This window comes from Chelmon rostratus, chromosome 14 (assembly GCF_017976325.1).
Source record: "Chelmon rostratus isolate fCheRos1 chromosome 14, fCheRos1.pri, whole genome shotgun sequence".
NCBI classification, from domain to species: Eukaryota; Metazoa; Chordata; class Actinopteri; order Chaetodontiformes; family Chaetodontidae; genus Chelmon; species Chelmon rostratus.
In genome coordinates this window covers 1,421,210-1,709,567 of record NC_055671.1, presented here as the reverse complement: position 1 = coordinate 1,709,567, position 288,358 = coordinate 1,421,210, and the positions used below count along the sequence as shown (strand labels likewise).

The 288,358-nt window shown below is 41.6% G+C and overlaps 5 protein-coding genes across 9 annotated transcripts; 2 read left to right on the top strand and 3 right to left on the bottom strand.

Moving 5' to 3' along the window:
* Positions 1–33,805: 33,805 nt before the first annotated feature.
* Positions 33,806–39,921, bottom strand: panx3 (pannexin 3). 2 transcript variants are annotated; one of them, XM_041952197.1, is made up of 6 exons: positions 39,893–39,921; positions 39,436–39,628; positions 36,324–36,466; positions 35,825–36,039; positions 34,588–35,339; positions 33,806–34,194 (listed from the first exon to the last, which is right to left on the bottom strand). In XM_041952197.1, exons 2-6 carry the CDS (start codon positions 39,617–39,619, stop codon positions 34,136–34,138), a joined length of 1,353 nt encoding a protein of 450 aa, XP_041808131.1. In that variant the 5' UTR covers positions 39,620–39,628; positions 39,893–39,921; the 3' UTR covers positions 33,806–34,135. The 2 variants fall into 2 exon arrangements, with proteins under 2 accessions (XP_041808131.1, XP_041808129.1); XM_041952195.1 differs by lacking the exon at positions 33,806–34,194 and having other exon boundaries at positions 34,496–35,339.
* Positions 39,922–44,818: 4,897 nt separating this feature from the next.
* Positions 44,819–110,617, bottom strand: pknox2 (pbx/knotted 1 homeobox 2). The gene is made up of 11 exons (XM_041952194.1): positions 110,571–110,617; positions 73,396–73,502; positions 71,137–71,273; positions 56,611–56,782; positions 53,017–53,202; positions 52,695–52,830; positions 51,244–51,341; positions 47,006–47,125; positions 46,677–46,753; positions 45,859–46,037; positions 44,819–45,349 (listed from the first exon to the last, which is right to left on the bottom strand). Exons 2-11 carry the CDS (start codon positions 73,480–73,482, stop codon positions 45,090–45,092), a joined length of 1,452 nt encoding a protein of 483 aa, XP_041808128.1. The 5' UTR covers positions 73,483–73,502; positions 110,571–110,617; the 3' UTR covers positions 44,819–45,089.
* A 27,594-nt stretch (positions 110,618–138,211) lies between these two features.
* On the top strand, positions 138,212–144,511 carry tmem218 (transmembrane protein 218). Its single transcript, XM_041952873.1, has 3 exons — positions 138,212–138,690; positions 139,281–139,383; positions 143,526–144,511. The coding sequence occupies exons 1-3, from the start codon at positions 138,581–138,583 to the stop codon at positions 143,658–143,660; spliced, it is 348 nt and encodes a 115-aa protein (XP_041808807.1). The 5' UTR covers positions 138,212–138,580; the 3' UTR covers positions 143,661–144,511.
* A 6,207-nt stretch (positions 144,512–150,718) lies between these two features.
* On the top strand, positions 150,719–173,483 carry robo4 (roundabout, axon guidance receptor, homolog 4 (Drosophila)). The gene is made up of 19 exons (XM_041952688.1): positions 150,719–150,917; positions 156,741–157,064; positions 160,505–160,662; positions 161,367–161,487; positions 161,631–161,769; positions 162,190–162,317; positions 163,740–163,855; positions 163,941–164,172; positions 164,305–164,426; positions 164,564–164,735; positions 164,883–165,080; positions 165,188–165,230; positions 165,526–165,638; positions 166,466–166,792; positions 167,011–167,115; positions 167,811–167,946; positions 169,619–169,852; positions 170,028–170,377; positions 172,073–173,483. The coding sequence occupies exons 1-19, from the start codon at positions 150,719–150,721 to the stop codon at positions 172,252–172,254; spliced, it is 3,399 nt and encodes a 1,132-aa protein (XP_041808622.1). The 3' UTR covers positions 172,255–173,483.
* A 6,844-nt stretch (positions 173,484–180,327) lies between these two features.
* Positions 180,328–256,867, bottom strand: robo3 (roundabout, axon guidance receptor, homolog 3 (Drosophila)). Of its 4 annotated transcripts, none has more exons than XM_041953102.1 (28): positions 256,338–256,867; positions 242,350–242,676; positions 222,193–222,350; positions 220,956–221,076; positions 219,149–219,287; positions 217,882–218,009; positions 216,239–216,250; positions 208,253–208,377; positions 205,399–205,570; positions 202,639–202,844; positions 195,887–195,968; positions 194,712–194,880; positions 192,564–192,730; positions 192,345–192,466; positions 191,983–192,199; positions 191,240–191,364; positions 190,917–191,100; positions 190,022–190,279; positions 189,444–189,483; positions 189,090–189,229; positions 188,620–188,901; positions 187,490–187,637; positions 186,753–186,971; positions 185,973–186,172; positions 185,621–185,728; positions 184,666–184,833; positions 183,975–184,117; positions 180,328–181,147 (listed from the first exon to the last, which is right to left on the bottom strand). In XM_041953102.1, exons 1-28 carry the CDS (start codon positions 256,399–256,401, stop codon positions 181,136–181,138), a joined length of 4,236 nt encoding a protein of 1,411 aa, XP_041809036.1. In that variant the 5' UTR covers positions 256,402–256,867; the 3' UTR covers positions 180,328–181,135. The 4 variants fall into 4 exon arrangements, with proteins under 4 accessions (XP_041809036.1, XP_041809037.1, XP_041809038.1 ...); XM_041953103.1 differs by having other exon boundaries at positions 185,973–186,169; XM_041953104.1 differs by lacking the exon at positions 216,239–216,250.
* Between the last annotated feature and the right edge of the window lie 31,491 nt (positions 256,868–288,358).

The window sequence follows — 288,358 nt, the reverse complement described above, 5'->3', positions numbered from 1 at the left end:
TGTTAGAAGAGGGTGTTAAATTTAGTTTGTGGTTTAGTCCTTCACCTTTTGCACCCTCTAAATTGTATTCCCACCCCGTTTTTATTGGTGCAGTTGGTGAGAGGCAGGGGTAGATGATGGTAGTGTGGCAATCGGCAGTTACATGTGGCATCTAGGCCTGTGGCCTGTGGTAGCATTGTAGAAGCTAACAATAGCTAAAGCGGTGGTAGTATGATAGTATCTTAGCAGTTAGTACTGGTAGCTAGCAATTAACATTGACAGTATAGGTGAATCTAGCTTTATTGTCTTCTTCTGTTCCTCTTAGCAGGTAGCGGTTAGCACTTAACATTAGCTATCGGAACTGTATTGTCTTCTTCTGTTCTTCTCAGCGGTTAGCATTAGCATTAGCAATAGGTAAATGATAGCATCGGTACTGGCCACTACCTGGAGTATCTCTGGGTCAGTTGAACATGGCAGTGCTGTTTTGATTGTGTAGGAGCAGTGTGAACTGGCACTGGGGGGGTGACTCTAGGACGCCAGAGTTCACCGCCTAGCCTCCTGGAGGTGTAGTGGGACGAAATAGGCGAAACACTGTTGAAGGGAGGTTTCCACCTGATGACCCCCAGAGACGTGTTAGGAATCACTGCTCTTTGGCATGTATAGAGCACAAGTATTGCGTTTAAATTAACTCACAAACACAACAAGCTGAAGTGGAATACACAATTCCAAGGCAGCCTCTAACGTGACGTTACCACACTGGTAGACACAACGATCTGGCGAAGACTGGAGAGGAGAGCCGGTGTTTTATACTGCAGGGTTGATTACTGGATGGATGTCAGGTGAGCAGCAGGGAGCAGGTCAGTTGAATCACAGCGATCAGGGACCCAGGAGAGTGAGGGAGTTGCCACGCCCACAGCACAAACACACAGACCCAGACAGGGGGATGGGGAGAAACAGAGGACAAGAAAAAAGGAAACACAAGGAAACCTGTGACACGGCCAGGGCCGTGACACTGTCTGAGTTTGCTGTGTTTGGAGGGTTTCTACCAACCTTCGGGCACTTCGTAGCCCCCAGCCAATAACAGGTGCAGGATGTGAGGGCTTCAGGCGGTACACTGGACTGTGTTCTGACAACCACGACCAGGGAGTGAGGCAGGGACAGCTTTCCATGTTGCGTTTACAAACTGCAACTGGAGATGCTACCTATTCTACCTTTAAAAACTACAAGAATGGCGTGGAGTGTGGAAAACACATACTTGTGCATATGTGTGCACTGATTCCAATGTGACCACACTGAGTTTGAAATCATATGGCTTGCACGCCACTTGAAGTTCAGCACAAACACTATTTTTCCTTCCCAATTTTGCTTTTTAATCCTTTAAAAACTGCAAGGCGTACATTAAGGAGTAACGCTCAATGGCACAATTACAGTATGCTGTGTACAACATCTGAATCACTGCACCATGTAATTGACCTTGCCTGCTCAATAAAGTTTGGGACCAGCCCCTATGTTGAATGTTTGCAGAGAGAAATGCCTGTGTGGTGAAGCGCATTTGAGGGGATCCTTACATAATTACATAACGTTCTGTAACCAGTCAAAAGCTATATAAAACCCCAAATTAGTGGTTATTAATTTGGATACAGAACGCAAGGCAGATGGAGCAAGTAATTGTAAAAAGCCAAGCATACATCAGAGTGTTCAATGGAATTAAAATGTGATTTTAGCCTGTAAGCAATAAATCTTATCTGGTTTCCACAATCTCCCCTTGCAGCTGTGACTGCAGTGATGCTGCTCTTTATGTGTATACAACACTGTATGTTTGTGCTTTCATTGGAAAGACTATACGTAAGGGGACAGCGGCAGCCTTGTAATCTGTCTCACAGCCAATGGTGTTGAGTTACAATCACAAATCAATAGCACAATGTACTCCATTTCAAGTAAAAGTACTGCATTCAAAGTAAACTAAAGTAAAAATACAGAAATATAACAGCAAGATGTAAATTATCAATAGTAAAAGTAATAGTTATATCAGGGGTGGGCCCTCTCAGCATGCTATGGGATCGTTATTATTGATGCTTTAATGTGTAAGCAGAGTTTTAATGTTATAGCTGCTCAAGGTGAAGCTAATTTAACCCCATTTATATATTGTGGATTACTTAAACTAATGATCCATTGTATTCTGGAAAGTCATTGTGATGTTTTGAATGTAAAATCTTAATCTGAAAAATAACATCTAACTAGAGCTGCTGTATACGTAGATGCAGTGCAGTCAAAAGAAAATTTAGATCATTTTGAAATGTAATAGAGCAAAAGTTTTAAGCAGCAGAAAAATAGAACCACAGACCAAAGACCAAGTCAACAAAGGGTTGCAGAGTCACCCCAAAGTGCTAAAAAACGGGTTGTTGTGTAATCAGATCTGATGTTTGTCATGCCTTCAGCACAATTTACATCAAGGCATATAAAATATGTCATGTTCTAATACTGCCAATTTGTTTTGCTGCCTGATTTATGTTCAGCTGCAACATTTTTCCCAAAGTGAAGGGAGTGCTACATTTTTCTGTCGGACATAAGCCGCAGGGGAATGGTCAGGGTGGACAGTGGGCGCATGAAGTGCAGCAGTTAGACACCACAGGTTTACAAGTCCAGTGTGCGGTAAGGGTTAGGTCACAAAATCCCTTTGGTTTGGTCTTGTCACATGCTTTCAGTATTCAACCAAAACCACAGTCTAACCTTAACTAAGCGGTGAGTGTCTAAACGTGACCATAACAAAATGACTGGATGAAAATCATTCATCCAGTCTTGGATATCATTGGAAATATGTTATAAGTGAATATTTAGCAGATGCATGTGGTAAAAGCATTTTGCAACATGGCAGATATGTTAATTCAGAACATGATAGGAAATGTAAGGCAAGAACTGTTTGTGCAAAACGTTTTTGCTGTTGCAGATTAGCAGTACAAAAAAAACATCATTTCGAGGAGACAGAGCCACAGATGTCAGACTTCAGCTGTTGAATTTAGAGGTCTGTCCAGTTCCTTGGCCACTGGCATTGACCTTATAGGATTTACGAGTACATGCAGGGAGTGTTTTTAAAAATAGTTTTGAATTGAACTTCTAAACTGGACTGGATGTAACTAGAGTGTCTTCACTGCTGTTATACAACAGCTCAGTGAGGATAGAGTGTGCAGTGTTAATTTAAACAAAGTGAAGAATCACAGTTTCCCTACTGACTGTGAAATAGAATTTAACCCACTGTTTTCTAACATCTACTATTAAATATACAGTATATTTATTTGTTCACAGTATCCAGTTCATTGCCATTACACCAAAATAGGACTTATTTAGTTTGCTTTAACAGGCAAACAAAGTTATAATTGTGATTAATCTGTTGCTAAGGTAGCACACGTTTGTAGCATTGGTTTTCACTAAAGTATGGACTTCCTGTACAGTTAAAATATGCTCTGCCCTGTGATGGTGAATGTACTGTGCACAACAACATGTGAATACATATGAACCTCACTGTTCTAGATGTGTAAGGGAAGTGAGAATGCCTGAGGCACGTACATATGCCTCAGCTACACTCTGCTGCCCGTTTATAACTTAGAAACCAATTGTATGTGACGGCTGTTCTTTCTCTGTGTATAATAACCCAAGAACATACAATATAATATTATCGCCCAGAACACTGAACAGACAGACGGCCTTTAAGAGGCTATTTCAGCTGTGGGTGAAGGTCTATAAAAAAAGGGACTGTAAAAGGACGATCTGGTTTAATGTGAGACATCTGGCCAGTGAATGCCACACTGTGCACTTCACTTGATATTTCCCAGTAGACACCTTGTCTTCACTGTCTTCAGCAGGACAGGTCCATTCCTGGAAACATGAAATGGGCATCAAGCAGCTCAGAACAGCAGAGATTCCTGAATTAATATTCAGAGCCCAGGCACCCTAAAGTTCTGTATGCTAAACATTTTCCCACATAGCTGCGAGGAGCCTTCAGTAGTCAGTATCTGGGGGAGGAACTCAGAATTTTTATGAAGTAAAACTTAAAGAGTTATGCAAGCATTGTAAGTTACTGGGCTGTTTTTTTTTTTTTGTTTGTTTTTTTACAATCAGCCTCACTTACTTTAAGGGCCAAGTGAACTCACTGAACCAGGACAAGGCTTTCATACAAGGAACACTACTCAGTTTAACAGAACAGTATTACCGCAGTAGACGATACCAAAATAACCACATATGACCATTTCTCAAAAGGTGGAAAGCAAACGAAGATTTCCACTTGTAGTGAAGGTACCACATTATGTGGAACTGTTCATTAATGATTCATCATCATCATCATTTGTTCATGAGAAATCCCATTATATCTAATGCTGTATGCGTACTGTATTTTCTGGCTTGAAATGAATTTACATTTCATTTGAGGATGGAACTCAGTTAAAAAGGCCATTCTGCTTTTATTGGTAGTCTCTTATGGTGCTGACAGCTCTGCTCAGCATTATGCATCCGTAACGTGTCCTGCATGACTAGTTGTGGGAGAGGAGTCAACAGTGAGAGGAGCAGCAGAAAGGTGAGGGTGCAGGATGAAGGAACTCCACGAAGCCCCTACAGTACTTTGATACAAAAAAAAAAAAATCCTCTGAAAAATGCGTCAACCCACAGGTGCATCAAATGAAAGGTTATCTAAACTGAAATATTAAAGTCCCATCCCTCGCTATCAGCAAGCAAAAGGGGGTACAGTTCCAAGTGCACACAGCAGCACATTGACAAAACATGCTAATAAGATCTATTTGCTTTGAAGATGAAAAATAATGACCGTCCCGGCCCATCAAATAAATAAAAGCCTACAAACCCAATTAGAGCTGGCTTTTATGATGGATGAAAGACACTCACTGTAATGGTTTGTTAATAATTCTAGCAATTGCCGGTTTGCTCAACAATGGTCTAATTACGGGAGACTGTTGGGATGTGACCCATTTGTATAAAACATCTGCAGCCGTTCACCATCAGTGTGATTCACTGTCTGAAACACCTAAATTGTGACAGATGAGAGGAAATAACAGTGGGTAGCAGAGCAGCTCTGTGACAGAGTGCTTGGCATTGTGGGTAGGCAGTCATGCGCGTGCTGTGGGCGGACAAAGTGCCAACATGCCAGGGGTACAATCAAGAGTACAGACAGAGCTTTGTGACAAATAACTGAACTGTCTTGTGCAATCTATCATCTGCTGATCAAAACTGGTGACTAATCAGCCGGCATATGGAATAACAGGCAATTATCAGTCATTTGGTCCTATTGTGGTATGTGTGTATGGAACGAGGACAACAGCGCAAAGCGACTTCTGAACCTTTTGTGCAGTTTCTGTAAAGAACAGTAAAAAAAAATGAAAAAAATGGAAAGTTTCATCTCTCCTAAATGACTATTTCCAGTGATTTTGCTGAAAGTGTGCTCTGAACATGCAGAAGCATTTTGAGATGCTGAGCAAACTGCTAACTTTCTGCATGGGTGGGGCTGAGAGTCCTGTTCTTTCTCAAATTTTCTCTCGTTTTGGGTTCATGTCAGTTTTAATATCTTGGACCACACATGTGTGGTAGCCCTCATATGCAGTTTGTCCACATATCCTCTTTGGTGCAAGACACCCACGCTGTCAACCACTCAGACCGTGCTCACCACAAGCCTCTAACGTCTGACATGGAAAAAAGTGGAAGAATGAGATGATTAAGTTTACAACACAGATTCTTTGATTCTTTTAGTGCTGTTGCAGCCTTCTTGAATCTTATGAAATCCAAATCCAACAGTAAGACATGAATTCAACCTTCAGATATTTCAATGAAGCGATGCCGTTCAACAGGTATATGGTTTGTCATGTTTGCAATCTTAGTTTAGGATGCTAGCAAGCAGCAAACAAAAGCACAGCTGGTACTAAGAAGAAAGTCATTAAGTTTGCAAATACTTGATCATAAGATGAGATAAGATAAACTTTATTAATCTCCAGCTGGGGAAATTCTGTGTTACAGGTAGCATCAATAGAAAAAGCAAAAGTCTCTAAAACTATATTGCTAATGGAAAACATTGAGAAATATTGAACAATTGCACAAGGATTGAAAATGCACATGTCTTGTATAGATTAGTTAAGTAAAAATTTTCTCTGTAGATAAAAAATGTCTGAATGAGACAGAAGGATGTTTACAGTAGTGCAAACAGCAGTATGTGTGTGGACACAGTGCCTGAGCTGAATAACCTGACGGCAACCATAAACCAACAAATAAGACAAATTCATTTGTGGACCTGAAGGTGGAACCAAATCAAGTTCTCTGTTGACAGTAGTCAATCAATGGTCAGAGAAACGTCACCAAGATTCCTCATCTGGGGACCATGAACGTCTGTACCAAATTAATAACAATCCATCTGAGAGTTGTTGAGAAATATCAGTCTGCACCAAAGTGAGTGAGCAGCTGAACTCATATCAAGTTCTTAGATTTTCTGAGGCCATGAGCATGTCTTTGTTCAGTTTCCACAGTGGAGTCCAGACACATATGGCCAGTAACAGTAACAGAACATAGCAATGTTTTAAATGTAATGACATATTTACTTAAAGGGTACAACATGCATCCACAAGCCAGACCACCACGTCCACACACACAAACGCAAGCACGCACGCACGCATGCACACACACTGAAATAAAAAAGTTGGCATAGTTCTTACACTCCCCCGTGCATATGCTGCTGCCATGTTCACTGATCCTGGTCTTGAAACATCTGCTGGTTTTAACCACTCAGGCAGACCACAAGGACACCTGAGTGTATCACACTGGTTGATGTGCAGGTAATGAGGCCTGTACTTTGAAAAACACTGCTGCTCAAGGGTATGTGCTGTAAGTCCTAGTTGTTGCTTAAACTACTCTGAAATGTTTGGTGAATATCTGGTGGGTAGATTTCACCACAATGTCCTTCACATTTAATAGCAGAGTGGAGAATGTGGGCGCAACCTTGAGCAACTATTCATAGCTGATATTAGGGAACTTGAATATGTTAATTAGCAATTTCCGTGTTACTTGAACTCAGAAAGAGGCTCCTTCTGAAGTATGACAGATTATTCTAGGCAGTGCTCGGGAGGTCCCAGAGTACATAGAGAGTGCTGTTCTGACAGGTCGGCATTGTGAGCCGTACATTAAAATATTTTCAAGTCAACTACTCTCTTTCTGTTTCAAGTCAAGTCACTGTTTTAGATCGTGATTGTTTTTGCTGTATTTTTTAACCGGATGAATGATTTGAGTCATTTTTAAGTAGAGCTGTTTAATGCAGATCTGTTTGTTCTGGAGGGGAGGAGGCCTCTGTGTATAATTTGCTTCCTGGCAAAAACATCCTGAATAATGAACACTAAAAGAATTAGTGCTGTCAACAAATATTCTAAATTTTAATATCTAATCAATTATAAGCGTAGACATTCAATGGTGAACAAAAAATATCACTGCAGAGGGAGCTGCACTGACTGCTTAAATCTCCCACATGTGCTCATGGGCTCCCTGTTAGCCTGGCGTCTCGCTGCTGTCTTTTTAAATATGATTCTCTCTTAGTTCTTTCATGCTTCCGCTATGCGAACCCCTCTACCTCCCCATCACCACCCAGTCTTCGCAGAGCTTCTTCTTCATTATTGCATCATCATCACCATCCTATCAGTCAACAGAGTTTTTTACACCACCAGTGTCTGGGCTCCATGTTGGCTTTATATTGCTGCTGCTCAATTACAAAATGTCCCTGTGGAGAAAATGCCAAAGACTTTCTGATGAGACTTAGTTATCACATTTCATCTGTCATAATGAACCGTTATCTTTACTTCATTTACTTGTTTCTCCTAATTTAACTGTTTTCGCTGCTTCTCTGATGTTTGCCCTTTCTCTTGCTCCTCTCCCAATTCAGTGAATTAAGGGTTTGTTCTGACCAGGCCACAGATGGTGGTGACTGATGGAACAGAATAAGGACCAACCAAGATGGTTTTTGTTGTTGTTACTGTTTCAGTGAATGGAGTCTGGTGGCTTTGGCGAGAGCAATATAGTCTGTTTCTGGTTGAGCAAAACGAATCTTTCTTTTTAACAACTGTATGGATGCTTTCCATAATGTTGTCAGACACAATCTGAGTCTGTCCGTGGCAGGGACAGACACATTTACTGGACATACATTGACGGCGCTCAAACGCCTGGAGGAATTACATTGCAGCCCGTTTCGCAGATGATGGCTGCAGCGCTCTCGCTCAATACTGGACCAATTTCAAAAATTGTGTCCATTAGTAACTTGGAAATATAGGGTCCAAAGTCAGATAATATTTGACCATGATTTCTCCCATTTGTCCGGGACATTGATTGGAAACACAACATCACTTTCATTGATGGAAAAAGGAAATGTAGGTTAAGCTGAAACATGCGAAAAATTCAGCGACACAGTGTAGGATGCTGCTCTGCCTTATGAATATAACGTACAAAAATAAATATGTTTAACCATTAAAAAATGGTTGTTTAACAATGAAAACTACAACTCCCACGATCCAACAGTACGTCACAGCGTCATCACACTCAGTCTTTGGTTATTGTTTGGATTGAGGGACGGCAAGGCAGCTTTTTTTATAGTGCACATTTCATCACAAAGACACTCACTATGCTTTACATGAAACATAGAGACAGAAAAACATCAATATATCACGCAATAGCATCAAAACAAAAACAACATATATTTATTTATAGCCATAATACCTGTACACACACTCACACTAATACTGTTCATAGCCCATAGCCCAGTAAAACAGAAGCTTTAGGTACATGCACAACGATCACCATACATGCGCGAGCGCGCGCACACACACACACACACACACACACATCGATCCAGATGGCAGGCACAATAAGTAAAAGTACCTTTACCAGCTCCAAAGACCTGAGAGGTCTGATGAAGGTATGGTCAGTGAGCAGGTCAGCAATAGTGCCCTAAAACCAATGATTTCAAGGTGAATTATCTGTTCAAATGATTTATCGCTGGAGTAATGTGAGGATGTTTTCTTGTATTGGTAAGAACTGAGTTGAAGTCTTCCTATAGAATGTTTGGATCATCCAGTGACTAGAGCATGCTGTAATCTAATCTGTTCAAAATGAATGAACGAAACAGTGAGTCGGTTTGTGATTTGAATCTTTTTACTTTTGAAATATTTCTCAGGTGGTACAATGATGATCTTGTAATATTTGATATGGGATTTTCAAAGTTAAGGTCAGCATCTAGGATGCGGGACACCCAGGCATTGTGCATTGAAGCCTCTGAAATCAGTAAAGAGTGTGTATTTTTATTTCACCTTTCTTGCTCTCTGACATGTCCTCTTGCTTGCTTTAAGTTTAGAAATTGCTGTAAATTATAGAACAAAAGTGCGGCTCAGTTGTATTATCTGTCACATCACATCATCATGCCCCAGCCATGGCATTATTCATAGTAAGCAGAGGGGTGACTGACATGAAAGGACACAGCAGGACAACCATATCTCCAAGTGAGAGCAGTTTGTGCTATTTGGTGTCGAGGTGACATCATCATCAGCTCGGTGTGCCCTCCCACCATTAATCTGACATTACTCCTGCCCATATTTCCATCACAAACTGAGTGCTGATTTCAAGCTCACGGACTCTCATGTTTATCAAAAGCCTCCAGCAAGGGATGGAAAGAGCATGAGAATATTTTGATCAAGTAAAATTACTGTTACTTTGAAGACATTTTCTTACTTATATTTAGGCTACAAAATAAAGTGCATTAATATGTAAATGTATTATATTACACCACAAGCCCCTTTGTGCAGAACAACAATATACAACACTTTGCAGCCTGTGCATATGACTAATTAGCAATTATGCAACCGCTTTCCTCAGTGTAGCCTTGCTATAATTAACCAGAAAAGAGGACAAAACTCAGACAGATTAACAAAAATCACCAACAATGAATAGAAAGAGCTACGGGCACAGTGTTGGGTGCAACAAGCATTGTAAACCCACATCATTGAAATAACCTGCCAATTCTTACATGACCTGGATTCCCAAAAACTTGGAATGCTGTGTGAAACATAAAAAACAACAGAAGGCAATCATTTAAAATGTGCTGCTATCATTAAATTCAGAATAAACATATATTTACAAAAGTACAACATTAAATATATTGTCTTTGTCAAAAAGGATGAGCAAATTATCACATTGTGTTTTATTTGTTTTACACTGTATTCCAACTTTTTTTGGAATGGTTGTAGAATCAATCTATACCAAGGCAGACAGCATGGGTATGTAAACAAAACTCTACAGCAGCTGCACCACAAACACTCACATTACAGCAAAAATAGAGCTACACAACAACACACACAGCTTAGAGCACACACAACAATACATTGCATCACTGACTGTTCCTCTGGAGGGAAGGTTCAAGCCGCTCTGAGTTTGTTGTTGTATTTACCTGTCTGAAAGGCTTTGTGTAAGCCTTCTGCACTGTGAAGTCCACAATCTGTTCTAGGTTCAACTTCATTGCTCAAATCACACTATAACCAATCCACTCCTCCTCAAAGTTTTAAACATTTTGGGCTGGAAGAAGTTCAGCTGTCACAGCTGTGATTAACAGTCAAAAACAACAGAAAGACCTCTCACACCTCAGTCAATCACCAGAAGCATTTTAGCATGTTAGCCCGACTCAGCATACACATGTTGGTCAAGCGACAGTGTGGGTGTGTTTTACTTGTGTCACTTAGCATGCTCCCTGGGTGGTGCATTGAACTAGTGATTAATTACTATATATAAAACCTTTTTGATTCATGCACTGGGGCAGCAATGCTAATTTTGATCATATTATAATTATTTGTTATTCTGTATTATTATACTGTTCACAAACTGGTAAACACACCCTTCACACCCCTGGACACTCAGGCAGTGAACCTACACATTTAGATATGTAGAACATGTGTATAAGACACATATTCTACATATCTAAATTCTGGACATGGCTGCTCTCCTGCAGCTGCAGACACCCCTGCAACAGCCGATTAATCACCTTTCAATACTTGAGATAAAAATACTTGAAGGTCATATATATATATATATATATATATATATATATATATATATATATATATATATATATATATATACACACACACACACACACAGACAGACAGTCCAGCACATAGTAGCAGTTTGGCCATACCACAGAAAGTGGCCTAGAACAACAGGGCCAAGATTCTGTGGGACTTCAGCTTCCAGACTGACAAACAGCTCCTGGCTAACCAACCGGACATAGTGGTGGTGGACAAAGAGCAGAAGAGGGTGGTGGTAATAGATATGGCGATCCCAGCTGACGCCATCATCAGGCAGAAGGAACACGTGCCAAGGGTTGAAAGAGCAGCTGGAACGGATGTGGAAGGTCAAGGCTTGTGTAGCTCCTGTGGTAGTGAGGGCACTTGGGGGCAGTAACCCCCAGACTGGGAGAGTGGCTCCAGCAGACACGAGGAACAACATCTGAAGCCTCACTCCAGAAGAGCGCAGTCCTAGGAAAAGCAAAGACACTGCGCAGAACCCTCAAACTCCCAGGCCTCTGGTAGAGGAGAAGAGTTTTTTACAGCAGCCCAAAACGGACAAACCAAACGTTGAATCTAGAAAGGGCCTGTTGTGTTTTTGCCTAAAGGCAGAGAAGCGTGATCAGTTGGTTGCAATCTGCAACCTCATCACAAGATGCCACTAAATTCCAAACACTGTTCCTGGTCAAGTAAATTACTGAGTACATAAAAAAACACTTTGTTACAATAAGGATACTAAATGTAATTTGTTACTTCCACCCCTGCCTACAAGTATGGCCAAAATTAGAGCCCAGTGGCCATGTTTTTTAACTGAATAATCAAAGGCTATAACAAATAGCAAAGGTGGCCGCTCGTGTTCCGTGTGACACATTGTAATAAAAATGCACTCTGTGCTAATGAGATGGCCTTGCCCTTAATTGATTCTAAGAAAATGAATTTCAAATGCCAATAAGTGGGTCGCTTACATTTGAATTGTGCCCTAAGGTCAACCTACAGTAAGGTGGGTACTGCATTTACGAAAAAAAACCCAAAAAAAACAGAATACTTGTGAAACTTAAACTGTCTATGAATGTTCCAGTTTGTAGTGGTCATTTTACTGCCCTCACTTGATGCTTCAAATATATTTTTCAATATTTTTGGATTGTGGTTCCAGTCGGTCCACCACTATTGACTTGATGACCCTCTGACCTTTCCAGTTGTGGCAGCAGCTGGTCAACTTCTTCACTTGACTAGCACATCTGGCACTGTCGAGGTTTGCAGATTATTCAGTTAACGACTTTTCCTCTGGTGTCACCCGCTGGTGGCCAGTTTTGGTTTGTCTGGAAACTATTAGATGGATGCCATCTAGAGGACAAAGCAGGATCAGTTTGTTCGATACATGCAAACCTACACTGATATTCCCTGCGCTGTACTAGGTAGCTGTTCACACATGCAGACTCAAGAGCTGGGAGAGTGATAGTGCTGTTCACTGAGGACGGGACATGGCGACGCAGCCCGTTGCCACCCTGCTGAGCTACAGAGACTTCAAAGGCAGAAAGCAGCACTACAGGGGTAGGTTGAGGAAGTTTGACTTTATGAAAAATACACTCTGATGCAATGCAAGCAAAAACTGCACGAGAGCCAATCACATGTATTTTTACTCCCACAAAACAGAAGCTCATTGGTGCTCATTACTGTGCTCTAAAAGAGGAGTTGGGATCAGCAGTGCCGATCAGTCTAGCTGAAGCATAATTGTTCTATTAATTTATTGCGGCAGCTACATCAGAAAACAACTGTAACACAGCAAAACAGCAGAGTAGTTAAACTACATTCAACACAACACCCCCACAGAGCTGGAGCTTCATGACAGGCCAGAGAATACCAAGTACTTTGTATTTATATGTGTGAACACAGCTCAAGTCTATAGCCGTGCTAGAAGCTCTGTGAGGCTATGGATAAGCAAAGCAGGGCTTTATGCTAAACATGCAGCATGTTAATATGCTCACAAGGATAATGCTAGCATGTTGATGTTCAGCAGGCATTATATTTACCATCGTAGGTTAGCACGTTAACATGCCAACATCAGCTTAGCATCAATGTGCAGTGGAGGATGGCAGTGTTTAATTATTAGTTTAACGGGTATTTAGTCATATTATTGTATATGATATATAACATAGTCTTTTTCAGTCTAAAATAGACACATGAACACCCCATCTTCCCATGTGTGCAGCAGAGTCCAAATTGCAGTCCTTAAGTGTTGACTTGGTAATGTTAACATTCATTTAAAACCAGTAAACACAGGACCTGAGTTTTCTGAATAAGACTGTAGACTGAGGTTTGCTTGAAAATGATGTTCTTTACAGGATATTTACTGAGCATTTATTCACCCTTATGGTTCGAGGCGTGACCAAGGAGATTATTCAAAGTGACCATTAATAAAGGAGTTCCATTCACTACCAAAATCAGTCAACTTTAAGAGGATTACTTTTTCAGCAAGGACACACGTTCAATGACAGGGAGACCCAGGCATGGACTGGCCATCATGAATGGCCATTTGGGAATTTTTCCTGCGGGATAGTCTTTCAAGGGCCAGTCTTTTATTCCCAACCCCAACATAATGTAGCCTATGTATAGATATTCCATAGTTTATCTTAGCTGCAGCAGCACAGCAAGTGCAGCCTGTAATAGCAGGTAGCAGTAGCCACCAGCTACAAGTTTGACCATTTCTATGGTTGAACTAGTCCGACTCAGTGCACAAATGTCAAGAGAAGTTGCACATTCTGATAAAATAATCTTACTGTTTTGCACAAGTGACAATAAATGACTTAGGGCTGCATGTTTATACAAGGGAGAAGAACAAATCCAATGAAACTCCAATCATATAAATGTAAAAAAAAAAAAAAAAAAGGCCTGGTGATGAATGGTAAATATCAATCTCATTATAATACTGACTATTTTTAATAAAAGTCCTCTCCCTGACGTGTGTTAGTTCGGTTTAGTTGTCAGACAGTCACTTAACTTTATGTTAGTTTGAAATAGGGATTTTTATTTTATTTTATTTTATTGACATATTAAATTCAACACATTTGTAAAGTATTGTAAGATAACTTCACCCCTGTGAAATGTTATTTCCTGTTGCTTGGTTTTGGCATTTCTTCAGTTAGAAGAGGTCTGGCATTACTCTTTGAATCTGTCAGAACTTGCTGCAATATGGTGGCAGCAGAGATGCATCTCACAAGCTGGATGAGTCATTTACTGCTAGATGACATGAGAAAATGAAGCAGTGCTTTAAAGTTATCAACCAAAACCAAACCCCAAACAAGCCAGCATGGAAGAAACAAATGACAAAATGAATGAAACACTGCCAAAAGAAAATTGGTCTCGCATAGCCAGACCATCTCCACAGCGCTGTGTAAGGGCTGGAGAAAAAATATGGGGCGCAGAGTAGAAGAAAGATTTCCCTTGGCCAATTTTTGAAGAGGAACAGCAGCTCTTGTGCTGTTGCTGGTGCAGGGAGGCTCGTCACTGCTCAGCCTGTACCAGAAATCCGATGTGTTCTGTGCCTGTGCCAAAATGCCACCCTAGAACATAATTGGTTGTGGAACAGTTAGTGTTAGAATTAACCATCAGTCAGGCCGTAGGACCTTTCCTACACACATGTGCAGTACTGATCAGCCAGGACGAGGCTCCAGAAAGCATTAGAGGAGACAACCCTTCAATAAAAAGGCCTTTTACTAAAAGATGTCCGCTCACAGACTCTAGTGGTGGCCAATGACTTGAATCTGTTGTCTTCTGTTAAAGAACTAAGAAATCTATATGATGATATAAATTTACTGAGATGTGTTCTGCTCCTTTGAAGGGTAATATGTAGATGTTTTGTACAGTAAGAGGTTTTATGTCCCTGCAGTTTACCATTATGGGCAAATAAAGAAAATGTTTGTCTGAAAACATTTCTTGTTCAGGTTTTGATGATGCCTGTATGCTACATTAATATCCTTTGCCAACCTCTACTTTTGCTTGTTTTTGGAGATGTTTGCAGATGTTTCATACTCTTGCTACAGTTTTGTGGCTATGTGCAGAAGACCCAGAGCCCTGGGTCAAACGCTTCATTGAAGTTATTGATTGTTGCATTACAAGAAATAAATTGAATGAAATGTGTTGCAGCACATAGGTATTTGCCTATGTGGCAGTCAGGTTACTCATCATGAATTTGATTGATACAACAATATTTGATGCTAATGTCAGACAGTCCAAATGATATCTCTTACATGGATTTTTAACAAACGGATGAAGTCAGAGAAAGTTTTGAGGGGGTTTTTGCAGGGACCACTGCGTGTCCATTGACAGCAAATTTCCCTGCCTGCTTTTTGCTGCCAGGCAGCCCCTGAGGAGACTGCTTGCATTGCTGTCAGACACCCTCTTATACCTTTACTTTATCTGTATTGTTCTCCTGTGTATGCATTTTGAATTTGAGATGCACTCGTGCTATATGGAAATAATCTACTCTGGTCCACTCTACCTCTTATGCCATGCTAATGAGAAATTGTACTCAAAAAGACTGATTTACCTGGATAAGCTGAGGCTGGATGCATGAATAAATGAAACTCTCAGTGGTCCCAAATGGAAAAGATGAAAATGTCTTTTTTGTTCTGACCTTTGCCTTTGTAAGATGAAATCCTGCAGGGTGATACCTTGCTTGAACTTCAGTTTATCATACAATAAAAGTAACAACTGAACAAAAGTTTCACAACAGCTGCAATATGAATGTTTTGTTTGCTTTCAGTTGGTGTGTAGAAACAACAGGGTAATCACATGTCTTTATAGATGGCTCTCAATTAAATAAGCAACTAATCCAAGCATCACTCTATGCATTTTGAGAGTAAGCTCGTCTACATGCAATGGCCTTATGCATTATTGGAATTATCTAACGACCCCCAGTGTTTGAGGTTTTTACTGTGCAGCATGTCAGGTGTGTTGGCTGAGAAAAGGGGTTTTAAATGGCAGACTGGAAAGAACAATGCACCAGAGTGTTCAGTGAGAAGATAAGAGTAAACTTGAGTGGAAAGGCAAATGTTAATTACACACACAAGTGGGTCATGGCCAACAAACATTTAAATCTAATCAAGAGGCTGACTTATTTAATTAGATGCACTGATATGAATATTGTGTTTTGCAGATTTAATGAGCATAATAAGGACTTTTGAACAACAAATCATATTTTCTATCTCCAAGCTAATAAAGCATACAAAGTGACAGCCCGTGGTATGAGATGTTACTATTCTAGGCCAGTTAAAAACAATCGCAAGCTCATTTGCTGTTTGTGTCAAAGTGCCATGTTTTCTCTGTGAGTAATGAAGGATGGTAACTTTGTTAGAAGGTGACACTGGCAAGAGCAAAAGATTTCTAGCACAAGCTGCAACACTGCAGCATTGATGTTAACATGATGAAGCTTCTAAAGACAAGGGCTTCTTTAAGATGCATGGTTTAGAATTTGAACTGCAGTGGAGTGAACACACTCATACAGTACAAATAATGGCGATAAAAAACATTTTTAATGATTCATACATTTGCATGCGTCCCTTTGCGCCCCTCATCCCTTCAGTGTTTCCCCTCCCCAGTGTGTCCTGTTTGTCCCCCTCTGTTTGTGTGTATGGGTTTCAATCAGGGTGGTGACCTGGTTTCCTCCTCCTGCCTACTCACCTGCAAACCTGCAGTCAATCCACCAGTGGCCCGCAGTGTGTTTGCTGGATTGTTCTGTGTGTCGCAGTGGTTCTACGTTTGGCCGACCCTCCTCGTTCTCTGCAACTTCCTCCCGCTGCCTTTGAGCCTGCCTGTGCTTCAGGTCCATTGTTTCCCGCCTTCCTGACTTGCCTGCTACGCCCTGATGGCCGTCAGTCTCCGGTGTTCCTCCTGAAGATTCCCTCCACTGCCTGCCCTGCTCCGCTGTTTGTCTCCGATTCACAATACACAATCCAGCCAGCCCTGCTCCATCGCTCTGCATTTCCACCACTAACTAATCTCAGAGTAAATTGCTTTTGGTTGAAATTTTAAATCGTCTATGAGACTGAAACTCTGGAACAAGCTGATTATCACACTGTAAAAGTTACAAAAAAATACAATAAAATCAAGAGATCCACATAAAGACTGTGTTATGTTAGATGTTTATATAAAACAAATCAGTACAGAAATACTAGTGTGTGAGGCTGCTACACATTAAACACAGACACCTCAGCTTATCACAATAATTACCATTATCAATCAGATACCAATGATTATTTCTTTGTCTAAATATTTGAAAGAGATAAAATAATTTGTGAGTGTTTGAGCAGGATGTCTGTAAATCAACAGTTCTTCTGTGAACAACAGCAAAACTTCTGACAGATAAAAGCTGTTATTTGCTCTTTCGGCAGTTCCCAAATGACAAATCAGCACTGCTAATAGATTTTTCACCTAGCACTTAAAGGCAACCTCCATGCTGGGCCTAACGTACCGTGGTCGACACTCCCTGCCGTCTGTCCACCACACTCCCTCCTGAGATTGGAAAATTGCCTCACACTGCGTTACACAGGGGGTTTCTGAGAGATTGTTCTGTAATTCAGAGGTTTGATACAAACATAAGTGCATAATAATCTTTTAAAAGACAAACAAGGTCGAGCCTGCTCATATGGTCGTCAGATGTAGATCTTGCAACACTGTTGTATGAATTGTTGTGTTTATTATGTTTCTGATTATATGATCTACACCCTCTGTTCAATTATTAGATTTACAGTGAATGGCTGTGAGAACTATTTCTCCACTTCTCCACTCTGAAACACAGTTGATGCCTGATATCATCCGCTTTTGAGAAGGACCTGACAGACAAATGCAAGGCAGAGTGGAAAGATGGGTCACTGAGGAGATTCTATTCATCTGGGAAACAGCTTTATTAGGCCTGAGCCACGAAGTGCAGCAGGTAGGCTATAATCATATTAGCTAGATCATTTGTCTAAGTTGTTTTCCAGAATTGTTGTCCAGCTTTTAGGTGGTTGCAGTTATTGAGTATTTTTCAGTGTATGTTATCGATTAATACATACGATATGTAAGAGTAGAAGAAAATGTCCCCTCAGCTGCTTGCTGATGTAGTCTTGCTTGTTTTGAAGTGTAGTACTGTCCATGGTGCTGATGCAGCTATCACAATGGTGCTGTTTTAGTAAGTTTGTTTTGCACTAATGACTGACTGAGGTCTCAGACAGTTTGTGTATGAACAGTAAGGTTTAATGGTGGGGCGAGACTTCACACTACTCTGCCACTCTTATAAATAATAGGCTGCTCTAGTGGGTCACAATTAGTGTAATCATTAAAATATACAGTGAATAAGCATATCCTTTCCTGGTCAAATAAGAAAACACTGAAAACAGTCTTTTTGGAAGGAAATGCTAAATGAAACATTTGGTTGTTTAGGTTGGGGGTCTTTAAATCCAATCCTAAACATTCAGTGGGTTTTCTGTTTGCTGTGGGAGAAGCAGCAGTTTGTGGAATATACAGGAGAAAGGCAGAGAGAGCACAGCTGTTGTCACCTTGGCTGAGAAGACAAAGAATTGAATGGCACCCACAGAAACTCCAGGGAGTTTCATTATCATGCACAAAAGATACCATATCTGAGCCAAATGTGAGCACTTAGATAAAAAGCAGTGCATTTCAAATGTCAGTATTATTGGGCTCAATGTGTCTCAAATATAAAAGCTGTCCTTTCAACAAAACTCAACAAATCCATTTTCAGTATGTATGCATCCGCATATATTAGGTGAATATGCTGATTGATCTCATTCACTTCAAGGGAGAGGCACTCATGAAAACTGCAATGCCAATATTGTCTTACTGTCCAATGGGCTCACAGCAGGCCTTGTTGGACTGTGAATGTCAGCCAATAGAAAAATGTGAGTCTACTTGTAGAATAAATAACCAATCAGTGATGGAGATTTTCAATATGTCTGAAAAGGAGGCAGGTATTCATTTCAGCCCATCTTTTTCACTCTCAGCTCTTCCATTTCATGAATGAGCTTTACTGAGTGTAAAGGATGAACATGATCACATTAAAGGCCCCGTGAGGAGAACAAAACAAGGAAAAACACAAAATTTCACGAATCATTTCATGAATCTCTTGTTGTATTTCAGGATTGGAGTCAATATTACACCAGTCAGCCAGAGGGATCTCAGTTAGGATGCAACCAGGTTTGATGAGAAGGGTTGTTCAAAGACCTGCTTTGATTTAACTGGTTTAATTTCCATTACATCTCTGAGCAAAAGTGATGGAATCAAAACACTGTTTTCTAAAAATAAAAGTGATTCTTGTCCCATGGAAACTGTTTGGCAACACTGAATCAAATAGTAACCACAGCGATGCCTTTTTAGGGTTTTTGATATACAGTACTGCACTATGAGAGAGGATGAGCCATTCAATTCACATTCATATGCACGAGGCATCACAATCAATGACATCAACTTCACAAAAGCCTCTGTCACTTCCCTGTCAGCTGCTGTGGATTTCCAAAGACCGCACAAAGGCAAACACGGTCAATTAGCTTTCTAGCGAATTAATATGTGCAATCATCCTGGCTTACATTGTGTTTACCTAACGTGATATGCCACTTAGCACAATATTTACAAGAAAAAACTGATCGTACAGCCCCACGCCGTGCCTCACACGTGGACCAGGATTTTCAGTGAGAGGGATGAGAACAGCATTCTCTTTGTCCCTCTAATGTTTGAGTAGGCAGACGTCTTGGATGCATAATAAAATATTTGACAAGAGGAACAGCCAGGAAATGACAACGCCAAGTGATCCTGTGTTCTATAATATTCACATTAGGAATGGATGGCAAAGTAAAATGAGCGTAGGCATATTCTCTTGTTAAAAAAAAAGCATAGAAATTTGTAAGTCATGCTTATAGACCATTGATTGAGATTAATGCCCAGGCTTATGGGAATGAGCTCTAAAACAATAACCCATTACACTGGGTAATTGATCATTTGAAAAATCTATACCAATCCTTTCCCCACGCAAGAATTAATGTCTCTGTGGACCGTGATTCATTAACTGCTTGGCAAAGCGGCTGGCATTTTTTCAGGCCTGAGAAGTTAAAATGCAGAAAGAGAAAAATCTCCTGCTGACTTGTTACATAAAGTCACTGGACTTTGCCTGCTGTTTCACAAGGCCATCCTGCATAGCCAGCTTTTCTAGTCTCATGCAATAAACATGATGTCAGGGTGAAAGGTTTGGAAATTGTGCCCTCTGTCTAGTGTGTTCCAGAATGTGATAAAGTGTAGTTTGAAGTGCATGATTCAAATTACAGTTATCATTTTAATAATAACCATTTGTGTAGTTCATGATTAAACTCTATATTTCCCGACACTGTGAACCTTATTCAAATGAGTAAAGCTCCCTATAATTTAAAAATGATGATGGCAAGTACAGCTTGAATCGGTGTCACAGTGGAAGAAACGTATAATCATGTCTGGTCAGTGGTCAGGTTCAAGCCATTTCGCTGAGCACTTGGATGACCTGTCTGGCATCTGGCAGTTCAGACAAATTTAACTCGCCCAGATTTCATGTTCTCAAGGCATCGATCAAATTTCAGATGTGGGGCACATCCTTCGAGGGTGCTGGAAAACATGCTGATGACCCAGCAAGTGATATTACACTACCATAAAAAACTCAATCATGTCAGACTCTTGTGTGATGATGGCGAACCGAGTTCATAAGTTCAAAGACCGCATTGTATGTTCTATTGCTCCTTATTTGTATTTGAACTTTTAAAAGCTAGCTTACGAAAGGAACAGCAGAGTCAAGGGTGGCCAGGCTGCATGACGATGAAGAGATCTGAGCTAAGTGGCCTCAACAAGTGGCAGCAGGCAGGCTGGGATTTCACAGACCTCTGCCGGCAGCAACATCGGTACATCCAGGATGTCAACACACCCTGCAGGCACTAAAGTCTTTTGAAATCTGCAAGCAGGCCAGACACTTTAATCATCAGAGGGGGTGCATAAACAAATGCAGGCCCCATATCAAAAGTGGACACTAATAACTGATGATCAAAGGTTGGATTAGTAAAACAATTGAATTTGATTATAATTAACCAAAATTCCTCCTGTGCGTCTTGCTGGGTTGATTATATCTTGATGGAGGGAGTTGTTGGAGTTAGAAGAAATTGCTATCTTGTGTGTGTGTGTGTGTGTGAGCAAGCAGGCTCTGTCAGTCTCCTTCTGAGACACAGAGAGCTGAGACTGACATGAAGGACGGAGCAGACGGAGCAGTGGAGACGACTCATGCCAACAGTTCTTGACAACAACAACACCAGACTGCAGCGCACTGCGAGAACCATGTGCTCGTACTTCATGTAGCGCCCAAACAACTGACATCCAAACTGATTTACTGGCCGAGTCTGAGGTGCTGAATTGCACATTGACTGAACTCAAGCAATCCTTTCACAAGAGGAGAACATTTAGGCCAAGCTGACCAGAATGGCAGCGCGAGCAGATGAGCAATCTAACTTTCAAAATCAGATTTGACCTTCAGCTTTGTTTTCTGCATTTCTGAAATCAATATGTTCATGTATGGTAGAATCAGGTGACTTTTTTATCTTACAACTTTATCAGTTTGATATTATACATCAAACAATGCAGTTTTAGTTAAGACTGTTACTCAGGTGTGATGTCAGGGGTCTAACGATGTTCTGCTGTATTCATATTTCTTAGCCAATACATGATCCAGTCCCTTCTTTGTATTTTAAACTTATAGCTTCACTTTTTGTATCAGGAAGAATGATTGTTGTCTCCTCAGCTCAACTTCTTAATGTCTTTTCTCCCCTTAACCTTATGAATTTGGTCATCAAAATCAGTTTATCATTTCAGCTTTTATCTCCTCTGTACTTTTTCATATTACCCCACGATGTCTGTAATTTAAAGTCTTGAATATTTTAAGTCTTGAATATTTCATAATTCTTCATTAAAAACTGTCAGTTTTTTTAAATGTCCTTGTGGTAGACTGACTGCAAATGGAAGTTTGCAGTGCAAATATTATTCATGGTTATTAATAATTTGTGTAAATCTGCCTGATTGGCTCTTCAACAAGGCTTTAATCTAATGTAATTTTGCATAAATGAACACGTGCACCACACTGAGCAGAACCCCTTTCATCCTTCTTCAGCATATCTTGACTTTATAAGGTCTTTGATTGTTTTAAGATTTTAAATATTTCTTGACTGTCCTCAGTCATGTAGCCTCATACTATTTTCGGATTTATTTTGTACCTTAATCTTTTTTTTACTTTTCCAGATTATCTAACAGAAGAATTAGATCATGGGATTATACCACAGTTATATACCTTACAGTTATGACCTTACAATGTCAGTGACACATCACTCCGCCTTATTTATGTTTTTATAGCTAAACCTTATAACCACCACTTTGGCCACTCAAACACTGATATGTGTATGTCCTTTTCTGTTGGTTTTCAGTGGCATCATTAGCCTCCTACTGATCCAAACTGGATCATCCTAATCCATTCTATTCACTGTAAAATTTGGAATGTCTACATTCAGTTTGTCAACCAGCTGTCTAGTTTTGTTGTCTAAGTTTGATACCACCACTGGGGTCACCAAAGTTTTTCAAATCATGCAAATTGTGGCCTTAATAAAGTTTGATTTTTGTACTCTCATTGAGAACTACTCTTTATGTGTCATAGGTATACAGGCCAGTGCCTGTATCTGCAGCACACTAGTGTCAGTATTGCACAGTATACCACTTCCTGTTTGACATTTTGAAAATAAATTTTAATTAAATGAGAAGATCAATACTAAGATCAATACTAACAACTTTTGTTGTGCAAATTCCAAAGTTTGTGGTATTGTTTGAAGTTACAGCACTTACATTGCAACCTCTGGCAGTTCGTTTGGTAACATATAAACCCTGAACCTCTCTCTATATGTCTATATCTCTGTCTCTGTCTCTCTCTCTCTCTTTCTCTCTCTCTCTCTCTCTCTCACCTAATGCAGATGCAGATGGCCCCCACTCAGAGCCTGGTTCTGCACGAGGTTTCTGCCTCCTAAAAGGAAGGTTTCTGTAGATAAAGAGTTTGGTCTGTACCTGCTCTATATGTAAAGTGTACTGAGTCAACCTTAGTTGTGATTTGGCGCTATATAAGTAAAATTGAATAAAATTGAATTGAATTAAGGCAAGTGGGCACGACAGTGTCAGACTCAGAATGCAGTGCTGTGGTTATTCACTGGAAGCAGTTTGTTTCAGTGCAGTCCCCGTACAAACCAAACCATAATAACCAGGTATTCTGTCTGTCCTCTATCCTCTATCAAAAGTAAAACCTTCAGTTGGTGGAAAATGTCAGTAGATAAATAATAATCCAACACACTCACTCTTGGTCAGAACTTCATTACTCTTCTAACTGCATTCTCCTCATTCATTTGTTTCAAAGTAAGACATCAATGTTTTAGAACAACAGAGAGAAAGAGGCAACACAGATTATTGGTAGAGAGGGCACGCTGGTGTCACGGTGCTTGAAGAAAAAAAAATTCAAAGTCAAAAACCGCACAGGATGACCCAGATGTGGACGTGTATCTGCACAAACAGAAGCCCTGCTTGAGAAAGTGCCACATGGTGTCACTTTGAGGTTTCCGTCCAGAGAAACAGAGCCTTTTCTGTTGCAGTCTTTTGCTGTTCAGAGTCACTTGATAAATAGCTGGATTGACTAGAGGCCAAGGGCATGTTATCACATGACAGAGGCAATAAGCATCACATTTGACGCCAACGTATACAACTATGCTTAATTCCACAAACCTAACCTCTGCCTGACATGCCACACAATCAATATACATATTATCCACTTGCTGGGTTTCCGGTGTTCTGCTTTTCTTGTTGGCAGGAGCAGACTAAACCCCTCGGGCCTTGAATAATGTCACATAATCAGCAATAGTCTGAGAACAGATGCTAAAACTGGATGAGCGTCTCAGTTACATTGCAGAGACAGTGTTAAAGAGGCAAGATGCAGGTTTGGTTTGAGCACTGAGATATACTGACAGCTTTTATGTAGCTGATATGTTCTCCTGAAAAAGTCAGCTGTTTGATCTCAGTCATGGTTGAAAAAGGAGAAAACTTTCAGTCACGTTCACTCTTTAAAATAATAATAATAAAAAAGAAAATAACTATACCATTACCTTCACCTTTTAAATCATACTGCACATTCCAAAGTGCTCTTAGGAATCTTTCACATGCTCAAAATGTGGCATCACTGAAGCTTTTAATGGCTATATGTGCTTTGAATATATAGACATCAATCAAAACCAGCCAAGATGAACACACACACAAACACACACACACACACACACACACACACCTCTCTGGCATTTGAGGACTGTTGACAGATGAAAAAGATGCTCTCCCTTTCTTAGGCAAGTCATCAGTGAACATGGAGCTTTTACTCAGCCACATCAGCTAGACTGCCACGATATTTATTGCATAGAGGCGACATGCAACTAGCACCAGTTCAGCGCCCCTCCAGTCAGTACAGGAACCAAACTGATTTCTGCAGCCCACTTCATTTAAACCACAACAGCAGAACAGCAACATCCACACATATCGCCTGCTCCTGCAAGAGAAAATGAACTCATCCGAGAGTTTTTCATGCAAGCCTCCCTCTTGAGTGGTGGGTGAAAAAAAATGCAAACATGGAAATCTAAACTTTTAAATGTTTTAGTGTGAAAAACAGAATAGCAACCCTCCAGGCATTCCTAGTCACCTTCAGTCACAAAGAATCCAACTTGAACTGTTTGGCGTTTGTCATTGTGTTTTAACATTGAAACCAGATGGATGATGTGTAGGCAGTGCAAGGAGAAGCAGCAACACTTACTGTAATGAGAGCAAATATTTATTAGCCACATCAGCCTGTCTCAAGATGTGGCCTTCATCAAGGTTTTTCAAACAAGTACTTGAAAGGGAGACACAAATTTAGAACACTCAGTGAATTCAGCATTAGAGACAGCTGACATGAGAGCCATCCAGAAAGGGAGGAGAGGCTCACGTGACAGCTAACCCTGACGAGTTTTTGTCTTGTTTTGGTGTTTGTTACCTGGTCGACCTGCCCAAGTAAAGTCTTTGTGTGTCAAACACTGAATGATGGTAACTGCAATGTGTACATTTAAAATAAACTGCAGCCAATGTCGCTGTCTGCTCATGAATGAACAGGGAATATTAAGAGTACAACAGTTTTTTTGACAAAGAGATTGAAAACAGTACAAAGACAATACATTTACTGTTTGAGCTCATCAGCTTCATTGATTTTTGTAAATATCTGCTTATTCTCAGTTTGATTCAGCAACACGTTTCAAACAAGTTGAGACAGGAGCAACAAAGGACTGGGAAAGATGTGAAACGCTCCAAAAACACCTGTTTGAACATTCCACAGGTAAACAGGTTGATTGGTAACAGGTGATAGGATCATGATTGGGTATGAAAGGAGCATCCTGGAAAGACTCAGTGGTTCACAAGCAAGGATGGAGCGAGGTTCACCACTTTGTGAACACATGATTGTATAAATAATGTTAATATGTGGGCTCAGGAATGCTTCATAAAAGGAATTGTGTGTAGCATAGATTCTAGGGCATGATTTAATGTGATCATGTGACAGAGTAAAGGTAGAGATCAGATCAAAAGCCTTGCTCATATTAATGAAGACTGCACCTGTTTATTGCCTGTAGTTCAATGAAGAGAAAGTATGATTCGTAAGTTGAAACAAAGCAGTAGTTTTTTAGAATGATTTGATTGAAAGCCAGATTCAAAAGTTATTGTGCTTATTGAGATAATATGACAACTGATCATAAATTAGTTTACTTATACTACTAATAGTTAATACTTTTGCATTAGAACAAATGCTTGAAATTGGTCTGTAGTTATAGGGTTCAAGTACATCACCCCCTTTGTGCAAGGGAGCGATGTGTGAGCATTTCCATATGGCATGTATTTCACAATATTAAAAAGATCACAGAGAGGCTATGTGAGAGCGTGGGACGATAGTTTGAGAAATGTGGTTTGAATGCGATTTAACCCAGGACCACTCTCCTGAAAGAGAGGGAGCTGTGACTAGACAGGACGAGTGGCTACACCTCTACCGCTGGGTCCTCCATCAAATCTGTATGGGACATAGTTTGTAAGTTTAATTTCATTACTAGATATTCTGTTGTTAATGCCAATGCTAATTCCTTTTTCATTACTTGAATCTTCAAAACTGCCAGCACTGGCTGATTTTTGTAGCATGGTTGCACCTGCTGAGTGACCATCCTCATCATGTGAGCTGTTCTGCCTGGAAAACCACTTTATGTCCATTTCCACAGAGAAATGTGATTATGAGTTCCTAAACCAAGCTAAGCAAATGCTGGCTGAAGTGAAGCACATCATACTTAGTAATTAGAGAAACCACTGTGAGGAAATTGATGCACTTAAAGTAAGCAGGAAAATGCTTGGCAGCGTCCTCTGTGTGTGACTTGGTCCAAATAGCAAATAGAAGCAATCCGAACTGTTACTCCAACATCAAGATGGTGCTTAAATTGTCTCTTGCACTGCCTTCTTGTAGTGCAGCATGTGAGACAGGATTCTCACGTCTGTGCATAAGTTAAAACATGTAGTTTGTACGACGTGTTGGCCCAAGTCAAACTCAAAGACAGGCTGAAAAGATGGCTGCCACAGGGAGGGTGGAGACTCAGTATGGTTTAATACGGAGATAACGCTGCAGTGTCAGACAGTCTCTCCTGGAATGCATTCATTGTCTTGCAAAACAAAAAAAGTGACAGAATTTGTTGTGTTGAAAAGAAAAAGTTGAAAAGAAATCGTCGGACGCAACGCCCAAACTCCAGTGTCTCCATTTGTAATGAGGCATGCTGCTGGTTGAACTGAGAAAATGACTGTTGTGTAACTGGACATCTGGCAGTGATGACACAAAAAGCTGATCTTTGTATAGTGTCCTTGAGTGTTTGGAAAGGCGCTTATAAATAAAATGCATTATTATAATGATTATTATTAAGTGCCTGAAATCTCACCCTAACTATTTTGTGTCTGTTGTGGTTTTGAATAGTCGTCGTCTGTTTTATTCCACGCGTTCTTCATCCTTATCGAAATCTGGCCCCAACATTACCCACAGTGCTGCTCGACCACTGACAGCTCAGGAGGAGATTCTGGAGAACAAAGAGGAAAGAAACATATTTAACACTCACTCAACGGTCGAAGCAGACCCAGCCAGAGCCTGGTTCTGCTCGAGGTTTCTGTCTGTTAAAAGGAAGTTTTTCCTCGTCACTGTCACCAGGTGTTTGCTCATGAGGGAATTGTTTGGTCTCTGTAGATAAAGAGTTTGGTCTGTACCTGCTCTATATGTAAAGTGTCCTGAGACAACTTCGGTTGTGATTTGGTGCTATATAAATAAAACTGAATTGAATTGAAGACAGAAAATTAGTGATTGGTTTAAGGTTTGTGAGTTCACGATGCAACATAATGCATCAGATAAATTGGTTGTGCTCTTTCCTGCTGATCATTGAATTTGCAGCTACAAGGCAAAGGTCAAACTGTTTCCAACTGTTCCACTCATGCAAATAGGTTTGGGCCTTTGAAAATCTCTGCCATCAAAGCGAACAGATCTGACACATTCTCGAGCTTGTGAAGATGCATAACGATGTACCTGATTCGACATGAGCAGCTACACCACTGACAGGCAAACGCTCAACTCGACATGTTACTTGGTTGAGATTTTGAAGCCTTATGCATTCCTGTTCTCTAAGTGTCCTGCATTGCCAACATTTAACATTTAAGTGTTGACATAAGTTATCCGGAATTTGGCACATATACCTGTCCTTGCACGGATCTGACTCCAGCTCCATCAACCTAAGATGTTTTTAACGGCTTTTCCCTGAAGGCGTTTCATTGCGTTTTTTGATCTTTCAATGCCAAATTTTATACAAGCCTTAGGAAACCACACACACCATAATATTATTTACAGACACACTGGTAAATGTAGTTAAGGAGGTGGTGGTGAGGAGTAACGTGTACTGCTTGATTGCAATTACTACAAATGGACCTAAGCAACATAGCAGTCTGTGTGTGTGTGTGTGTGTGTGTGTGTGGTGGATGAAAATTGAATTACTAACATATAATATAAGGATCTAATAAACTGTATTACTGCTGCCAGGTTATGTTTTCACCCATCAGGTGGTTGGTCTGTGTGTTGGCAGGAAATGTCAGAAGTTGAAGAACAGATTTCCAATGACATCTGGTGGACAGATTGGACCAATTGATTGGATTTGGTCGTCATCTGGACAAGGGATTTCCTCCATCTAAGGAATTACCATTTTCTAGCCGCAATTACGAAACTAACAGAAGCAGACTTGATTACAAATCCAAAGAATATGTTTGCCGAGTCCAAAAAGATCAGCTCAAGTTAAATGATAAGTGCTGAGAATGAAGGGTTTGAGTGCAACAATCTGAGAATTGCTCAGATGTTTGTGTTGTGCAAGTGCTTTTAAGATTAACCTGCATTTTGAACAGCTGTCTCAATAAGAAATAACAATAACTTAAACAAAGAAGTAATTACGCTTTTGATGCAGCATAATCCTCAAATCACCAAAACAATGCATAAAACAAATAAAGCAGGAGCAACATGCCGACTACAAATGGCCCTCGTATTGCAGAGTTGCTTGTGTCTGTGTGTGCATCTTGTCTTAGCACTTGCGCTAATGTGTGTTGTAATGTAATTTGTTGTTTTCTACAACAACTTGCTTATTATTTTGGAGCACAATGAGCTGAAATGATACGGTTTTTCTGCAGAAGAGGAGTAGAGGAGGGATATATCTGCACCTGTCGGGACATTATCAGTGTCAGGAGTTGACAGCTCTGACTGAAATACAGTGTCAGCTACCCTTTTTCTGTGTCACCCCACATGCTTACCTGCTGACAGCTGTACTTGACGTTGACACCTGAGGTAAGCAGCTTGCCAGCGCTGAGTCAGGAGTGAAGTGTGGACCGCAGTCACACTGGAGGTCAGACTTGAAATGGCATTCTGTAAATGCAGTTTCATGTAAAGTGGCTTTCTACATCTTTTTCACATGAATACCATGCTTTATGTCACCCTAATTTGTAGATTTGAAAAAGTATTTAATAATTATTTAAAGGTACAAAAAAGCATCATCATTTCAATTTGATTACAGCGCTATAGTGTTTTTAAGATAAATCAGTGTTTAGCTTTGTTAAAACAACAGAGGAATAAATACTGTTTATTTTATGGATAGTAAACTCTCAAAGATTTTCCAAGAGGGATAGAAGAAAAAAACTGAGGAACAGCAGCTAACTCAGAAGTGGCATTTGGTTTTTGGCTCTCTATAAAATTAAGGCTATGCAAAAATTTTAGCAAACAGTTGCCCACTTACACATTCAGACGACTTGGGTCTAAATTAGTATTCACTTGGATTTGCAGCACTGTCCACAAAAAGAATGTAGCCAAAGTCCAATATTCACTCACTTCAGCTTACTTCATGCTTGACTGTGTATGTGAGCCACTTGATTGTCAAGGCTGTTTTTCTCTGGGTGTGGCTGGCTGCTGGAGTTGATGAGAGCTGCACAAACATACAGCTAATGTGTGTGGAGAGCTTCATACTGATGAGGCGAAAGGAGCAAAAAGTTTTGTTACGTGCAGGAGTTTTGTAGCGTGTCTTTTTTCTCTGATTTTCTTCCTTCAAGAGCATGGAGGTGCATGAGCAGACGTCAAGGTGACCAGAGGGAATGATCCTCTGAGACAGACCTGCTGTCGGTGGCGTCCCCAGAAATGTTTTGCGGGGTAGCCAGGTGGGGCCAAGGAAGATTTTTGGGTGGCGCACAAGGGGTGAGAAATGAGTGCAGGTAATTGGCCAACACCTGAGAAGCATATTATACATATGCAGTGGGGTGGGAGCTAGGGCTGCCCTGCCTGCTGTAGGTCCATCTGTCCTCTGTTTATGATTCCACTCAACAGTCCTGACTGTTGTAATAATGAGCCATTAATATGACTTGTTCATACTTGCCTCTTTTAAAGGGCAACACTTCTTGTTTAATGAAAATTATTTTCCAAATGTGGGTTTTACCTCCTTTTGCTTCCAAGACAAACTAAGCCTCTGCATCATTACGTTATCAGCTTCTCCTCCTGTGTGATGAGCTGCACTAAGCTTCATTAGCACTAAAAAAAATCACTAAGGCAAAACTTAAGACGGAATATGTCCATTTTTATGTCAGGTTGCCTGGAATTTTCTCAAAAACACTCTCTCCTCTGGTCTCTCTCCTGCAGGTCAAGCGGTTCCACTCTGGGAGACCTGCACAACATCCATCGTGTTGACCGGATATGCAGTGTTTTTCTGTCGCATTTGTTTTCAGAGTTTGTGTCTTTTAGACTTCGTATGGTTGCTGTTTATGATTTTTGCTGCATGTCTTTTTTTTCATTTGCAGCACATTTATACAGTTGTTTTTGTTATGGATTTTCGGATGTGTGGCATTATTATTGGAAATTTTCAGGCCTGTTGCGGTGCATTTGCCTTGTCAGCCACCATAGGAAAGCATGCTTATAAAGGAAACCTGTGAGTCAAGTGTAAAGTGAACATTTATTCCACCCTGATGATGAAGAGTTCTCCATACTGAGAGGGGTCAATGGGGACCACTGCAGATTTGGCTCCTTTTTTTGTACAAGTTTCTCTAATTAGCCACAGTCTACAATGAGTCACAGTATTATCGAAGGTACTGTGTAAAAGCACTGAAGCAATGACTGCTCAAATTATTAAGACTAAAATATATAAGGAAATTATATTTGAAATTATTCAACATTCTTTAGCTAGACTCATCATCTTAAGAAATCAGTCCAACAGCTTTTGTTGAATTTTACTATATGTCCCTCTATAATCACATCCTTTCCTGACAGGCAGCTACAGCTTTTCAAGGCTCCTCAACAACACAAACTGCCTGTGTGTGCGGTTTTTGCTCAGTGTGGCCATCACTTTTAATTTAAGGTTCTGTCTTCATTATGTGGCAATCTGAACAAGGAGGTAGATCAATTGTGTCATGAACTGGAGGTCACGTCAGCTGTGCGTAACGGTTTACTATCAGCTCCTGTTTTGCATGCTGTCACAGCTTTAAACTCAATTGAAATTCCTCAAGACTCTGGTCTGCAGGCATCCGACCTTGACTCCTTCACAGCCAGCAATCGAAATGGCAAAACAGGGTGTTTGTAAAACCACAACACAGAGAAAGCAAGCTGTGTATCAGGTATAACTTGACTTGAACACAGCATCCATCATCACGAAATACAATCATTTTCCTCATCCATATGTCCTAACGATGTTAGTGTGGTCAGTCGCAGAGCAATGCAATCCCCTACGACCACAGCCTCTAACACAGAGGTTCAAAGTTCAGCTTCATCATTATTATACAATACAGGATTGCACAATGAAATGCAGTTGAAGCCCGCTCCAGGCTTCTCTCTCACACACAAAATGTCTGCAGTCACCTGCTGCAGAGCCATTAGTTCCAGGGCCATTTTCAACCCTTGCCATTTTTTTGTTTCCACACACAATATTTTCTATTGCTCCTTTATAAAAGTTAACAAGAGTTTGCCATGACAATGTTGCCCTCTTAGGTTTTCTTAAGCAGCACAATTCAGCCACTTAGATCCTGCACAGAGCTGTTGTGCAGTGTCCATAAGTGTTTGGTAAACCCTGTGATGATATCACCTCAGAATTGTTCGGATGAAACAGAGTCATCACCATTATCCTGGCAGGCCGGGACGACAGTGTAGCTAAGGACCCGTTTGATCTCTCATTTCACTCAATCAAATCCTGCTTTAAAGCGTGAGCATTATGCTCAACATTTTGGGATGTTGAGTGCAAACAGTGGTAGTTGGTGTCCAGCCTGCTGACATAGCTGAACTCACTGAAGATTGCCAGCAATTTCTTGATTCCAAAAGGCAGTGCTCCAATCACAGCAACAGCAGCCTCCTCACACTTACTGACTCTGGGAAATTGGCTGCAGCACAGAAGCTTTTACAGACTCTGGCAGAGACGCCTGGACCTGGTGAACGTCTGATAAAGCTGATTTGAATGAGACTGCATTCTCTTTTGTTTTGATTACAGGAATTATAAATATCAGCAGTGACCCCACTTGTGGTGCAGCCCTAAATTAATATATTGCAGCTATAAAAAACAATACAGGCAGTGTAGTTTCAGCATAACTCAATGATGCCCTCAAGTGGCCTGAGCCAGACAGCAAAGGCTTATGTTTTTTTGCCTTTGTGTTAATCTCTGAATCAAGTTAGCTCCCATTCAAAAAACACATTTGAGAACATTCATTATCACCATCTGTCTGGCTTTTTTCTCGCTCTGTGCCAGAAGGATGATGGGGGATGGGATGACATGCATGACTGGTGATGACAAGGAAAATCATCAGATATTCTTTTAAGTTGTAGAGTGGAGCAACGTGACAGCCCAACCATTATTTTAGCACAGAGAATATCCAAAAGATGAAAATGTTTTGACTATAAAGCGGTCCATGACCCGTGACTTCCTGTTTCAACAATGACATTTTCTGCAGTAACGTGAAGTTCTTCAACCCCCCTTAAAAACCCAGACATTTGTAATTGGACTTCCAAAGGGGGCACTTGTTCATTATAAATCTCAGATCCACATTGCATTCCTGCTGTACACACATGCCCCCTATTACGCACTAGGCAACTCGCCGGCCTTTTCTGTCTTCGACTACATCAAAATAATTGCATACTTTGTTCCGTGGACACTGTTGCTGCACAGCAACAGAACGGTCACACATGACAGCACAAGTAGAACAGTTTGCTTCATATATTTTTTGCCAAGGCTCATTCATGTAAGAGAGGCAGTGGCCCTCTAATTTGCATCCAGCAGGTCCTCCCCTCAAATGGCGCTAGGTAGATGTGTTGCACGGCTGCTTTTTTCACACCCTCCATGCCTCATTCTAATAAATTTGATATGCAAAATTAGCGCTTTTGAATAAAACATTTTGTGCTTTTAAATACAACTATGATGCCACTGACAAATCATACAATAATGCAAACAGAATACAGTATAACTCTCAATGAGAATATGTTGCCTATTCAATGTCAGCCTACTGTAGACAGACACAATAGACATCCGCACACAGAAACAGTAGTTCTAAAGTTCCTGCAGCTCTGAGATTGTATGTACCAAAAATAAAAGCCCTGAAAAGTCAAGTGGCTCTCTGCTGTCCCCAAATGGATAATTCAGTTTGATTTTCTAATGTATTACATAGGAAGCTGGTTTGTCAAACAAATCCACTTTCTAAATGCAAATTATGCAACTGCAGAAATGCAAACTTGTGGAAATTAATGCAATAACAGATTATTGAGGATATTGATGATGAAAACACCAGTAATTACACAAACCTCATTTATTTTGAATTACATACAATACAATACACTTTTTAATTCACAGGAAGACAAACCTCATTTCATTTGCTGATGAAGTAAATAACAATAAAAGGAAGCAGAAAGGAAAAGCAGAACAAATACAATATCATCTCCCTTACCTCACGAAAAGAAAATATCTGATACTGGAATCTGTAGTTGGCACTGAAATTTTCTTTTTTTTTTTTTTTTTCCTGTCTCTTGATTGTCATACGTAAGGTTTTTTGGTATATGGTATCACTTTGCTCATACTTGCTTTGTGTTCTCACACCATAATTACAACAGCCACTTTCACTTGCACAATCTCCTTCTACTACCAGCAATCACTGGCTTCTTTAAAAATACATGGGACCAAACTAAGAGACAGAACGTCAGCAGCAACTAAAGATGCCCAGATTCTGAAAATTGACAAATCCAGATTGGCTGTAAATTGACATTTATAGCCGGAACAATTTGCCTTGTAATTGTAGAATAGTTTTTTGTCCTCAGACCGCAGAAACCCTTGATTGGTGTCCACTGTCTTTTTGGGTACAGTACTCTTGAAAATCTACTGTAGAGAGTGGCCAACCCCCCCATTGTTATCACATTGATTCGGTCTGTAGGAGGCCTAGTAATGACTAAATGGTGCAGTCTCCTTCAACTCATGGTACCCCTGGTGGTTTGGCTCTGTGAAGAGACAGAGAGGGCAGTTAGAGCTAGGAAGTACCACAAATCTCTCTCCTCCACATTAGCCAATGCTTTTAAAACTCTTAGGAATATAGACGGTTCAGTTTGGTTTCACTAAGAAAGAACAAACAATGCATTTACAGACAACAAAGAGGAAGAAATGACTAACAATGTTATGTCAATTTACTGCGTACGGTTGAACATGACCCTATTCAGTATTCTGTGGCTGTTCAGTGAGAACTGCTTGTGCTACTTTATGCAATTTCAGTCATTTTCAGAGGCTGTATCTGTAGTCTGAAGGTCACTTAATAATTTTCTGTACATCCCAAATAATGTAGACGAAAATAGCCACCAGCAGAATACGTTTGAGTGTGTAGATAAGTGTTACGGTACCAAGACTCATATTCTGCTCCACAAGAGGCCTCTTCTCGCTGCAGTTTACCACTCTTCCCTGTGCCGCTCCCAGAACAGTCATGATATCTACTAGATTGAGCTTCCCTTCCTCCTTGGCCTCCTCCACCTCCTCTGCCAGCTCCATCGCAGCCTCTTCACGCTCTTCCATCTCCTCTTGGGTCAGCATTGCGTTCAAGCCCTGCCCAGCAGTGGTGTTGCCCACCTGTGGTGGTGCCAGTGAGCACAATGCCCTCACCTGCCCATAGGACTTCAGGTGTGCCACATTGGCACGCAAGAAGAGCAGAAGGACATTGAGGTCATTCAGTGGGCAGCCTAGTCTACGGTGGTTGATAGCATCCAGGGCTGGGAGGACCTCGTAGACAGAGACGAAGGTGGTGTCCCAAACAAAGAGCCGGATCAGGCTAAAGAGGACTATAGGAGCCAGCAGGACATAGATGGCACCATTGGCCACGCTTATAACCTGAAAAACCAACTGGCCAACCATTTTACACTGAACCAGTTCAGGAACCCAGTTCTGATCCCGCAGCATGCCCGTGCGGACAAAGCAGCTGAACTCGTCCTGCAGGAAGGCGGAGAGGTGGAAGTAGGCCAGGTAGAGACAGGCAGCAGTCATGAAGGTCAGGAGGAGGAAGCCCCGCAAGAAAAGCATGCTAACAAGGAAGTAGGAGTTTTGTTTGCACTGCATGTATCTCTCCAGTAGAGGGTACTCAAAGTAGCGCTTCTTCTTGGCCCTGCAATTGAACAAGGAGAAGAAACTCAGCACCATGTTCTCCTTAATGTTTCACAGCTGGGAGCGTCTCAACCCAACCACAATCTTCTGCTTTTGGCTGCTTGCAGCTGCCCTCCACTGCGACTGTTAGAAGTGAGGAGCCTTGTGCAAAATTATATCAACGCTAGCTTCTGAGGAAGAGGAAAACCTTATTCTTCACTTTCCCAAAGCACATTTTCCCAGTTTATGTAGCGATTCAAAATGACAGCATAAGATCACTTGACCTCTGAGCAATATGTCTGACTGGCAGATTGCCTTTATGTGCTGCAATGACCCAGTTTCTCTACAGGAATCAGTAAAGTTTAATTTAGCAAGGCGTATTCTAGTTCAGGGACAAATCAACACTTAATTTAAAACATTAACATGGATATGGAAACATTTTGATTCAAACACTTTTAAAGAGCAGTGAATATCCCTGCTGTAAACCAGCAGACGTTGGTCTCTTACCTTTTCAGTTCGGCCTGAAATGTCAGGGGGTTCTTAGTGTTCTGGCGCATATCCAGAATGTTCTGAGCCAGTCGGACTGACCGGTTGTACGACTTGTCCAGTTCGTCAATTATGAAGAGCAAGTCCGAGGCCAGTGTGGGCATGACGAGTTGGCGCCAGATCAGAGCCGGCAGGTACATCAACACCGCCATGGCCAGAAGAGAGTAAGGGAACATCTGGACGCACAATGAGAGAAAAGAGTGACGGAGAGGAGATGCAGAGGGAGAGAAAGTGGAAGGAAAGAGTGGAAGGAGGCAGATGAGTCACATAAACAATATTACACATGAAAAGTATTACAAATGAATAACCACACGTCCTGGTTTAGAACCACTTTTTGTGACTGGGCCTGAAGCGTCAACTGTGCTGGGTCTGAATACTGCACGAATGGTTTTGGCATTCAAACTTAAGTTTTGACGGGAATTACAAGTAAAGCAAACTTGATCAGAATCTCTCTACTTACTTTGTGTACCCAGAGCGAACGCTCCTCAAAGTTCCCATCGCTGTCAAACTCATGATGCATGAGGGAGTCCCAGCAGTATGTGTCTACATAGCTGGCCTGCTTGATGGTGAAATTGCTGGGAGGGAAACAGCTGATCTGAGGCCCTGTAGAATAAACAAATATTGATTTCTAACATTACCTGTTAATATGGAGAATTACTTCCTGTATCTTCAGTTGATCCTGCTTTGTCAATTTGCCTGTAAGCAGTTTCTCTCTCCCTCTCTCTCTCTCATGCACACACACACACACACACACAGAGAGAGAGAGAGAGAGAGAGTCCACTGCCAGACATGTACATGTGAGCAGCATGCCCTTTTCTTTTCATTTCTTCACAGAATTTCAGTGAAGAAATCATATGTTTCCAAATGGCAACCTGGCATTTAAAACCCTGGGGGCCTCCATTCCAAAATTGGGCTCCTCCACCTTATATTTAGTTCACCTTGATATAACCACATGCAATCCAACCACTTGTATTCATGCACCAAACCCATCTGTCATTTCCAAAGAGGGCTCCACCCTTCTACAGAGGGCTTGGGAGGGAACACACCAAATGTGTGCTCCACCTAACAGAAACATGGATCTTCTATTTTTTACAAGCAGCCTCCACATCTGCCCAGCTTTCTGTAAGTAGAAACATACTCCCTCTAATTTACTCAGGGTGTGATTTCTTCTTGCCAGTCCACCTCATTATAGACAACCATTATATGGTCAAAGTATACATGTATGTGTGTATGTGTGTCATTAATCAGCCACATTTGAACATATTGATAGTGACACCTAAAATGTAATTATGGCAGCTGAGGTTTTGATGGAGTATATTCATTTTAGAAGTGACCTTGTGTAGATATTTACAGAAAGATGAGGTTACAGCTTGTATTTTTGGACAGACTCTGAACCAATGACTCCTACGGTGTGCCATGTTAATGTTAACATTTCTATTATTTCGTTACCCACAATATATGCAAAATTCAGCTAACAAATGTATGTGATGCTTTTGATTTGACACTACATTTACATTTGGGCCAATTTGCAGTGACATATAGTAGATTAGAACATGGTGAGGCTAATGGCGAGGACAGATGGCCTAAGAAGTGAACAGGACAGTGTTTGGTTCATCATAATCCATTATTGACAGCCATATAATAAAACAGTTACAGTACATCATTTCTGAAGAGGTTTTTTGAAGCTGTCTATCTACTGCTACTACTACTACTGTCTACTTTCGCTGTCCCCAAAGGTGTTACTTCACAAACTCCTAAAGGCATTATGGTGGAGTAATTCACATAATCTGCTTCCAGTTGTACAAACATGGTGATACTAAATAAATAAGTGGAAGCACATTTTTAATGTGAAATACCAAGAGACTCTAATGTTGCTGGTCTTGTGCTTTAATGTCTTCCCAAGAGTTTGATCATCAATTTTGCTGAAAAGTCTAATGACGGGAGCGACAGTGGCACTTGCTTAGGTTGAGTTGAGTGCTGTAGTTATAACACAAACTGACACCACTGCATGTTCTCATGCAGCTTACTGTGGGAATCTATTTTTCCAGTTTGCTTGTGAGTGTGTGTGTGGGCGCATGTGTTGACAAGTCACCCTAAATACTAAACAGCCCATGCCTTTTCATGAAATCTTGTAAAATATTCTCCCCCTCAGTTCCCCACCCATGTGAGCCATTTGGCAAAGAGAGGGAACCTAAAATTCTGCCACTGCTCCTATCGCCTACTCCCACTCCTCAATTAACATTGGCAGATCATCCCCACATTCGTGCTTTGTACAAGAATTCTTGGCTGAGAGTCCAGGTGCAAGTAAACCAGACTGCAGACAGCAGCACAATCAAGCACTGTTGTGAAACTGACAACCTGGCAGATAGGCAGCCAAGATCCATCAGCTGAGCCGCGTACCGCGGCACAACATCATGTTCTACGCCCCCCCTCTGGTTAATCAACATATCCTCTCATTTGACTCAAATAGGGGGGAGCTGCCACGGAGGAACTTCGCTTTGTAATTAGAGCGTGCCAGAGTTAGTGAACGCTGCTCTCAATCATCCCCCATGGCAATTAGCATCAGGAGCACCAGACTGATTGCAGACCAGCTCTGAAGAGATGACGTCTAGTTCAAAGTCAGGGGAGTCAGCCTCCTCAGCAACAGTAGACTTGCCACGTATACTTTGGATTGTCTGCTATGCTTTTTGAGTTCTTAAAATGACTGTGGATAAATAGGCTGTGGGCATGTTTCATGTGAAAAAAACCAAAATTTTATTCAAACATATATTTTCACTCTTGTCTAAAACACTTCTGGCAGTAAATAAAACAGCCGAACAGTCAGTGAACTCATAAAGGGAGGTGGACCCAACTGTGATTTTGTGTTTTCAGTAATTTTGTGTTGTCATATCATTGTTGCTATCGTGGTATCTATTATGCTGAGGAGGTCTTTATAGAGTCAGCAGTTAATACTGTCCTTTTAGGATAGGTATTATTTAAGTGTTTTCTCCCTCTCGCTTCACAGCACCCTAATTTTGTTCAGGAAAGTGCCGTGTAATTACAGCTCTCATTGTTATGGCTCTTAATATTTAGTTTCCTCAAGTAGGAATTGTAAGGGATGAGGAGATGTATCTGAGTGCCAAGATAAAAGCCTGCTGGGAAAGAGCACAGACATGCTCACATGTCATGGTTCACTACTTTTAACTGAGCTCTGAAATAAAACACATTTTGGTCACTTTTTTTGTTTTTTCTCAAGACCTTTAACTTTGAATTAAATACCATGGGCCTCGGGAATAATAAGTGCTGTATATTTATATTAGCATGTATGATATTCCTCCTTATCACAGCATCAATTAAATATAGTTTAGCGAGAAAATAATAATTAATTCAAGGACGAATTGGACACGTACAGGACACTGCATGAAAGAGCAGCTGAAGCACAGAAAAACCACGAAGCCAGAACACAACCACGGAATAAAAAATAAGCGCTCAGGAATATAGGGTATAATTAGGGGCAAAAGCAAGTGGAATACAAAACAATATCCTAACATAGTTTTAAAAAAGCATGAGCATAGAGACAGAGAGTTGCTCACCCAGGGAGATCTCGCGGGCGAAGGCCATGCACACCAGCATCAGTGGAAGGCCGACAGACACAAACTTGATGACCTTGTCCAGAGGAAGCTCGAGCTCCAGGTGGCTGATCCGGTTTATCCCGGGGCCGTCCTGCAGCAGGGCATCAGATAGCATGGCCTTGGCCGCAGCCTGGGCGATGGACATTTTGAACACCTACCCAGTGATAAGAAAAAGGGTTGTTTTTTTGACACAGTCAAGTAGGAAAGGAAGATATTGCTCTCAGTGCTGGAAGTCCAAACCAGACTCAATGCCTTTGCTGTTCTCTATCTTGATCTATCTGTCATTCTTCAAAACATTTGATATAATAAGGCAAAATGCAAATAAATCCTCAGTAATAAACAAAAACCTCTACAGTAGTGGACTGTAAATTCAGTCAGAAATGACCTCAGCATATTATGGAAGTTAAAACCACCTTACCTGAAGTCGTCCAGCTTTCTTTGGTGATACTATTAGAAATATGTACGCAGAGCCAAAGTGTTCCTCTAAAGGCTTGTACTGAGTTGGAAAGCTGCTTAAGTATTCAGGGAGGACCTCTGTAAATGAGAGGTTGGATCTGGGCTGGACCAGGCCGAGCCGGGTCTAACTCTAATTACAGGCAGGACATCTGGGAGAATGTAGGCGCCCAGATGGCACTGACTGCAGCAGACCTCCAGTACCCAACACTGGGCCATGCAGTGTGTGTGTGTGTATGTGTGTTTCTCTGGTGTGTCCACACTGTGAGGCATGGTGGCTGTGGCCCACTTCAAACAAGTCAACCATCGCCAGTGGCTTTTTCGGCCTCTGTCATTTTGAGACTATTTTTACTGCAGCCTCAGCCTCGGAGCTACTGCTAGCTGAGATACTGTACCGTACAACAGGGATGGTCATGTTTCTGACCTTTGCATTACATGTGTTGAGAGAAAAACTAAGAGTGTGTAAAAAAGATTTTATAATTGAGTAGATCTGATGTACAGGACCTCTGTTGGTGGGAGGAACTCAAGTGTTTCTGAATCTGAAAACACACAGAAGCAATGAACATTTTAACATTAGGCCAGCGCGTGGGATCTGTATTAGATTTATCTGTACTCACTGTTTGTGATAGAAATCAAGGAGAGCTACAGTACGTCTTGTGATTTGTTGAGTGGAGTTCAGTCTTGCTGATGCTTTGTCGAAGTATGGATCTGTACACAGACAGCTGTTTTCACCAGAAAGGACCAGCACTGAACTCTCGTTGACTTACTAAAGACAGTCACATTGTTCCAAATGTGTTCCACAGCAGTAGTCACAGATTCACATGTACTTTAACACAGTTTTTGCTTGCTGTAATCATTCCTCCTGTCCATACAACTTTAGCTTGTGAAGCAATTCATTTCTAAACTGATCCAAATGTAAGTGATGGGGGACAAAGTCCATAGTCATAGTTGTGTGTAAAAGTTCAGCTGATGCTAATATGAGGCTTCAGCAGAGTGTCTTCATGTGACATTGTTTTCTGGCTGAACTGCAGCAAAGGACAAGCAACACAAAACGGGGGGGGGGGGGGTTTGTAGTCAAAACACCAGAAACCAGCTTGATTTGGCTCCTATGAAGCATCACTTTGAACATTCACCACAATCTTTCTAAATTTAGGCAAACAGATTCAGTCAACTAAATTTAAAAGAAACCTTTAACCTGTAATAACTGATTTGGCTGGCCACCTGGGGGCAGCAGAAGCGAGCTGTAAACACAACATTGGCACGGTGTCACCATTGGGATCCATATGACTGATGTAATTACAAACAGTTGCTTATGTTCACATCCAGCCTATGTGAAACAATGTCAGTGTTCATCTAGACTCATGTTTGTGTTCACCTGATGAATGCAAGTCTATGGTTGACTCTCATTTTAGCTCTGTTTTTGGTCTCTGACAACTCTTGTGGGCAATATCTGGCTCTTTAGCTGCTAAATGCTGCACTATGTTGACTGTGCTTGTCTTTCTGTTTGGACATGGGCAGGTAGCATTCAGTGATTTTTTAATTTTTTTTGGTGAGAACAGCTGCCTGCTGCAGCTGGAAACGCTGCTGCTGAGAGCAGTGAGAGTGAACCAAAACGGTAACAGCCATAAAACCAAAGTGATGAGCTGAAAGATGCTCTGCAAAGCTGACTGTTTGTTTGTCTCTATGAGTAACTCCTTTCACACACAACTCAAGTGTAACTAAAAACAAACAAAAAAAGATTATTGCAGCTATATTAATTGAAGGGTTAGGGTTATTTTGTCATTCAGGTATTAGGAGATCACACTTACATAAATGTAAGGGCCTGTGTTGGACATCGACATCATTGCAAACACCCCAGTGCTGTGCTGTTGTCTGAACATGGCCCTGTGACAAACTGGTGACCTGTCCAGTAAATAACAAATTAAAAACCTCTATCTTTTACATCTTTGTCTGTCTTTTATCTGGCCATTCTTTCATTATTAAGTCTTGTGTTAATTGAACACCACACCCTGCTGGCCTGAACTGAATCATGGCACCTGACTCTGTATTAATAAAAATAGAAAACACACTAAGTGATTTATGACCATTTATGCTGCTGTAGCTAAGGTCATCCTATAATAACTGAAAACACCTACCTTAGCTGCTGTATAAAATAGACTCTTTTATTTTTCTTTTGATCCCACTTGCTTTCCAACTGATGTTTAGACATGGCCACTGGCCACTCTGCTCCTCTGACCTGCTGTACACAAAGTGCTGTGTGGAATAAATGTTGTGATTATGCACAGTTTTTTATATCACTTATATAAATATGGGTGATTTTCCTCCCACATGTGAGCACTCTTGAGCATTGCTTACTCCTGGTAATATTAAGTACCTAACATATTGCCTACATCTAATAGAGAGAATTACTTTAAAGTTCTGAATGGTCATTGTAATTCAAACTCCTCCTACCAGAAGATATGGCTGAAGGAGGAGAAGTAGCAGAGGTACTGATAAGTGTTGCTGCAAAGATGGATGTTTTCAGGGTAAAGAAAACACTGCAGGTATGCAGGCCTGGCCTTTCTAAAGGAGGCACTGGACTTTCACTCACAATACATCGCTATGGTGATTCAGCAGATATTCTACAATGTGAATAGGTCATGGACTGGAAAATAACGTGCTGAGCTCAGGAAAAGTACTTCTTTCTTCAGAATGTGAGTTCTTCTCACATGAACATTTCTGTGTTCTCATAATATGTCAGTGTGGAAATGATGTGAGAATATAGGGAATACAAGTGTGGGACATCCACAAAATAAGTCTTTTGGGGATTCAGTGGTTGATTTAAGGCACAGTCTCAGTCTGAGCTGCTGCTGTGAGGCAGGTGCATACAAGCTGTGTAAAAACAATAGAAGGTACTTCACGCAGCAAACACCCACTGGAGTGATTACCATTTAAGGCCGAGGGAGCAGGATGCACATTTCGGAAGCTGAGACCCCGTGGTCGAGGACTCTGTCGGGTTCTTGTATGGTAGCTGGCTGACGAGGTGGGAGAGCGCTTGGGTGGGCGTCTCCCAGAGAGCTGAATCACAGGCTAGAGCAGTAACCAGTGGGTGGGAGACTACACATGTGACAGGAAAACGAGGGAAGTTAAAACCAATATTTAGACTACTGACTCTGTAATCTGGAAAAGTGTCACAATGAAGACGGGCCTGAGAGGGTTCAGAAGTATCACACAGACATAAGTGTTCCTCTATTGTGATCCTGGCTTGGATATGTGCGGCAGGGAACAATGCTCATGCTAACTGCCTACTGTTTTCTTCCTTTTGTTCTTCTCTAAATATCTCACGAATCAATCTGCCAACTTCATGTTTGGCAATTTCTGGCTCTGGATGTGTTCAGCATAAACATATGCAGGACTTCCATATGACAAAGTCAAAATCAGTACCTTTACATGTTTTAATTATTAAAATTGGTCTATTGAAACACAATAGATTATGACAACAAAGTGTACAAATGAAATAGAAATATTCCCTATTGTCTGTCACTTGCTCTGGAAGATCCATTTAAAAAAGTAATAGAGAAAAGAATATTAATGAGCAACATACTTCACAATGAACAATCAGAACATTCAATATAACATGGTTTTTCTTTTTCTAGACATCTTCACATTAGAAACGAGCGACTCCATTTCTGTGTTTTAGTACAAAACAGAGAGCTGAAATTGTTTCACAGTTTCTTCAAAGTCCTTCACAAAATTGTCGTCTTCCTTACAAAAGTTTGTCAGTGAATGACATTGGCTCTGTCGAGTGGGGATTCCAAACACTTTGTCCATCTTCTGTGTGATCTCTCTCAATGTTGGGATGCGGGTGAGACAGTTTGTGGTAACTGGCAGTGCTTGCCATGCTTTTATTTTGTGACAGAATCACCCAACGTCACAAAAATACACAAGCGATTTTCTAAGATTTGATGGTTGAGTCAAGTCAAGTGTGTGCACGGCCACCAGCTAATACAGTAGCCTTATTCAGAAGTTTTCAACATCTACAGTATATGCAGAAGCAACTGTCATTGTCATGTTGTTCCTTGAGCTACCCTCTGAGGCCACACAAAATAAAATCTGAATAAATATGCAAACCTTCAACACCAGAATGCAAACATATGAAAAATCGAACATACATACTACATGTGCAGTCCGTATACACTGGTTTACTACAGGGGTTTTTTTTGTTCATGGGATAAGAGAAAAATAAACTAAGATTGTTTCAAAAGTCATGCTCGAAAAGGTTTGCTGCAGCAACGAGTCAAGTGTTTCTCTCTTGAGGAGGAGACATGCCGAAAGCGAGTGTTGTTCGACCTGAGAACCTATGAGTCAATTAAAAGGCGTGAATGATGTCCCAGCAGTGGAAGCCAACACAGTCACTTCTACAGATATTTGGACAGCATTACACCTTTTTTCTCCTCTCTTTTGGCTCCTCACTCGTATTTTAGGAAGCAAAATGACACATTAACTGTAAAGTTAAAATGCAAACTGCCGGTTGAATATTGAGGGTCACATGAAATGTTTCTGTAGCTCATTTCATGGCGCAGGCATATTTGGACAGATTACATTCAATTAAGTAACCTGTTTTTTACATACAGTCAGAGGATTTTATTTTTTAATGTATAAGACTCCTCTTTCTCCTGTCCAGCATTTCTTTTCAGTTCACTTCAACCTGAAGTCAAAAGAGCCTCACAATGTCATGGCTCTCTGAAAGCATCAAACATAATCATTGTTGCTCTAACAGCCCTCAGTCTCAAACTGCCAGTAACCTTTTCAACTTTGTAGTTCCTGTGCCATTTCGTTCCACAAACAACAGGAGCTATAGAGTAAAAAATGTGCTACTATCCAAATATTTCGAGAGCCCACTGCATGAAAACATACTATATTAAAAAGAATCAACACATATTCGCCATTAAACTAATATTTGTCCTCTATAATCATGATCATGGTGGTCATTGTGTCCGATTAGCCTCCATGGTGGCTCTGCAGAAGAGTCCATGATGAATTTGGAGAAAACCTAAAACTGTATGCCCTTCAATGCTCTCATGAGTCACTTAGCATTCGAGTCATCCCAGTTGAGTTTGAATGAGGCTGTTCCTTAGAGGTCAACCGAGGTCAAAGTTCAGATAGTCTTTCCCTCCTTTTGACTACTCCAGTTCCTCTCTGTGCTCCATGCTCAGATCTCTCCTTCCGACGCTGGAGATTTGCCTCCCCCTGTCGTGTTCCTCCTCCCCGTCCTCTTCCTCTTCTTCCTCCTCCACTCCTTCGTCCTCTTCCTCCTCCTCTTCCTCTTCATCCTCCTCCTCGGTGCCATCCATGGAGTCATCGGCTCCCAGCATGGCTTGCTGCATGGCCAGGGTGGCTGAGTCTGATGACAGCGACTGGAGGCTGTCCATACTCAGCGGGTCTGAGAGGAGGCAGGGAAAGAGGCGGGGTTAGGAGGTGCCATGCTGCTGTAAACCCAATGACAAACCAAAGCTATTCTAACAAAAGGGCACATCTGTCAGATTTCTATATCCACCTGTGTGCCTGGCTAGTATTTCAGGCAACCAAGGTATAAATTATCTCCACAGTGAAAACTACACTGAAGCATAATCTGATATAGGGGCAAACATCTTGGACCTAAAATGGACCTTGACATGAAAAATCAGACACTCCCTTTACGTGACTGTAAAGGGAATTTCATGATTTCACTAAAAAATCTGAAACTCTTTGTTTTTGACTTTTGCCTTCATATTTTCTCACATAAATAAAAAAAGAGTCAGTACTGTCACCTTGTGGTTAAGATTCAAACACCAAAGATTACATTATACTTCTCAACCTTTCATGCATGCATTTAAATAACAAGAAGAATTTAGGAACTCAGGAAAACTGTGTTTGTGTTTTGTTATTTCTTGAGAAAAAGTGCTGACATACTGTCTGCGTTGTTTCCTGTTTGAGATCTGTGCGTCTGCAGAACTCCCGCCACAATAGAGTCAGGCCAGAAGCGCTGTGTTGGGCGGTGCTGGGATTTCATCTTCTTCGCTTTAGGCGCTGGATCTGGGTTACTGGCATCCAACATAGGCTGGAGGATACGCCGACGAGCATTGATGAACCTGTGAGAACGAGAAAGGGAAGTTTGGGAAGAGTGAATGCACAACATTGACTAACTTTGAGAATGAACACACAGCGAGGTCCATAACAGTGTGAGGTTCAGAGAAAGTTAATCCAAAATTATTCACCAAATCTCATCAGAGTGGTGTCACAGTCCACTGGTCAGACTTATGTATCGCAAAAGATTCAAGCAGACAAAGCAACATTAACCTCATCATTTAAAATTGTACCACACTATTTATTCTCAATGTAAAACTTTACAAGAGAAAAAGAAATAAAGAACATTAGAAATACAAAACATGCAAAGTTACAACCAACTTTTCAAAATATTATTATCTTCACCTATCAGTGGATAAAAAGCTTGAAAAAAAAGGTTGAATAAATTAGCAATTTTTTTTCTTTCAACCTTCATGTTTTGAATTTTCAGAAAAAATCCCGTTCCTGATGAACAAAAATATAAAGTGTTTGTCAAATGTAAGCTACTTGACATATATGACCAGGAGATGGCGCCACCGTGTCAGCGATGTGCTGATGAGCTCCTCTGTACTCACTCAATCCAAGCAAAGTCTCCGGTCATATTTCCACTACAATAACATGGAGTGTCTTTCTGTCTGCATGTACACATGAGCATAGCATCTTACCAGTTGTTTACTTGCAAAAGAGTTAGATTTGTTTGTGCTGCAATCTGCCTTTTCTCGTCCTCTGTTGGGTATGGGTGCTGGAAGAAGAAAGAATTTGTTGGGTTTAACTTAATACTGACTTCTCATGTTAAAACAGACAAATCAAACCTGTAAACGCTGGAATTTCCTACTCTCCGACAGTTCAGTAAACTGTCCAATGTCCATATACATCCCATACACATCCTTTCCTGCTCTGCATTTAAGGCTATCACTTCCCTTGGGAAGGCAGGTGATCATTTCAGAGGAATGTACACACACTCTTACAGACTAGACCTTCTTCTTTGCCTCACCATGAGATGTTGAAAGAGCCAAGAGCGCATGATGTTGGTGGCGTGCTTGGGCAGGACACCCCTCTTATTCTTGGACTTCTTGTCTTCACTGTCCAACAGGGACGACAGGTCCACATTTACCTTCACAGTGAACACCAGGATGGGAAGAGAAAGGAAGAAAAGAAAAGGAAAAAAGGAGCGGATGGTAGGGCTTAGTTATTGTTGCCACGGAAACAAAGGGAGACTACCAATTACCTATCTTTTTTTTCACTGGCAAGGGCAGAAACACCTCCTCAAGTGTCACCATGGTAACTGAATTTGAGTAATGATACTTAAATATAAAAAAGCAGCACCCTTGACAATGTGGAAACACAAGAGAGTCAGTAGTGTGTTTGGTGCTTTGATGAGGGCTTTGAAGAGCAGAGGGTCAGGCAAGCCTTCGGTCAAAAGTTTGGATTCCACACTTTGGTGCTGAATTAGTGAGGAGCTGGTGTAAAATGTGACTGTGTTTGGCTTAGTTTTTGATTTGTGTTGACCTAAGTCTATCTTTGTGTTCAGTGAGAAATCATTATTCAGATGTTATTGTTTGGCGTGCCAGTGCTGAAGGACGAGATGCTCTCAGAGTATTGACACTCTTTCACAGCCTGCGGTGTACATATGGATGTGTGTGAACCCATGTGTTTGGTCTAGCTAAGCTGCACTTGTGAGGACTGACTCGTGAGAGTCCACTGTTCTTGTGAGGACATTTGCAGTCAAGGTTAAGTTAAGGTTAGTCGATGGCTTGAATGTTCAAGGTAAGAGTATTTATTAGGTAAGGATAAGTCTGGTGATATTCACTATTTTTCTTATTATAAACAAATCAACTGAACCAAACCCAAGCCAACAATGAATGAATGTATCTTGTTTTTTTATCAAAGCCTGACATATCTTCTTCCTCTGTGCATAGAGCCTTATTGTTGTCCTAAAACTATTAAAAGCACATCAGTGAGCCACACTGTTGCACTGGGTCATTAACATGAACACATGCTGTAGTTCATTTTGACTCAATCTCACACACCATCCTGCTGCCCCAAGTACTCACCAGAGCACCAAATGTGAAATAATCCACCACTGAAAATAGTCCCCAACATATGAATCATTTCCTCCCGTTTGAGTAATTTTTGTTAAAAGCTAGAGTGCATTGAATGAATCTCTATATTTGTGAGCCATCTTAAAGATGTATGTCTTCATTAGGAACCAGTGCACTGAACCTGATGCTCAGCAAAGTATTCCAACCAAACTCGTTCTTTGATGCCAGTGAATATGTCCTCTTAACTTTAGCATAACTCCCCATATTTCTTGTGTGTGTAGTAAAATTTACTCATACAGTCACATGTGGAGACTGACTTTCCATCCAGGGACAAAATGCTGATTCCCCCGTGGCAAACCATTAAATACTGGGGCTAAGAATTGGCTTTGGTTAAGGTGAAGGCTGGGGTTAGGGTTGTATGAAATGTTTTCCGTAGTGAAAAAAACAACACGTGTGTGTCTGTGTGTCTACACTATATTACAGTGTGCGTGTGTTCATTTCACAGTGGAGATTAATGTGTGTGTGTGCTCTGAGGCAGATAATATGAAACACAATGGGCCCTCAACAGCAACCATTACCAAACCCAGTCTGCAAAGAGCTATTCTTTCTATTCTGAATAAAAACACATGCCACATAAAGATGAATACACAGCTTACACATGCAGTGAATCACATCACACACTGCCTGTATATTCACAAGTATGTAGTATATAATATAAGACAAATCTTTTGAACCACAGATTGTGATTATACCAAGCAGAACGACTGACTTTCACTCTTTTTATGATTTTTTTCTGGTGCACATTTATGAAGGCTAAAATACTTCAAAGGGGAGCATACCTATGAAAATTTTATATGCATAAGCGCACAGGACAAAATGCATGAATAAATAAAAAATAGAAGTCTAAAGAAAATAAACTTGATTAATTTTATGCAGGTAGTAGTGAAAAGAATCCGGCTGTCTTGAAAATAAATAACAGACAAACCCCCCTTATCACACAATGCCCATAAATACACATTCACACACACACACTCAGATCCCCCCTCAAAACAAGACTCATTACAGTTGCAGCTGGCTGTCACGTGGGTAACCCTCCTCTTATCCCCCCGCAGCCCTGGGAGCACGAGTGTTCCGGGGGAAAGCGAGGTTGAATTAATTGGCGGCACCGAGCTCAAGAGTGTGATTACTCGGGGCTTGTCGTTAAAGCAGCGATGGGGCTGTGTTCAATTCCCAGCCCACATGTAGCACTCTGACTTAGCTGGGTCACGGCTATTCACTAAGGCCTCCGCTGGCTGTCAGGCACAGAATTACCTGCCTGAAACTGAGCCGCTCTGCAGGCCACTGCTGCTGAACGAGGAGCACTGTTCAAACCTCCCAGCCCCCAGTTTTTATTTATATCTGTATGAGAAGTAGTTATTAAATTGAGTCAATCTGAATCTGTAATTCTCAATTGTAATTGCTAATTCACTGAATTGCAGTTTTGTGGTTCAAAATCTAGCTACAAGTTCATTTTCACCCGAGCATCATATCCTGTTAACAGCAGAAATGTAAATATAAAAGCGAAATATGTTTGAACAATCTGTCGCATATTTCAATAGCGCATCGTCAATCTAACTTGTGGCTCAATAAAAATGTGATATCTCATATTAAAAAACACACAAACAAAGAAAAATGTTAACTTTACACTAGAAACCCTGCTGAGCAGCATGCAGACACTCCTGTCACATGCTCAGGCCATCCAATGTGCACAAATGACACTTCCTGCTTTATGTTTGTTGCCATCAAAAGTGAAGTATGCTATGCTCAACTGCTTTTGAACTTCTCACGTCAGTGATACTAAAGACGTTGTCAGAACTACTGCCAATGACAGACCGTTGACTTGAAAATTGAACTCTTGAATATTCGTCTGCTCTACATTTGCTGCTCTGTTGTTCTGCCTTGAGTCACAGTCACAGTCCTTTAATGAGTCAGCACCAGTTACTCAGGTCAGACTCTTGTGCCTCCTTTGTTCACAGGGCACTGGAAACAGCTTTCTCATGGCTTACTGCTTGCCTTGAAAACACGAAGGCTACAAACACTACATCATACAATACAATGTCCTTCTGAAAAATGTTTTAACATGTATCAGGTCTTTATTCAGCTGTGGTGACATGTTAACGGACGTGCTTTCCCAAATACAGTAAAGCAAATGTCAGTTCAACTCTGACTCATCATTCAGAGATCAAACAGAATGAATGATTTTTTTAAAAAGACGTAAAATTTACTGCATTAACGTATGAGGCTAAATTGTAGTTCTCTGCTTTAGCTGTCTGCCTCACAGAAGTAAGTTTAACCACAACTTCAGGGAAACTGCTGGAGCTCTTAGCCCTCAAAAGCATTGCTTCAACCACACAGCTCAGTGAACTGATGTAAAACATCTACTCTGACCAGCTCTACTAAAATATTGACATCAGCCTTTATCTCTAATATTTTAGATATATTTTATTGGAATTATTTGAATCCATACGTTTTGAAACTAGAGATGCTTCGAAGGTGTCACATCAGGAGCTGACTAAAACTGCTAAATCTCCTCTTTTGCGTGATGTAGCTTTCAGCTAAATTTGTAATTGCTTCCTCGGACAGCGTATAAAGCTCATACACTCAAAGATGGAGGACACAGTGAATGTCCCAAATATCCTGAAATAACTGCAGCTGGAAAAAATACAAAGAAAATAAAACCTTAAATGTGTCCCTCTGTCATAAAAGGTCCAACTGCAGGCGTTCATGAGGCTTTGACTGGTTTAAAGCCTGTCATGGAAAGGAGATAAAACATTTTTTGTTTGCTATACTTCACACTGGCTAGGTCTGTCAAAAGCTTGTGTGAGTACGAGTGAGAAAGTTATGTAAGTGACAATATTATTATAAAATATTTGAGTATAAATGAAGTAAGTCTCAACTGCATGTCCTTACATGACTTTAATGTGGGATCAGGATCATGTAAGCACCCTGAGCATCATGGGAACAAACAATTTCCATTTTGTCTGTCAGCAGGGGGCTGTGTTCAGAGAGAGACAATGACAGGGCACCCGGGGGGGGGCTTCTGTCAGATGTAAAGAGGCCCTTTTCATAACAACAAATTGAGAGTTGGTGGCGACGGCACAGGGAAGCAGCGAATGTGTCGGCCAAAGCATCATCAGTCGGACAGTTTTACCTGTGAATTCTGGATCTGGATGGTTCCCGGCGGCAGCGCCTGCGTTAACACTTGCCCTTGCGATGTCACCATGGCAACCGGCTGGTACAGGGTCCCACCTGAGGGGATAATTTGCCGTCATGAGTATCAAGTGGCTTCAGCAGCTACTGGCAGCGACATCCGCACTGCCACCAGAGCCTTATTAACTTCTTGTCAGCCCCCCAAACAAAAACACAGTAAACAAGAGAGGAGAAAAAATGATTAGATTCAAGGTGCATTAATGTCCTTTAACCCAGAAAAAAGAAGAGGGGAGTGTGTATTTGCTGCTGGCTTAATTAGTCTTGATCAAGACACTCTCATCACAGTCTGTTTGAGCTCTTCAGTATGTAGTGATCAAAGGCAGAGGCATTGATTTATTTTGGGTTAAAAGGGATTTCCAGAGGGCAGGATTAACATTTCACTGTACAGGCTTGACATTATAAGAGGCCAAGCACCCTGTGAAGGATACTATCATGGCTCTGCAATAAACATATACACAAAACTCAGTGACTACAGATGTATATTGAAAGAGAACATTCAAATAACAGCATTTAAATGTTACAATCTATTATAAATGGTGTGTACTGTATGTGCTGTGCTGTGATATGGTTGAAATCAAAAACATGATGAAACTATATGGATTGTTCTTCATTATAGTGCATGCTTATATGTATTTGTCAATGTGGATCATCGATGTTGATGCTACATGCTGTAGTAGTAAACTATTGTAATTGTTTCCGTTTGCATGTGCACGTACAACAGCTTGTTAGAATCTGCAACAGTTGCAAAAGCCTTTATTTGTACGCCACTTTTTTCAATGCAGTTAGAAAGTTCCTTACAGTGAAAGCAACAAAGAAAATAAATCGTAAAATTTGCTAAAATGATAAGCAAACAAGGCAGGTGAGATGCATATTAATAAATAAACATAATGCAAATGATAAAAAAAAAACATTACAGTGAATGAATTGGAATAAGAAATATGGTATTTGAGCAGTATTTTCATGTCTTACGGGCAAGACCTGAAGAAAGGGAATTGCAGTGATCTAAACCAGAGGAGATAAAAGCATGGAGTTCTTTCTCTGAATCTGACAGAACTGAAAATTATTCAATTTTGTCTAAGTTCCTCAGCTTGAGAAAGCATGATAAAACTACCCTTGTCACTTAATTATCCCCAAAAAAAGGAAAAAAAAGAAAAAGAAAAAAAAAAAAGAAAAAAGACTGGGGTCAAACACCACTTCCAAGCTGCATGCACTGTCCTTTAGTTTAAAAAATAGATGACTCAGCGGGACTTGGACTTGAAAAATGATGTGCTATAATGTGGGAGCTCCCCCAACTTTTAGATGTGACATAAAATAGACAGCTAATGCAACGTAAAATGAATGTTGCGTCAGGCTGCAAGTGTTTTCATGTTTGTGTGTGTATCACATGCTTACCCGATACCACTTGAGAGTTGATTGTAGTCATGGCGACATTGCTCTGTTGCAGACCCCCGGCAGGCACCACAATCCCTGAAGGGTTAACAGAGCTGGAGACAGAGGTCATGGATGGAGAGGAGGTCTGAATTAGTTCCTGGGGGATCACAGAGAGACACTAGTGAGCAAAAGTAAAGAGGTAGCTCTAATGTTTGTGACTGAAACACTCTCAACAGAAAACTCTACCTGCTGATAAATGAGACAGGCGTACCTTGGCAACTGCTAGTCAGAGATAGATACAATGAGGGAACTGTGAGATCCAGGCAGGGAGTCCATGACTGACCTGCTGCATGTTGAGACTGGTGTGTGATGGAGAATAGGGTCCTCCGAGGTCATTACGGAGGAGGTTGTCGCTGTGCATCTTAGTCTTGAGGCAGGTGATGTAACGGTTGCAGAAATCTTTACAGAGCTCATTGACCTTCTCTAACTCCAGCAGGTGAATCCGCAACACCTGAATGGCCTTTACCATCTGCAGGAAACAGAGACAGGCATCCGATCACCTTCACAGCACACAGCAACACTCAGTCCCTTTAGTGAATACTTTTATTTTAAAATACCATTCATTCACCCATTAACAATGTTGTTATTAAGATGTTATGGTTTAAAGTGGTTTATAAGGGCATATAAGATTAATTAATGCTTTTTTAATACATTTTCTGCACTGACTTATTGGAAGAAAGACCAACCTGAAAATTTACCCAAAAAGCATTAAAGGAGCTTAATTTAAAAAAAAAAAAAAAAAAACACTCCGTCATAGCTTTAATGATTTTTGGGAAACAACACAATAAATCAATCAGCCTATAGCCATGTGAAACGCTCTGTGAGGCTGCAATTAGGCTTTGCATTGCTTTGAGCTAAATGCTGTCCAAGTCTTAAGATGTTGACGTACAGTAGCAGACAATGTTTACAATGTCAACATCTTTGCTTAGTTTTCTAGCATGTAGCAACATTTGCTAATTAATTCAACTGAGGCTGCTGGGAATTTGTTTTGCAGGTATTGCAGTAGTCTTAGTAGGAGTGAAATTTTGACTCCTGGTAATACTGGATGAAAAGTCAGGGGATCATCAAAGTAATTAAGGGCACCATGGATATCTGGCTATTTTAAAGTAGTCGTCCCTAACCCTACTATGTCACTGGCATAAAGTTGGAGGACTTTTGAGTGACAGATGAAAAAAGAAAGTATGGTTAAAAGTAGAGGTGAAGATATTCTGACTTTTAATGCCTAGTATGGGTCCAGCGCCCCAAACCCTGAATCCCACATTTCCCACAATGCGCCGGGATATCATCTTTCATGAGACCCCTCCTGCCTCATAAATGCCCACTTCTTTTAAACCCAATACCTCTAGTTTGTAATGCAGGTTCATCTTTTTAAATAGTGGAAACGGGGCAGCTGCATGAAGAGCCACAGAAGGCTTAATACTACTGTGAACGTCATGTATACGACAGATTGGTCCTTTAAGATACAAACGCATGGGCTTTTTTCTCTTTAAAACCCTTCTTTCAATGCAGATTAAAAACCCTTAACACAGGCCCGGAACGAGTGGGTGAAAGTTATTTTCCAAAATACAGAGATGCATAGATGATCACCCACATCAGCTGTGGATGGATTCAAACACACATTTGGCCACAGTAATTAAAATAAACTCAACACTTGATGTGGAACAAGTGAGATGAGGTGTTCAGCCTGTTTTCAAAGGGGGGGATGTGATGAGAGGAAGGGGCATGCGGTGGTTTCTCTTATTGATGCACAAGGAGTGACATTCAATTTTAATGTTTATTCCAGAGCTGCATATAGATTGCAAGTATACACGGGGGCTGTAATCCTTTCATCCTTCACTCTTCCAAAGCCTGAAATCAACCGATTGACTCAATCAAGCTGCCTGTCTGCAGGGCTGGCTTTGTGAACTACAGCATTTAAACAAATAAAAGAGCTGACTTTCATCCTAAAATGATAGTGAGGTTGATTGAATGTTACGTCTAGTTGAAGGTTTTGTCTGTTTAACGCATTTCTTTAAATTAGCTTCAAAAGAAACATCTTGTTCAAGCTAATATCAAATGCACATCAGAAAGGATCTTCTCTCTTCTTATAGCCAGAGACATGCACAACATTTATGGTCTGAATCATCCAAACATTTGCCACAAACACTAACCTTCCCCATTCTTGAATGGGATCTGCTCAGGTGTACACTTGCTACCTTTTAGGAGCTTTCAGCAGCACCTTAAGGGGATGTAGACTGGAAGACTATACAGCTGAAGACTCTGAAATCTCTGATATTTTGTTATTCATGTTGTTTCTAAATGTCCGAATGAACTTCCATCAAGTGAAACTTAAACTCTATAGTTATTTTCTAAGCCACATTACTGTCACTGCATCACTGTGAGGCTATAAATCACTATATAAAAATCAATATATCCTATAAATCATCTATGACTGTTCAACAATGCATTTTTCCATGCTTAGTAACCTATTTGATTATACAATTAACCTGAAAAAAAAAGAAAAAACAAAACATTGGACACTTGCTGTTGTTGTAGCTTTTGGTTTACTATCAGGCTAAGTTTTCAGAACCTGTACTTTGAAACAAGAGTATGCAGAAGCACTAATACATTGTGCTGATTATTAGTTTTCATTTTACCGTCGTCATGCCGATGACTGAGTTTTGGTTTCATTTTTTTTTTTCAGTGTTCGTGGCAATCAAAAAAAAGACAGCATTTAGACTATCGGGGACACTGACACGTGGCCTAAAGGGACTCTTTGGTGGTTTCTCAAGGCCGATAAGGCAGGTTTCAGAGCAGGTTTTACAAACTGAGGCCTCTGAAGCTGTGGAGGAAAGTCTCTCCACACCATAATGAAACGATTGCTCTGGCCAGACATTTTCACATCATTTAAACGCATTTAATAGCAGAGAGGAACTTCTGTCATAGTGGAGGTCCATGACAATGGACAAATATTTAACAGACCATTTAATGGTAGATGTGCTACTAGGAAACAACTTGGGTCCAGATTTATGTCCTTACAGATATTTATAACAGCAAACACAACAAAAAAAGAACAAGAGCATATATTGAAACAATGAAAAGGTTTATGTGTAGAGGTGTAGAAGTTCATGTATGGTAGTCACATACTTCTGTGTTTTCTTCTCCTCAGCAGTTATCTGAGCATCAGCAGCCTGTGTTTCTCCACTGTGTGGCATACTGTAGTGTACTCCCTCAAAGTCACAGCTCAAGGTCAACAGAATGGACAGGAAAGTGCTTGGCCAAGGAGGAGATAAATCAGCTAATTAAACTGCGCTCACTTAATCAAGGGACCAGTAACTCTTTGCCCATTGCAGCCAGTCAGGCCCAGTGTAACATTACTGCCTTGTGGAGGAGTTAGTGCCCTCTGGGAGGGATGCCCACACCCAGTGCCTCATAAAACACACAGATGCAGGGTTAATTGACTGTTCAGCGCTTGTCGGCCTGCCGTCCCGAGTACTGTAGTGGCAAGAGTGCACTTTTTTTTCTTGTCGCTGTCTTTGTCTCTGTCTGCCTCCAACTCCTCCCCCTCTTTTCTCGGTGAATATGATCAGCATCCTCCTTCCCTTAATTTGCAATTACTGTTAGCGGTTGTGCAAGGGGAAGTGCAGGGGGAGGATGAAGAAGATTACATGAAAAAGGAGGGAATGATTAGGAGTAGTAAACATGGGTCGCACTGCAGAAAAAACAGGCTTTATTTCTCTCCCGTGTATTATTCAATTAAGTTGAGCAGGTTCCCTAAACTAACTAATATCTCGCCACTGGTTAGAACTGGTCAAAGCACCACAATTTGACGACGTCCTGAAATGAAAGTAGCTGAGGCCATGATGTGTTATCGTGTATGTCACAGCGCTTTGCTTACCAAGTTGTCCAGCTCTGGATCTTCACTGAAGAAGGGCTTGTGTTCTCGCTCCTGCTGGTGCACAAAGTTTTCAATGTCCACATCAAAGCTGGCTGACGTGATGCATTCAGATCCCTGTGTGGCCTGCTCGCATTTCTCAAACAACAATGCCAGCAGTGGGAACAGAGGATGTCTGAGGAGAGAGAGAGAGAGAGAGAGAGGCTCAGTATGTGACAGTTTCATAGATGGTGTCTTTCAATAGGCTTCATTCTTAATTCATGTCTATATTACTGACTGTGTACTAGTAGTAAATGTTGGTGCTTTGAGCCAGGACTGGAGCTTTGAAAATCCTCATTTCACTGCATCCGTAAAGTTTTAATGTAAAGGAGGTAATTAATGCATCGTAGGAGTTTAGGGAATTCAGCTCATCCCACTGATGCAGCCACTGACTTGTCGCCTCTACTTGACCTCAGTTAGCGATTTCCTACATTTCCCAGAAAACCTCTCCAGACCCCAACAGAAGGGGTGTGGACTGGATCAGTCAAAGGTGGGTGTGCCGACATGAGTGCACGCAGAAGCAAAATGTCAGGTCTAGAAAGAAATACTTTTTCTTTGATTCACATCACCAAAACACCAAAAATCTGCAATTTATCTGAAACTGTTTCTGCTGGACTATCTTGATGTGAAATCACTTTTTGTTGTCTTTATTGGACAGTTACCTTTGAGAAGACAGGGAAGGCAAGATAGCACCTGTTTTTAAAGGATTTTTCCTTGAAAGCAGAATAATGAATTTTCAATCCATTTTATGTCACTCTGTTTCCATGAGTACATGAAACAAAGACTGAGAATGAATTACAGATCTCGCATATCAACTTATCACATAAATTGATCATCATACATATCAACAGTTCTTTTCATTGGTGGATTATCATGATCATGGATCTTCCAACACATAACTGCAAGACCAAGTAACCAGCACACATCATTACGTATTGTGCTGCAATTCTGCTATTATTTTGGTATAATGCATTAACCATATTTTAATCATGTTTTGCATGTTATGCATGTTAATCACCAGTATACATTATTCATTTTCAAGAACTAAAACAGAGACCATACCTGAATAATGTAAATAAACATTGGCATGAGCGACAGCATGATGATGACAGCTGACTGACAGCGATTGTCAGACACACTCTTAATGACCATTAGGAAATGTTGACTTTTGAGCCGCTCTGCTGGAGGCGTGCTCTGATTAGTTCATCAGAGATGCCTTTATAAAAATCAGAGGAATGTCAGCGCTCTCAGTTGCAACACTGTCGGATTCTCTTCTCTCTAGTTGCACCCCAAGCTTCTTTTTCAGTTTTTAAGTTTACACTTTGCTGATGCACTACAGGCACGATTTTCCCTTTTGACACTTGACATTAGCTTTACTTTGTGTTGCACAAATACCTAGACATTATGATATAACATTTTTATTGACATCCTTTGCCTAAGGACACCCTTTGACTACAGGGTCCTGGCTGCATGCACATATTGCCAATGCAGTACTTTGTCTGTGCTCTTTTTTACCGTACATATGCAAACACACATTATGGATCCTAATAGGGTGACTAAATAGAAAAATCCAAGTGAGAAGAATTCAAGACATAATATGAGCACCACTCCAAGACCCTTCTCCCTCCCTCGCTGTACTGTTAATAGCATGGCAGTTCCATGACATTCCCTAAAGGACATGCTGAACATACGGACAAGGTTCAGCTAGAGATCAAAAAAAACATCTTTAAGTGGATAGGATATGGTCCAGTGACAGCACTAGGCTTCACAGTGTCACCTACATTGTTACCATCTGCCTTTTATAGGAAATGTCACTCACATAAGATCCTACAGATACACTGTGCAATGGTCCATACTGCACTGCTGCACATGCCGAATTATTGAGCATTTCCACTTGGAAGAAAGACCTAATGGGCAGGATGACAGAGTTCTGCAATACCACCATAAAATCCGAGAAGAACTTGAACAGGAGACTGACTGAGAATTAAAGTTTTGGCTCAGATGAATATTTGTGCCCCAAATAGCTACATTTTAAAAAGGTGATCTCTGATCTTCCCATGTCCTTATTCCATCCAGACTCTGCAATCTACCTCCTCCATCCTCTCACTGTCCTTGGTGTTACTTTGGACTCAAAGAAACTTCTCAAAATATGCCCCCATCAACCCTGTTTCTGGGTTACATGAAAACCTTGTTATACAGACTTTTAATGGGATTGTGCCATCTTTCAAATGTAACTAATTTCACATTTTTTGTTTGTACAAAATTCTATATCACATTAAAAGTTGGTGTAGTCTGTGTGTTTTCAGGTCAGTGTGGGGAGGAGGTGTGCATTGTGCACAATGTGCCTTTCAATACTACATCAAACTAAAAAAAAAAAAAAAAAAGACTTCTGGTTCTGCAGGGCTTCATTTAGTTGTTCTGGGTGGTTTTGACTCATTGTTGTTAGGTCACTGGATGAAAATAGCCACATCTCTTGGGTGGTTTTGTACCACTGTGGGGTGCCAGTGTCAAGTTTTCAAATCTGCATGGGGGCAAGTTTTACTTAATGAAATGTAAGTTTTTAAATATGTAAAGTGAACTGTTTTGTTTGTTTGTTTCATCTTTGAGAGATTCCAATAATAAGGGTGCTGTCACCTCTTTGGTTTGGTTCAAATGAACTCTGGCCTGTTTTTCTCAGTTTGTTTAGGCTGGTGTGAAAGCTGTCAATCAAACTCTGGTCTGGACTAAACAACCCGATGGAGGTCTCAGTCTGACTGTGATGCAGTTTGTTTGTGGTGTGAACACAAAGGCAAACCACAGCACCTAGATAACTGAAAAGTTCAACCTCTAAATCCATCCACTGTCTGGAAGCCTGGGTCTAAGACCACCTGGGAGCGGTGGGACACATATGAACGTCACCATTGTCACACTATCTGACACATCTGAAAGGTAAAATGAAAGATGTGTTGTTCCTGTGTTCTTCTCTATATATTTTATCAGTTCCCAAATAAAAAAAATGAAGACAATGTTTATTGTTATTTATGTTTTTTTTTTATCTTAATAATAATATATCTTAATACATCCACAGTATCCCCCTGTGAAATTACTGTGCAAGACGCCTCTTTGTTTGTCTCAAGTTTCTGCCTGTTTGTCTATATTTATGTTACAGGAGGTCCAGTTGCAGCCTTGACTATTAATCTTTACAACTGATCATTTCTTGGTGAGCTCTTTGTGACACTAGAGATGATAAATAAACACAAGGCGCAGTGAAGTGCTGCTGGACTGGCTGTCAGTCAGAGGAATAGGATTCTGGTGTCAGATGTGGATTTGTTTATAATAAAGTCAATGTGTGAACAAACCAGACCAGAACTTATCTGTGACAGTGGCCTGATTTTACTGTCTACCCTGCATGTGAAGGTCGAGGCAGCTTGCGGTGACTTTCACACCTGTAGTTCTGTTCAAGTTGTGGATATGTGAGTGTGTCGCTAAATGAATCTGCCCTGGATAAATAAAGGTTCAATCAATTGAATACATTTTTGCACTTATTTGTAGTTGTTTGCTTAATGATGATCTGCTGGAGGTCAGATTTTTTTCCATTTTTATTCCACACTGTGTCATGGTTGTGGACATGCATGTGAGTGCATATAGCAGGGGACTGCACTGACATGGAGGCAGACTGGGTCCCTGCTCAGGCTCTAACCCATGGCTCTCATTTGCAGCCTTTAATAGTCGTCTATATTATACTCTAATCTGCCTGATCCCAATTTAATGCCGCTCCCTCAGCCAGACGTGGCAGGAATACTAAACAGGGGGGTCACGTGCAGAGTGGAGAGCCTCTGCCTTGTCTGTTTAATGTCTGCTTGCGGTGGGGTGGAGAAGAATCTGGGTGGGGGTGAAGAAGGGGGGGTAACTGAGAGCAAACAGGGTGACTCTCAGCACTGCAGATGGTGTCTTAACAAGTTATTTACTCTCACATTCAGTCTTTGTTATTTGTGTTATTTTTATTACATAAAGTGGTTCATTCTGCCAATCCAGTGAGATCATTTAACTTTTTTTAATGTTAATGTTAATGTCTATAAACAAGAGAATAAGATATGTCGGCCCACTAGTGTCAACAAAATTATACTTTCAAACATTTCTTGCCTTATAAACATCACAAACAGAAACCCTCACTAACACATCTATTCACTCATATGTGCTGTCATGGAGATGTGGCACAGCAGGGCCTGAGGACCCAGGGGCATTGTGGGAAGACCTACTGAGTACACAGAACCTTTATTGGCTGGTAAATATATACTGCGGTGTGTGCATGACAGACAAACCCCCGGTAGCCCAGCTAAAAACAAAGCAAATGCAGCAATTAAAGGTTATAATCCGTATGATAGCAGCGGCTGCCATGTCAAAGACAGAAAATGTCTCATTAAGAGAATGTTGATACGATGTTCATCAAGCCGCTGGGTCACACAACCCTTAAAAGACAACCACGGTTTTCATTCTTTCATTCAGGATTCATTCATTCATTCATCACCATATCTTGTGAAAACAAGAAAACCTTTGTCATTATTATATAATGTATGCTGTAATAACAAGAAAGCTTTTATATCTTGTTAAAACAAGAAAAAATCTAGTTGACGCCTGAAGAGAAGACTAGCCTAGAAAATTTAACAATGACTGTTTTATATGGTTCAATTAAAGTTTTATTGCATACTTGGAATGAGTCAAGGTGTCTTTTCTAATGTCATCTGGCCTTGTGCTGCTGAGAGAGGGTGGCAGGAGGGTGGGAGATGTCTGTACATGCACCATGGACAAAAGCAGCTCACAGCCAAACTACATAACAAGCATCTTACCACGTGTCCAGATCATTGTATGCTTGATCAAAAGGCTATGGTGTGCCTGACAGGCACTGACAGCATCATTTTTAATTGTTTTAATAAAACATGGAAGTTTAGAGTTACAACAACATACCAAAAAATATAGAAATTGATATGTTGTCATAACAAAAAAAAGTTTTTTGTTAAAATTGAATAATTTGCTGGTGTATCTGGTTATAATAAGAAAAAATATGTCATGATAACAATTAAAAAATATCTTGTTATAATGAAAAGAACGTTTTTTTCATGGTGGCAGCTGCCATGTTATGCCTCTAGGATCATTCTGTGAAATATATCAGGACAATAGTTGGATAACGGTACTGCTTTTTTTTGCCACTATAACTGAATATGAATTTTAACAGTCTAGTATAATACAGCTTGTAAAGGCAACCAACTAGTAAGTGTTATTTGGCTTAAACTCAACATTTTCTGCTCTGTTGTTTAGTGTTATTTTACTGTAACTTCATGTGACACTTCAGTGATTTGAGATCTGAGAGTTAACCAAGGGAACTTTGGATTTGATTTGAATCATTTCAGATTGGTATACTGATGCACAACCCTCTCCAGACTGCTAAATTTGTAGCTACGTATCACATTATGCAGCTTTGATTCTGTCCAAATTGAGCCAAATTCTTAACAGCTAACAAGACAGCTCCCATGTCTTCTATAATAGCAGCGAAACTAATTAACATTCAGAGACAGTGAAGTACATTAAACTGTAAATGCATTTTGTTCATCAGAATGTGTTGAGCTGGAATGTTGCTGAAATCTGTTGACAACTTCTTAACGTACATGGTGAGAGTTTTATCTGGACAACATTAGAATGTAAAAGTCTGAAAGATTTGCATAATATACACAAATTCATTCCCTTCCTCTACTCATTTCTAGATGTGTCAACAAACAGTCCTTAAACATGTTACGTGAAGCCATTAAAACAAAATTGCTACAAAAGAAATATTTTTTAACCTGTCATTTTGCTGTTCAGCAGGGAAAATGAATAAATAAATCTTAAGGGGTGGTGTGTTTTGCAAAACTAATGTTATTTAGCCTCAAGATATTGTGCAAAAGCCAGGAACAAAAATCTTTCAAATTTGATGTGATACATTTGAGATCATTATGGGTTGTGAGATTAGCTTTAGTGTCGGAGCTCTTTGGGAATTGTAAGATCTACCCTGTCATTGGTGCTCTGCGACTAACAGCCAGATATGGAATAAATGATGTAAAAGGCTAAAGCTATCAAGGCAATCAGGGTTTGCATGATAAAACGTCTATCCTTGACGACATACCATTGTGCACAGTTGGACCTCGCCAACTTGGAGCGAGGCAAAAACACTACCCTTCAGCGCTTTCTATGACCTTTACACAGGAAGTCAGGATTTAGGTAGATGGGGTGTGAAAAAGCATGCATTTTTATGAACGTGAACCTAGCCGCATGTGTCTGCTTGTGTGTGTGTGTGGGTGAATGCATGGTCACGCGATGTGTGTTTTCCAGTCTCCCACTACCTCTTGCAACCATCCTGAGCCCCCAACCCCCCGCCACATGTCGGCTGCCAGAAGCGGCAGGTTCTATCTGCAGTGCGACGGAGTGGAGATTGCTGGCTGGGGGATCATTACAAGGGCCATAAAAGAGCGATTTACAGGACGGCCAGTGAGTGGAGTCAGCACAGTCCCCACCCTCCAGCACTGCACCGTGCTGGGTCACCAACCAAAAGCCCAAACCGGTGAATCAGAGACCAGCGGGGGAACGTGATGGCTTAGAAATGAAGGTGAGGGACATGGCAGGTCCAGTGACATCTGCAATATGTCCGGTGAGTCAGAGGCTAAAGGAGAAAATAAGGTGCCATTTGAGTTTGATGTTGAAAAAGGCAAAACATGACATGCTTTCAAAATGTGCTGTTGTTAATTGTAAGTTGCAAAAATTTATAGTTGTTCTGGAGCTGAATAAACCTATGTGAGATTCTTTTTTAAATATTATACTGAAGGCCAAGAATCTCACTGTCAGCCAACATATGAATACCCCTGGTCCTTATGAGAACCAAGAGCCCTCATGTTTTTCTCACATGTTGCTATGGCATTCAAACTGTGAGTATGAAAATAAAGTTGTTTCCCATTCTTCTCAGGAGAGGAGGCTTGAGTAAAACCTGATTAAAAGTTATATAAAACATTTACTTACATTTTCTGGCCACTTGGGGGCAGCAGATACATGTGAACGCAGCACTGACATATTATCACCTTCTGAGTTGACATGGTGAACTTGTTAGCAAACTATTGGTTATTTATACATCCAGAAGTTAGGGAGCAACATTACAGTTTAACAGTTTGTCTTACAGTTTCCTACGACTGGGACAGTGAGCTCATCTGAATATCTACAGTTCCATCACATGTGCAACTCTATCTGCTGAGGAAGTTATACAATCAAAAGCTCAAGAACAGCTACTAGATCAGTTCAAATCAACGAACATTTCCAAGAATGAACTTCCACTGCCAGTAGGCATTATCTTTACATATGGTAACCAAAATTGGAGTTGTCAGGTTTTCTCTAGGCAACGAAAAATGTTAAACCTGCAGATGCAGAACTGTGCAGGAAAAAAGAAGCTCAAATCAAAGCAGCGGTGTCATCTATGGAACAAGTCATGTTTGCCTGCTTTCGCAATAATGTGGCAGGCCACCAAGGGGGTACAGAGAGAGGTGGAGGTGGGGTTTGAAGGTATGTGTTTATGTGAATGTGTGTGTGAGTTGGAGAGAGACACACATGGAGGTCTCTCTCTCTCTCTCTGTCTCTCTCTCTGCTCCCCACTGTTTGCCAGCCTAATCAGGCCTGCTGTACCCCCGTATATTAGAAGCCAGTTTGTGGTGGAGTCCTGCTGCGTTTGCTCCTGACAAGGCCCCAGTTTCCTCAGGCTACATGTCTGAAGCACACCCTGTGTAAGGGTGTGTGTGTGTGGAGGGGGGGGGGGGGGGTACGCACACATACATACTGTACACATGTGTGCGCACACACACACACACACACACAAAGAACCCCCGGCACTATCTGAATAAAACCTGTCTCCTTTTCTCTACTTTTCAAACTCCTCTTTTCATTCTCATGTCTGGTCCTGAACTTCACTTGGGGTTTTATTTCTCTGAGGCCTCCTGAACCAAAAAGCTCCATCCACTCTATGGTTTGAACAACATGTCTCCCAACGACAACCATAACCAGCAATGCAGATACAGATGGGACAGGCATTATAAACTGGTGTTTCTCGGACCAAAGGTGCAGTGCAGGCTGGCAGTAAAAGTGAGGATACTATACTGCCACTGACACTGACTGATACTTTAGTGATCATGCCATTTCTGTTTCAGCCCCTAACCCCTGGAATCAGCTTTACCGGTCTATGAGATTTGCTGAATTTTATTACTTTTACTTTATATATTAATTTTTACTTTTCATATGTGTGTGTGTGTAAAGCACACTGGAACTTAACCAGTAAGATAAGGCAGCCTGGATGCAACCTGAATAATGCTGGGTGAAGATAATGTTCATTGAGACTAATGTAAGAAAAACAACCATCCAGTGAATGATGTTAAAAAAGAGAAATTCTACAAAAACGTAGAATCTGCATGTAGCAATAGTTCTTTTTACTGGTGAAACAAAGAAATGTAGATGAAGATTTCAGTCTGAATGGATAACTGCTTCCAGAGGACATTACTTGACAGCTGTGAAGTTCAAATGATGTTATATTCTCTTCTATGTTTGCTGTAGGCGAAGAAAAGATAACATGTATTAACATGAGTTGTCCAAGTTAAAACAAAAAAAAAAAAAAATTTGTGGACTTTCTGTCTCATCCAAAGTCAAGCAGTGAGGAAACTCATAAAAACGGGTATCTGAAAGAAACAGCCAATAAACCTACTTGAGCTTTGACACAGTTTCCTGCTTTCAGCAGCGGCTGAGCACCAACACACGCTGACCTGCTAAATGGAGGAGGCACGGCCTGTTTTAAGCCCGTCAGACAGCAAGTCTTTGCGCTGCTGGAAAAGCAGCACAGTGGTCGAGGATGCATTGATGCATTGTGTCAGTGAGGATAAACAGACTTTATGGTGCATTACAGAGGCAGACAAACACACAGGCGAGCACAAATGTGGATAACGTCGTCCTTGGACGTGTCAAATTAAACGCACTCCCTCCTGATGTGTACGACACGAGAGGTCTTCAAATCTTCACTTCTTTTGTGCCAATAACAACAAGTGCATATGCAATCAGAACGACACCCGAGGCTGAATAAATTCCTGCATTTCTTGGAGTTTGGTGACTGTCAGCATGACGGCATGTTAACCTTCCCACAAATACACACACAAAACCTTAAATCTAGTCTCAATGCAAAATACCCAGGCTGACCAGCATGAGAGAAGCTTTCAGCAAAGACCCACTATGGAGGGGAGTGAATGATAATATGCACCATACAGGGCTTTGCGCTGCAACACTGGCATCTTTGTAAAAGGATCCCACCGCTGTCAAAACACAGAATAAATCCAATTTTATTCCTGTTTTCTTTCACTTTCTGGTGCAAATAAAATATGTTATATTGTATATGATGAACAACTGTTTCTTAACCCAAGTGGAGTTTGATATGTGTGATGGATAGGGTTTAATAAAAATTAAAAAAATACATCACAGCTCTCCTACTGGAATAGCATGTGTGAACATGTAGTGAGTGCAGCTCTGACTTTATATACAGTGAATGTGTGATGTGTGAACACTGCCTGCGAAGACTTGTGAAAAACACACTTGTCTTACTGCTTCTCGTTGATTCTCTAAGTTCTCTACATGTAAAGCAAGCGAGCAGTTGACTCAAACAAACTCATTAAAGTGTGACCTTAAAACAGCATGTTCTGCTAAAAACAATTCTTCTACTCGAGTTGTTTCTGAGCATCATAAGGACATCTCTATTTAAAAAAACCAATGACTGTTATGATGTCTCTCAACTAAGTGCATGTTTCAATCTCTGAACCGAATCAGCCTCCATCAGCCACAAACACATCCGCAACCTGAAAAACAAAAGCCTTACCAGCTTTTTAATAAGATGCAGAGAATCCAGAAGGATCTTTATAGTAAATGCCACAACTCATTAGGCTAATTACCCTATCACACATTTACTCCGCTGCTAATAACAAAGTAGGCAGAGAGACAGAGAGAGGGAGAGAGGAAACCACACATCTCCTCATAAAGTTGGCATTCTAGCAATTAGTGAAAAGAAACATTAAAGCCCACACAGACTTCCTGAACAAAATAATAAAAAAAAGAAATGGCAGAGATGTTGATTCTCCGTGCTTTTCTCTTTTCAAAGTCTACAGCCTCCATATGAGCACTGTGTAAAGGCAGGAACACTGGCAGATCAGACTTCTATTAAAATAAGAGTGCTATTTGTGTCTTTTTGCATAATTTGACTCACTGTGGGAGACAGGACTTGTGAAGTCAAATTTAATTGCGTTTATAACAAGGTAACAAGGTGCGTTTAGTCATTAGCTCCTTGCATGGGCAAAAATAATTCCAAAAATTCTAATGTGCTCGGCCTCCTCTGAATACAGAACAGCGAGGATCTCACTTAAGACCTACAAATAATCATATTTTAACAGCACATGCTGGTGAATCCTCAGCTCTTGTTGCTCCCTGAGCTCAGAGCTACCTCTGGCACTGTTGATCACAACATTTTAATTGGCCATCATACACATTTACCGGCTCAGCTGGCTCTATATTCTCCATAGCACCATTTCACTACTAAGTAACTCAGGTTCCCATCTCATTTTATTCTCATCCTTTGCCCCCCTGTTGTGTCACATACAGACACTGATAATGTACGACTATATTTGCCTGTAAAACTTAATAATAATATGGACCCTGATACTCTTTAAAGGGATTTTGTGGAAGCACTAATACTAAATTGCTGGAGTACCCTTTAACATTGTCCGGGCAAATTAATCATCTCACTGATAGTGCTTTAGATTTCCTGGGAAACCATAAAAAAATGTTGATGACTCATCCTGCACTCGGGGGTGTATACTAATCTTACGTTTTGCGAAATGCTTTCTGAATTTTTATGCTGCTGCCATGGATCCATAAAGAAAAGGATGCCACTGGAGCGTTTCTGTGGGCCGAGCCTCACAAACTACATGCCTACTGGACAAAGATACAACTTTAAAACTTCCTAAAAAAACACAACTTAAAACTTGATTCACTGGTTTGGTTTTCTCTGTGATGTCCTCCGGCTGCTCTGACTCAACTCTGGACAAATAGCTGTCCTGGTTGCTGGCCTCCGTCCGTCTCAGAGGCTGTGTTTGGTCCTGGTCCTGCCCTGTTCACTGGGCGCTCCCAGCCTGGGCAGCGTCAGCTAACAGGACTGCTAACATTAGCTGCATGTTCCATGACAAGTCCCTCTCTAGCTGCCTGTTTTTACAGGAAACACGTGAACACACAGAGGCAAAACGTTCTGAAACAGGGAAAGCTTTCATCAGCTTACAATACGTGATCATATTTTGTCACAGGGCCACATTTGGCTCACCGGCAGGCTACCTACCACTGCCATAACTTGTGTTGTACTGGTTACATGAACAAGACATTTAATTAGCCAGCTGTTGAGGTATTAGATGGAATTTTCCTACTTTAGACAGAAGCAGGCTAGCAGTTTTTCGCTGCTTTCAGTCTTTATGCTAAGCTAAGTTAACCATGCCCTGACTCTAGCTCCATATTTAACACATAGACATAAGGTTATCTTCTCATCTCACCATATGCTGTACAGATTGTAAAGCCCCTTGAGGCAAATTGTGAGCTGTGATACTGGACTATGTAAATAAAACTGACTTGACTTAACACTCTAAGAAAGAAAGAAAGTAATTGTTTTTCCCAATGTTGAACTGTTCTTTTAATCCATGCATTGACTTAAGCAGTACAACTAGAAAGTCACTCATACTGTACGAGTATATGTGCACCGTCCTCCTGCTGGTTACAGCTCACTGTAGTTTTCAGTGCTTTTACCACAGTGCACCACACAAACAATACACACTGCTGTAAGTCCTCTGCTACAGTGCATGGTTTATATTCATTAATGTACCCAAGTATGGAAACAGAGATCCCAGCACTTAGAGGCACTACAATCAATCAGCTAATAAAGCATTAGCTTTAGTAACATGAATGTGTTTTCTACTGAAGACAACAGGAGAGCTGGACAGCTGCGACCCCATTTAAATAAATGTAAATATAAATAATACGGTTTGCATCATTGCTAAAGACGTTCTTGTTGTCTTTCTCTGACACTGTGAACTTCCTCCGTTCATGCTTTCCTGTGCGTACGGTTTAGGGAAGGAAGAGGAGGAAAGTGGAAACCCAAAAAACCCACGTGGAAGTGGAAAAGGAGCTGTTTTGGACTGAGACCACACCCATTACCACCACCACCCGGAGCTGCTCCAAACATCGCAGCTCACATCAAAGGCAGCCTCGTATCTCAGAGGAGCTGCTAAGGACTTTACAGCAGTCCGCCTCAGGCCCGAGCACGGGGGCTCGCGCCTCCTCTGACAGCAGAGGTGGATACCCGCGGGTGGGACCCGAGGGGCCGCGACAGCCGGCCCGACGCAGTCTGCAGTGTCATCGTTTCAGGACGGCCTGCGCCAGGTGGTGCAGGGCAGCTCTTGTATCGTTCAACTCGACAAATCTAGTAAGTTGTTGGTTTGCTGCCTACACCAGGAGATCACCCAGCATGATTAAAAATGTCTGTATTTTGAATAATTCACTTCATAAATAGATAATACAAGCTCATTATAGGATGCATCAATATTCTAGTGATAAGCTGAGAGAGGAGAGAGTGTTTTTTTTTTTTTTTTTTTACTTGAGTTTTGGATTCCTCCCAGCAGTTTTTTTTTTTTTTTTTACTTATTTTCAACACCTAACAAGGTGGTGCCTCCGAGGGCTTCTGCATGGTAAATAAAATACTAAAATTTGGAACAAATGTCTGTAGGGCCATCTGTAAACATCCAAAAATGTGGGTGGCAAAAAAGAACAAAAGCTTATATACAGTTCAGTGTGATCAGATACGTTTCACAATGCTTTAACTCAGAGCTTACTGCAAATTAATCTTAAAGTCTACTTAACCCTTTGACGCTGATTGTTGCGAATTCATCATACTGCTTTAATCCAATCCACCAAATCGCTCATGCATTCCTCTAATGCTGGTTTGTGCATAGACAACACACACCTGGGAACCTTTTGCAAGCACTGGTTTCTCATCGGACCGGTTAAAGTGAAAGAACCCCTGTTCTAATTGTTGTTCCAATGTAATGGTTGTGAGCCAATTTGGTGGCTGTTTTGATGAAATAAATGAATTCTGAATACACAAAAAAGATGTTTTTACTGCTTTTAAGCATTGAAAAAAGTGGACATATACTGTTTGTCTGAACCCTATTCTAGCTGGTGAACCTACCTAAATTTATATCTATTTTATGTGCTACAGAAAAATTAACAAACTCCTCCTAATTTAGGATCAATCTGAAAGCAAAAACATGAAGAATTATTTTTTTTTATATAATTCTAAATAAATTCAGGCGTCAAGGGATTAAAGACATTCCACAATACATGAAAATGAAAAAGGAATAGTTCACAAATTCCACAGTCTTTGTATTTCTTTTGATACATATTGAACACTCTTTTCACAAAGGAGCAGTGCCCCCCCTCAGTATGGTTCATTTATAGTAGAATAAACTAGTAGTTTAATTCCACAATGAGGTCTCTATCATGTGAAGGGTGATGCTTACCTTTGAAAATGACTGTTGGCGTGAAAAGAGAAATAAATTATGTTTAAGGCTGGAACCTTACACAAAACAACTGTTTTCCTGGTTAATTCTTTGGTTTAAATGTTTTTTGGTGCCCTTTAGCCTTCTTGGCTGCTTAGAACCCAATACAACGGCTGGAAAGCATTTCAAAGGATTTTAATTCATTTATGCATTCATTCATTGTCTAACTCTAATAATTAGAATCATAAGAGGCCACAACCTATCTCAGTATACACCGTGCAGAAGTCAGAGAAACAGCCTGACTCTTTCCAGTAAATCAAATGCTTATTTTAAAGTCAATTTATCAAATTCAAAGAGAAGGAAATTGAGGGTGCTTCTGGTCGCCTTTGATGAGTGGAAGCATTTACTGGTGGTGCTCTTTGGTTTACAAATGACACTAAGTGAAAATTGAAGGAGGCACCCTTCAAGTACAAGGTTTAATGTCATGGCTACTTTAAGAGGACATATAAAAACAACACCAGTGTGTCTAGCCTTCATCAGCAAACAGCACATCATGATTTCGTAAAGTCAGCATGAGGCTGGAGAGAAAATGCAATAATTATTTCAAAGGAAGAAAAAGTGGAGGGAAATCCAGGGGCAGAATGGTCCACATGCCGAAACTAGTTTGACAAATTGTCACATGAATTTAACAAAAGGTAAAGCGATGAACAAAATGGTTGCACAATAAAACGGTGATTCACCGCTGGTTGACTGTGGTCAGTGTTCTATGTTAACTGTGTATTTCTGATCTTGGAAGGACTTCAGATTTGTGCATAGTTCACAAGAAACACGTACAAACCTTGTCATGACACATGAACTTCTCATGGGAGATTGAACCAACCTGTAAACTGCCCTCTTGTCAGACTCAAGCTGGGCTTGGGGGTCAAGAGTCACACTGACAGAGGTATTTCCTGCTGCAGAGGCTGCTGGGATATGGACCTGTGGGGTCTTGGTGTTCTGCTGACTGGTGCCCGTCATCTGCGGACACATAAAACAATCACAAAATTAGTTTACATTTAGACTGGTATGTTGTTGTTCAGGTGGTTTTCAGGTTGGCTCTTCAGCTTAAGATTTGAAGCAGGAGGGACCGAAATGGATGCTTTGCTCACTGCTAGCAATAAGCAAGACTGAGAGCCTGCAAAGTGTGCATTCTAACATGCTAAAAGTCACAATGCTAGCATGTTCATGTTTAGCAGGTTTAATGTTTGCCATGTTTCCCTTCTTAGTTTAGCATGTTAGCATGCTACCATTTGCCACTCAGCACTAAGCACATAGCAGGCCACAGCTGAGGCTGGTGGGAGGTTTAATCACCAACCAAAGTATTGGCACCATGAAAGTCTGTACTGAATTCCCTGGCAATCCATAGTTGTTGAGATATTTCAGTCTGGACCAAAACGGTGACATTTACCAGAGCCATACAGAGAGCATTGCTGCTGTGGTGCGAGGTGCCAGCCCCACCTTTGGACATCGAGCTTGCCAACAAGTGTGCCAACTGAGACTGAGACTTAGACTGAATAGAGGAAATAATGAGTTAATATCTATGACATATTCTACAGATATAGACTGTAGTGAAACATTTAATGTTGCTGGTATGATGTCAATATGACTATCAACCATTCGTTTATAGAGTCTGTTTTTGGCGAGATCTGCGGACACGCAGTATTTCCAGACGACGTGCTGCTGCTGCTGCTGCTGCAGCCGTGGCCGAGCCGCACTGCTCACGCAGGCCGTGTCGTTCCTGCAACTTGTTAACATGGTCGCCAAAATGAAAAGCAAGAGGTTCCGCGATGCACACGTGTTGCTCAGGTAGGCACTGTGACTCAGTTCTACTTCTCGTCATGAACGCGCAGCTTCTTGTGAGGTCTAAGTAATTTTCTGATTTTTAAAAGCAGAAGGTGCAACATGCATCTGACGCCATCAGACTACAAATGAGGACGTAGTTGGAATGAATCATTGTTGCTTGGTCAGTAGCTTTGTAATGAAGCTGTTAAGCAAAATGAATGAGATAGGAGAGTCAGTGATTGAACAAGGCATGCTCACGTCTTATATAGAGTCCAGTTAAATGATTAATATTCAGCTACTATATTTAGCAACTGAACAGTGTGTCCACAACTGGCTATTCCTTTGCTCTGAAGAACCACAGCACCACTGATGGTTCACCATGGAATCAATAGAGAATCTGTTCACTTCTTTTGATGTTAGTTGTGCTGTAGAGTGACACGCTTTACAAACGCAATCTGTTGTCTTCTTCATCCTTTACCCCACTTTCCTCTCTCATTCGTTGTCTCTGAGGAAATGAGTCTAACAACCCCCGCCCCCCCACCCTTTTTTTTGAGTCGGGGTGGGATGGGAGGCTTCAAGTCTTAATCCCAGCACCAAATGGGAAATAAATTAGCTTCTTCACACTTAACTAGCTCTAATTTGCATTTGCCGAGCGTGCAGACTGCAGCTCGAGAGCTCTCCCCTGGCACTAATCCTCCAGGCGAAAGCAGACAGAGGTGGCGTGGACAAGCAGGAGGGATAGGTGATCGGACGAACCTGCTCTAATGCCACTCCATGTGATGGTCTACAGTGTTAGACAAAGCCTGAGTCCAGCCACACTACGGCTACATTAAATACTCCGACCTGTTTGTGGATTCATGTGTCGTGTTGAACACCACATGCTGGGGCTTGACCCCTTACTTTACACTGTAACATGCAGTATAACTCTTTCACTCATATTTCATTGTAATGTCATTCATTCTCATGAAAAATCACTTTAATACATTATTTTTGATACTCAGTTGTTGTTTTATAGTGTTACTGTACCTTATGATATATTTTCTCTTCAGATATCACAGTAACATTCCTGTATTATTGCTATAATATTATTAGAATATTATTTGAAATGGTCACTTGCTGTTCATAGTAACCTTTCAAGATGTTTATCTCGAAAAACAAAAATGCATCGAAACATTTTTTGTATCTAAAAAAAAATAATAATAATCGCTCCTAGTAAGAAGCTGAGAAAAATAAGTTCTGGGGGCCTTTAACATTCGTTTGTAAGGAGCTATGAGTTAGTTCTTCAAGCTCTGAAGTCAGTTCTGATGAAACTTCTGACCTGTTGACTCTCCTGGTACGATGGTGGAGGAACGCTCTGGGTGGCCATCATTGTCACTGCAGGTGCTGGGGACACATGTTGCATCATGGGATAGCTTCACATTGAGACTGGGAAAGACACAGGAAAAAAAAAAGAAACATAAATCCAGCGCAAGTAGTGATTGTACATTCTATTACAGCAGCAGCCGCCAGGTGCTGCTATGATTAAATAATAGGAGATGAGATTTTCACGCAGCATCTCACTCTTCCCTTTCACACTTCTTTTTCCCCGTCTCCATTTACTAATTTATTTTCTTTGCTCTATCTCCCACTGCATGTATTGCATAGAGCTGACAACAGTCAGGCTGGTGTATTAATACTGAGTGATCTAACAATGCTACCAAGCAGAAAGAAAACAAAGACTCAATCATGGAACCCTTTACAGAAATACTTTACATACCAGCAGGTTTATAATGACACTGCAAACAAACTCGACTACTTGTTTACCAATTACAGACAGCTATGCTGTTTACTAATTACAGTACAGCTGGCTTTAAAGCAACGCATCGTGGTGAAGTCACCTTGGTCGTCTCTATGTGTTGGCTGCTGGTTTGTTGTTGCACTATTACCAAGCCAATCAAGTGGGCTAATTAGGGCTCTTGTTGCTGGGCTAATTGCTATTGGCCGGGACCCCACAGGGCTGAGGGCTGTACCCCGTGGAACACCGCTGTAACCATTGCCCCCACACCCACTGAAGGAGCTAATTGGTTCAGGGTTCCATTACACATACAAACACACACACACAGATGCACACACACACGCACGGACGCACACATGCACGTACATGCACGCACGCACACACAAACACACAATCACACACACAGACCCCCTACCATCACCCCAACTTACTATAGGCAAGCACAGCAGGTGCCCCATCCTGAAGCTACATATAACCTATGTGTATAGGCTGCATGGAAATGTCCTCTAAATTAACTATTTGACCTGAGGGGGGAAAGGGTGTTGTAAATATGAGGGTAAACTGAAACCTTTTATTTATCAAACTTATTTATCAAACTTTATACTACTTTTAACTATTAGAAAACATAAATGCAAGCCCTGATCCCTCAAATCGATGGATATTGACACTACAAAGTTTGATTTGGTGCTGTTTTGATTTGATGTGAACTTTCAAATCAACATTTGTTCAGAGCCAAATTGTTTGCTGGATTCCTTGAGCCACTGGACTTACTGGAAAAATGCCTTATAATGTGTGGTCATGAAAGGTGGGCAGCATTTACAGTGGACTGGTGCACTTGGGTTGAATGATATTGACCTGGAGGAAAACACTTGATTATAAACTAGTGAAATGGAGCTGCCAAATCTGAGCAAAATCTCTGCTTCAGTTGCAACATCCGTTCAGAGCTAACGCCTCAGGAAATAAAAATGTGCAGTTAATCCACCTGACCGATAAAGATGAGGATTTGCAGTGTGTGAGTTGTGAGGGTATCGCCTGATAAAAATTTAATAATCAAAGAATGTTTACAAGAATGTCACGTTCTTAAAGATACTATAAAAATAGATCATATATTGATATCATACAAAGTGAAAATATACCATTAAGTGTAATGGGCTCACTATAAAAGTATAAATGAATAGCACAGACACACTAAGTATGAATATTGAGGAACATTATTGAGATGATGTGCTTAATTCTGGTGATAATACTGTTGCAGCAGTATGACTTCAGAGGTATACAATCCCTGCTGTATGCCCCTCCTATAGTCACACATCTGTGTATTGAGCACTCAACTCTACTTTGGATAGTTTTCAGGTTCCTGCTGCCAGACAGGAAGTGATGCAAACATCTAGTCCCGCTCTTCAGAATCAAAACAATATGACACACTTTCCCCGCCAGTGAGCTCATACCCTACTGAGACCCAGACCCTGGCAATGTCTCTGAATAGAAAAGTCAGAGACAAGACAACTGGCTGAGACCCGTCTTGATTTGAGTGGCGTCAGAATCCACCACTGCTGCCAACATTTTGATGCTAAATGCTAGTTTAGTTCCATTGACGAGTTCTAATTTGGGGTTTTAGCTTCAAATCTGCATGTTCCATCGTGTCACACTGTGCTTGTGTTTGCTGTGTATGCATGAGTGTGTGTGTATTCAGTGCAGCATTATATGAGCATGACTGTTTGCACTGTGTGTTTTCACACTTGTTTGTGTGCCGTGTGCGTGTCTCTGCGAGTCATTTTGTGTACTGATTGCGTCTTCTGGTTTCTGTTCTCATTCCAACTGGTATCAGCTGAAAGGCATCTTCTCTGTTATCAGTCCTCATTTTAATTGCAAATGCAGTGAGCGTGTTAGTGATTAAATGGAAAATTGCACATTAATTGATGAGACTGAAGATAAAGCAATTCCAATTACTGCACAGTATTTTAGGCGGCCTCTCAAAGTTTCGCCATCCCTCGAAGGAACGAGCCACCAAACGCCAAATTTGAGCAGGCATTCGTGCATCCATAAATACACACACACACACACACACACACACACACACACACAGAGAGAGAGATATAATATGCACACAAACACATAGCATGGCTGCTGAAGCGTGAATGTACATACAAGAATAGACAAGAATATTGCAAAAACACCAACAAACAAGACATTTAATTTTAACAGTGAAATTAAAGACACACACAAAAAAAAACTTGCCTCATGAAACTTAAAGTAGAAATTTCTTCACAACACAAGCAGACATTAACCAACCAGCCACTGTCTGAACCCACCAAAGGTGTACGGTTACACAATAAGTCGTAAAATTCATTTTGAGGACAAATGACATGTTTGTTCCTCAACAAAGGCTTTTGAATTATTACAGAGTTCATAATGCATATCACTTGAAAAGCGCCTGTAGTCGCAATCAAAATTCAAAAGCAAGCATAAAATGGAAAATGAGAAGTAGGCATAAAATTATTCCAACAAACATCAAAGGCTTTTGTGAATTTGGATTGGAGGCAGTCGTACTCTTTCATCAGATTTTGTGCAGTAAGAAACACTTCTATTCAGCATTCAATTTTCCAACAATTCTCAAGCATAGAATGGGCCTCTGCTGTATTGATGTAAGGTTAGTCAGTGGCATAGCTGCAGTTTCACCCCGTTTCCCACCAGCATTGAAATGAAAATCCATATCTGGTCACATATGATGTGATCACTGCCTCTGGTCTCCACACTTCAACCATGTCCAAAGCTTTTTCTTGTATTCTTTGGTTTGAAGGTGGATTTGTTGTACTGTGCTGAACTTCTATTAAATGCAGAATGGGAATGCTTCCTGCTACAAACCAATGTAATAAAAAGAAAATGGATCCTCCTTGTGATTTAAACACAGAAAACAGTTTCATGGACAACATTTCTCGCACTCCAGATTGTGACCTGGCGCCTGGGTTTTGCTTTTTTTTTCAATAGTCAATACTTACAAAGACTAATGGAGCAGTGAACAAAGGTGACAGCACTGACAGAGAGACAGAAGTTGTGGAGCACAGATAGATTCAAACCTCATGGAAAAGTGAAAATAACCACACTGGTGAGTTGGCCGTTTGATGGGAGTGTGACTGTGATCTGATTTGTATCACTCTCTTGAGCTGAACTCAACACACTCTCCAAACCAAAGAAGGGTGATGATTGGAGTAGTAGGAATGCAGTATGATGAGTCTTTATAACCCATGCAAGGATGAACATATAAAAAAAGACTACAGCCATGCTGGCAGCTCTGGTGCTTTGAGCTAAATGCTAATGCCAGCATGCTGACATGCTCAGAATGACACTGCTAACATGCTAATATATAGGAGGTATTACATTTTTACATGTTTACCGTTTACTGTCAAATCTTAGTTCAACATATTAATATATAGCTGAGTGTATAGCTCTTGCAGGTATTTGGTCATCAAACCAAGAAACAGTCAGTTCACCAAAGCTATTACAATTCATCTTAGATGTCTGCACCAAATTTCATGCCAATCTATCCAATAGTTGTCGAGACATTTAATTCCAACCACAAATGTCAACCTCAAGGTTTACCTTGTGAGGCAGCCGGATTCATGAGATCATGAGATCACACAAGAGCACGAGATCCAAGAATTCATCTGGCCAGGCTTCAGATTATGCATTTGTAGCCAAACCATGATGGTTCAGACCAATCAGCATCCTGTGAACAGCTGGCAGCTATGGGCAGACATTGTTTTCATTCTAAAACAAGAATGGCGGCTCCTCAAGAGGTTAGCGTAGCTGTTGCTATAGCACTTGTTATATCAGAACTGTAGAGTATTTCCTCATTGAACAAAGAACAAAGAACAGCAGTGGAGGCTTTTCAGACCATTTCTGCCATCCCTCATGCCAATTGCAAGGCTTACAACTCACTTCATCCTCAGAATGTGGTGAGGTGAATGGTTGATCTTTTTGTGTTGTGGTTTACTTGTTTCACTTTTTGGTCTCATGGTTTCATTTTGGTACTTTAGGTTCCCTGTACTGTATATGGATGTGTGTGGATATGGACGGAGAATCATTTCATTTGATTCTCATTAAAGTGCTGATCCAACAACTAGACCTCCAAATAAATCATGTTGATATTTATGTGTATATTTTTTTTACTTCACTTACTATTGATTACCAACCAAGCTCTTCTTAGGGCATGTGAAATTCTCCATGCTGTCTTCAACTAACTAGTTTCAAAATCACGAGAGACAGTCAATTTGCTTTCATTACCCACTGAAGTGCTTAGAAAAAATAATGAAATAATTTTACAAGGGCAGTCTGCAATTTTGAAAAAATAACCCAATCCCCATGATGCCAATTTCTTGGAAACAACAGTGCAAAGGCTTGTCTGACTTAACTAGTGATCAATTGGACCCACTTCTAGGATCCTGAAGTTTTCCATAAATAATATCTTGTGCATATTCATGAAAACAGAGCCAGCTTTACACTCAAGGCTAGATTTAAATCCAGTCTCTAAATGTTGAAAGCGTGACAGATTGCAGCACTTTAACCCATTCTGATACCTGATCTGATATCACACATGGATGTGTGAAGGAGAGAACCTTTTTCTGTGGAAATAAGGAGCCGAGGAGCTGTCATTTGCACATCGTCCCCTCAAAATCTCATTTAATCTGTCCTGTTGAGTTTGTTGGTTAAGAGGTTGACCTGCAAATGCAATGAATAACATTTGGAAGTGGGTATGTCACCTTGGTCAGATATTATGCATCTTGATGCCGTGCTGGAGAGGAAGATGAATAAATAAATCAGGTGTTTTTGAATATGAGTAGGATCTAATCATCGCCTTATTGTCAGGCCTGATTTACAATGCAAACACCAGGAGGCGAGGCCTTGATGGTGTTGAGTAAAATGGTGGAGGGAAGGGTGGAATGGTAATGAGATTGGTGCGGTGTGTGTGTATGTGGGGGGGGGGCTGTGTACACATTTGTGGTCAGACAGGAATCGGAACACACACATTGAAGCGCAAACACCCAACACACAAGTGGAATAGGCATGCATGCAAACATAGGCATGTATATTAATGCACAAATACCAACATTAAACACAGATATAGCAAAGCTTCACCCAGTGTCATCCTGAGGGCAATATCACACACACTGTCTCTCGCCCAACGCATAAGCACACATGCATCCTTACACACACACTCAAAGGTGCAAGTGCATACACAGCCGGAGGCGAAGATAGTCTCACCAGTGGTCTTAGAGCTACAAATCCCCCCCAGGCTAAAGCGAGCTCTACACATACCGCAGTCAGGACCTAGTCCACACTCCCAGACCACCTCATTAACCTCAGCCAGCAGCCCTCCCTCCACCCGGCAAACCCAGCTCCTCACCAGCCCACACTTACAATTCATACTAGTATTATTTATTCATCTGCTCTTGTTGATTGGACTCATCCTCACCCACAAGACAGATAAGGCATGGATTTGAAGCTCAGTGAACAATGTTTCAACATTGTTGTAGACATTGTTAACTCCGGGTTCAGCAAGATCACGGCAAAAGTGGCGAGGCCGTTTTTCGGAAGGTTTCATCTCAAGGGTCGAAGGAGGGAAGTTGGTTTGTGATTCCATATCTCTGTGTTGTGTTGTGGACGCTCCTCAGTGCTTCCTTATTGCAAACACTGCAGCCAGGGATACAGGGCAGGATGTGCCTCTCTGGTCGCCATATGGCTGAGCATGTTCCGATTTAGATGCGAATCAAGTCGCACGAATCAGAAAGTAGCTCACCCACAGACATTCAATGAAGAGACTCTGCACAAAATCAACATAACACATAATGCTATACACGCAGCTATAAACAATTTGTCATGATCTCTCCAGTTCACATCTGCACAGGGCAACTTCACCCTTCAGCTGGGAGGAAACTGAATCATGTCAAAGTTTTTTTTACTTTTTACTTTATTTGAACTCTTTTTAATAAAATCAATATGTGGCATCATCATTGTCAACATGATACTACTTTCATGAAGATCCTTTGGCATTTCCCTCTTCTCACTCACTGGGCTGACTTCAAAGGCTTCCTCTGACTCGTCCTTATCAATTTTCCAATGACATTTTATGCTTGAATTTAAATCTATAACCTTTCCAGTTTATTCTCTCGTACTGAACTTAATGAACGTCCTTCACATATTCAAATCTGCCCCACAGCCATAATGAAGACACAAGGATTTCCCTTGGGTATGACAGTTTGCAAGATTCATCACTTTCTTTCTAAATGCTGACAATGGCGTCAGTGCTCCAATCTTACTGCAATTCTTGTTTTCTTTGTATTTATGCAAATGTTTGTTTGGATATTACAGATTCCAGTTTGATTGTGTTCTGTCCTGCTTTTAAAAATCAGATTAAAGTCTCAAGTAAAATGGATAGTGGTAAAACTACAGTACAGTGAAAATTTTTGTAATTCCCCAAGGACAGGTGGTTTGCATACAAATAACCTTATTAGCATAGCTAAAAGCCCTTATTATAATGAGGTGAGTTTTTTTTATGAAGAGGCTAAACATATAAGACAAAGATGAAACAAATATTCAGGCTGCAGGTAAGTGACTGTACCATCTTTGAAGCAGGAGTTGTAACACTGGAAACCACCAAGAGGAAACTAGATTTTGAAAGTATACAACTGAAAAGTCCAGTCCCCTCCCTTCACATGAACACACACTGCCTGATTACTGCAGGAAGACTGTCCACGACACAGCGTTGGGGAGAGGAGTAGTGATGAGACATCCAGTAGATGGGCTATTAAAGGCCTGCAACAGTCACAGATACCAGATTTTTTTTTTCTCAGACCATTTGATTATTGATTGCTGTTGGAATGTCAAAAGGATTTCAGCAAATGTCACAAAAAATGCTTCTAAAATACATTAAATGTTAAAATGCAAACCACGTATCAATCATGCCCTCCAAAATTTGGGATTTAATGAACAATTTGTGCAAAACAATAAGGCTTGATTTGAATTGTTTTCCTCTTTTTATGGCTTTAAATATGGACTCATGCAAAGCACTGAGTTGAAATGTCCTTGTCTTTGTGCCACTGGAATCAAGAATTTTTGACAAAAATGTTTAACAGTGCAAACGACATAAACTACTAACATTTTCTTTTGTGCTGCATTGTAAGGCTTGTTTTAACAGTTATTCAGATCATGGATGGGTAAGCATGTTGACAGCGACTGATACATTCCAAGCTGCACCCTGGTAGCTATGCACAGGCATTGGATTGGATAATTAAGAGGAGGTGGGTAAATAAAAGGGAACACAGACAGCAGGGTGACTAATCGTGTGTATTAATATAGTATTGTATGGATATTGGAAAATTGATGTATCAATTGTCAACACAAAAATGTAATCAATGCATACCAGGTTATAGATGTGATTACATGATTGCTTACTGTGTCACATGATTAATAATCTATAACATCCTTAATTAGAACAGAGGTCCTCTTTACTGTAAAAAAAAAAAAAAAAGCCAAAACATCTGAGGGAACACTCATTCATGTGAAACCAGATTCCCGTTGGCTCCAGCTCAAATATGCCTGCGTGGAGGTTTGTCTCCTCCCAGTAGGCTGCAGCATGCTCCTCAATCCTCTTACATAAAAAATGATAATAAGAACATGGACATGCTCCACTACATATATGACGCACACATGGCAAACATGGCGCGTGGCGACCAAATGGTTGTCGGACCTGCTTCAGTGAACTTATTTTTGTTTCAGCTCTGTCGTGGATAAATTTACACAAACTGGCGCTGCATCATTTCCTAAAACAAACACACACACTCATACAGGCACATGAACACACACTCCTGGGAAGCTGGTGGGTGGGGTGGGACGAGAGTGCCAACATTGCACTCCCCTCCACCAACAAAAATAGCACTGCAACAGCGTCTGTATGGTGCAAAAGGAGATCCACGGATGAGATGATGTTTAGTAGAAGTTGGATCTGAAGCCATGCCACTTGAAGTGATATTCTAAATCTAATAAAAAGACCAAAACCAATGATGAATCTATCATTCTAACAAGTATGGTGTGTGTGTATCCAAAGCCTGGTTTATCTTATTGCTCTGCGCCATAGAGCTCCATTGTTGTCTGAAAGCTATTAAAACACATCAACGAGCCACATTGTTGCACCGGGTAACACCTTCCTTCATCTGGCTACCATGAACACACACTGCAGTTTATTTTAATTCAGTAACACATACACCATCCTGGTGGCGGAAATGCTGAGAAACACACCATATCAGCGGGTAATAGTCCCCAACAAATGCACTCTTTGCTACTAGTGTTTGTTAAAAGCTACAGTACTCAGCTGTTTAGGGAAATTACTGAGGCTTGTTCAATAAGACAAAGTCAACATGCTAGCAGCTCTGTGAGGCTGCACTTCGATACAGAGGTGCTTTGAGATCAATGCTTGTCAGTATGCTAGCATGCTCACAATGACACTGCTAACATACTGATGCTATGCAGGAAGTGTTTACCATGTTACCCATCTTAGTTTAGCATGTTAGCATGCTTACGTTGCCAATTAACACGAAACACAGAGGCTGATGGGAGTGTCATTAGTTTTGCAGGTATCTTGTCAAAAACCAAAGTGTTGGACAAATGAACATTTTTGACCTGACGATGACACTAGTTGAAAAGTCAGAGGACCACCAAGTGATTACAATTCATGAGAACACGAGTCCGTAGGATTCGTCTTCTGAGCTAACGCAATTATGTTGTTTCATGGCAATCTATTCATTAGTTTCATTCTGGACCAAAGCAGTGGAGCGAGCTACAAATGACAGAGCTAAATCTGAAACTGGAACCAATGGTCACAGACAGGACCGTCTTTAACGATGGTCATCGTGTCAGATGACCCTGTCCAATCACAGCACGTCTTATTTCATGATCACACACAAGTTCAGATGTCGTCAGGTGTCGCGGCGCGTCCCAGATGCTGCACGACAAGTCGTTCAGCATGTCACACTACACGGAAAAAGACGCCCAATTGTCGTTCAGGATCGGCCACCAGGTTTGTGATTGGTCAGCCACGACAAAATCATCTGAAATCTGGCCTGATTTGTGTAGTCTGAAACAGTAAACTGATGTTATTTTCAAGGCATCCTGTTTTCTCAGCCAAAGAGATTCATGGGTGTTTTAGCATGAAATATGTGCACACACACGTGTTCTGCGTGTACCCTCTGATCCGCTCAGCTGTGTTCAGCCAACTCCAAGAATAGCAGCTAAGGCATTTTGATGTAGAAGGAGGTAGGGGCAGTGTCTGTGGTCGACACACACACACGAGGAGCATTTCCTCTGCTAAGCTGATAACCATCAAAACACTGAAGGTAGAAAAATTCAAGCTGAAATTGGAACGGCCAAGCTCATGGAGAGGAAATGCAATCTACAAGAGTTTCCCACTGAATCCCCCCGACCCCCACCACTTCAGTCCTCTTCTTCCTCTGCTGTCATGTTTGCTGGCACATGCATTGTGCAGCTTATCTGCCGCTGCATCTGCAAGGTTCTTTTTTTTTTTTTTTTTTTCAAAGATACCTCCTTATCACAGCGAGTGAGTGCCATCCGTGTCACTCTGGAACAACTTTAGCTACTGGTCGGGCGATTTGACAGACACGTGAATGGCACAGGATGCACGGTGGCTTACTCGCTTTAACATTTAAGTCTATACAGAGTAAATGATACCGTCCAGTGTGGGTACCAAGCATATGCTTTAATGCGAAGAGTTGTCAGCTCAAAAGCTTTTGAACTACGAATGATATGAGTAACAGCAATTGATTTTTTTCCCCTTTTTTCCTTTCATTGATGAAGTGAAGTGAAGTGACTTGTTTGGCTTCAGTTTTGGTGTAAGAATGTATTACTGCTTCATCTAAAGTCTGCTGTGAGACAATGAGTTTAGAGTATGTGTCATCGTTTTGGACGTAAAGCTGGTGGGAGACATTTACATTATTACAGCGTACTGACATACATCCTTCCATCCCCCCTCCAGACAAAATTTCATTTAATGTCCATTACATTAAAAAGACCAGGCTTTGGAAACTAATACATGAAGACCTATACGATCCAGCACAATCCAATGCAATAATGCTGCAATAAACCTGTCTGTCATAATATCAAAGAGGTGTTGATTCAACTCCTGAGGTTACAGTGTCCATACATTCTAACAATATACTTCTCACAATTGAATTCATTTGTAAACAGGGTACAGCCAGTTCTGAAAGAATAACTCCAGTTTCTTTTGTTTGTTTTTTGGTCCATATCACCTGGAGAGCCCCAAACCTGTTGATGTATTCTGTTGCTCATTACATACTTGTTCTTAGAGACTTACTACTACTTGGGCAAAAATTGCAAGCCACATAGTCAGCTCCTCAGTGAACCTCTGTGGCCAACCCTGTCTCCTTGAAATCGCATTTAGTAAATGTGTTTTGACGGAAACAAGACTGCCGGCTGGATTGCATTCAGTGGCTATGCTTTGTCAGTGAAAGAGGTGCTGTCTTTAAGTCATAGGGCGGCCGTAGGGCTAAATCGGAGTACTCAAAGCGCTGGCCTTCGTGTGGTTAGGTTTTGGAGACAAACTCACTTTGGTTAAGGTTAGGGAAAGATTGTGATCCTGGTTAAATGTTAAAGACATTCTGCTTCTTGTGCTGAAAGTCATTTTTGACTTTTTAACATTTAACCATGACCATCATATGTCTCTAGCCTAAACAAGTGCTCGAAAAAGGTATTTGCTGGTGTAAATTAATATGAACATAATTTCTAGGAGAAAAGGGTTCTACGTCAGACTTTGTTTCACTTCACTGTGCTGTGAGCTAAGTCAGGTTTATGTGTCTACCGTAACCTTAGAAAAATGCCAGCATGTAGCATGTTTGCTTAACAACAACAACAACAACAGCATGTAAGCAATCCAATCCAGTATCCCAGAAAATCAGACATATCACTTTGAGTTGGGATGGTCTTTATCATGAAGAGGCCTGCAAATATAAATAGGATGAATGTTACCATGGGAACACAGCTAATGCACACCACGGAAAACAGTCAGTGGGTTCAGGTGTACACATGTCTCAGGGAAAAAAGCTCCAGATAATATTTGGAGATGCCACATTTGGGTTTTTATAGCCGACATAACATGAGCTCAGACACCATTGGTTAAGACATGACATTAAAATAAGACGAGTCGGTTATTTACCTTCCATCTCCAGAGATGCTATAGTGCAACATGCTAGAATAAAAGGCTCAACTGGACATTTTAAATGCACACAATGCTGTGGGAGTTCACCGATTTTTGTACACCAAGACTGAATTTGGTCCCATGTCCAGCCCTTTATTTCATTTAGGAAATTTGTACCTCCAGCACAGTTACAAACAAAGGAAAATGACACCTATGTAATCATGCTTTGTATATGTCTCAGGTCTGCTTTTTGAAAATACATTTCAATGTGTTTGCAGTTATCTGTAGCCCATTAGGAACAGTGTTACCGGCAGCACATTCCTCTTGACTCATGTTTGAGGTTGAGTTCTGCTGAACTCCAGTGTAGGTGTCCACATGCTGAAAATCACAATCACAAAGTTCTACCAACCTGAAATGGACCCAGACATCTGAAGAGGCCCTGTTCCTCTGCCCACCCCACCCCACCACCACCAATACACACACATACACACTCCCTCACAATGAGATCAGCAGAAGGGAATATTTGAGGAGAGTGGTGGGGGATTAATGAGAAGGGGATTAGCAGGTGGGTGGCTCTCTCTCTCTGTGTATGTGTGTGTATGCTTGTGCATGTCTGTATGTGTGGGTTGGCAATGTTAGCCACTTGAGTGTCAGCAGAGCTCTGGCTGGGGAGGGGAGGGGAGGGGAGGGGAGTGAGTTTGTCTTGGAGGGACAAGGCAGGCAGGCAAAGGGCTGCTACAGACCAGACAGAACCAGGGGATGACTGAGCAGACTGGCATGTACAGCAAGTCTGCATGGAGGAGCCCAGCCAGGGTAATGACAGGTCAGACTCTTTGAGCATGCAAAGCAGGGAAGAGACATCTGGCAACTGGGTGTGGTGGAGCTGTCCAAGGTCATTTGCATACCACTAGAAGCTATATTTGTGTATCATAAAAACTTAAATACTGTCAGGATTTTTAAAATCCTATATTTCCCCAAAAAAAAAAAAAAAAAAAACCCTGCTGTTTAGATACTTCTAAAGATTTCTATCGTTTAGATGTCACAAGCTGATTGGATACCACTGAAAGTGAGATTCATTGTTGGGAAGGGTTGTAACACAAAGCTACTATCTGTATCTGTTTATTTCATTAAAAATATAATTCCAGTTTCAAGAGAGAGGTGGACAGGGTCTACCACATGTTGCTAGAAACGTTCATTTTTTTGTGTAATACTTTCATACTGTCATCTATACTTCTGACACTTTATCAATGTGTACAGCTTTAGCTGCCAGAAAAAAATACAAAATAGCACAATATACTTTAAACCATGTGCCTAAATTGATCAAATAATAAAGAATGATTTGTATTTAAACCGTACTTTCAGAAAAAGTATGTAGAGTCATAAAAATCTGTTTCATGAAATAAAACAGGAGGTTAAAGAAACAGTAATTAATGATTAATAATGAATTAATTAATAAGTTGCTTTGTGTATTTCCTTTTTAAAAATTGAGCTAATTTTTGCATTTTTTTGGCAGTCTAGATTGCACAGGGTGTCAGGCTTCAATATCAGTTCACGGAGAAAAACAAGCATAAGTGCAATATCAGTCGAGCTTCATCCTGCACAGATCTGGTGAAATCTGATGAAACATTATTGAGGATGAATCTCACTGAATGTCTGAGTATCAAACTTAAAACTCCAGCTTCTGTTTTTAGCCTCCAGCCTATTTGTTTATATTTAGTCAAATCAGCATCATGGAAAGTCCTGCTGCTTTGGCTGCTAGCAGTTCCTGCTCACACTGTGCAGACAACAATCAAATGGATTACTGAAGAAAAAGTCTGAGGACGATAATTATGAGACAAGAGTTGAAGTAAGAAGGAACACCTAGTTTCTTTTTTCCAAGGGATCCTGTGACAAGTGTAAAAAACAAGTTCCTTTGATTGTAGCAGTGACTGTGTGACAGGAAACATATAGTATATATTACTGCAAAACTTTTGATGCTCTTTGTACCTTTTCAGAGGACACTACCTGTCCATGTACATACAAATTATATATTCATATTTGTTTTCATCCCTAGTAGGTTACATAACAAGCTATCAAATGTTCCTTATAAGTAACCAAATGCTCTATACATACTAGACGTATATGTATATGAAGATAGATATGATTATGCATGAATGCCATCAGATTTTTTACAGATGAGCTCACGTGTTTCTGCACATGGAGGTGCAGTAGAGCCAAAATTGAAGCTACCTAGAAAAGAAGTCAGGCAGAGGGGAGCAAACAGAAAATGAACTGGAGCTAGAGTCTTCTGAATTGCGAAGTCAAAATAATGAGGCCAACACCAGTGGTGTTTGCTGCTCTTGGCTGGACGGCCTCTGTTTGTCTTAGTGTCGGGGGGCAAAGAGCCGAATGGAATTCTTGGAAACACCAAACAAACCTATATTAAATTTCCTCTGAAATGCCATGGGGAGAGGCAGGGGAGGATGGACGGAGAGGTGGACAGCAGAGGCACAGAGACATACACAAGCAGGAGGGAGGGAGGGAGGGAAAAGGCACACTGTGAGGAGAAGAGTGGGTGGGTAAAGAGCTCAAAATAAAAGGCAAAGTGGGAGAAAAAGGAAAAGAACGATCAGGAGAGGCAGAGAAAGAGAGAGGTCTGTCGGCTGTAGGGTGGACATGGGCAAAGTCAAGGGGGGAATGGAAATAGCCAGGTCATGCTGGAGGTAAAGGAGAAGCCAGAGGAGAGAAGGAAGGAACAGTGACAGAGTGGTAGAAAGACATATCAACCACCCCCAATTCTTCAGGGATCCTCACTTCCAGTAAATATAAAAACCCAACAGAGGAGCAGTAGTAGCTATGCAGCATGTGATGACACGGGAGACAGCGAATGGCTACGGCCCGGGGTTTGGATCGCGACTTGCGTGGCCGTGGTGCCGGTCATAAGAGCTAACCAGCCATCAGCAGCTACCATCAGTCAGGGAGTCTGGTGGAGCTTGGACAGCCACTAGAAGCATGTCAATGCCCCTTTGAGAGAGTTTCTGTGTGGGTAATGGTGTTGTAGCTCGGCTAGTGTCTCTCCTATGAGAGACTGTCCTGATGTTTGTGGGGGAGTGTCAGTCCACAGTCGCAGCACAGCTACCACAGTGCTGTTATACTGGATAACGCTACTGTTTGTCAGACTTGAAGATCCCATGTGTTGTGTTTACTGCCACAGAGGAGAAATTAAAACTCGTGTTCATGTGCGCCAGCATCCATGAAAGCTACTTTATCTATTCCGGCTAAATTAGTGTAGAAACGGAGGTAAAAGAGGTGCGAAAGCCATTATTTCAATCATGAAATACTGAAATAAAGCTATAACTCACAGATTAACTCTCCTGCTGGGAACCTGATCCCTCTCAGTGTGACATTTGAAAATAAGAGCAGGTCATGATCTTGCAAGGTTGGCCATGCCCTCATCAATCTGCTTTGATTGACCTCATGCATTTCAGTAATAAAGTGCTCGGATTCGGTAATTTTGTCTTTTAACTTCCCGTCAGCGCTGCGAGTGGGAATGTTGCATTTGTGATCACCTTGCACCTGTAGCTTGCAAATATGTGACCAGTTTTATCATCTAGCGTACTGTACGGTGTGAAGGACTGATAGAGGGAGAAGAACACCGTTCAAAGCATTCATCCTAAACATTCATTCATGGAGACTGTTTGTTTGGTTAGCTACACTGTTACACACAGTCCAGTTTTCCTCTGTCACGGACTTAAAGTGTGACAAGCTTGTTATTTGAAATTACATTATCAATTAAATGTACATCACATATCAAATAATTCTGTGAATTTTAATTGTTTTATGTTTTAAAATCTGATTCTAGATCAACAAAGCAAAAATCAGGCAGCAAGCAGGTTTGCTGATGGTGGCTACTGCAAATAATTAATAACGATCGAATGTGGATGTGTGTTCCCAGCTTTGAGAAAATTAAAGTAGTAGGTTGTGTGAACTGATTGAGACTTTTTACAAGAGTTTTCTATAGCCGGCAATAGCGACCACAAGTGAAAAGATAAAACCAGAAATAGAACACACAAAAATCGCAGACCACTTTAAGTAAATACTGAGCACATCATTTCTTTCTTGCTCTAATGTGTCTCAGGACAATTGTTCTTGTACACGAGAGCTTTTTAAAATGGCTTTAATGGCTTCTACATATTTAATCCTTTAGGTGGCGCATTGAGCCTGAATTTCTTGAAGTAAATACATCCACCAGCACACATGTGATTAATTGTTGACAAAATGACTGGTATCATTTTATTCTACGAAAGCCAAGTAGTAAATAGAAACTAACTGCTCAAAAAAATTGTTTTTTTTTAGTGAAGTTACTCCCAGTGTAGTTAAGAGGAAGAGGAAGACAGATACGGAGAAAACAAAGCCACACCAGACTGCATGGAATACACAAAGACGCATACACACTTATCTGAGAGACAAAACCAACTGCTGTTCAGCATGTTTTAAATGGGGAAATAACTCTCATCAACTATCAAAAACACAAAACTGCAGGTGCATCAACAACAGCCCCCCTGAGGAGAACATTTGACAAACCACAGCTACAGTCTGTGAGCCAGATAGAGGTCTGCCTCGAGGTACTAAAGTCTGACATTCTCCATGTCTGTTCCCCTCTCTCTCTCTCTCTCTTTCTCTCTCTCGGCTGAAGGGACATCTGGAGCGCATTAAGGCACTAAGGACATTGGATCTCCCCAGAGCGCCTGACTGGATGGGTGGCCCACTGTAGCCCCCTTTCAGCAGCAGGGCCCGGCCCTACCTGATTGATGGAGGGAGCCCCACACGAACACTTAACACTCACACACACTGACAAATCCCACACGGTTGACATACAGTGTGGACCATTGAAGCATTGGTGGTGCTGCTAACATGGATTAGTATGGACACATGTACTTCCACCTTTCACTGTGTATAGTTTGGCCTATCAATCATGCATTGGGTACTTGAAACACTTAATGTGCTGTACATTCCTACAATGTAACCCCACACATTACAAGAGCTTGAGTGTTGAAGTGCCTCGTTTGTAATCAGTAAACACAAACTGGCTTGGTACTTTAATGTAATCTGGGAAGATGACTACTACTCTGAACTTCATTGACAACATGCTTTTCTTCAATGCATTTCCAAAGCACTCCCCAACACCTCATTCACACAAAGAAAGATGCAAATCAAAGCCCATCTTGTTTCTCACAATTGTACTTTTTCATTACAGGATGGAATAGACATTTCTACAAGATTTTTTCTTCAGCAGATGCTCCCCATGCCATGAGAAAACACAAACTTTTTCAAAGGAGGAAAGTTCAAAGAACCTCCTCATTTCCAGTAAATTGCTTTGCCTGATTTGCCATTTCAAATAAATTGCAGTGTTGGCCAAAATTTGCAATTCACAGGAAGTCGTCCCCTCAGCCACACAGAAGAAGTTAATCCATATTTCACGTTTGAATATAAGATGGAAGCAGAGAAAAAGGGAAGGAAAGGGAAGATAGGTAACTCCTTGCCAGGAGATGAGGAGCGGAAGGGGAGGGGTGGTGGGAGAAGCTGTCGGAGTGGAGAAAAGGCGAGAGAATGGGAAGAAACAGGCGCCATTTAGAGTAAATGGCATCCAAAAACCCTCTCCAATTATCTTTGCCTACCATGCCAGTGAGACTGACTTAATTAAAACGACTTGAGAGGGAGGGGAGAGAGGAAGGAACTGCCAGTGATTGAGGGGGCAGGCAGGCGACGTATCTGCACCGAAACACAAAGCTCAGGCATCGCGCAGGCTGTCGACCACTCTCCCTTTTCAATTCCCAACTTCAAAAGAGAATAAAGAAATAATAATAAAAAAGCGAGGGGGCTCTCACCATTCGCAGCCATGTAATTGCGCTATTTAAATCCTACATTTTTATCATTGTTAGAATATTCGTTCGGGGGGAGGGGGGGAATGTATAAAAATGGATAATAAAACTGCTTTTTTTGTTCTTGTCTGACTCCCCCCCTCCTATAATCCTTCTGCCTTTTTCTGAGAAAAACCTTTGACAGTGACCTTTTCGCATGAGGTCTGTTTCTATGGAAACAATGTCCAGCCCCTCTATGTTTGGTGTTTTCCTGTCATCGGGCGGTAAAAACTGGCCCACTTGTGACTAAGAGGGAGAATGCATCACATTTAAAGATTTGTCTGTGTGTCTTTCATTTCATGTTTCCATTCGCTGGCCTGGGCAGAAGCAGAGAGCGTCTACAGCTGGAACGACATGAAATCACGCAGACCATTCAGCCTTTTTAACAACATGATTTTTGTTTTGACTCGAGCGCTTGATTACAGCAAAAAGAAAGCTCAGTGCATCAAATCAGTGAGAAAATCCATTTGAAGATGAACCTAAGGTATTTAACATTCCTGAGGAGAGGCAGACCCAGACATTAACAGGATCACTAAACATTTGCTCTAAATTTCAAACCATTAACCGATGGCTTATAGGTAATCCACTATTATTTCATTTGTTTATTTCACTTATTTGCATTATTTTGGCAACTCAATCAGGAACAAAATTCTAATTTTCAGTTTGAAATACACTGCACATCGAAAGTTTTTTTAAAACCCTCTCCACACATATAAAATATCTGCTTTGAATAATAATTTGTGACCAATATTTTCCACAAAAGACTTCTATTACTTTGTTCAACATTCTTAAAATTACATCACACTTGTGCAAGTTACGTACTGAGCTGCGATTGTTTCCAAACTGGTTGAAAACTGTTCTAGTGATACTCAAATCCTGCAGGTACGTACGTCCAGGTGCACAGAGACACACCCGGCCTTCAGCAGATGAACGTGAAAACAGTGTTCTAGTGTCAAATGCATCACTCTGCACAGTGACACTCAAACATCCCAGTGAAGTAACTACAAAAACCCATGTCTCATCATTCATGTTAGGCTGTTGTGTGCTGTTTTTTTTTTTTTTTTTTTTTTTTGAAAACCTGTCACAAGGCTTGTATTCTGAGAAATCGCTGCAAATCCAAATGATTTTTCTGCTGGTTAATCATCCAGTGTGGGTATTACAGCCACATGCACGATTTACAGTATTTTACCACTTATCTTAAAACAATGGGATTCCTATTTAATGTCTTTGTTAACAGTAATGTCACATTTTGACAATTTCAGATTCAGATGTTCAGAAATTCAGATTAGGTTTGACTCTGGCAACAATCCTATAACACAGGTTATCTTGAATCACAAATTTCACAGCATTATAAGCATAATCTAGCAGTATTATTCCAGAGGACGTTAAAAACTACTATTAAGTGCAATAAAGTTCGTGTGGCGTTAATGAATGTTTCAATTATGTGCATAACTTTTCATGTAAATATGAGCACAGAGCCGATTTGGGTCTAAAATGTGTCACATTCCAAATTAGTGAGTTTTATAACTCACCGTCCTTTATAAAAAAAAGGGAGCAAATTTAAATTCAGTTTGCATCAAACTATGTGCTCCTGCTCTTCTCCATAAACACACACATTCACAATCGCACACACATACACACACTCCTCTGACACCTTGATCAGCCAATACACAGTAACTGCTCATGTGTCACAGCTAACACCTGTTACTGTGCTTTTGTCTTGTGAGCTTATTGTAAGAGACTGTACAGTATTTCTCACTAAAGACAACACAAACTGAGGCTGTTGTATCAAATGTGTTTGCACAGAAGGTTGGTGGGCGCTATAATTTGAAGTTTAAGTGTGAGAATACACTGTATATGATAATTGCCAGCATTGAGGAACTACTGTATCAATATACATTGGCTGGAAAGAGTAGGCAAAGGCAGCTTGGAAATAAATCAAAGTAAAAAAAGACAAAAAAAAAAAAAAAAAAAAACCAGCAACATTTAAAACTTTAAAATGACCTGGTGATGCATTTGCGTAAAAGTTAATATATTTTTTAAGTCACTGCAAAACATGACATTTTAGCAAGTAGAGGAAGAAATGATTTTTACTTCCTAAAAACTGATTTTATATAACTCCTCTGAGAGAACTCACAGGCTTTTAATGGTAGCAGAACATTTTTCTAATAAGCATTGCGTTTGATGAGACACTATCTGAGAGGTTTGGGGTCTGAAGGTGAAAGAGAGAGAGTGTGTGCACATGTGTGGGACAGAGAGAGAGAGGAAGGAGGGTTGAGTAAGCATGACAGCCGCTATTTTGATGGGGCCAAAGCCAAGTATCTCCACATATCCACTTTCCCTCTCCTTTTCATCCCCTGTCCTGCCTGCTTTTCCATCTCCACAGCCCTCCCTCTCCTCTGCTCTGCTCTGCTCTCCTCTCCTCTGCTCTCCATCTCCCGTTCTCATTCTCACCATTGCTCTCTTCTTTCTTCTTAAACTCACGTTCTCTTCTTTTCACTGATCTCCACCCCCCTTCTCCTTTTCCCTTTTTTTCCCCCTTTCTCAGCGTCCTGCCCTGTTCAGTGAGCTTCACATTCCCTTGTGTTGAGCTTAGAGAGTAGTTTGAGAAAAAGAGGGAGAGACAGAATATTAATTGTGTCATTGTGGTTTGAATGTGGTTGTTTGTTGCTTTTTTTTGGTGGGGGGGTGACACTTGCACTGCTTTGGCCATGTCCCATATTATCTCAGGGAAACAGCCATTGCCAATATTCTCTGAATTGAAAGAAATACAGATAAAGTCAGGATTGACTCCACACCCTTAACCCCCAGTAGTCTGCTTCTCACTGGCCAGATTGTTCGCTCACGGACACACACAGATATACTGTACACACACACACACACACCACCACAGTCTCAGCTCCAGTTGCCAGGGAGACCGCCATACCAGGGCTCTGACCCAGGAGGTTTGGGACTGTTTTTCAACCCCCCACCCTCCCCCCCAAAGCAGGAGAGATGGCAGCTGTAGGACAGCTGTTCCTACCAGGCCCGAGCCTTAAACCACAACCATCATCCCACCATCAGTGCAGCCTGGACAGCATTTTGGGGACAAAAACACCCCGCAGCCCAAATGATTAGAGACATCTGTCTTAGTTAGTAGATTCTTCAGAAAAGTCTGTGGAAAAGAACTGGAGACAGATCCAATACAGCGCCATAAAGACCTGAGTTTATCCTGTGTGTCAGCATGCTTTCAGCTGCTCACCAGTCAACGGACTGCTTTCATTTCTTCTCTGTACACAGTCATGCAAGGATTGTTTCCTTTGTTAGCTTTAGCCACTTAACTTTGACTTATTTCATGTAACATTATAGCTTAGCTGAATATGTATAGTTTAGACTGCAGTATTAAAAAAGGAACACAGATATATTTAGAAAGAGTTTAAGCTTGGCTGCTCAAGTCTGGCTTGATATTGCTACTTATGGTACTTTACTAGTAGTATTACTTGTGCTATTATTAGTTGTTTTGAACACATATTTTATTTTCACTTAACAATCTAGTAGATGGTTTGGAGAGGATAAGGTAGAAATGCTTTCCATACTTAGCTATAGATATGTTGACTGGTGTGCTGGGCTCTCGTCCTGCCTGGTTGACAGTCCAATGTCGTCTAATTTTAGAACTTCTGTAAATGCATAGTTGCATTTTCATTACATGGTCATTCAATGGCATTTTGACAGCACAGTAATAACAACAAAACGAAACAACTGTGCAAAGTTTTGTGGTAGTTTAGGCATGAATAGCTTTAAATAAGTTGCTTTGTGTTCTACTTGTGATGTATAAGTCTTTTTTTTTTTTTTTTTAGCTAATCATAATCATAAATAACATCAGACCGGACCTTCTTTCCATCAAATGACAATAGTTTTACCTCTGCTCGCTGCCCACAGGAGATACAGCCTGTGGATAATTGGCCTAATTTCCACTATGTGTCCAAACAGGCCGTACGATGCTTCCGAGTTGTTTATAACACTGAATTTCCCTCGATACCAACTCTGTGAATCTTATTTGCATGTTGTCCCCAAAAGAGATAATTACATCCCTTTTGACCTCATTGTGAAGAAATACCCATGCAGACCCTTAAACTTTTGTATCCACGGAAGGATTGTTAAGTTAAAGGAGGATTCTGCCATTTCCACGTAACAGTCAGTTCTACTTTTGATGTGCTGAAGCTTACATACTGTTGAACTTATAGTAGTAGACGTAGATTGTGTGATATACACAAACACCAGCTTGATATTGTCTTTGCCAATGGTGCAAAAAGTCCAGAAATATTTTCCGGTAATATTATAGCTTGATAGCCAACAGTTCTCTCCCATGCGCCCATAAACAAACTAGCAGATACATAACAGCCAGGGAAAGAAGTCAGGGTTGTAGTAGTAGTACATCCACTCTACAGTATCCATTACCCCACTGACTCCATAATGCTTGCTTCTCATAGGTGAACACGTTGGTTTATTCAGCATGTAATAGAATTTGGCAGGCCCCTCGTCTGCAGGAGCCAAAAAGGCCACTGAGCTGAAACCAACGGCAGATAAACCGTGTCAGCTTTAAGATGCCGCGGCGAATGAAAGTATAGGGCAACTGATCTTGCAACTGCAGAGCGCACAATGTAACTATATTCCAATGGGGAACAGAGCCATTTCACCAAGATGGATGGCCACCTTTCAATGCATTTCAAGGGCAGACAGATCAGTGAGGGATCATTACTTCCATGAAGGGTTGGTTTAGTGGTCTGAATGGAGAACTTTGTTAATGTGACTATACTGGGCAGGGTAACAACATGCAGACATATATGAATGAATTCTGGTTTCTACTTATTTCTGAAAAAGTTTTCCTTTTCTTCCAATTACAGGTAACCTTGTCTGACATTGTTTGGGCTCACGTTATTATCCATTATAATCAGAGCTGAATTTATCATCTGGTGGCAACAATAACAGATTTTCTGATCTACTGGGCTTTTGATGCCATTAGTTAGCCCTCAACTCATCTGCCGATTTATAATATGTATTTTTGCCTTGCTCTCCTAACATTCTGTTGTGTTTAAGCCATGTATTCACATCCATCCATGCTTGCACCAATCTAAGTCTCTCTCTGTCTAAAATGAAGTGTGAAAAACGTGGGAGGACTTGGACTGGACTGTCCACTCACTTCTAAAATATATAATTTATACATATCTATTGCTGTTGCTTTGCCAAAAAAAATAGCAGTTGCTTTGAGACGGCTTCCAAGAGCATGAGACACACAAAAATAGCTGCTTTTCATGTTCAACTGGACAGGACACTTTATCAGTGTGTCTATTTTTCCACTGTAAGTCACCACTGAGTCTTTCAGTATGTCTTTCTCTATAATTAGATAGTAGTCTTCTCGAGGAAGACTAACCTGTTCTTTTTGCATCAGAGTGCCAAGAAAGGGAGCAGGCTAAGTTAGAATAGTGGTGATTTGGCTCTCCCCCTCCATCTGTTTTGTTTTCCTTCCATCTCCCTCTTTTTGATGAGCTGGGTCTTCAGTCCCCCTTATAAAATCCCATTAGCTCTTAATGAAGTCGGGCTCCTAGCCTCTCGGCCTCACCTCATTTAGCACGATTGTCTGGCGGCCATTAGCATGGAGGCAATTACAGCCGCACGACAAGAGTAATTGGAAATGCCGACAGGGACCCTGAGAAATGGGAATAAATAAATATAAAAAAAAAATATTCAAACTAATAAGCTTCCATTCAGATGGTGGGGAGGGAGCCGCATGTGTCTAAGTTAAATCAACATAATTACAATTACGGTTGGTAGGGTAAAGAGCCCGGGTGAGGGAGAAATGGATATGGATGGATTGGAGGATGCTGGTTAAGCATAGTGGTAGCAAGAGTGATGAGGGAAATGTGGGATCACACAGTGAAGCTAATAATGTGGAGTTAAGCGTGACCCCAAATTCATGTAACAGAGAGGTCAGAGTAAGTTGGTGCATACCACTGTGCCTTACAGTCTCCTTTGATTAAATGCAGATTTTCCATTTTGTAGCCAAACCAGTGCCTAAAACAATTTCATTGGCTCAGAAACCCAAGGCCAGATTGCAGGTCTTAGAGTCTGACAAATTCTTTGCTAAAGATGGTGTGATATTTACCTAGACAGAAGAAGCTAAAGGAGTTCCACAGCTGCTGTCCGTGGCGAATTTAAAATGGCAGTTTACATAATTTCACATCTGCTGAGGATATGACCTAAAATGCTATGGCCATAGTAGATACAGCATTTTTCTACATTATTTTTATCAGCAACAATTAGAGTTAGCTCAGTTCCCAAAAGTTACAAAATACTTATGATTAATATGCATTTCCAGATGGCTTGATTTAACTAAAATCTCACAGAATGAGCACATAAGCTTGGCAGGGCTAAAATCACAACTGAGGAAACCTGCTACTCTAACTCAGGAGGAAAGGTAAATGAATTTCTCTCCATGAGCGAGACTAAATGAGGCCCAAAACACTTTACTGCCAGCATTCCACCAGCATCCAATCTGTAATAACGTGCTGTGTTTGTGAGATGAAGTCCTGTGATGAATTACAGCGGGTTCTGTTATTTCGTTATCCCCACCAAGGAGGTTAGGTTTTCAGTCCAGATTAGTTTGTGTGTTTGTGTGTTAGTTAGCAGGATATCAGGATAAAAGTTAGTAAGAAGATTCTTCATAGAGTCCTCAGAATCTATTGTGGTTATAGTCAGTGGTCATATGTTTAACTTGTCCCACGTTTCAGGTTTTGGCTAAAAACCAACGTGTTTGCATGTGTATAGACCAAAATGCAGATAAAAAATTTCTACTATAAAAATTTTACAGCTTTTTCGAATGCACATACGTGCTGTCTGAGTGCTTTCTAGAGTGGATATGAAGCCAGTAAATAACGTAACAAAATCCTGCCGACATAGCTGGCAAAAAATGTGTGTGAAAAAGTCAGATTTCAGTTTCAGAAAAGCTGACACTTAAACTTTTGGACTTGGCCTTTACAACTACACTTAATTTACTTCTATGGGTTATTCATTGAATGACATGTCATGTGGAATATACTATGATGCTTATTAAATGTAGGAAAAAATATGATAATGTGGGAAACTGGCATACTTTAACATTAGATCAAATGAGAAACTCACCACTACATGAACTAAAAGGACTACTTGAGAAGTCTGGGAGGCTACACTGAAACAACAGCAGGCTGCGGGCTGGATGCCAGATTGCCATGGCATCTCTCCTGTTAACTCTCCCCCCGCCACTCCACCCCACCTCTTCACTCCTACCGCCCACAACCACTTTTGCCCCCTTTCCTGCCTCCTAAGCTGAATGACAGGTGGCAGAAACCCGATCAGCATGGGCCTTCATCAAGGAAGCACTCCCATCTGAAACAGGCACACTGCCCACTGGCCCACCCGAGGGCCACAGCACAGGTTCTTCTGAGGCTGGACGGGGTGTCTGTGTGTATATGTGTGCGTGCATAAAAGAGGCAGAGGATGGGGGAGCAACAATGGACACAGCGGTATGAGAGGGAGAAGGGGGTAAGGGGTGTAATGGACTTTTTGGCAGAAGAACCGCACAGAGGAGCTGGCACCGGGTGTCCAGGGCTCAAATGGGAAACAGGAGGCTGGCTCCCACAATAGTTGGTGTGAGAGTCCCAGAGGGTCGTCCACAATAGCAGGGCAAGCGGCTGCTGTCAACAATGACCTCCAAGGCCTCACTGCTTGAACTGAGATGGTCTTACCCTTCAGCACTTCCCTTTTAGCCCTGCCACACAGCGCATGCAGGGATTATTATTAGCGGCAGGTATTTGGAACGTGTGTGTGTTTTGTCAGTGAAGTCCTGTCACTTGGATTGGCTTTTGAGCTTTGGCTGCTGTGCTACAATATATGAATATGAACTATGGCTAACAGCAGTATAGTATGAGAAGAACAGGTTCTCATTATTTTGGAGGAAACCCAACATCAGAAATACAACCAAAACTGACAATGATGTTACATGGAACTTAACATCTACTCTACTACTAGCATCTACTGACATGCTCTGCAGCACCTCATCTTTATGATGCAAAGACATCCCAATGTACTCGACAACTACTTCCTGCTCTTATACACCAAATCTGATTTGAAAACCTATTGGCTATCACAAGTGCAGCAGAGCATCTTGGCGCGAAATTGGAAATCCACAGTGTAACGCAGGCCTGTCCCTGTGCAACCCAATGTCCCTGTTCTTCTTGAAAAAGTTTATTTGTCTAAAATAGCTCTATAAGCAATCACTCCATGGGCTGGAGTGATTGTAAGTGGAGGGGGGGTAATGTAAGGGGGGGTTCTCCAACCAGGAGGAGATTTAATTAGTGAAATCTCATTAAGTCTAACAAAATTAAGCGTAAAACAATCCTTGGTGGGGAATCATGCTGGAGGTTCTGGGTGGGAAGAGGGAGGGCAAGAGTGGGGAACACTCAGGGGCTGAGAGGACATGGAGACAGGCTGTGCGATTAGTCTGGCCTGTGTGTAGGAAGAGACAAATGGCTTAGTATAACCGCACCTCCTCTAGCAATCAGCTAGACGCTGCCATGTGGGTACAGATCCCCCATTGTCCTAGCTGCTATTTTGTCTGTAGCCTCTTCCCAATACAAAGACATTACAGAATTTACTACAAAGGCTAATTAGGATTTAGAGGCATATATCTTCAACCACAAAAAGTTCACAAAAACAACACTTTACATGAAGTATTAGAATTACAGAGGCTGGCAAGTCTGAATCAGAGACCCAGCAGGGAAAATGCTGTGGTTGTGAAACAACCCTGTCACTAGAAAAGAACTTCAATGGCCGATTCTGCAAAACCTTCAATTATGCTCAGCACCAATATATTTTAATACTCACTGAACAGCAACATTTTTTTCTCACTTTTTATAGTATCGGCGCCATGGATTAGATTAGGGAAAGATTGTGGTTATGGCAAATAAACAATGGCTAAGATTAGTAAACTAAAACTCTTGATGAAGCTGAGGGAAAGATAATCAAAGTTAACTGCAGGTCTGTGATGAGATGTAAACTCTGGTCTTGTGCACTACACACCTATCAACCACCCCACTTTCCAAATTCACACTTTCCACTTCACTGCATAAAAGACAATGTACTTCGTACATTACTACTAAATGTTGGCACTGGGTGTAAACTGAGGTGCAGGATCCAGATCCAATATGAATTCTCTTCCAATACCTAGGGATACTGAGCTACCTAAACACTTGAGCACACAAGAACGTTCAGACCTGACCAAGAAACTGACAGCAGCATGATGCTCCAACACAAAACATATTTTACTTCTGCAGTGATTATGAAGTGCACATGGAGGCAAGCCTGTTCCAAATCTTCCAGGTGTTAAACATACTGACACACACACTCAAGACCCACAGAAATATGAGACGCTACTTGGATCTGATCAGGCTGAGTATCATTTGGACCTAGATGGCCTTGGGTCCAAGGTCGAGTCTCAGTTACTAGCAGCCAGTTATAGACAAAGTATACAACTCCATTATTAGTACCAAAGTATAGGTACTCCCAGTCAAATATTACTCCAATACAAGGGCAGGTTATTCAGTCATATTTTAGCTTGAGTTAAAGTACCGCAGAACTGGCTTTAGAAAATACTTAAACAATCAAAAGCACTTTTTATTTTTAATGTCAACACATGTTGTGTTGCTGCCACAATGTATTTACATAATGTTATGACCCAGTGAATACAATGACTTGCTTGTAGAGCCTGGACACTAAAAAGTTTCTTTAGTAATCTACCATCGAGTGTTGGATTATGATCTTTTATAAACACGTAGACTGCAGAATTTTTCATTTCCACTCAACTGGTTACTTACTTTTATTTTATTTTTATTCAACTTTAGCAAACATGTTCACATTACATTTTGCATGGCGTTACATTTGTGGCTCATTCCGGAGCAAGCAACGGTAGATTTGGAGCACAGAAACATGGATTTTTACTGCATGCTAATACGGATAATAGCAAACATGCAAATACATTTATTGAACATAGAATAGATTTTTGTTTGCTCAAACGAAATTATTTTTTGCTTGCATATAATTTCTCTTCAAAATGTAATTCATGTGCTTGCAAAATCTATTTTTCTGTACTCCAAATCTACCATTGCTTGCTCAGGAATGAAGCACAAAAATAACGCCATAATTTTGTCTGTCTTTCTAGTTGCAACCAAAAACAGGTCCGTGTTGCAACAACACAGGTGGGCATGTCTACTGCAACATATACCTGAACAATAATTTCTACTGTTACGTCCTTTCTCTTTTGAGCTTTCTTCTGAGCTTCTCAGCTTCTGAGAACAAAAGTGTTCTTTTCTTCTTTTCAGGTAGTATGTACCTGTACAGCTCACAGTTCAGCATTTCACAAACACTAGCAAAATGATTTCAGAAAACTACAGTACAATTTTTTTAAACTCTCTGCTTTCCATCACAAAATCAATTACAGCCACTATTTTATAGAAGTCACGAAGTCCTTGTAGCATTGTGGATTCACTACTGTATGACCAGATCTGGTGGCAAGTGATGTGTCACCATCCCCAGTGTTTGTTTGTCTCTCAGAGATGTGCGCAGAAGATCAGTCTCTGCGTGGCTGAAGTCAAGTCTCTATGTCATGTCAACCCATCAAAGGTGTCTCCACCGGAGTCTGACTGGACTTCGTAGGATCTAGCATCAATCAGCTTTCATAATGTGACTATTCTCCAGACGATGCAGGGCTCAAGTGGATGTACTCACACAGTCACCCGGTTTCAGCGGGTCTGGCTCTCTCGCTTATCTGTCGTAGTTGGCGCACTGACATTGCTTTCAGATCCTGCTATGCCCATTTGACTTTAGGCTGCAGAAGTCTTGCTTTTGTGGCCTGTAGTGTTCTAGTAAGGCAGCTGAGTGGTCACTGTGCTGGACTGCTTCCCGGACCTTGTGACAGCTGGGAAACGGTGGTCTAGAAGCGCTAGATAAGGGTCCTGTCCAGCAGCTGTGGGGCTGAGAATGAAAGCTGATTCAGGTTTGCAAAATAATTTTCACTCCCAAGGTGCCATAGATGGGTGCTTGGTCAAGACCCCTTGCTGTCACACTTTAAGGTACTGGATACCCCTTTAGCGTAATTTGTCCAATAGATTTCTATAGACAACCCATTCTCATTCCTAACGCATCAAATGATAAAGTGTAAAGAGAAAAGTCCATAAATGGAGGAGGTTGGGGTGGTTGGATGGGTCACACAACAGGACCTTCACCCAGGAGACCATGCTTTGTGTCCGATGTGAAACCAAAAGTGAACAATGACTGATTTTGAACTTTTAACATAGCATAACTGGAGTAAGGTAACTTAATGTACGTAACTTGTGTACTTTTTAATCCCAAGCCATGATCCTTTCCAAAAACCAACCAAGTAATTTTGGTGCCTAAACCAAATCAAATTGTAACTGTTTAAAAATATACGCCACATAGTTATTATTGTTCTCAGCAAGCTTTATTTTGAAAGCCTAACCAAACGTTGCTAACTGAACAAAGAATATTCATTATTGTGAACTTGGCCACGTAGCCCTGCACATGCAAAACTGATGCTCAAGGGTCTCTCAGAGTGTCTGTTCCTGATTGAGAGTGAGAATGTGTTGGTGCTGGTGACGAGGTCTCATCCTGGTATTCCTGTCATCGTCTGAATCTCTGGAATTTTTGGGATGTTTATTGTGTTCTATTATCTAAAATGACAGTATTAGGGATAAATTGGTATCAGTATAATACTAGTAATACTAGATGAGGTAGTCCTTGTTGTCAAATGAGACCAGATCCATGCTCATCTTTGCCTATTGAGGTGGGAGTTAAGCATATCTTGACGTGTTTCTTTTGGTTGTTTATTGTCCACTGACCTGCAGACATCACACTTAGCTACATATGTCTTGATCTGGCCGTTCATGACTTGCCAGTAGACACACTGTCTAGCACTCCGAAGGCATCCTTCCACACCAAGATCAGAGGAGTGTAAAGTGCGAGTGATCGTTCTCCTCAGTGGATCATCAGGAATATCAGCACATTCACACTATTCCATCTTGACAGCACAGCTACTCCTGGAAGGAGAAGTACAGCCTGAGTCTCTGTGTTGTCCTTTGGCCATCCCCAGTGGATCATTTAGATGAGAATCTGTCGTGTTTTTTCCTCTTCTGTTGCAGAATGGATTGCGTTGAGTCTGTCTTTAGAGGTCGGTAAGTGTTGTACCATATGAACAGTCTCTGTTTGAGCGCCACTGAGTCACAGGATGAACATTCAGGAAGATGGGCTCTGCTCAAGGTGTCTTCACATATTATGCACAGTACATCCAGCCTATACTTCTGAATGTGCAGCATTATTTGTTGAAGTCTTTAGGGTGCACTTAGGAGTGGCTCCTTCACTATGGTCTCTTGAACAGTGACTTTACACCCATACAGTAGGTGTACTGGTGTACCTTTTCCATGCTGGATACCATAATTAAGATCTGTTTTTCTCTTTGGCCATAGCCTCATTCTGTTGATGTGACGGCTCTGCTGGCAATACTTTAGCACTTGTGCATATGCAATTGACCCTTCAGTTTGAGGAATGCTTTCTCATGTTGTGCTGTCCACTTCCACTCACAATCTTTGCATGTCAACTCCCTCAGCACCTCACCGTCTTTAGAGAGCTGTGGGCAAAACTTGGCCAGGTAATTTACATGGTCTCCTTTTGTCTCAATTTGAGGTTGTCTGCATTTAGTTTGACATTCTTTTGACGGCATCGTCTCAGCAATCAATGGCAGTCGCTTGTGTCTCACCTTGCCCTGAGATCAGCACAATATCTGCACATCCTCCAATGCATGTGTGAGCTTTCAATCAAAGATCTCAGGAGGCAGACTTATCTCCATCTCTCCACTGGCACCCTCAGCCATTGGTATCACGCTACTGGAGTGGAGAACAGTGTCAAGTAGCTGGACTCACCATCTAGCTTGACATACCAGAAACCACTGACATCACACACTGTGAACACTTTGGCTTTGGATGAGTCTTCGGACAAGTCCACTGAAGTACATCCTCAATGGTTGGTAACCGGAAGTGACTGCACTTCAACACATTTTTCAAGGGGGGATCAATACGTTCTCTTGCTTCCCATCCTGTTTTTGTACAATAACCTTCCTCCTGATCCAGTCTGTGCTGCATTCGACTGGTGCGATTCCTGTGGTGCAATCAATTTTAGTAGCTGATTTAGTACCAAACTAATTAGCAGTTACTATAGCTTTAGTGTTGACCTTGCACCCTAGCTTATGCCAGGATCAGACTACACAATATTTTTGTCTTTGATGATGGTCACCATGTCAGATCTAATGATCACAGTGCAATAAACTCTTGCCATGTCTTGGTCTGGTGACTGGCAAGACAACAGGTATGACCCCACGGCATGTCTTTTGTGTGATGCTGGTGGTCTTGTGTAGCAAACAGAAAAGAAAAGAAAAAAATAACAACAAATGTAGATGCACGTAGAGGACAGTATGGGCTGTTGAAACCTCAAACAGAACTTGAGGTAACAAATGTTTGAGCATTACATTGGCACAAGTGTCTAGCTAGCGACATATTTTCCAATACATGATGTTGCTGATGTATGTTGAAAAACCTTGTGGAGGAAAAACACTTGGTAAACAACTCTTTGGTAAGCCAAGATATGTAGAGAGCACCTGAATGGTTGGTGCCAAGGAGATGTGGGAGATGTGTCAAGACAAAAAAAATTTCGATATGCTTGACTTTTCATCAGACCGTCGTTGGGCATCCCAAATGCTGCATGACAGGCCATTTAGTGTGTCAGACTACACGGATAGAGGCCCAATTGTTAATCCATAATCAGCCATGATGGTGGAAATTCAGAAGTAGAAAAAATAGCATAAGCATTTTGGTACATAAAACAACAAACTTAACAAACTACCCTGTCCAGCACTAGGCATGATGGGAAATGGGGCTACACCTCTATATTGGGCTTTCTTTTCCTCCTCCTCTTTTATCTGTTTTCTTCTTTGCGCACCTGAAGGTTTGGACCTTTTCATTGTAAAATACAATGTGAAAATAGATATATGCCTCTTGACATATGTGCATCCATCAGTCAGTCTAGCTCAGCAGCCAGCTGAGCCTCACCATGGACTGTGCAATGACTATGCTAACTGTGCTGGCATGCTATGCAGTCAGACGGTACTGCTGTCTCTCTGTATGTCGGTATTAAAATGTTCAAACACTTGTACTACACTGTAATAAATGATTCTGTGGTCATGTAGGTTTTAACTGATGAATTTGGTAAAGTATATTCAATATTAATGTGTCCTTGATTTTGTCGTGATTATTTAAGTAAAATTCAAATAAAAATGTCTTGAATAAAACCAGCGTATTTTGGATTAATTAAATATAAGCTTTCTGTTTATGCAATTCTAAACGGAGAGAAAATTGAATAAATCCAACTTAATTGAACCTGTCAATTTTTAATTGAAAAGCACTTCCTGTTAACCGCGCTTTTTGAATTTGGCAGGCAAAACATGCAGATGGGCAGTTACCCTCCTCCACTTTACTCATCTATGTAATCTGGTTAACTGTGGTAAGTAAACTTATTTTGTCTGTACTGGGATGGTGAAGTCAATACATGTCTATGGTGCATGCTGAATTATAATACAACATGAGCAGAGCATAGCACACAGAGAGAGAGAAACTCAGCAGCAGAAAGCCGGCTTCTGTTAGCTAACTATGTTAACTATGTTAATATAGGCTCGTATTGTGATAGTGTTTCGCTTCCAAAATGGAAACGTTCGTATTGCTGATAAAAGCACAAGCTTTTACTTTGAAAGATGTCGGTTATTATTCCGATATGGTGTTGCCCATGTTGCGTTAGTGTTATTCATATGTCCTCGGCATGTACTTATTAAATCCTGCCGATAATCATGTTGGGGTTTGTGTTGCGATCAGACACTTTTCCATATCGAGAAATGATCAGGATTATCGCGCTAAGTATATTGAGCTTTTATTTCCAAACTCTACTTGCTGCACTTCCGTTAACTTAACTTCCGCGTTGTGTTGGACCGTTTACCACGCAGGTAACGTTATCACTTATCTCTGTTCTTTCGCTGTTTTGTCATAAACGTTAAGTTACCTCGAAAACGCATTAAGTCAGTGTTACGTTTTAGGGCTTCAATTTTATTGAGGTTTACTGTTACTCTTAATTCATAATCTCCCGCCAGCCGCGAAAAGTCGAATCAGGTCGGCGAGCTAACATAACGGTTGCGTCAATAAAATTCTTCTGACAATATGTGAGGAGCAATGTGGTACCATTCGTTTTATGTCCAGCATATGCAGGGTTGATAGTTTAAAAGTTTAGCGAACTTCGTGTGGTGTGTGTGTGTGTGTGTGTGTGGTGGGGGTGGGGTAGGGGGCGTGTCAGGACATGCTGCTGTGATCTGTTTGTTTGTTCTACCTTTGCATAAAACTCAGTAAACATTTAGTCAATCACTTATTATATGATAGTAATTATGTGTTCAAGTGTACAACAATTAGGTTTTGCAATTCATTTAAAATATGAAATATTGAAATAAAGTTAAATTAACAAGGTTTGTTTTTGGAGTAACTCTCACATCTAGAATGTAGGCTATAATTGTTTAAAATTTAATTTCTTGCTAGACTGGATGTCATCAGTGTACATATATGTTGACAATAAAGGGATGCAAATATTGATATACCAACCAGCCCTACAATACACCATATGCATGTGATTGATACATGGATGGTTTTTATTTTATCTGCAATTAAACAGAAAGGCACATTTTGTAATTAACATGACTGTGTTTCTCTTATGTGCCCCCAGATGAGATGGCAGTGTAAAACCTGTGGATACAGAGCAACGACAAGAGGTGATCTTCTGACCCATTACAGGCTACAGCACAGGACATTTGAAACTGGAAATTCGGTACCTTGTCTTGTCCATGATAGGACAGTGTAGCCATGCCCTAATGTTTCTTAGTTCTTCTCGACAGGTACTCTGGCAACTGTACACATTTTTGTTTTCACAAAATAGTGTTCAAGGTCATAATTTGTAAAAGTTTGCAATGAAATGCTATAACTTTTATAATAAAAAATGTTAATTTTGGCAAGCATTTTATGTGTGATTTGTTAATTTCTGAGTTTTATTTCCTCTGTTCTTCCTGGTACCCAGTGTAATCTCACCTTAAAATGTAGATCATGAGATAAACACAATATATCTAAGTAAGAATAATATTTCGATTTAATTAAATCCACTGAGTAAATTCAAATAAATTAACTGATTAAGATATTTCATTATTACTCAATTACATGGTACTTGTATGTAGAATTTAATTATGTTTTATTAATACTTTTTACTAATTTAGACATTTCTCTTTTTGATATATACTCAATATTTTTGTTTAGGTTTTAATTATTGCCTTTTTGTATTTTAATTAAATCTACTCATATTAAATGGTTAACTCCAAAGGGTCTCATTTAATTAAAATTTACTCAATTACAAATCTGATAATATTTAATTAATAATATTGCGTGCAATCTGTTGCCTCAATTTTATTGAGTAAATATGGTATATCTTTCTTTACAGTGTATATGAACTAAATTTCCATAGTTTAGCTGATGTATATAATGTAACGTGTTTCTTGTGCTGAACAATCATAACACAGATGTGAAAAGGCATTAGGCGAGGCACGCAGTTCTCCTGCTTCATGGTAGGGGGCACTGGTGATCCCAGATCTTCTTACAACACCTCGCAAAATTCCGTGAAATGTCGCAACATTCTGATGACAGGCAGAGCCTGTCAAAAAATGCCAAATTCTTTGACTTTGTGAAACTAAAGGTGGATCTCGTTGGACTGTTTCGCTCACAAACGGTGAGGGATGAATGTAAATCTCCTGGACATCTTCTCAGCTTTTTGGCACAAAAGGATCTCATTCAAACTGTTCCTGAGGCGACAAAGTTGCTCCAGCTATTGCTCACTGTTCCAGCTACTACGACATCGGTGGAGCGGCCATTCTCAGCACTGAAAAGACTGAAAACATAGAGTCGAAACAGGACTGATCAAGGAAGACTTTCCTCGCTGACAGTGATCTCTATTGAGACAGAGAGACTTTTAAAACTGAAGACAAATAAGGAAGACTTCTACAAACAAGTTATTGATGCTTTTTTTCAGAAGGAGCGCCGCGTGGGCTTTATTAATAAGTAATGATAAGACAATAAAAATAACGTTTTTTTGCTAAATGTGCTTTTTTATGCTACAGTCTGTATATGTAAAGAATGCTGATATGAAATTTCAAACAAAACATGTTAACTGCTGCCAATCAAATGGTGAACAAGCTACTCTGCAGGGTTCATGTGTTTGTAAATCTGACTGATGACATCAATGCCTCACCAGCCATGAACCTCACTGCACGTCACTTTCAGTGCACTGAGTAGAGCAGATGAAAATTTGCAAGGAACAGAACTGCAGAGTGTATTTCTTTCTTTTCTTGTTTCTTTTGTTGGTCATTTGTTACTTCAATGCAAATGAGGAAAGGGCGCCAATTGGCAATCATTTGTTCATTTTTAATTTTTGCTTTTTCTTTGAGGGTGACCAGTGCCCACCAGAGGGTGGCGCCCTAGGCAAGTGCCTATATGGCCTATGCCTTTAGAACAGGCATCTCAAGCCGGTTCCATAAAGGGCCGCGTGGCTGCAGGTTTTCATTCCAACCCAGGAGGAGCACATCAAGCCAACGAATCAACATCAAGGGATCACTTAGTTATCAGCTGAAGACTGAGATCAGCTGATTAATTGATTCCAGCCTGGTGTGCTCCTCCTGGGTTGGAATGAAAACTTGCAGCCACGCGGCCCTTTATGGAATCGGTTTGAGATGCCTGCTTTAGAAAAATAAACTTCAGGACAGCCAGGGATAGTTGCAATATGGTTCCATGAAAGCAGTAGTTTTAGTAGTTGCTCTGTGTTTAATGAAGAGACCCATGATTCAAGTTTGAAATATTAATTAAAAGAAAACAAAACGAGCAAAAAAAAAGAGAGATGTTCATTAAACCTTGAGATACAACTGCAAAAAAAAATCTGAATCATTTTCCACAAATCAATTTGCAATTAGTTGCAAACATGGGCGAGCAGTGGACACAAAGTCCTTCGGTTTATTTCAATCTGAACCATAGGGACAGGCAATAATGTTCTAAAGCTTCGAGACAGCAATTTCCACCTAATTTCTAATATCATTGTCTCTGGAATGACTCAGGTGGAGGTGGATATGGTAACAACAACAACAAACAACAAGACAATTCTGGCAAATAATTCCTTATGCATGATCTAACCCTTCTAATCACTATGTTTAAATCCCAATAGTAGTAATCGTAATAATAATTGATTGTGATCATTGAAAATAGTTGCTTGTCTCATAGAAATAAGTAAATACTAAATAGAGCATGTATTGTGAGAGCATTGTTAGCTGCTGCGATAGCCAAAGTCATCAGAGCACGCTGCTCACTGGTAGTTATCACAGCTGCATTAACATGAACACTGAGTTATCTTGCCTGCAAAATAAAGTTAGAGCTAAGATGACTTTTCTATTGTTGCAATTAATTTCATAAAGTTTCATGGAATAACCAACTTGCCTGACATTCCAAGCTGATTTGTGCTGCTTGAGCTTGTTTTATGCACCTGCACCTACCAGGCTACCGAACCGGAACACAGCACTACTGTGAAACATCCCTTTGTCCAGCTAGATAAACCAAATCTGCACCTATCTACACTGATATTTTACTTCTTCTACTTCTTGTCTAGAGCACAAAGAAGCACACATATGCTCAGTGTTTGAAGTCCATTTTGCTCATCCCCTGGTCTTATGGGTATTGTTCAGGAATGGAACACTTGTGTAAAACATAATAATAGTCAACCATTAAAAACCTAAACTCTATACACTATAGGTGGTGGAACAGCACTAAATTGGAAATGTCCGAAATAAAATAAAATCACCCTTAAAGAAAACAGCACCAACATCCCAAATTCCCATCAGGTCACATTCATTTTTCATCTCGGTCCAAGATGCAAATAAGTGTTTGTTGAAGAGTGAATCATCAATCATTAAAAAGGCTAAAGATTGAAGCACCAGCAAGAACTGAGCACAGAAATCGAAATTCTCATTTAGGGGTTGAAGAAATGTCGAGAAAATATGCTCAAGGGATTGAACTGATCATTTGGTTTCAACCGGCTAGAGTGAATGCAGTGGAGTAATCATTAACCGTATACTCTGGCATGCCAACGTGTTTATAGCACGAATTACATTTGATTGTGTGCTCTTAAATTAAATCACAAACTGGTGCTGGTCTCTGAAGAAACAGATTAGCTCTGCCAAATATGTTGTTACTGAAAGACTATCAAGACAGAATGAACATTCTGCTCATGAAACATATACTTGCAAATTGCACACAGCTTTGTTAATGACATGTATAAACAAGCACAAGCTTATACAACCTGGTTATATTAGAAGGTTTATGGGAAGATAACTGACAACTTACAGTTAGCTTGCCCACAGCAACTCAGCAGCTTTCAGTCTTGTTCTCTACCTCGGGGCCCAGTATCCAACTCTCCACACTGTCTGTTGACAGAAAGCAGCGTTTAAGCGATGCAACTTAATAAAGTCATCATTGTAACTGAAAAAGCACATTAAAAATGGCAACATGAAGAAGATTGTTGAAGAAATGAAAAAAGATGTCATGCAAGTAGAGATGCAGTACACCCTGAAATCACAAGTGAACTGAAACCTTTGAAGCATCAGCATTGATGCCTATACAGTGGTGGTTGTTAGTGAATCAGTCTGCCTCACATACCAGAACAGTACATTTCACTGGTTAAGGTAGTGTTTTTCTAAATTGTTCCTGCCGTGGCATGGGAAGTCCAAACCCACTAAAGTGTCAGTCCGTCAGTACTTCCCTGCTCTGTCTCTGACACTCAACTCCAAGTCTACTGGTTCCTACTGAAGACATAAACCGTTTTATTTGTTGCTCTTTTAATGGCTCAGTAATTTCCTATAACAGGTGGGCACTGCAGCTTTTAAGAAATGTTACTCAAACAGGAAGTAATAGAACATTTGTTGGGAAACTGCGTATTAATCCACTTTTGATTAGTGTTTGTGGCAGCAGGGCTGTGTACGTCACATTGAGTCAAAATGAACAACAGTGCGTGTTCGTGTGTTCATGGTAATGAAGGAACATGTCACCCAATGCAACAGTGTGGCTCATTGATGTTTTTAATAGTTTTAGGACAACAATGGAGCTCTATGGCACAAAGGAAGAAGATATATCAAGCTGTGGCTACGTACACAATAGATGTAGGATACATTCATTGCTGGCTTGGGTATTTTTTTATTTATCAGTTGTTTTTATTTCAAAAAAGGGACAACAATACAATAACAAGCACAAAGTAACTGGGTAAAGCTGAGCTATGTTCAGAAAAAAGAATAAGGATTGTAAGAACTTGATTTTTTTTGTTGTACTGTATTTTGCATTTTGTGTTTTTTTTTGTTTTTTGGCTGGCTGCTGCTGATAAAATTTGAGACTTGGAGGCTGACATACCCAGCGATGAAGTAGCTTTCAAAATCAACAGGCTGGGAGAACAGGACATATTAACACAGTAAATCTGAGAGAAAAGATTTGACGCTTTATAAATAAAATTGAATTGAATCCCTGTACATGAGGCCAACAGTACATAGATGACAGGTTGGAGCAGGTACTTTCATTAGGTGACATTTAAATTAAAGTGAATGACTTTGTGATTAGGATTTTTAGATGTACAATCCCAGACAGTAAACCAATCTACCTGAACCTCGTGATGATCAAGATCTCTTTTATCCACTTGATGAAAAGTGAGAGGTCAACAAGAGGTGCCCAGGGTTCAGAATACAGCAAACAGGGTATAGAGTTTAGAGACCAAGCCCTTTGTCTCAACACCCACATCCAAACAGATCGAAGTGGCAGGTATAGGAAAAATGAGAAGCCAAGTAAATCAAGTGATATTGGCAAGTCATTAAATGTTCTGAGACCCTCCTCAATACAGATATCAGGCAGAGTATGGTTACCTCAGTTGTTCCATTGACAAAATGAAAAAGGGACTCCTCCAGTAAGAAGAGCAAAATTATGGAAAACTGGACTTTGGGTGTGCCACATTAACTAAGAATGGACAGCTTTGTCTACAGTGTGCCAGGTCAATAAAAGAAAAGACGTTATAGCGCCCAGTTTAGATTTGGAGCATTTAGGAGACAGTAAACGGTGTAGAGAGGCCAAATTTTCCTCTGTAGCTCATCATGAAACTGATGTATTGGGCTCTTACCACACTGATAATGACCAAAAATACAGCAAAAGCAGCTAGTCTGCAGGAGCCTGCCACAGTGCAGGGTAGACAGTTTAAGGTGAGGATGCTTGCCCCTTCAAATAGATTTTGAGATGAGGCCATGGATCTTATCCCTGAAACCATTGGGGGGGTGAAAGGGGTAACATATTGGAATTAAAATTTACCCCATTAAAAATCTTCATTTTTATAATGGAAATATGTGCTTTTGGGGAAGTGACCATTTTTTTCATGTCAGCTTGCACTGTGCTTAAGATGCCCTGGAAGTTTTTAATTGTAGTGGAGTGCACAGAACGGATATCTACACACACATGTTCGAAGGATCACCACTGGAATGTGACATGAAACAGTAGAAGGGACAAAATATGAGTTGAGCGGAAGTAAAGATGACTTAACCCAGTCGGCTTTGTAATCCAACAGAGCACTAAATTGGTCACTTAGTGTTTCCAAGACTTGGGAAATGGAAGTAGGGGCTCTTCTATATATAACAACATATCATCAGCATCTATCAATAGAAGTAGTAATAGTTGTAGTGGTGTCCTTTTGTTGATGTAATAAATATTAAGAGTAACACCAGTCTTATCCTTTAATAAAATGCACTACGGGGGAGTGAACATGCTGTATAGTGGAGACTGAGCACTATGAATCATTATTCATTATTCATTATTCTATCAAGGATAGCCTACTGAAGGGGTTCTCAGACTTATACTAAGAAGCCTGATTTTTATTCAAAGTCAGAGGTCCGGAATGACTGGTGATGACAACATTTAGCACCAATCAGTTAATTAACATCACATCTCTTGTGACTGGGCCAGGACAGAGCCAATGAAGACAAGGCTCAGACAGTTAGCCCATATTTATTCCTGACTCAGATATATTCTTACAATTACATTTACATTACTTGAAGAAACTGTGTACTAGAGAAAACGACACATTCTGTGTCTGCAATTCAGGAGCTGATACCAAATTCTCAGGTGTAACGGTAATGTGTGAACTTTCCAGCAACAACACACAACACTCTCTCCAGCAATCAACGTCCCTGTGACAACAATGTCAGTGATAGATACATAAGCCACATTAAAAACACATTCATCTGAGGACAGGATCACTGTGACTGATCTCCATTCTGGGTTTCTGTGAGAAAAAACTGGTCCACGTGTCCTGGAAGATTTTAACGTCCCAGACAAACGGGAGAAATTCCAGTCAGATATCTGTGTTATATCTGTGTGTATGGACAATCTTTTCCCATGTTTTTGTGTGATTAATGGGGACAACAATTTTTGAAATTGGTCCAGTATTGAGCGAGAGTGCTTCAGTCAGCAGCTGTGAAACGGGCTGCAATGTAATCCCTGCAGGCGTTTGCACACTGTCAATGTATGTCCAGTAAAAGTGCTTGTTTTTGCCAAGGACAGGCTCAGATTGTTGTCTGACAACATTATGGGACTCCATCTACAGAAACAGTAATTTTATCATCGTAAAACACACTTCATTCAAACTTGACAAAAACAAAATAAAGCTAACCAAAAGCTTCTTGGTTCATCTTTGAACTGTTCCAGTAATCATCACTATCGTTTGGATCTGGATTGACCTGATGTGAGCCGAGGTCCAGACTTTGAGAATCCCTGGCCTATAGTATAACTAAATGTCAGTGACAAAAAAATCATGTTAGTGTTTGAGTGTATCCTAATCACAATGCTGTCAAGTCAAAAAAGTGTTTGCATATACAAGTGTTGCTTCTGTACTCATCATTCCCGTCCAGTACATTAAGATTTTACATTCCAGTGTGTGGTAAAAGTAGTAGCCTAAGCAAAACAAGAGTTCCAAAAAACAAACGGACCCAGTTTGGACCCCCGCATGTCCATTTAAGTCAGAGCACCACTTTTTGATCTTGCCTTTACTAGATAATAGAATGGTTTAAAGCTAAACTTATGAAGCAGATCTGAAAAACAGAATTGATGTATTTAATCATGAATAAGCTAATCAATTTTAAAAAGAAATAACTCTATACTCGTTGAGCTGGCTACTTGTACGTTTGTAGTATAAATTATTGTATCATAGTACTCCTATATAAAAATAAGTGCTTTTCAAGGCAGAAATATATACATTAGTGCTTTATGTGTTTATATCAGGTTGTTACTGCCTTATAATAACCATTTCCTTGATTTACAGTTAATCCATCTTTTTTATGCAAGTCTCCATCACTGCAAACAAAATGCATCTGATTATAACTTTCTGTGATATAGGTGAAAACAGGGAGGTCAGAGAAGCACTGTGACTCAAATTCCTTTGAGCAGTTGACTGGCTGGCGATGTCTGAGCCACACGGAGCATAGTGCTGCACAGAGAGTTATGGCGCACATGCAAAAGATTTAAGTTCAATCAAGCATTCAGGGCTGGACACCTGATCTTTCGCTTAAAGCTCCTCCAGAACAGTGGGAGTGTGGTTGGGCCTCACAGCAGGCAATCTGCTAACACAGAGCCTCTGAAGGGATGGTATTTATCCAGTCCTGCACAGCTCAGTAGGGACTACTGTGTGTGTGGTAGGTAGGTACGACCAGAGGCCCAGAGTGGATGGGGGGGGGGATTGGAATGGAAGCTGTGGAGATTTAGCAAGAAGACAACATTTTTCTTTTTTATAATTTTATCAGTCTCTCTATCTATTAGTATATCCCCCTTTAATGTGAATTTTGAGAAAAACTCAGTGAGGAGTGTTTACATCATCTGAGATGTAGCAAATTGAATATAGAATTGATAAATATAAGAAAATTCCATGAGAATTGGATGGAAATTCCAGAACCATTTTTGAAGATTGCTTTCATGAATTTGTAATGTGCAAGTTGTTATTGGTCTTTGGTGTTCACCATTTTTCACGCTTTCAACTCAAATTCAAATGCAAAGAAAAGTGCCTAATGGTGCTCTAATCCAGTGAGTATCCAGTTTGAATACACTTACTAATGACAGCAACAGAACAATGTGAAATGTATCTGATGTTGTGGTGTTTTGGAGATAGACTTTGACTGAAATCAGCATTTACTGAACAAATTATCCAATGCAATATCACAGTTTCTTTCTTCAACAAGAAGCATTTTCATTTTTGTATTGCATTTACATTCAGTCCCTCCATCAATTTAAATAAGTGCTCTGCATTTGGAGGGAAATCCAGCCATCACAGAGGAGGCCGGTCCATAGAGGCACACGAGATGCTCCTCCTCTGTTTCAGAGAGGCAAGAGGGAGATCAAAATATACAAAAGATTCATCGGTTGAAATAAACACTTAACACTTTTTCTCTCTTCTTTGGAAACAAATCCATTATTGAAATTCTGATTAAATTCAACAGTGACTGGGAGAGGGAAAGGGCAGTCTGGGGGGGGGGGGGGGGGGCTCCTGCTGTCATCCTTAGGGCAGGATCTCGTACATCAATTTAATGTACTTCATTTTCTTCATGCTAATCCGTTACTGGACAAAGCATGTAAAATGGTGCTCTGACAGTGGACCGTCTCCCTAACCAATCAACAACCAGAATACTGGCCAATGATAATTAAAATTTCATCTTCAGTTCTCTGCCACTGTGCTGTGCGTGAGTGTGATGGAACTAGCAGTAAAGCAATAGAGAGGGTCATACAGTACGATATTAGAACAGAAATGTAACGCACAAATTACAAACCACATCTAAACACATCATTAAAAAAATCACGTTTTATTTAGGCCTTGTCCACAGAGTCTACGTCACTAGTTATAGTGGCCATGAAGGACTTTTACACTAATGGTGAGAATGGCTTTGAACTGAGTGGCACGGCAGTGGATGGAGGGATCCGCTCGCTGCCTCAGGGCTGGACGTACAGCGGGACTACGGCGGCCGGACAGATTAGAGTATAACCAGGACCAGAATGCTGCATGTGCTGCACGGCATGGAGGTTGTTTACTATACTTCACTTCTTTAAAGCTGTAGAAATTTAAAAATGACTTTGGAGCTTGATGACACAAACTGCACTGCAGCAGAAGAGCCTGACTAAACACCGCCCAGCTTCTTGCGCTAGTGAAGGAGCAAAGAGCCCAAATGGATTTCTCCAAAGTTGAATCAACTCCTCTTCTTCTACTATCTTCTTGAAAGCAGGTCTCATTTAATTGCTGCTGTGTTGGACTGTATTAGTTTATAAACTGGCAACTAAATGTATATTATTGTTGTAATTTGCTCTCATTTGTTGGGATCTACATGATAGGCCTGTACATACACATCCTTGATTAATACTCTATCCCCTGCATTGGGCCTGTATGGTTAATCTGGAAACAACAAAATTCATCAAAAATGATGCTGTCTTTAAGATATCTCATAAGGCGTTGTTTTACTGCTTCATTTTTCATTTAACATTAGAGGAACAGATAGCCAACTAGTGTAAAATGATATGACGCCCTGGTTTGACTTCCTCTTGTCCTCCCTGAATTCTTTGAGTCACCAGCTGCCACTGAGCCATAGTATTGGTTGAACCCAGTTTTATTTCCACTAGGCTCTTTTTTAATGATAAAAGACTTGAAGCTCAAAACTCTGAAAGCAAATAGGGCATGTTAATGATAGTAAAGACAAGCTCAAAGCCAAAGAAAACGAGAAACTCTTTAGGATGTAGCTTGAGTTTCTCTGCCAAACAGTCCCCCGAGACCATGGGAGATTTGGGTGAGAGCATTTCTTAGGTTTCTTTCAGCCACAAAGAAAACATTTTAGCCTCTCAGTAATCCTTCCTGAAGCCCTCCCTAAGCTCTGAGGGCCTTTCCTCCATCGGTCATCCCTCTGGCCCCGTCTGGGATCCTACAGGAGCGTCTCTGCACTGAAGCCCACCACACACACAACATTCACCATCTCTGCATGACCCACATGGGACTCAGCTGACCTTCCTGTTGATGTCAAAGTAAATCAGAGTGGGAGCGGGAGCAGCGAGGGGCTCCACCCAGGGGGCTGGAGGTCTAATCACCATGTTCCTCACAAAAGCCACAGAGGAAACATTAGCATTCCTGAATCTGCCCACCATCACTCACACTGCAGCCTCTTCTCTTCATGTGTACACAGGTACACACATAGAGTCAGTGGAGGAGAGTAACCAAGTCATTTTATCTGTATTTTACTTACTATTTCAATTTTCTACTCCACTTAAAAGTAAAAATTGTACTTTTTACTTCACCACATTACTCTGACAGCTACAGTTACTAGTTACTATGCAGATTAAGAATTTAATTGCAGAATATATGATCAGCTTCTAAAATATAAAGTATTTTTATATATCAGTGCAGTTCAAGTACGATCTTTATTGTCCCACAAGAGGATAACATAAAAACATAAAGACATGTATAAAACATAATCATAACTCAATATGACGATTGCAGACATTAAAAGTGCTAGTGCTATATATCCAATAAAGCGTGCAATAAGAGGTTCATGTGGGCCTCTGCTATTTGCCGATACAAGTGGAGCTCCCAACAGTATAGTCTATAACAGTAAGTATCAGAAATTGTAACTTATAATGCAGTATATTTTTTACACTATTATGTTTCCACTTTTATTTCAGTAAAGTATCTTAGTACTTCTTACACAGTATATAGAGCATCTTAAACAGCATGTAAATTACAAAGAGGCAGTGTCGACGGTCCTTACACACATCCACAGTCAGTGAACTCTGCATTAAATCAAACAGTGGGAGGAGGAGACCTTGCTCTTGGGTTGCGTTTTGGTATTATTGTGGCTGAAGGAATTGGACTCAGAGAGTACTAGTCCCCGGACAAGTTGTGCTTCTTGTGAAATGATTGTTTCATTGTTGCACTGTGTACAACATTTGCTCATATCAATAATGGGATATGCTCCAATGCATCAGGCAAACCCTGGGAGAGAATCTAGCTTCATTTGACTCATTTGATTTCACTGCTCGCATTCGTGGTAAAGCAGGTTTGGAGAAGACACAGACATGATTAAATATTCACAACTTCCTGCCTAAACTTTCTCTCTAATCATATGGAGGCTCTGTACAGTGGAGAGAAAACTCCAGATGGACATCTTTAAGACTCCCAAATCCTCTTTTTTTCGCTAGCAGGAGTTTTGGGGTCAAGGTGTGAAGGGAGGACCAAAAGACCCGTTTCCCACAATCCCTCCGCAGCTATAGCCCCCCAGCTGTTCAAGGGCTTCCATAACAACAGCTGCGCAGAGGTTTAGTGGTTCATGTTGCTATGACAACAGCAGGATCAATTGGCATGCACAGACTCTCTGTGCTAATAGCAAAAGTGACATTATACCATAATTTCATTTCAATAAAACACATGGAGGTTTTTTACTGCACTAAGATTCAGTGGGACATAAAAAAGAGGCAAATAATTAATTTTGCATGATAATGCCTGTGGCTTCTGCGCCCAAAACTCGCAGGAATCTCCCACGCATATTGACAACCAACCCAGCAACCTCACACTTCAAAATCATTCCCTGGCACTGACGATTAAGTCAGTACAGAGTGTGATTGTTTCCAAGCTTATACAATAGAAGCTAAATAAGTCTTCATGCCCGGCAGCTGTATGTGCCACAGATCACTGACCGGCAGGATGTGCAACAATCAGAAATATTTCTGTTCTCCTGACAAACAGGATATCAGGTCACTTGGCCACCTTAACAGTGAGGAATCAGACACTATGGGGTGGGGCGGCAGTTTACACTATTGTACAGGGCCACATCTCAGCTGTAACTGAGGTTTATGCTGTCAGGTGGCGTATCACAAGGAAAACTATCAAATGTGGTGCAGCTGAATTATAAAATTCTTGAACTTGCAATACATTGTGCTAACTATTCCTTCTCATGTGTTTAACAGCTAGTCAACGCTCAGTTCTTGCAGCATGTATCTGGCCGGCCAAACTTCAGCCATTTGAGGCTAATTCCAGGGAATTATAAGGGGCTCACAACGACAATGGCAGGTATTCCCACAGGAGTAACCAGAGCCGGCGCGGCGTCAGCGCGGGTTTAAGCCCAACGTTTAACGAGCATGCAGCTGATACAGGCAGCTGTGCCAGACAAAACACAGCACAAACACATACATTTAGTCTACACACACACACACACCAACACCAGCTCTTTATCCAGCTGTTACACACACTATATCTAACTTCCAGCATGACGCAAGGTTTTCTAACTTTGTGTCTCTGCTACAAATCGACTCCTGGCTGATATTTGACATTGATTATTCCTCCCTGTCTCACAGAATATGATAGCCCCTTGTGAGCAGTGGAGGGAAAGCCAAACAGGAATTCACTGCTAAAAATACCCACGTCGTGATGAGTCAGGATGGATTGAGCAAACAAGAAGAGACCAGTCTAATTTCCTCCAGTCTGGGCTTTCTGCAAAGACTTTCGGAAGTTCCAATCCTCAGTGTCACCAGTGGATTCCTCTTTTTAATGAATGGAGCTGCATCAAAAGAGGGAAAAAGGATCTGCGCACACGCACACACACACACACACACACACACACACACACACCACAGGCACTGGACCAATCGCTGCTTTTGACATACACCCATCTCATTATTATATTAGAACAAGGAAAACTGGAATTGTGGTGAGGAAATAAGGAGTCGGCCAGATGAATATAAATGACAGGTGATTAAAAGACTAAATGTATGCTAGGACAAAAAAAAAAAAAAAACTGGAAAACCAAAGACCAGAAAAATAAAATGAGCTTGTGACCGATAAATAAGAGTCAAATAAATTAAGTTTAATTGATCTTTTTCAATAGAAAGGGGGGAAAAAAAATAAAAAGCTTTGTATTACAGTGTATTTTTTTGAGCATGATTACATACACATGTACATTATTATTTTTCTGATGTATGTTATAAGTTTGTCTCATCTGATCATCTGATGATCCTTTAACTCATGAAGGTTTTTAGGGCTCCACACATAGTTCAACGCTGTTATGCCGATTTAAGCCAGTTTGCCATGCCAACATCTATTTCTCCACACGTCAACCTTTCGACAGCACTAAAATTCTGAATGATTGATTTTCAATATTGCATATTTCTCACTGTGCAGTACACTTATTATATTTCAGCCCAACTTCCCAAATGCAATAAAAGTAAGGTAAGTAGTGAGCTGCCGAACATAGCGTCTGTCATCTGAACGATGCTTTTCAAACCCCTTCAGGGTCTGGTGAGGCTCTGGTGCTCACGTGCTCTTTCTCTTCCTCCAAAGCAAATGCAAGCTCTCAGCAAGCTGTCCGTCCAAAGCTTCCGAGAATTTCTGTTTGGTTTAAAACCACGCTGCTCTTTTTTTGTGTAACACTATTAGATGTTGGAAATATTCCCTCACTCACGTGCCTGCTTATTATGATCACATGGTTTTGTTATTGAAAAAAAATATCCACATGTTTGTCTCCATGACGGTACAGCAGTTATATTATTTTTTAAAAATGTTCAGTATAAATCCAATTCCATTTCAAGATAATACAAATGTTTTGACCTTGGGACTATGACCTCTGGTCCTACACTGCAAAAACTATCCATGTAGACAATTCATTTCATATAGGCCCATATCTTGTTTTGATTGAAAATAATTTAGATTTAACTAATGTGAAAAAGCCTAGTGAATTCAGTAGACACTGGCACTTTATGTATTTTCACATCATTATTGTCACAATGGAAAAAGGAAACAGGGTCAATTATATCACTATTATTCAATTATATTTATAGCAAAACCCATTAGCTGTACAGCAAGTGTGTCTGAACAGAAGCAGATTAAACTGATTCTAATAGAAACTGAATCCTTTCTCCAGCTCCAGAGCAAACAAGCTGTGTTGGTCCAGGAGGGCAGCTGGCAGTCCTGCTGGTGGACACGAGACCTGCTGGAGTTTAGACTAAGAGCAGAAGCTCTGGCTCTCACTGCCATGACTGACATAACAGACCGGATCCAGCTGAGGCTGCTGTTGTGATATGTTGAGAGTACATGTATGCTGTACGGAGAAGAGTGTGTTTGCCATTGCACATTTCTATCATGCTAAAGTTTGCACTTGCAAAATGAAAGTTTTCTTGATATTAACAGACCGCTCTGCTACATCTTGTCTTGTGTGAACATATTAACATCTAATAATTTACAAAAAGACAACACATTTGTCAAAGTTGAAATTGCTTCAAAATACTGGTAGATTTTTTTTAGGATTTTTAATATTTATATATATTTTACCTTACATGAATTGTGATGAATATTGTTACAATGCTCAACTTTAAAATATTCTCTCAAATCAAGCTATGTACACAGACAACTGCGTATGTTTAATGGGCATGTATGTAAAATGAATATCTACACTGTTGGTTTACACTGGGTGAATAATACAGTAGTAAAAAAAAATCTAAGGATTTTTTCACACTTTACAACAGCTGTCATATCTGACATGCTGAGGAGACACTGCAGAAATGTCCCTGGTGCCTTTGTTTCTCCAAAAAAGAAAACAACCCAGACAGACAGGTGTATGGCAGCTATATGGAGTCATCAGAGCTAGCATGCAATGTCATGAAATATCCACCTCAGGTCTTTCAGTGTTTTGTTCAAATCTTCCATTATTCAAATAAACACTGTTCTATTGGGACATCTGTCCACCAAATGTGTGATCTTAAAAGGTTTGGAAAATTCCCCTCCTTTAACAAGAAAATGACATTAAAATCTCTAAGTGTAAGTTGATGAGCATTGAAAGTGAGTGAAATTAATCAGCTATTTTGCCATAGTTATGGCCTTGTATTCTGATAATAAAGAAGGCCAATAGCAAAGTGGAAGAATGAATTATAGAGGGAAAACATGGCAGATTATTTCACTGCAGAATATTAAAAAAACAGGCAGCTGTTCTTCAAATGAAGTTGCTCCCTGTTTATTGCACTATTTTACCCTCCACCATTATATTTGCATGTTCAAGGTATGTGAGTATGAGAGTGTGACATGTATCCACTACAGCATAAAGTGGGACAAAAAAGGTAGGGTATATTGCATGTATATGATGCCTTTCTGTGGAAACACTCAGAAAGTTTCAGCTGAAGCAGCATGATTCATCTGAACAAGCTACAGTCTATCTACCAGTGGTCTTATTATCTATGTACAGGTAACACATGGAGATAGAAAAATGCACTAGTGATTATTTTTTGTAGTGAATTTAAACACTATTTCATTGTCTGGGCATGACACAGAGAAGGTAGACAAGGAAGAATGAAACACAATGGACTTGGCAGAGACGGCCGAGACAGAACAGACAGTGAGGAATTCCCCATCAGTGTCTGAAGTGAGCTAACCTTCCTTTTTTTCTGTCTGACTCGTCCCTCCTGGTGAGCGTCCAGAGGAAGAAAGTTAACTCTTTCACCGACAGGCTGGATGTGCGCTTCAGTTGTTTGTTCACTGTGCACAGTTCCTCATAATGAAGCATCACATTCCTACAGAACGAGCCTGCGGGACTTACTGACGGCCATGTATTCTCTGTGGTCTCCACCATGCATTTCCACACATTAGAAATGCGCCACTTACTCCACAGCCTCCCTCAGCTCCACATCCAGGCATCCAGGTAGATAATACAAAGTACTTTCTGTCCATTTCCCAGGACAGAAAATAGTCTCTTTAAGGCGCTCTGCCATCTGTATTAAATGTCTGTGGCTGTTTATAAATACCAGTGACCGGCAGCGAGCCGGTTCACTGAGACGAGAGACTCACACAAACACACAGGCTTTTGGAAAAAAAGCAAAAGCAACAAAAACTCAATCAATTTCCCCCTCCTCTTTCTCTCTCTCTCTGTTTCGACATACTCTCTCTCTCTCTCTGTCTCACACACACACACACACACACAAAAATTGGTCTGTTTTGAAGTGGGCGTCAAGAAGGCAGGTGTCATCCCTCGTCTCTTGCCACAGAACGTCTCACCTTCACAGTCCGACTGACTGCCCTCTCCAAGCCACTACTCTCAGAGAAGTATCTCCCCGCCTCCGTGTTGACCTTTATCTGTTAAAGAAGTACACTAAGTCTTTGGGAGAGGAAAACATCAAAACTAAAATCATCCACGTCTCCCTGGTGGATATTTTTCCATGCTGTTAACATTAACATGGTAGAAGCCAACTGGCATGAGGCCTGATTCCAAAGTAAAAATCTGAACTTGATGTAAACTTCTATTTGACGAAAGGGCAAACCACACAGAGAGTCACTCACTCATCTCCGACATGAGAACAGACAGACACTCTTCAGTTTTAACAAACTGCGATGACAACATTCCACAGTCATGAGTCACTATCTTTTGTTTTTTTTATGCATTTTTACTCCTTTTTTTCTCTAGTTGATGAAATGAAGCCTAATGTGTACAGGCAGCTGCTCAAATCACACATATCTCCTGCTATTTATATGTTGTGAACTTATTAACTGTATCTAAAATGGAAAAAGGCCTTCAGTTGAGCAGTCAGGTTTCACCCAACGTAATCTCACCGTGACGCCCACGAACAAACGGGGGACAACCCATGTCAGCCATTGGTTTGCGGACTACTATCCTGAAGCCTGGAGTTTGGCATTGTGGTCGTCGCCATCTTGTTTTCTTGGAGCCAGAAGTGACCATATTTAGATGAGAGGGTGGAGCTGGGGAGGATGGAGGATATGCACTGCTACACCTCTATCCTGATTGGCTCTGACTGAGAAGCAAAGGACACGCTGTCCTAGCGACTCGTCAATCAGGTAGCCGCGTCCTGCTTTATCTTATATTTTCTCATAAATGGGACCATAGTTTCCAAATAGAACATCATGCTGTATTGAAGAAGACTTAACTTTGCTGACGTGATAAAAGAGAGGTGGGGTTATTTTCTCATAATCTTATATACAGTCAGACTTTCTTTTGCAACCAGTGGAGACGCCTCCTGCTGGCCTTTAGACAGAATGCAGGTTTAAGGCACTTCTGCATTAACTTCAGTTTTCAGACCCACTATTAAAACAGCCTTTGATTCCACCACAGGAATATCTCTCCATGCCGAAAGTGACTCAATGAATAACTTCAAACAATGCCTCTTTCTCCCTGAAGCTGGCTCAGGTAGCTTCTTTGAAAACTTGTTGTCCAGGAAAGTGGTAATGTTACTCAGCCTGGTGAGGACAGCTGCTGCTGAGGACAGAGACAGCTGAACAGACCACAGAGTCGCTGTGGAGTGAACGGGGGACTCTTCAGTCGTGCTGCTGACGTCTTGCTTTTGATGTGTCGCAGGTTATTTAAAGGGGATTGCTAAAGAGACGACGTGTACAATTATTATGCAATTGTAACGTCTTTGAAGTTGTAAAATCAGAAGTTTTTTTCAGGTGTAACCTTCCGTCTCAGTGGCACTGGGTTGAATTTGTTGGGGGGTTGGTGTGCTCTGCTGTCTGCAACATCTGTGGTGCAACTGATCATCTCACTAAGAGTTGCCATAGTGACATTTTAAAATCCTACTCACAAGAGCTCCAAACAGAAAAGAAATCTGAAGTACACATTAAAGGACAACCACTGGAAACTACTTGATGAATGTGTAAACAAAGAATGTGGCAAATAACAGGAAGATGAACACGTGTGTGTTTTCATCAATTCATTTTTCATATAGAAACAGGACATTTTATGACTTATAGGTCATGTTTAGAGAGCTAATCAAACAGCATTACTGCAGCACATGCTAAAGTGTTAGCATGAACCCTGCCGTCATCTACATACCTGTAAGTGTCAGCATGGAGCACTGAAACAATGGACATCATAGTCTACACCCAAAAAACTTTTCCTTTAAAGCTAAACAAACAAATCTGACCCGCAATCAGCACTATCACATTGCAAACTCCCATTTACACCACACTGACACTGTAGCAATGCCAGAGCGGAGCCAGCAGGGAGACGGGTACAGACATACCACAGAGGTATTGAGACCTTGACCAGAGGAAAGCGGCCGATGGGGAGGAGGGGGGGCAGTCGGAAAGCTTTCTCTCATCACCCGGCGAGAGCCTTGTCATACAGCAGCAGACACGACACTGTACCACTTCCAAGCTGCCTTATTTACCCACACACGGCTCAGCAGCTGTTTATAACTCCCTTTTAACACTGAACATTCATCACTCTTCAGAGATGAGCCTTTTATGAAGTTGCACAGGGAGTGGGAGGTGTGCGCTGTCGCATGACTGTGTGTCATTTTTTACTCTTTTATTCAAGATTTTTTAGTCTGTGATAATTAATGTCCTCTAAACTTTGTTATGAATTCCTTTGGGGATACTTCAGCTCATACACTGTAAACTTTTTAAAATTGGGGTAATCTCAGCGGGGTTTTGATCAGTTTCATTGTTATTTTTATTTAGGAACTGTGTGAGTTATATGCATAACTAACGAATCTAGAAAGACTCAGTGGGAATAATGTGCCTTTACAGTGTCATGCTGCAGAGTAAAGGAAATCTTTGCAGAGATCTTGATCTTGTTCAAAACTATTTACCTGTCAGTCAACCAAAAACAAAACAAAATAAAAAAAAAAAGGAAGAAATTTTACCCCAAAAATCTGCAAAATATTTCTGCTTCGTACTCTGTGGCAATTACAATGTGACAGTCATTTATTCATAATAGCAGGAATCACATTGACTTTAATTGTACAAACTCCGACAACAATCTCTTTTCAAATAGTGGCTGTCATCACATTCTCAATGTGAGGATTTTTCCTTTTTTTTACCCCTGAATGAAAAAAATGCTGAAAATAGCTCATTATGCCTGTGTTTTACAGGCTTTTGGCACAGGTTAGTGAAAGGTGTCAGTGCCAAAAATGCTGCAGGGCCAAGAAACCACAACTGAAACATTTGGCGTCAAAGAAGTTGTTCTTGTTATTTCGTGGTGAAAAAAAAAAGAAGCATCCAAGTTACTGCAAACTATTTTTTTTCACATCGATAATCTAAAAGGCTTGTAGACAAATGTTTGAGAAACATTTAAATAAGTTTCGTTTGCAAATCATTTTGAATCAGGGTGATTTCCTCAAGTAAAAAAATAATTAATAATTTTAATTAAAAGAAACTGGACAAGTAGACTATAAATTGTAGATCACTGCTGGTTCACATTTCCCTCAATTCACATACATTACATTTCACTGGTGTTTAATACATAGTGAAAATTGGACTTTAATTGGGTAGTAAAATTTGAAGTTATTGCATCTTCAAAAATCCCTATGTCTTTATAGGCAATTCACACTAACTCCAGGCAAGGCATCGCAACTGGACTCGGTCCTGATTGGCTCCCCTCATTAAATAACTGCTGAAATGTTTCCAAGCAGGGCAGCATTAAACTGGAAAAGCATCCAGCAGCAGGTTTACCACATTTGAATTGGAAGAGCTGTCATATAGCGGTGTTAGGACTGGTCAGCCTTCACTACTGTTTAAGTACTTCAAATCAACCTTTGACTGAGCCTTTATCTTTAGAATTTATTTGAATTATACTTGAATGGAGAAAACATAAAATTATGGAAGCTTTAACTACTTCCTGTAAATACCTACAATACGTACAATATATACTTAATATGTCAAAAAGCAACACTTTACCTCTTTCATCAACACCAGCGTCAAACCTGCTTACTTCTGACTGAAACCTTCACTGAAGTGATGCACATCTGTCATTTGGATTGGACACGATCTATGCAGCAGACAGCTGCCAAAGTCAAGTAGCATATTGGTCTGTCTTTCACAATAGTCTCCATTATGCTCCACTGTCTTGTTATGTCTTCTGCATATAAAGTACTGTCTGCTGTAGACCCTGACTCCAAAGTAAAATACATTACAAAGTACTTTCCAAGAGAAGAGGGGAAGTAAACAGGACACGAAAATACGCACACACTACAAAATAAATCTAAAAGAAGGATATTTCTTCATACAATAGTCACTGAAGACACGAGAGTGATGGAAAAATATTCTATTTCTTTGTGCATTTCTCACTTTTCAGGAATGTCTTGAACAATAACATTTTTGAGAGAACAAACCTCTTATCGTGGCACATATCCTAACATGCTAATTACCCCACACACAGTTTGACTTCATTTATTATGCATGAAATAATCTAATATGATTACTGTGATAATTATGCGCACATAGATAAGATAAAAGAGTAGTAACCAATTATGGCGCGGGAGTTGGGAAAAGTAATTATTCTTTGTAGTGGAAAGAAGTCTCGGTTCGAAAAAAGGGGGTTCAGTCTGCTTTTTTCATTCAGTTCAGTTCACAGTGCTGCAATTAACATGTGGAATCATGTCTGCACGCCCTGATAATGTATAAGGAATATTTTCTTGATTAAGCATACAGTAACACAGACATGCCTTGTTGTCGTATGGATGTAGAAGCTTTTCACTGTGGGACAAAATTGGACAAATAAAGCAGTAAAACCTGCACAGGAACGGTTTCTAAAGCAGCCGCTGAGGTACACTGCTTTCTGCATAGATTCATTCACAGCGTCGTGTCTGTTATGATAATTGTGCACGCTCGCTCTCTAAGACTCTTCACACACCACAAATCTGACATGTTTACATTATTACTTGAAAGGCAACATGACTCGATGCCTTGGGTCTCGTCGGCGGCAGCAAATCAGAAAGGACGCTAAAACGAAGGAGTGGTGCTCAGAGTCGAGCGCTCGCAAATCAGGCGCGTGTTGTAGAGTCATTAAATATTACCACTTCTAAAATCAGAGCTGGCGTGCGGTTAGCCCGCACCACTGTGCAAACATACTTAACACAGCACAGCTTTCTTTGACAAATTATATGCCTGCCACCACAAATCACAGGAAACAGAGACTCGACAGTAAGTTCATTTTTCTGTGGCTGCTCTGGCTTGAATTGTCTTATAAATCAGCCTTTTTCTGATGGAATGCGGTGGCCTGGAAGCACTGTTAAACAGGCCTTAATACGCTGGCATCCATTTTACTCACAGCGAGGGAAAGAAATGTTTCACGACTGCTCCTGAAAGAAACGGACAAACTTCAGACAAACTTGATGGCCGAGTCATTGCCACAGCAAACACAAGAAACAAATGTAAACCATAACCTAATAAATAGAGAAATGGGGTCATAGAACCAGATTGAAACAACGACTAATGCACAATTTGTACAATATAAACAGACATTATCTCAAGGAGGATTGTCTTCCTGACCTCTAATTAAAACCACATTTATCTGACTTAGGAGCACACACGTCATCTTCACACTCCTCCAGAAAGCTCTGTCACCCATTACCCAGTCCACATCTCCCTCAAACCGCTGTGACTCATGATTACTCACAGAGTCTGAGCTTCAGGCCAAACAAGATACACTGAGAGCCGTCAACAAAGGACCGCTCTCACAAACAATACCAAATCACTTTTAAGGAGGATTACCAGGTTTTCAAATTCACACCAAACATCAAACCACAAAACGTCTTCATGCTTTGATCGTACGTTCAATTCAGGACAGGAAACACGCGAGAAGAACACGAATGTGAACAAAGAGACTAAACTAACCGTCGGCTCTTTGCGTGCTCTGCGGCTTTAAACTTGAGGTTAATGCCAGTGGCACTCATGTTTCCTCACACTCTCAGCAAAGTCATAATGTTCTGAATGTAATGAAGTGAGGAAAGGAGAGAGCAAGGACGATGAATACGGCCAAGATGACAATTGCTGAATTGCCCGTGTTTCATACGGACAGCTGATGTTCGGAATAATCAGTCTGCAGTGCGATTCTCCAGAAATGGCTTTTTCACAGGCGTGTTTATTCAGACCTCAAGCCATGTCATAGCATGGTTGCATTCAAGAATTTTAACTCCCAAGATTACCTCAGAGCCTCTCACATCTTCGAGACAAAAAAAACCCTCTTCCACCAGAGCTAATTTATTTTACTTGTAAAACTCAGCCTCTGTGGAAATTGTTTTAGGGATTTACGACATCCACAATACATCGCCTGACCTGACAAAAACAATGTGAAACACATAAAAGTTTTAAGGCCATTTTAACTTGAGCTTTGCTTTTAAGTCAGACAACAGCACAACAAATTGACTCTGAAGAGTCACTGAATTAAAGCAAACCTGGTGTGTCACAAATAATTTAATGGTGTATCTATAAAATTAGTTTTAGGGTAAGATTGTAGTTTTGGTTGAACAAAGTCAGCAATCATACAGTAAACTTGTCCTATCACGTGTTTCCAGCCACTGATTTTTCAACATATAACCAAGACCATGAGCTTTACATAACCTTACACAGTAAGTGCTTTGCTGCCCAAACACAACCATAACAACCAGTCATCATGTTTTTATTTCTGGGAGGATATTGTATTACAAGGATGTATTGTGGGTAAAATAATGAAATACCTTTTGCAGACGTGTTCAGTAAGAGCATTTTGAAATTTGTTGTTGCAAATTAGTTGTATGCAGCACAATATGAACAGAATGTGTCAGAGACAGGGCTGCTGTGTCTGGTTACTACGCACTTGTCCCAATGTGTGATGTGTTACTGTATGTCGCATCAGCAGCACCTACACTTAAAAGCTACTGGCTAAACAACTAAACTCCCGGGTAACATGGGACTTTGTATTACAGCGTCAGAGGTATTTAGATCCTTTGGGCACTAATATGAAGTCGTATGAATCCAGCAGCACTGAGATATCCAGGATGCAGAAAGCCTTAATAAAATATAATACAGGAATAAAACAGTGTAGCCCTTCTTTAATATTTTCAGAGCGACAAGTCTTATGAAACACCATAAAAGATGTAGCCTTCCCATGGAAAATGAAATGCACTTCCACTAAAGCCTCTGCTGTCATAAAATCATGGCACTTTTATAGCTGGGGACAGAACTACATAAAAAAAGTCATTTGCAGCTAATAAGAGCGATCACTAAAATGCATTAGGGCAAATTATTCTGTCCTTGGCACTGTACAGTGCTTTTACTAAAGTCTGTTGATAAGCTGCTGTTTCACCCAAGAGCCTGTGCATTATCAAGTGTTTCATCAGGCATCTGCAAAGACCACTTGGAGATTAACAGCAAAGTATACAAATGGATTTGAAGAGAAAGCCGCTTTTGTTAAAGTCTAATGTCAAAATAAACGAGCAGCTATAGACTGAGTGAAAATATTGTCCTTCAGATCAATGGTGTCCTGGAGTGCAATAGGCTGAAACATTCACATGAGATGTGAGTGGCAGAAAGAGCAGCCCACTTGAATAATATCTTTGGAGAGGATTCTGAAAAATGGAACCGTGCTCCAGTAAATAGCCTTTTGGAGGTCACAACTTTAGCGCTGTTGCATTTCTATTCAAAGTGCAGAAGACTTCAATGGGCAGCTCTGCCAATACTCAAAGTAGGATGATTTGGAAAGGCCACCTACCACCATTTCAAAAAGGCTAATTTTTCATCTCCATCGCACTCTTTTCACGTGGTGCCTTGTGTCTTGGGCACGGAATCTGTCTCTTGCTGCAGTTTATCTGTGGCTTAATACAGCTGTAAAGTATCCAAGAGTGGAAAAAAACAACTTCAAGAGGTGATCAGAGATGCAAGCACAGCACAACAGTGGTATAAGTAAGCTTAGCATTCGCAAAAATAGCTTCTGTTGATGTGTACATGGCTTTAAAACTTTATCTGTTTGTCTACAACTTTGCAATAAAAGTTACTCTGACTCACAGAGAGGGAGCAGCAGCTTTCCTGCTGGCAACAGCACTGCAGTGCTGAAAAACAGCTGGAGCTGTACCTGCAGAATGGAACGACTGAAGCTGAAGACAAAAGAAAACACAATAATAATAATAATACAATAGCAATTTTGCTGCAAATCAAACTGCACCTGCAAACATACATTTGTATTTAGCAGGAGGACGCCGCTGCCGCTGCCACAGATATTATTTTGCGAACACATTTAATGCTTGGTGTTAAGTCGCTGCTATTAGCATGGAAAATCAACATTGACATTTCACTCTTAACTAAGTTTTAAAGAGTATTACACTGGGGAGATTTTCAGCGGTAGTGACACCATTTTGGCCCATGAATTTATTCATTTTCAAGGGAAGCACAAATATGCAGCCACACAGTGCTTGGTGGGATTTTCTCTGCTATGATCTGCTGTTGAATTCAAATCAAATATTTTGAACCTCACCCAGCTCAGCTGTTACCAGGACTCTCAAATATAATAAATTCAGGATTTACTGGCAGGCTTCATATTTCTCTGTGTGAAGCCCTACTCATTTATTAGGATTATCTACATTCCACCAGAGATAAGAACCAAAGGCACAATGAGGTTCAGAGTCTTGTTAAAGGTCTTTAAATGCAGAATATATAATAAGCTGTTGCTAATTTGATTTTGTGCTTGATCCTTGAATAATACCCATATCTAAAAATAATATGTTTTAATTGTTTTTACTGCAAAAATAATGACATCAAAAGCAATTTATACTAACACTATGAATACAGAAGATATCAGAGAGCCTACTTCTTACATATTTTTGAAATGTCACCCACAGTAAACACTCTAAGTGTGCATCCTGCTGGTGAAAAACCTAGGCTGTCCTTACGTCCTCCATTCTATGCTTATGACTTCGACTTAGTTTATGGAATGTGTCCCTGCTGGGTTTTCATTTCCTCTGTCTGAAAAAGGAATGCAATCAGAGTACTGATGTTAAAATCATTACCTAATGACTAAAGCCTTTGTATGACTTCTTCCATGCTGTGGCATTCACTGTTCAAGCACACATCACATATTATTGTGTGGAGAAGAGCATTTCTAAAAGTTTGTTTGAGGACTGTCTGCTGGGCCAATTGAATCAAATGCGCAGAGCCCGATCAATCACTGAATCACATACTGAAGACTGACATGGATTTTTCTTTCATGTAGGTATTCTTTTTTTCAGCAGAAGGTGTTTTGATGACACACTGAGAGCAAAACCATGTTGAGATAATGTGCTGCTCACATTCTGTGTAGTAACGCAAGGCAGGATGTGATTTGTCCCAAGCTAAAAGTATTTTGATAATATGTATACGCATTAAGAATACACAGAGAGGACTTTATACGTTATACATATCAATAACATCACCTGCATACATCTGCTGTACAAATCACCAATGTGTTATCATCACAGGCATCTCTGTGACACCAGAGCTAGAGCTGTAGCAATACAAAATGTCATTTGTTGAGAATTTGAAAATTAATAAATAAAGAGCCTGAATTCATGAAAATCATTTTGCATCATTTTTTTCTGCCATGCAGACTCTTTTTCAGGTGTTTTTGTGGGATCAGTTCAATCAATCTGAAACTGAGGAAATGTTTCTACTGATGTGTCAGCAATAATGCTACTGTACAACACAATACCATCACTGTCTGACTGCAGTTTCCAAACTTATTAACCAAGCCACAGTCCATGTATTTTCATGACATCTTTATGTCCTTCCAGAAACAAAGCTTCGTGATGTTGACAGTATAGAGGATCATTAAATTTGCCTGCCGCTTCTCTCGGAGCATAAATCAAGCCGATGCATCTCTCTGGCCCCGCTCCCTGGTGGCTTACTTAGAGCCATGCCAACGCAGCACTGGCTGTGGAATGAGCAAGGGTAAGCATGCAAGGGCTGTCCTTAAGCTGAGCTGTCTGACGGTATAAACAGGCCTCTGCCTTCTCTTGAGAGCAATAGGGATCAAGCAGGCTTAGTGGGCATGACCTGCGAGGGCCCAGACAGGGCCAAAACATGCAACACAACACAACACAATTGTCTTATGGATTGCTACTCTCTTGAACATGAGAAAACTAGCCTACATCACATTGCTCACGGGCCCGGAACAGGACCTAGATGCACTCCGCTGAGGATACCCAGCAGACTAAAGCCTTATGAATAATTCTGAACATCCTCTTTCTTTTTCCTGCCTGATTTAAGGAAGTGAGGCCCTCAAAAACAAATTAGACATCTCACAATCTGACTGCTTAGAAAGGGAATCTTGCAATGTAAGGCCTATTAGTCTTATAAGACTGACAAAAAAAACCTTAGATCTTCTCAAAAATGATGTATTGGTTTCTTTGGCATCATGCAGAGAGGAATTAGAGGCAAAGGCAAAGGAAATGACAAGACATTTGCTCGTGGTTTAATTTCCTCAATTGCTTTATGGCCATACATAAATGCTTAAATTGGTTTGTAACATATGCTCTCCTCGCTCTGTTTACTTCCTTCATTTAGTGTGACTGAATCACTTTATTAGTGATTATCCCCCCAAAAGCTGCAGGAATGCACAGCATCACACCTCATCATGTAATTTACCCATATAGTAGGAATGGGAATATGCAAATAGTGTCTGAGTATTTTGCAGCACCAAATATGCCCCTGGGCTGCTTGTCCAATGACACAAATCATCAATTAAGATCTCAGCAGGGTTTTGGGATAAACTAAATTGGCATTATCTCTATCTGACAATATGTAGAGCCGTGTGGGGTACATCACAACAAAGAACAAACATCACTGAGGGTGACTGGTAGTGATGCGTTCCGACTCATGCGTTTGAGTGTGTGTGTGTGTGTTTGAGTGTGTGTGTGTGTGTGTGTGTGTGTGTGCACTTTCGAAATTCATTCCCAGCTGAATCATCCACTTTGAGACGCTGAGGTGGTACACAACAAGGTACACAATCATCTGAATCGTGTAAGAGGTAACAGACCTTCTTTTGGTCTTTCAATAGCGACTCACAGCAACAACAACAGTGTCTTTCAAAGCATTTACTTTCACAGGGGGTGCGAGTTTAGCTCCTCATGGGATTTTATGCTCAGCACTCTGCACCTGCCGAATGTGCTTGACGGAGGGAGCTAAAGTGGTCTAAATCGCCATTGTGATTTCTCAGGGAAGCAGATGATTAGTAAACAAATGGTTCAGGCATATTTAATTAAGCTAATGTACTCCCAGTGCTCCGACTATAGTCTTTGCTGTGAGGGGCCTTTACTTCAACTAACAATATACAGTTGTAACATTTTTACCACTGACATATGAGAAACTGTAACAGCGAAGTAACACTGGAGTTATATTTCCTGAGCTTTACATTCAGCCACATGTGCTTTTCCTTTTTTCAAATTTAGATGTGTTTGCCAAATCTACATACTGCTACATTCATGTAATATATGAGGAGCAGAGATCAAAGCTGACAGGGACTGAACAGATGAGTTAACTGGGTTTGACTTACTAAACTACCAAAACACAGCGAACAACCTACAAATCCTTACGATTTAATCGAACAGGGCCCCAGTGTTCAAGACCAGCTGTCTGAGAGACACGGGCTCTGTCAGATCACACTGACGGTGTTTCATGCCAGTCAAATGTCTCCTATGAGTGAAATAGTCATTCAAGCAATTGTGAAATAAACTGGTCATCTGAAATGAAAGTGGTGAGTAGTACACAAAGAAGGCCAGTGTTCAGTGGAGAGAGGTTTTGCAGGGCAGGGAAGGCTGAGAGTACACATTAGACCTCACTGAGATGCAGATAGTTTGAGCAACAGAAACACTTCAAAGATGAATTCACCATGAACGCTAAATGAATTAGACTCCCTGTTTGACCTTTTTAAAATAAAGACACACAAGGAAAATAGCTGCGGTTTGCTTTCCATTGTTCTAGAATATATTTAAGATGTTAGCTTTGCACAGAAAGCTCTTGTTACTTTGAAAAACTTCTTCATAAACTGCAAACAGAAAAAAATGACACCTGTCCAAAGTTAGACACATAAAAAGAATAAATTCATAGAAAAACCTGAGTTATTTCAACTATCAATAAAAAGGCTGTATTTCAAACCACAGGTGACATATATTTTCATCACTTTGACATTAGTATGCTTAGTCTGCTGTGGTTATGTGTTTATTTTTTCACAAACAAATGAAAAGAGCCACACACACACAGACACACAGAGAGAGAGAGAGAGAGCACAGAGAGAGACACTATCTGGAATAAAATTATTAGAAACGAAAAATGCAACATTAACTGGGATCAAATGTGAATGCAAGTTATTTTACGCTGAAAATCCTTTACCGTGATTTTTTACAAACACATCAACTTTGCCAGTCAAGGTAAAAATCCTTTTTACTCCAGTCAAACACACTTCAACATGCAGCAGCAGTGAAAAGACGACAAAATAGTTCTCGTTTTTTTCCCAGAAGATTCACACCCTCAGATATTTACTGTAAATTTGCTAATAATCAAAATGCGATGTGGCATTCCGGTGCTAATTGACAAAGCCGTGGAAATGAAACGCCAGCTTCCTGCCGCTATGCGCTCATTCTGTCCGATCCAGCCACTGTAGTGTAGGATAGTATCTAAATTACAACCTTTTGCACAAAAGCATCCGCCGCAAAATACACACATTCTAGATAAGCTACTTGCATCACAAACATTACCGAAATATATATTTTTAAATCCAAATGCCGCATCAAGCAAAAGAAAAAAAAATCCACTGGTCTTTCAGTCCAGCGCAAAAATGCATCTCCTCTCTTTTCCCTCTCTCTTTTTTCTCCCCCATCTCGACTCCCCCTCCCTCTCTCTCTCTCCCTCTCTCTCTCCCTCCCTCCCTCTCTCTCTTTCCATCCCTCTCTCTCCCTCTCTCTCTCACTCTGGCCTGGCTGGCTGGCTGTCTGGCTGTATGAATAATGTCCTGCCTTTTGTAATGAAGGGGGGGTAAAGGGGAAAAAAGGACGCTGAAGTGGTAAAGCCCTGCTCCCATGCACTGACATTGAAAATGAATGACAGCTTACCTGCATGCCAATCTTCATCAGACTGACACTGGGCTGACAGCACAGCCTATACTCCTCCACACAGCCGGTGACGTCAGCCACACCAGGCCCCTCCCACCTCCAGCTCCATCTCAGCTCCCCGTTTTCCCAGCACCGGGCTGCTGATGCCTTCCAGTGTCCATGGGAAATACGGCTATCGCGTGTGGGGCTTTGAGAGAACGGTGGCCCCCTGCAAACACATAAATGGGGGGAAAAAACAGACTTGTGTTCAGGTTGTATGGGAGCAGTGGTTCCAAGCAACGACTTGAAGGTGACAAAGCTACAAAAAACACACGTTTTATTCTTGGTTGGTCTTTGTGAGCTTGAATGCTTTTACATAAAAAATTTACAGCCAGTCACCAGAATTTTCAATAGAAGAAATGTCTCCACTACCTTCTCTTTTGCAGCAAACACAAGTAAATAAGGCTAACATGGCAATGAAAGTGAAAAGTATTGTATTATCTTATTCAGTGTTCCTATTTGCTTCCAGTTTGTTGTGAGAGTGAGGAAGACACATTTACGATGTTCAGTTACATTAGCCCACACTACACATAATAAAACAGTTCTGTCTTATGTGCTTCAATCCTTTGTTGACTTTGCTGTTTTCCTATTGTTATGCTAATGCACCCCTTTGGGCAAATGGCTGCTGAGTTATTCTGGCCTATATGTTAAACTACTCAAATACAGTCAGCAGAAAAACACTTGATGCTTGAACTCCATGTATGAACTCAATTTCAGTATTTGTTTATTTATTCAGCCATCTAGGCCCTATAGGCTATATGCTCACATATTAGTGTTTTTTCTTACCTCATCAGGTTTTCCAGTGACTGAGCCCACTCTATATCTCAAACAGAAACAAGACCCTGGACATGAGGTTACCAGTCAGGGTCCATAAGAATCAGAAAATGATGCTTGCATTGCTTGCTGTCACCAATACTCTGGCAATAACGAGACTTTAATGAGCCTGATATTGTTGAGATTATGGAGGAAGTCAAATAATCTGAGGGTATTCCAGGCAGGTACAATGAGAGCACAAAACCCCTCATACGGTTTGGTAGTTCGGTGTAGGTTTGGCTTAGGTTTGCTGTAGGTTCTCTTGTATTTCTTAATATTGATTGCTCTAAATTGTTTTAAATAGGTTTCAGTCCTTCTGAATTACTCTGATCATTAACAAACACCAGATTTATGGACCTTACGATGGTCACTTAAAGGCAACACGTCTTCTTCCAGTAAGCACGTAGAGGCACCACCAACACCACTTCCAGTGGCACCGGAACGTACTTTTGAATCGCGGATCTGGCCAGCCCCCTATCGGTCTGCATTAACAATTACATTCTTCAAAAAACTCAGGTGGGATGATGGGTAGCAGACCAGAGGAACTGCTGCAAAGAAGAGCCCCAATAGAGAAAGACTTCTATTTAGACCAGAAATGAACTTCTAATACGTGGATGTCCCCAGTTAAGACACAGAAGAATCAATTTGATATCATATTAAACAGAACTGCAGAATTCTCAAAAATGTCAGAAGGACACAGGTAGAAGACATAGCAGCCACCAGCAAGGCCAGTTACTGTATGAACACATGTGGTGGTCGCTCTAGCCTATATGTGTGTTTTGATCAAACTTCGCTTGTTTAAAATAGCATCTGAAGTGCCCATCCAGATTCGGAGCATGTGTGTAGGTTACAGATGCTTGAATGGGGCTTTTGTGTGTGTGCATAGTAAGTGGTGATCGAGATCCACTCAATCTACATTTCTTTTGCGATGATTATTTGTTTGTTAGGCTATTGATTCTATTTTATGATTGCTTCTCGCCGGTAGTTCCACACTATTTGAAGAACGGCGACAGAATAGAAAAGAATAAGATCCTCGAGGTATTAAGTCTACAAGAAATGCATCGTGTTGTTTTCAAGTACGAAGAACAATGGTAAACAACTTATGGGTATAGTATGAATGGTTAAAAAAGCCAAACGAGCTAGGGGAAATTCTAAATCCCCATAGTTGTTCCGTTTTTCAGTAACAGCACATATGATTGGCCCGTCATGAATTCGTGTATCCAATGAAACTGCAGTTTGCTGTTACCAGGAAGCAGAAGACGCTGACGAACGCGTAGTCTATACTTTTAACCCTGCTTTTAGCTAGTTAGCGTTACTACTTGAGAATTGATGCGTTAATGCATCATAATGCATACATTAGAGAAGGAAGTTGCGTGTCGAACATCATGAGTGACAAATAAGTGACATTTTTCATGAGTCTAAGCATACGACTGTCGGTCTCAGTATAGCAGGGCTAGCAGCTAGCTAACTTATCCTCACAACGGTGGAAGTTACCACAAGTTGATGTAGGTAGATTCTATATCTTAGGTTAACTTGTGACAGTATTGCTTCATAATGTAACAATCGTCGGTCGTAAAATCGCTGATAAACTGTTCTGACTGTCGACTATCGTGAAACGCGGCTTAACAAAAATGGCAAGTACCGTGTTAGAAGTCGGTACGGGCGTTTTCGTTGTTGCGATTGTTTGGATTGCGGCTCTTGTGTTTGGGATGATGCTGCTGAGAGCATCTGGATCAGCAAAGTGAGTGACAACAGGAACAGTAGTATCTACACACACTCTTTATACAAACACGGTTTTAAAGTATTTGTATAAATTGATGTAGAATAGCCAAATAGACAATTAATCTAATGTGAATGAATCTCATTTTTTTTGTTATCTTCATATTTTGTTGTAAATAGAGAGATCAGTAAAAATAACTACAGTTTCTTGACTCCTAAATTCTTAAATACTATTAATTATACCCACATGCTGCTATACCTATTGATTACTGGGACCATGCACCTTCCAGCCGGCTCATAAAAACTTATGCATTCATTTCATATCAGAGCCAAATACCACTAAAGTCAGCAAATGTTTGCTTTTGTGTAGAATGCGCTGACACAAAAACTCTGCACTTGTGTAAGGTGCAATTACTGTAAAGTTTAAATGGGGTGAACCATGGTGCTATTTACTTGATGGGAATGTTAACAACTTAAAAAAAACAATAAAGAATGCCATTGTTTTGATTGTTACTTTATAATGACATTGTCCTCAGATAACCCTGCGTATTAGTAAATCAACAGTTGGAGACCTTATTGTAGCTGTTTGTGTGTGTGTGTTTGTGTTGCTAGGTTAGGAGTTATCCCTGTGTTCCTCCTGGCTCTCTCCATCACTTTGGCGCTGGTGTTGTTCCCTCGCAGCCCAGAGACAACTCCCCCTTTCAAAGAGATAGAGGTGAGCTCCACATACTGATCTGACACACCTTTACACACACTAAAACAACTCAGATACTCACATTAATCACATCTGTCGACTTTTAGGTTGCATTTTTAGATAAGAAAACTCACTGATTTATGTCCTGCCCAGGTAACTGTTTTTATTGAGAGTTGTGAATAATTTCGTTTTGTTCACTTCATGAAGAGGCAGTTTATGTATGCACGTATATATTTATTGGTTGTACTATGCTGCTGCCCAATTCATGACAAGGAATTATTCCATATCAGTATTATATTAGACCATTTATAGCATTAAAAACACAAAGACTTGTGTTGCTGTCATTTGTTATTGTGGCTCATGCATAATGACAGCATTATGTACATCAGTTGGAAATAAAAGCAGGCATGGGACATTTTCAGTTTTGTTGTGAGGCCATTTGGCTTCCGTCACCACCAAATGTTTTGGGTACTGAGACCACTGAGTGAAAATGAGGATTCAGAGCCCACAAACAAACAGCTTACTTTAGCTGAATAGTTATCTCTTGCACACTTTTGTGCACACAAAAACTATATTTAATCACTCATAGAGCACTTTGTCTGGATGTATTGTGAAAAGTGTAAGCGCAGTGAATGAAATAAAAGCAGTCACTTATGTCATGCTTATCAATCATTACAGTGGGATAAATGTGTGTCACAGATGTATTGTCTTGACATCTCAAAGGGTAATTTGTATTGTGTGTGTGTGTTTGTGTGTTTATACATATGTCCCAAAACACATTTTCCTTCATTCATACTAAATGAGAATATAGGTTTGATGTAGGTGAATGTAAAAAGCCTATCACAAATAAGACCTTAACTCTGATTTAAGTCAGTATCCAGGGTACTGTATACCTGTAAATAGCATGTGTCATTGTGTGTGCACGTCTGTGCATGTGCTTGTCATAAAGGCCTGTTCTGCTTTATCTTAGTCCAACAGAAACACAGAACAAACACTCCCCCATGTTGCCTCCGGGTCGTGCCAATAAGCCGGCCAGATCTGCCAAGCAAGCTGCCACCCCATAGAAATAGCAGAGCACAGCCCCGTCCTGGCCAGCTCACATTTTATAGCCTTTGTGCAAAGGCAGATACCAGACCAGCAACAGAGAGAGGCAGCAAAACGTGACTTCCTGATTTCTGTACAAGGCGCATGGGTAAAATCAACCCATGGCCACTTTGGAAATTAATCCTAGTGTTTTAAAGAGGTCGCATAAAAAATAGCTTGTGAAAATGACACCTTATAATGCTAGCCAAAAGTCATCATCATGCATTGGTTTGCTTTGTGTGGAGTTCTCAACATTTATGAATTATCGAGTGGCCTGTTATTTCTCAAATTTGGGGGGTATATAATAAGATATTTCATTTGAAGAAAGCCCACTTTTTTCATGAATTGAATATATGCATCCTTTGCTTATTTCAAAGAGTAGTTTTTATTTCATTTTTTCATTTCATTAAAACATCAACAGACACACACACACACACACACACACACACACACACACACAAATGTAGTCCAAGCAATAAAATGCAATACGCAAAATGTAAGAAAAACACCTTAAGAAAAGATTAAAATTGGGCTTCTTTCTTCTTCGAGTTCAGCAACTTAGGGATAACTGACTAACCAGAGGCATCCTGTAGCACCTACCAGAGTTTAGCTTGGAGAATGTGGAAAACAGAGATTGTGACTCATCTTTTAGAATTTCAACTGAAATAAATCAGTGCTGACAAAGAGTTTCATACTGCTCTAGAAAACTGAACTTCTGAGTATTAAAAATCCTCACCTGTATGATCACAAGCAGTATTTAAGCAAAGGTAAAAATGAATGTGAAGGTTAAAAAAACGGCTTCACTGGAGAGAGGAAATGATGTTTTGTGTTTATGGCATGTTTTGATGGACACTAATTTTCAGTGAACACACACATACTTGAAATCCTCCCCCCAGAGATATAATGTGTGATAGTGTGTTTGCCGCTGAGTGTGTATGCGTGCAGACTGTGTAGGAAATGTCTAACCTCTTGTTGTTTCACAAAAGTAAAATATCATAGTGCCAATTAGGCCAGTCCCAGACAAGGAGTGGGGGTGGTTTATACTAGACGCCCCCACCCATCCACCCCCTGCCCGCCTGCCTGCTCCCACCCGTGCGCTCAATGGCACATTAATAAAACATGGCCCACACTTTGGGGTCCTGCTTGCTTGGTAATTGGCAAATTAAAAAGTGAGATGTGTTAAATGCATCCATAAGAGACGTATACAACATCATCCCTACCTCTACTAGACACCAGCAGATTCATACACACACACACACACACCTGATCTCATTCTACAACAGTCCCTGTGAAATCTCTCTTCAGTCAGAAGTCGGGCTGATGCTCTTCTGGTATTATTTGGCTTAAGGGTGTTGGCTCAGTTTGTATTCGCATATTCATGGCTGGCTCATGATCGTAATATTAACTCAGACCCAGAGCTATCAGCGAAGTGTTGATTAACTCTATCAGTGGCAACTTTATTAAGTCCAAACATCTCCGGACTTAGGCAACACCAATCTAGAGGATGTTAATCAATGTATTACTCAGGTGAGCTGCAGTTTTGTGTGGTTTGTGTCCCCACTGATCATCCATCTAGATAAAGAACAGCAGGATCAGAATTTAACTAGGACCCACCCAGCATTTAGTTTTCAGCAGTTGTGAGAGAACAGTGAAACAACAAACATGCATCCACAAGCAGTGGATTGTAATCATGGTATGGTTTCATCTGGAGGTATGGTGATACATGACGTTTGAAGGTCAGATGTGTTTATTAAGTAGTCACCAATCTTAGATGCTGCAGATCAAATCTGAAAGCGCCTTCATTAATACTCTGCACACTTACAGTACACATGGTTTTTGGTAAAGATACACTGCTTCCACTCTTCTGTCTTCATGCTGCCTCTGGTTACTAAACTCGAGTTATTGCCTGATGTAGTGATCCGATACCAGTGTTCGTTTGACTCTGGCAGGAATCATTTTCTGTGCGTACGATAACAATAGACTGTAACTACATGTTACTTCTTAGCTTCAAGTGGAGACATTAATACACTGAAATTATGGGCTTTTGCAAAGTTTAATTACATTCTTGAGGATTCCAAAATTACAAATTGTTTCAAGGACTAAGACAGTGTTTGATGCGGATCAGTCAAGTGTGATCTGTTACAGATCTAGTTGAATCGATGCATGAAAGTGCTTATTGTAAATATTAAATTCTGCTCACTTCTTCTGAAGCTAAAATAGTAAGCTAATTTTAGCTAATGAATGCAAATTGAAGAGTTACTGAAGAGGACAGTAGGGAAACCTCTCAGCGTATATTTGAGTTGGCGTTGATGTCTCTGTCACTTTCACACAGATGAAAAAGTCACAACAGCCAGTCGCCAAATGCAGCACAGAGTTAGGCAATTTATCATCCAGTATTATCTCAAATTAAATCTAACTGTGCATTCTTGTAGCCAGATATGCACTCTTCTCTTAAAGCCCACAGCTGACAGCACTCCCCAGTTTGTCCAAAAAGAAGCTAGCTAAAACCTAACCTTAGGCAAAGTTGTCCTTCAATGGACAAATATGTCTCAGCACTGGTCCTGCCGGTAGATGTCAGTCAGCGTGACTGCTGCTATCTAAGACGCACAGTATCAGAAATATTGAAGCTCCCAGTGTGCACCCTCTTATCAGTTCGTCTTCTAGTGACTAACAGTTATTCTACTTTGTAATGTCAGCTGTTTGGAATGTAGAAAAATAAATGACATCAACTTATTTCGCTATCATTTTAATTCAAACTTTCAAGCCACCATGTTCTTATAGATTTTCCTGAGCATGTGTGTGTGTGTGTGTGTGTGTGTGTGTGTGTGTGTGTGTGTCTGTGTGCGTGTTTGTATGCTGAATGCCCATTAACATCATGCCACATTCTCACTCTGCTGGTACAGAAGCCTTTGTGAAAGCTCTCTCCTGACATCTGGTGGCTAATAGAGGAAATGCTGAATTGCTGAATAGCCATGCTTTCCCCAATGCATGAGATACTGTTTACTAAGTTAAAAAAATGCTGTACTGTGTAATTATTAACAACTCTTAACAGTGAGCGAATTCCCTCTTTCTCTCTACAGATAGTGGACACTTTGTTCATCGGCCGCTATGTACTGCTGGCGGTGGCGAGTGCAGTCTGTCTGGTGGCGTTCTTCATGCTGCTCCCCTTTCATTTCCTGGAGCCAGTCTATGCCAAGGCCTTAAGAACACACTAGAGCTGCCAGGGTCAGTGCTGGCACTGGGATCACATTGCTGATGTACACAACTTAAGACATGCAGGGCTGACGAGAGGCCCCCCTTCATGTGGAAACAGACCACAGAATGCATCCCAAACAGCAACAGCAGGAGAGCCAGTGTTTTCTTCATGGCCAACTGTTTGCAGATTGTTTGCTGTTTATGTACAACCAACAGAAACGAGATATTCAGCAGTACCTCAGTTGTTTGTGTATGTTATGTGTCATTAAATACATTCAATGAATGAATAGTTAATTATTTAATATGTGTAAAGCTCTACAGTAATTCCGAGTCAACCAACACTGAAACACTCCCCCCACTTTTTATAAAGAAATCTAATATTTGCATTGCTACCCTGCTTTGTCTCATTTTTATTACTTGACTTCCTTGATTCCTGAAGTACTGTCTGGCTGAGGTAACAATTTAAGATGTTAGTGACAGTAAATGACCACAAATAAAAGCCCATAGGACTCTTTTTGACGGTGTAGTAATGTTGAATGTGTTTGCCAGAAAAAATGTGCCATGTTCACACATTCATTTAAAATCAGAAAGTAATTAAATATCACATGGACAAGTACATGCAGACTCAATTAGAAAATAAACTGGATGGATAAATAGAATTCAGGGAGTGGGAGTCAAGGAATATGTTTTATTGTGTTTGTGATGCCTGGTCATTTAAATATAATGGTTTGTGCTTTGCAGTTGGTTCACATGGTTATCATTGGTGCCTTTATATGATGATGAATTATTAGCAGCTTTCTTCACTTCACAGTGTAAAAGTATATCAATCATTTGCGTCACTGCTGTCTGGCTAACAGTTAAACCTGTGTGTTACCATCATCATTAAACTGGTTCATTACCATCCTCTAAGTAAGGGGAGATTTCCCACCCATCATCTTGTTTCCTGTGTTTGGATGATTATGACAAGAGTTAGATCTGAAGATTGTACCACTCTCATCGTGTCTGCACGTCAAGTATGAAGTTTCCGCCAGCAGCCAGCTGACTTAGCATTAGCACTGGAAACAGGGAGACTAGACCTGGTACTACCTCTAAAGTTTATAGTCCATACAAAAACAAATGGAAATGACAGTTTACCAGTTTACAGCGGCTTTAGAGGTGCTGGTGGGGGGGTTTGTTACCTTTGGACGGAGCCAGGCTACCTGTTTCTCTTTGCTGCCAGTCTTTGTGCTAAGGTAAATTAGCTTGCTGCTGGTTTATCATACAGACAATAGAGTGGTATCAATCTCTAATTACACCCATCAGGAAACAAGCTGCAGGCTGGTTCACCTGGAAGGAAGGTACATGGCTAGTCAGTAGGGGTTGGCGATACTTCCACAGTCCTGAAGTCACTCTCCTTTCAGGAGCTCACTCCTCCGCTGTGGAGCCAGTAGCAATGTTGCTTTCAGATGTGCTTATTATTGCTGTCCTCATTGTAATGGATGTTGTTACGTCAGCAAGTCAATAATGCGATTATCAAACTATGATAGTTGTTTTTTCATATTAAAATTACTCCTGTATTATCATGAGCAACATATGGCACACGCCTAGTCAGCAGTTAAAGTGAGGATAGGTGGGTTTTGAAGGAGATGCCTCCCTGCTACTACGACCCAGCATGCTTTGAGCTGCAGATTTATCAAGCGTCTCCATTTCCTTCACAGAACAGATGTTACATATGTAACCAGTTGTAGCTCTAGAGGTCCTTTGGAGCTGTACATGTGTCATTGCTTTGCTTTTGTGCATTGCTATTTTAAATTTTGGTTACTCATTTTACTAGCCATTGAATCATATCCTGCTCTGTGTTGTCGGTACATTGACAAACAGAGTGCAGCATTCACACGGTTATGATGCTGATTCCATGGGATTTAAATAAGCAAATGATTCCATAGAGAGTAATGAGCTTTTGCAGTCTAGAGGCTCAATTATAAACACTTGCCCCCCTCCCACCTCCATTTTAAAAGTGTGAAGCCCGAGGAGACGTGGAGTGGAATTCCAACCAGGATGATGAAAGAGAATCTAATGAATCAAAACCAATCCTATTAGTTCCAGCCCACATCTCCATACTGTGGTCCTTTTTCTGCACAACGATCCACCGCATGATTTCACACAAGCTGGGGAACCGGGGGATTTCAGCAGGGTGGGATGGGGGCTCTAAAACCTTTCAACCTGGAGGGACTTGTTGCCTGTAATTGACCGCATGATTACCGCAAAACATGATCCTAGCCCCCGCAGAAAGTGGCACTGAGAAACGAGCTGAAACTAAAGGAGGGGTTCAGCTGACAACGACACTCCCTTTAACTTCAACAGAAACATTTTGGTTCTATGCCTTTCACTTTCAACAAAACTGCCTTTTGGAGAACATACAGATGTAAGCTATATTTGAAGGTCACAGTGCGAAAGATGTTTACACCAATTCCTCACTGTCTTGAAGCTTGCAAACTCAAGGTCTTTGTAGTCCCTGAAGTGGGGGTCTAGAAGATCTGACAGTATTCCTTGGCTTGCTCTCTCATTCTCACACGCTCTCTCACTCTACCTCACCTTTTTAATCTTCCTCTTTCCCTACATCCTTTCCACATTTTAATTTTTGAGACTAAACTCTGTCTCTGGGGAGTGGGAAAATGAGCAGAACAAAGCATGTGGGGGTTTGAGGATCATTTGGAACTGGGAGACAGAGTCTTTGTGGCGCAGCCAGCTGGGCATATAAAGAGATGGGGGCGGGCGAGATAAAGAAAGGGGGAGCAATGCAAGGGCAAAGAGGTGTGAGCAGAAAGCTCGGGGTGCTTGGTTTTGAAACTGCAGAGGGGACGGGGTGTGCTCCTCTCTGGTAGATCCTGCATTCAGACTCACTCAAGCAGAACTTCTGGCTTGCCGTTCACATCCTCAGCCATCTCGCCCTCTGTTTGTGATATGGATACCGTCACCGCCCCACCCAGCTCTCACAACACTGACGATCCATTAGGGATTTCGGGCAAAGTTGGTGCACTTATCCCAAAAAGAATGTGATTCAGTTCATGTTAAATCAAGCAGACGGCAATGTTTGCCATCCTTTCAAACAGTTTGGTAAATAAAACCTGATGAGTCCTCCATGAGGTACAACTAAAAACTGCACCAGTTCATTTTAAAGCCTTATATCGGCTTGGATTAAATGAGGGCTTATTAGCCAACAAGTGGATGTTTGGCAAACCTGAAGACATCAGAGTTCACTGGCTGGGTATTTCACTAAGCTGTGAAAGAGTTGGTGACAGAACGTGGAAATTAACTGGAGCCTTGTCACCCGAGCAACAAACTATGCAGTTCTGGGGCCAAGAGGAGTTTTTTCTCAGCGTTGCCTGGTCGTGCTCTATTATGCACTTTTGTATATAGCTGAGGGATGCTATCATTGCAACACACACTAGGGGGGCAAAATCCTCCAACTGAGATCCTGGTGTTGCCTTGGCCTTTTACCTCTCTCTCTCAGGAAGGAATTAGCCTAAAGCTCTGCCTCTCGGGGGGGCAATGAAGGCCCTGATTAGAGGTCAGGTCGCTCACCAATAGCCCTCTGCTGTTCGGACATGACACCCTATCGCGGGCCGAAGCTCGACCCTATGGGGGGTTCCATTTCGACAGTGTTGAAGACATGATTGAATATTGGCCAGGCTTAGAAAGGCAGTGGCTACACTGATCAAAGAAAGTGTTCACAATAGTTGAACATGGGTGGCCACAGTGGTCCACAGAGCCTTCTCACTTGTTGCATTAGCTCCAGCTGGCCTGTGCTCTGATATTTTAGCTTTTGGATTGACCTAACCGTAGGTACAGTTTGGCACAGAACATAAACACCAACAAAAATGAAGTAACTTAAAATTGTGCAATGATTTGATGTGTATAAATATTAGATTCAAATGTTAAAATGTTAAAATGACTGCTGAACTTCACTTTGGATATAGGATCAAATTTGACCCCCCCCCCCCCCCCCCCCCCCAGAATTAGCTGTGGGTTTTACACTCGTGACAATTCTGAGTAAGTTTGTCACCACGAGCAGCACCTTTCACACAGTCACACTGTGTTCACATTGTAATTTGATACATTGTTGCAGCATACATAATGATATTGAACCTATCCTTTAGAGTCAAATTATTTTGCCAGTACTTAAACCTGAAAAATATTTATATATATATAAGTTTCTGGATTTTCCAGTGAGGAAAAACATATAATTCAAACTGTGCATTTTCATGGATCTTAAAACATGGCTGTGGTTTTCATGAACAGGCTTGGCTGGGTATTGTCTTTTAGTATCTTTTGGGCTGCACAGCCACCTCACCTCGCTGATATCACTGATGCCAGTGATGCTCTGGGTGGTTTTAATCAGCTCCTGCAGGGCCCTCCGGTCCCTCCTGTCCCCACATCCCATGCCAGGCCATAATGTTTCCAGTGATGATGCGTTCTGTTGCTCCTCTAGAAAAGTTAACAAGAACTTGGTATGGGCCTTTATTCAACTGAGCCATTGTTTTTTTTGTTTGTTTGATTTTCACCAGTGGTGTGCCAAGTCAAAATGTCTCCCATGAAAAATGTCTATTGTTGATTCTTAACATCCTGGTACTATAGAATCATGGGACATACACCTTACTCACAGGAGACACTTTGACTTGTCAATCGACAACTGAAAGGCTGTATTCACACCAGTCTATAACATTCTACTGACAAAGAGTATGCAGCATGTACAGTATTAATATGGCTCACTAGCTGCCAGCACAGGTGCTTATGAAGCTTCTAAACTTCAAAATGATAGAGTACAATTTCAATTTGTCATCAATTTTGGAAAAATGCCAGTATATAAAATGTACAGAGGTGAATTTAGTGATGAAATAGCACACAGAAGCTGGCCCGGCTGGTTGCTGTGACCACTCCACCACATAGACTGGTCCGATGCATACTGGAGATCAGTACATCATCTGGGTAGAATGGTAGAATAGCAGTTTCCAATGCAGCCAAAATGTGTGCTGTGACAAAGGTCTGTGTGTATGCTGGCTTACTACTGGTGTAGTAGAAATACATGCCTCTGTTTTTTCCCAGTATGTTTTCTTTGTTTGTTTAGTTTATTTCATTTAAAAATACATTTAAATATAGAAAAGTTTGGGCTAGAGTTACAGCACTTTATGTTAGTACTCATACAGTATATGCAGATGTATGTTCTGAGAGATGAACATTGACTGATTGGATTTTTACGCTTGCATTAAAGTACTGCTGTTGACACAAATCTATTCTGGCTGAACAGACATGAAATTCAAACTGTGTTTGAATTCACAGGGTCCTGCTTTTTGTTTTGTTGAAGTGAAGTGGATTATATCGTTTTGTTTTGTTTTTTTTGTCATTTGTCTATTTTATAAGAGTTTATTAAGTTATCTAGACTTTATCAGCACCATCCACAGTATATATGGTTTGCATTCCAGTATTAGATGTTACGAGGTCATATTTATCGGGCTTTAAATTAACCACGCATCTACAGTGTTATCTACAGTGCTACTTTTTTGTTTAATATTGTATCCTATGGAAACTTTCATCAGGGGTCAAATATTTTTGTTGAAGGGCCAGATCTGGCACATGGCCACTATTTGCCCATTTGATGTCATATATGTGGAATACTATGTAATGTAACAAGTTCATTTGTTGTATTTGCAGTCTATAGATTCCTTATTTGATATAAAAACAATGCTTAGTCAACTCAGAAATGGATTTCTTTTTGTCTTTCCTTCTCAGCACTGTAGGGGAATTCATTATTTTCAGTTCTAATGCGGTGTCATCTCTTTTGATTGAGGGTATGCAGGAACTGATGAGAGGCAGAAACAGGGCCAAAGTCTCAAACCATCTTCAGTAGCTACTTTGTATGGAGCCCCATTTGTTTTTGTTTACAGGCAGATAAAACGCAGAGCAAATCAGAAGTGCAATCTCTGTACTCTCTGGGAGTCCACTCAAAACAGACGAACCGACTGTGTTTGAAATTAAAGCAGAACATTCTGACAAGGTTGACTTGGTACTTTTGTTTGCTTCTTATGGGCAAGCCAAGATGATGTATGAGACCCATACTGTGCAGACAGCCAGCTACAAATTTGCTTGGCTAGTTGACTGGTGGGAGGTTGGGTAGTGAGTCGGAGGGTGGTGGTGGTGGTGGTGGTGTGGTGGTGGTGTGTGTGTGTGTGTGGGGGGGGGGGGGGGGGGGGTGCCACATTAAAGCAACGCAGTGAAAGAAAGAGAAGCCTTTGTACCCATTTTGTCTTTTTTGAAGCTCTTGTCTGTCAAAAGAAACATTCTTCTGGTCCGATAATTTAAATCTGAGCACGTGATCTTGAAATGAAATTCTACATTGTGATGCAGAAAGAAAGACTAACCTCATATATTTCTGAGTGCACCTTTGTTTACACTTTTTGCTCATTTTAGATGAAATACTTTGTTTTCAGAATGATCACAGCAGAGATTTTTTTTTTTTTTACAAATGTCGTGCTCTACATAATCTAAAACTTTTGTGCTGCATTTGATCAGTCACATGGTAGACATTTGATTAATGGAACTGATCTGACAGGCCTCTCTGTGTTACCTCCCCCTTATTTCAACCTCCTTTCGCCTCCCTCCTCCCCTAGACTGAGTCTTGTTTTCTGCAGCACCCCCCCTCTGCAGGATGAATGGCACAGATGTTGTTGGACAAGACAGTACCCCTTGGTCCCCTTCCCCTCACTATTCGCTCAGCATGAGGTCTGAAACTTGTTTTTTGATCATTGTTTCCCCCCAACTTCTCCCTCCTCGGGGGAAAAAAGGTCCCAAAGAAGAGGGAGATGGGGAGACCAAGAGCAGCCAAATCAAAGAGGGAGGGAAGAGGAGCACACAGCCATGTTTAAGGAATATGAAAAGCTGTTTGACCGTTTCCAAATAACAAGCGGAGTGTAGGACAGGTCACATGCTGAATGCCTGGGGAGTGCCACAGCAGGGAGTTCAGAGTTTGTTGAGGGTATGGATGGTACAGTGACGCTGCGGTAGGCGTTCGGATCTTGCATCCAGGAAGTGTCGACTGAAGATGCGGGTTGCTGCGTGGCTTCTCTGGGTGTCCTGGTTCTTCACCTGGGCAGAGTACTCACAGAGGTGCAGGTGCCAAGACATCTGTACAACAGAGCCAGGACTGAACAAGGGGTCAAAGAGCCAGGCCAAGGAACATGTTCGTCACGGGGTCCGACGCCAGCACACGCCTCACAGGAGCAGGCCGCACCGCAGGAAAGGTGAGCCCTTCGCTCCCACAGCTGTGCAGACTAGAGGCACGCAACACGACGGGCTGCAACCTGCTGCACATGAACTGACGTTTTGTCATGCAAGGTCTGTGCATGCGGCTGTAAATGTAGGTAACGATGCAATAATAGACAGACTTCTGATGCATCTCACGAGCTGAGATCAGCTGCTAAACTGAGCGATTTGGCCATGTAGGAAATTATTTTAAAATAATTTAAAAATCTGAATAAAATAAAACAGGTCTTAACCCTGACATGCACTGCTGAAAAAATAGTACCAATTATCATGAGTAAATAAATAATCAATTAGGCACTTTTCTTCTTTAAAATATATTTGTTTTGACTTTATTATATCACTATGACTTCATTAAAACCCAAGATGGGTTGTTGAAAAAAAATACAGTAATGACCATAAAGTATGTTATTACATCAAATAAGGAAATACTTTGTTTATATTATGTTTATATGTTATATGCGTGATTAAAATATATATTCCTTTTGTTTGTCAAAATGTCTATATGTATAGTATGTTACACTGCAGGGTAATTTTAAGAGGGTTGGGGTAGTTAAACACAGAGAGTTCAGATTCTCAGTTATACAAACATATTACTATTTGAGATTTGGGAGGGGTAGTGTTGTGTGAAAAGTAGTGTCTACATCGATCATGGTTATAGAACATACTGTATCAACACCCACTGTATTGAATTATATTTTATAGCTGGGGTCTGTAAGTCCGAACAGAGTTAATGTGACATTCTCGTTAGCAGCTTCCTGAAGCACATCATCAGTAAAATAATGTTTCTAAGTTATTCTCATACAATTAGAACAAGTTAGGAAGTACCAAGGTGATGAAAGCATGATAAGTATGGCTTTGAGCTGTAACTAAGACCAAACACCACATGAGGGTTCAAATGTCATCGAAGAAAGACAGTATTTTAAGACAAATGAAAAATGTGCTGAGCAAAATATTTCACAATCTTCCAAACGTAATAATCATAATCATGCTCTAACTGTGTGTAAAATGAGTGTTGCTTTGTGTCAGCAGAGCACAGCACTGATCTACTCACTTCTAAAGGTTTAATTGCAACTCTGTGAGAAAGTTTTGCATGTGATATTTCATTCTTCAGAGATGGATTATTCAACAAATTGATTCAAATTGAGAAAATGTAATTGTGATGGAATGCAATTATAGCGTGTCTGAAAGAAGAACTTACTGTGAGATAAACATCCTGCTGTCATTCCCACTCTTTAATTATTTCCATTAGCTTGAGTCACTAAGAAACGGAGGCACAGCGTGCAGCAATCCAGAATACATTTTTGTTTAAACTTGCTTAGAGCGGTCATTGATGTTGACAGTGATTGTTAATTCCTTTACAAAACACACTTGAGTTACACTCAGAATTTACTCTGAAGTCACTTTTTATCACATTCCTCACTATAGCTGACACATTCTTTCTTTTTCGTATTCCATCCCGCCCTCCGTGCCCGTTCCAACACTTATCCTGACCTTTGGTCTACAGCCTGAAAGAGGTTCCTTCCCTCGGCACATCTCGGCCCAGCACCATTCCCATGGGTTGTGTTTAGCCGGGACTCATCCTTCATCCTCTCTAAACCTTTTGTTGTAGACTGAAAGCTGGCCGATGCCGGGGCCATCAAGCCCAAGTTGTTGGATCAATATAAACATCCATCACTTAGCCCTGGGCCTTTCTGAGCCTCACAATGAACAGCTCGCTAAACAATGCCTTATTTATGTGAGCCATTGCAAGGAATGAACTAGTGGTAGTTCACTTATTTCTGGGTTGCCCTTGCTTCGTGGTGGAACTTGGAAGTAACTCAGCTTCTAGAGTGTTTTTTTATCCATCCCAAATTTGCATCTGGGATGGATTGTATTACTTTTTATACTTTATACCATCACATCATAGTAAATAGTCAGGAATTCATCACCTAGGCTGTGTATCACTCAGTATATTGTTTTTGCAGTAAGAATACAAGAACTCAGCATACTTTACTGTTTTATTCTAGCAAGAACTTCTACAATAATCGCACTGCCAGACATCAGCGGAACTGTGACTTTAGAAAGTCAATAAATAAAAAGAAGGCAAAATGTCTCACCACTGCACTTCACAATCAATTTTAATTTCTAGACTCTTTGAGTATCACCTCAATTTCCTTTGTGCATTGTAATGTGGGACGATAGTCCAGCACCGTCTAATCTTTTGGTATGCGTTCTGACTTTTTTGAGGACATTTATTTTTCCAGCAACACCCCACATACTTAAAACCTGCTTTAAATTAGTCTGTAGTATGAAATTGGGACACAAAGCCAGTATTTTTTATTATGTTCAAGTGAAAGTCTTTGTAGTTCAGTGATTTCAGATTTTTGTGATCAAGAAAAAAACTCTTATGTAATATTCTGCTAATTTAAAATATAAAAAAACACTCTGTAGAGACCAGCCTCCAATGCAAACTGCTTACTTAAAGTTGAAATACTTAGTGGCCTCATACAGATACATAATTTCCTTCTATTGTTTAGACTCAACTTCCTGCCTCCTCACAGTGTCGACAGAGCCACTGCCACAATCAGCCAAAGTGAGACAGTGACTTATGTTTACACAGCAAAGAGTAATACATCCACTAACAGCCGTTTCTATTTAATTAGATTATCATGAAAAAGGAAAAAAAAACTCCACTCAGATTCAGACTGCTGTGGGATTTCTCTCATACATGGGTGTGTGTGTGTGTGTGTGTGTGTGTGCGCGCACACGCGCGCATGCATATTTTTAGACAGATGCTAAACTAAGTGATCTGGTCATGAAGGAAGTTATTTAGAAATACAAATAAATCTTAATGAAATGGAACAGGTCTTAACTCTCCTGTTTGTCCACACTGACTTTACTTCGTCCTTGTTCATGTCTCACAGACTCCACTGCTGTGTGCAAAAGTACAGTTATAACTAACTTATAACAGTTATAATAAATACATAATCAACCACTTTTTCTCTTTAATATTTTTTTCTCTCTTTTTGCATCAAATAAGGAAAATCAAAATATACAACAACAATAACAAAACGTTATTCATAGATATAGATACATGTCATTAGGCAAAATTTGTATCTGTATAGATAGCTAGATAGATGGGCTTTATTTTGAAAGCCCAGCTGACTTCCTGTCAGCTTCATGTCACTCCGCTGTCTTGACGTTAGTCCGGTTACAGGGAGGTGAGATGAAGTTGGCGCTGATTTTCATTACAGCACAGAAATTTTCAAGTAGAGTTTCTACTTAAATTCCAAATGTAGTTGAAAAGAGAGAAAGGAGAAAATGGTTGCGTAAAACGTTTAGTTCGTTACGCAGTGAGCCAAATAAAAAGCCGCCGCTTCACAGCTGGTTTCAGAAAGTAACGCTATCTCTATGACTACTGCCCTCGCCGTTGAAGATGAGCTCACGTGTTTTCATGAGCGTTTGCTGTTCAGTGCTTGGAGTTCTGCTCTCAGGTGAGTACGTTTGACTTGAGCCATTCTCACTGAATAGAACTGAACTGAATTGTGTTGATTTATAACACTGAAACGTTGTAAATCCTGTGCCATGTTTTGTCCTCTGGTTGTTGTAGAACCCCGAATTAATGACTATTACAAATATAAATATGTTCAACAGAACTTATTTATTAGACTTAATGAAGTGCGTTAAAATGGAGATGATGGTATATTGAGCATATAGGTTGAATTGGGCTTTACAGCCCAATACTTCCACAGGAAACTCCTGCTGATAGCTCTCAGTCTGCAGCAGCTCAGCATCATCTGCACCGCTGTTGAAGCTGAGGGTACTGATGAGTCCTTCATTGAAACCATTAGGGGATGATAGTTAACCCACAGTGCCCGCTCAAACCCTTCCTGGAATACTAACAGGTAAAGAGGAAACTTGAATACTTGATCTAAGAAGAACTAAAGTTCCACCTGTGACTACAAACAGTAAAAGCCACATTATATTTCATTTCAGATAATTGAGAAATGTCTTGCAAATGAACCAATGTGATAAATGCAACATTAACTGCATGTATTTGAACACAAAGGTTTGACACTGTTGCTTCACTGAGCACTACAGAGTAAAATCTGTTTCATATCAAGAGCTGTAACAACCAATTCTTTTTATTATCTATCAAATACACGTGCAGAGAGGGAAAGCTTGACATTTTGCTCAAATAAGTGATTGATTATTGTTGCCAATGACTTCTCTGTTGACTATTTGATCAAACAACCAAGCAATCGCTTCAGCTGTATCCACAACAAGAGCTCACAAGGTCTCTGTGCCAACATGTGGGTCAGGGGGGTTGAGTCTGATGGTGTGTTGTTTGGTTGGAGCCTGCCTTGCTTTCCCACACACTTTTGAATACTTTTTGTATATAGGTTCTTTGAGACACATTGAAGCATCCTCATCGCAACCTTCCTCCTGAGAAAACAGCTTTAAGGAATGCACAGAGCCCCATGAATATTTTGACCATCGCACTGATGCTGCATCCTCTTTTTCCTCTTCATGTAGTGACAATGAGGTTAAACAGGCTATTGTTGCTCTAATTTGGAGGTATTTCTGGCTATAGTGAATGAATGAGTGAACAGCTCAAGTACAACTCTTTTGTTGATTGTCCCAGCCCATTTAAGGCAGCCAGAAATAATTGGCCAGATTAGGACCATTTCAGTTCAGGTGTGAAAAAATTCAACATTTCTCTGATGATTCTTGCTCTTGAACATCTTGCACTCTTTTTTACTTTTTGGCAGCCTCTTATTTTTCTGAGTTACTCAGGCAGCATGCAACATGTAGCTGAAGTTTTGCTAAACGTTTCTTTGCGTGTGTGAGAGACAGGATGCAGCATCTGTGAGAGTCCTCCACGTCCTTTTAAGCCTAGAAGCCGCCTTGACATGAAGTGATTGCAGCTTCATTTTTAAAATGTTTCTTTGGTTTGCGAATCAGATCTATAAAAGTCAACAGTGAAATTCCACGGAGTGCCTTTTGTTCTGTTGCGGATATGCTGCTGATGGGGAAGTTCCAGTCTGCTTTTGTTCGGCTTGATGTCCCTGAGATCTTCGACCTTCCTCTCTTGTCAGGAAGCTGATCGCAGTCTCCCTGTTTCCTTCAGTGCGGTCATCTAGCTCCATGGGAAGTTCAAACAATGGCATTCCACTGCTGCTGGATGCAAATAGACATTGTTTGTTGGTAGCAAGGCTTAAACTTGTTTGTTGGGTGTTCTGTTGCCAGCTGAATGAACTCAGAAAGGGCGATGCATGGTGCTAGGCGCTGCTGTTGCTGCTGGGTGTGGCTCTTCTAAAACAAAAAAATACTAATATTTACATTGCAGGGTCTTATCTGCAGAAGAATGAGCTCAAATGTATGCAGTATATCACCTAAATCACCCTGCACTATATCTGCTGGATGGATACAGGCACGCATGACCGATCCAGATTAAATACAGTCATTCATCAGTGTAATCATTAAACTCTTCTGTAAATTACAGTCATTCAGTCACGACTCTAACCTACTTAACACAAAAATGATCACCAACCAGTGAGGTATGTAGATTTTAAAGTTGGGGGGAAAAGAGCAGTGACTGTGATCAGCATTCAGAATCCATAGATGGCCTAAAGTCGGGATCAGGAGAGGAGCCGTTGGATCTGTGCATCACTTCTGATCGTCTGGGCTTAGTGCATTCACGATATTTCTGTGATCGTGAACACACAACTACAACATCCAGAATGTCGCTGGACGCTCTGCTACTAAATATACACTTGAATGCTCTTTGCAGTTTCTAAAAATCTCCATACTCTCCTCAGGTTCCAGGGTTCGCACAGAGGAGACGCCGCCTCGCATTGTCCACCACCCCTCTGACGTGGTGGTGAAAGTCGGGAATCCCGCCACGCTCTCCTGCCGGGCGGACGGCAACCCCAAGGTGACCATCGAGTGGCTGCGAAACGGCCAGCCTCTGGAGATGGCAAAGGGAGATGGATTGCGGCCCATAGCTCTGCCGGAGGGGAGCCTCTTCTTCCTGAGCGTAGGAGACGGCAGGCGAGGGCCGTCACACGAAGGTGTCTACACCTGCGTGGCCAGGAACAGTGCAGGCGAGGCCACCAGCCGCAATGCTTCACTGTATGTCGCAGGTGAGACTGCTGTTGAGGCATATGCAAAAGTCTGCTTGCGTGTTGGAGGGTCCCATTCCTTATCTCCACAGGTGGCCCAAGGAGGCGTCAGCTCATGAACTCCCAGAAACAGCTGAATTACGCTGTAATGACCTTTATTATATTCCACATGTTTACTGCACCTCCTGGCAGGACACAGTGGTGTGTAAGTGTGGAAAACCACATCCTTATAGTTTCACTTTACTCAGCATGGATCTCTGTGGTCTACCTGCTGAATGAACTCAAACACTAACACCGCTGATGATGATGTCAGATCCCGCAGTTAATCGCTGAACATCTCATCTCCACTTCTAGCCACATTTTGCCACATTAAGCACATTCTGCCAATACTTTTCATTCTCACCTACTAAGAATATATCTGCATGAAGTAGCTTACTTTCACTTAAATCAAGATAATTTTGCTAAGAGCTACATCTCTAAGTAGAGACCTATTACTGTTTCTTTTGGCACACCAAATTATCGAATAAACCATCTTGTTCTAAAGTCGTTAACAGCAGGAGCTCAATGAAGAGATTTAATGACATGCAATCTTCTATTTTATCGACATGTGAAGTTTATAATCTCGATTGAAGTTGTATTTTCCTAAGTATATGTATATCTGCTGCGTGGCTGATCCATGTTCAGCCTTTGCTAAAGCCAATTATTTCATTGTTGTAAATGTGAGCACACACACACACACAGAGGGCTGATGAAGACGTATGTGGTGACAGAGGCAGAGGGGGTCCAATGTCAATGTTTGCTGGATCGCAGGGGGTCAAACAGTGAGACTAATTGACCTCGGACCCTCACTGTTTACTCACCCCAGTGAGGCAGGCGACATGCAGCAGCTGCTTGTCTTGTCTTTGCAGGACACTGAGAGCTGCAGAGGACAAAAAAAGGCACAGAGACAGAGCAGCAGAAATAGAGTTTCTGTCACTGATCATATACCAAAACATCTCTGTCTATCATGTGTCTCTAACGGTTAGGAAAGGCTAATTGTCCCAGAATAGTTTTATGATCACATTTTTTAGATTCCACCTCAGAATTAATGTACTGTAAGTGTTTTCTTTTGTAGAGAAACCCCCTCACACGGTTATTTTCACTTTAATGATCGCGAACAGGCTTTAAAGGCTGGTTTTGCTGCTGAGGAGTAAAGCCACTAAATCACAGTGATGTTCGGTTAGGGAGGAGACACACTGAAAAGTGAACAGTACATATTGCAAACGTACAGACTGGGAGTTTTACTGTAGTTTTTTTTTTCTCAAATATGTTTATTGAGTTTTTTTTTTTTTTTTTACATATTAACATAACAACAATAATACAACATCAACAGCGCTCAGTACAACATTGGTCTAGACAGCCTAGTCAAATAAATGAAATAAAATGAATATATCAATAAAAATATACCCCGGATCACAATTCTAGAAGTTTCAAATTGTCAGGCTGTAATAATATGCAGGAAAGGAGCCAAAGGCTAGCCAAGGACAGCGCTTGAGAGTACTGAAGCCACTAAGGAGTTAGAAAAGCGAAGATATGGAGTCCAAATATTCATAAACTGTCCTTCTGACGAGTGAAGCAAGCAGGTCAGGTACTCAAGGGGAAAACATTCCATAATTATCTTATGCCAGTTTGATTTAGTGGGGGGTTTGTCACTTATCCAAGACAGAAAGATGTTCTTCCTTGCTGCATATGTAAGGATATTATACAGTCTTGTAGAGTCAACACCCACAATAGAACCTTGACTGGGGTAACCTAGGATCAAAGAAAGAGGGTCCATGTGTAACACAACACCAAATATATTTTCCAGATCTTGCAAAACATCCATCCAATATGTTTGAATTTTAGGACAGGACCAAATACAGTGAGTATAGGTTCCAACTGAGATTTTACATTTTAAACATGCAGGTGAGAGTTTAGAGTTCATTTTATGTCTTTTGTTAGGCGAAATTTATAAACGGTGGACGATCTTGAATTGCAACAATCTGGCACGGTTACACACTGAAATTTTGTTTGTTTGAGTCCATATCTTAGTCCATTTATCCCCATCAATATTTATACCAACTTCATGCTGCCATGTCTGCATAACATCTTGTACATTTATTTTACTGTAGTTTTGTGATAACGTGTTATTGATTTGACATTAAAGGACAGCACCAGACAGGGCCACACAGGACAGCAGACAGTTCCCATTCAGGATTTTTGAAAGTGTCAGTGTTTTTAGATGATTTTTAGAGATGTGTCAGTGTTTTTTAGATAATTTTTAGAGATGTGTCAGTGTTTTTAGATGATTTTTACAGGATTAGAGTGATGGGAACATAGTAGGTTGAATAAAGAGACACAGCAACTGTCCACTTTATATATTAAGGTAAAGTGTGTGTGTGTATATTCTGTGTCATTCACTGACCAAGTTATGTGCAATATCCATCCATCCATTATCTATACACCGCTGAATCCTTTGCAGGGTCACGGGGGGGGGGGGGCTGGAGTCTATCCCAGCCGTCTCTCGGGCGAAGGCAGGGGACACCCTGGGCAGGTCGCCAGCCTACCACAGGGCTACATATACAGACAAACAACCACACGCTCATTCACACCTATGGACAATTTAGAGTTATCAATTAACCTCAGCATGTTTTTGGACTGTGGGAGGAAGCCGGAGAACCCGGTGAGAACCCACGCTGCACAGGGAGAACATGCAAACTCCACACAGAAAGACCCCAGGCAGGATCGAACCGGGGATCTTCTGGCTGTGAGGCGACGCTGCTAACCACCGAGCCACCGTGCAGTCCTTATGTGCAATATGTTATCCCAAATACAAACCTTTCCTTAGAGGCTTCACTACATGTTAGACCTCTTATGAAACAACTGTTGTAGAAGTCTACTAACAGAAATCTTAATGGACTGAGTTTGGATGTGAGAGAGGTAGGGCAGCTCAAAAAGTCTTGTCAACACCAGAACACAGATACGGAACATGTGAACATGTTTTGCATGTAACTGTGTTTTACAGCTTTGGTCTCTGAGAGCATAAACAGATGTAATGAGTCATTTACTGTAGTCGACTTCTGAAACGTGATCAATTCAAGATCAGTTTTAGAACAGATTCTCAAGATATTAGGAAAAGTCATGTCAAGTATCAACGTGATTATCCAAGGTTAAGTATATTTTTAGAGCTGTTAAAGATGGCCTGGGACCCACGCATGGTTGAGAGGGTGAATATGAGTTAATGTGACATGTTTATTCTGTTTATTCACTTTTGTCCAGCTGACACCTCCTTTGAAATGTTTGTTTAAAATCCCCATCACAGTTCAGAGGACGGTATTTATGGCTGTTGATGTGACAGGGCTGTCTGATTTATTTAGCATTCAGTCGTCACGTATGACGTTTGTGTGGACTAATCGAGTCTAACCCTGCCGCTGTTGTTGTAGTGTTGCAGGAGGAGTTCAGTGTGCAGCCCAGTGATGTGGAGGTGGCAGAGGGGGAGGTTGCTGTCTTAAACTGTGGCCCCCCGATGGGACACCCTGAACCTAATGTCATCTGGAAGAATGATGGCTTGCCCATCAGCACCACTGATCATCACTACACTGTAAGCCCCCTGCAGTTTTACATGTTGATCTCCTGTCTGAATAAGCAGTTACTTTTAAATGACTTTTATATTTTTGCTTTTCAAGTCACTGCTCCCTTTGCACACCATATGCCAGAGATCACATTGTGTCTCTTCTTTGTCAGTGACCTGCCATGTTGGAATGAAGCCATAAGAATAATATAATGTATGAATGTATGAATAATGTAACGGACATCTCTGTCTGAATGGCAAAAATACTTCACTTTAGCAGATAAATGAAGACAGCTGGGTTACATATTCCTGTAGGGCAAGTGTCTTCTGTTAGAGTGTGCTGATGTGATGAGGATAAACCATGACATCCAATCAGAAATGAGAAGGCAAGCACAGACATTAGGAAAGTAAAGAACTTCAGCTCTAGTCTCTATCGAAGTATTGCTTTATGTTACAGTTTGATAGTTCGTTGCTGCTGAACTGACGTATACATTTAAGTCACCCAAAGAGATATGTTAACTCCAAAAAGTCCAAATAAATATTTCTCCACATTACTCTCGATATAGTCTTCAGACAAAGTGTCTCTAGTTTAGTTTACCTCTAAATCTAATAAAAACATACAAACGCAGCAGCAGAACACACACACGGGGCTGACTAATGTGACATCATCACGATTCTTTAAATTCCACCGACGTTCGTGTGTCCCCCCCCTCTGCACTGTGCTCGTGCTGCAGGTGCTGAGTGGGAAGCTGATCATCGCTCCTGCACAGAAGAACCACTCAGGTGCTTATGTGTGTGTGGCGAGCAACATTGCGGGAGTGAGAACGAGCAGGGCGGCTCGGCTTTCTGTGCTGGGTGAGACGACAGTCCCGTTACTGCTCATTACTGCTTTAACAGTACCAATTTTGAGTTTAGCCCCACGTTCTGAGTGAACCAAATGGCACCCAGGTACCTCACAGTGCAATGCAGTGCTGAGTTGCTCTTATCTTCTGCTGCAGCCAAACCTGTGTTGGTGCTAAAGCCAGACAATGTTTCTGTGAGGACGGGGGAGTCTGCCCAGTTCTACTGCCAAGCTAAAGGTGACCCCTCACCTGCTGTGGTCTGGAGCAGGGAGCAGGGGCCTCTGCCCAACGGCAGGTACTTTATGATGGAAATACACAGACATGAAATATATATTTGCTTTCAGACTACCACAACGTGCAGATAACAGGAAGTATATGTTTCACTAAATGATGTTTCTTTACCTCTAAGAAACTCCTTAGAGATCTGACCTCACTTTTCTGGTTTGACAGTTGTTCTGAACCAATTTAACCTGAATCTGTTCTAACTAACTGCTCAAATGTTAGATTGAACACATTCTTCAGCCTTGTCAGCCATCCCCTTTCATAATCCCAATGCGCACATTTAAGTTATTTAACTTTAGCTTTGACCACTAAGCTGCCAGTAGGTTTCCTTATGGCCTATTTCTTTCCTGGTTGTAAATGAAAATTACAATAATTTAAAAAGAGATTCAAGGGATGGTGAATGTGAAAAGTAACTGTCTGTATTTGTGTGTAGGTATCTTGTAAACCCAGACCAGACTCTCCAGATCCATTATGTGACAGCCCAGGACGCTGGGAAATACACCTGCACCGCTGTCAATGATGTAGGTGTGGTCACTGCCAGCGCACAGCTACAGGTTGAAGGTAAGCTGCTGTGTGAACAAGCAGGGGTTCCCGGATCCACCGTTTAAATGCTGAGCTTCAGTTTTTGATCACATTATTTAATCTAACTTGCAAATGAGCCCTTATAACAGAAAAGAGAGCACACAAGAGAGACAGATTCCCTGTACTGATCTACAGTTCTTTAGGAAATATTAAAACATTATTTTGTGGACATTTTATACCTTTATTAGATGGCAGACAATAGAGAGATGGCAGGAAATGAGGTGGGAGAGTAATGGGGAAAGCCCCTGGCCAGACATGAACCAGGGACATTGTGCTTCATGGTCAGCACCGTAATACTCAGGCCGCCAGGACGCCAACCAACAGTACTTTATCAACAGTACAAAATCAGCATATTGTTGCTTTGGGCATGGCAGGCAGTGCTGAAGGGAAATGCTGCAGGGATTGCTCTAACTTCAAGGTAATTACAGCTAAAATAGACTATAAAGTCATAGAATTATTATTCAGCTAGTTTTGCAGAATCATATTGAATCGTATTGTTCACTCTGGTAGCAAATGTTCAGAGGGCTGATACTGTTCATGGCTCAAAGATTTGAAGCCTCTGTGATAAGGCATGGGCCACAGCAGCGCTCTATACACACTGCCCACCAGATGTCAAAATGCTTTTTTGGATTTTCCTCCAAATGGAGCTCGTAGCGGTTTCCTCACAGCAGCTTGTTTGATTGGTGTGACTTGACATGGCAGGTTATTTTGAAATTTGATGTTACATACACACTGCATTTATCAGGTATGTGGACAGGCATTACAACATTTCATTTCCACATATGTACCACTGAGGAGGCAGCCTCACACCACACCAGGACTGGAAACAAACTGCACCGTTGGGCCCTTGTCCAAACCAACTTTAATTCCTTTTCTATAAACTTTACCTTGCAGTCTATGCATTCAAGTGATTTTGGACTAAATATATAAATCAACTTCCTTATTCAGTATGACCTCACGAGAATTAACCTGAGGACAAAACTCAGATGATTAAACACTATCTTGCAAGGCAACAGCGGCTGCCAGCCATTAACAACCATACAACCATCAGTGAGTAGCTGTTGTCCTCTCCTGTTCTAATGACATTGTGTGAGTCTTCTTTCAGCTCAAACCAGATTGTACCTGTTGGTCGTGCATTGTGGGTGTGTTTGATTTGGGTCGCTTAGCGTGCTGAGTGGTGCATTAAATCAGTGATTAATTAAGATAGATGAGAAAAAGTGCTATTAACCTTAGCCATAATGAAATCATCCTTCATGTTATTGCACTGTGCTCTTTTGTGCTGTTCACAAACTGCTAACGGGGGCCCACCTGGGCCTGGGTGCTGCACCCCCTGGCACTCCCTCCACCTAAAATTCTATCAATAAATGAATAGATATGAATAAATAAATTCCTGTGTTCCAGAGGCTGCCAGCACTAAGCAGAAAGACCTCCACAAAGAGCTGTCAGCCCTGCGAGTTGCTCTGGAAAATGTCAGCATCGTGGCTCCTGGGTCTAACATATCCCAAGTACAATGGAAGGTATGAGTAAGCTCATTCAGAGGGTTTCAGAGAAAGTTCAACCATTTCAGATATATGCCCCATGATGTGTTTCCTTTCTCTCCAGCTCCAGTCCCTCCCAGCCCAGCCTCATTACCTCGATGGCTTCGAGGTTCTCTATCGCTCTCTGCTGCCTGCCAGCTCGGACTGGACAGCGAAGAAGGTGACACTGCCCGCCTTCCAGACTCATGTGGGCCCCTTGAAGAGAGGCTACAAGTATGAGTTCAAAGTTCGTCCCTATGGCAGCAGCTTGTATGGGAGGGAGAGCAACACCCGGCACCTTAGAGTCCCTGAGAAAGGTGAGGAATGACTTGATGTGCAATAATATGTGTCCTTTTTTGCTTTTAAACAATTACACGTGTTTTACTGGATTGGATACACAGTAGAGCCATGTTGAGAAGATCATGGTAAACTCAACCCTCTTTGTACAGTGCCCAGTGCCCCCCCACTGAGTGTGTCCATAACAGTGAGCCATGAGCAGAATAACACCATCCATTTGAGCTGGGGACCTCCTCCTTCTGAAACCCACAACGGTATCCTACAGGGTTACCAGGTAATCACTAATCAGAACAGTTCCTGACACTCCACTGTAGTAACCCTAACCCTAACCCTAACCTCCTGAGCAGAGAGCTGCAGTACTTTGATAAGCATTTGATAAAAAGATTCTAAGTCTGCAAACTATCTTTTCAGGTGTGGTGTGTGGAATCTGAGGAGCAGCAGTACCAAAACTGGACAGTGGATAGTGGCCAACACAACCTTGACATCTCTGCTCTCAAACCAGGGAAACGATATTGGCTCACCATAGCAGCTGTCAATGGAGCTGGAGTAGGAACGCTGAGTGACCCCCATGGATTTGTCATCAGTGAGCAAAAGGGCACTTGAGGAACATGTTGCTGTTATTTTCAGTTTTAGGACAGTGCACAGATAAAATCCAGCCTGGGTCTAACCACATTAAAGACGTTACCGTGACATATTATGTTATTTCATCTGCTTTCTGTTTGCTTTTCAGACCCACAAACTGGCAGCTCCCCTGAGTCAGACAACCAGAGAGGGGATTTGTCTCAGGTCCTGGCTCTGCTTCAGGACCCAGTGTTGATCGGCAGCATTGGTGCCCTCCTGTGGTGCGGTTTGATGGTTGCAGCTGTCTGCCTGTTCAAACGCCACAGCAGGACAGGCCGCCTGATACCAGGACGTGGCAGGGCTAAAGGTGTGTCTCCTGAGAGGTTCAATGTTCAACATGTTAAAAGGTGCTCAGTATCAAAAGGTTAAAGTCTTGTCAAAATGACAAAAGAGCTGTTGTATATTTTTTCATAGGTTTGCACAGACTAGCCAGTGAAGACCTCATCATAAAACACAGGTAAAGTGGAGAATATTGGCAGAACGTGGTGTTTACACATACGGTATAAAATGTCATGAGGCTGAAGTCATCAGAATAAATCCAAACTGCTAAATCTAGTTTAATGATATAGAAAATATGAGTATAGACAATCTGATACTTCTGATGACAACCAGAGATTCATTTAACCAATGTGAAGTACAGTAGAATAGCTATCTTCATAGTTTTAATTCAGGTTGAATGACTCTCATAAGTATTTTCATAAAAGACGATACTAAAGTACTTTTCCTGAGAGTGACATGTGCCTCTTTTACAGGATGGCAGCTCCAGACTCCCCTTGGATCTCTGGAGGCTGGAGACCTGCCCTCAACCAGAAGTATCAGGACTTATGGGCCCAAGGTCAGAAACATCCAGGGATCAGGAGCGCTAGTGAGTACTGATCACAAATTGGCACAGATGATGAGCGTTGAAATGGCAGGTTTCTGGCAGCATTGGTGGTCTCACATTTGGCCGTGACACAAATGATGAACTGAATGTAAATGCTAGTCTATCCTATGGAGGATAAAATGGATAATGTGGTGATATATTTAGAGAGTGATTGGAGGCTCTGAGGGTGCTTTCACAGCTAACCTGTTTGGTTTGGTTCAGATGAACTCTGGTGTGTTTACCCGTTTAGTCCAGCGTGTTTGAAATTGTCAGATCAAACTCTGAAACAAGGTTCACAAGTGGACTGGGATGCAGTCTGTTTGTGGTGTGAGATTTTCTATGTAGATGTGTGATATTTGTATGAATTCAAAGGCTTCACTACTGTTAAATCCATGTGCTGATTGTTAGCTGTTCAGAAAGTTTCTTTGTGACACCAGAGAGCATAGACAAACACATCAGGTTCAGCAACATGATGTTTTAATTGCTATAAGTCTCTAGAATTGATTTACCTGTGGGGGCCATGTAGAGCTGATGATGCAGGATCACCATAACTGTCCAATCAATGTCAGTCCATAAGACTTGGTGCTCCTGGTTTGTTTATAATAAGCCTAAACAGACCAGAACTAAAAGGTAGCAATGCATCTTTTTTTCCTTGTTCTGCACCAAATGAACTGTACTGCAGGTGTGAAACACCTCAAACTTGTCACAGATTACCTACCTGCGGTATTTCAAAATTACTGTTCAAGGCTCTTCTGTTTGACTCTGACTTAAACCTCATTACCATAAATATGCTTAAGTGTGTCTGTACATATTCTTCTGTGTTTCATTAGGCCTCCCAGCCTCATCCAAGAAGGACCCCATCTGCCTGGACTCAGCTGTCCCCATTGTGACCGACAGCTGCGGTGTCTATGGCACATTTTACGTGGACCTGATGGGCAACGGCCTCAAGACCTTCAACAGCCCTGGGCGTTGCCCTAAAATGCCTCACGGTCTGCTCCATCAACAAGGAACTGAGACCATCCAGATATTCACCCAGCCTGTTGCAAAGACCTCAGCCCTCGGTAGCCAGGAGGCACTACCGTGGAAACAGGCCATACGCCCCCAGCCTAAGATGGGTGTGCTGAGGGAGTCATGGGAAAAGAACTACAGCAAGCAGGGTGAATAGTGGTGGAAGTGGAAGTGTCATACCAATACTGCAGTTTATTTTCCTTTGTTTGTATCTGACACCATGTTCACTTCTGATACATCACTTCAGCATGCAGTAAAGTTCTGTGAATGCAGACAGTAATTCTTGGTCTTGGTTAGAACATTTTACAGTGTTCAGTATAGAATATTGGGTAACGTGTCCTACGTTAACTCATTTGTTTCCCTCCAGAGTTGCATGCAGTGAACAGTGTGCCCATGGTGCCAACCAGGAACCAGGCTTGTCCTTCCAGCATCTACAAACAGAGACTCAGTCACGTACCATCAGGCCGGCACGGTATGACAAATCTATTCATTTTCTCTTGAGTTGGGTGGTATGACAGTATGTGCCGTGCAACTCTGGACAATGTCTGGACCTGATTCTGTGGACATTGTCCTGAATTCATATGAGAAAATGGTTTCAGTGTCTCTGCTGTATATGCCGTGCAGGGAGGGAATGTAGCAATCCAGCTGCCTCTTCAGTCCAGCTGAGAGCGACAGTAGGTGGCGATAATGCTCCTCTGTTGCATCTCTGTTGTTCTTTTGGAACCTTAAAGCTTCCATTTGGAGAGAAGGTTTTGTTTTTAGTGTTGTCTCATGTGAGACAGTTGGTTGTGTTTGTGTGGAAGTTCCAGATAAAAGAAGAAAATAGTGAAATGTGATGTGTGTTGTACAGTATGTCTATTTTAAACCATCTCTTAATTGAATTTATGAAACAATTACTCTGTCGTGATACATATTCCATTAACATGTAAAATTCTATATACCATTATAGAAGACTTTGGCCAAATTGACCACCCCGATTGTCAGTATTGTCCACACACCAGTTCCTTTCTCATGATGATTATAGTTGCTGATGCTAATAGTTGAGCTAGAACGTGTACTATGATACACATTTGAAATAATAATGGCAATAATTGGTTACTGGTAATTAGTAAGTATGTATTATTTTATTACAACTTGTCCTGTGTTTTTGTTCAGCTGGACATACAGAGTGTAGTAAAGTTGCTGCTTGTCCTCGCCTGCTGCACTACTCTGCATCATTACACCTAGTGGACGTGCTGCCCCCCCCACCACCGATACCGAAAGAGGACACCATGGACACACACAGCCTCACCTCAGATGAAGGGTAAGAGACACACACAGCTCAGACTGGGTGCTCGAGGGTGCAGAAAAGACTTTGGTGACGCACCACTCATTTTCTAGCTGCCACAGGTGGCAGCGTGCAGGTCCCATGAAGACGCCGTCTAATGGAAGAGTGTGAGGTGATGAATGATGAGGTTTATGTCAAAAACAGCTGTTCACTTCTGTGGAGGTACACTGTTTCCTAAGGACCTCCAATATGCTTGGTAGTGTTACATATCTTACAAGACCTTCAAATATACAATCGCACATAATGTAACATATGTTGTGTGCACACACACTCACACTTCACTCTTTGCAGTGTTTCAGTTGTGCAGTCCTTATATCCATTCCTTACTGCTGAAATTAGCTCTAATGCACGATAGACCCGTTTAGAGCCTCCAATTTCCCTTGAGATGAAAAAAAGCTGAAAAATAAAACCCGCAGGAGGTCCACATGCCAACGTACATTAAAAAAAACAAATCAAACTGAATACCATTTTTCAAACATGAGGTTTTCCTGTCGTACAGCCTCTCATGTTGGAGTCTTCTTAATACCTTTTTGGTCTGAGATGACATAAACTTCCTTCCTTTGATTATGTTTTTTTCCTACTGCGAGGCCCAGGAAATGACCACAATTGGAAATGGCAAAGATGTAGAAAAAAGAGAAAACATAAGGCTCTTGTTTGCAGACATACATATCTGTGAGTTAAAACACAGGAAGCAAGGCTTCTTTCTGTTTCCAAACATATTCATATATAGACTGCAGCTGGACCTGAAAGCCTGTTGTTTCTCAGCATCAACTGGAAAAACAAGAAACTGCTAAGCAACAGGTGTCAGAAAGTCCAAGTGTGTGAAAGCAGAAGAGCATTTTGACTTGAAAGAGTTTGAAATGTTACTATTAATGTTGTCAGTCATCTGTGAAACCTGAGGTCGTTATTGCTCGGGATTATTATCCCTTTATCTGCCTGAAGAATTTAACATGTGCTTTGTCCATTCTAAGCCATCGGTAGAGTCACAGTTCATCTGAACTAATCCAAGAGGTGTTCATATTCATATAAAAAATCTGTCATTTAGAAACCACTGATATGGACATTATTCAAATAAAAACAATAAATTGTATGTTGTGTTAAATTTTGAAGCAGAATAAGTTATTATTGACCTCAAAAGTGACAGCAGTTCAGCTGCCAGGTGCAGAATGATGAAGCATTTATCACAGCTTTATCTTATAAAATTAACTAATCTCTCACAATAGCCCCGTCTCAACTAGCAGTATACCTTTATCAGTAGAGTCAGTATAAAAGCATCACATCATCATCAGTGCTGTAGCAGACATATTGTTCCCCAGAACATGATATCTCTCTTAAACATACTGAAAATCTGATGAGGCATGATCTCTGATGAGACAACTCGTAAATGTTTTATATGTACGTTTTTTAGCTGTACAGTTTCATATTAGCCACTGAATCTATGGCATTTACTTAGCTTTTGTCTCTCCCCCTCTTCTCCAGTCTTCATGCTAAGCTGTTTATATTTATCGCACAATTACTTCTTGGCAAGACAGCGACTAAGTGTATTTCCAAAATGTGGCTTCGTGCCTGTGTGTCAGCATGGCAGGGGACACATTAATGATTCTAAGAAAAACTAATCTTACATGTCTGTCTCTTCCACTACCCTCAGCTCCAGTCGCTCTACAAAGCTTACAGTGGACATGGGATCTCTCCAGTCAGTGTGTGCTGCATCAGGCCACTGTGGGCAACCAGGACCCACCACCACCAACACCACCTGCCCATCCTACAGCCACCTGTCTGCTGCGTCATGCTACATGTCAGTGGATGATGAACAGGGTGGCACCCTGACAGCAGAGGAAGCCACGCAGTATCTGGAGCTCAGTCCTAAACCTGAGAGATGCAGGTGAGGATGCAGAGCAGACTGTTTTTCACTCACCTAGTTGTCTGGCAAATATTTTGCACATTTTTGTAGAAAAGATCTTTTGTTTTAGAAGAAACATCAGTCATATTGTGACTGCATTAACACTGCTTAATCGCATTTGTAATTATCTGACCATGCCACTCCCCTCTGTCAGCAGCGCCCTGCCTGAGCAGCGTCCCTCCCTGCCCCATCCCTTCTCCACCACCCTGGGCTACATCTGTGGGCCAGTCCACTCCACTCAGGTGGAGGATGACCGCGCCACCGTTGAACATGAGGCCCCACCAATTGGTTTGCGACGTGCCCGCCTCCAGAGCTCGCCTTCGTCCTGCTACAGCGAATGGGACAGCTCGCTGTGGAACACCTGGAGCTCGGTCATGGACGGCAACATGGCCAGCACACGCACCAGCCTCATCAGCTCGGTGGACAGCTGCTACACGAACGACAGCACCAACTTTGCCCGCTTGTTTGCTGTGGCAGCGGAGACCATGAGTGGAACCTCATTGTCAGGTAAGCAGAGGAGGAACCTCGTTTGACTATTGACTGATCCCACAAGTTCTGCTCAACCTGGAAAACCAGGGAAATGATTAGATGTGACCATTTTCACATCTTGGGAGCTGAAACAATGAAGAAGGGTTAGAGCAGGCATGTCAAAGTGATTCCATAAAGGGCCGTGTGGCTGCAGGTTTTCGTTCCAACCAAGGAGGAGCACACCAGGCTGGAATCAATTAATCAGCTGATCTTCAGCTGATAACTAATGATCCCTTGATGTTGATTGGTTGGCCTGGTGTGCTCCTCTTTGGTTGGAATGAAAACCTGCAGCCACACAGCCCTTTATGGAATCACTTTGACATATGTGGGTTAGAGGATACAGGCCTTCTGTGTTTATTGCATTCCTCCACTAGATGGAGCCCTCCATCTATGAATGATCCCAGCTGGTCGCCCAGCCGCCCTGGAGGCCATACAGGAAATCTGGAAAACAGAACCATGAAACACATGACACGAGTTAGTTTTGAGTGTTCGTTTAAGATTCTAAATCACTATAAAGAAGAATAAAACTTTTTGGAGGCTTATGCTCACCTCTAGCATGTGTTTGTGTGCCCCAATAAGACTGTGCGAACAAACATGTCTGAGTAGGTTTTCCTTAAGCGCACGTCAGCCTTGTGCTTGTGTCCGTTGTCGTAAGAGACAAAGACGTTAAGTGCACGTCTAGGGTGGCACCAGGCAATTACTTTGGACCTTTCAGCAAATTGAACCTCCAGATGAGTCATCCTTCCCTCCTGTGTCACCTCATCAGTCACTCTGCCCTCCCTCTGCAGGCACCATTCAGCTTTATTCTATTTACCAAACTCTCACTTTTGGCTGTTTTCTGTCTCGGCTATTCTTCACACGTACGGCAGTGTAACTTGAAAAACCCGTCTTCCCCGCAGTTCAAAATGCAGTCTCATGAATGCTGGTGTTAAAATTTAATAATATGAGTCCGAAGCCTCAGATCAGATGAAACTCCACACCCACTTATAGCAACTTGCTGATCAAGAGCTGTGGTCAGTTTTTATCTTAAAGACTGGGAGAATCATGTGCATCAAATCAGGAATTAAGTCGTTCATCCATGTGACTACATGTCATTTTTTTAATTGAATACAAGTTGCCTTGCCAAGAAAATATTCAACTTCACATTTGCAGAGACAAAAGAACTCATTTACCTGTCTGTGAACTATCCACGCTGAGGTTAAGTGGCTTTAAGGATAAGAACAGTGTGGGCTAATCATATGGAAACAGGGGCGCAGCAGGAATAGGCTTGTTTCAGATTGGGACACAGTGTAATATGCACTTTCACACTCTCGCATTAGTTGGCAGAGCCTCCATAGCTTGAATCCTTCAGTCTAGAAAAAACTATTGCTATTCCTGGACAGCTGCACTTTCTGAGCTCTTTGAAATGTACCAGTTCCTTTGGAATTCAAAACATGGCTGATGTGAATTGGCAATGTTTGTTTTGGTTTTATTTTCAGTGACAGACAGCAGCTTCAAAGAAGCCTCTAAATTTGCTTTTCCCCAGAGAATCAGCGTGAAAGGTGCACCTCAGAGGTCTTGAAATGTTTACTTATTCTGTTACCTTCTCCGAAGGCAAAATGGTTCCTGTTTTAATATAATCGCTCCACTCGATATTGAAATGCATGTCAACATGTCGTCCTCCTCTGTCTTTAGACTTCTCTCCGCCGGCCTCCCCCCTCAGCACCTTCTATCCGTCATTTCGTACAGAAGGCGACTCCTTCGGGGAGCTGGAGCCTGTTCCTGCGTGGGACTGGAACATGGCCTGGGTGGAGGAAATGGAGGCTAAGTACAGATCACACTATCCCGACAGACACAACAGACCCTTTGACGCTTAGGGACTCTGCCAGAAGAATAAAACATACAACCTAACTGAATCTTAAGAACTTCAGAAAGACCTCACAGCAATCCTGGAGCTGCAATACAAGAAGAGGGGACACATATAATGCTGCAGCAGTTACTGATTTACTTTTTTAAGGGTGCTAGAAACAATTTTGAGGTCTGAATAATCCAGGGTTTGACGTGTATCAATTTCTTTGTTAAGAACAGCTAAATATCTGGATCTGAAATACAACTGGAGCCAAATGCTTGATGTTCGAGACGCCTCTGCTGGGGGATGCTCGTCTGTTGTTTGTCTGTAATAGTTTTCCCAGTTTACCTCATCCTTCAAATGACTTCCATCGAGTTTCTAAAGTTTTTTTCCCTCTCCGTATCCTTTCCTCTCATTAAAGAATAGGATAATGAGACTCTTCCCTCGGGATGTTCTCACCCATCGTGTTTTGAAAAGGCCAGAAAGACACAAAGACAGGATGAGACAGAGGGAAAGCAGTCATTACAGTCGGCAGAGGAGATACAGTGCTGCAGTTTTCCTCCCAGCACACGTTTGTTTCCTGTTTTCATATGTTTGTTGCAGGATTTTATTTTAAGTCCGACCAAATAGAGCATAGCATAGTGCTTTTGTACAAACCCTTTTTTACTAATTAAGTGTACAGTATATATACAGCATGCTCAAATGATATTTAAAGAATTTTAAACACATTCCAAATCATATTCTGTTCTCCTGTTTATTTTGGTGACTTCTTTGATATTTAGGGTTGTTTCTGTCTTTATACACCCTGTCCACTTTTTTTAATGCTACGCAAAGTTTGCGTTAGACAAACAGTCTGTAGGTCAGAGTAGAAAAAGTCCTTTTTAAAAAGTCATCTTGATTGCTTTTAATTTTAATTAACTTGAGGTTTTAGGTAACTTGAATTTTAGAAAGCATTCAATTGAAGGTCATGTAAAAGTAAAAGTGTTGCATGCATAGCTTAGTCTTTGCGTGACTGGTGATTTTTTATATATAAATTCACTAATGGTAGTAGAAGCAAAGTTTAACATTTTGTAAGAATTTGCATATTATTTTGTTCACATTACCTCACTTATGTTTTATTGTTTGGAAATCTTGATATTGATTGAAATCAAGTCTTGGCCTTTACATTTGGAATGTGTCAAGCTGAGCTGGGGAATAACGTTTTGTACGCGACAATGTTTGACTGAAGTCGAAATGATTTTCCCTCATGACATTTATGGTAAAAAAAAACTCCCCACTTGTTGTCTTTGATGTTATTGTCCAAAATTAAAAGCACCTACATAAACACTTCAGATGAGAGTTGGGCTACATTTTATTTTGAAATATCCACCATACAAGGTGTATTTGCATTTTCTCTAGAGGGTTTTTCACTTTTTTTTTTCACAAATTTTAGTGCTTCACTGTTTGGGTTTACCATGGGAGTATCTGTGGATGTGGCTGAAGTGAAGTGAAGGAAGTGGAGTATGCTTACACTAAACACTATCCCTCTGTGGCCTGTGGGCAGGATTTTAATTGACCGCTGCTGTTCGTAATGGCTATGTAGAGCAGGAAGGTGATGTTTAAAACCCATCTGTTGGGCTTGATTAACCAAGGCAAACAATGCTGCGGTACCTGATAATGACTTCTAATTACAAACCATTGGAGAGAGAATAATTAAACCTTAATCAATGTTTGCGTTTATACAGAAACTGTGATTTTTAACTCTGTGTAACTAATGTTTCCTCGCCAAAAGCAAACCTAAGATGAGACCGAAGACTTAATGTTGTTTCTCCCTGCTTTACGCAGATTATTTGCTCACACTTCCTGACTTGATGTTTCAGACAAACCTCGCCTGCGTTGTATGAGTATTAAGGAGGAAAAGCTGTGAGGCCCAGCAGATTTACACTAAATCTAATATGATTTCCTCAATGACTTCGTGCTCAGGATGAGTTTGTCATGCAGATGCAAAGCACAACACGCTCTTTCTCAAAGTAATCCGTGCCTTATATCTGGGCTGCTAAGGTCAAATGAGACTGGAAACGTTGAGCTAAGAAGTGCTTTGCTGTCTGTTTCATTTAGAAGCTGCACAGGAGCAGCCATGGCAGGAAGAATTTATGTGTGGAGAATTTAAAAACCAAAAGCAGCCCATAATTATCAGAGAAAAAAAAACGAAGGGATGTGAGGTTCCAGGAGTCATTTAATTTTTTTCTTTTCAAAAGAGGAGCAGGCTTTGTTTCTGTGCAGAAATATGAACTAATGAAGAAAGAGCTTTTTTTTACGGATTATCTCCTTTTTCAATGTAATTTTCAGCATCAACCAGCCTGCTCGATATGTAGTTATTGTCAAAACACACTTTCTATCACAAACATCCAGCTCTAAACTGTGATAAACTATCGTGTCATATTTTCATTCTTTATGCAACGCAGCAAGTACTGGATTATTTGTCTGTGTGTGTGTGTGTGTGTGTGTGTGTGTGTGTGTGTGTGTGGCCATGCATTACCCATGTTGTGGGGACATGAATCTGTTTACACAGTCACATCGTGGGGACTTGCCTCTCTTATGGGAACAAAACGTAAGCCCCCATTATGTAAATCAAACATGTTAGGGTGAAGACTTAAGTTAAGGTTAAGGTTAGGTTTAGGCAAGTAGTGGTTATGGTTATGGTTATGGTTAGGGTGATTCTCCAGGAAATGCATGCAATGTCCCCAAAAATGATAGAAACACGACTGTGTGTGTGTGTGTGTGTGTGTCTCTGCTTGTGTGTGTCTCAGCTTGTGTGTGTCTCTGCTTGTGTGTGTGTCTGCTTGTGTGTGTGCGTGTGTCTGTGTGTCTGTGTGTGTGTGCTGGCCTGCCAAAGGGATTATCCTTCATCTGTCTCCTTCACTAAAGGCCATATGTTTCTACACGAAGCCTCCAGCTCCACTGAGCAGCACACACACACTCCGATAGATGAGACCACACACTATGAGGTTCACATAGTTACGAATCAAGCACTACTGTATGTTTGCTTGTCTTATTTCATGTGCACACACACACACATGCACACACGCTACCCATGGGATTTGTGCATCACAGATTTTGGTCACTGCCAAAATACCAGGTTTATATAGCATGTCAGCAAACCAGTGACCCATATTAGACATGGCCTGAAACCATGCACACACTGTGCACACACACGGACAAGTACATATGTATATTTACTGCATGTCTGTCCCGCAGCCTGTTATTTTACCATTATATTACCATCTTAAGACCGGCACAAAAATATGGGCAGTGGTGTGTGAGTGAATCCAACATCATGGGACATGACCATGGTCATGAAACTAGATCCTTTTTAATAGTTGTAATAACAATTACTTTATTAATACCCTGGGGGAAATTCATTCTTTCACTCTGACACACACTTATGTGCAGCTTGTCTGTGTTCAATCATGTAGCAGTTTTATAGAATTATGTTTACATCCTCAAGTTGTCATAATTTAAACCCGCAGCCATTAACTTTGATCCAATTGCTTTATTGGTGCCGCTATTATACAATACAATGGAACTTTAGTGATCTGTGAGAAAATAACGTTGACAGCGACAGAAGTGATCAAAGCAAATAAAATGTATGAACACAAATGCAATATAACATGAGGATAAAATACATACATACAAAAAAAAAAAATACTGGCAAAGTAGTTTGGAAAATATACAGCATATTTTCAAAACCAGAACAAGAAAGTAAATTCACAGCATATTGATTTGATAACGTGTCTGAAACAGTACACTTTAGCCTAATACAAAGTGGCACCACTCCAGTTGGTGTGATTTGTGAAGAGCTGGGCTTTGCATAACAGAGTCTCAATGCCCCTGGTTTAAACTAATTCCTACTATCATACAGGCAGCAGTTCAGGTGGCAGTGACATGCACACATTGATTGACAGCAGTGGTCACCTGTGGTGTTGCATGCTAAAGTAGTAATCATTCAATTAACTGGAAATCAATGGCACCCATATGGGTGATCTGCTTCAGTATTGCTCTGTCAGTCACACAGGGCCAGTTGACTGCTTCGGCACATTAACACACGCTCGTGTGTTGCACATTAGCACATTTATTGGGAGACAAGACTGCTGGTAAGTATGGACATTAGCTTTATCCGTATGTCCCTGTTCATTTAGCATTTTGTTTTAGCCCATTGACATGGGAACCATGTATCTCCAAAAAGTCACCTTTTCAAGAAAAACAGCCCTTGTGGCAATAGATTTTTTCAGAGAACAGAGCTTTAAATGTTTTCTTTGTTTCTTCTTTTTTTTCCAGAATCTAAAGAATTAGCAAAAATTTTCAAGCCATGAAGGCTTAATCGATGGATGAATGTTATGTTAAAAGTTAAAACGGCTCAAAGTGAGGAAGGGCCCAAATTTAAATTTGCTAAAACTTTGTACAAAATACTGTAAAACAAGGGCCTACATAGTGTTTAACAAGTTGGGACTACTTTTCTTTCCATAGAAGTGGAGGTCATGGGTAACACAGCGCTCGTCACGATGAATTTCTGTATGTGGTTCTTCACATGGATTTGTTCCAAAAATAGGCAGGTACATCACCTGTATTCAGAGATGCTGAGGTAATAATTATATGATAAAGGGAAATATAATGAAGCTGACCAGGTCTTTTCACCCAAAGAATATTTTTATATCTGGATAGATTAACAGATTTAACAGTTAAATCTATAAAGATATACTGGATGTCAATGGCAAATAAAAGGTTGAAATATTGATCATTTTATAACATCACTTAAGCGTTGAATGTTCTGTTACTCTGTGAGGCACTAAATCATTTACCTTCTACTTCCACTGACCCTGCTGCCTACATAATGGCTTCATTTCAGCGTCTCTATGTATGCATCACATCAGCCAAAAAGTCACATACATCCATCTCTGCTGTCACTGGGCAAATTAACATGGAAATTGGTGTGTTACATTTTGGAATGATGGAACAGGGCTTTAAACGACGCCATCTCCTCCCTTTCATCCTTACTTTTCTGTCTCTGTCTCTTTCCTCCCCACTCAGGCCATCGGCCCCCTTCTCCCAGACCCCGGTGGGCGTTTCGGCCCTGACACTGGCCTAATGAATGAGCAAAATGATTTATAGCTGAGGGACGCGAGAAAGAGGGGAGGGACGGAGGGATAGAGGGAAGCTGAAGGGGGCATGGAAAGGGTAAGGGGTGTTGTGGGTCACACTGTAGAAGGTCAGTAACGTAAATCTTCTCATTGTCTTATCTGTTGTCCTTTGCTCTTGCTAACAACCTGCTAACATAATATGCATTAATCTCTGTAAGGACATGCAGCTTCCTTGCCAGGACAGCAATTACCATAATGGAAAAACTTTGAGGGCCTTAGAGTTACATAAACAGACTAAGAATGCAAGTTTGGATTTAACTGAATATCTGATCCTCTGAAAATCTGTCCTGGGCAAAATGTTCTTTTTGACCTCTTGATGGTATGGCAGCCGCAGTCCCAGAAAGCCCATTCAGTGGGTATCTGATGAGCCATTTTAATTCTTTTGGAAAATAAATGGGTGCCTTTCAAAACCCATCCAATTTCTATCATCAAATTGTCATTCAATAAGTAAGTAATCATTTACTAGAACACTGTGTCTTATTTTTCAAACCACACGCAAACGTCAAACTAACAGTTGACAGAAATGCAGCCAATGGTGCAAGAACTACTCACTACTTTTACTTAAGTAAAAGTACAGACACAACAGATGCAACATTATATGTATAATGTATGTATATGTGTGTGTGTGTGTGTGTTCAAAATCAACATTAAATACATATTTTGCTTTTGAAATCCAGTTTTCATGCCATTTCATTGGACTGAATGTACCGTCACCATCATCATCATCATCATCATCCTCACCACCCAAACTTGTGCAACCTGATTTTATTCAAGTCCTCACAATGACGTTCATCTGAAAGGAGAGCAGCAGTACTCTCTATATCTATGAAGCCCTTTCAGAAATGTATCTTTAAATGTCAAAAGAAAACAGCAATTACAACAAAACAAATCCAATTATCCTGTTTGTTCCACCAAGGCTATGTGTATTATGAGCGTACTGAAATATCTATGTGGTTGCATGATAAAGTGTTGTATCAGGTCTTTAGAAAGCATGTCAATCAAATCTCAATACATTGATCAGCGTTCTCTCTACAGCTATGCCTTTTGAAGATCTTTTCATTTTTTCACTTTGCTGCCAGCCCCATCAGCTCTGTCTGTGGACCGCAACAAAGCCATGCTGCAGCATCTTATCATGTTCTTTTCAGTTGATGGAAGATCACTGAAAGGAGAAACCCACCCAAGGCTATTCATGTATATGTGTAGCTGAGTATGAGTGTGAGTTAGTGAGTTTGTGTATGCCACAACACAGCGAGCATCTGCAGAGCACTGGAGGGTAATGCACGCCTCGTCTCAGGTGGACAGAGAGCGGGAGTGTGTGTTGCACTTTTAGAGCAGAGAGCTCGGCAATTTCATGCTCCTCGGTGCGTGCTGCACTCGCCAAGGTGCAATGCACTGTGAAGCTAGAGGAAGAATGGAGCATTAGGAGATTAAGAATCAAGCAGAACTTCTGCAATAAGGAACACTTTTTTATTATTTATTTAGGTCTGACTGGAAAGTCTTGTCCAGGAGTTGAAAGTTTCAAGAAGTTTGGATGCTGGCTGTGTTAGGTTGTGTATTAGGAGTCTTTAGAGGTTTGTGCTAGCACACAAGCACACACAGTTTTCAACCTGCATCTTATAGCTAACTCATATGACTTACTGTATATCAAGAAGAATCTCAGGCCTGAATCTACTGCACAGATGGTAAACACCCTAAGAACAGTGGAGGAAGATGAGAAGATGGATAGATAACTAAAAACATCACTGTTTTTAATGCTGTATGAATGCATGTCTTTAAAATTCACACCGTCATTCATGTGACAGCCATGTGACCTTTATGCCTCTGGACACCTCAGTGACTTTCATGTGACATCAAGCTGTGAATGACCTTGAACAGTTTGACAGCAGTTACACTACCCAGCCAATACGAAACCTCCTGGAAGAGTGCAATATATAGCCAGTATCAATGATGTGTCTTCAAGCACATGTGAAACGATGCTTTCATGAAATAATACGTTAATTGTTAATTAAATAAATCACTAAATAAAACCACATGCGTCTGTATATTCATTGTCACTAATTGGATTAAATGTGATAAATTGATGTTTTGCCTCTGACTTAAAAGACGAGTTCACATTTTTCAAGACTTAAAACATAACTCATAAGCCCACAAGTAGGCCACATGGTTGCCTGTTGGTCCTGTCTACACTGGCAGAGAGGAGAGCACTTCAAATCCACAGGCCTTTGTCTGTGTGAAAATGTACTTTTGCTGAAGCTAATATATGAGGTGAGTATTTTTCTACTTATTTAGGGTATTTTTAGCAGAAAATTTCCTCCACCGCAGCTCATCAAGGAAAAAGTGCTCATCAAGCAATGTCATCAAAACAAGATTTCTTCTTTTACTGGCTGTTGGAACTTTAACATCAGCTTTAGCTGACCTTGAGAATACATTTTAGCACAGAGTGAAGACTTCGTATTGCCTTCTCGATGGTTAATATGGACAGGAGAAAGAATTTCAGCAACCAAAAACTGCATGTATAACACTGCACATACAGGCATAAGAGTGCTGCTTTAATATCCAATAGAAAAAGTGCAGTTTCAGGACTGATGTTTTTCTGTTCATTTCTCTCCTGTTTATTTCCTTTTTTCCATGAGTTTCTACATTATTTATCTATAGGTGAAGCATTAGGTATCGAAGTATTCCAAATGATGTTCAGTTTGGTGTGTCGTCCAGTATGAAATGCCAGATCACCCACTGCAAGTCCAGTGTTGTATTGGAATGGTGACCATGCCAGATAATGGAGGGTAAGAAGTCTAGAAGGGAACAGACAGAAAATGCACAGCCAGGTACGACACTTCAAGAAAGCTTCTCCAAAGAAATGAGTAAAGGCTTGGATCAGCAAATGTATTTTATTGTACATTTACAAAACAACAAGAGTACAAAAAAGTCAGTCCACAGACATTTTTTTGTTTGTTTTGGAAGGAGTATATGCAAATTTTATCTCACAACTGCAGCAAACAGTCCCTCAGACGAACAAGAGAAGGGACAAGAGAGGAGCCGGAGCGGTTACAATCAAACTTTCATAAAGCCTGTCAGTCTGCTGGCACACTGGAACACTCGACTGCAGAGAAACCAAAGGAAACATAGAAAAGTATGACATTCTTAGCGGACTACATGGGTGCAGGGATCCCGGTGGGGAAGCGTCCTTCCAGGAGCAAGAGCCCGCTCGTTTTGGTTTTTCTCACCGCCCCTCTCAACCTGCAAACACACTTTGTGCTTCATATTTTCTGTTGTTTTGCCATCACAACAAGAGAGTGCAACAGTAGTTAATGCTTTTCCAAAAACTATACCGTACATTTTGACAAAAAAGGTTGGCACATTCAAGAAGACATGAGCTTTTTTTTATAATAACAGACTTTTTTACATTGTTTTTTTTATCCTCATAAATACAATATATGTCTCTTTCCCTGTATCCAGAGCCCACAAAAGAACAGTACAGACACAGGTATTTACAAATCAGGGGAGAGGAGTGAACTCGATAGCTCATAAATAATCATAGTAATACCAAAAAACAGAATGTGAAGTCCATTGTTCTTTCTTTCACAGCAATGACACAGAGTCTGGTGTCCCCAGATACCATTGGGGAATTGGTAAACCCAAAACATTTCCTCTTGTCCAGCTCACTGTGTCCACGGTGGAAAGATGGCAGATGATGGAGGCATCGAAGGTACACTGACGGAGTCGCTGGTGTCCTTATCTCATTTCCTGGGAAGACAGAAATATTATGACATCAATAAAAAAACTCAAAGCATTACACAGAACACAGCTTGAGGCAGATTCCACCTTATGCACTCATATAGCAAAGTGTTTGCACCACCCCGCTCCATGAACAGATCCAGGAACAGAATGCCTTGCTCAGGTGCATGTGGATCATAGTAGACAGCAGTAGCTGAAGGACAGGTAGCATTATTCAATCTTCAATCAATATTCTTTCTTAAAATGACTCAGAATTGTTACTATAAATGAGAGAGACAGTTCACCAATAAGCTGGGAGCAGACAGCAAGAGAAGACTCATTCTGCTCATGGCTTGGCATCACAGTTAATCAATTTTATCACAGCTGTCAGTTTTGTCAAGGATGCGTCAGTTTAGTCAGGACTGCTAAGGACTCTAGTCTATTTCCTCTCAGCCTGGGCCCTATTTCCCACTACTGCTCCATCCTTCATCCTGTGAATGTTGTAAACCACACAACGAAATGTTTTAGACTTGGACGCATTCAATGTGAAAACAAAGCTTAATATGCAGTAAACAGTCTACAGCTGTCAGCTCGCTGCCTTTTATAATTCATGTTCCTGGGTGGAACGCAGTTTAAGAAAGCAAACTTTGAGTGATTTAGCTGCTGCTACACCCAGATTGTGCTACATATAAGCACAGGTTAACAACATACACACCATAAATAAAGAGCTAGGAGAAGACACAGAGACTGAAGACAGAGCATGAGGAAAGTAGCACTTCAGAGAGATAAATAAAGTATTATGTCAGAAGAGGCTGAGGAGGACGATCTGGTCTGGATTCATGCTCCTGCAAGAATGGGGACACCTGGTGTAACACGTGGTGTGTGTTTCTGAAGCCTAAACTGGATATCAAGTCTCTGGTCTTTTTTCCTCCACATCTAACTGGTCACAAAAAGTGTGCTGCTCAAATTAAAAGCATCATTATGCATGAACAGTGTTTGGTATAGTGATGCTGAGCTCTTATGTGGAACCCAGAGTCTTGACTTGCACTCCAGTGTGGGTCTCTTCATTAGTCCCCATTGTTTGTACAGATGTGTATTGTGTCTCCAGTATCAGAGCTGACGTAACAGACCCGAGGACAGCAACACCCTCCGCCCCCATCCCCCGACTCCTCCTTCCTAGACTGACCGCCTGGGTCAAAGGGCAAAGATAGTGGTCAGCAACACCACAGGAAGAAGGGGTAACCTAACCCAGGCTTCCTGTGGAAACACCTCCAACTTTATGGCAGATTAAGAGGTCGCGCTTTCATGTCCCCGGCAAGGCGTGAAAAGGCCAGTGTGGGTCAGCTGGGGGGGGTGAGGTGTTCCTTACTGCTCCACAGGGGGGATTGACCTGAGAGGCATGAGATACAAGGGAGCTCTGTGTGTGTATGTGTTGACAGCAAGTGAAAAGAGCAATTGTGCGCGTGTGTGTCACTTTTACAAGTTGCTCTGCTACATTCCCATGTCAGATGTGTGTTGAGGTCAGCACAGAGTGACCCGTGACAGGGCCATCCTTTCTCTCTCTCATGCACAGGCAGCTTTACGGTGACGCCTCAGGTTACAGCATTAAACTTAACAACTACAGCACTAAAAGAAAGCATCAAAGCTACTACACTGTCCTTTTCTCATAAATCCATGCTAATGCTGGCCGGCTCAGTTCAGTGCATTTCTTCTCTAAGTAAAGTCTCATGCTTTACTTGTAGCCTGTTTGACTGCTGCTATACAGACATTTGAACTTTGGAGGACCATTTTGCATAGATGTAAACTAAAAGGAGTGGTGGCAAGTAACTAAGTAACTTACTCAAGAGAGATATATTGTAGTTTTTCCTCTATTACATTCATTTAGCAGCTACAGTTACTAGTAACTTTACAAATTCAGATTCTATCAACAAAACCTACTGAAAGTGTTGAAAACTGATGTGTTACATGATGGATTTCTATAGATTACACAAACCAGCAGTATATAAACCCTCACAGGGCCACGTTTCTGCATTGAGATGTTTCACTTTTGACACTTTAAGTGAATCTTTCATATAATACTTGCTGGCCTGCCTCAGGAGCCACTTGGGGTTCAATGCTGAAGGACACTTTGAAGTGTGGACAGAAGGAGCCAGGGATTAGTGGACAACACGCTCTACCTCCTGAGCCTCAGCTCTGTAAAGTAATTCTGACTTTACACAAATTTCTACGCTTTCTATCAGCGACTACTCCTCTGCCTGCCTACAGTAATGTTGAGGGACATGTCAAACACTGTTTGGAAGCGTTGCCTCACTCGCATGAAATCCCTGCAGAGCTTCCCATTCGTCTGGCACAGCTTCTTCTGCCATAAAAGACACCAGCTTGTCGCGAGGGAGCCTGCAGGGGGTGCATTTAAAGGAGCGCTCCCACAGTGAAGTGTGGCCTCAGAAGTGCACTCCAGAGAGAGCAGCGGGCTTGCACGTTTGTTACTGTAAAGCCTATCCTGAGTTGACAGTAATGGTAGATCTGTAAGTATGAGCCTGAGAGCATGTTGGTGTGTGTGTGTGTGTGTGTGTGTGTGTGTGTGTGTGTGTGTGTGTGGGCAACATGGGAATGTAAAAGCTCTTTTCATGCGCCCGCACGTATAAGATTATGTGTGTTTTATGGAGCACAAGTAATGATATGTAGATAAAACTAAAGCACATGAACATCTCCATGGCAGGTCTTTGTTCCCGTGCTTATAAATATAAAAAAGCATCAATTATTAAAACCATTTGAGGTGAAAAGAGAACATCTTTTTTTTTTTTTTTGCATAAAACCGCGCTGTAATGATGAAATCATTAGCGTTGCTGTGTCCTACCTCGTTGTGTTTTCTGGCTGAATTGAGCCCTCGGGAGCCAGTGGAGCCCCTGGATGAGGAGCTTCCTGTGGTTGAGCAGTTGCTGGACATCTGACTCCTGGAAAGGTAACCGGCCTTGCTGCTGTATGCCATCATGTCCTCATCTGAGGAGGTGAGGGTGAAGGAAGAGAACGGGGTTAAGTGTGAGGGTCTGATTAAAAGGCAGCACAGTGTCTAAATGGGAAAATGACGATTCATTCAGACAGCGATATATCTACTGGAGAATCAAGGCAACACCACAACAAAGTCCTTCTATTTGTCAGCATGTAGTATGGGGTGTGGTCTTAAGCTGTAACTGCACCTTGTGTTTTCAGTAATGGCCACCAACTTGTGACGTGTGCTTGCTATGCTACAGATACAGATATAAATGCTGTGGTCGTTCATAAGGAATGATCAGGTGAGTGTGTTCCAGCCAGTCCCATTCACCCCACTGTGCAACACAGGGGGAGAAAATACTGCAGTGCAGGAGTAGGGTATGATACAGCATGAATGTGGAAATGGCTAGATCAGAGCGTGGTTTCAACAGTGGACAACTTTTATTCTACTTCAGTGAAACAAAAAAGTGTTGTCTTAACATGCCATTTGTACAAGGAGTGGAATATTTCAGGAGGAACACAGTCTAAACTCTCCACTCTGCAAAGCGTTGTCTTACTGTCGCCGTGTCTCTGTCCTGAGCCTTTCCGTTGGTGACTGCTGCTGCTGTATTCCCTCCTCTCCAGGGAAGACGGACCGCTGTTCACCACACTGCTGGCCTCTGTGCACCCCTGGGGGCCCTGCAACCTGTTCTCCTCTGGGGGCGGCTCTGGAGGTGGGGGGAGGTCTAAACAGAAAGAAGTGGAGGGAAAACATGCATGAAGAATGTCTGAGTGTAGAATATATGGAAGAGCATTTCTGCTGCCTTTTTCAGTCGATGCATTAGAGCTAATTTTAGTGTCAGTTGCTGTTACGTAATAATAATACAGCGTTAAAAAAAGAATGGGGGCATTTTGTTTTTGCTGTCTGTTTTTTGCCCAAAATTGAGAGAATCCTGGATGTGTTGTTTTCCTTTAGAAAAAAGGGGTAAATCTGAATTAACAATGACTTTCTGCTTGTTAAAATGAGGGTTCTGATGGTGCGATTCATGTGCAGCCATGTGCTGCTGAAGTGCTCTCAGGGTCGGAGATATTCAGGTGGTTATCTGGTAAACGTGGTGTGTGCAGGAAGAAAGAGTTAAGATTCATGTATATAATCATGAACATTAACCTCACATCTCGCCTTTTCACCCGAGTTGTAGATATTCAGTCACAGATGGTGTTGCAGAATATCTGTGTGTCTGTGTGTGTGCTGGATTATTATGGGGTGTATTTATTCACTCAATGACAAAGAGAAATGAACAGACAGAGGATGTGATTTTCTCTTTTCCATATTCAGCTACTGAGAACATTATGATGTTGTCATTGTCACATTCATACAAAATAATACCTCCACGTACAATAGTGAGCTGTTCCCTGTTTGTTCAATGACACCTCCTAAACTTGAGAAAATGGCAGTAATGACAGAAATGTAGATGTTGCTGTTCCCCTGTCCCTGAAGTGAACTCATCGGATCCAAGCAGACCTTCCACTCACCTCCTTGTATATCTCTTCTGTATGCTGAACTCTTGGACACCTTTTTTTTCACTCGTGATTTTTGGTTGGGGGGAGTGCATGTATCTGCTGGGGATGAGCGACTGTGCGCTGTTTGAGGGAAGGGAAGAACACAACACTCAGACAGCGTTTTTCCTCCATACTGAACACACATGAAGCATTTAATGTAGTCATGCATATGGATTATTTAAATCCCGAACAGCAAGTCAACACAGTTCTAGGGTGAATGCATACATGATTGTTTAATTTTCATGATAACGTTAGCTTATGCGCGTGTGCGTGCGTTGCTTGCAGGCTTGTCTGCGTGAGCACACAGCACTGCCAGTGTCTTTACCGGGTGTAGTCGCGCTGACGTTGTCTTCATTGAGAGCTGGCCCCTGGCTGTGAAGGCAGCGATGGGCAGGACTTTGGCACTGCAGCGTGCCAACCTCTGATGAGCCGTGATGCTGTTGGCCAGAGAGGTTGGGGTTGGACTGGGTGAGCGGCGGGCTCGGCGCCTGGGGAACTGGCACTGGACCGCAGGGTAACCTTCTGCTATGGGAAGTAAGGGCAACATGTTACTGGAGAGGAAAAAAAATCTACGGATAGGAGGCTAAGTCTTTGGCTCAGATTGAGGTTTATCAAAAAAGTATAAATTGCATGTATGACTGTGTTATGATTTGATCTGCTTCATTGCTGATTCAATGGATAATTTAGCATCTGGCCCAGGGATTTTGGCTAACAATGGTGCACGTGGATCAAGGTGCAATGTAACTAAAAAATCTAATTTCCTGAATATGAAAAATTGATTGCGGTTGTTGTAAGAAACTTTGCAGCTACAGTGTAAAAATATGCATTAAAGAGAGACTATGTAGCTTTAATAGTTAGTATCTAAACTTTGCTAACATTAACTGTAAGCTACTGGTCATACCAGAGGCAGTAAGGCCATTGCAGCAAAACCCTAGAGTGCACTGAAGTGTGCAGGGATGCAGGGGTGAATTTCACAAGCCACACAGTTAACAGGAAGATTTTGTTATTTTGTCTCCAAAATGTTACATAGTCAAAGGAAAAAGAGTCGAGGGTCATAGTTACTGTAGACAAAAACAGTGGATCAATGCCGAGCTCATTCACATACCGTGACAGCTGCTGGCTGTCTAGTTGGTTGAGGCGGGGGAGGTCATGGGGGGCTCGGGCCTCCTCGTGAGGCGATGGGGTGAGTGTGGCAGTTGACTGGTGACTGTAGGAGGTGGCTGGAGAGGAGGCGTTGTTCCTCTGCGGGGGAGAGGGCCCATCCTCGCAGCCCTCCATCAGATAGGTCCTCTCTGGGAGGGGAGGACACCACTCCTCATCCGAGCTACAAAGACAAAGACGAGTGTTACAGCGAGATGAACAGGGGCAGAGACACAGCTGGATCTTATCTTAAGTGTTCTTATGATGATATTGCTGAGGCAGCCTGTTGTGTCAGTGCCTTCAGTTCCAGCCAGCTCTGAGGCCATTTATAGATTGATGCTGTTCCTTCAGGGTGCAGCTGAGTTACAGGGCCTTGCTCTTGGCCAAACTGCAGGAGGCTAAGCGTTCTTGGGCGGGATTGCTGCTACAAGCGTGATACTGAATGATAGTTTGCTCTGAGGTTGCAGAGAGCAACACAGCTAATTGTGTTTTAAGGGTAGGGAAAACAGCTAAATCACTAAAGCAATTGACCACAGCCGAGGTGATTGAGTTGTTAAAGCCGGGGGCACAAGAGCCGCGTCGGATTCGATGCTTAATGTGCCTGTTAGAGGTGACAGTAAGTCTAATTGATGATGTTGCAGTGTAATACTAATTTATAGAGATGTGTATGTGAGAAAGAGAGGGACTGGGAGTCTGGCTCACCCTAAGTCCATGTCCTCATGCTCTGGGGGCTGGTCGTCCTGCTCACACTGTTCCAGCTCCCCGATTGGGGGAGGTGGGGGCAACGCCTCCATCCAGGTCAGAGACGGGGTCTTGACAGCCTTACCCATCGCCTTCTGCTTGGGCTTACCTATAAAATAGACAGAGAGAGAAACACAATGATTCATTTGAAGACACTACTTTGTCACATTGAGCTCATTCATCATGAGGATGATTTGACACATTCTGTATCCCAGCAGGCCCGTGGCTAGAAGATATGAATATGGGTATGAGAGTAAGGCACAATGGGGCAGAAAATGAGATTTTTTTTAATAACTATTTTCAGTTGACTCTTTAAAAAAGTGTCCTTTTCCCATGTGCATCACTGATGCTCAGTCAACTGAATTTATTCATAGATCACATTTAAATAGCAAGTAAACGTAGAGAGGTTAGATAACCAGACAAATATCTGTAGAAAAAAATACAAAAAATAAATCATGGAATTAAGGCTTGCAACTAATGATGACTCTTGTCTTAATTAATTTCATTGTTTTCTTGATTAATCAGTGCATCTGTTAAAGCCCATGGCGAAATCTTCAAATTGCTTGTTTATCTAACCAACACTGCAAACCCTAAAATATTCAGTTTAATATCTCACACAACAACGAAAAGCAGGAAGTATCGCAACTGAGACAATTATTGGTAGAAATGCTTGTCAAAATAGCGGCAGATTAATTTTTTATTCTCAACTAATCAATTAGTTGACTTATCATTCCAGCTCTGAAAGAATTAAATAATTATAGATAAATATGAAAATACTGAAGAAAACCATTGAATAATGAAAAAATGGGAAATCTTGTGTAACATTTGAGAAGCTGAAAGATAATCATTTTCATGGCCTGGAGGCAAAGCTGGCGAAAGCGCAATCGCCCTGGTTTTAGCCGGGATCAGGATCAGTCATTGGTCAGTTGATGCAAACTGGAGCAAGACAATGCATTGCTTTTACAAACAAGCACTGCATGCTGAGACCTGAACAGCATGTGCTGCACCGGCTCTGTTGGTAACCTGTGGCAACTGCATCCGTCTATACTGAACAGAAACAGAAAAGGTCTCGTTCCTGGTGCCCTCCTCACCGTTACAGCGGTCCGGCTGGGCATACTGAGCCCCGGAGGGTCCCGGCTGGGTGATCCAGTGTCCATCATCCTGCTGCTCGCCACTGTGGGTCGGTGTCTGCGTCTGGTTGGTGAAAGGCATAATGGAGGTGGAGGCATAGGGGGTGGTGGAGTTGTGCTGGGCGTAGGTGAAGCTGTGCAGGTCCTCGCTGGTGGCATCGATGGTGCTGTAGATGGGACCTTCGGTGGAGCCACCTATGCTGTACTTCTCTGTCTGATTCAGGTAGTTGGAGATACCAGCTTCTACACATGGATGGAGGTAACATTTAGCCGTTTTCTTGCTTGTTAGGAGTCTGTTAGCTTGGTTTTGACACTGTGCTTCAGCTTGACCGGAAAATCTGCCACAACAGCTTTTACACAAGCACAAGAATACAAAAACCAACATTCATATACTGTATCCACTGAACTCGTCTGTTTAAGCAGCCTCCTACCATTGTAGTATCTCTCAGCTGTGTCATGATTGGTGGTGCAGCAGTTAACGGCTTCTTTACCGCTGTGGACCAGGTTGGTGGTGGGCCAAGAGTCTGCCAGCCACGGGTAGTTGCCCATGTTGCCTCCCAGCACGCCGGGCCTACAGAGACATTCTGGCATTAATCTAAGACATGGTGGGACACAGCACAACAGCAACGACTGTCCAGATGGAAATACAAAGACCAGCAAGGGAAAAGCTGCATGGACAGACAGTGGGACGCATTTACAATTACCAGCCCAGTTTACTGTTGACTGTGAATTTAAACAGAGTACAGATAGATAGCAGAATACAAATGTAGGATTTAACTGATTACCTTCCATTGAGTCCTGATGCCTCTCCATGAGGGAAACCAACTGCAGAGGACAGAGAGAAGGACAGTGAGGGGCGATGTTGCTTATATTCCACAGAAGTGTTTTCAGTTCTGTAAGGTTTGATGTATCCACTGTGTATGACTGTGTATGTCAGTAGAGCCAGGGTCACAACAAAGAACACAAGTACATCATGCATCATCATGCATGTTTGTCTGAAATGTGTCAAGTCACAGATCTCTCAAAGCAAGCATTGCTGCACTAAATAGACTCAGAGTAAACTACAGCAGACTTTGTGTATAAAGTTTTCAGTCACAAAAAGAAATAAAGAGGTGTTAGACAAGTACTCAGGGCCAAAATGTGAGGATTACATTGTGGCTATTTTTCCTCTTTCTATTAGATAAATCATACTTGCTTCACAATGTATTTAAATGAGAAATGCCTTGGGCTACAATCTAAATGCCACTTAAGGTAATTTCCATGACTTCTGCCATAAGTGCAAGGTATCATATCAGAAAGCAGACAGAGAGCGCCTCGGGTCAATAACAAAATACCATTTCACATTTGACTCATTGTTCCTGACCTGCTGGTGTGTATGCGAAGGAGGCGGTGTAGTGGCTCAGCTCCTTCCTCTTCTTGCGCCGGCAGTAGATCCAGACGCTGAAGCCCATGAGGATGACCCAGCAGGCTCCGCCGATGCCCGCGATGAACGCCGGCTGCTTGACCACGTCGGTGATCTGCTCGGCCAGACTCACGCTGCTCTCCTCGCCGCTGTCGCCGGTGCCACCGCCGCCACCGCCGCCTCCGCCGCCTGGCATGGAGGGCTGTTCAGCTGGCAGCTCTGGGGGATGAAAATGGGAGGGAGGAGGGCAAAATATGAGAACTACAGATTCTCAATTTGTTGTTTTATTCATTCAGTGTTTATTCATTTCTTTCTGTGTGAATGCAGAGAATGCTAACATTTGCTAATTATCACTTAACACAAAGTTGGTTGTTGGGACTGTCATTAGTTTTGCATGTATTTGGTCATAAACCAAAATATTAAACAGATTAGATGTTTTGACCAAATGATGGCACCAGATGAATTCAATTAAATCATCACCCAAATCATCAGGATCTGCACACCATGGTAGTTGACACCAAACTTCTGGAATCCATCCAATAGTTGTTGATCAATCTCACTCAAAACCAAAACTGTCAACCTCAGGGAGGCACTTCAGGAAAAACATTAGAATTAATATTCTAGGGACCATAAATGTCTTCACAAAATTTCATGCGACCCCTCTGATAGTTGTTTAGTTCATCAGACAGACACAAAGAGAGAGACAGACAATGCCGCCCGGAGGGCAACACCAAAGATTTCTAAAAATAAATAATGAATAAACATTGTGACAGTAGGGTCAGGGTCGCAGAAGATGTTTGTCTCCAGTACATCGGCATCCTGTCCCACAACACTGTTCCTGTCACCATGGACTCACTGATGAGGACAGACGCTGGCTGACTGCGGGTGCCGATGCCAGCGCTGGTCACCGCCGCCACCTCCACCTGGTAGAGCACGCCGGGCATCAGGCCTTTCAACACCGTGGACAGCGTGTTTCCATCCACCGTCCTGTTGATGTAGTAGCGCGTCTGGTTGTCGCCACCGCTGCCCACACACCAAACCTGTGTTAGGATACATACACAGTCAGCAGGGAATTTCTTCTACAGATCATTTCAGTTACTGGTGTGTGTTTGTAGATCATCTCAATACTTTTGTACATTGAGTGCAACCTTTGTGTGAAGCTGTTAAAATTGTCTTTACCCTGTACTCCTGGATGATGCCATTCTGCATCCGGCTGGGTGGAGGCTCCCATGAAACGCTGATGCTGGAGCTGTTGCTTAGCTTCAGTGTTGCCACTGTAACAGCTCTGGGTGGGGCACTGGGGACTGTGAGAGACGAAGGACAACATTCATGTCATTTCATCAGCATCCTCATAGTGAGCACAATGAATGGAATAATTATCAACAAGTCAGTACTAAGCTCCAAAAACAAAACTGTTCAATGCAACAGAAGTGAGGACATATAAAACACAAGTCAAGGAACATGAAAGTGAACAGTGGTGGGGGGAGATTAAGTTTTATTGAGTGCTTTAAAAAGTTAATAATGTTTTTTTTTTTGCCAGACTAAGCTACTCAGGCAGGTCAATCCAAAGTCTATAAAGCGCTGGTGGCAAAAAAAAGTATCTGCTCCCTTGTTTTTAATCTAGAGTTTGCATCAACCAATATAAGGCTGCTGTGAACCTCAGGCAGCAAAAATCGCAGTGTGTGGCGGCTGAATTTAATGAAAACAGAGATCAATATAAATGAACCCAAATTGCGGAGGATATAAAATTAACCCTAAAATGAGATAACATTACTGAGATTCATGTGGTGTCAGACAGGCTAATGAACAGCTATTTTCAAGGCCCAGTAATGTCAAAGAAAACCTAGCCTCGTTTATTGAAAGAGACTTTCTTTGAATTTGTTTTTGGTGCAGACATTTTCAGAAGGCACCAGACTGAATACCTTCTTCCGGGGTTCGAACCAGTAACGTTCGGCTGTCCTTGCCCTGGAATTCATCGAAATAGGGACGGATCTTTATCTCATACTCAGTTCCTTTGAGCATGTTGGTGAGGATGGTGCTGCGCTCCGAGGGGGAGTTGATGTCCTGGAGGAGCCAGGTTCCCCCGCTGGGTCGGTAGAAGAGACGGTAGCCCTGGACGAACTGAGACTGACGGTCAACCTTGATGAATTGAGGGGGAATTAGAATAAAAGATAAAAGAGAGGAAAGATTGAGATGAAGCATACATTTCTTCATTCCTCGACCCTAACTGAACCCTCAAACGCTCCCTCCCTAAATAAACAAAGCTCCATCGAGAGCCACTTACGATCCAGGATACTCTGACGGAAGCTGTTGTTAGCGTGACGGGGTCTTGCAGCTGGACGGCCACCTCTCCCAGCTCCCTCTGCACCTGCCTGTGGTCCACTCCCTGACCTGTGGGACTCACATCTGAAGAACACACACACATCCACCACTGCTTTGAGTGCTGCTGCCAATGCGTTGGCACAGTCATGTGTTACCGGGTGGGAGAGAGGAGCAGACTGACCTTGCGTTCTGACAGGCTCAGAGATCGGGCTTGGGTCACTCAGGCCGTAGGCGTTGACAGCTCGGACAATGAATAGGTAGATGGTGTTGGGGAGAAGGCCGGTGATTGTGTGTGTTTCCATCTTGACCATGTCGGCCACAGTCTGCCACGTGCTGCCTGCTGGTTGGCTGTGAAAGGATGGAGGGAAAAATGACAACAATATGATATTTACTAACCAAAGCTGATCCCAAATCTAAGACAAGACAGCTACTAACATGTCATCTCAGCTCTCTCTACATGGGCTTTCACTGCTGGCGTTGCTGCTATACTGAAACCTCCTGCACATCACACACTGTATGAGCGTGACATGTACTGTATGCCATATGCCACTTGAGTGTTTTATTATTATTAACTTAATCCAAATCAATTCTCAATTCTCAAATTATTGTTGAACTGGTTGGTTTGTAAAAATTGTGAGTGAGAAATGTCATGAAATTCATATTTTCCAACCAGGAGTTGGACAAAACAAAAATCTTCACACAATATATCTCATATATAGCAGGAGTGCTCAAGTAAAGCACAAGTACCTCAAATTGGTACAGCACTTGAGTAAATGTACATTCCAGCATGGAAAGACTGCACAGAAAAGACGCGTGTGTGCATGTTTCATACTGCATTCGGGAGCGCTTTGCAAAGCTCATTTGATGTGCAGCTACACAATTAAACAATGCATGAGAAGATCTCCAGGCAATAGCAGGATCTATTTTTGGCTTCGTCTAATATTTCTTATCTGGTAAACAATAGCAGATGTGAGCAAAGTCACTCGGTTCAGAGAAGTTTGTGCTCACTAGAAGATCTCCTCCAAATGATACACTTTACTGTCCTGATGAATAATGTAATGAGGCTTGTAAGAAGGCACAGCTGCTAACAGGAAATGAGGGCAAGTTCTTAGCCTTGTGGCACTCCCCCAGATGCATTATCCCGCCACCCCTCAACTCGGCTTCCTCGTCCTCCGTCGCTCCATCCTGCTCTGTGAATTTGCTGTCACCTTGGCACAGCAGCAGTCACAGAGGCCTCCCCAACCATTTGTTTGACACTTTTAGATTTTCCCCAAGGGCACTGTGGGGGTTTGTGGCGAACTAGCTCCAGTGCTGAACTAACTACACAATTAGACCAAAGAGGAAAAGGACTCATGAATACTCATCTCTTGTGGGTGAGCGTAGGCCACCCTGTGCCAGTGCTGGGTTCAAGGTAACTTTGTGTGGGAGATGCTCAGAGGGAGTTCATACACTCACACACAAGGCTGTGACCCCAAAAAGAGAAAATGAATGCAGTCCCGCCAGGAAAATGGAGAGTCTGCCTTCGTATATTAAATAAGCACTATGACACATTGCATATGTGCACACTCACACACACGTGCGCACACAGACGTACACACCCGTGCAAGCATGCACACACAAGCGGCAGCCATCGCTCTTCCCTGTGCTCCTACAAACAAACCTTAGCACCTCAGGCAACGAAATGTTATTGCAACCGTCCCAGCGGCCCCTTCCAGCTGCTTTATAAAGAATCAGTTTGCGTTATTTGGAAGCGCTCGGCTGCTGCCATGGGCCACGGTGGACGTCTACATCTGATTAAGCTCTGCTGGTGAACCCCTCTTTATCGAATTGGAGGGACACATTTCCCCATAACCTGCCTCTCTTCATCCGGAGGCCTCCTTCCATCCGTCCAACTACTCATCCTGCTCAGCTAAATCTACTTTGCCCCTAATTAATCCAAGGTGGACTTCCTCTCAGGTGGCAGTACCTGAAGGTTTCTCCTGGGGTGCATTCAGCTTCATCTCTAGATTGTGTCTAGATTTGCCATGACAAGCAAGAAAGAGCATAGAATCCTTTCACATGTTTGTCACTAGAATTTCTTTAGTCTGGGCTTCAGTGAAGGAGTTTTACTATCCTGAAATGAAAAGGTTTTCTAAAAAAATGGTCAAATTTTAAGATATCAGAATACAGAAGAGGAATGGTTTGTGACTTAAATTAATTGTTAAAAAAACATATAAGTTTAACAGTGAAGGGTTCCGGACTAAAAACTCTCATTTGTTCTTGACGACTGTGAAGATGTACTCAAATCAGGTAAAAACATGGGTCTTGATGTAGCCTAGCCTGAACTTACCTGAAGGCCTCGATGATGTAGGAAGTGACAGCGGCTCCTCCCTCGTGGGCGTTGGGTTGCCAGGTCAGCGAGACGCTGTTCTTGGACACGTCCGTGACGATGGGTTTGTGCGGCGGACCTGGTAACTGGAAGGGTTCTGTGGCTTGAGCTACTGAAGGGTCTGCACTCTCTGGATGGTGAGCAGAAGAAGAAACAAAGATGGATGCAGAGAGGAGGACAGACAGACAGGAGGGAGGTGAAAGACAAATTAAAGCAGGGAGAGGATGAGGGTGCACTTTTGATTAAACTGCAACATCCGCCTTCAGCATTACCGCTTCATTATGTCCTCTGTGTAATCTCACTAATGTTGACTGAACATTTGCATCACCGTCACTACAGGCTGAGTTCCTCACTTCTAACAGACTTCACAATGTTGCTGTTCATGACATTTATTCGATCTTAACTAACCATTTTGACGCTAATAGTCAAATAACAAACTAAAGTGTCATCAGAGCAGCTTGTTAAATCGCTACTCCTTCATTTAATGCCACTAATGAAACCTCTACAGCTTCAAATATTTTATGTACTGAAGTCTGATGAGTGGAGAAAATAAAAGGGCATAGCCTCACAAAGCACCATCATTCAGTTGATAGTATGCTTTGAGCCGCAGCGGCGGCTGACGATAGCTCGCCTTTACAACCCGCATGAGGGCATGTTTTAACCTTTATTTATCCCCAGAGGAGTGCCTGCCCTTTCTATACATCATGCTTCACATTCATGGACTTAAAAGCATTTATATCTGCAGTTAGCCCAGTAACAGCCTCAGGACCAGCAGGGGTTAAGAGTTTTAATTAGACTTAGCTTCTTGTTTCATTTGAGTAATTAAATGGTCACAAGAAACAGTATCTTGTTCGTTCGACTTTTTACAGGAAAATCCCACATTAAGAATTACTTCCCAGTGTGTGCATTTTCTTATCTGCATTCACGCTTTAATCAATTTAGTAAAAGTGTTACACAGCTACTTTTCCACAGTTACCCAAATTAATAATAGTGCAGAAATAAAAGACTGTTTTTAGACACTTCCACTTTCAGCTGGATGAAAAGGGCTTTTTAATCATATACCTCCGTGTTGTTATAGGTTGCCACTTCATTGAGCTGTCATTTGCATGTACTTAAATCACGCAGAGTCAATTTACCTTTGACTGTGAGCACTCCACTCCAACTCGTCTCTCCACTGGAACTGGAAGCCAGGCAGGTGTAAACCCCAGAGTCCGTTTCCTGGCAACAGTAAAACGTGTATCATTAGTTTAGTGTGTGTGTGTGTGAGAGTGAGACTGTGATACTATGTTAATGTACCCATTACCAGTGATTGAGACTAAATGTCATATCTCTCAAACCAGAATGTTTGTACTCAGAATACTGAGCAGAGGGAAGTTGGCATGGATGAAAAGCTGGCAGACCAGAGAGCTGTTATTCACACAAAGCCGACCAAGTGACTCTTTCCACTTTCACATCAAAGTAAGACTGGCTTTTTAGTATCAGTGTAAAGCAGCTTGCAGCTCCCATTGGTGCCAATATGTTTCAAAAGTGCATCTGCAATTCTGTCAAAGGCCGTCACCTTTTGTCTGTCTGTCTTTTTAGCATTGTTACAGAATCGTGACCATGTCATGGCCGAAACCTCTCACTACTGGCGTCATGTAAGTATCGAAGATTAAAACTAAGTACATACTGCTGACAATACCACAATAGCTTTAGCGATTCATGGACATAAGTAATAACATAAAGATGAACATTTTATTCCAGGTGAACTTTGGAGGCACATGGGACCTTGTGGTAATGTGAAAGGATTTAACTTGCATGATTTGGAGGTGAAGTAACATCATGAATTGTGATATATCATCGCCTTATATATCAGTAAAAAATTAAAATTTTATTAAATTCAGATCTTGAAGTAACATACAGCATTCAGCCAATTGGGTGTGTTTATCTAAACGCACTCATTTATTGTTAATTGCATAGGAAGATCTGCATTCTCATTAAGCACACTTTAACGTAACATCTGACATTTTGTCAGTTGTAGTTATTTCATTTCTTTTCATAAATGATATATTCTCAGCCGACCTATTTGAAGTCAAAGCTAAAGTCAAGCTGGTGGCTTTTATGTTCCTCGTCTGATTGCTACACGGCAGAGGAGGAGAGTTAAAGGAAGGATCAAAGGACAGAATTTTAATGACCAGCTAGAGGTCTAGAAATTTCTGAGGAGCCAGTCTTTATGCTCAACAGCTACTTAGCATTCGAGACAGCCTATGAGCAGACGTAATTAAGAGGTGTGTGATAAATATGCTTGTGTGTGTGTGTGTGTGTGTGTGTGCATGTGAATGTTGGCTATTAAATTTTTGGGGAGGCAAGCCAAAAGCTAGACGGGCTGTGAAATTGCTTACAACAGAGGGAGATGTTGGGGGTCTCTACACTGGGGAATCTCTCAATGTCACACTGAGGTAGTAACAACTGGCCTTTGAACATGTTTCTGTTGCTGTAGCTCCATTGCTCCAGGTCTTCCTTTTGTCTTTCTTTGTTTCTTTCCCTGTTTCTGTCGTTTTTTTTTCTCTGTTTCATTTTCAGTTTCAACAGAGCGTTCAGAAACACAGCAGCACTGTGCGAAAAAAAATGTAGCCTCCCATTCACCTTAACGGATGCTGACGAAGACGGCCTGAACAAAACGGCTGAGCCTGGCTCAGCTTTTGCTGCTACGCAATGCAATATCATTAAGGTGCTTCATTAGCCAATGAAGTAAGAGCAAATGCTCCCTCCTGGTAGATTACATGTTAAGTGAATGCCACATTTCTATTGTTAGATAAAGATACTTAAAATGACTTCATGATAAGCCCTAAAAACTCATCCGTTACTCCTAATGAACTTCGTGACTTGTGTTCCATTGTCTAACCGTTATCCGAGACAACACACCACCACCAAACCCCCCTTTTTTCCAATGAAGGGCTGTTTTCAGTCTGACACCAACTAACACACCAAGAAACGTAGCAACTCATGAGCAAAAGGTGGGGAAAGACATCAAATTTGAAAAAAAGCAGATTTAAAAATATTCCAAAATAGACTTGAAATGTTTTATAAAGAGGGAAACAGATTTATCCTGTCTGACCTCAAAGACACATACAATGTGACATACAATGTACATACATACTTTTGACTGTACAGGGCTTACTTTAAAGCCCTGAACTTTTGACCACTGGTGGTGTTGCAGAGCAATGTTCTGACAGATGTACCCACATATTGTTGACAAGCTCTCACACAACAATACAGGTTTTAAAAGTTCTGCAAATGTTTGACGAGGTGTGAAGTGCATTCAGCAGTTTGCTAAGGTCTTAAGGACGCACAGTGTTTTGGTGAGAAATTAGTCTGAACAAACCATGTTTGTTTGCAGTATGAGCTCCTTAGTGTCAGATACCTTGGCTCAATTACAGTAGACTGTGAGGGCAAATACTGTTGGTATTCTAATGGTAACTGCACCTGTGAGGGCTGCAGGCTCTCTCAATAGTCCTCTTGTTGCACGGTGTGTGTGTGTGTGTGTGTGTGCATGTGTGTGGTTGTACAGGTGTGTGTGGGAGTGTTATGAGGAATTTTAATTAGCTTTTCATCCGTTTTGCTGCAAGATATTTCAGTCTTCTGTAGTTTGTCAATTTACATGCAGACCCAATCCACAGCAAACACAATCAGCCTTCCCTTATTCACTTATACTGCAAACACAGCCCACATTATTCCCATTGAAAACCTTATACATTATGCAGAGGATGTGCAAGGCAGAGCCTATCATGACTAATGCCTCGCTGAGCGGCGTGCACGTCCTCGGCCATTCTCCTCTGCTGCATCTGGGCCGACTCATCAGTAACGCTGACAGAGGAATTACTCAAGCCTAAGTGGCTTGTCAGAGCATCCTGCAGGACACTGGACAGGTGATTCTCCATCCTATACAACATCCCTCGCTGCTCCTCCTCTCTTTCTATAGGCCCTGACCTTGAGTTGACCTGTGGGCCGGCTGATGGTGCGTCTGTCTGAGGGGGTATAAAGCCAGTCCCCAGATGGTGGCGTTTGATCGGTGGATGGGGAATCAGGACGGAGGGCGGGTGGGGTAAACAGCCGAGACACCTGACCATTAATCAAGGCCGGCAGCTTTGGGTGCGGAGCGAAACAGATTGCTTAAAAATGGATGAGGCGGGAGGAAAAGAAGAGAGCTGGAGGGAGGGAGGCAGGCAGGAGAGAGGCGCTCCAAATTTAAAGAGGGAACCAGAGAATATTTATTTATTCATAGTAGTTTGATTACATCTTTGACATTTGGGATATTTCTCCGCCGCACTTGCCACGGATCATCTGCCAGTCAAGCAGAGTGATGTGAACTTTGGTGTCTTTTTCCTTTTCTTTGTCCACCACCTGCTAACGACCCCGTTAGCACGCATATCAGCCATCTGCACGAAAGTGCACAGAAGGTTGATCATGATGTCAGAACCTTTTTTGGGAAAGTGCAGACGTGAAATGTGATTAGCGACAATGACACGTGTATGCTTGCATTTAAAGTCAACACGTGAACTTGATTTCCTGCTTTAACCTGATCACCCTCAGTAATCTGGTCTCTTTTGTCCACCAGGCCTTCTCACAGCCCTAAAGCTTTGTTTGAGTTCCTCCATTTCCAAACTGTCCCTCTCTCTTTCTTTTTTACCTCGCCATACTCACACACACCCCCTACCCTGCATCCACATCAACTGTTTAGCAGAATGGCAGCACAACCCTCTCTTTAACTGCCCCTCCAGCACCACACACACACACACACTTCCCGTCTGTCCAGGACGTCTTGGCACCAGTGTGAGACATCCATAGTGTGTGTGTCTGGCAGAGATCCCAGGGTAATGGCATCTCCTCATTGCCAGTGTATGAGGAACAAACAGACCATCTGTCCCCCTCCAGGGGCCCAGATGAAATCGACTTATTTATACTGATTATTTCAGGGTTAAATGTGTTTTATGAATGCTGATTTCATTTTTTTCTATCGCTCAAAAGGAAGATTGCGCTCAGTGTTTTGTGTTTAATGTGTTTCCCACTCCCTTTTGGATTTAATTCATAGCAGAGTCCACACAAAGGGACGTTTAGAAATGTTCAGATTGATAAATGTGACAGATTTTAAATGTCACATCTTAAAAATAAAAGGCTTTTCCTTATGGCTATTTGGGAAAATTATTTCAACTTATTCAACATTAGTCATTTTGCCATTCTGGGCAGAAGTCACACTGAGATACTGACTCTACTGACCATTTCTGTCACAGTCGGGAATGAGGAGCCTTGTTCAGCTCAAGGTGTTTGAAAACTTTGAGGACCACAGTGGGGCTGAGAGGCTGAGAGGACTGGTTATAATGTGACAGAGAGGCTGAGAGGACTGGTTATAATGTGACAGAGAGGCTGAGAGGACTGGTTATAATGTGACAGAGGCTGAGAGGACTGGTTATAATGTGACAGAGGCTGAGAGGACTGGTTATAATGTGACAGAGAGACTGAGAGGACTGGTTATAATGTGACAGAGAGACTGAGAGGACTGGTTATAATGTGACAGAGAGGCTGAGAGGACTGGTTATAATGTGACAGAGAGGCTGAGAGGACTGGTTATAATGTGACAGAGGCTGAGAGGACTGGTTATAATGTGACAGAGGCTGAGAGGACTGGTTATAATGTGACAGAGGCTGAGAGGACTGGTTATAATGTGACAGAGGCTGAGAGGACTGGTTATAATGTGACAGAGAGACTGAGAGGACTGGTTATAATGTGACAGAGAGACTGAGAGGACTGGTTATAATGTGACAGAGACTGAGAGGACTGGTTATAATGTGACAGAGAGGCTGAGAGGACTGGTTATAATGTGACAGAGGCTGAGAGGACTGGTTATAATGTGACAGAGAGACTGAGAGGACTGGTTATAATGTGACAGAGAGACTGAGAGGACTGGTTATAATGTGACAGAGAGACTGAGAGGACTGGTTATAATGTGACAGAGAGGCTGAGAGGACTGGTTATAATATGAAGTGAGACTGGCCAAGGAAATATGTTGAACCAAGAGAAGACTGTTGTGGACTTCGCGGTGCACAAGGCTCAGAGACTGATGTTCAGAGAGGTGAGTAGCCTCCAACAACTACTGCCTTGCCCAGCACCGCAGAGTGAACAATCTGTGCAGCTGTCTTTGTTTATACGTGGCTACAGCCACAGTGGAGTTTTTATTGTTTTTACATCTCTGTGTTGCCTGCTTTATTCTGCTGTTAGAGCGGTACTTTAAGCACCTGGCACAGTGTCCATAGCTCTTTTATCTATTTGTTGCACTGTATATTTAGAATTGATAATCAGTAGTATGAGCAGACAAATGGAATCATTGCTGGTTTTGGACTTTAGGATTTGGTGTTGTGATACTTCTATTAGTCTTGGGTTGAGATCTAATGCAATTGTATCCTAAAGGTATTCTTAGTATAACAGTAGCATCACGTATCAGAGACCCCCACCACTCCACCATCACCAACAATTTCAAAAATGCAACACAGTAAAATTTAGATCAGAACATTTCTTTAAAGTAACAATTTTTACTTTACAAGGTATAATACTGTAGTATTCTTTTCACCTCTGTTTATATGTCAACATGCTAAACTAAGTTGTTAAACACAGTATACATTACACCTGCTTGACATCTGCATGTTAGCATGTGAGAATTTAGCTCAAAGCACCACTGTCTTTGTCCTTTGTCCCCTTTCTTACCAACCTTTCAGCTTAGGAAGTAAATGGAGATAAAAAATATTGCAATACGGCTACAGTGTTTCTGTGCAATCGTGGGCCTTGATTCTTTGTTTTAGTGATGGACTCGAGCTCCCAATCTCTGACATCACTGCCAAGCCAGAAACTGAAGTGTACAGAACATATCAATGAAACAAATGATCTTTACAAGTCATTTTGTGATCTCATCTCTGAAATCCAAAGCCATAAATACCCTTTGTTGTTATGTTTTTTGGAAAACAATAAAATCAAATACACCATCATCACTGAGGGCATGTCTGTTCACTGTGTACAATCTTATCAAAAGGAGCCAAAGTCTACAGAGAACTTGTGTTAAAATGAGTTCCAAAGCGTAAGCACTTCTCAGCTGTCAAGTCACTCCCTTTAATTCCCACATGACTTGAATGCAGCATGAAATACACTCCGTCTCCTCTTTCTCCTTCTATGCTCTTCTCTCACTCAGCCTCCTGCTCCTGCATTTCTCTCTCTCATTCATCCAGTCCTCACTCTCAGTGATGTATTGAGGATTTAATTACAAGTCTCAGCGATCGTTAATCATTGAGAACCCACAATCAATTAATGCGTGAGCCTCCTCCAGTCTCGCATAGGCTGCGGTGACCTCAGGTGCTGCTTCATACCCAGGAGAGAATTCTGGGCTGAAATGATTTCATTAGCATGGAGTAAGACGGTGCTAACGACTGCTAATGGCCTTGCAAACTCATTATCATGGTGATCACGCCTCACAGATGCGGTTTTGCTACATTCCCCACCTCTCCTCTTCTCATAAATACTCGACATTTGAGTCAACTCTAAAAACGTCCTCTGTTTACGTGCTTCATACTTTCCCTGTAATTAAACCTGATGTTTTATCACGTGGAATATGTTTATCTTGCTTGAACTGCATCCTGTTTGATGTGCAAATAGTTATACGTATAGATCACGAAGGCATTTTAATGAGTTTGATGGAGGGTGTGGTGCAATGGAGAAGTAGTTATTAACAATGAAGGAAACTATACTGAAGGTCATCACAGAGAAGCTGTGAGTTTAAAAGACAAATTGACAGGTGTAAATTAAAAGTGTTTCATTAGTCATAATTAAGGAATGAACTGCCTCTGCAGTTTATTTGTTTAAATACCTGGAGGTTGGTGATTTGGAAGGTGCCGTTTTCCATCAAGCTAATTCGACCATCATTTCCCAGGATCCTCTGGCCGTCTTTTTCCCATTGGATACTGGGGATGGGGTTGCCCATGATGTGGCAGTGTAACTGAGTGGTAGAACCGGGAGCTAAAGTGTGATTTCCTGGTCCCTGGCGGATGATGGGCGGGACGCGGTCCGAAGGTGCTATAGGAAGAGAAAATGAATTCACGTTACTTTTTGAACGTACACCCTGTCGATTAAATCCACTCTCGCTATCCATCAGAGTCAACAAAAAGCTACAGGCTTTAAACACTGTGTTTGTTCAGAAGCAGCATTTTATCCAGCCATCGCCGGCTAAATGCAAATATCACACCTTACTTTCTGCTTCAAATCCATTACACATTCAACTATTAGACTGTTCTATGCTTGGTGTGTTGTGGGGAGGTTTCAGTCATTCTCACTTTGTAATCACTGTCCTGGAAGCCTTTCTTACAGAGACACACACAAGTGAGAGTGTGTGTTTGCTCTTTGGGTTACACAGCCTGTCCTGCAATGCGAAATGCAAAATGTCCCTGTAAGAGAACATCCACTCCCAGAGGCTCTCCAGTCTCCCTCTCTCTCTGGTCCTGGCCCAGTTCAACATGCAAATCGATGACATAGATTTTTCTTCAGCAGGAATATGTTGATATAATTACCGTCCGTCAGAATGATGGACCACTTGACAGGATATTGAGGAGCACCTCAGTGGATGCAGTAAGTGATATTTATTATACCTAAAAGCGTGTTTTCGACAAACAGTATACCTGCGAATAATCATGGATTACTTGGAATAAAGTCTTGGTGGATAATCGAGAGACTTCATGACAATCATGAGCAGAAAATCTGTAGTCCTGATTATTCAAATTACCTGATTATTAAGCATCTAAATATAAAACAGCTACAGTCTCTGCAAGACAAATCTATTAGTTCTGAAATGGGATTGCAGTCAATGTTTTAGCCAGGATACAACACGACACACGTTTTAGTACCAGACAAATAGATGCTGACAGGTCTAAAGTAACGAGGGTGAATTTGCATGACGCTTTGATGTGAAAGTTAACTGTGAGCTAATTTAATTATCGTTTTTCTCTCTTTTTTTTCTCTTTTATTATCTTGAGAAAATGTCAAAATAAACAGATGTTGCTGCTGCACCACTGGACTTCAAATTAGAGGAAAAGCTTTTACACACATATGCATACAGCTCGTGCCTGTAAAGCACAGGAATATTCACTGAATGTTGGAAAGAGTAAACCTGCTTTCATGTGACCCTCGTGTGCCCGCAGCCTTCCTGACATCTCATAGCCACACACTGTCATCACTAAGAAACTCATGGACATATATGGCTGCACTCACATGTCTCCACGTCTGTAAGTTCAATCTAAAATGTAAACATTAGGGTTTGAGTGTTGGCAACTAGGAGAGTTATGCTTAGTTTAGTCAAGTCCAAAAATTCCTGCACTTTCAGAGCCGGCTGTGAAAAAAAGATGAAGACCGTAGCTGAAACTCCCCGGTTTTCGTTTTTGCCGTGCCATGGCATCTGGTGCTCACAAAGCCAGCGAAAACAGAACATTTCACTCAACGTGCTGTTTGACAAGTTCCTTGACATGGAGCATGCCCTCATTAGTATTCAGCGCTGTAGAAAGCTAACTGAAGCTAAGTGAAAATGTGAAAAGTCAACACAGGAGTTAGTGTAGTTATAGCTGAGCAAAAGTCTTGTTTACTCCCTGAATGGGAGGGATGCAGGGAGGAAGCATATGTTGCAGCAGGGTTATTTGCATAGAACTATCACCAGTTGTCCCTTTTGATTACATCTGATAAGGACTCCTGCTGTTTGCTCATTTGGAGGAAGAATATTTTAATTTGAGACGGATTTGAGCGGTTTTCTAAGTCATAACGAGGGGGAGGGGGAGGGGAGGGAGTTTAAATCAGCAGATTGTGAGAAATCATGTATTTAAATATGAAGCTGAAAATGTCCAGTTTAAAGATTAGCAAAGAAGTTTAGATAAGCAAAGTTTTTTTTTTCTATATCTACATGAACTACTTAAAACACATGCAAAGTGTGTTTTCATGAATTTTTGTCTCTGTGTTGTTTTGACTTCATTGAGTTAACAGGGGAATTTTACCTTTGGCTTAATGAGTGGCAAAGCCTGATCATATTTTTCAACCAATTAAAGTCTGAACAGAAATGTTTCTCTCACACTAATGCTAAAAATATCCATATCAACACATCATTAAGTTCAGGGCTGAAAACCAATGAAAATAATCTGCCAAACAGACGTCAGGCAATACACTAAAGTGCAGTCTACAATGATGATTTCAAGCATTTTGTGATAGAATATGTCACTAAATCATGTGACGGGAGGGTCATTATGCCTTTGATCAACAGACAAAGGAAGATTTATGGTGTCATTGCTGTCTTGGCCAGTGAGGAACGTCTCCTGGTTAAATGAAGTTCTACATTTGGACCAAACTCTGAATTCAGCAAAAGCAAATGTACAACAGATGTGAGAATTTTAAGAGTGGAAGCACAAGCCAAGAAACAGCAATGCTGGGTATGAACCACAAACAGAGAGGAAAGAATAAACCGTCAAGAAGGTCTTTACTCTCCATAAACACTGAAGCTAACAATCATCTAATCTTCAATGTGGTTGCTGTTATTGCTCTTTCAGTCACATCTGACTGCCCGCCCACACCCTGCTTTGTGTGTGCGTCCTCTCACCGCTTTCCACCTCCAGCAGGGCTTTAGTCAGGATGCTGCCGGCCACACTGATGGCCTGGCAGATGTAATAGCCGGAGTCTTCAACTTGGGCGTCGGCGATGGTCAGCTCGCCGCTCAGCGACACGGAGAAACGACCCGACTGTGACGGCTCCTGGATGGGGAACAGCAGGATCTGAAGAGGACAAACATCACGTAGATTAGTCTTTTTATTTAGCTTCTTCATAATTATATACTGATCCTACGTCTCAGTATACACTGAATAATTTTGTAAATGGTATTATTTGAGGTACAGTATTCGTCATTCATTTGTGTTAAATGTGTAAACATTTTGTTGTGCTTTTACTCAATGGGCTGATACTGAATGAACGTGTCTTGAAACCCTCAAGCTACAACACAAAGGAAGTTATGCCAATGCCAGACATAAGCTGTTCCACTTCCCGCTTTATTAAGCAGTTACACAAATATATGAATGTGGCTGTTCGAAGGGTAACGCTTGTGTTGACGTGTTCATTTAGATATTCATTTATATATAATATAAACTTTGGGTCACTGAGAAGTAAAGTTGCAAAGATAGTTTTGTCAATAGCACTATTTGAATGCAGTGTAGAGCAGTGGTTGACCACGGACAGACAGATGAACTACTGCCTGTAATTCAAATAACAGACCTCAGCTTAACTTAAAAACTGCTAAAAAAATCAAGAGAGGATGAACACATGCGAACAGTGGTTTCCCATTTAAAAACAAGCACTTGCTTGCTGCAAAATATCTATACTGCACAACACTGCAACAAATGATTGTAGCTAAAAACTAATGATCAGTGTTGGTTCATAGTGTGTGCTCAGCATTAAAAAATCAAGATAACAAATGGTGCCTGTGACCAGTCTCTTTCACTCCGTCTGTGCCACGCAGGGCCTCGGCTGCTTTTAGCCAGTGAGTCAGACAATAGGGTTTCAGGGCTTTGCTCAAGGGCACTTCAACAAGGCACACTGATGTTACTCTAAACCTGAAACCTTCTCCAGCCACAGAGCTGAACACCTGGAGACAGCCTGTTGGATGCCACTGGGACGTCACCGTTAGTAACTATTACCAGTCATATATATCCCTTTTACATGCTAACCATTTATCTGTATCCTAAAAGCAATTCACACCCCCCAGCCTTGTACAAATATTCTATTGGCTTTTCCCTCTAATGCTGTGCACTGTTAGCAAATGTTTCCACAACGTATATCCCTGATCTTTTTCATTTGTCAGAATGAAATAACTGTATGTTCCCTGGGTATTTCACTGAACGGCAGCCATTATTCGCAACATGCTACCCACATCCTTCCCCCTTCCTACATGTTTTCTCCTCTTTATCTCTGTCCTCCACTCTTGTTCTCCCTCTCCCACGCACATTCTCCAGGCCTCCTCCAATCTCACTCTTCCCCCTCTAATCTGTACCTGGGAGTCATGCTAGAGGCTCCCACGCACTCCCATCAGGCCTTTCAGCGCATTCCAAGTGGGTGCATTGCTTATCATATGCTCGCCTTTCTCACATCATACTTATGCATGCACAAACCCACGTGCACAGACACTTTTGAAGACACACAGGTCTGTGCAGAATCACACTTTGGTGGATAGTGCCCTGTTTAGATGATGGGGAAATGAGGTGTGTATGAATGTGTGTGTGTGTGTGTGTGTGTGTGTGTGTGTGTGTGTGTGTGTGTGTGTGAGTTGCCCTGGCACTGAACTACAGCACACAGTGGTAAAACCAAAGGATGACAGTAAAGAACAGGGCAGTGGGAGGAGATGCAGTCTCTCTGTAAAGCACAGTATGACATGAGTCACATGTAAAGAAAAGACATCTTAAATTAGCATAGCAACAGCAGGAGAAGTTTCTTTTAGGGCTCTTCCTTTATTTTGATAAAATGGGAATATGTAAAAAGGGGTAAATTTGTCCAGAACTGTATGCCACATCCATACTGTCCATTGCATCACATTGTAGCAGAAGCTGAGCTGGGTTTCCACTTTTCGCTGGATGGCCATGCCTTTTGTTGTTTTTCCTGGAGAACTTCTTCATGCTGTGCTGCTGATGTTGACCTGAACGCAGCAGCACTGAGATGTGCTTGTTTACTTCAAACTACAGTGAGCAGGAAACACAACACCCTCTGGATCGATCATCTCAAACTTTCAAGATGGATCTGAACTTGTTCTGAACTGCATTTTTATACAACGCTCCCTGGGCTCAGAATCATTTACGAGGCAAACTTCAACTTCTTTGAACAGTTTTCACACCAGGCACTGAAACCCCACATTCAGAGCATGTGTCACGAAGGATGGAAGTGCACTACATCATCAAGTTCCCTCCTTCACGCCTCTAATTATGTTCTATGCTATGTGTTAAAGCAGTATAAAAAGAATGTGACTCTGTGTTAACCACTCTATGCTAACATTTTGGCAAGGTCTCTTTTGTGGAATAATGTATCTCAAGAGAATGATGAATAAAATAAACAAACAAGTAGATAAATTAGCATTTTAGTTTTTTGTGACAATCATTAAAAAGTTGTACAATATATTCAGATATATACAGTACATATACATTCTGTGATGTGGACCATTTGTAAACCAAATTCACCATAGCTTTACTATTCTAACTTCTATTTATGTGATAGTCCAGAAACTTCTGTCACCAGTGGGAGCTCTGTTAACCACCAGCTCTCCCTGCCGCTCAAACACTGTTCTCTAATACGCCTACTGTCGGACACAAATTGACTGTGAAAGCCTGATGGATGCCTCAGAGGGCAGGAGCGGTGTCATCCTCTATGAAATAAAGTTTCACAGCTGACTTTAACACATGTCACAGGAGATTTCTTACCTGGCTGCCTTCTTTCTGCCAAAAGACGGCTGGCGGAGGGTTTCCTTTGGTGCCACAGAGGAAAGTTACAGTGCGACCTGGAGCTGTGATCTGGTCCCGTGGCCGAACCACAATCTGAGGGGGCACTGCAATCCAGAAAATAGAGGGGAAATGGTTATCGGGGCTTAATAGAAACAGGGTCTCTGTGTGTCATTCTTTGTGTGTGTGTGTGGTCGGTGTGTGTTGAGGGGGCTTAATACAGTGGGACTGTGCCAGCAGTGGCATTGAGTGCTTTAAGTGTGACAGGCCACCAGCTATGACAGCAGCTCATAGCTGACAGCTACCTCACTCAGATTCTCCCTGTCTCTTTGTAGCACGAGCACACGCACGCACACACACACACACACACACACACACACAGACAGCCAAAGCACAGAAGCCCACATACACATACCTGTATTGACTGTAAGCATAAAACAGGACAAAGCAAATCTCTGCTGCCACCTACAAACACCATTCATGCCTCTTTCTATCAGCCGCCTGCTCTCACCAGCTGACCACGAGGTATCAGTGTTTGACTGACTGCCTCAACACTGAAAACACTTCCAGCCAAGGCCAAAGTAGAACAAACTCATGAACATGAATATGTGAACGTGAAAGTTTTTTGAAGGCAACAGAGGTCAAGAGGATGTTCTCTGTCTGTCACAGTGAATTAACATTTTTCACTTCTTGGAGTTAATAAACATTGTTCATTGTGAAGAACATAAGTCAGCAGCCTTGTGGCAGCTGATCAATTACCAGCTCAGTTAATAATGTTCAAATATCAAATATTAAAATATTCAACCAAGGTCGCTAACAAAACACTCTGTTTTTGACATAAGACAAAATTTTTGACATATTTTCTGCCAAAATAGCAAGACGTAACCGACAGCGTCACAGCAAGAGAGGAACAAAAGCCAAAATAAGCAACAACATTAACTGATACTTAACAAGGGGCCAATCCTTCTGCGTTATGCAAAAGGTTTTAATTCACTAATGGTTTGAGGCTACTCAGGAAAAAAAGATTCCCTAAAGTAACACAAAGCAAATATTGAGGCAGCATTCATTTCACACTTGCACTTAGTGGGTCATGGCTGTGAATGCACAGCTGAAAGCTTTACGTGACACAAGGCTCAGCACTGATACAGCTCTGTGGCAATACAGCAACGATGGAAGTTTACGCTTCTCCTTTGCTTTAATAGAAGTCCTGTAGTCTGTACAGCCTGAGCAGGGTTGGCTTTTGCTTCTACTTTTAGGATTGCAGAGACTCCGGAACATTACTTGCATTAGGAAGCAGGGACTTAATTTAGTTCCTCTTGGATAGTTCCAGGTGGCAAAGGAGCCGTTATTCCTGAACCAACTCTGCAGGAATAATGGGGCGCACTGATTGGTCAAACACAAACCCAGCAGCTGCTTCACCTTCTGGCTTCATTTATAAAGTCGGCATGTAGTGAGAATGATAGCATCAATATTAGAGTGAGGAGTGAACATTTCTGGTCATGTATATTAAAGTTAGAAACAATGCTGTTGGCTTCCTGACTAGTTAAAAGAGGGGTGCGATAAAGACAGTGTGGGAGAATAAACTGTGAGAATGAAGGAGAGAGCGAGGGAGCAGTGGTTTAGAGAGGCTCGAGGTAGTGAGTGAACAAGAGAAACAAAGCTTAATTGGCTGATTGATTAATAGTCATTATGTACTAAAACAGATATAAGGGAGCAATAAACACTGAGCATTTGGAGGCAGAGACTCTGGAGCTTTCAGCCTCCTCCTCCACTTCTGTCGGTCATCGTTGCATTCATTCATTACAATTATCAATACAAAGAGCAACACCTCAGTTATTTTAAAGCCATTATCAGACTCATTTCATGAACTTCCATAAGTCTTCAGAGGCAAACAGGATTGTGCGAGAATGCGAGACTTTTTGTTTAGCTCCTTGGCCGTAAAGATATCTGTGTATATCACGACGGGGATATAAAATAGATACTCTGTGACCTTGATTTGTTTGGCTCTGATTGATGATGCCTGCTATAGATGCTTATTAGTTAACCTATATGTCATGATAAATCTCCTATGTTTGGATGTAGGGCCTATCAAAAAGGCCAGCCCAGAACCCACAGGAGCCTAAATTCAGGTTTGTGGGTCACCTTTCTGATCCCAGGCACCAGGCTAATCAGATGTCTTTGAACATAGATGGAGGGCAGGGGGGGAAGTCGGTGCTTGCTGCGTCTCACACACACACGCACACGCACACGCACACGCACACACACACGCACACGCACACACACACACCCCTTTGATTTCTATTGATTCTGTAGCAAGTGACAGGCCTTCCTGCACAGAGGGGGGTTTGAATGCATAATGATGCCCTCCACCAGTCCTAATTGATTTCTCATCTTCCCACCTGATCTCCTGCTTTCTCTTTCATTCTCTGCCTCAATTAGCATTGAGAGAAACCAAGAAAAAGAGAAAGGCGGGGAGGTGGAGAACCTTCCTAAAGAATAAAAAGTCAAACTGAAAAAACACTTAACAGTCACAGTGAAAGTTGAAAGTTTTCTTATTTAATTTAAAGTCACACACAAAAAAAACCCTGAAGTATCTGAACAATGAAAAGTCCTAATGACATACACTGTAGAGGCTCCAGGGGTTTCCTGCATACAGTCAATGTGTACCCTTATATGTAAGCACTCAATCATATACATTTCTTCAAATTTGCAAATCATATCAATCAATCAATCAACAATTAATCCAATGATGGAAAGATATCTAGTGAGAGAGAAAAACATCAGAAAAACTCAACCATGGGTGCAGCACTGTGGCTCACAGATGGTGCCTCTTCGAGTCAGGGCTCTTTCCCTTCAGTTTGTCTGTTGCAGGGTTCAAACTCAACAGAACGTTTTTTCAATTTGTCAGCCCAAAGCAATAAACTTTGAGAAAGTCTTGCTGGCGTTACCTCAGAGAAGACAGATTTATCTTTGTTGGGAGGGTTATAGTTCGATTGAGTGCTTAAATGAGGAGAAAACAGCTTAAACCAAAATAAATAGAAAGGTTGGAGGGTCAAGTCAGAAAAACAGGACATATGAGTGTGAAAAACTGAAATTTTCTCTGACATGATATGCTGGCGCAGGGTCTGGACTCCCAAAACTCACGGGTTGGCTCATATGTCGGTTCTGAGTCATGGATCACATCATTTTCAGCAAAAGAAGCCCTGCACACACATTTTATTCCCCTACATTGGGGATTAGCATAAAGACTGCTTCCACCACAGGGCCTTTCACACAGCAGGGGGGCATCCACGGGTCAACCGCAGGGTAAATCACATCTACAGGGACTTTGGCCGAGGTGGGCACGGTCATGTCCTGGGGTCAAACATGCAGTCCTGCACTAAGACTTAAGGTCCAAGCCCAAACGTGTCTTGGATGTGACCCACAGGGCAGAAAATGGGCCTGTGGCACTGAACCTCTGCTTTCACTCCCCATCTACCTCAAGGACAGGCTTCCTGTCAAGACTGATGCAAGGCCTGAAATCTTAAAGAAATGCAGTGTAATACCCACTTCTTATGTAATGCAACTTATGCACACACAGATATGATGAACACACAAGGGAAAAGACACCGTATCAGAACACCGTGCTAAGCAGGCCATTTGATGAAAACACCTGAACATTTTCCCCTCGCTGACACAATGCCACAGCTTTGACCCAAATACTGTGACAGCTAGGAATATTCAGGCTATTAAAATGCCGTTTTTGGTGTGCTACACAGCTCTGTCTGGAGAATAACAATGTTTGATTTGAGCAGGCAAGCCGGCACATTGCCTGAGGCTGTAATAAATAATTAGCAATAATGGGTGCACTCGGCGCGACACTGAGCCTTAGATTTAGGGCAGGGAGAAACATTAGCATCCTCACATGGGATGGAAACGGGGAGATGGATTGCAACAGAGCAGCTGAAATATACATGACAAAAATCAGCAAACAATGTCTGCATGTCATGGAAGCTATTTGCACAGCATGTCACTTGTACTGTAATTTAGTATTCTGGGATGCTGGCTTTTAGATATGACAGCTTTTGCTGTTTTAAGTACCCTTTAAAAAGACAGAAACTGTATATGCTCATCAAACACCATGGCACATTAATTTTCCGATTTAGTGAAATATATAACAGGGTTGAAAATGAACATGAACTGTGCACGAACTGATAACTGTAGGAGGCAGTGTCAGGGAGGTAAAGTTGGGGGACGTCTAAATAAAGAATGAAACACTTGAGATAGGAATTCAAAGGAGCTTCAAGACTTCTTTTATATGCTGGATATCGCCAGAGCTGGAGAACACATAACAAGGCTTACATGCCAAGAGGGAGGCAAAAATAGACAGCGACTGCGAGTTAAATTTCCACAGCTTTTCCGATAAGAAGAGTCAGACTGAAGGAGGAAACTCTGGATTAAATGTGACGTGCTCGGTCTCTTTGAATGTGTGCGTGTGTTTCTGTGTGATGAGGACCGAATGTTCTCCAAAGATGAGAAAAATCGCGTGAAGACACGTGGCCAGTCCTTACAAACTTGGCCATTTAAAGGTGGTGTGGGTTAAAATGACTTTTATGATGGGATCAGACAACACAAACTGTATGTCTCCCCAGAGGGCTCAGTGGCAGATTAAGTGGTCCTGCCATGACTTGGCAGACTGCCACGCCATACTACACATTGTATTCTGGTGAATATTAGCGTGTGGCTTGCATGAGATCCGAAGGTGTTCCAGACAGCAGAGACACGTGTAGAAGTATATTATCCATGGAGCAGGTTGTAGACATGATCAAGTTAGGCAAAAGAAGGCAAAAAAATGCTAACCTTGAGGCTGTCGTTCAGTGCTAATGCAGGAAGTAGTGTGCCCTTTGTGTAGAGAGGCAGAAGGTAAAGGCGTGGGGGTCAGGGTGATGGGAGATGGTGGCTCAAAGTGTTTTGGTTGCCTGACCTTGACCATAACTTATTTGCTACGAGCACGATCTTCCCTAACTTAAACCACACCACAGTTGCCAAAGGCATCGGCACTGAAGGCAATACTGACATTATGGTCTGGTGATCCCAGCTTGAGTTGGGTTTGGGAAGAAACATCATCAATGGAAGATCATCATAAACAAATCAAGCAGACAAATGTTTCAACCGGCTCAACTGCTCCGTACAGACTGTTCTTCCACTAAGACAGATCAGAGTGTGCAATTTGTTCCACTTCTGTTGTATGAAAGCTGCATGCTGCTCAATTGCATAGCAAAGGCAGACAAAGTGCTGACATCCAAAGCATCTTACCTCCTCCACTCCCCACTTGACGTGTGATTTGCACCAACATACTGAAGCTATCACACACAGGGGAACACGCACACACACACACACACACACACACACACACACACACACACACACACACACGTACACACGCACACACTCTCACACACACACACACACACACACACTCACACTCTCCCAGCAGGACTTCCTCAGGGGCCTCGATGTGACAGGCAGCTGTCACAGTCCCACGCTGATGCAGACTACGTGTTTCACACAAGTGCGCTTGAGTAAACACACACTCATGCTGCTGCCGATCGTGCTGCATGAGTCTTCAGCTTCACCCTTTCATATAACCACCTCTCTTTCTCACAAACACACACACTCTTTTCTTTCCTGATGCTATTTCCTCTTTGATGATTGAGGTTGTGGTTATTTCCTATGCATAACTTATCATAGCTGGACTGCAATTCATTTATGCTTTTATTTAATTTGTGGTTGGACCTTTGTGCCCAGAACTCCTACCTATCTATCCAACTCTATGAACTGGAGGGCTGGCACAACAATAAATGGACTGAGAATGTGCTGCAATTCTTTGCTTCTATAATGTCTAAGCACCAAAAGGCAAAGACGATAAAGAAGTCAACCCCTCCTATAGGTTAATGACATAGAAACTGAAGTGTACAAAATTCAAAGGGAAGGTCATTATGCATCCTGTCTGCACATATATACGTATACACACATGTAAAACAATCAACTGGGTACACCTTGCATTTGTTTCCCTCCTTGTACCACTTTCTTCTTTTTTCCTTCCCCATCCCTGTCTGACGGACTCTAGCCAGGCTTGAGATACTCTATGTCTATTGTCAGAATATACATCAAGTCCCATTTGCTTGATCTTTGCCATGCTGGTATTTGTAATTTTGCAACAATCCCAATTAACTACAGAGCAAATAACAACTAGGGTAAACTTGCAAATTAGCAAATTAAACCAGACGTGTCTTTGGGATCATCAATTCAATAAAGTCACTTTGGAGCTTTGGAACTTTGGGAGTGATCTGCAGAGACAATTTGGTGTTCTGACCAACGTCAAGATGGAAATCATGTCATCGGGTAATGTGAGGTGTTGTTAAACATTACCTAACATGCACCCAACCTGATGAGGAAAAGGGTCAGACGAGACTGTGTTTTGTGATTTTCGGGTGTTCAATTTAACATTTTCAACTGAAACCAGCTCAAGTTCAGTGACTGGGCACTCCACACCTACATATCCCATTTATTCAAGATTTCCCTTGCCCTTATATGAAAAAAAAACTATTCAATTGCTTAAGAACACTCATTTCATAGCTCAAAAACAGTCTAAAAATGCCATTTCCATGATACTAGCAGAGCACTACAAATGGAAGATACTGACAACTACGCCAAACACTCTTGCAAAGATGTTGATATAAAAAATAAAAGAAAATCAAACAGTTGATTTTATGTTGTGTGGACCAATGTGGGACAGGGCAATTCTGCTATGCAAGAACTGTTTCTCTAATGGACATAAATCTGACGTCCTCTGCAAATGTGTGTCATAGCTTAAAAGGGCTATTTCATCCCTCTCTATTGCTCCTGCCTACACATAAGTGAAGTGACTGAGAGGCGAAAAAGATGAAGTTGTATAATGATGTCAACCTTTAAAGCATCAAGGCCCAAGCAGGAATAGAAATGTACAGTGAAGAGTCAAAAGCCACAGATTTACACAAAGAGAGCACTTTCTCCAAATACACACTAAGCTCTTCCTGAAACCCACCATTAACTGGCACTCCCTACTGCTTATTCCCTTTTTGTTATTGTGACATTGGAAAAATAAACGGTCTGACAGCCAGCCCCCTCAGACACCTGTGAAAAATTGCAACTTCTTTCTTCAATTACATGTTTGTCTTCCAGGAATGCCAATGAAAAGCTCATACACTGCAATTCACAGCCGAGGAGAAACAATATTTTGTCTTCCATGAAAAAAGGTCTACTTTTATGGCTTTGGTATATTTCTATTTCCTGTGCTGCCCCTTTCATTCACAGATGTTGTTCCATTTAATCACCGTAAGGACACAAACACACTTGGAAATGATTATCGTGCCCAAGCAGCTTGGTGTTATATGATGAGCTTCCAAACTACATTATTCTGTTTGCTGCAGAGGTCTCTGCTCAAAACGAAATACTGCAAAATGACCACGACCAAGTATAGAGGCAGTTAATAATCAGTGTATTACTGCAGTACTATCATACTCTGATAATCGATTTTATACTGTGTGGGATGTTTGGGGTTTTATTCAGTGTTGTTCCACTTCACTGTATGTTTTATGTTTTCCAGAGTGTCTGTGGATTAAATGAAAGATCCCTGGTATTATTATTGCAGTAATGGAAGCTCCACCAGGCAAGCTCAAGCATAACTGGAGTTCAGTTGTGGAAAATCTACCAGTGTTTCCAGAGGTGCTCAAACACTGAATGACTATCCTCTTTCCTGATTGGCAAAAAGCACCATTGGTAGTGGGGGTTATGTTTCCAACATGGCAACCTAAGTCCCTATATTTATGACTGTGTCTCTCATGTAGCTTTGGTCTCTCTCTGACACACACACACACACACACACATACACACACACACACACACGCACACAACACATGCAAATATGGGATGAAATGGAATACTTACTGGATTGGCCGACTGTGATGGAGTGATGCAGAAAGGGGTGGAAAAGAAAAGAGGAAAAGAATGAGGAATGAGATGATGAGCTCATGATGAATGGTGATACGATGAAACATTTGATAAACATTTGATAGAACTCTGGAGCACCACTGCCACTCACGTCTATTCAAAATTAATAATAGCATGAACTAACTGAATGTGAAAGGACTGAAGTGAAACTGGCTGCTATTTAAATGAAGGGGCCCCCCAAAAAAAGGAACAGTGGATGAGTTGGAGGAGGAATGATGAGCTGAATGTGGTGAATAAAGAGGTTTTGTTCTGATTGATCTGTGGTTTTGTACATTACATTCACACAATTTATTTGTGTCTGTGCATGTGGGGAGGGGTTCCTATTATCCCTAATAACGCAGCTGCACACACCGACCCACAATCAATCGCTCTTTGCCTAACATTTGCTGCTGGGAATGACTTCTTCATCCTGCTGCAAAATTCATGCATGTGCAAGAGTGTGTATATGCGTGTTTTCTCTTGCACCAACAAAATGCCCCGTGTCTGTTTGTCATTGCATGCATGTGGGTATAGCATGTGAGCACAAGTGTGTTGACAGATGTCAGAAGTGTGGGCTCAGACTGGAGGGCTCGCTCACAGAATCAACTGTTACACAGTAAAACTCTAAATATTCTCTTTTATCATCACAAATGACAGATTTCTCATCTGAGTGCCTCTCTTCAAGGGACTGACTTTATTCTAATGCAATTTCAATGCTTTTTGATCTCTCTCCAGAGGAATGACGAGTCGAGGCTTGAAAGGAACTTAAAATCCATTTTTCACTTTTTCACTCTTACAGTTGCAGTTAACAGTATGTTACCAGTGGCGTAATATGGGGAGAATTAACCAGCCACAATGTCTGTATAGCTGTCTATTCACAGGCTTTTCTTACTTCTAATGGGCAAAATCTCCTCAAATAAACATTTTGGACACTGATGTTAACAGTGAACATCACTTTAAAGAGAAAACTGACTTAAAGGCAAATCTTCCACAAAAGCTACCGAATTTAATTCATCAAAAGAAAGACAACTAAACGAGGGCGTGCATGGTGGGTCAGATGTGCTGTATTGTAGCAAAGCTGTCCATCTGTGCAAACAATTTACACATGTATGCAGTGTTAAAATCCAATTTTCTGCCAGTGCAGAATTGGCTGCACTGAAGTTTCACTCATTGAACTATATTTATTGAAATAAAGCAGGATAAGACTTTTTAGTTAGTGGCAATTTTTTATCTTTCTGAGAAAATTGAGAAATGTAGCTACATATTTGAAACATGTGGAAATATTGTCAGTAAGGCGCTTTTTTGTTTAGCACATTATTCATGCTTAATATTTAATTATTTGCTAAGAAAAATCATTTCTGTGATATATAGATTCTGCAAATCAAAATTCACTTCACTCAACACCTACATATGGCTGTGCAGCCAGCTGGCACTGTCAGTGACTGCAGCTGCAATCCTGAACAGCAAACTGGAAACCTCAGGATGAAACTTTCAGGGGTGAAATGCACTAAAATATTTCTGATTCATGTGTCTGCCATTTACGTGTGTGTATGTTCATGTGAGTGCAAGTCGCTGGTGAGGAAGAATAGGCCACATCTTACCGTGCACTTGCAGGGTTCCCGAAGCCTCGGCTTTCCCCACGCTGTTCTCTGACACGCAGGTGTACGTGCCCTCGTCCTCGCCTCGCACCTGGGTCAGACGCAGGCTGTTGTCACTGCGGATCTCAAATCTGGAAAGACATCAACACACACACTATTTAGCACAAAATGGATCGCTTTTCTGAAACTTCAGTTGTTGGCAAATTTCATGTTTTATTGCAAATAGCAAAGTCATCTGGTTCATCAAACCTTTGAAAAATGGAACTGTAGAGCTATCAGGCAAAAAACAAGCCTGTTTTCTTACTATAAGAAAAATGGATTTAATGCAGATAGATTGTTGTCTACATATCAACAGATGTGAAGAGAAAACAGATTTTTTGAAAGGAAAACTGACTCTAATTTAAGTTTTTAAACAGGCAGCTAATGTATTTACTGCATGGACACAAATGTGGAGACAGACTGGGCTGGTTTGTCTCGCTTTAGGCAATGGACAAAAAACTCCCAGTGTCGATCTGAATTCTGCTGACAACAAGGGAACATCTTAGCCTATTTCCCTTGAGGGATCCTGAAAGTTTCATCCAATCAAATCCACAAATTGTGTGAGAGAGGGAGTGAGGGAGCACAGCTGTCACAGTGTTACCCTGGAATAGTATCATGACTGTTATCACATACTATCACTGCCATGATTATTATGTTTACTGGCACCAGAGGAAGTACAGAAACAATCTTAAAGGCACACAGAAAGTTCAACAAGTGTTTCGCCAGTTATTTGAATGTAGTAATACTTCACATTACTAACACAAGCTGTGTGATAGCAGGCATACATTTTGATTTAACTTTAACTTTGGATTGGGATGTGTTGTAAACAGCACTTGACTTACTTGTTGCAAATCTTAAAAGCGATCATTATGGCTACACGAGAGCGGTGATTTGCTTCAATTCAAAAACTTGCGTATATTTTCTCATTTTGTTTGCTCCATTCAAAACAGTGGGAATGCATCCACTCACAGAAAATCATCTCGTCAATCAGCCTTTCAGTCGTTTCTCTTTGTGCCTTGCTATGCACAGAACAAAGCCTAATTGGGAAAGCACACATGCAGACGGCTGTTTTCCAATTGGAAGCTATTATATTATTAGAGAATGATAACAACACTACTTGTTACCAGAAATCTAATATGTTGCTAACACCCTGGCACCCGGCACGTATTGCTGGCTGCATGACACCATGTGCTCTCTAACAGAGAGCACATAAGTGTTGTTTCCGTCGTACCTGCCCCGGGGCAGCTCTCCCTCCTCTCTCCGCCAGCGGACAGTCGGAGTTGGGTCTCCGTGCACCTCGCAGAAGAAGTCCACCGTATCGTCTGCCAGCACCACCTGGTTCACCGGCTGTTTGGTGAACACTGGCCTCTCTGAAATTAGACAGAGACAGAGAATGGAGAGATGATTAAAAATGCTTGTGGCGCTACTTTCTAATTGCAGATTTACTTTTCACATTTTTCTTGTACAGTGGACTAATTGGGGATAGCTTGGCCAAAGTCAGACAAAACTTTTGATATAAAATCTTACCTTCAGTGTTTTGTGATTTGTAAATCTTAAAATATAAAGACCAGAAAAACGTGGAGGGATGGAAGAGCAATGAGATGGAGGCTGTGCAAAGAACACAAAGAACGGTGTAATGGAGCAGAAGAGGAGCAGGAGGTGAAGGGTTGGTGGGGTTAAGCATGGTGTGGAAAACTGTGCAGGAATGCTGATGGCCACTGCATTGCACCAGAGCTCACTTAGACTCTGAATATTTGATCTGAGCTTCAGCTGTGCCTGAGAGATTTCTTACCATTAACATTTATCAAGAGAGAGAAGGCCTGAGATCAAGACTCAAACACATGCAGGAACTGAAGCCAAATCTTTCTTTGCACATTACTATTACAAGTATTTGTCAGAAATGTGAATTTCTTTACATTTTTTCCAGGGTGATTAGACTGTTCCAACAGCATAAATACTAGTGCTCCCAAGAGGCGCACAAACAAGCTCCACCAATGACAGCCTTTATCTTCTCTCTCCCATCCATTTTCCTAATCACCCTCTCCTACTAACTGCCTCTCTCGCAATCAAGCATAATGTGTAAGTGATGTGTACATATCCTTAAAGTAATTCATGTAGAAATTAGGTGGTTGGCTGGAGGTGATTTTAGGATTCAGTGTGTACACTTGTCTAAATTTAAGCAGTGGACAATGGTAAGGGTGGTGGGACGGCCCAGGGCAGGGCATTGGAAAATGTCCCTTATTGTCAAATCCCAATGTTGACAGGTATGTAACTCAACACAGCTAAACCGGCTAACATGACCAGATTTTGAATATTTTGCTTTCGTCGTTAATACAGTTACAGGCCTGATGCAGGTGAATACAAACACCGGTGGAGGAATCAATACACCACACACACATATGTCCAGACAAATATGTGTAAGCTCTTATCATGACCAGCTTTTTAAACGGTGATAGCCGAGAAATAAGTGCAGATGTGCAATGACTTTTATCTTACAAATTTCACAGATGGCAGTGAGATTAAATATAGGGAGACAGTGACAGGCCATGTATTTTCAGGAGCCATGAAATGATAAATTAGCCGTTATACACCGGGCTATGGTTTACTGTTACACCACAGTGTGCAGAAGGAGCAGCATCTGTGCCGTGGTGAGGAGGAGGGGGTTTGGTGGGACTGAAAAGAAAATATCAATCTTCTATCTGTTTCCTGGGATCAATACACACTTTGAGGGCGCTCATGCTGCTGCTCTGGGAGAGCAAAGCAGAGTCAGACAATCAGAGAGAAGGAAAGAAGCAGGGAGGTCAAGAGAGCAAAGCAAAGGGCAGCTTGAAGGGAAACATTCATCTTCTCGAGCAACACCAGCCGAGCAAAGAAAGTGCAGGCCAAGAGAAAACAAATCAGTTTACTTCATAACCTCAACCATTAGAATTTGAAGGTATAGATCTTTATATGTGAATTTTGTTTTATTTTTAGTATAGCACCTTTATGTTATTTGCAAGTTGACTATAATTGAGTGAGATGCAGTAAAAATGACTCACCAAACACCACCAGCTCAGCAGGATCACTGTCTTTCTCCCCAACCATGTTGGTTCCAACACACACATACATGCCAGCGTCACTTTTCCTGGTGTTGGAAATCATCAACTTGCCTCCTCGGATCTGAAAATGATATTGCAAAATGCAAATGGAGGAGAAGAGGGGAATGAGAAGAGGGAGAGAGGCACAGAGGGAAATGAAAAGGTAAGCGGAGGAGGAGGAGATCAGTGAGGAAGACGAGGAGGAAGAAGGGGAGTAGAGTCGGTGGTGGTGGATGAGGGGGAAAGAAAGAAGACAAATGGAAAGAGGTTGGAAACAGGATATTGAGGCATGTTAGTCAAGAGAGAAGCCACTCTGTCATTTTCAGTGTGTGTCATGACAGATGGCTCCTCTGGTACTTCTTACACTGTTTGACAATGGGCCTAGCTCCAGGCCAGTCGCCATAGAAACATCTTCCATCACTCAGTTTGTGATATGTAGCCCCATTGATTGATACTGGTGTGCAAACATGTGCTAGCTCTCAAATAACATGTTTACAAACCTGAATTTATGTATGTATTCTACAGTTTTTGTGGCCAGTTATTTCTAGAAGCTGCCTTGAAGGATTCAATTAAGCAACAATCAGTGCTGCTCAATAGCAACATTGCTTTTCAATTATTAACAATGACAGACGTGGACTAATTCTTAATCAGGGGCTTCTCATCAGTAATCAAAATTATTGATTGGTCGGTGGCTGACGAAAAAAGAAAAACTGTAAGATCACTTGAAAAATGAAGCAAATTAGTTTGTGTGAGTCAAACACCACAACCTACAACCATGAAAATAACTGAATAAATTCTACAAATAAAAAGTCAAATAAGGGGGAAGACAGTCAGTAGTGCAGCTGTTTCCCATTCAAATCACTTTTGTTTAATTTCATGAAACCTGTGAGCTTAGCCAGGCTGACTTATTTAAGAAATTAAAAAAGGGTATTTGGGTTATTAAGGGTTAGGGTTGGGTTAATAAAAGTGTAATTCAACCAACATGCTTAGTTTCTATCAATAAGCAGTAATTAGGTGGTTATTTAGGGATAATGGCCTTGTAGTTGCTGAATGTGCCCATGCAGAATAAGACATTGATAAATGCTTTATAATGACTAACAAAAAGCCAGTGTGGTACTAATATGCATTGTAATAAGCAGCTGGATAATGGTTAATACAAAGTGTTACTAAATATTTCTATATGAACCAGCCAACTCACAGTGATCCTCTCATCTCGGTCATTGACGCGGATGTTGTTTCTCTTCCATGAGATGGTGGGTTCAGGATGGCCTCTGGGGGGGATACACTCCATGACAGCCGGCTCGCCTGCTGCTACCACCACATCACTGGGTGTTTGACGGAAGTCATCTCTCAGAACTGGGTTAAAGAGGGAAAGTGCAGAGTCAAGGTTAGACCATGTGTGGCAGCTTCTTAACTGATCATACTATCTTTTATTCTGTATGTCTTTGAATTCATGCAGCTCTGCTGACATTTTAATCAGGAATACACACAGGCCTGTTGACTTTGCACTGACATTTGGCCTTTAAAAGAGGCCTTAAAAAAATAACAGACTTGCCAAACAGGTGCAAAACGAAAAAATGTTTGCAGTTGTTTGATGAAGCTGAATAACACAAAGCATGACAGGACTTTGCTGTTGATGCTGTATAACTGAATTTAACGTGGTGTGCATATGTCCCTAAGGTCTTTATTGACTCGGTGTAATGTGTGTGGCATCACAGCGCATCAATAATGAAGGCCTTTGTAGCTAACACACAAACACACAGTAGATGAATTATTAAACGACCCATACTCTCTCCCTCACACACACACACACACAAATACAATGGATATGTGCTAAGATGTAAAAACATTAAAACATTCGAGATTTGTCTTCGAGCCAGTCCACCTCCTTTACCTCCAGATTCACCCCTCTGTAGTCAGCCTATTGTGCCTGTTACCTGAAGCTACTGGGCTTTTTTTCTTTTCAGTCTCGAGAGCTCTGTGACCTCTCAGATTACAGGTGTGGAGGATGGTTTTGTAGTTTAGGATGATGTTCTGCCAACATAAGTCTACCATGAAGAGGTCAATGCCATGCAGGCCTGCAGGCTGGAAGTCTGGCCTCAGCCAAAGGGGACACAAAGGGGATAAACCAGTGACATGGTTACTATGGCATTCCTATCTGGCAGAAATGTCGCCCAAAAAGCCACCCTGACTCATCTGAAAAGCAGATCCTCCCAAAATTCCTTTCCACATCACAATCTCCCCTCGGGCAGTTATTGAGAAACTTCAAAAGTGGGCAAGCAACTCTTTGGAAATAGCACTTGGAGAGTATCAAATTTCTACTCTCAAATATTCCACAAAGTTATCTTTGAAGCTATGGGTAGATGTAAGATTTGGACATCAAGGAGTTGGTGGATGATTAATTGATGCAAGAGGATAGCATAGCTGATTTGCATATATCATGGCAATGATGATATCAATAAGTTATATCAATATAATGTCATTCAACTCATCTGCAGGGCTGTTGAGAACGTCATAAAGATGAGCAGAGAGAAATCACTTACTTTATCTAAAAAAGTGCAAGTCATGTCAGAAACTGGTGTCCTAATTTACACTATATGCAGACCTTTGGCTATACTACTAAAAAAAAATAAAATATCCTCTCTGACATAGCACAAGCTTTTTTGAAATGTCCAAAGTACAAAACTGAGTGATAAGTGTGTCAGGTTTGGGGAACAATAGTAACATTAAGTTATATAATGTATATATATATGTGAAGATAGAATTGATGAGCTAATGAGCACCCAACAATTATTCACCTTCTGATTCCACCGATTAGTATTTTTCTCACCTTTCAGGTTTATACATTTATATTAAATATTCTTATTATTATCATTATTATTATGTACAAATAATCACAAATAACCACAGTTGTTTCAAGTTTGTGGTCCAATCATTGGACTGTTCATTAACTTTTCATTTGAAACCCGTTTCTCACTGGAGAATCTTTAAAAAAAAGCCTCCAATAAGGACGCGGCAGTCACTACATTCAAGAAAATAACTGAACTGTCGGATGGACTGATGGATGAGGCGCACTCATATTGAGCTGCTTACACAGGAATGGCACATTGGTGTTTGATATGTACGTGTTAATCAAAACAGCCTGTGTTTCTACTAAGGTGCCTTACACAGCAAATCATTTTCATTTCTTCACAAGTATTATGAGCATGAGCACTTCTACTGGAGGTGAAAGTTCTAGTACTCTTCACTGTCCCTGTAACTCCCTGTTAAATTTGACTTGTTTCTTGACCTTTTGAAATGTGTCTTCAGCGACATTAACAAGTGTTCTGTTTACATTTGCTATGTGAAGCTTTGCTGAGGTCTACATTAGGCAAAGGGAACAGAATAGGGTTTGTTGCTGTAGTGGAATATGAGTGAGTAAGTAAGTGTAACACTTCCATTGGAACCAGTGCTTAAAACAAACAATTCTCTCTGTCCAGTGCCCACCATGCCCAAATGATTTTATGTCCATGTAAAGAAGCAACCTGTATGTGCTGTTTGTCAGTAAATGTCTCCTCCATCATGGAGTTTGTACAGGACATGTGTGCTTGTTTTGTGTAAATGTTGTATATGCACATACTGTATGTCTTTATACATGGGGAGGTAGGCACAGTGTGTGCAGGTGTGTGTCCACGGTTGTGAGAAACAGCACCAATGTCGCCGTAATGCCACAGGCCAGCAGGAAAGGGTCACTGTCTGATCTGATTAATGATGCGCCTCCCCTAATGGCCAACAAAGCCCCAGGACATTAGCATTATCATCATCGTCCATGCGTCTTTATGCCCATCCATCCATATCAACTCGTTTACACTCACAATTCTAACATTTGGTTATCTGGAATACCTGGCTTTGTGTGGGAAATGCACTGCATCTCAATGTCAGAATGTGAGCCGTGAGGGTTCATTTCTCTTGCTGTCAAGATAGCGTGGCGTCCTCTTTGAATGAGGGTGGGCGTGGGTGTGTTATGTCAAGAGATAAATCAGCCTGTTTTGTTTGTAATCAAGGTCAGGAGAGACGGACACATTAGTGTTAAATACGATAGGAGGATATTTTTCGTGTCCTCATTAGGTAACAGACCCTGCTCGCCTTTACCCTGATAAAATACAGGTCTCTACCACTCATTGCGGGCTCCTCAACCACTATGTTGCTGTCTTTTTTATCTGTGTTAGAGGGATCAAATTGCCACTTATGGCTTTAGTCAGACCCATAGCCTGATGGCCAATTACTTAGCAACAGAGCATTTGGGGCACCCCAAATCCCATTGGCCCCTGCAATCCTGGAATGATATGTTAAACCACACCCCTGACCTTATCTGTACCTGCTACGACATTTCTCCCAATCACTATTCACAGCAGATTACAAAACCCTGCTAAATTGTTCAGAAACCTGTCCCATCACGTAAAGCGAGGAGAGGAATAGGACAGTTCGCTGCACCCAAGGTCTGAATTAGCATGCCGCGGGGTTAAAGGACTGCCGCGATGACCTGTCACACACCGTTTTGAGATCATGGCTCCAGGGGCCCCTGATCTTTCCCATTCTGCCTTCCGCACTCTCCAGATTTGAGCGGAAAGAAGGTGTCTAGAAGTTTATTAGGCACTGGCAATTACCCATGAGGCCCTTTGGGGCCCATATTAAGTGGGTGCACTTTGACCCTTTCTTTAAACCCCTTCAACAAAGCCAGAGTAATCCCCACCACTGGGTCTGAGCGGTGTGCTTTAATCAGAGCGCAGACACACAGTAACACACGCAGGGTAGGAGATAAGAACCACAAGTGCATATATTTGAAATATAGATGTCTGATTGAATTGAAACCCTTAAAACTGTAATATGCATGCATCACTATGACAATACATACCATAACCAACTATGGATCTGTCTACTAGTAGAGATTATATTTTACCGTTTCTATTGAGGTATACATATGTGCAAAAGCTCTTGTTGTATTAGACAGTTGTGGGCGTTGTGGCAATGTGGGATTAACAGGATTTTGGCATAAATTTTAATGAAGTTGCTTGATTTGTCGGGTAATTTATTGTGTTGATCAAAGCGGATTTCACACATTGATATGATATAAAGTTACATATATCATGAGAGAGGCTTTCAGTTTCACTGTCAGTGTCAGATTACTGTCAGTCTGTATCTTTATACAATGACAAACACATTAACCACACAAAAACAAATGACACCCATCTGCAAGCGGTATTTATCAGCTTGTGATGTGCGTTGATGGATGTGCAAATTGCGAATTACACTGAATCATTACAAAAAATTAAAAACCACGGGAGAAGCTTATCCTTTCTGTGCCCAACAAAGTGTGTTATTGTATGGAAGCAGTATTTATGTGTGACTGCTAGACTTCTGTGATTTACCACATGTGCAAAGAATCAGGACCCTGCTGTATATCAGGGCATCATTTGAGCATTTAATTGGACATAAAAAACACCTTTGGGGCGAGCTCAGGCTCACTTTTAATTAAATGGCTTTATCGCTGTCATTAATGTTCCAAGGACTGCGTGTGTGTGACAGCTCCCCCCCTCAAGAATAAATATTCAGATGGCAGAGAGAGAATGACGGATCGTCCCTTGGCTGGCAGAACAAAGAGAGGGATGGAAGGAGGGGAATCAAGAAAAGCATGCTTAGGTTCAAGCTTTTGAGGTGGTCATCCATCCATCCCTCAGCTTACATCCTGTCCCGACATGAAGCAGTCTGCTGTGGTGTGAACACACAAAAACACTGATGTTCCTGCTCTTTCACATCCATCAGTCTTATCCCTTTATCAGGCCTGCTTAGACGCACACATAGGCGTCTTCTCTGTTCTCTCTATAGGTGTAGCCTGTTCCCCAAGGCAATATTTGTCCAGGCCCTTGGGCCCAACAGGGGCCCCCGTCAGAAGCCATCTTCCATCAGCCACTCTCATTATCCAGAGTGGACCCCCTCCGATCCCCATCAACCATTACACCATGATGAAACGGCCGTACGGATATTGGTGTGTGTGTGTGTGCGTGTGTGTGTGTTTTCAGTTGTGATGGGAGGGTTTGGAGAGGGTGGAGGGGAGGTGAGGGAGTCTCATAGTTGGAGACAGATGTCTGTGCAGCTTCTGAGCACCCACCGCCTCCCGACTCCACCCAATACAAACACAGACACTTGTGCAGATACTCTGCATGGCAGCTGTGGCAGCAAACACAGCCAAACACTGTCTGCATTCAATATGACCAGCTCAGTCCAATATACAGGCTGACTGGAGATTATAAGTCTCCTGTCGTGTACCAACACACACACAAACACACACACACACACACACACACCACAAAGTCAAGAAGCTCTTAGCATTTCTTTATCAACATTGTCTGACAGCTGACCTGAAATGTTCCCCTCTTCTAAAGAAATGGCTTGGTTTACAGAGTAATTCCATTTTTCTCATGGTTCTGCCATGTGGCTCTTTGGCCTGAGAGTATTTTATGGCCTTGAGTAAATTACATAACATGGTTTAGTTCTGTGGAAATGCTCATACGGCCAACAGCGAAATTGAGCCGGCGCTAAAGTTAAATAAATGGGAATCACAGCAACAGGGCATTTCAATTACTCCTTCCATGAGTCCAGAAGGGTCACCTTCTCAGCCCAATCGTTACTGCCTGGCCTACGCTTCAAGCACACAATCACACACACACATGACCGGTTCATCAATGTCTGGTGCATTTAGACCCTCAGATTTACTCCCTCCATTTTCTTTTGTCCCTTAGTGTCAGCTGACGTAGCCATTTAGGCCACCGCCGCTGTGGCCTCGTCCTGTCAGCTGAGTCCATTTAGCAGCTACAACAGCTGCGACCCCACCCACCCAATCCCCACCACCCTCACTCAGAGCACTCCTACCCACGCTGCCACCACACCTGGGCTGACGGTTGAAAAGCAGCTGGTCGCACTGGCCACAATGACAAGAGCATGAAAAATGATTTCCAAGCATAGCTGCAAAGCATTAGACCCTACAGGCTGAGGTGAATGTTATGTGCTTTTTGTGTGATAAGTGGTGATACAAGGCATTTAAATTAAACCGATCAAATCACAGTTTGATCTCTCGCTAAAGATGAGCGATAAGATAACATCAACTTTATTAAGTTAAGTGTTGATCCTGCCCAGAAGTTGACAGAGAATATCTGCAGCACACCAACATTCCCTGAAAAACGTAGCATTTTCATAGCAAACCTCAGGAAAACCAATTACTAGCCACTGGGCTCAGATAACACTGAAATGAAACCACAAGTCACTGTGATGTACTACAGGGAGATCATAAGCCGGTTAGTAAAGATAAACTTCTTTTTAGAACATTATCATCGGGCAAACCCAAGAAAATTACATTATATTTAATATTCATTTCATCCTCTCATACTGTTTACCATGCTTAAATAATTGATAAAGTGTGTTATCACCGTCACTTCATGTACATAAAATACTGCCCAAAATTGAATTAAGTGATAAAATATGAGAAACTACCATTGCCTGCCCACCCACCCCTGAGTGCTGCTGAGGAAAAAAACACAGGTTTTAGGTTATCTGTCAAGGCGCAACGTTTCACGGCTTTTTAAGCACTCATAAATGCCCAGGCCTGGCTCCTCCGAAGTGTCCTGTCACACCCGGACGTGTTGGAAAGGGGTGGAGTAAGGGTGGATGAGGGGCAGGCAGGGGAGTGGGGGTCTAATACTTGGCAGTGGTGCAGTCTGGAGCCAATATGACCATGGGCCTCACATGTGGGACAGCACAGGAGGCGCTCATTATCAGTCACACAGAGACTAGTGGGAAAAGGGGCGCGCAAGAGGAGGGGCTGTTCTCTCTCTGTGTGTGTGTGTGTGTGTGTGTGTGTGTCTGTGTGTCTGTGTGAGTGTGTTATGTGTTGGCACATGGCCCATAACTTGCTGCAGGACAGAGGTTGAGGATGATCGGATCAACTTGTGGGCACCCTGTTAGCATGGAGATGCGATCATGCGACAACAGCATTGAGTGTTGAAGCTGGTTCATGATCTGCATGACAGCGCACACGACAAGACAAACATGTGCAAGTAATTCAACACATGAATATACAAACAAAGATGCCACCAACCAGGACGAAGACACGCAGACTGAGCCCTGAACACACGTATCACTGAAGTGCTGGAGTTATCAGCCGTGCAGCTGTCATGTAAAATGTGAAATTCATAAATGTCAAAGTTCCCGTTCATGCACTAGCTATACCAAGCTAACATGCACCTTCTCAAAAATGTATGCTGCGCCAGCTACGACTGTACCACATGGCTTCTGCAAGAACTGTGATTAGTCAGCATGGGCTGCTAGTGTTCTGTCCTTCACGTGCCTGATGCTGGGAGAGATGGTTGAGAGTGAAAAACAGCTCTCGCCGTGGTCACCTCTCTCTATCACAGTAAATAAAACCATGTAAATACAGCAACAGCACATAATAGTCTCAGATTTGTCAACAAAGCCTTCCAGCCATTGGTTGTATCACAAAGTGAATGACACAGTTTAGACACAGTTACTGCGGGGGATATAATTTAAACTACGATTTGGCCAGACCACGTATGATAAATGCAGGGTTCTTGCAATTAATGTGTGAAATTCAGCAGATCAAAACAGTCAAAACATCAGCGATATCTGTGGCAGGACTCCTGTCAACCCCTAGCCTGAAGCACAAATCCAGCTACCTAAAAGGCAAATTACTGCCTTGCCTTTTGTTTGTCATTAGATGTATATCATGCCCTGGAGAATCTCCCAATAAAACTGGAATTCCAATGGATTTTGTGAAAATAGTGTGAAAATATTTACTGCAAGAAAAGCTGTAGTCAACATTTCTTCATTTCTCCTTTATACACCATCAGTCATGCTGTTAAGCGATGTGTGCAGGTTTATCGGGTTCATCCAGGTAGCTCCGTCAAGACGAAGATAACGTAGAAGATAGTTCAGGATGAAATACTGTGTGGGACTTTTGAAATGATTAATGATCAAAGAGAAGTACTTTCAAGCAATGAGCTTCACGCTGAACTCTGAGCATGCATGTGTGTGTCTGGAGAGCTATTAAAGGCCTTGGCTAACCGTCCAGCCCTCCTACTGGATCTGCCCCCCCTCCATTCACTCCCCCATCACACATGCACACTCACACGCATGTGCACACACTCAAACAGAGCAGAACAAGCCTGAGGCATGCCAGACTACTTGATTGAAATAGCCATATTTCAAGTCAAGAGGGGGGTTGTATTAAAATACTACTTGGCAGGCAAAATCTTCTCACATTGAGGCCCCCGACCCCTACAAAATCCAGCCCCAACCGCTCTCATTGACCTGGCACTACTGAAAATGGTCCAAGTTCATGCAGACACAGATTAAGTCAGTCTACTTTTAACCCAAACGTGTGTACATTCACACACACTAATCCTCATACGAACAAACTTCTCCTTATTCGCGTGTAAATCCTTCCAATCTCCTGGCATGGGGAGTGCTCACCTATGTGTGGCTCAGCAGCAGGCTCCCATCCCAATTCTGAGCTGGTGCTGCTGCTCCGGCTGTGCTCACCCACCCAGCAACCTTGAGGTTAATCCACCGCAAACCTCCCCTGGCATTCCATGTTGGCCCTGTGTTTGTGTGTGTCCATGCGTTTTCCTGCCAATTTTTCATCTATGTGTTTCATCTCTGCAATTCCTGATGGGATACACACATGACTTCCCTGACCTCTGACAACTTGTAGACCAAACTCAGGAGAGTTTACTCTGTAAATCTCTGGGAATTAAAGTAACATTGTGGCTCCCAAGCCAATTTTACTCCTAGACAGTGAAAGAAGGGAATAGGAAAGCCTGCTGGTAAGAGAAACATCCTCAAACAGAGAACCCAGGTTAGTGCCACAAACATCCACCCTGCTGGAGTGTCCTTGGGCAAGACAATGATTTGTTTCCTAATGTTGTCATGTAGCTGACCCTGACTTCTGACCTGCTGTACTGAGAGGCAAGAAAAAACTGTTTCCTGGCGTGGATCAATAATATCACATTATCAAAAAGCTGTGTTTAAGATTTATTTGTCCCCTGCTTTAGTCTCTTAGTGGGAACTGATGATAAACAGCGAAGGCTCGTGACCTCTGAGGAGGAAGGATCTGTTAGATGGACCACAGTCAAGGTGAATAGTTGTTCCCTGTTCAGTCCATGTCATATCTATCAGCTTAACGAAGCTGAGGATTTCTTGGCTTATCTTTTCACAAGCGGAGGATTTCAGTCCCAAAATGTATGTTTTTGATGCTAACAGAAACTGACATATATCCTTTAGGAAGTGAGCAGAGATGCATCCCAAAGCCCTGCACTTTGTTATAAAAGCAGATGTATGCCTCACTCATGGACACTAAGATGTTAATGACAGAGATAGAGACATCCCACATTTCTTCAAGTTAACCCCAGCTATTCATGAAATATTCAAACTGTTTGACAATACTTGATTCAGCTTGAGTGGCTCTGCTCTTCTCCTCATAAAGATGAATAAATGATCAGGTGAAGCTGTTCACGTGTGATTGACAGGCTTGCAGAAACAGCTTATATCCCCTTGACAAAGAACGATCTGTCAGCGAAAACACAGACGTTTGGAGAGGAATGTAGAGGAACACTTTTGCTTTTGTTGGAAATGTGCTATGCCTTTAGGAACTGAGGAAAAGGGGAGATGAAACAGCATTTTCATGGGAGGGTTGTTTGGCAAAAACAAGGCAGTGGAGAGATTCAGAGAAAAAAAATTTGGACTTCATACTAAGGAGGAGGAAGGAGGAGGCGAACATGCACATCCATACACGCACTAAGTCTGATTGTAATTCAAGCAATATGTCCATCGATATGATACGTGACATGGAATGTGGGCGGTGGCGTGTGTGCATGTGCGTGTGTGTGTGTGCTGCAAAATGAAAAGAAAGAACCTCCCCACCCGAAACACACGGAGAACACAGACAAATACAGCTGATGTAAAGGGCTGCGAAGGAGAAGTAATGTGGATGTAATGAATGCATGGCATTCAAAACAACAACAAACCTCCACCTCCCCTCTGCCCACCCTCCACCAATAACGCTCACCCCGGGACCCCGAGGGCCTCCCACAACAATACTATTACAGAGGTGGTCAGGCTCCTGTGTGTGGTCAGCTAATAAAGCGATTGTCTGGCCCTGAAAAGAGGATTACTTTAATCTAGTAATGGCCAACGTCGTGCGGCCCATAGCAGCAGGGTAAGAGGGTCACTGAGAAATGCTAAGAAGCCCATTGTAAAGTAACCGAAGGCCCCCCCCCCCCCCCCCCCCCCCCCCACACACACACACACACACACACACACCAACTGCCCTCAGCTGACCCTCTGGCCCAATCAAGGCTACTGTAGTTCACCCATCTGGAAAACCAGAAACACTCTTTAACTCGACCTTAAGGGGAACGGGGTGGATAGGGGCGCCTATAGACAATGGGTGCCCCCACCCAACATGAACACACTCACACACAACCCATTAATTATTCACCACTGCAGTGGGGTGGTGGCAATGAGCACCTTCAAGAATTCCACTTCAACAATAAGGTAATTCAAGTGAAATGTTAACAGGGTGATTTAGGCCATGTTCAGGCCCACTATAACACTATAACACTACACCATAAAGCACAGCATCCTCACTCACACCACTGCCCCAGAAACACAGGGGTATTACAGGGTGATGTTGAATTTGTAGCTAGTGCTCATAAAAGCTTGCTCTAGTATTAGTGGAAAAACACCCATGCAGTGGCAGATGGATGGCTGAAAGCTAAATACAGAGCAGGAGAACCCTGACAGTTGCTTCTAAGTGTGTGAGCAGTTTTCTGCGCTGTCTCACCGTCTTGTAACTCTGTCAGTTTTCTCAGCAGTGTATCGTGTTTGCACACACAGTCCTGTCATTTTCTGCATGTGTGCGGTTTTATTGTTAGGTCGCTGACTCTGACACTTTCTCCTTTAACTGCCAGTGCGAGGTGAAGAGGTGAGTCGTCTCTCTGACATCAGCGTCTTCCTGTTGGAGACGAGCCATTGTGCCCATGTCAGATGACCCCCCCCCACACACACAGCATATCAACTGTCCCCAACTGCTGAGAGCCCAACCGATGCTGCAGTTCTTCCTGTCAAACATACTTGAATGTGTTCAGAGCTGGAGCAGATGGTCAGGCCTTGTATCCTGCCTCGTGCACAGCACACTTTTTACCCAGTTAGTGTGCCATGCCTGTTCATACCCCTGCGCTGAAAGGGGAGGAGGTGGAGGTGGCGGCGGCGGTGGTGTGACTGGGGGAGGGAAGAGCAACAGTTCCAATTTTCCACCCTGTCAACAAACTCCAAAAACAGATGGATCTTGGAGCATGAATCCATTTAGCTCCACTTGAATGACTTAAACCCCTGTTGCCTGACCTTTTCTAACTCCGAGGTGGGAGCACGTCTTAAGGAAAAATGAATGTTGTACAAATACACACGAGTAGAAATCAATAAGCATTATCCACAGCCATTCGCCCTCGTATTTACCATTTTCAGACAGGTCAAACATACCTAAATCCTAAAATACCTTTTTTACCACAAAGAGCTTAGGGCTGGCATTACTTCAGCCATACCAAATGCTCAAAGGTGAATGCTTCTGTCGATAGAAAAGTTCCAGAGGTTAAAGTGAGCGATTGCTAAAACAGTCCCTATGCTGTCAACAGTCAGGAAATTGGAAAGACAACATTGGTGAGACCAAAAAAAAAAAAAAAACCTGTAACAGAAGGATGTATGTACTAAAAGAACATTCACAAGCCATCAAAGACCAAGTAATTTCTACTGTTAAACACACCACAGTGCTCAAGAGGATGCTCTTGATATGTCCGTAGCAAACAGTCCTCAACATACATGTGAAGAACATAAGCCCCTTATCTACATGCAGAAGGGGAACCATATCAACCAAGTGGCCAAACTATACCCTTCATCAAATTCAACCGTTTACCTAAGATTCAGCTTGAGTGAGGCCACATATCAAGGCGACACCGATGAGAACATGTCCAATTACTGGATTTAGCTGTCCAGTTCCTGTATCGAGTTGTCCTGTGAGTAGAGTGACTTGGCAAATAACCAGAATGAGTTTCTTAGAATGACTCATGCAATCATTTGAGACAAATGTCCAATAATTAAAATGAGCTGGCAAACAGGATTAGAACGAGTTTCCCACCAACTGGAATTCCAATTACTAGAATGGGCTGGCACGTGATAATTACACTGGACTGTCCAGCAACTAAATGAAACTGGCCAGTTAAAACTGTGAAATGTCCATTTACCACAGTCAGATGTCCTGCAGCTACTGTACACTGAGCCGTCCTTTAGATAGGATGAGCTCATAAATAAGCACAATCTGCTGTTCAATAAACAAAATCATTTGCCCAATAACTGCACTGATTGGTTCAGTAACTATAATGTGCTGTCCAAGACCACAGCAAGATGAATGAATGGTTTAACATTGAGACATACACTGATCTTAGTGCTGGCAACCAGACGCTTCTCCCTCTGTTCTTTAATGCCCTCTCTTTTTATCTGCTCTGTAACGATGTGCTGATTGCATTTGATTGATTTGTTTGAACCGTGTATTGATTGTGTTGGCCTCTCGTGCTTGCTGTCAGTCATTAATGACGCCTGAAACTCCCCACAAGTATCCTGCTTCTCTTGTTTGTGATGAATTGATGGATTTGTTCTGAGCTATTCCCTCTGCAAGCAATACATTAAAAAATACAAGCAAATAAAGGCTGCTGTGATACCTTTTCAGTTTCAGTTCCGCCCAACAGCAGAACAAACTGCTGTGTAGTGTCTTTGTGTCTGATAAGGCTTCCAGCTGAACTTCCTGGTTCATATTTCTTTCTCTTAATCTCTACCCTGAAGCAACACACTTGCACCAAACAGCCCCTTGTGTAGTTTTGCCAGAGGGCTATTGTTGGCCCCAATGAGCCAAAACAGGGGGTCATTTGCATCTTATAAGACCATGACTAATGACTCTCAATTAATTACATTCTTAATCAAAAGATCAGTTTTGGTTTAATGTCCTTAAAATATGAAAAAGGGTAAGTCACATCTGTTTTCCCTTTATTTTGCTCACATTAAAATCACCACCAACCGCTGCTACATAAATGACCTTAGAGTTGAATCAACACCCTATCGAGACAGTGTCAGTCTCAATAATAAAAAAAAACATATATATCAAGCTAACATTTATCTTACTATTGTGCTGCTTTCAATGTGTACATACATACATGTATGGGTATATAAAGAGAAAGAAACATTCACACATCAAGGACTGAGGGACTGGTGTGTCTGTGCCTGTGATCAGCAACTCCGAGAGATAATGGGGCATGATTGGACACAACAGTTGGAGCAAGGGGCCTTATTGTTCTCCACAGCCCCCATGGCCCCTGTGCTACACTGTCGTTAAGTGGGGAGGGGGGTTAAAGCTCTTCCTCGCACCACCTGTTGTCAACGCCTCTCCCCCCGAAACACCCCTCCCCGACCCCTCATCCTTCTACTTTTGTCCAACTGACCCTTTATAAGACACACACACACACACACACACACACACACACACACACACACACACACACACACACGTGTTCATCACTGGTTGCACCCGCCTTTAGGTCTAATTAATTCATTGCTATCCTCTGGAGGGGGGTTTGGCTGGTGGGTCTGGCTCAATGACCAGCAGACGGCCGGATCATACAGAGGGGGTTAAGCCAGATCGAGGCCCGTGGCCTCACTCTGGCCATCTGATCCCCCTCTTTTAAGACCAGAATGGCCACTGGCTCTGTCCTCCACATGGCTGGGACCTGCAATCCCATTAGTGAGGCATGAACACACCTCAGAGCTCACACCGACAGAGAGATACATGCACACAAACACAGAGAGGAGAGCTTGTTATCATCAAGCTACTGTGAATGTCACTGCTGAGTTCAGGATGAGAGGTGATGGTGTTGCTCTATCACTTCCTCTTGGCTCAGTGTAGTGAATATTAAAAGTGATTCATGATAAGCAAAAGGGTACGATGAAGCACAATGACACAAATACCCTGATGTCCACAGGATATCTCGGCTGGAAAAAGGCAGGTTTTTACGGAGCTGAGTAGGGTGTCATTGGAAAATAAAACTTGGCAGTAGCTGTCTTGACGAATGGACAAAGTGCTTCAGACAGCTGGTTGAAAACATGGTCATGCTCCTGTGGCTGCACAGAAAGATGCAGGGGAGGGCTAAATATGAAACTCATACCGTGCATGGTGTGTACTCAAATTCTGATCCAAAAGTATTCAATTTTCATTTAATCAGCCTGTCACTACGATGACAAGGTTGATTCTGCTGTTGCTTAAGGCTGTTTACATACAGATTAGAAATTCATTTCCACAGAGTGCAAAAGCAGCAATCATTAGAAAAAGGGCACTTTTTTAAACTAATATGAATACCTAACCAGCCTTACATGCTAGAACTATAAAGCCTGCTAATACAATAATAGTGTGAGGACTGCTCATTGGTCCCTTCTAGAATCAACAGATAAATCAGCTGTCTCATGATGGCTTAACAGATATAACAGCAGCTCGTTTAAAGTAGGCTAAAAACAGCTCATTCAGAATCGTCTTAAAGACGAAAGGCTCTTATTCAGTTTAGGCAAATGGGTGCAGTCTCTTTTTACAGAGCAGAGAATGACGTTTTTCCTCCCATAATAAAGCGTGGCATGGAATTAAAAAAAAAACATGTTTTCCCTGGTGGTGAAAGCAGTACTTTACTCTTACATCAGTGATTTATAATGCTTACATGTGCAATGCTGTTCAGTGGTCTCTTACCCTGCAGGTACTTGTACAGTCTGCATAGATGTACAGATCAGCGTGACTGCACTCGACTGTGTATGACAGCATGCACCACAGAGTTCCAATCACAACCCATATGGCTCCAGAGCACTGGGGTTAATAACAGGACAGAGGGCAGCTCGAGGAGAGCACGAACAGTGCAGGGAAGAATGGGTGGGGGGTTGGCGGTTCACTTTATCTCTTTTATCAGAGCCACCAAGCCTATACTTCTCTCACACTATAAATCTTTCCTTACACCAAACCCCTCAAATCCTTTTCCCATTGCCAAATCCATAAACCCTGAAATGCATTTTTCTGCACAGGGATCTCAGTGACCAAAAGCAGTATGACAGGTGTGTGTGTGTGTGTGTGTGTGTGTGTGTGTGTCAGAAGGAGACAGAAAGAGAAAGGAGGATCCAAGTGGTGACAGTGCTGTTCAGCTGTTTCTCCCAGACTGGTGTCTAGGATTACTACGGGTGAGAAAGTTGGCCCAGACTACCGCTACAAAGACTTACAGATGTACACACCCACACCCACACACACACACAGAAGAACACATTCACACAAAGGCAGAGGAAGACAGGAGCATCATCACATCTTCACCTGTTCATTCCACAAATTCCACAAGGCAGCTGCCATCTCGAACCTTGAAGGCCTGACCTCCAAACAACCTTTTAAAAAGGGATTGGGGGGTTGGTTTGAGGGGCGTAAAACCCTTAGAGGCTACCCCAGTCAGTTTTATTTGAAATACCTCTGACTCCACCCCCAGCATCTTTGAAAAAGCACCTCATCCCCTCCCCTGTTTCCGTGAATATTCATGAGCCATAAAGCTAGGCAGTAGAGACGTAGCAGGCATAATAAAAACGTCAGAGGTATAAAACACTCAACGAAAAAGCCGCCAGGAGCTTGGGCAAGTCACTCTGAATGTCAAATCCCCACCCAGGGGTGTCTGGCCCCGTCTATTGTGCTTGACTGACTTTTATGCATCTGACATGAATTGGCCTCTGCTCTTGGCACAAACTTCGTAGGCCACATTTTCAGGATCAAAGAATCGCTTTCAATGCGTGAAATCAGAATACAAATTTTGGGAGGAAATACTCAGTAAAGTGGTATGCAGTCTGTTCTTAATGTAAGATAATGGAAAGAAGAGTCTGAAAAAGTGCAAAGGGATTTTTCAGGCTTATTGCTGGATGACAGCTGACAGCGCATATATGAGTTTAAGCAACTCATGAAAGTGAGTAGAAATCTGTTTTTCTCTAGGTGTGAACATTTGCTTTTGATAGCACATTTGACACAGATTTATGGCTCTTCAAGTTACTGTGCTGTGATATTCTCCCTGTTGATCTTTAATACATAGCAAGATACTAAGTAATCTGTGTGCGGTTGTAATGTACTGTAATCTGCTAGCTGCATCATATCTGAGGTTGAGCTACGTGCACCTACTGAAGCTTGAAAACACTGTTTCAGACATTCATTCATCAAATATGTCATTAATAATTAGTGGAAACTGTCACTGAGGTAACTAAGCAGAGCCATCCCTAATGACTTCTTGAGTGCCTAATTGTCAGTATGAATGTTTGCAAAGGAAAAATGGTCTTCACACGCTTGAGAAATGATGAGTAAGAATCATTATAGTGATCCAAAAAAAAAATATCTGTCAATATTACAACTATTAAAAATCCTTTTTGACAACTTCTCTGCATGTCTTCCACATGTTCCACTTTACATTTCCTTTTTGAATCTAAGTACAAAAAAAAGCTTTAGTGGAAAATATTTTCCACTGAAAACATTCAGCTTCCATCACTAGCTGTATTCACAATTCATAATTCATAAGTTCAAAACCTGGGAATGAAATTTGACCCATCAAATGATTTCTAAATACATACAGTATGTGCACATATTCATAAAGGGACAACTCTCAACATTTTCTTCACACTAGTCACACTGGTAGAACAGGTGTAGGGATAGTGATGTTGGTCAGTCCCACATGCTGGAATATATCACCAGCTATTAAATAGACAGCCCAGAGGATCAATCTTAATTTAGTGATCTGTTGAGCTTTTATCTAGGACCACAGTCAGGTCAGTTCAAATCATTTTCCCATTGGCCAACCCCACATTTTATCACAAGGTCCAGAACTCGTGTCCATCACACTCTGATCACAACAGCAATTCCAGTGAGAGGTGTTAGAAACATGAGTGAGAGATATGAGTTGATTATCATTCAGGGCTGTGTGAAATACATTTCTGATATGTTTTCATCATTGGAATAAAGCACAACGGACTGAATCCAACCACCAGCAGATGTTCTCCATCAGTGCGGAATCTAAAGATCCCTTTTAAGCCTGCAAGCAGTGTTTGATCTTCAAAAGACAGATTTCAGGTGGAGTACCACTTTAAAGATGAAATCCATAACTTTTATACTTTCAGATTACAGCTAAGGTGATGGAGTGTCTAGTGTTATTTGTTTGACCTCTAAGCACTCATTTATCATCTTTAGCTTCACTCCCACTTGAGAGAATGTCGAGACGAGTCATCTTTGCTCTTGTCCCGTTTACACAGAGAGATAAACCATATGGCATGAAACATGACAAAATAAACCACTTCCAGACAAACTCACAAGTCAGGTACATTTGTCAACATTGCAAAATTCTGCCAGTTCATCCATACTGCAGCTCAGTGGCCTTCATCGCCCTGCCTGCCTCTCAGCCTGCAGCAGATGGACTGTGAGGGGTTAAACCTCCTGAACCTTCCACCCTTCACACAGTGTTGGCTCTTACCCCGATACCAAATATACACACCAATACACAATGCAGCTCCCTCTCAGTTTGCCCCCAGTGCTTCCAAGTCACAGGCTGGGGAGCAAAGTGACACCATGCCACAAAGTGCCATCTTGCGCCTTCTCGGGTGCCATGCTGAGCCCCCTGGCAGCTCCAGGCGGGCTTATGTGCCTGTGGCCTTATCTCCGGCCCCAATGGTGCCACGCGGAGGGGGCTGGCAGGAGCTGGCACTGGCCTGGCTTTGGCACCGGCCAGTGTTTGTTCTATATAACCTCTCTCTCTATCTCTCTCTCTCTGGAGGCAATGCTTCATAAGTGTGTTTGTGGGTTTGTGTGGGTGTGCAGGCACACGCAAGAAGACACAAGTAAAGGCACACTTGCAGTTTTTCCTATGGATTACAGATTCTTATCTGTGTGACCAACAGCTAAGTTGGAAGTAACCAAGTGTCCCTGTTGCTGTCTGTTTGCAGACAGCTGCAGAATGTCACCTCCCGAAGGACCACAGCATTAGGAAAGAGAGCAACCGAAAGCTAGACATACTACAGAAAAGCAGATGGGCTGATCCGCCGCCTTGCAGACTGAAAGCCACTGGTGCTAAAGACAAAAGGCTCAGAGTACACACCAAACCCTTGTGACTGCAAACAGGAGGACCCTGCACAACCTCACAGAGGCTCTATGAGATCTGGTCGATGTTGGCCTACATGTGCAACCTGAGATTCTTGTTACTTTTAGGAGCTGCTAGAAATCTCTCAAGGGTGCAGGCAATGATTATAAGAAGAAGAACTCTAAAAATAATAATAATAATAATAATAATAATAAGTGTGTCCTTGGTTTTGTGAAAGTGCTATCCTAATGTCATGAATTAAGAAAGCCAAAGACAACCTCCTTGGGATTCAACTGGCACAGTGCAAAGGAAGTGTGGAGAAAAACAGGGATTATTCAAGGGGAGGGAGAAATTGTTCGCATCTGTTGCTCTGCTGCTCTAGTCCTTTGCTCTTTTTTGCTAAACAGTTCTTGCTTGGTTTCCATCTATGGCTTAAATCACACATATCCTGCAGCTTTTGATGTTGATACCTAAACTGAGCAAGAGCAAGGTGAAAGGTAATTCTTCATGCTGCTTGAGGAACGCTTTAAGGAAAGGTGATGGACCCACTGCACAGATCCCAGCTGTTTAAAGAGGATAGAGAATGATTCATGGGCTGTTTTTCTGTGGAGTCAGTCAGCGGAAATTCAGCCTGATTATTAAGTTAGGGGCTGGAGCCTTTCAGGAAAACATGATGCCCAACCAGAAGGTGTTGGACAGGAGTCTAGAGTTTCACAGATTTTTACTGGGAACGGAGTTGTTTCACCGTGTTCAGCTGGTTTGTGTTACTGCGATGAGAAATTCCTGAGATGGTTTCTGTTTTAAAGTGTTGACGATATTAAGAGAGGCCGCAATGAAGGGATTAGAGGAAATGTATAAATCTTCACTGGTGTTTCTGCCAAAGCTGCTAGCAGTCTGCTGTCAAGACTCATTTTTGTCTAAATTAGAAGATAAGCAAGGTTAACAGAGGCAAAAGTTCATTTTGTGTTTAGTATTTCAGCTCTGTAACACGGCTGTCTTTCACGATTTCCATAATATAAGTAATTCAGCAGCCAGTGAGCTGAGTCACACAACCAAACGCCTGCCTAGCTACAAACTAGCCCTCAACTACATTTGCATTCATACAAACTTCCTACATTTCTCTAGTTTACCTGCTGCTACTGTCAAAACAATGCTATTCTTTATAGGTAATGGCCTAGTCTAACAGCAAAAACTTAATTGGCCCTATCTGCATTTCATTAAAGTGCCACTGATCACACGCAGAACCGATAGGGAGAGAAAAAAATCAAGAGGAGTCTGTTGGAAATCCCATGTGACAGGAGTTTGTTGTATTTTAAGGAACTAACATCTGCTTGTGAGAAGCTGCCAACCAACAGTGGCCTTTCCTCCCCTCCCTGCAAGATTGCTTTTTTTAGCTTTCCTGTCCAGTGGCGACAACTGTTATCTTTTGCAGGAGCTAGCTGTCATCCATCTACATTAACAAGCCTGGTCGCAGAGGCCTGGTCACAACACAACAGGCCAGGCTCTTTGGAGCGGGAGCAGATAGGATGCAATGTTGGTGGCTGAGGAGGAGGATGAGGGCTTGGGGGGGGGGGGGGGGGGGGGGTCTCGTGGGTGCAAGCTGCCAGGAGATCTGACACCAAGGTCAGGGGTGGCGTCGTAAGTTAACTCAGCCGAGTGATGGTGATGATAGGAGACCACAGGGTACTTTAAAGCTTCCTCTACACTCCTCTGCTTTTATTGTGCAGCTAACATTATTACTTGTGAAATCTCTCTGTGATTGAATTCATTTCTTATTACTGGAATTACATAATACATAACATGATGTTTGATACCTGAGATGTAGTACTGACAAGTACTGGGCAATCACAGCATCTTTTCTTGGCTATACACACACTTGTATTGCACAGTGTTGATGTGCTCTCCAGCTCTACACTTCTGGGCAAAAGTGAAGGCTCAAAAACAGTCAGTGTTCATTTCATTTTACTTCCATGTACTTTTAATGGGTACATTTACACATTCACTTTTGTTTCAGTCGCACCCACAGACACACATACAGTCCACACACACCTGAGCACTCGTGCATAAATAGAATCCAAAACACTTACTTGCCACCTCCAGCGATGCATTGCGACTGACTGCTTCGCCAAGGTAGTTACGCGCCACGCACACATAGACGCCTTCATCGGGTTTGCTACGCCTTCCATGTACAATGCGCAGGAAGAAGAGGGAGCCGCTGGGTAAGAGCATCCGATGGGATCGAGGGTCTTCTCGATCCGTCTCGACGCGCTCGCCGTCTTTGTACCATTCCACCATTGGAGTCGGCCGCCCTTCGGCCTTACAGTTGAGGGTGGCCGGCTCGCCCTTGGACACGATCAGATCTGATGGGTGTTCTATGATCCGTGGAGGCGCATCCTCTAACCTGGGCCTGGATCCTGGAGAAAGGAAAACACAGGGAGGAGAAAGGGTTCAGATTTAGTTCATCAAAGGGCAGCACTGATGATGGTAGGTGCCAGAACACGACTAAAATTTGCGGTATAATGAAGTAATAATAAAGCAAACTTGTATCACAGCGTATCTTGGTGGTTGTTTAGGAATAGACTACACACTAAACATTTTTTTTACATTCTGGTCACTGCACACAAGAATCAGGGGAGTGGCAGAACTTCAAAATAAATACTCAGTTGCCCTCTCTCCAAGCCTCTCAAGCTAGGCGTGTGAACTCCCACAGAAAAACACAAAATTTAATCACCGACAACATGGCCGTGTGAAACGAGCATGTAATGTAATTGCTGAACCGTTCCATTCAAAGTATAAATCAAGAGGACGTGTGAAATTACATGCTCTAAATTCTGCATCTATCAAACCCAAACCAAATTCGGCCGCAGCGGAGGGGAAGCATGAGAGAAGTAAATGTGGTAGAACTGTGCTGATCAGAAGCTCATGGGAAAAAGACTGAACTACTGAAATATGCAGATATAAAAATATACAACCATCCAATAAATCCAGTAAGTACTTCTGTCCATCTGATTTTCAAGTGAAAATACTCAAAACACAAAAGATCTATTTAATGGAATCACTTGCAGAAGCTCTGGGTGGTGAAAGTCTCATTAAACTCATTATCAGTAGAGATGTATTGTGTTTCTGGTCAGTGTTTATGCTGTCTGCAGCCTCTCTGGCCTTCTCTTGAAAGTCTGATTGAAAGAAATAAATGAAGATAGAGACAGAAGCAGACAGAGGCAGAGGCGAGGTAATTCCCACAGGTTTTTTTCCAAGCTTTGAAATTGCTTTTTTTCCCCCTCTATCTTTCCTCTTTTCCCTTCCTCCTCCAATTTGAATGACAGCATGTTGGTGGGACAATTATGTATGAAAAGCAATAACACAAACTCAAGCACCGTGAGGCACAAGTGAAATTTGCCCCTGGAGAGTATATGAAAGAATGACAGCAGGAGGTGCGTCTCCAGTGACGATTGCTGCAGCATTCATGACTTTGCAGCAGGGTATGTCTGATTTGTCTTGCCTTCCCACTCAACCAGCGAGCAATGCTGTTTTTAACCTAAAACCAGTTTTCACTGTCTCAGTACCTCATGCTCTAACCACGCCATATAGCAGTTTAATATGCAACTTGTGTTTTCCAAATATCCTCAGCAGCAGAGTGGCGGGACTGGTTGTGCACATAACAGGAAGACAGAAAACACAAATTGCTTTGTTCAGTGTTTAGGAGTTTTGTAGCTCCTGCTTTACAAAGAAGTCGGCGTCACTTGTGTGTTGTTTCACTCCTCACGGCCTCTTGTGCTAAAACTCATTGCTCAGTTGAAGTATAAACAAGTGTTGTTTAAAATTACACAGAACTCGCAGTGACTTTCAGATTTGGTGTGGGGTTTTAGTTTGTGAGCAAGCAGTGAAAAAGAAAAAAAGAAGATGGAGTCACATGTGATCAGGTAACCAAAGAGGGAGCAGCCTTTTTCAGCTCGGGTAACTCTCAAATCTCCAGGAGGTGATCAAGATAACAACTTGTTTCCTGTGTTCTTCCTCTCAAATGGAAGGACAGCTGAGAATGTGTCTACAGCACAAGCATGTACCAGTGGGAACAGTGCAATCAGGTCCGATGCAAGAAAACGGGTCATAACGGTGCTTCCCACAGGTGCATGAATGAGAAGGCGTTCAAAGGTGCAGGCTTTCCTGATAACACCTGATAAGAAAAGCAGCCAAAATTCCAGCTCTCAAAGTGACAAATCCTCCATACGGTTTTAGAGGATTAAGAACTCGACTAAAGTGCTGCCGCTGATGGGAATATAGAGTACTGTCTGATGGCCCTGCTCTCAATGCAATTACAGTCACAAAGTTGGAGAAATAGGAGGTTCTGGATCGGAGGAAATGGCATTGAGGCTTTGAAGTTGCATCACGTTAGAGTGAAATCGCAGCTGGATATATGTCTAACATGTAGTTGTAAGAACTGGAAGCACAGCAGATATACCTGTGAAGGCCATATTTCACTGCCTCACTGCCGTTAATGGAACAAAACATTGCTGCAATTTCCTGTCTATGTCTCTGTCTTTCTTAAACTGAAATGTTCAGTTTAGTTCAGTAGAGTTTATAAGTTTCATACATTTAATGATGTTTGAGTCATAATGTTTCAAAAAGTACGTAAATTTAATCAAACTCTTCAGTCTGCAGCTGGGTTTAAATGAAGGTGTCCTTACATGCACCTTTTTGTCATACCAAATATTACATTAACATTCAAAACTAAATCAACTGTGAGCTACAGATGAGACTAAAAGTAACAGTTATTTTCAGAAATTAATAATCTGAAGATTATTTTTATTATTAATTGGTCATTGTTAGCCTATAAAATGTCAAAAAAAATAAATAAATAGAGAAAGCGAATTGCAACTTCCCAGAGCCCAAAGTGGGGTCTCAGAATGTCTTGTTTTGTTCAGCCCATATTCAGTCTGCAATGATATTTCTAGATGTAGAGTTATTTTGAGAAAACACTACCAGACAAAACATGTGATTTCATACATTTCTTAAAATGAATAAATAAAAAGCTATATTTTTTACAAGGTTACTCTCTGGTGGAATGAAAGCAGAAAACAGTCATTATTTTGCTAAGTGCCTCTCCGCCCTCAAGGCCTCCGAGCAGTAGATAGAGACTGTTCATCTAATAGCGTTAACGTAGCATGGCTGAACTTCTGAAGTCTGTCTGGTCGGGGGTGGTTTGATGAGGGGGGGTCATCTGTGGTGAGAGCTCAGCAGGACAGAGCCTTTAAGAGCTGACTCATAAATTTTACAGTCCAAGCTGGTTGGAACAAGCCATGTGGAAATGTAAAGCAAAGGCTTTTAAAGAGGAAGAGACCACCATGTGACTGAGCTAAATATCATAAAGAGAACAACCAGGGAACAACCGCTGAACAGCAGCTCTTAAAGGTGATATGCCTAACGCCCAAGGAAATTCAGACTGATGAAATCTCTCACCTACTGTCCAATTCAATGCTCTGTCCCTCGCTCTGGGATGTCACACTGATTTGATTTTCTAAGGATGATGAGAGGCATCTTCTGAATCTACACTGATATCACTATAATGATGGTCTGAATGAATCTCTGCTCAAGCTTCTTGTGTGCAACTGCAGCTGTACATTAGTATGACAGTACAGTGGAGCAGATCTACACGTTGATTCATACAGACTGTGCTGCCATACAGCTCAAGGATATTTGAATTTCTAAGCGGCGTAGTATTCCCCAGCTCCGTAGCTCACAGTCAGCGCAGATGTATGTCACTGATAAGGGCGAGGATGGAAAAGATGAACTCACTTCGGGTTAAATGGACAGCTGGAGTCTGGAGGGTACGGCTGGTTGTCTTGAGAAGGGTGTCTAATAAGAAAGTCTGGACCCTCTAAGGACCTATTATCTCCTGCCCAATGCTGCACTACAGCAGGATGGCAGCAACTCTCAAAGCTACATGTGAGCTAATAAAACCACAGGGATGCTGTTGGAGTCCAGACTACGAGAGCTACAATGTGTCTGACATGAGTGGTGCATGGTGAAAGGATGAATTACTGTCAGAATGGCCATACCAAAAGAGAAATGGTTTGATGAATATGAAACTCATATGAATCACATGTTTTAGGCTTTACAGTCATCAGATGTCAGCCCAATATAAAACAAACTCACTGCATGTACAGATCACTGCAAAAGAATACAGTATGTCTTAATGCAAAATAATATACAGTGAAACTGTTTGTGTAGGAGAATTGCATGTTGGTTAATCCATCAGAGAAAAACAGAGCCCTGATGTGTCCAAAGTGACTGACAGACACAAAAAACCGAAAGGCTCATGTGGTGCACTGTATATAAATTCTATTATGGACATAGGACATTAGGCATATACAAAGTGAACTTCTGTCAAACAACTTCAAAGTTGTTTTAACTGAGGAAAATGGGAGGAGAACAGAATAAAGCCTGAAAGGGTGACAGAGAAATTGTGCATAAGACAAAAGTGCACAAAACCCAATGAGAAAAACTGGAACAAAACAGCCGAAGGGGAGCACAAACTCCTGCTGCAATGTCCTTTTTATAATGGAGGGAGGCAAAGTGCTGAGGCACAACTTTTTCTCGTCTGGTACGAGAACAAGTGGCTCAGTGCTGATATAAAAAAAGTACAGAGGACCACTGCCAAAGATCCAGAGTGGATTCCCAGCCCCCCCAATGCCAACTGGCCAGTCTTATTTCACCACAAACACAAGTGGGCTTTCATCCCTAAGCAGATTTACCTCTTCTGAAAAGGCAAAACCACCAGAATAACACCCAGTAAGTCACCCACATCACTCCACTAATCTGGACTTGCATTGAAATGCTACAAGAATGGGGGGGTGACGACTTATTTGCATGTCGGGGTCAGACTGTTGCCATCAGTATTTGCCACTCATAAGATCACCTTTAAAATGTCTGAAAGTACTAAAATAGAGGAATTACAAAAGATAAATGTTGACCTTTAGTACTCTGATACCAAATTAGAATCACATTAAAAGTTACTTTGACTAACAGCGTGAGGATAATGCAACTTCTTCTGACATGAAAACAGAAATAATCTCCTGCTGAAGAGTCTCAGGTCGAGGGAGTGACTGTCAACTTGTTTCGAGCATGTGATTAGACATGTGCTCGCTTTGCTGCTGTTGACAAAAAGCCTTGACAGTTCATCATTAAAAAAGAAAAAACTGAGGAAGGAAAGCAATTTGAGAAGATGTAAGGTAGGTAACGTGTATTTTAAATAGATCTTCTAATGTGAAATATAGAGAGCTGGGAAAAGTCCTTTTAACATGATTTTACTTGACAAGGTATCTGCTTTAGGTGACAAGCTGCTACATCTTTTTCTGCACCTCTATCGTGCTGTATGTAAATATGCACTCCCCCCTGCATCCTTGCCAGACTGCGTTTCACAGACCCGGACACTATCTTGGAAACACAGATGGTATCATGCTCAGATGACGGTCTGACTCATACAATAAATCCATGAAGGTGGCTCATTTTGTCTGATATTTGCACAAGGCTCAATCTTGAGGTCCACAAAAATCCTCACACCTACTTACCAACTGTCTCACTGCTGAAGGCCTTTCATGCTACACATCCGCAAGCCAACCCTACCAGCTCACAGAGAGTGTATGTGTCATCACATATAGGATCAAAAATATTCTGTTCACTACGGCCCTGCAGGGAAAAGGACATAAAACATTGTTGGCACCTCAGCCCCATCAAGTCTTCCACCCAGGCAGGCTGAGAAATGCCTTTCATTTCAGCATGAAGGACTTGAAAATAAATCAGAATACTGCTATATATCACAAGCCTGCACTCCTTATCACTGAGTCGTGGTTCAAAAAAAGATTAAGCCATGCTCTGGCTTAGCAACTAAAATTAAGGCTAAGCTGAGCTAACCCTCACACTGCACTCAAGATAACCATCCTCTCCACCAAAGTCGACTCAATAAGAGGCATAGATGTTAATGGCAAAGAAAAGTCTTTTTAAGCTGAAATTCCAATAGCAATAAAAGTACCTGCCACTGGTGAACTGAATGAGCCTCATAATCTTTAAAGATGGGCTGGAGCGAAGGGGCAGTGCATGAGATGATGATCAAAGAAAATCCAACAACTTTCCTACTCCTATCCCTCCCTCATCTGCAATTCTTTTGAGCGGGCTGGAATCCCTCGCACAGAATTTGTCGTTTTACTGCTTTGTTGCCTCCTCCTCCTTCCCTCGATTTTCACCAAAGCCACAGGAATTGATTTGCAAATGTGCATTCAAAGTTAAATTGGCAGCAGTGAGGGAGGCAGGCTGGAGTGCTTTCTCTGCAGCCTCCTACTCTTTGACCCTGTGGGGACAACAAAATGAGGGACTTGCATGAGAATGCAAAGTGCCAGCCATAAAGAGACAGCCTCCTTAATTGAGCCTGTGTTGATGCTAAGCATCTAGATGGGCAGGGTCAACTTTGCAAAAGGAAATTGGGTGTTTTTATCATGTCTCTCTTGGGGCCATGAACAGATTCATGAGTAGGGGCTGAAGCTGCTTCTTTTTGCTCTTCTTTTAGAAAAGGGGATCGTGGAAATTCGGAGTCAAAAGATCCAAACTCCCACTGCAGCTCCAAAAAAAATGCCCTTTCCTCTTAACAACTATGTTTCATGCTCCCTCTGGCCTCTCTGAAATGAGTTTTGGCTAGATGTTTGGGCGAGTTGACAAGGCAGAAGCAGCTTGCTGTAGATAGAGAACAAACAGTGGCGTCTTTCTGGTCCAGCAGGAAAAGACAGTAAAGCCTAACAGACCATTTTTATACAAAACGTTACTCACGGTAAAACATAGCTCAGAGGCTTGGGAGTTCATTAAGCTTTGATTTAGCTCCAAGTGCAGAAACAACGCTGAGGGGGCAGCAAAATGTCCCTTTACATGGACAGTTCAACTGTTCACGAGCTCTCCTTATGTTTCTGCAGCACTCTCTGGCATGAATAATCGAGCACTGGCTTCTGCAAAGCATCAAAGATCAGCATCGATAATGCAGAGGATGGTTCAGCTAAACTATTCTCATGTTTAAACATTCAGAGAACTTTGAATGCAACTTAGAGCAGCAATCACAAAATAGCAGTCCTGAGGACTTAAATACAGCCAATCCAACAGGCCTCAACTTATCACAAATCCTGCCAAGAGTTTTCTGAGTTCCAGTAGCCCGCCAGTAACAAGCATCGATTTTCTCCACTGAGTCCACTGAGGGTTTTTTTTTTTTGGATAGGGCTTTGAATGAACAGGAGAGGAGCAACTGTATGTGACAACTACACTCTCACTCTTCACCCGATTTTGATGTAAGTGTTCTATGTGACGAGACGAGAGGAGACAGAGGAGAAAATGTAAGAGTAGATATTGGCTGTAGTGATGCTTGACAGGAGAGCAAGCAGAAGAAAAGCATGAAACTGGAACACCATGTCATCATACTGTGTCTCCAGCAAGGCTGCAAGTTGATTACTGCACGATTTCTTAGCGCTAATAATCAGTCCGTTAGGTTTCACCAGTGGCGGCACAGCAGTGTACGCCTCTCACTCGCATTAGGGTGGAAATCCTCGAGGGGCTTTGGGACGGGCACACCACTGGTTGCGGGGGGCCTAACACAGCTGCAGGGAAATGCCATTTGGTTTCCTGTCCCACAGCAGCATATTAGATCCGTGTCCGCTTCCACACACAAACACACGGGCTGACTGCTATCTGCTTCTATCTGTCTGACCGCATAGATCACACAAGTCACTCTGAAAGAGGAAAGGGTCGAGACGGGGACTTCCTGAACTCAAAAGACAAACAACCAAGACGCTGTAGAAAACAAACTACGGGGATTGTTTTTAATTTATGCATTAGCTGATAGCTATGAGAGCAATGACACAACCATGTATGAGTTCACAAAAAAACACAAGAGTAGGGTAAAACTGAGCCTGACTCCTCATTTTCCATTCTCCAGTCAAACCTGAAATAATCCACACGAGGAGATGTATAATTTGGGTTTTCGGGTTCAACAGTGACTGATGACGGGGAGTTCTGAGATATACAGCAGCGAACTATTCAGCTTGCTGCTCCATCCTCTTTTCAGGACAATGATTCAGTGCAGTGTGCTTGTACTTAATATGAAGTTTCACTGATCATGTTTTTAATGATGATACACTGCTGTCAAGAGACTAGATGATGACACCATAATACCAACGAGCTCTAATCATATACAAACCCTCGTAACAGTGAAACATCGAAACACTCTAATGTGTAACTGTAACAGTGACAGTTCCCTTATTTATAGCCGCGAAAACATTAGCATGTAAAAAAAGTGGACGCCTGCGCCCGTCCCATGTTGTTGAAGAGATTTCAAATGAACAAAGGAAACTGATTTAAGGGGGAAGTTTTAGAAGAGCGAGAGATGGATTCAAATCCAGCTGCTCATCACTTCTCTCAATGCTACCCGTGCTTCAGATTTCTGCAGTGAGTTGCACTTAAGAGATAACGAGTAGGGGAGGCACTCTAATTGCCTCGTCAGCAAAGTCACATTTCTTTAATAAATAAGCATTTCCATTCAGGACATCATGCACAAGCATCAATCATGAACTAGAGCTGCTGCAGAGAACAAATAGCCAAAGAGACACTCTAACCGCCTTCTATCCCCCAGTCACTTTTTGTGTATCAACACTCCCATCACAAAATAACAGGTACCCAGTGACTGTCACTTTTCAAAAAGAGCTGTCCCTGTCACTTCTAAAGCCAGCCATTAAATCATCGGCAGCGGCTGTCAAAACCCCTCCGCTACAGCGTCACCTTGATATACCGGTGCCGAAAATGATCCATTATCAGTTGGCTCTTTCCCACACCAAGCTTTCAAGTGCCAGACTCTCACAAATACATCCAACGCTCCGCCAAAGTCATGGCAGCGACAGCTGTATCTATACCCATGGGCTTTCCTTCTGACTCTACGGCTGAGTTTCACTCTGCTCCAAACTAGAAAAGTTTGAAACATGAAGATTAAACATGAAGATCTGACTGACCGTCTCGTCAGTCAGACCCGATGAAAACTTAACACTTGTCAGACGGGTGGTCAGACACTAAAGAACCAAAAGGACGGGGTGTCGGTGTAAAGACACTGCTGGTACATCATTATGACGTTTGTATACAGTTCAGTTCAGCTATATTATGCACATATTGCTATATTAACTACTATATATTAACTACTTGTATTTGTATATTTCAGGCCTGTGTATGTGTGTGTGTGTGTGTGTGTGTGTGTGTGTGTTGGGTGGGCAGGTAGGTGGCTGAGTGTGTGTAATGTATGATGATAACAATGCAGTGAAAAATTTCAATTTCCTCCAAAGGAAATTAATAAAGTAATAATTTTCTGTATTTATATTTAAGGTTAGGTTTCGACATCTCTAGAAAGAAAATTAGAGATGATTCTTGGGTTAATACATTATAACGCAGCAATGTACTGTTTGTGGCTTTTTTTTACTAGCATTACTTTGGAAAGCATTATAACAAATGTAATCAGATTTTTTTAGTTAGATTTCATAAATTTAGATCAATGAAGAAAATATCATTCATATTATTTATACACCACTTGTTTATTCTAAAACCAAACCTAGGAGATCAATTATCTAACTATATGTGTCTTATAAACAGAAACAGCAGATAATATTTCCGTCTTCATACTATCCCTGCAGGAGCTCTGCTCCCTAATTATAATGTTCTGTAAGACTGTGATGACTTATGGATTGCATTTTTACTATACAACTGCACCTGTGTGGAAAGCCAACTGGCTGCACACCTGGGACTTACTGCATGGAATTTTACTGTTTAATTACTGTGATGAATTATACACTTCATGAAGCTCTGTTGGTGTATTTTACTCCAATTCAGTTGAAATGCTTGCTCATTATACTTCTTAAAGTGCACAAAATCACAAACACATCCCAATGTAAACCAAAGACATAATGTAGTAAAACACAAACAGTGAAGGTAAGCTCCTCTGTGTGACATTATCTGTATCATGACACACATGCAAGCACACATACACACAAAAACACACAGACACAGACATTATTCCAGTGCATTTACACCACATCTCTCTCACACACACACAAAAGAAGGCCCGTTTGAAAGCACTGACGACATTACGGATGCGTCCCATGATTGTGGGCACAGAGGATGCTGGGAAGGAAGAAGCCTCTCTGGAGATGAAGTTGGCAGACTGCTGCAGTGTGTGATGGGGACAGTTTGACATGCTATAAATTTGTGCATGCCAATTTTTTTTCACTTTTTTCACTTTAATCCTTCGCCAGTGACAGCAAGGAGAATTTCTCCACTCAGAGCACAAAGTGATTATGATCTTGCTACTGTGCACGGATCTGAAAACAACACCTATTCCACCTGTAATTAGAAGCTGTGTTATCCCACACTGTTGCAGTGACACTCACTGATGCAGCGCAACAATAGCATCCTCCGGCAATGCTGCCCTGTGCTCCACCACTGAGACTTCACTCCACATCTATTTCAGTTATTATTACCAGCAATGGAGAGGTCAGCCCCCTTAAAACCACTGGAACTAATGTTGGGGGCCATCCATCTGTCTACAGCCTGAGGTGGGGAGCTCAGGCGGTATTGTGCTCGGCCCCTCAGGCAGTCGCACTTGAGACCTTTAAGGAGAGGGGATAGCTGACTTATCCTGTCACCACCCGTCGCTAAATAGAGTTCCTGCTCTGTTAGTCCCTTTTCGTTGATGGCTGATGGAGAAGTCTCTGGTGCCCCATCGTGCCTGTGTTTATTCTGGCCCTCTGTGATAGGAATGTGTAGGGTATGTATTAAGCATTACAATTAAGAGAGGGTGAGCAACCCTTGGTTTGCAGATGTGAAAACACCCCATGGTTACACTTGGGAGCAGACAGTGACAGGGCATGTTTGTTTTCTGCTTTTTCATTTACTACAGTCAAATGCACAAACAACTAGTTAATAATGCATCACAAGGCATCGTCAAACTGTTGTGTAATGAATGTTTGGGTCTGTGAAATTCCATTATCATGAGTGGCTGCTCAGTTTTAAGCGCACAAAAATTCGGCTCAAGTTTTTTGATTGCTTATTTTTAAATTTAGCAACCAGGAGCTGTGTAGAAAGAGCCCAGAAATAGGCAGCTAAGCTTCAAACGGCAATTTCAGCTGATTCTATGATGACAGGATGAGGAAGTTTAGTTCCTGGGCCAGCCATTTGAGTGTTGCTTTTCAGTCTGTGTAAATTAGGATTCAATGATTTTCAGGAGATACAGCTCATTTCAATGTATCATACCGAGCTTGGTGAGCTATTGACAGCCTAATTGATCTGTAAAAGAACAGATGGGCAGGCAGGTGGGGTTGGGGGGAGGTACACTCAGTGTGTGAGTGCATGTTTGCTCTCAAAAATGACTACAAAGCTTTCTCTGTCTGCTTTAAAAAAAAAAAAAAAAAATCAGACATGTCGTCAATATGACAACCGCAAAAGTCTGAGCTACTGTATGTTGCAATGCTCTGCGGATAGGCGTCACTAACGGTGGCAAACAAGCTACATGCTTGTACACTAAGAAACTAGATCTGGGTTTAACCCTGAGTAGTGTGTCATCAAACAGATACCGAAGGGTAAATTCTTCCAAATGACAAAAAACAGATTTATATTCATAGCTCATATAACCTTGACTGTTATCGAGCTGTGCAGGTAGTTTTGGCTTAGTATGTCCAGGTTTAAAAAAAAAAAAATTGTCATCACTTAAGAGTTGTATGTAGTCTCTTCCACAGATTTCTCATAACCAACACAGTCTTCATGGCTGGATACCACTGCGAGTTAAAGAGAAAATCTTTGGATGAACTGACCCTTCAGCTGGTTGATAATTGGTTTATAGGATAAAAAGATCTGATTTGTGAATCCAACATGTACAGAGACCAAACAGGAACGTCACAAATCCAGTCCCACAAGCAGCTATAACAAACTGTCCTACTGTCCTTGACCAATCCATGAAAGCCCTCCCAACCTCCACTCTGTCTTAAATACCTCATGTGAGTCTTTGAACAATGAGGCTTCTTGATAATTGTGCTATTTCAGCCACACCACCCCCCCACACACTTCCCTCCCTGAAGGAAAAAGACGGTCATTGCTGTGTGGGTATCAAGGTTTGGCGTGGGCTATTTGATCTGGTCACTGGTCTGTTTGGGGACATTCACAAGACAACAAGGCAGCAGCTTTCAAGTCCTGCCTTCCGATCACTTCAGTAAGAGCAGGACAAACACATGGCCCGTCGACGGTCGTTGGGGAGAGCTGCAGGAGACTGCAGTGTTGACTGATGGTGACAGCGATGACTGACAATAACAGGGCAGACTCCAGTGTCACCTTACTGGACAAACAGTCTGAGGACAGACCCCTGAAAGGTGACTCTGACTCCACAAGAAGGGGCCCTTCAGATATGAAAAGGAAAAGGGAGACAAGCATCCAGGATGATTCTTAAGTTCTTCTTATCATATCCTATAAAGCTCATTTTATCATGTGTGCTTTCCCCACATATCCATGCTGGTACTGATCTGAAGCTTACTCTCCCTTTAATCTAAGTAGCTCTGGAGAGCAGTGTCAGAATGTGACACAAACGCGTATTTAAATGTAAATTTTCCCAAACACAAAAAGTCTTGTGGCTAAAAACAGTACAGGCTTTTTATTAAAAGTCACTGTGTGTTTTCCTAAGTGAAAAGGAGTAGCTTTAATCCAGCCTTTGTAGTCCCAGAGGAGCATCTGGAGTCACTGAAGGAGCACTTTCACAGATGCTGAGTTCATATGCTCTGGGTTCATAGCCAATGTTTACAGCCTTGTAAAAGGGAGCCTCAGCAGTGGGTCCAGGCCCAGAGACACCACGCTGTCACAAACTATAACATCCCACTTGTGTTGAAAAAAATTGCTTTTGTACATCACAGTCGGGGGTGTTTCTGTGTAGAACACAAAGACATAGGTATGTTGACAAAAAGCCCGTAGCGTACCGGTAGCAATTTACCAGTTATACATCTGTGACTGATGGAGGATCTGTGGATCCAGCACCCAGTCTCAGTGAGGCCTTTTTTCATCATCCCAGAGGTGACTCATACAAGTGAGAGTCATTCTCTGGCTGAGCGTGTCTGTCGTGGTAGCTTTCTCTCCACATAGTTCAGTGTGAGAGGAACTAAAATCAAAGGCACTGTACGCATATCTTTGAATACGGAGGCATTAAAAAAAGCAATTAACCAACAAGGCCAATATGCAGCTTTGGACTTGTGTACTGAAGGATTTAGAGGAGGCTAAACTCAAGGAAACTAAGCTTTGTACCACAGAATAAATCAGGAACCCCTCATATACGCAATACAAGAGTACAATCAAATGGAAATGGAAATGGTTCTTCCCTTTCCAGTGGAAATGGAAGAACAGTTTAACATTTAACATGCAGCATCTGGTGAAGGCTTTTATCCGAAATGCATTACAGTATAAAGAAATCATGCATTTTTTACCATTGTTGTCCACAGGAGAAAACAAACTCCCAGCCCTGCCATGCTCGCTTACAGAACACTGCATCAGTGAATGGAAACTGACTGTATCATGCTGTTTCTGTTTCATTGCATTGTGCTGAGGATAAGTCTTCGCCTAATGGGCCTAATAATAGAGATAAATGAGCAGGCTAGAATCACAACAAAGTCAGATTTCAGTGGGGAGCAGATGCTGGTGTGAATCCAAGGTCCCTTGGGCAAGACACACTGCAAAGCTGCATATGGGCTTCTCTCATGTCTGCTGGTTTAAGTGGCCTTTTAAATGACCTCATCCAGAAGGATTACTCACTTTTACGCGGATATTGACATATATGCAATTGTTCCTACATTTGTTTCATGTCATGCACCTAGAAACTGATACACGGAAAGGACACGAACAGAAACTTTGCATGTGTAAGAGTACTGTTGAAATGAATGGCTTCTCATTTATCTGTGGGGCTCCCTTCCGATAAGAAGCATATAAGGTCCATCTGTGCAAACAGCCCAAAACAACCAGCAGCATGCCACTTCAAACTTACCATGTGCCAAAGTTCTGAGCGCAAATAACACCAAGAGGGGAACCAAAGTGTGGCGGTACTCCATTATACACTCAGATGTTTCATATGTGGACACGGTTGGTCACAGTCTGTGAGACAGGCTGTCCGGCAGCAGTGATATATCCAAACAGGCGTGCGACTGATTTCCAGTCTATGGGATGAAATCTCCGCAAAGAGCATCAAACTCCACAGGCCGCATCTCAGCGGCCGCACAAGGAAAGCAGGAGTCCAAACATCCCACACAGCAACTTTTCCACCCGCTCCAAGAGTCTGCGTCTGATCCCGCGGATGGTGCGTAAAAAGCGAGCCGCAGGTGATGAGAGGAGAGGCGGCTGTGAGTGGCAGGCAGCGCCCGGTCAGTCAGTGCCGCTTTCCATTGAATATCACACAGAAGAAACAGTCACGACGGCTTCATCTGAGAAAGAATTTGTCCCAAAGTACAAGAAGTAATCGCGCTGAGAAGGAAACTCCACTTAGTTCGATTCAAAGAGCTCCATTCGCTCTTTCTGCAGTTTCTGTCCTCCTCTGCTCCGCTGCTGGGGATGAATTACTACTGCCTCGCCACAATACAGCACGGTCCCGGAGCCAAAACACACTGCTGCAAAGCCGCTACAGCGAGACTCACGTCTTCCGGTCCTACTTTCAAAATAAAACAAACGACTGCACGCTTGTGAATGATTTTGTGTCAACATCAATAAATAAATAGATTGTAAACTATGGTTAATGAAAACATAGTTTTGTAATTTCTCAGTCAATTACTATTACAGTCTTTTAGAATTACATTACAGACAGTTTGTGGTTGAGCCCAGAACTGACATGGACCTGGTTTATGTATTAAAATTAATTATGGCAAGTTGTCATCCTTCCAGGATGTTATACATCTGCTTTTCATAAATTACTTTCAGAATGTATTTTTAAACATTTCCAGAGAGTAATGACGTATATTCCTCAATCAATGTTAATTAGCATGCAATTAACCTATGTACTGAAATGAAGAGTTTGTTGTTGTTATTGTTTATTCTGTCATACACTCACTGCTCGTGTAGTCTTGTTTCTCGCCTACTTGACTTATATTTTTAAGGCACACTCCTTACGCTTCCGGTTTGCTCTGGGTTAATTCTGTCTGACTTCATCACTCTCTTAAAGCGCCAGCGCACTCTGTATTAGTCGCCGAAGGACTTTCCGACTGAAGACTGGTTAATAATTAAAGATGAACATTTACGTACTGACATAAAGAAAAAAGTGTTATCAGTGTTATTCAGTAGTCTTGACGCACTTTTTTACTATTAGCCTGCTAATCAAATGCTGTGAGCTCTTTGTTAATACATTTATTATGTTTAGAATGAAGCACAACAACGTACTTGTAATCACAACAATGTCAAACACGAATAGGTTATAAGCGTATTTTAAACAAGTAAACTATAAGTTGCTGTATTATTTTGATTGTTTCTTTGTGTTGATTTGGCCACATCTTTACAGCTCTTTTGTTTAATTGGGCCTGAATGATCATCCAGGTCATATTGGATTAGATGTCTTAATGTTGAAAAGGTTTTCCATGTTTAGGAGGAAACATCTCACAGAGACATGGATGATGAAACAATGGTACCATCATCAAAGGCTATAGCAGCACTGTGTATCTTTGACTCATTTGGTGTGAATATTAATATTTTTATGCTTTCATGCTCACAACAGAACATCTAATCCTATTTTGAAGCTAAGCAATGTTTCCAGGAAAAGCAAAAGGTATCTGAAGGCATCTGAGGCTCTTTATAGTCCTACAGATTCTACTTGGATTAAATCCATTTAGAAACAACCTTTTTCATTGAAGTCACACTATTGAATGTGGTGCAAATGTCAACATTTATCTCAAAGCTGTTATCTAGCCACCGAGGCATAAATTATGTTGGCAGTAGTATGAATCCAAATGCAAATTTGTCTTACATGCGAAAGACCTTTGATTGTGCCGACTGCGGTGCCATGTATACAAATCAGGCAACTGAAATGACTCAGGCACTAAGAGATAGAAACAAACCCCACACACCACTGCAAAATGTCACTATTTATCTGAGCACAGGCTTTGCCTGCACTTGATGGAAAGCGAAAAGCAATATTACATGTGCCAGGAGATATGGCAAACTGCAACCAATGAGACTTGACGTACCGAGAGCCACAATTCTGCAATAAGGAATGATTGGGTAGAGTGCTGTTGAGCTGAATAAATATTAGGGGTCAGGCAGACCTAGTAAACACACAGCTCTTGACATTTATAGAAATGCATTGGATGGTGGTGTGCATCAAGCAGTGCATACTAAAATAAGATTTTACACATTTTGTCACACAAGGTTCTTAACATCGGGTGAAAGAGAAATAATTCTGCATCACTATAGTGACAGAGCCTGTTGTAGAGGGCTGAGAATAAATGCTCTCTTTTTGGGCTAACGGGCGCACTGAGAAACAAGTAGTGCTTAAACACCCCTGATATTTCTTTCATGTTTTATGCATGTACATGTTTAATTTAATTGCAAAAACTGATTAATTGAGCATCGCTCTGTGATTGAATAAAACATGATGAGGCCCTCCACTAAATGCATTTCCGTTCGCCTGTGACTGATGCTGCTACTTTGGTGCCTTCGTCAAACATTTGGCATAGCTGTCAGTGGAATCAAGCACTCCATGAATTTAGACTAATTATCCACATTAGGTACTGAATTACAATGACAGCCCATCAGCGTGGTTGGGTGCTGTTCTGCACACTTGCAGCTGAGCCATAGATCATAGAATTTTGCCCTCTCCACACACAAAGGCTGATTTTATGAGGTGATTTTTGCCATTCATTTGAATGTATTGTGAAAGCCTTCAGAGTCAGCTTTTGGGAAATGCCAGCATTAAAACATTTCCTGGCAGCACAATGAAAAGACAACCTGTATGATCTATAGAGTCTAATTAATCGGAAAGGTTTGGCTGGTCACTCAGTCTTCATTTCTCTAGCTCATCTTTTATGCACCAATGTTTGAAGTAAAATACTGGAATTTACAAAGTTAATCAGGCTGGGCTATTCTATATGGGAGTATTCAAGATCAAGGAAGTTTTAGCAGAAACAATGACTGGGACATCTGTGTTTGAAAGCTTTGCCAGCTGATTATATATTATTGATTATACAGATCCATTGAGGCAGCCGGAATTTAACATGCAAGACATGTGTGTCATCATTTTCAGCAAACCTGTGCTCTTTGAGTAATGCACAGGGCAACTGGGCTTCAGTTCATAAATAAACTAATGACTTTAAGTGAATTGAAGACTATGATGTATGCCGACCTCTGGATTGCTTATTTCTTTTGGCTGAGTCTGTGCTGCCACTACAAGCAATATCATTATTACGCACAGTTTAGAGTTGATTAAATGCCTTTATGAAAAGGAAGCGCAATATCAGGTGTCCACTTTTTCCTCAGAAATCAAACTTCATTTGTCAAGGAGACCAAATGAGCAGCTCAGAATGCCATGTGGACTCGTTATCTCACTTTGTGCATCAGCTCCAAAAATAATTAAAGAAACTGAGTGACTGCACAAGCGTTAGTAATTTAAGATGAGACAGTCCTCAGTTTGTATAACTGCATGTTCATTTAGTTGTTTGCCGCTTGTCTAACGCTCCTCATGCAGAAGCCACGCTATTGCTCAAAGGATTCCCAAGAAAAAACTTGCAGTACCTCTGAAAGAAGACTAAATCTTTTAAAAGAGTATTTCTATCTGCTCCATCCTTTTCCTTTTAGCAGCATGCATAGGTCAGACCTGTAGCTCTATGATTCGTGAATTGTCAACAGCAATATTTCCTGTCTAGAGAAATCTACAGATGTCTCACCTCCTCAACACTAAGAATGGAGTAATTCGTGACTTTGGCGGTACTGAATAAACCAAAAAGGACACGGCTCAGTTATTTATACTTTCTTTCTCTGTGTGTCTAGCCTTTAATTTGGTGCTGGGCCTATCAATCAGAGCCCATCTGACCATCCAGCACAAGTATAAAAGGCTGCATTTATTTCTGTTGTGTTTCTTGAATATATTTCAAGTGTGTGTCAAAGCAGTCTTACTGTACACGTGTCACTTGTGTAGCCCAAGGCACATAAACATTGAAACTTTTTAAAGCAGTGCTGAACAGAAAAACCACATCTCCAATGTTTTCTTAACAGAAGGAGCAATGTTTGCCAAATAAATGGACATAGTGCTAAAGAATCCGAAACATAAATGAGTAAAGCAGCCATAGTGTAAATTCATGGTGTGAAGATGTAATGTGGATAGCTACACGGTCCAGCCTTGTTACAAAAGAGCCTGAATCTCAAAAAACAATGGCTGTCTTGTTCACTGGAGGAATGTGGACAAGATTCTTTTGTCCTTAGCACACCAGATGAAACTATATACTGTTCTTCCCACAAAGAAATGGCCAACATCCTTTCCAGAAACACTTCCTTCCTGGGTATAAATCACCTTTAACATGTATGACCTACAGTGATGGCAGCTCTGATATTGCTGGGAGAATTCTAGAGGTAATTCTGCATGCTTACAATTAGAGCTGATAAAGTGGAGAGGGGAAAAGTCCCACAGATATGTGTGCCCACAGCTGTTGATGTTTAAGATTAGCTTTCTGTGAATACATTTATTAAATGAGGATAATAGAATGACCAAATGCTTAAAATATTGCTTTTTATCTGCATCAGCCTTGAGCGCTGATTAACACCACAAACACTGCCTGCCCAACAGTGTTGGTCATCTTTGAATACCTTTACTGTCCTTGCATGGCTGGCCATGATGGTGCATTTATTCTGCGGTTATGCAGTGCAACACCATTACCAGAGCTCAAAGCTCAAAGCACAAAATAACAGTGCATTAAGATAGCATCAAGCGTACACTGTGCAGTACACAGTCTGCACAGTTTGAGTGTCACATGGAGTCTAATGCATGTGTCCCTACAGTATATCTGATGATGCAGCAGAGCATGGATAATAACTCATCAGGAGCATTCTGGTAATCTTGGTAGGCCTGCCTATTCTTGGTGAAAACATAAGCACTGTTCTCTAGAATTGCCATTAAATGGCTATCACCTATATCTATAGCCAAGGATATGAACCTATTCCAGTCCCCCCAACCCATTACAAGTAATGAGACCCCTATATGTCTACACCTTTACTGACCCATAGCTGGTAATGGGAGGACGGGCCCTTTAAGAGGCTCCAGTGAATGAATTCTATTATAGATTAATTGATTAAGAGGGTGGCGCACTGAGATGACAATATATCTCTTTATTGATCTGCCTTTCAATGAGATTGGCTGTTACCCAACCTCCCTGAGGGACGGAGAGAGAAACAGGAAGAAAATAAGAGGGGGAGAAGGTAAAGCAGGGCTGCTATTAAGGGGGCAACTAATTTCCTGTTTCTTGTTCTGGCTTCTCTCTGCTTGGATTCACTCCCACAGTATGAGCGCAAGGAAATATGAGCGATCCAATGGGCTTCATTCAGGCCGGAGTTTTCTTTCATATAATACATCATCTCATTTCTCCTTGTTTGCTTCACACTCTCTCCTCTGATCTCATTATATAAGAATCCACCTCTCACACTCCTCCTTCTTCACCAAGACCTCTTTGTCTTACCCTTTTCTCCATAATGAGGGGCCCCCTATTAATTTTGGGGCTGTGAAGCGAGACGCAGCCTCTGCTACTCCCCCACACTCTCTGCAAATCTACGAATTGATATGGGTGTATGAAGACAGAGTGGGTTGGGGCGTCCCGTCTGTTTGCCACCACACATCACGGTGAGAAAGCCAGATTGGAGTGTCAAAGGCGGCATTAACCTCTTGCCTATCTTCTGGGGTTTGACCATTCAACTGGTTTCATACACTGATTGTGTTTTGTAATGAGTGTTTGGCACACACACTGTAAGCTCTATGGATCTGTCTCTGAAGACAGCAGTTAAGTGGGCTGCCAATAATGGAAATCAGTTGTGAGAGGGGACTGAATTTGGGTGATGAAATGCTTATTTTGAATATCTAACCACAATTTTCCACTTTATGTCTTGGATTGCTTTTGAGTTTGCAAGATGATGAGGACATGAAGGAATCCTGAATGTATTTTGCACTGAGCTAGAGGAGAGCACCTTGGGGTACATTGCAGCAGTGTTGCCTCTTTACAATCTCCCTTAATTGTTCACTTGGGTGGGTCACAGAGATGGCTATGGTGACATGCACTTTACTTGCTTTTCTTTTTTAAACCACTAAGTTCTCGTCTTCTGATGCTCTGTGGATTAACATACTGCTCTCACAGGTGTACCAGCTCTCACCAGGAGAGAAATCCTTCCACTTAAAGTCTGCAAACATAGTTTGTAAGATCTTTATAGGAACCTAGGGAAGAAAAATGCACTCTGCCATTTACTAAACTGTATCTTCCCGTTTATTTTGGAGGTGTCCTCCCTACAGAAACAATAACATTGCATGTGACGTCCTATGTTCACGTTTACCTCACAAGCAATGTCTGCTGTTCATTTCCCAGATGCTGCATGACAAGTCGTTTAGCATGTCAGACCACACAGGTATACATGATTATCGTTCATAATTGGTCATGACGCTGGTAATTAGTCGGCCACAACAATATCGCCGGGCTAAGTTCATGAAGTCTGATCCCGCCGTAACCCAAGCCATGATCTCTCGCTTACCCTAACGCAAAGTTGCTTTTTAAGTCTAATTAACCTTAACAGTTTTATTTTTGCATTTGAAATTGAAAGCCAGTCATGCTGACAAGGGTGTCAGGTCAGAAAAAGCTTATAGACACCATTTGTAATTTAATTTGGAGGGCTTGTTGGAATAATGACTTCTGTCAATATCAATGTTGTGGTCACTTTTAAGGCTACAGGTTGTAGTTGCTGTCATTTCATTGTTTGAAACTGTTGGACACCTTAACAATATATTTGGAACAGAATGAAAAAAACTGTTTCTATCTAATTTTCAAAAAAGTAGCATTTATTGCAAAGCTGTTGTATTAGATTGAATGATATTGCACAGGATGTCATGTTATTTTGTCCACCCCTGTAGTTTCTGGCAGACGATGTGCATATTCTTCAAAATAGCCTTCTTGTCATGCCCCAAGTGGTGTCAGGACAGAGGGTCAGAGTACACAACCAGCTGCCACGCCGTGGTGCTCTGTAATTTAGCCTCCTCTGCTTCCCCATCCCACAGAGTTCCCATCCGTTCGTTTCCTCAGAGATGAAATGACTCTTCCAATTCTCCCAGTCTGCACCGGTGCTCTCAGGAGGAGGGGTGGAGCAATTACCCCCCCACCCCCCAAACACACACATTCTGACAAAGCTGCTGGAGAGCCTGAACAAAATTGTATCTGCTCTACAGACTAGCTCCTCTGGCTCCATTCCTGCTCTCACCTGGTGTTAACAGGCAGCCCTGGCCTTTCATACAAGCTATTATGGTGTGTGACAGGAGCCATTCAAGCCTAGCAGCTAGTTAGTCTGTCTAAGAAGCCTTATTTTCAGAAAGCATACATGGAATGAAACTGGCAAGAGCAAAAGAAAAGACATTAATCAGTTAACATGCATTGGTTTTCCAAGAGGTGAAGCCATTCCAATTATACTGTATAATTATAAATTACATACGTGACATGTAACAAGTTAATTCACCTGACGCTTTGTCACCTATGCTTTTTAAAGGATATCATGCAAAACCTGTTTTTCTATCAGCAGATCTGTAGCAAGTGTACTGACTTGCTTTGCTTTGGGAAAGCAATGAAGAAAATGAAGATGCCTCAGTGGGATTGAAATCGGAAAGGAGATTGCTGTGTGATGTAATTCACCATTTCATACCATTTCACACCCTTGTTTCATCATATCCACTCCCAGGGAGCAATTATTACACACATACGCAGATCAGACAATGCTATGTTTTGCACATTGCAAACAGAAAATGCCAGAAGCTTTTGTCTCCTGCATTGAATGTGACCCCATCTCATTGGACTCCAGCTGAGAGGTAAGCTCATATTCTGTTATTACTTTAGCCCATTATATTTCCAGGACGGAGTGTTGTGTCTGGCAAATTGGAGAGGGAAAGTAATTACACTATGCATATACACAGCCAGCTCATTTGTAGTACTGAAAATGGATCTAATAAAGCAAAATATCGCTCACAGAAGGGATGTTCTCATTTTAATGGGAGATGGCAATAAATAGTGAAATCCTGTGATGTCGCAGTGGCTTGTTGAAAGCCTAGACTTTTACATAGCACCAGCCACACCTTACGTGTGGCAAGGGCCATTATGGAATAAAGGCAGAGTGAAATTCATAACAGCAGATCTGTAATCATGAGGAAAGGTCGGTGCACTTTGGTGCCAGATTGCAGTGCTCACATCTGCTTGTGGTCCTGGCTCTTGTCTTCATTCAATTTCTTTAAGTAAAATACTTTTATTGCTGAGGTTTTCATTATTGTTGATCATTATTTTTTGTTTTTTGTCTTAGTATTGATTACTTCTTCTTCTTCTTCTTCTTCTTCTTCTTCTTCTTCTTCTTCTTCTTCTTCTTATTATTATTATTATTTCTCCAATGCAAAGGTCATGGGGATGTATTTCTGTTTTTGGAATATGTACTCTTGCACTAATTCAAGGTTGTTGGTAAGGTCAGCAGTACTACAATACCTGGTCTACTTTTTCACCATTTCATACCATTTCACACCCTTGTTTCATCATTATTTATAGAGATGTAGAAATATCTGAAGAAAACTTGTGATACACTTCTCCCGCTCAAAACTAATATTGTCCTTAAGGTCCCTCATGACAGTTGAGCTTAGGTTGTGGTCAGTGATTCAAAGTGCCAAAATGAAAAACAAAAAAAGATTCCAATCAAACCCAATGGCCTTATATTACTTATTACTTATATTACTTCTCTTGGACCTCTGTTTCTAATTCACAGACCAGCATATGTGCATTGTGGGTATATTGTATATACTAGAATAGCAGTTGCCCTAACATGGTGATTGAATTCACATCTGTATTACAGGTCTGTCAGATGGGACACTCTTTGCTTGGTGAGCAGGTAAAAGTTGTAAAGTCAGGATAGAAATACAGGCTTTAGAGAGAGGTGCTGCTGTTGTCTTTCTAAAGATGGCTGGACAATGTGCCTGTCCTTCACTCAAAAGGAAGCACCTGACACTGACTCTGGAATTCAGCAAAAGAAAAGCAGAATACAAACAGATGTAGTGTAGGAGCATGACAAATTATAACAGCAATTTCATACTGAAACACAATTAGCTGGTGGTGGTGTTGTAGGACACCCAAAAGTGGGTGTTTGTGTCCTGGGGGATGGGCATGTTTACCATGCCATTGTTCAATTATGTACATCAACTACGCTTTATGTTGTTTTCAGACATAACAAAGTAGAAGAAAAAGCAAGATATCAAAATCACTGTATAAAAAACTCAGTTTAATATGCAGTGATGGTAAGTCATGGTTGCTGGTTGTCATGGTAACACAACACGCTTTGCGGCTCAGGAGTTATTCAGGAGCTCAGCAGTCAGAAGAATAGTGATGAGAGCGATGGAGAGATATGACAGGGCAAACAGAGCTCAAGAAAGCCACAGCTGTCAACACAGTGTGACAGGACTGAATCTGAGCCCACCAACTAAAAATCAGACCCAACGTGACTCAGCATGAGGCTTAACAGACAGGTTTTGGATCCTTGTGGAGGATGGATATCCATCACTGTCCACTAGCGCATGCACTGTGGTACTGTGTGTTCCCAGCTTCATAGGTGTGAGCTGTGGCTCTCTCATCCCCGCTACACAGGATGATAAGACAGGAGAGCGGCCGTCAGCGCAGTCAGGCCTGTGGGGTGTACGTCCACACAACAACAGCAGGCTCACATGTCCCGCCTTTGCTTTTTCTTTTGTTTGCTTGAATGTCCGCCTTAAATATAAGCTCATTTTTAAGACATTTAACTTTAATTCAAGTTAAATGTCTGTACACTTGCAGAACACCTGTGAGCTTTCATTCTGAGTGACTGAGGATGAGTTATATCATCTGTTCAGTGGCTGTGTTGTGTAGTATTTGATATAAATCTAGTTGGCTTCAATCTACATATTTGCCACTAGACAGTTTCACCACAACACATGGCACAAAAGTTAAAAGTCATTGGAAAATTTTGGTTATTTTGCAATTATTGACATATTAACTATCTGAGTGAATGTGAGGACGTTACAGCTGCTGAGCCTTGCATCTGTAGAAATAAACTTGACTCATATGTTTCTCAGGAACCAGGAGCCCAGAGCAATCTCTAGATTGGATAGTTAGTTCTACTTCACGTTTTTTTTGTCTCTGCCGCTGCATTACATTCTCTTTCCACTGTATGAAGCACAGCCTTACAGTGGGAAGTTGCACCGTAGTGATCAAGCCTGCAAAACCTTGAGCTTCATGCACTTTCACACAACAAACACCAAAGCTGAATACCACCAGTGCAGTGTGATTTCCCACCAGTCCTACAGAGCTTCTCTATGTCTCAGTAAGCCCCAAAGGTCCCTCAGGGAGCTTCCTCTTTTTACATGGAGCTCGAGTCCATGCCTCCTGGCACTCTCCTTCATAACTCCCCTCCCGTGTCTGGTGGGCAAATGTAAAGAGTCCAGTGAAAAGTGGCGCTGGCTTTCCTCCCCGACCCTCTTCATAGGCTGTCAGGGTTAAGCCTCGCTACCTCAAGGGGAAAATGTGAGATGATGGGTGAGAGCCAAGTCCAAACACTTGCAGAGATCGAGGAGAGGGGCGCGAAACATTCCACAAGGCTTAGTTACCTCTGAGAGAGAAAGAGAGATACCTGGGGCCAGAGGGACGGTGATCAATGTCAGTGAGAGCAGCGTAGCACTGAGTAAACCTACCTTGACAGCCTTGGTAAACAGCAGAGAATGGAGAGAACATAAATCAGCCAGGACCAATCTGCGGCTGTATCAGGAGAGGCTGATGTGAACCTTGTAGTTTACAGATTCCCCATTTTTTAAAAGCTCCTTTTCTCACTCTGTTCTTTTATTGGTAGTATTGTGTAAGCACAGCCAAGTCACAGGAAATGTTCTTTCAAAGGTCAAATAATACAAAGAAATAATTAAGGTCAGGATCATTAAACCTGTGGGATGCCCTTACTCCTGCAAATACATGTTTTTTTTTGTGATCTGTAATTTTGGTTGGTATGGCAATATCGGAGTACATTGAGGCACAAAGAGGCACAAAGACACAAAGGTGCGACCATTCAGCCAACACACACACACACACACACACACACACACACACACGCAGTCTTATCCCTTTCATCACTGCCTCACTTCAGCCTCTTCCATCTCCATCAGCAATTCTTTTTTCCACCATTGTCAGACCTGGCTTTATCCCTGTGAATGCAAGGACATTGCTTGGCTGTGGGCTAGTCAGTGCCGCACTGGAAGAAAGCCCCTCTCAGATGATTCTGGCTTTCTCCCTCCTGACAGGGTAGAAATCAAAATCTCTTGTTCGCTGAAAATTATTGCTGGATTACCTTTGTGTCCCAGCGGCAGTGCTGTCAGAACTAAACCCTGCTAGCCTGGATTTATGACCTGTGCGAGTGTGTGTGAGACGCAGAACACATATGTGAGACTGCACATGTACTTGTGTTTGCTGTTTTCATGTCCATCTGAGAGTGTGTATCCTCCCCCCATCCCATGCCTCATCATCGTTATCTCTTGTTGCCTTTGTCTCCCACGTTCTCTAATGATGACAGGAATGGCCGCGCTCCCAGAGAGCCAGGTTCCCACTTTAATGTCTCCTTGCCTTACTCCCTAGCTCTTGGCTCAGGTTTCTCCCCACCCCTGCCCTCTGATTTACAACGTCCCCAGTGGCTGACGGGGAAGAGGGACAAAGCTAGAGGCAGGGGAAAGCGGGGATTCATTGTTCTCTTTCTCTCTCCACTGTCTCTCTTTATTTATGACATCTCCAGCATGACCGGGGACGTGGCATGACCCCAGGGAGAACGTGCAGCCCGCAGCACGCTGGTGACAGTGACCTAGCTGAGCGCTGTGGTTCTCTGGATGATTACAAGACAATAGCCCCCCTGCCCATCCCTCGGAGGGAGTCAGCTGGGTTAAAGTTTGGCTGAATGAGAGCTATCACAGGATCACATGCAAGGTTGGACCATGAGGGGTGAATAATGGTTAAATTTGGGAGGGCAGGAGTGAGTGGGAGGTTTATGCATTAATTGTAACAATGAGTGTTGCCAGCGTCATCTGACATCTTCCCCTGGGGAGGTGTCACATGTTTTGCATTGTTGTCCAAAGCTGTCGATAGAAAAGAGCATCCCTGATGCTTCTAGAATCCAAACCGGACAATTTGAGGGACAGGAAGGAATCGCTTTGATATTTTATTTTCACCATCTGTCTGATCCATATTTGTGGGATATGATTTCCTACATGCTTAACAGTTTCAACACATGTCCAGCCCAGTGTTGTAGCATCAGGTTTCACTTGCCTCATGGCTTCTTTTGACATAATTCAGAACTTCCCACAAAAAACCCAAACTGAATAGCCAACTGACAAATTATTGCAGCATCTTGAATCAAAGATTCAAGTCCATTTTAAATTATTATTTGTTTATACAAGAATCTGGAGCTAAAAAGAGAAGACTAAGAGTCTACAGCCACAGTAGCAGCTCTGTGAGGCTGTACTTGGTGCTTTGAGTTAAATTATGCTCCCAGTGACAATGTAAGCATTCTGATGGTAAGTAGCTATAATGTTTACTATGGTCACCATTTTGGTTTAGAGTGTTTGTCTTTATTTTTGCAGATATTTAGCAGTGGTGGAATGTAACTAAGTACATTTGCTCAAGCAGGGTCCTTAAGTGCAATTTTGAGTATTTGCATTTCACAAAAATACCTATTATGGAGAATTATAGGTTAAGATAAGGAAAAAATATATCCCTGTGGGGAAATTCACATGCTGCAATGTTCATTTATATTTAAAAATATAAACACTGCAGATTTAAAATGATGCACAATGCATCAATAATTATTATCCATTGAAATAATATATATTATTCTGAAATGGGAGATTCTAAATAATGAATGCTTTTACTTTTGGTACGAAGTGTAAGTTGAATGCAAGATTTTTATTATGAGAGAGTATTTTGCTTTATAGTATTGCTACTTTTACATTAGTCATCATTTGGAAAAATATTGGGTGAATAAAAATTCTGATTCTGATCTGATAATGGTGCTAGGGGAAAAGTCAGAAGATCACCAGATCACCAAAGTTATCATAGTTTATCCTAAGGGGGACATGAGTGTGTGCACCAAATTACACGACAATCCATCCAATGCTTGTAGAGACACTGTGACCATCTACACATCATGAATATCTGTACAGGATGTCATGGTGATCCTTCTAGTAGACCAAATTGGTGGGCTGACCAACAGGCCGTCATTTCCATCCCTCATAGCCATGCTGCTATCATTGCCAAAAATACGTGTCATGAACAACAGCCCTTTGACAGGTAGGCCTAACCGGCACAACAGCTCTGACTCAGCAACTCATGTCAGGACATGAGCCTACAGAGAGCCATTGCAGGTAATGACCTATTTGCAGTTGTTAAACAGACAGTAACAGGTTGTTGGAACACCTGTTTGACTGAGTTTTAGAGCAGGTGGACAGGCCAAAGAGCAAAGGCCTGAGTCTGTCAGGAAGCGGTTTGTAGAGGTGAACTATTGTTGTGTGCAGCAGTGGAAGTGGCTGAGAATAGCATCTTCAATAAACACAACAACTGATATGAATCAACCTTACAGCTGTCCAGGCAACTGCTGTTGCACATTATTTGCACTCCATTACCTCTTCCTGAGTCCTGTGGCTATGGCCATGACAGTGTTTGCACGTCCCGTCTGTGTTCCAGAGAGCAGACAGTTCATCACATTAGCAGACAGATATTTTGTCACAATTATCTACATTCATATTTAAAGCTTAAAGTAAAGTCTTTCAAACTTACTTCAGCCAATTTCATGATTCAAAACACAATTTGGTCAACTCCTAATTTAAGCACATTGTCTGTGCTCCAAACCACACAGCATGGGTGTTGAAAAGGCTGAAGTTCCTATAGAAAGCGTGCATTGTCTATACATTTAGTTCCTCATTGAGTCTGGTTAACATTTAAGAGGCAGAATGCATGCTGAGTTGGAAAATTTGCGTGGTGGTTCCCTTAAATTGGACTTCCAAGGGAGTGGAAATATACTCTGCAGATCATTTAGGAAACAAAATGAATGCAGATAAGGACGGCTATACAGTGAGATGAGAATTTTGATGAGGAGCTTCCAATTAAATCTTGCCTCATTCTGATGCATGCCCTCAAACCGGTTCATAATGAGGGAGTGGTTACAAGATGAGTTCAAGATAGAAATTTTCTCAAAAAATCTTTCACATTACTTCTTGAATTGTGCCTACTTAAAAGTGCTTTGTGGGTCTGGATGACACTTGAAATTTACAACAGGAATATAAAGACCTGTAAGCACTGTTTGCTAGACACAAATGGAAGGAAAAGAATGCATCATGCTTCACTCTTGCCAATAAGGTAAGTGTCAGTGTCAGTGACAGCATATACAAATGGATGCACATAAAGGTACAGCAGAAGAGATCCGCATGGAGTCGACGTAAAGAGAGGTCTTGAATGCCTACAGTTCCCGTCCTTATCGTTTCCACTTCACATTGTAGCAGGATGGAATAGAAATGGCAGGACTAACTGTGAACAAGTCACAAGAGTATTATTTGCACATAAACCAAGTTGTGTGGGCGCAGAGAAGTGCAAATGAACCTTCACTGTCTGTTCGCTTCATTGGATGTTCTCCACTGAGAAGAAATGCATGTTGAGAGCTGTTTTTTCACTCTAGTGTTCAAAAGGAGCAGAGCAGGCAGAGAAAAAGCTGACCTGGTGTGCGGAAAACATGGATTGATGGGAAATGACTCCATGGATGTTGCACTTTGTGTTTTTGCTATGCAAAGTTGCACACAACATCTGCTGTATTTGTCTTCCAAATCATGCTTCCAAAACACTGAAGATTGCCTTTATACACTCACACCCAGTGAATACACTAATGCACAGTGTGAATTGTGATTTTATGGTCACTTGTTTTGCAGGTCTGCTGACTAGGCATGAGGGGAGAACGAGACTGAATGTAACTTAAGAAGTGTGAAGAAAAGGGGTGCCTTGGGATCTGCAGAATGAAAGACTAACACTCAGCTGGCTGATCTCTTTGACCTTGTGTCGTTCACTGAAGCCTCAAGTCCACTTAGTAAGTGTGCTGCACAGCACCAGCTGCCCACTGCCATCACAACCCCGTACAGACAGTTACTAATGCTGCCTATTCACACTGGTAGCATTGAAGAACAGTGTGAAACAACATGTTGCAGAGGCTGTGTACGGCAGTGACAAAAAGTAGTTCCTCCTCTGTGAAACAAAGCCAAAAGTCACAGCTGCTATACTGCGAAACTAAGATGAAGCCACAACCAGAGACTTTTTTTTTCAGACAAACACTGAAACCTTGTGAAACCTTCTCTGCAATGGTGTATCGACGATCCTGAACTGTTCACATGCATCATGTGCAGGAGACTTTGTTGAATATGTGGAAAGACTGGCGTACAGAGCACTCACTGCTAATATACTGCATGTATTTAATAGTTCTGAGACAGAGCAGCCTTTCACTTGACGAACCGCAGCTGACTGGTGATGCAATCAAAACAGCCAGTGCCACTCCTGTCAGACACTGTCAAAGCTGAGTGCAGCAATGCAAAGCTCCCATTGCTAATGGCAGACATCATTAGCTTTGTGGAGCATCATCAGTCTCTCTTTTTTTTTCATCGGAACTAACCCATGATATTGTGATGGTCAGCTTGTTAATTCACAGAATCCCAGACCAGAGAAAACATTGCAGCTATGAAATTGGCCAATTATCTGCCAGTGTTTTCTTTCTGGATAGGCAAAGCAGGGCTCGCCTGCCAACAACTCATTAGGGTACGATTGGCTGTGTCTCCTCAACTGGGCTCCATTTTTGTATCCAAAATGAGGCTGGGTAAGAAAACTCACCCCAGTGTTGACCATGGCATCTCAGAGCACAAACAATGAGTTAATTCTCTCATACATGATAAAGCTACTGGAATTCAATGCTTGTGAATGAGCTAAACCAGAGTGTAACTGGTGCAGACAGTATTTCAGTGAGATGTTGATTTTATGATGTTTTTGTCATGAATTCATGACTGAGTACATCATTAATATAAATAAGAGGTTCAAATGTTCATAGGAATTTTTTTTTACTTTGTGGGGATGTTCAACAGTCCATTGGAAATTCATCTAAAAACATACTATTGTAAAAATGTTTTTTGTATTAGGGTTTGTTTTCATTTGGGGTCATGGGTCACATGACCAGAGTCTGGTTTGGGTCAGAAGCCGTGGTGTTGTGGGTCAGAGCCAACATGTTTGTACAGAGCTCTGCAATAACTATTCTGCTCATGGTTCAAGAGGCACACAAGGTTACTGTCTTTAACTCCTTAGATTTTGTATGTTTACTGATGTAAGTTTTTATGTGTGTTATTTCTGTAGTTTTTACAGTCTGCTGACAAGAGATAGAGGCAAACAAATAAAACTTCAGAAGACGTCAGTATGAAGCGCCATTATTTTACTGAACCAGTGTAACTACACAAAGGTTCCCAGCTTAGATGTTGAAACCTGCCCAAGGGTCATAAGATAAATATGAAGGATCACAAATTACGAAGTCACCAAGAACAACAACAACAAGCTACACAACATTCTGCTGATTTGTGAAATACTGGATTGTTTCTCACAGATGTGTTAAACTTGGTCACAAGCGAACACTGCTTTTTATAAAGAGGCTGTATTCAGTTTTTCTATATTAACTATGGGTCACAACATGTGCGATAAAGGAAACCTATCACCCAACTCAGCACTTCACTTCAACTTCAATTCCACCTTAAGACCCACTACAATTGACAGCAAATGTTTTGTTAAGCGTTGTAGTACAGCTCAAATCTAAATAAAAGCTCTTTTGTCACACTTCTGCTTGGTTAACAGCTCATATCACTGACAGAGCGGGGCATGGATGAGCCCTTTGCACCAGCAGAAGGATTTACTTAAGTCAGCGTGTGCACGGGCATCATGCTAACATCATACGTCACATGTCAATGGTAACAACAACAACAATAACACAAAATAAAGTTCAATAAATCATAATAAAATACAAAATAAATCAACTGAAATGAAATAAGATTCACACAGAGATAAAAGCTTTTATTTAACAAAAAAAATGTTTTGAGACGATTTAAAAGCAGTGATAGATGTTCATTATTATTAGCCAGATAGGCCATAATCATCAGTCAAGCTCTGGCATAATCAGAAAGCCATTATCAGCAGATCTACCAGGTGCCCGTCTCATAGGAGGTGAACAGGTCTTTGATTTAATCAGGGGCCTTGTCTTGTAAAATCTTGAGGGTCAACAATAAAAAAATTCAAATCAATGCAAAGACGGTGTGAAGCCAACGTAGGGAGGCCAGGATTGGAGTTAAACCTAAATCCTAAAAGCAGAATATGACTGAATGCGAGAGAGGGAAGCCTCAGTAATACCTGTATGGACACATTACAGAATCTAGACGGGCAGAAATAAAGGCATGGACAACCCAGTGTAAATCCTCAAAGGATTAGAAATATCTAATTTGGTGATCTTAAATTGAAAGAAATGGAACTGAACAGCTTTCTTTACTTCTTTACTTGACTGTATGTGATAGAGCTCCAGGATTGCACACTATCAGACTAAAAGAACTGGCCGAAGCAAACAAGATAGATTCCACTTTGTCCTTGTTTTGTTTGAGGAAGTCCAGCAGTTGACATCAGAAAGGTGGGTGGAAAGTTGGGTTAGGCTGCTCTGATTAGTGGATTGTAACATATATGTATATTGACATATAACTGGGTGCCATCGGCCAATCACTGTTTTCGAGTCATAGATTAAGCCTATGAAATGTGAAAAATTGTTAAAAATCTCATCTCGTCCTAAGGTTATATCTTCAAATGTCTTGTTTTGACCAACGGTCCAAAACCCAAAGATATTCAGTTTGCTATTACATAAAATATTAATGCTCCTGCCTTTAGAGGATTTATAATATTAATTTCCCCTGTGTTCCAGGACACAGCAAGACTGCACCATGGGCTCTGATAAAATGTCTAAATTATCTGAAATACGGGTATTCTGGTATTTATTCATTCTTTGGTATTGATCCAGAGCATGTATGTAGCCAAGGTAAGGCTTTATGCATGACCCTTTTTTAATAGAAATATCCATTTTATCCAGATTTACTGCACAATATCCAAATAAAATAAGCTGCAAAGGCAAGAGATTGGCTTCCTGTGTGACAGTCAGCAGGTCCCTGTATACTGTCAAATCATGCATCTATTCAGCCTGCAACACACTGAAATAAACTGCATTAATTACAGCCTCACCTTCCACATGGCCCCCAGTACTGACAGAGTACTGTGCTTAAGCCAACGGGAGCACGCCTCTCACTGAGCCTCGCTACTCTCAGCCCAATTAAATGAAGCTCATAAATAACATAAACAATGGTGTGCTCCCTTCAGGCATTGTAGTAATCAGCCTAAAGACGCCAGGGCAGAGAGGCAACAGCACACGCACGCACACACACACACGCACACACACACACACACACACACACACACACACACACACACACTAGGACAGGTAGAATACACAAGTGATTCATTTGATGGAGATAAAAGTGGAAAAATATGATAAAATGTTTTCATTATCTCTGCATACATGCTAGCACGTGTGTTCAGGTGATGATAATCACCTGATGACATGTGAAGCAAAACCTGCTTAATCAGGTGATGTGCAGTGATACCTGGCCTCAGGTGACAAATGAATAAATACATTAGAAAAAAAGGATACAGCCTAAAATTGCAAAACACATTCATGATATTCAACAAAATGCAAAATTTGATGCTCTATATCTATATATCCAGCCCTCTTCACTAATTGACTCGGGGATGAGTTTATCTACTCCCAGAATAGCTAAGGAGTCATCTGGGATTGCAGATCTCTGGAGCCTGTGTACAGTGGCTAGTTTTTGTAGCCTTGCCTCCCCAGCGCTGTGCATAGCTAACGCTTACTCATAGCCAAGCCCAAACACATTGCTTATTGAAACCTTGTACTTTCAGAAGGCTCCCTGGGTAAATTGGCAGAGGCTTATGCATACAGATTGCAGTTATTTTAATTGGCTGTTGTTTTCCAACAAGATTACGAGGGATTTCTATGAAAATAGACGACAAGAGACACACATACACCTATAACGCACACAAAAAGACAGACACACACAAACACACATTCTTTGACAGCAGCAAAGGGAATGTGCCTGTGGCCACAGTGCTCAGTGTAATTGTCAAATTCGGCGCCCCAGATGGCCCTCCGCGGCCCTGGGCCCTCTGTTCTCACATCACTGGCACGAAAACATGTTCACATCATTCACTCCTGACTCATTAGATACTGCCTCCCTTTTATGATTTTCCTTGGCTGCTTAATTCCCCACGCTGCTCACTTTAAATTTGTGTATGACTGCGATTAAATTTTAATATACTGCCACTGCTGTGACCTTGAGGCAGAGCCTGTCCCTCGTCAGCTTTAAAAAGGGAAATTAGCAGAAATGTATTGTTAATTATGGATATAGTGAGAGTGGCAGGCTTTATTTGGGTGAGGTTATGGGATACAGGAACTTATTCACGACTCATGGCTACTTATAAATTGTATCTTTAGATTGACAGAAAAATGCCAAACTCATGGGTTTGACTTTCTCTGAGCCAGCATGACGCACATTAACAACTTCACAGGAGTACTAACGAATAAACAATGGGATGATTATGCAGCCAAATGTGAATCATCGCATTTCAGCTTCAAAGCTTAAATCATAGCATTATCAAGCAGTTGTCTCTTCAATAAACAGAATTCCCAATAAATACAATCGCAGGTAAACTGACGGTGTGTACAACAACAAAAATGTGTGTGGAATGAAAAGCAGGATATTTACAAAGAACTAAAAAGTGTGTGTGCATTAGCTGGTTGCTATGCAGGTTCTACACATAACCCTTTGACACCCCACTCTATATTCATGCGCACACACACAGACACACACACGTGCCGCCATCCTGGGCTGTTGCTTCTTGTGCTCCCATGAGGGGGGGTCTATTGATCAGAAAGGAATCTCCCTAATTAGGCCTGAACTGGGAAGGAAGGAGATAGAGTGAAGTGAGGGGGGAGGAAACAGTGTGAACGGAGAAAAGAAAAGACAAGAACAACAAAGGAGAGGAGAATCTGAAGGGGCAGTTTGACTTGATGCTCTGCAGTGGATCGGGACATGACAGCGCAGATGAGTAAACAAAAGGATGCACACACGTGGAAAGACTAGAGAAGGGAGGCAGGAGAATGACAGCAGATCACCTGGGAGAAAAGAGGTGTGAACTAACATATGAAGTGAGGAAGAACACAATGTAGAGGGCAAAGTAGAGAAAGACAGAAATAAGATGGAGATATGGACCTGAATTTACCACACAAGCTCTTATGATCACAATTCACTGCTTCAGTTTATGGAAGAGGGAAGAAACAAAGACTGAGGGCGATTTGATTCCAATCACCCTTCGAGCATTTCAATCCTCCAGGGATTCAATTAAAAGATGCAATTATCTTTTCCACAACAGGCCCCACCTCCCCTTTGCTTTCTCATTACATGTATATCTCCACCAGTTACTTCACTGCTGCACTGGAGGTTTGACGATGGTTTGGTCTTGTCTTAGCTGGTATGAACATAACTTATGCAAAGAAGTGGCTGCTTTTATCAAGAGAAACACACAGCAGCATGAGTGCATCTTCAATATGGGCGCTGCTTAGAGGAGTTGCACCTGTGGTTCCCAAAGGGAACAAAACTCATTTTCAAGCTTCCAAACATAATAGTCATCAGCAGACGGCACCACTGCAGCATCCCTCCCTCTCTGTCCAATGATTGAATGTTTTCACCACAAATTACTCTCATTTTTCAGGTATGCAGCATTTGATCAACTCTGAATCCATCCGTTCTAGTTTTCTGCTTTTTATTTGTGCCACACAATTCATACATTCATAAATAAACATCTCTCCGGTCTCTTATACAGTTGTCTGTCTTTACAAATGAATTTCATGGAATACAGACACAAATAATGCAATAAACAAATAAGGCAACAAAAAAACAAAACAACAGCATATATATATGCCTACTTTTGTAAATACTAAGGAACAGGAAGAGATTGGGGTGTATGGATGGACTTCACCCAGGAGAGGCTGATCATGTCATGATAAACTAAAAGTCACTGTTGACTTATTTTAATTTACATAATATACCAAGTTGCGTCACATTATTTTAACATAAAACATGATCTATTCCTAAAACTGACCAAGTAGGGCTGTTTCCCTAAATTTAGCCAAACTGCGAGTGTGTAACAGCCTTAACCACATGATGACCATGGTCCTGTAGGACGAAGGTCTGGCACGTCTGTCACCGGTACTCTCCAACAGTCATAAACAGTATGAGTTTTAGGAGTCACTGGCAAACGACCTATCCAGTCGGTTAGTGTGAGGCTGTGTTGGGATCCTTTCCCACGAGGAGCCAGAGGAACCAGCCTCTTCTCACTGATGTTTCACTGATGTGAAGCTTGGAGCTGATAATGATTCATTAAACAGTATTGGAGGAAAATAACGTTGTCTAGAGGTTAAAGAGTTATCTTTGAACCTGATAACCTTTGTTGAACTCTTGCATCACCAAGAATCCACCGTGCTGAAGTGACCTAGAGCACATCTTATCATGAGCACATCTGCAGAACACCTGGTCAGTCTGTCATAGTCTGTGTTGTGCTGATTACATTGCAACATATTTTTATATTGCTTTCATTTCTTATCTTTATGCCTGCACTGCAGATTTTTGGATATTAAAGATGGCAAATTGATGACTAGCTCAGCCACATTTGCATAAGTGTAATTTTGTTGGCCACTAATGCACTTTAAACTCACAGTAGGTAATTTCTACCGCTGCAGGTCTCTCAATCAAAATAATAACAGTAACACTTACAAAAGGCGGAGTCTGACTGTGAAGTAGTGTGGGATCATGGGAGTTGTTGTCTTCATTATTAAACAACAACTATTGCCAATAAAAATCCATCTGATGTAACTCAGGCAGAAAGCATGTTCCTAAAGTTTTAGTTTGTCATTAAGTTTGGCCCAGATGTCTTTGGGAAGTCCAAATCCCCAGCCCGGATTGTTCTTATTTCAAATATCAAACCACACCATGCAAAAAAGATTAATCCGTGTTCATCGCCTAAACACATGAAGCCCTGCCTCTGAGGAAATTCAAAGGTCTTTCGGCAACACCTCAGTCAGCTCACAGTAGACTCAGCTCCTGCTGTCATATTTAACAGCAAGGGATTGTGTTTTGTGTTTTAATTATTTTTCTGTCACCAAACAAATTCACTTCCAGCAAACTGTTCGAATCACTGAAAGGAAGAAAAGCAGATAATTAACAAGATCTAACCAAATAAACATCGGACAAAAAAAATGTCAGCGTGCAGTTGGGGGCCGATTGTTGAGACAGAATTATGAGTTGAGGCGGATGTCATGCTTGTTGGGGGAGACGACACTGGCGTGGAGCTCATCAAGTGGCCCATTTTCACACAGTCTGTACACTCAACAACTAAATCTAATAAAGCTCTGCAAAACGCTCTGCAGCAACATCAGAGAGCTGTTTCACAAAGCTCTTCCCCTCACCGCCTCCGCTCGTGTCGGCCTAAAATTGCATGGGCACATTGCCTGAAGTGGTTTTGAATGTTGAAGGCTGGTGCAGTAAAAATGTGTTAATTACGTGGGAGTGGAAGTAAGCTTTTGAGTATCATTCGTCTGGAAATGTGGAAAACTGAAGAGCTCAGTGGCATGAAAGGCCACCGCTTTGATTGTAAAGTAGAAAAAGTCTCATCCAGTGTTCAGAGCTTTGTTTTCTCCACTGTTTGTCTTCAAATGACTCACTTTGCCTAAATGAACTCAATCTGCACTTCAATTAATGCATGCACAAATATACTGGAACAATGCTGAAATGCACAGCAGTGCAATGTGGAATTGAATAGTAAGGCACTCAGAACATCAGCTTTGAGTTGCAAGAAGTCATTGATATCAAGACAATGATATTTCTTCATGTGCCAAATGTAATATAACAGCAGCAGTGCAATGCTGTTTTAAGATAGAGACCCCTCTTTCATCTTTTGATCTAAATTAATGTTGTGGTCGATAACAACTTTCAAAGTCTCAAGTTATGAATTATTAAATGTGATGAGCAAAGGTGCCCCATCACATTTCAGATTCTCATTCTTCACACAGACATAGATTGAAGTTGTTTCTTTTCTCAGCCCTTAGTGGATAAACACTTTGAGAGGAGTATGTCCTCATTTAAGGAGAAGACTCGTGAAATGACATGTTTTTCTCATCTGTTATGTTCATCTGTCTCCTAGCATCAACCCCTACTGTTTGCTGCCCATTTCCACGGTGGTGGGTGTTATTATTTGTCTTGTGTTTACAGCTCAGCTCTGGTATGCACGTGCAGTTCAGACGTGCATCTGAAGGCCAGTTTAGATTAAAAACTGTTTCAGAATACTAAAGAGAAAGTGTGAAGTCCACTGCTGGAGTGTTGGTTTGCTGAAGAACGTGTGATTAGTTTTTCAAATTTTCCGTCCACAATTCAAGATCAGAGCATTTTTTTTTACTTTTATTCTGTTTTTCAGAGAAGGTAAGGGTAATTTGTTCGTATTAGAAATGAAGAATGAGCTGTCTAACTCCTGTCCAGACTTCCTGTCACAGCAGATCCACACACTCCTCTCCACATACATTCTATAAAATATGTATGTAATATAAAAACAGACATATGAAAACTATTAGAGGAAGATTACTGAACTGTAACAACATACAGAAACAGGAAACATTAGATGGAAACAACAAACAGCATCTCTGATTTAAAAGGTTGTTTTTTTCTTTCATTCAGAAGGTTCCACACATTTCAGAGTTCTTCATAAATCTTTGCTGCTCATCTTAAATGTGATTGACAGAACATCTAGTTTGTTATCAGTTAAGCTTTGCATAACAGAATTGTAGCAATAGTCTTTATGTTGCCTGCTTGTTAGCTAGTCCTGTCAATTTGTGCATCTTGTGTAGTGCTGTGCTGCTGCAAACATCCCAGCTGGCAGCATAAGGCAGCGAGCACAGCGACCAGCAGATGAGTAGGCCATGTTCCCTCTGCTGCGGCTGTTGGTTGTGGGTTATCTTTCTGTGTGCACACAGGTAGGGATGATGAAAGGCGTAGTGGCAGAGAAATTAAAGGAAATGGCTGCAGCTAGACACAAAGGAAAATCCAAGCATCCTCACACAGACGTGCTGCTGTAGATGTGTAGGAAGGACAGCCGTTCGTGTACAGCACACCACCGGCTGAGCCGCTTTCAACCCTGGGAGACTTAACTGTGCATGTCTGTGTGTGTGTATGTGTATTACTCATGCTGTAGGGACATCAATTTGTACACACTGTTATGGGGACAAAAGCATAGTCCCACAGTGTGAATGACTTAGTTTTAGGGTGAAGACTTGGCTTAAGGTTATGTTTGTGTTAAGGTTTTTGTCAGGATTGGGTTTAGACAAGTAGTAGGTCGGTTGTGGTTAAGGTCTTCAGGAAGTGAATGTAAGCTGTGCAATGTCCTCAAAAGGGATGGAAACACGACTCTGTGTGTGTGTGTGTGTTTGTGTGTGTGTTTGTGTGTGTGTGTGTGTGTAGTATAGCAGACAAAAATAGGGGGACCTTAGGAACTGTATTCCCTCCAGCCTTCATGCAACATTGATTGCATCTATTGATTGTGTCTGTCCTTCAACATGTGGGAGACGACTCACATAAAACACTCCAACACACACACACACACACACACACACACACACACAGAGGTACACCTCATAACCTAATGCCGGCGTATGACAGCCATGTCGCAGATGCACAAGAGCAAATAAATGAAGGTAAAGCTCTCCTCCGTCTCACAAGCAAATCTCTCCCTCCCTCTCTCCCCTGTGTCTGTCCCGTTCCCTCCCTCTTTCCCTGCAGGTAACAATGTTTACCGAGGTCATGCAACAAAGAGTCATGGCTTCCATGGTTAATTTGTGAGAGGACAAGGTGGAAATCTCTTCAGTTTCAATTGCCTCAGCTGTCAGGCTGTTTTCCAACAATGAAAAGCGAGCAGATGACCTTGTAAGGCCAGCGACCAAGAGAGAAGGCATTAATATTTCATTCTTACAGAGCCTCCTCTTCTCCTGTCTTCTGTCTATCGGCCTCTCCTGGAGGGGGATGAATAGAGACTGAGGCCTGGAGCGAAACCAAGATGCTATGCACACATCTTTTTGCTATTTTCGTGAATTTGGATTAAAAAATAAGAGCGTGTGTTCTGTATATATCTATGTACAGTATAAACAGTACTATACTAGGATAAAATGAGCACATGCACAATGAAAAGTACACAGAATCACAGAACATTTGCAAACATGCAAACATCAGCATGATGTATACGAACTGATGTTACTTGTTGATGTATGCAAATTACTGTCATATAGACATTTATCTGTATAGTGAAGTTAATTTTTATGGTCCACATGTTCATGCATGTCAGCAGATGCAACAAACATATAACACACGCAAAGCTGCCATATGTGAGACCACACTCTGTTATGCACAAAGCTGCCGTTTGTGTCATTCAATTACCAAAAGCAGGTTGTAATTGTATTTAATTGAAATTTAGCCAATAAAAACCCATAGCTTTGCCAAATTACTTCCCACAAACATGTCCTCAGGGGGCCAGTGGAGAAATGTACAGCAACATGCTACGGGCATGTCAAAAAATGACCTTTGGGAAAGAATTAGATTTAGCAGCAAGCTAGTTAGAAATTAGCATATCCAGATGTAGTTGCCTTGATTTGATTTCATTGCCTTAATTGGATTTCTTCTGCTGTGCAGCAATAGCCATTAAACTAGAGGCCTGGAGTTCACAGCGGCTGTGCGTGGATCGCCAACACGGCTCTGGAATGATATTAAACCAATATGAGCTGGGAATGTTAATGAAGAGAACTGTTGTCACATGAGGCCCATCCGTACACTTGCCAATTATAAAGCATCATGTCAAGTGTGCTGAAGCTACTCCGGAATTGTAATTTCTTTATTCAGACACTCAAAGACTGGTGGCAGATTGCAAGGAAACTTGAAGCTGTGCTTTTTTTCTCCTTTTCATTTTCAGCATATTTAAGAAACGCCTTCCTGTCTGATTCACTCATCGTGTGTGCACTCATACTTTTGTATTACAGTACAAGCTTGTTAAGGTTGTACCTCTCACATGGAAATCAGAATCAAAATGTCAGAGTGTGTGTATAGGTCAAACAGTGAATGTCTGCAATTATGTTCTGCCATATGCTGTGTACTGTATGGAAATGAAGGTTGAATGGCTGGATGATCTACAAGCTGATCGCAGAGATTCTGCATCTGCCTACACATACCAGAGATTAGTGGCACACAACGTGATAGCACAGGATCCCCAGCAGAATGACAGAAGGCTCCATAAAATCCGAATGATTACAGCAAATAAGCTTTTAGATGTACATACTGGCATGTGAGTGTTGTGTTAAGATTCAGAAAAACAGTGATCCCACTCACAACATCAGTTGCATTCCTATGTGGATTCCTGGAGAAGAACTGACACCTTAGCAAACAATATTTTACATTTCTTTAAAAGTAAAGATAGTAAAGATTCTTTGTCTCTCTCAGGCACATACATACAACACGCATGCATAGGAGCTGTAGATCTCACAGCGGAGTCTCACGCACATTACACTTCACTTTAAGGCCCAGCAGGTAGCCTTTCATTTGCTTTCCTCTGACCGTAACTAAAAATCAGTGGTCAGCTGCCTGTGGAGCCCCTCTCATCATTACCATGTCAATATAAGCAAAATACTCCATTGCAGCAGGAACCGAGGAGCGCCAGACAGCAGGACGTGCAGGGATAAGAACAAGAGAGGTCTTCTTTAAACCCACAGCGCAAGGGGGAAAGAATTGGATTGCAGAAATGGAGGTGGAAAAATAAAGGCGGGGAGGGAGCTGTGAGGCTGACCCAGAGAGCGCTGCTGTTTTTAATTCCAGATGATTTCCTCCAGTTTACCTGAGTCAGGCCAGAGAGAGCACTGATGGAGATAGCAACCCCTGCTAGCCTCATTAGCCCTCTCCAGCTGCTTCTGTGACATTTTGCACTTTACCCAAACCCCCACCGTCCCTCCGAACCACCGGCGCTGTCAGAACACTTCAAACACACGAACAGTAATTTAGTTCAAACCTAGACCTTCTGAAGCATAATGGAGGCCTCCTTCCAACACAGACATCAATAAAATTGCTATGTGTGTGTCTCTGTGTGTACACTTACATTTGTTTTCTTTACTTTTTTATCTTCCACACATTCACCACCATCAGCTACACCCGCGCCAATATGGCCGCGGCGAACAAAGAGATGGTCTTCCATTACCGTAATTGGGCAATTTAGCTGCTGCTACAGCTGAGGGTGGCTTAATACAAGTGCCTTTTCATGAATAACAAATTAGCTGTTACCTGGTGACTGCAGGTCCAACAAGTGGGCCCATCTACTGTGGAAAAAACACTCCTCTATCAAAAATTTCATTTGAATAGAAATTTCCAATAACACATCTTTTGCATTTGAAATTTGATGTATATCACAGATACAGACTTCCCTGACAATATACTGTATTATTTGGCTTTATGGGAAGCTCTATATCTGGAAGTATTTTTTTTTATTATTATTTTTTTGCGTGTACATTTGCATTATTGCTTACTGCATTTGTCCAATATGTCTGAGTACGAAAGAAGAAATGGTTTGCTGCCCCCCTTATTACTTTGCATCCATCTCTTTACAGTGATGCACACAGCAGCACCTAATTCTGGCTACTCATGAACATTTTGAATAATTTGCTTTTTATCAGTTTTTCCAGTGTTTAGAAAAACCCAGAGCTCACCCTCAACTGATGAACACTGTCTGTAACAGATTTTAACGGTCGGTAGTAGAGAGGGGACAGTGTTTGAACACAGTTATTGTTTTCTCTCTGTTGTTAATGTATGTTATGTTTGTGCATGACCTGTGTGTGTATTCCTGCTGCAGCCACCAAAAAGGTGACCTTTCCCCACCACTCCTTTGGCCATCATGTGCGAAAGGCATTAACCCTTCAGGCTCCTTCAAACAAGCCACAATCAAAGTCTGCAGGGAGCCCTGTGTCCATATTTATGGCTGTGGCACTGTGGTTCATTTCAATTCAATGCAGCTCTGATAAGCAACTTGTGATAGCCAGGCAACAGCCATTCCCCACTGTTTTTCTCCCAGACTATCAGGCAGGCAGATAAGAGAAATAACAGAATGGGACCTCTAACTGTCTCCATTCACACAAAGGAATTACAAAAACTGCTGTGAGTGTGTGGAATGACTGTGCTCTTAAAATGAAGACCTGAACACTGAATTTGTTCTGTGTGATATTCTAAATTTGGCTTCCTCCACCGGGCTTCTTTGCACCAATCTACATTTGCTGCAGCTGACCGCATCATTTGTTGCTTCTTCCGAAGCTGATCCTTCCTGCCAATTATATTGACATTCTATCAGTTTGTATTATTTCTTCCTTCATTAAAAGTTTATTCTCTTGGAATGCTTGCAGAGAAAAATCTGTCACGGACTGCAACATTTAGACATAGATTCATCTTCTGTATGCTCGAGCTTCTGTCTAATCTCAGACATTTTCCAATATCTTTCTCCAGCCCATCATTAGCATTTTCGGTGTGCGAGCCCCACAGAGACTGTCATCAGCTTCAGCGGTCGCATTGCGCTAACCGTACAGTTAGCCTATAGCCAGTCTTCTCTGCCAGTCAGAAGTCATGTATTAACATGAAATCGATCGTGGCTCAGCTGGCTTGATCCACGATGGCAGAGTGCCAGAGAAAGCAAGTCAATCACGAAACACTAGATTATTTAATAGATGCAGTGGAATATAAAACCCCAGACAGGATCAAATCTGTCGGTCAGTGTGCTGAAATTATTTAATCTCCATTTCGCTGCTGCCTCCTCCTCTAAACACTTAGATTAGGATTTTTTGTTTGTCCACATGCAGTCACCTTGTCTATGCAACATCCTGACTCTTGTGCTTTATGGCCACCTGGTTCTCTAATCGCCATGTTGAGAAAAGATAGTGGCACATTATACTGCATGGGAGAGAAAACCTCACAGTCTTTGCATTCACCATGTATCCGACATTTTTTTTTCATTTGCTGACATCTGACATCACGTTCGCTCAGCGCAGAGGTGAGACAGAAAGGGCGACAGGACGTAGGGGGAGAAACATGAGGAGAATAAAAGACACTTTGATTGATTCTCTCACAGAGGATCGATGTCTGTGATCAGCTTTTGGTTAATCCATCAGTCCTCATACAGGAGGGTAAGTGATGGAATGCAGGAGAATCGAGCTGCTGAAAACAGGTGATCCTGGTTTAGAATTAAACAATTAAATTTCACTGATTTAAATGTCATTTAGTATTGGTGTGTAAAAGCATATCTCTGCTCATGGTCCCTTGCACCAGTATTTTCCATATCTGATTCAATATGTCAGCTCAGTTCTTAGTAAATTTAAATTGGAAGAACAGAGGTGGGTGAAGGAAGCTGTTCACAAATCTCAAGTCCTCCCATCAAAGTCAAAGCTGTGGGAGTCTAATAAATATCCCCACGTGATGTCATGTGAGTCAGTTTTGCCTGGGTCTGACGACTCCAGGTTTGAAGTGCACAGAATCTTTTAGAGCAGCTGGCTCACCAACAATGAAAAACAAAAAAACACTTTCACATATTTTGTGATTTTGCAGGAAAACATTTTGTGTATGTCTTCACATGTACCGACCCAAGTGTGTAGGTTTACAGGTAGCTAGCTAGCTGGAAGTATGTTTCTCTCCTCCAATTTATATAAGATTCCAAAAATGCAAGTCTCCATAACAAATCACCCCTTTTCATGGTGGAAACAACCAGTGCATGTTATACTTTTCTGCTTTCCATTCACATGCTCAGTATATCTCATTGGTATATTCCAGTGTGTAGTTAGTTGATGATATGGTTATATACACTGCTTTTGTTTGTTGCTAATAGTGTAACTGTCCATTCACAAGTGTCTGACTCAAGCTGATGTTATAGATATCAAGTCTGTACCTTTGGCAAGGCAAGTTTTCTCTCGAACAAGGTGTTGAGCACTGACATGAAAACATGTTGATGTCCTGTACTCCATACTGGGTCACTCACATAGGCTCACTGTGTCACTGTCGCTGCAATGCAGGCGATCTACGGTTCATACAGTTTATTATCTGTTGACTTTGTAGTTGGACGTCATGCTAATAGATTCACATTAATAAGAGCAGATTATGATCAAGCGTGTATCTCATTTGACCTGTACAGAACTGTTTAAACTACAGCGAGACACAGTCCACTCTGTGGCTCTATTAACTTCTTATCTAATCCTCGGCATCTCTCCAGTGGAAACAAAACCCCACGCTTTGTTCAAATACTCTGCTGCAAACCAGTCAGACCACCTAGAACACACACCACAAAATGCTGCAATGAAAAGGATTCTTAAATTCTGTGCTGGGGTAAGATTTATATATTCATGCATACTCATTCATACTCAGAAATTATATAAAATGACATCATATCCCACTCTTAATGTCCACCTGCATTTTAGAAATACATTTACTCTCATTTGGTCATAAAATATATTTTGAGTGAAAGCGAGTTGAGTCAAAATGAAGATAATTGCACTTGCCCGACACTGGGTTTGTGAAACAAACTGGTTTGCGTTTCACAAAACTGACATGACCTCCCTCCATTGGCTGACTTTTCACTCCCTTTGTGAAAAATCCAGAGTCTGTACAACACAAATTGACATAAAGATGGACAAGAAGGCAGTGTGGCCCTATGGAATTACAATTCATTTCCTGACATGAATGGAAATGAAAGTGAAGTGACCCCTGCCAGCCATAACTGGGACCCAGACAGCAATGAAGAAAGAAGATGTCTGAAAAAACGAGCGGTTCAAAGAGGGGAGGGGTGATGGAGGACGACCCCTGTTTGCACTAGCCCATGCTGAATATAGGGCACATCTTGCCTTGTCAGATGAGGCCTATCTTTTCATTTAAAGAAGTCAAAGCATGGTTCTGTATGGCTGTGGGTCCCCGCCAGATGGACCGACACATGGCCTGAGCATTGTCATTCAGATGCAGCGTGTGCTGCGTCACTCTTAATAAAGCACAAGTGCATAAATTCAAAAGCTTTACGGGGCAATATGGAAATTTGTATCATCTGTTAGCGTGCACTTTGGGAATTGAACATGTGCTTGCTCAACTTTATTCTACGTTTTCTGAAAATGTGTGTCAAGTGTCTTTATCATCAGTGATGAAGTCTGTTACCTAGAATCATTCATCACAATGTCTGGATGTGTGAATTCCTGTTTAGATACATATTTTATTGCCAAATACATTTTGCATTAAACATAATTAGTTATGTTCAGGAGCAATCTTTTTTCAAATGAAGAAAGCATTGCATTTTTGTTTCACACAAACGTAATGGGAAGGTGACCAGGCTGGGCGGTGTGACACTGTAAGAGACCAGGATTTGAATTCTGAGCAGCTAGTCTGGAAAGGCGCTGAAGTCACAGGAAAAGACTGTGGTTCTGGTAGAATATTAATTAAACCGTCAGTGCAGAACTGTTATCTTCTACTTCTGGCAGTCAGAGCAATTCCTCAGACAC

Coding starts and splice junctions, on each gene's coding strand:
- panx3 (XM_041952195.1), bottom strand. CDS start 39,619: ATGTCCATCGCCCAGGCTGCGGCCAAGGCCATGCTATCTGATGCCCTG. Junction 36,467..39,435: donor CGCCCGCGAGATCTCCCTGG/GTGAGCAACTCT, acceptor TTTATTCTACAG/GGCCTCAGATCAGCTGTTTC. Junction 36,040..36,323: donor GTTCGCTCTGGGTACACAAA/GTAAGTAGAGAG, acceptor TTGTGCGTCCAG/ATGTTCCCTTACTCTCTTCT.
- pknox2 (XM_041952194.1), bottom strand. CDS start 73,482: ATGATGCAACATGTGTCCCCAGCACCTGCAGTGACAATGATGGCCACC. Junction 52,831..53,016: donor CCAGTCTCAACATGCAGCAG/GTCAGTCATGGA, acceptor GTGATCCCCCAG/GAACTAATTCAGACCTCCTC. Junction 46,038..46,676: donor CTTTTGCAAGTAAACAACTG/GTAAGATGCTAT, acceptor TCGTTCTCACAG/GTTCATCAATGCTCGTCGGC.
- tmem218 (XM_041952873.1), top strand. CDS start 138,581: ATGGCAAGTACCGTGTTAGAAGTCGGTACGGGCGTTTTCGTTGTTGCG. Junction 138,691..139,280: donor AGAGCATCTGGATCAGCAAA/GTGAGTGACAAC, acceptor TTGTGTTGCTAG/GTTAGGAGTTATCCCTGTGT. Junction 139,384..143,525: donor CCCCTTTCAAAGAGATAGAG/GTGAGCTCCACA, acceptor TTCTCTCTACAG/ATAGTGGACACTTTGTTCAT.
- robo4 (XM_041952688.1), top strand. CDS start 150,719: ATGCGGGTTGCTGCGTGGCTTCTCTGGGTGTCCTGGTTCTTCACCTGG. Junction 167,947..169,618: donor AGCCTCACCTCAGATGAAGG/GTAAGAGACACA, acceptor CACTACCCTCAG/CTCCAGTCGCTCTACAAAGC. Junction 169,853..170,027: donor CCTAAACCTGAGAGATGCAG/GTGAGGATGCAG, acceptor CTCTGTCAGCAG/CGCCCTGCCTGAGCAGCGTC.
- robo3 (XM_041953102.1), bottom strand. CDS start 256,401: ATGGAGTACCGCCACACTTTGGTTCCCCTCTTGGTGTTATTTGCGCTC. Junction 188,902..189,089: donor AGCTGAGAGATACTACAATG/GTAGGAGGCTGC, acceptor ATCCATGTGTAG/AAGCTGGTATCTCCAACTAC. Junction 186,972..187,489: donor CATGAGGACATGGACTTAGG/GTGAGCCAGACT, acceptor TTGTCTTTGTAG/CTCGGATGAGGAGTGGTGTC.